Genomic DNA, 288,358 nt, shown 5'->3' with positions numbered 1-288,358 from the left:
ATTGGGATCTCTGTTCTTTTACATATATTGCCCAGTAGGGCAACTCTTATATTCTTATGTTGTCAGAAGAAAGAGGTATAGGAAATTTTAAATAAATGATAAACAATAAAGCTCAGAGTTTTTGTTTCCTTTTCAAAAACCAGATAGATTTGAACTTATTATGTTACATCCTTAGCTGTGGTTTAAGATGCTAACAATTTATTCTGCACAGCAATGGGATGACAGCATCTTTTTCTGTCTCTTTACTCCTTCCTGCTTCCTTTCCTACTGGAAAAAAAAAAAGAGGTGATGCCTTGCAGTGGAGAATTTCCTTGAAACTTTTCATGTTACATTATGCAGGTCTTGCTTATTTTTACCCTCCGCATTTGAAGAGGAAAAAATGCCTGTTAGTGATTAATACTGAATAGCATGAAAAGAGACCCCATTTGACAAAGGTTTCCAATGCAGACTCTCGCTCACAACCCTCTGAGCTGCTGTCGTACACCATACAGGACTGAACATTTTTAGCTTTTAGTTTCCTGGACTCAGAGCAGAAGATGATATGCTGTCCTCCAGAAGATCATGACTCCAGTGTGTATAACTGAAACACCTTGAAGTTATATAGAAACTGAGTGAAGAAGTGCCAGGCATTCAAAAAGATTGAAAGCAGTATGTTTAAGATAGGCTGCTACTGAATTTAGACAATTATTTGTTTATTGTAAGCCTGTAAATGCACAATATGTAATTTAAACCTGTGATGACTGTTTGGCGAGAAGTGTTTAGCTTACTGTTTTGTATAGTTTTTGATGTGTCATAAAAAACTGGGTTTGTTCTCTAGTATGCATACCACAACTCCATATTTCATTGGCCCCAGACCTTCGCAACATTACAAACTGCTGGGATTTCTCCAAAATACCAACACTTTCCTGCCTGTGCTGACACAGCAGTGGAGATCGCAGGCACAGGCAAACTGACCTGAGTTTGTTTGTTTGTTTTTTTCCCCAATCAGTCTTCAAAGGCTTCCAATGAAGACTGCCACTGAGAGTTTTGCTAGTACAGGTTGTGAATTGCTGAATCAGAAAATAAGCATTTGAGCACATTTTCTTTTCTGTCCTATTTCTCTTCCTTGTTGGAAGAACACCATGTGCTCTGCTGTTGTGAAATGCAGGCTGTGCAGGCACGATTTCCACTTTTTTTTTTTTTTGCTTGATGCTATGTGAATTAAAACCAAAATCAACCCGTTATACCACAACCAACAGAATTCAAAGTACCAAACAGAAAGTTTTTGGTGTACCAAGTTGACGTTGAGTGATTTGTCTCAAACATTTTGAGCATGTTTTGTTTGAGACAAAACTTTTATCATATACAAATAGTGAATGTGTGAGAAAAATCAAAGGGAGAATTTTCCAAAAGTTAGACTAGCTAGATTTTGAGTTTTCTACAAGTTTATAACAGTTTTCTTATCACTTAACAAGCTGCTTAGCCATGTAAAAATGGATTTTTCTACTTCCATAGCTATTTTAAATCGATGTAACATATCCACAAGATAGTATAAGTTGCTTAATAAAATTATGCTAATAATATATAATTTATATCTCTTTTTCTCCAGGCATGAAAAATATTACAAATTATTAAAAATGGCTAATTAGATTTAGAATAATATACAGATTGCACTGTTATGCTCTAGATGTCCTTTCTCAAACATTAGACGGAGTTGCATTGTTTACAAAAATTTATTCATACAAACTTTACATTCTTTATATAACAGTTGTCAACCTCCTAGTTATAGATATCATGTGTGTACTTGTTTAAATTGTTTTAAATAATCATTTGCACATAAATAAGTTCTTCAAGATTGACATCTACTCAGATTATTACTTGCACCTTCAAACTCCTCCTTTTAGTAAGGCTGTTGGTGTTTGAAAATCATACAAAGGGTTACGTATTTGATCACTTTAAAATGTTTGCAACTAGCCACTGAAACTCTAAGCTAGAGATCACAAAAATAAGAAGAAGGAGAAAGAATAATAATAATAAATGTAAATAGAACCCTATGTCATTACCACATCTGACACAAATACAGAAAACTCTGCCCATTATCAAGGAACAAAGATTTAAGACTAAAATGCAAGCTGATGTGTTGCAGCATTGTAGGGCCACTAAATAGCCATCTGTGATTCGTGGCGGTTTAAAAGGCGAGGGAAGGCACGAAAGCTGCAAACTGCTTCCTGCGTCACATTGCCTGAGGAGAATGCAAAATTAAAGTAAGATTGATTTCATACACAGGACTCAGGCACAGATCGAATGCCTATGCGTTACCACTGCTTGCAGGAGGGTCAACGGGCAGTGGCCATCTCACGTGGGACTGCAAACTCAATTGCTGGATCCTTTGATTTATTACTTCATGCAGATCAGATTGGTACAAGAAAATGAAAGATCTCTTAAACTATCTTTACACGCTGTCCTTTTTTTTTTTTTTTTACAGAATTGATGACTGAAATTAAGTCCTTTAAAGGCTCCACTAGAATACGCTAAGTGAGCTGATGAATCACAAACACAAACATGTCCTCTTTAGATCTTTTGAAGGAAGAGGGGTGGAACATTCTAATGATCTATTAAAGGATGCTTTTTACCATAAATTAAGATATTATTCATACATAAAATGATGATGTTAAAAATCATTTATCACTTAATGGGAGCTAAACATTACGAGGTCAGTACACATGCTTTTATGACAAAGTTTGTTTTATGAAATAAAGTTTACTACGCAATAAGCTATAATGTAGAAAAATACATTTTACCTCCAAACTCAATAAACAAAGAACAAAGCTCTAGTTGTTAGTGCATAATTATTTAGTGGTAGCTAAAACAGGGATTCCTAGACTTTACAGTAAGATCTTGCATTTTAACAGAGCAAAAGGATAAGTGAGAAAGGTGTTTCACAATTTAAAAAAAATATATCAGTGCTTAAATAGTGCAGGGTAGGGTGGAAGGTGAAAATAGTCTACAAGAAAACAGCAATAGAGAGGAGTCCCTCCAAATGAAACATTCAAAAGAGAAATTGGTGGTAGATTTCACATGATGAAAAGCATGGACAGCACTGGAGAGTAACACATTGTACTTTGCATCAAGTTCAATATGAGCTGCCCAAGGTTGGTTAGGTAGTGGGCATTCATGGGACTGCATTTGTCTCATGTAATCCAAACTCTAGGGCAGCCCCAAAATCATGCATTTAATTGGGACACTTCCTATCTGACTTAGGATGCTTCTTGTCCAGCATCTGCACTTAAAAATCCTCCACAAATGCTACCATCTCAGGGCGTAATTTGTTTTTCAGCTAATTCCAGTCAGTAAGAAGAAGGGCAGTAAGGTGGACCTCATTTGGTAATTGGGGACGAGGGGACTAAGCTAACAGAGATACACAGGTTGGGTGGAGCTGTTGGTTCACCCTTGGGGAAGTTGTTTTCTATTGTTCAGTGTTTGAGGAGACACAAATACATATAAAAGTGGAATCAGAGAAAGCAGAAAAATTGAAATCTCTAGCAAGGGGGACAGTGCCCCTTGAGATAGGCTTGTGTTAAAGGAGCCTGTACTGAGACTCACCGGGGGAAGAATCTGCTTCAGCAATTCTCCCAAATCATTAGCATCAAAATCCCCTTGTAGCAGGGCATCAATGTCTATGTCCAGTAGTAAATGGTCAATATTAATGTCTTCAACCCTGTCGTGGATAAAAATACTATCCTTTTAATTTCAGGTACAAAAATAGGAGTAATATTCAAAACAATGATTGTCTTTTTTTCTATTTATTTTATATAAAAACATAAACAGCTCAGGCGAATTGGTTTTGTGCACACTTTATATGAATTGTTCTCTTATTTATATATATATATATAGTTGTATTTATATTTATATATATATATTTATATATATATATAACTTAATGATTGGTCCACAAAGTAGATCTGTGCATTCTCTAGTGCTTTTGTACAAAAGAAAAACAATATTATTATCAAAATATTCATTTAATGGCTTTACTTCATACATAAATACATGTTTAGAGATAACACAGGAGCGATGATTATTCAGTCAGTTTGGAAAATGACTCTTTTTTTGTGTGTACACAGGGGTGGCTAGTTACTCATCGCTACAAATACGCTACCCGGCGTCCTTTATTTTTAACCCTTTGTTTATACCTTTTCCCCAGGACGGCTGCCAAATATTTCTTGACAGCCATTTGTTTTCGGTAGCGACTGTAGCTGTCCGTGAAAATGCCATCAGAGTGTCTTTTGGAGAGCGGGTCCGAGTCCTCCTCCAAGCTGCCGATGACCCCTCTGCAAAGGAAAGAAGCGGGTCAGAATTGGGCTTTCGCTCCGGCACAGCGCACCCTGCAAGTCCCAATTGCGGCACGGCGCGGCCTAAGAACCTCAACAGCGCCCCCACAGGCCGTGGACTGCACAACACGCCTTTCCCCACCCGGAGAGAGAGAGAGAGAGAGAGAGAGAGAGACGTCCGGATTCTGAAAGGCAGCCCTCGAGGCTCTAATTGCCTTCTAAAGGAGCTCTTGTCAAAAGCTTTTTTTTTTTTTTTCCCTTTGAGCCCCTGCAAACTGTGGCTTTAGTGAAATGGAACTGCAGTTTTTAGAACACGAATTTCACCAAATAGACGTTCTTTTTTTTTTTTTTGGAACATTGCGCTTTCTATATATGTTACATGCACACTGCTATTAGTGAACACGTCAAACTTCCCTGCCCTTATTGTGAGGACATTTTTGTGACTGTATATCTAGATTATTATGTTCATGTAAGCAATTCATCAAGGGAACCCAATTTATTAAGAGAGAAACTGGAGCAAGCATTTAATAAAGCCGGCCCTTCCGCTTGAAAAAGCTTCAAGAACAGGCCCCGTCCTGCGTCTCCTATCAGGATTGTCACACAGCATGACCTTTTTGTTATTATTATTATTTTACACATGCTGCGTTTTCAGACGCGCACTAAATAACATTGACGCTTTTTCTCTCTCTTTTTTTATGTAAACATAATTAGACCTGTTTTTATTGTTGTTTAGGAAAATATATCAATCCTATCACCGTGTAGATCACATAAATTAACGGGTTCCTTTCTTTAAAAACGTCTACACATGCTGTGAAGTTGAAACCTGATAATATAATAATAAATCGACAGTCTGAAGACAATATATTCATGCTATGAATTATTCATTCTGAAAATGTAATCCCTTTTCCCATGGGTTTTATTAAAAATTTATCTCCTCCAGAAATCTTTACTACTCAGTGTTTGCATTGCGCTAGGATGTGTGACATTCTAGGACCGAAGATTTGGAGGGGGGGAGAGGTGGGGAGGGATATCTTAATTTTGAGAAAAAGATAAGTGGGAAAGATTAAATTTAAAATAGATAAGCCTCAGTTCTAAGCGTGGGGTTTCTGGTGGGCTAAAACGTGTATCTGTGTACTGCATATTTCATCTTTAAAAACGTGTCTGATTTAATCAATCAAAGTTAACAAATTCGAGGTTGTTTTTTTCCTAATTTCCATCCCAAATGGAACAAATGAATGCAAGAACGATCAAAGAAACGGCCTACAAAACAGTGGGTCCTTTTTTAGCAGATCACCTGTGGGCACAGGAGTGGAGGAGGGGACCTCGTGCCTATATTTATCAATCCATGTGGCAAAATAAACCAGCGCTTGACAACCCTACAGTAAGCATTTTATTTTTTTTTTCATGCAGAAACATATTATTTCGTTTGTGTGTGAAGACTGAAATCTTACCCTACGCGCTTGGCCATCAGGGAATGCAGGTACTTTCTGGCAGATAATTGATCCAGGACTTTCCTATAGGCTTTGTTTAACAGCCCATCCGCATGTCTAACATTAGCACAAAAAAAAATAAACAAAAAGGGAGTTAGAAGAACAAAAATAATTAAATATCCTGCATGAGAAAGAATGTATCAATCTGAAACTCTAAGCTCTCTCTCTCTCTCTCTCTCTCTCTCTCTCATTGCACCTCTAAGAGGTGATTTAATACTCTTCTACCCGGCGGCTGAAGAGCTGAGGCTCGAGGTTGGAGATATATTTTTTTCCAATTTTCCAGACTCGTTAATGACAGCTCCCTGGCACGTTTCCCCCCTGCCCCGTTGGGACGCTGCTGACTTTATTCCCTTCATTAGGAAGAGGACTTGGGTTCTTTCCATCCACCCCAACCCCTCCCCAAACAACTCATTTAAATGGACTTGTCCGGTCTCCTGACTTGCCCTTAAGTAGACGGGCAGTTTTTTCTGGCTACTTTCCCTTCATTATTTTCATGCGGTAAACTCCTTTAAAGATTGCAAAAAGCCATAGAATTCATACATGTGGCGCATATCCTCGAGGGTGGGACATTGGTATTCAGCAGATCCTCTTAACTGTAGTTCAAATTCATTAAGGGGGAAAAAAAAACAGAATCACCTCTTTTCTGGTGGATAATAGGTGTTATACATATTGTCTAAAAGCGATGTAGCGCTTCCTATGCCAGCAGGGTCGTTTTCGAAGGCGAAATGTGGAAGAGTATTTCCGTCTTGATCGTATACTTCATCTTCAAGCCTGACAACAACAAATAAACGGGGCGGGGGGGGGGAGAGAATAGAAAATAAGGGGTTATAAATGTGTAATGTTTGCTGGTGTGGCTGCTGTCCATTTCCTTGCAGGGGGCTCATTTCTTTTTAATGTCTACTTCTTTGCTTCTCTCCCACCCCCGGTTTTTTTTTTCTGAAGGTTGAGATGCAAGCATTGATGGGAAGAGCCCCCCCCCCCCCCCCCCCCCCCCGAGATTCCATCAATCTGTAGGTGGGCGTGAGAGAAATAACAAGAGGAGCCCATCTGCAGGCTGGCCTGGGACCGGGCCAGAATTAACAGCAAAGCCTGACAGGGAGGGGGGGAGGGGGGGAGCCAGCCTTCCAGCATGTGTGAAAGAGGCTCACAGGGTTTCACGAGAAGCTCGGTATTGTAGCAAGTGCAAATCAGCACACAAGCACACACACAAAAGCTTTTTTCACTGAAACCACTATCGCTCTTAAAAAAAAAAAAAAAAACAATTGGATTCTGAGCAGGTTACACTAAGAGAAAACCCGAGGCAGAACCTTAGGAAGATTCCAAACCTATCAAAAATAACACTAAGCAGACTACAGAAATACAACATGCTGTATAAATTATAGCAATTTCCATTATACATAACTAGGTGCACTACTTCTTTAAAGAAAGCGGGGCTGGTGTTTTTTCGTTTCGGTTTCCAGCTCTAGCCCCTTCCTTTGGGGTTGGGTTGAGCTCCTATCTGCTTTGAGATTTAGGTCACCCGTAAGCTATTTTTGTCGGTGAGCTCTGGCAGCGCTATTAATAATAAATGTTTCTTAAGTGTTTCATTCTTTCTATTTCTGGTCGACTCAGGTTCTCCAAGGTCCAGTCGCTGGAGATCAGAGTACTCGGTGCCTGGTCTGCTACTAAGGTCCCCCCCCCCCCCACCAGATCCTCTTCAGGTGTTACCCTAATTCTGAATTTGCTCAGGCTGAGGAATAGAAAGGCGAATGTTTTAAACCATCGATCATAATAAGATTTTTTTTTTCGTTTTTCGTTTGTGTTTTCTTTCGTACCTTCTTATTAATATATGATTTCTGCATGTCAGTATAACATAGATCTCATTTACACTGGTCAAACGATCCCCCCCCCCCCTCACAGAAGTGATATATTGTCGTGAACCCAACAATAGAAACACATGAAAATGTCTCAAAAACTGCTTAGATCTGTGAGAAATTAAAGCCACCTAATAACGCAAAAGCTTGTTTATATTTGGTAGAGTTTTGGGGTTTGTTTTTTAAAATATTTTAGAAAAGGGGAGATGAATTTAGCTCCACCTTGGGAACCTCAGATCTAGAAATGGTCCGGTGGCATCTCTTCCGTGACGAGGACTTCTCCTTTGTTTTATAGGTTCGGATTTGGTGCGGTACCCACCCCCTTCTCCTCCTCCACGCTGTTCAATAAATGACGCCATGTCTAACATCAAAATTTCGGAAGGAATGAGAGCCAAGAACCTAACAATCTCATCCACAAGAAGTCAAATGCCTATTTCCAACCAGTCTTCCATTGACAAATAGTTGAGTTTTTAACCAAACCCTACAGTTAAAATAAAACAATAAAAACTTGATGCTCCCGGTGTTCTGTTATTCCATATGGTTCAATCATTTCTGTTTCATACAGTAAAGATAAGGCAACAGTGATCCAGTCTACTGGCATGAATAACGTACGTAGACAGTAATCATTAAATAGAAAAAAGTATTTGTTTCTATATGGTGCACTGGATTGCATCCAGACTAATAGCTCGTAGAAATCAAGTTGGTGGCTATCTATGAATCCCTAGCATTATATTCCTTATTAATGGAATAAATCTCGTTTTAAAATTACGAAATTTTACTTTGAGAAACCGTGGAGACGATTTCAGCGAATATCCAGACATTATAACGTCCTTACCAGCAACATAAATAAAGCCTTGCTCGCACTGGGGGAGGGGGGAATCCGAGAAAAAAATATATATTTCCTAGGCAAAGTACCTGATGGAAGCAAAACCAATCAGTCCATAAAGAAAAAAATTGCTCTTGGTGTATGCTCTACGCATTTCAAATACAGTATCTTTTCGTCTCCTGCACTGTAGCTGCATATATCCCTCAGGCTGTTCACGGTATCATTAAAACAGGTGACTTCTCACAAGTTTTGTTTTCCTTTCCATTGTTTTCTTCCTGCTTGTGGGTCTTTCTGCTTTACCTACCCCTTTTGTGTTTCTAATCATTGAATGTTATAATTTATGTTATGGATTCCTTGAAGGTATTTAGTATGGTCTTTTGTATGTCCACACCAGACACACACACAGTCATCGTGCACCTGTGCCCATGATGTATGTGTGGCTATGTGGGATTGTTGTTACCTTACTATAAAGAGTACAGCAAGCAAACAAACAAACACAAATGCTGAAATGGAAAGAGAGGCAGCAGAACCTATAGATTTAAAAGCTAGCTAAAAATTCACAATAAAGTATTAGAGGCTTATAAAGTATGTGGGGGAGGGGAGGGGAGGGGGAAGGGATCGGGGAAGCCTTTGTAGACCTACCTAAAGGCTGGGTATTTGAGGGCAGCAGGTGAACAGGAAACACTGGAAGGCATTATCATCCCATACACCACCAGGAAGGCGAGGAGCACTCTGCTGCACATTGCCATTCTGCGGGCGAGAAAGGGGAGACACATACAAAAAAAAAAAAAAACCAGTCAGACAGGCACTTAACTTTACCTCTCCTGCAGCTCCGATCAGTACAGCTAACCTAAAAGAAACTGTTAACTTTCAAAAGCAAATCTGACCTCCACAGTGTAGCGAAAAAATAAAACAAGGGCTCGAGCGATTGTGTCCCCTCCCTTTACTAGGACGACCCTCAAAACAATTTGCTAATCTCTTAACTGCTGCCCAACTGCGCGCCTTCCGACCGACTGCGCGCCTTCTCGCTCTCTTATTTTCTTACCATGAAACTTTAAACCCCGGCACAGAGTGGCAGTTTCAAGGCAGGGCAAACTCAGTTCCAAGTTCCTGCTGGATTCTTACAAGCCGTGTGGCATCGCCTTTCCAGAGGGGCAAGCTGAGGGAGGAGAAGCTCCGGTTCTTGCAGGTGGGGAGGAGGAGGGGGGCGCCGGGGAGGAGGCTCCACTCAAAAAGTTAGCAGGAAACCACAGGCGCAGCAACCAGTGCACTGTGACTGGCGGAGAGGTATAGCAAGAAAAAGGGAGAGAGTAAGAAAAAGAAACGAGAAAGAGTGAAAGAAAAAAAAAAAAAAGCCCAGGAAAGAGCGACCCAAGGCGGGAGAGTCCCCGTGCAGCCCGTGATGTGGCTGGCGCTGCTGTGCAGACAGTGAGATCAGATCTTCTCCTCCAGCACACGTCTTCTGAGCCGTCTCGCTCACAGCTTTTTCTTCTTCTGCTTCTTCTGTTACTTTTGAGTCGACCAGCCCTTTGCGCTTGTATATATATATGTATATATGCAATTAGAAAAAAAAATTGCAAACACTTCTTTATTAAGGGCAGTCTTTATAAAAAATGTGTCTGCATATTACCTTTAACTGCGATCTATTGTTTGTTGTACTGTTCTGCTCGGATTTTTATTCATGAATCAAACTGCTTCCCCCCTTTTTTTTTTCAGAGTGGAAGTCACGTAATGGTCGGGTATCAGAAAAGACGTCATCACCTCAATTCCTCTAGGAGCACAATAACAATTCGCATCATTCCTCACGGATGATCCGATCAGAGTCATCAGTTTTCTTATAAACACACTGACTGCACATACTTTTTCTTTTTTTTTTCTTTTGCGACAATGGTTTCATTATTTCGCTGTTTGACAAACGCAACTCTTGGTGGTTGTTGCTTCTGATACTGAGGAGATGAAACAGGGAATATTTGGTTTCAGGAAAACCAAAGTTCATGCTAACAACATGTAGACTTTCAGGGGTATGGCACGCAGAACATATTTTTAAAAATTATTAAGACTAGGTCTGTCTCTAAATGAGCACGTGTTCGGGCAAAACGAACAATACAAATGGAAAATAGCTTTAAATACAGCAGCTTTGAAATCCCCAAGAGTTTTCAGTAATTTTCTAATTAGGGTTGCTGCAACTGACAGATTCTAGCTGGTGGTTGGATAGAGCAAGAAAGTGAGCGCACGCCCCCGTGTCTTTCAACGAGGAGCTGTCCAAAATCCGTGGTCCTGAACACGGCATAGGACCCCCCCCCCCCCCCCCCCCCCCCCCGAGGAAGTGCCTATTTCTAAAGCATCTCCAAACTCATTATCTATTTAAGGAACCGTCTAGAAACACAGCCATCGAACGGGTTAATTGTGGATTTATCAGAATCGCTGGAAGGCAAATTATCTAGTTCCAAATCAGATTCAACGCTCTGTTTATCTTTTTTTTATTAATCAGAGATATAGGTATCTCCTTCTTTACCATTGATTGCTTTCTACCTGTGTGCCAAGAAAAGTATTTACAGTGAATTAATTAACATTTATTAAACCCAAGTCACTCCGAGAAAAAAGCCAGGATTTGCATAATTGATGCAGTTTTACCCTCGATTTTCACAACCTGCACCGTGTGCTGAGCTATGCATGCAAAATTCCAAATACAGGTATTTGATCCAGTGGCCTCCAAATTCCAGGCATTTTGGAAAAAGCAAACGATATTTATTAGACGTTTATTTCATAGACTACTCTTTAGGGAATCCTTCTATTGAGAACTCTCAATCGGCTAGTATTATTTGATTCAACATGACTTGGAAGCATGAAAGTAACGGGGGTGGGGGGGAGATCACAGGGTTCCTTCCAAGAGTTTGTATACTTCTGCATTTTTGGAATGCTTCAATAAAAGAGAATAGAGCTATTTTCCACAATTAGCAGAGAGGCAAAGCAACGCTAATTGGCAAGAACGTGCATTTAATCATTTCGATAAGAAACCCGATTTTGATTGTACCTGATTCCTACGCGCAGTTAAAAATAAGTTAATAAAACAGAGAGTTGCTTTCTGTATGATTAAATACTGAAATACTATATGCAGCTATAGAGTGTCGCATTGGTCATGTCATGTTTCATTTAGCAATTGCAAAAAAACCAGCATTTATAATGAAGCCAATGTATTGCAAAACATTCCATTCATGATGCGGTCTATTGAAATTACAGTGGTATAGTGCTTAAAACTCTCTTTCCAGTGTGGAAAGAACCGCTAAGAATCATAGTAACATACCAAGTCTGACTTGTTCAGATGCATACGTTAGCTCTTTGCGTTCCTGACCACGAAAGCGTGTAGCCCCTAAGTGGAAGGTTTTTGAAGGCTGCGCTTCCAAGTGCTCAGCGCAAGTAGAGGCTGCCACCTTGTGGTTGTTTTGTTGCCCGTCTGCTTAGTTACCGGGCAAAATTCCTTCCCCTTCTGAGGTCTGTCTGCCTTTATACTTGAGAGCATTTATAGCCTGCTATTACCAGAAATAAAATTCGTAAGTTAATTATTAATTAGAACATCTTTATTGTAATAGGAGCAGGATTCTTTTTTTTTTAAGGAACCATCTATTATTTCCCATTCCCGACGTTCTTTATACGTTATCACCCAGGACTGCAGATTTCTCTTTTTTTTTTTTTTTTTTGTGCTGATGATTAACAGTGAGCGGAAAATCAACTTTCTGCTAATTATATTTCTCTAAAAGACAAGCTGAGAACTGCATGCCCAAGAAACTTTAATACAGTTGTGAATTCTTATTTGCTGGTCGAATTATTTTCAATGCACATCATCACGTGGGGAATTTGTCCAGTTGGAGGTTCTCTCAAAGTTCAGAGGAACAGTGAATGTTTTTATCCTGTACTTACTCTTTTCTTTCTACCACCCTTCCCCCCTCCCCTTATTCTGTGCTAGGGGCAAAGGTCCTCAATGGAAATAAAGATTGCTTGCCTTAGGTGCTAATGTATCTCTTCTCCAAGACAACCACTTAAGAACAGGTTATACCATTCTCAAATGCTAAAGACATACAGAGGACATTATTACTAGAAATCCTAGTATACAAATCCAAGCAAAATAACTTTTGTACCCATTACATGCAAAATTCCTAAGTATAAATATAAGGGGTCAGAGGGGCTGGAATTCTTAAGATTAGGACTGGGCTGTAATGTACTGCAGTGTTGCTCTGCACCTCAGCGCTAAAATTTCCATGCCAGCAATTTACAGACCAGGTGTCTATTACCTATATGCAACAGAGCTGTTGCTATTTGAACACAATGGATTTCAAGATGATCATTGGCTGCAGTTATACTGGGTAGAGATTCTGCTAAAGTAGGGATTTCCACTATCGGTTTCTAAAAAAGATATAAAGTCTACACAACTGTCCAGTTAGATAGTGTTGTAGGGCAAATTTCAAACTTTGACAAAAAAATAAATCCTATTTGTTTTGTAAATCTTTCAAACAAAACTTACCCCTGCTCACAAGCAGCCAGTGAAGGCATTGAGGTATTGAGCTGTGAAGTAGTATTTAAATAAAAGCTTTTGATATTGTATTTGCTCTTACATTCATTGGAAGATCTGGTTTTCTAGAATTCATGGGGCATAAAAGGCCACAAGTTTAGTAAAACTGTTAAGTAATTTTTCCTGGGTTATTTTTTAATTTTTTAATGCATTTTTATCAAATGATACATCACGTATCCAAAACCTTGAACAGCAAAAGGAAATCATTAAAAAGAAAAGTATACATTATACTCAGGTCCATAATTACAGAGATGGACAAAATACACCAAGAAAATAAAGGGAGACATCAGAAGGAAAAAAAAACTAAGGAAAAGGAAATGAGGTCATTGCCTAATCTAATCAAACCCAATGTATACATAGCATAATATTATCATATTAAGTCAAAGATAATGAAGGTACATTGTGATCATTTAAAAAAAAAAGAGCATAGTTGCAATGGATCAAAAAAGACATACTGCTTATTCTGAAATGTAAGTATACATTACAAGGAAACTTGAAGCAAAAAAGAAGCTCCCAGAGCTATCACCTCTTGGCAATAAATCTCTTCTTACAACTTGAGAGGTCTTACAAAGACCTGGACACATCCAAATTTTTGTACTTAGAAATAAAGTATGTCTGTGTTAAAAAAAAATGTCTTGTGACATGATCCCTGTTCAAGGGGAAGACAAAAGACATGAGAAGTCACTCTATTCAATTTCTCTCCATCTTAATCTTCCAAAACTCCAGAACATCCTGACTATCCTCAGAGACCTCACCAGGAAGCAGAGATCTCTCCTTTCTACCATCTCTGCCACTGGTGGGTAGATAGAATACTCTACTCATAGGAGGAAACAAATATATATAAACAAACAAAAAAAGCCCATTTCGCTAAAAATGAAACGGGCCCTAGCAAAGCTATTGTCTAATCACCATAATGTTTTTAATTCTCTGCCTTTCCAAATCAGCGTTTCTTTTTCTATTGTTTCCTCTTTCTCATCAGTCATATTCGCCACCCTGGACCTTTTCCTTGCAGTGGATTGTTCCCTTCCAAGGGCCTTTTGGTCTTCGCTCATAGCTGCACACCTGTTTGTTTGCGCTTCGGCTCTTCATGTGCATCTCCTTCCTGTCTTCCCTCTCCTCCACCCATGTCCTGCATTTCTCCTGCCCTCCCCTCCATCCATCCATGTCTGGCAACTCTTCTCTCTTCCCTGCTTTCTCCTCCATCCATAACCAGCAATTCTCCTCTGTCCCTTGCCCCTCCCCTCCATGTCCAGGGATTTCTCCTTTCTCCCCTACCCTCCCATCCATGTCCAGCGATTCTCTTCAGCCCTCCCCTCCCATCAATTTCGAGCGATTTCTCGTCTCCCCTCCCCTCCCATCCATGTCCAGCGATTATCCCCTGCCCTCCCCTCGCATCCATGTCCAGCAATTCTCCTCTACCCTCCCATCCCATCCATGTCCAGTGACTCACCCCAGCCCCCACCTGCCCCCCTTTTAAGCACCTGAGTTCCAGTTCAACCCCAGCCCTCACCTGCCCATCTCTTCTCCCACAACAGCCCTCCTTTCCTTCCTGCCACCCTGCCTTTAAAAACTTTTATTTTACCTGAAGTTGCAGCAGCGGCATTGAAAGTGGCAGGCTCGGCTTGCCTCCAGCCTTCCCTTCCCTTCCATCTCAGTGTCCCGCCCTCTTCTGACGTAATTTCCTCTTTCCGCGAGGGCAGGACACAGAGAGAAGAGAAGGCTGGAAGCGAGCCAATTACATAGTAGCTCATTTGCATACGGTTACGAACCCAACCAGCTGGCCATCCAGGGATGCAGATTGACAAATTATTATATAGGAGCTATATATAAATAAATATCCTCGAGATACTTCTTAAATAGATCACTGGGTTGTTCCAGAGGGGGGTTTTTTCTAGGAACGTTTAGTACTCTCAGGTTTAAAGCACTTGATCAGTTCTCAAGGTCTTGATCTTCCTTATGAGTATTAATTTATCTTGCACCAAACCAGACTGTACTGCTGTCACTTTCTCATAATTCTTCTCCAGTGCCAGACTTTGTCTTACAATTCTTTATCCACTTTTCCTGACATTGCAGGCCCATGTAAGTAGCAGAACAAACTTTTACCAAAGCAGAAACAATACATACATCATTACGGTCCACAATGATTCCAATATTATCCACAGCGGCTTATCTACAGGGGAGGTGCATGCAAACATTAGCTAGATCTTCAATAGCTGTTGCTATATTGCCAGTCATAGACCCCCTCCTGTAGTGATACAAAGGTTCCCCTTGTCAATGGGACAACATTTCAACTCCAATGAAGTCAAATTCCTCCTGGATACATCTGGAACCGTCTGCCCAATGTCTGGGACAGAAGTCACAGGGTTGCAGCTGTTTACCTCCTACCTGTATTTCTCAGAGAAACCATTTGGAGAAACCGAAGACACCGGTTCTACAACTGCATGGCAGACAGCATAACATCAAGTTCAAGGTGGATGGGGCTCCCTACCCCTTGCACACCAACAAACTCTCCTCCAGATGGAACATAAATGCCAGTAAAATGCTCTGCAATTGTTGCCTGCCGAGGGGTAATCGCTGAAAGGCTAGGAGGTAAGCTCTTCACGTTCCCCTTTCTCTTAGGCATAATGAAAAGTAGAAATGTTGCTTCTGAAGGAAAAAAGGTAAATTTGAGAATCGACACACTGCAGAGCTCTTGCACACCCTTCTGATATGGTGGCCATCTTGCCTGTGTTATGTGATTTTCCTGTTTAACCCATGAATCAAGACAAAGCATAATCTATCCACATATGTTGGATCCCCTGGATCCAACATAAAACCCAAAGTACTGCGAATCTGCACATAATTGAACCACTGTGGACTCTCATACCTTTCCCGCTTCCCCTCTACACCCTATTCTTTCTAGCCTTGCCGCCTACTCTAATCTATTGTATTTGGTTTCTGCTGGATTGACAATAGCTTTTTCAGCATATTGTAAGCCACATTGAACCCGCAAACCTGTGGGAAAATGTGGGGTATAAATGTAATAATAAATAAATAATAAAATATGTAGCTTTAAAGGATAATTAACTGCTTCACAAATTGGGCAATTCTACAAACTGGTGCCTAGAGGTAAGTGCCACTTACACAAGTCAAAAGTGCCATGAACTGATAGGCACTTATGTGCACTAAGCACTATTCTGTTAGTTAGCACCTAAGTGCCACAGCGCTTAACCACTAGGGGGCACTCATATGGACAGAGCAGGGGTGGGCCATGGGCATGTCTCCCATTTCAATGTATAGTTTATAGAATACTGTATATTACGCACATCACTTGGCACACAGGCATACCAGTTTACGCTTGCCGTTGACAGGGTGTAAGAGGGCACACCTAAACATGGTCAGTGTCAGTGTCACCATTATACAAATATTCTATAATGGAATCTTGGTGTAAAGATGACGTTATAGAATTGGGACTAAACCTTTCAGAAAATTGCCCTGTTTATAGTCTTCTCTCCCATGGGAACATGCTTTATAGTCAAGTTCTAAGTACACAACGAGGTTTCTTGCATGTTTTATCCATGGGAAAAATTCTTAGTATAGTTATAGTTTATTTTATTTGTTATATCACTAGGCTTAAATACAGAAGATTTCAACTGTTTACAATATGAACAATAAAAATCAAATAAGAAAAGAAATCCATTAAAAATAGGAGAGAACCACTGCTGTTCAGCTTTTCTGTTTTCAACCTTAATAATGGTTAAAATACTGAGTTTTCCTGTTTATATTTAATTCCATTTATGAATCACATAATCTCATATGTGGCATAGCTAGGACTGAATGGACCCTAGGTGGAAAAATTGAGATAGGCCCCCTATAACACCACTGCTCCCTAGGTAGTGGGGACCAGGGAGGGAAGAAAGGGGGATGCACATTTACCAAAGCTGACATATTACAAATAATATATTCAGAAAAAGATTAATTTTCTTCTACCTATGTTATCTGAGCATTGCTTTGGTCCTAGTGTCTCTCTTCTGGTTTTCTCTGTTTTTTCTTCAGAGTCTCCTGTCCTTTGACACTTCTTTTCTTTCTATATCCAGCATTTATCTTTCATGTATGTCCCCACGTGTTCTATCCAGAGTCTCCCCTCTGTGTCCCTTTCCCTACCCCCGTTCAGTATCTTTTCTCTGTGTCCCATCCATCATAGCCCTCTGTGTCCCTATCCCAGTCTTGATCCCCTGTAATTCATGTGTTAATCTCTTCATAAAGATGGTTAATAAAACCCAATAAATAAATAAAATAATATGGAAGAGGATGTGCAATGGGTGTGGAATGACCAGGGGCTCCTGCTTACACTTAACAGAGAGATTGTTATCATATGTTAACTGTTAAAGTTGCAGATATCATGGAGCAGTTAATGCAGGGGTGTCCAATCTCAGTCCTCGAGGGCCGCCATCCAGTTGGGTTTTGAGAATTTCTACAATGAATATGTATTAGATCAATTTGCATGCACTGCCTCCATTGTGCATGCAAATTTGGGCATGTGCCCAGTTTACACTTGCAATTTAATTAATTAACAAGCTAATTAGCTCCACTAATTGTCTTTTTAACAAGAAATTATTGGCACTAATTAAATTTAATTGAACTTTACACGTGTAAATTTAGGCACAGGATCTGCACCTAAATTTATGTGTGATCTGAAAAACGGGGACACGAAAATGGGAGGGTCATGACTGAAATGGGGCATTCCTAAAATGAATGCGCATTGTTATAGAATAATGGGGATATGTACCTAATATAGGTGCATACATTTGTACCACTTTTCAGTTGGTGCAAATGGCCACGCCTAAAGTTAGACGTGATTCCCGGGCATAAACACTATTCTATAAACCGCACCTAACTTTAAGTGTGTTTTATAGAATAGCATTTTTTTTCAGTGCCGATTTTTTGGGGTGCCAAATATGGAATATAGCCTTATATGTATTTGCATAAAATTACCAACATGCACTGAAACAAAATTCCATATTTGTGGATTACTCCTTGTTAAACTTGACTGACTTTAGCCAGAGAAAGCCATGATATAGAAGAACACAAGAGAAAAGCAACAACACCGTTCATATCTGTGGGTGGGGGGGCAGTGTGTTTGTGCATATATACAATACACTAGCTGATACCCATTCGAATTTCACCAGAAAATATTACATAGGACTGAACAAGTGAAAATTGTGTTACTAACAACAACAATGAAAGATCAGCCAATCTCTACTGCATAGGAAGCGCCCCACTGTGTGCTGTGGTGGACAGTTTGTGATGTGTGTCAACATACACATCCATATCCCACCAATCCCTGTAAACATTGGACTGTGGTTGATCTGCTTCAGGTTAGAGGCTGTCTGCAGATCAGTTAGCATGCATGCTGCAATGCCTGTGTATGCCCAACTGATTTCTTCTGCTGGTCTCTATTGGAAAGGGAGCATTGTCATGGTAGGGTACAAATACATACTCCTCCATTCAGCAATATACAGACTACATGCCCCCCCCCTCCCCAAGTACTACTAAACACAGCAAGTTACACTTGTAACTCCATATGACAAAACTTGCTTTCTTAATTTTTCGACTCTTTTATTACGAATAAGTAAACAAAAACCTTGCTGTAGATGGTTGAAATCATGAGTGCTGCACTGATTCTGAGTCAATGCAAGCATGATGAGTCCTTCTGTAGATACTTCAGTTGCATATAGATGACTGAATGCATGGATGATTGTGTAAGTGGTAAAAAGCCAATGAGTACAGGGACAGAGAGGGAAGGAAAGGCCAATGATAAATGGCTTGCTTTCTGAGTCCAAAATGAAGATCTCTGTGTTAGAGGAAGGGGCACAACAGATTGTCCACGAGGACAAGAGGTCCATACAGATGATTAATGGGTTAAAAGATTAAGCTAGGGAATAAAAGCAGGGAGATTTCAATAGAACTAGAAGGAATGAGTTATATGCAACATTCAGGGGCATAGTTATCAATGTGAACTTCCATTACAATGTGTTATTTTACAACTAACTCAGACTGTTGTAACACTGATCTCATTTTATGCAACGAGACCAAATTGATAATAACTAATAAACCACTTTGAGGGGGTCTTTTATTCATGGTTAGCTAGAGTTATCTGCAGCAGGTCCCATTTTATTCCTTTGGACCCTGATGCAGATAACTCAAGCTAATCTTTAGTAAAAGACCCCCCCCCCCCCCCCCCCCAAAAAAAAAAAAATGATCCTTGCAGGTAGCTGCTTTGTAACACAGCTCACAGGAATATCATATAAGCATGAACACATATGTAGATAGACATATGTATGTGAGAGATCTGTAGCAGTACTTATTTTTTTTTTAGAAATTAGCTGTAGCATGCTGTGTTACTGAACCTTTGTTGCTAACCAGAATTTTAAAAAGTATTGCATATTGCTTCATTACGTAATAATGTAAAACACATACTGCAAACCTTAATGCAAAAAAAAATAGTTACATTTTAGCCTGAAAGACATTTAGGGCTAGATTCTATATATGGTGCCTGAAAATTCTGCATTGAAAAAAATATGCCTAGGCATATTCTCCAAAGCATAGAATAGGCTTAAATCTCTATGTGGTATATAAAATACGCCAGGTGCCTCTCCACACGACCAAATTAGTCTCAGCCATTTACGCCATGTTTTACTTGCTGTAAATCCTGATGCCTAAATTAGGCACAGAGCAGGTGAATTCTATAAGAAAGTGCATAGCTTTTAGGAATGCCCATGCCCTGCCTGTGACCATGCCCCCTTTCCAACTATATGACACCACATTACAGAATACACTTAGCGAGTTGTGCGCGTAAATCTTAATTGATGTCAATTAGTGCTGATAATTTCTTGTTAACATCAGGGGCGTAGCCAGACTTCGGTGGAAGGGGGGTCCATAGCCCGAGGTGAGGGGGCACATTTTAGCCCCCCCCCCCCCCGCTGCCGTCAACCCCCCCCCCCCGCTGCCGCCTCTGCCGCCAACAACAACAACTTGACCCCCCCCCTGCCGATGACCCTCTCGACCCCCCCTTCCGCCGCCAACCCTCCCCGCCGCTGCCGCTGTTGCCTACCTTTGCTGGTGGGGGACCCCAACCCCCGCCAGCCGACGTCCTCTTCTTCCGGCGCAAGGCTTCGTTCTGTTTCTGCATGCAGGATGTCAGACTCACAGAAACAGAACAAAGCCTTGCGCTGGAAGAAGAGGACCTCGGCTGGTGATGGTTGGGGGGTTGGGGTCCCCCGCCAGCAAAGGTAGGCGACGGGGGAGGGTTGGCGGCAGGAGGGGGTCGAGAGGGTCGTTGGCAGGGGGGTCCAGGGCCAAATCTATGGGGCCCAGGCCCCCATGGCCCCACGTAGCTACGCCACTGGTTAACATCCAACTGACAGCACTGATTAGCTAGTTAACCAATTCAGTTACGCACACTGTTACAGAATACACTTCGATTTCCGCACGGAAATTAAGGCACCATACAGAATCCAGGGGTCATGCGGCATCTTGCTGTTGTCAGTCATCTCCAAACTTAGGGCTCCTTTTACTAAGTGGCGGTAAGCGGTTAACGCAGGAACCCTTGCCACCACCTCAATGGGTGACGGTAAGGGCTCCCCCCCAAAACGGCCGTGTGGCAACTGCTTTACTTGCGGCACAGCCATTTCCTGCAGAAAGATGAGACTTCCCTTTTACCAGCTGCGGTAAAAGGGGGGCCTCGACGCACATGTAAAACACACGCCAAAGCCAGCGCCAGCCCCCCCCTTTTGCCACAGCTTGGTAAAAGGGGCTCTTAGGGTACTGACAATGAGTGAAAAATAATGAATAACCAAAGGAAACTTTATAGCAGTGAATAATATGAAATTCTTAACAGCTATTGACATTTTTTCTTTGCTTCTGACATTGATTAAATTGATGACCTTAAACTAAAAAAAAAAAAATCATTAAATGCATGTTATATTACTCATCTCTGTAGAGAAAGAATACTAAAGGAGCTGTATATGAAATGATGTCCTTCAAGGTAAAGTTTCTCACTTTGACTTAACAATGGTGTTCCACTCGGCATCCTACTCACAATGATATTTCATGAGTAGACTGATATTTTTCCATAGAGTAAATGCATAATACATATGGCCCCAGAAAGCAACCTATCCACCTTATAATTGAAAGAGAAAAACGCCTAGATTTTGACCCAAATCGGGAGATAGACGTTTATCTCACAAAAACGAATACATCGGTATAATGGAAAGCCGATTTTGGACGTTTTCAACTGCACTCCATCGCGGAAGCGTACAAAGTTGAGGGGGGCGTGTCGGAGGAGTGGCGAAGGTGGAACTGGGGCGTGGTTATCGGCCGAGGAGAGATGGGCGCCTTTCGCCGATAATGGAAAAAAAGTAGCGTTGTAGCTAGAATTTAGGGCACTTTCCTGGACCCTGTTTTTTCACGAATAAGGCCCCAAAAAGTGCCCTAAATGACCAATTACCCCAGAGGGAATTGGGGATGACCTCCCCTGACTCCCCCAGTGGTCACTAACCCCCTCCCACCACAAAAAATGATGTTTCACAACTTTTTATTTCACCATCAAGTGTCATACCCACCTCCCTGGCAGCAGTATGCCAGGTCCCTGGAGCAGTTGTTAGGGGGTGCAGTGGACTTCAGGCAGGTGGACCCAGGCCCATCCCCCCTCTACCTGTTACAATTGTGCTGCTTAATGCTTAGTCGTCCACCCCCCCAAACCCACTGTACCCACATTAGGTGCCCCCCTTCACCCCTTAGGGCTATAGTAATGGTGTAGACTTGTGGGCAGTGGGTTTGAGGGGATTGGGGGGCTCAACACACAAGGGAAGGGTGCTATGCACCTGGGAGCTCTTTTACCTTTTTTTTGTTTTTGTAAAAGTGCCCCCTAGGTGCCCGGTTGGTGTCCTGGCATGTGAGGGGGACCAGTGCACTACGAATCCTGGCCCCTCCCACAAACAAATGCCTTGGATTTATTAGTTTTGAGCTGGCACTTTCATTTTCCAGTATCATTGAAAAACAAAAACGCCCAGCTCACAATTGTCGAATAAAACATGGACGTCTATTTTTTACGAAATACGGTTCGGTCTGCCCCTTCACGGACCCGTTCTTGGAGATAAACGCCCATGGAGATAGACGTTTCATTCAATAATGCCCCTCCACGCTCTCAGCACTGTGGAGTGTGCATGTTATATGTACATCAACGCAGGTATGCGTCCTTGCCGAAGTGAATGCCCGCAGCTTTAGCAGCTGTATGGATGAAGAAAGCTCCATAAAGCCAGCAGCGGGAATGGCAGTTAAGATTAAGTGTGTGTGGGGGGGGGGGGGTTGCTAAGATGCGCTGGCGTTTTTAGCACACGTTAAAATTAGGCACGCGCTAAATGCTAAAGACGCCCATAGGAATACATTGGCATCTTTAGTATTTAGCACGCACCTATTTTTAGTGGCACGCTAAAAGGGAAGGGAAATGGGACTTGATATACCGCCTTTCTGAGGTTTTTACAACTACATTTAAAGCGGTTTACATATATTCAGGTACTTATTTTGTACCAGGGGCAATGGAGGGTTGAGTGACTTGCCCAGAATCACAAGGAGCTGCAGTGGGAATTGAAATCAGTTCTGCACTAACCACTAGGCTACTCCTCCACTGGCAACATTCCATGTAGAAGCCTGCCCTTGCAGATCAGCAACGCGGCCGCGCAGGCTTCTGTTTCTGTGAGTCTGACGTCCTGAACGTACGTGCAGGATGTCAGACTCACAGAAACAGAAGCCTGCGCGGCCGCGTTGCTGATCTGCAAGGGCAGGCTTCTACATGGAATGTTGCTAGTGGAATAGCAACATTAACATTCCGTGTAGAATCTCAAATAGTAGCAACAGAATCTCCAATAGTAGCAACATTCCATGTAGAATCTGAAATAGGGAAAGGGAAATGGGACTTGATATACCGCCTTTCTGAGGTTTTTGCAACTACATTCAAAGCAGTTTACATATATTCAGGTATTTATTTTGTACCAGGGGCAATGGAGGGTTAGGTGACTTGTCCATAATCACAAGGAGCTGCAGTGGAAATTGAACTCAGTTCCCCAGGATCAAATTCCACTGCACTAACCACTAGGCTACTCCTCCACTCCACACCAGTGTGCCTAAGTGAAAGACCCCCTGTGTAACAACAGGGGTAGCGAACCAAGCAGCCCTGGAAACAACAGGTGCTTTACCCCACAGAGGCAGTGGTGTAGCAGCTAGCAGTCTGTAAACTGATCTTGTCGGGTGATAGTGCTGGAAGCTGGAAGTAATGAGGGATCCTTCAGCAACTTCACTGGGTGTCAGCTACTGTTATATATTTTTCATGACTGATTCTTTGAATATTTTGACTTTTCAATGGCCAACAGGAAATAGTAATCTCTCATATTATTCGCTGGGAGGGTAATATGTACAATATAGGCATTGTGTCAGTTTTCACAGGTTTTAGCATCAGGATTTCAGCAGTGGCGCTCCTACCCTCGATGACACCCGGGGCGGATCGCCGATTCGCCCCCCCCGGGTGCAGTGACCCCCCCCCCTGCAAAATGACACCCCCCCCCGGGTGCATGCCACTGGGGGGGGGTGCCGCGGCGCGCGCCTGTCGGCTCGGAGTTCGCTACGCTAACTTCACTAGTTCGCTGCAGCTCCCTCTACCCCGGAACAGGAAGTAACCTGTTCCAGGGCAGAGGGAGGGAGCTGCAGCGAACCAGCGAAGTTAGCTCCCTCTGCCCTGAAACAGGAAGTAACCTGTTCCGGGGCAGAGGGAGGGAGCTGCAGCGAACCAGCGAAGTTAGCGTAGCGAACTCAGAGCCCACAGGCGCGCACCGCGGCACCCCCCAGCGGCGTGCACCCGGGGCGGACCGCAACCGCCCCCCCCCCCATTGGTATGCCACTGGATTGCAGGTTTGTAAAATGCAGAGCAGACCGGTAGCTTTTAGAGTAGTGGGCTGACAACCAGGAGACCCAGGTTCAGATCTCACTTCAGCTCTTTGTGATTTTATTTTTTAATTGTGAGTCCTCTAGGGACAGAAAAATGCCTACTGCACCTGAATGTAAACCACTTCAACAGCCTTCAGGCTTGCTGGTTTCTTATATACTAAGAACATGGGAATGCAGGAGAACAGAAACTCTGACTTAGGCGGAGGCCCTATGATTGTGAGAGATCAGAAGACAGATTCTAAGAATGGCTAGGCATTGGGATCATAACTGGAGACCCAAGGCTTAGGTGATATTGAGAGTGAGAACTCAGGGGTTGGGTAGGATGGAAGAGCTGGTACTTGCGGATTAGCTATGGGATAGCGGAGACCAAGAAACAGAGCTGGGACAGGCAAGTCAATGGGGACTAGGTGATTGGGTGAGGGCTGTGAAGCTGAGTGCAGATAAATGGGGAGGGGGGACAGTTTGAAGGAACTGTAGGATTTGAAAATGGGTTGGGAGGTAGCTGAAAGGGATAGAGAGCTATGGAGAGGGTGAGAAACAAACAGGCAGGCATATGAAGGACATGAAAGAGGGTGGAAGTTTAAAGAGAGAATGGGAGTCTGGATAGGAAGTAAGTCATAGGAAAGGAACTAGAGGTGGTGAAGAGATGAGTGACACAGGGAAGAAACTGGGGCTGATGAGGGAATGAGTGACAGAAGAAGATAGATGAAGTTAAGGAAGAGATGAGGGACTAGAATGTGGGTTAAGATGGAGAAACACGAGGCAGGGGAAGGAATGAAACAGAGGTGGGGAATGGGAGGACTAGGGAGGTAAAAATAGGAAATGAAAAGCTGGTAAATAGGTGAAAAATGAAAGAGGGAGACTGAAGACTGGATGGGGGGGAAGTGGAATAAAATCTAGCTATAGGGAGTTTAAAAGGCAGATGAGAGAAATGAAGAAAAAAGATTTTAAAGAAAGAATCAGCATCAGAGATAGATGTAATGGAGGAAGGGAAGAAGGCAGGGAGAGTGAAGAAACTGAAGTGGCAACAGTCAGTGCAATGATATAAGGCTCCCTAGGCAAACCTTCAGCCTCGAATCCTATCATCCCACCCCCTTATTAACCTTTAGGCTCTTCCTCCCCCAACATTCATTATCGTTCTAATACCACCCCTCCCAGAAGAATTTAATAAAACTGCCCTTCCTCCTACTGCTTAAAGTATTTCTATAGTTTCTTTGCGATTTTGTGTTTGTCAAGACCTATTATTTTGCTTCACTTGAGCTGCTCTCTTGTGCTCCACAGAAACTGCCACCCTAGGCAACAGACTATTCTTGCCTAAGGGTTGTGCCGGCCCTGAAAGGAAATGAGATCCTGGAAGACTACTTAGATGAAAACTAATAGAAGGAAGTAGTATAGACAGGTCATTACCAACCCAACTGGAAAAATAAAATGATGGTATGAGCCCTGATATCTGTGTAGTTCGTACTGCAAGACTGGCCCCAAGATGGGGGCATTCAAATAAATGTTTGGTCAGGGTGCCACAAATCCTTGAGCCACCCCTGCATGCCAATGACCTGAAAACACTGTTTGTGCATTTAGGGGTAAATTCAAGAAAAGTCGGCTACAGTTAGGTGCCAAACATATTGGTGGTAAGGGGTGGGATTCTATATATGGTGCCTGGAATATCCGCGTGGAAATCATTTTTGCCTAAGCATATTCTATAAGATTTAGATGCAGTATATAGAATATGCTTAGTTGCTATCCCAGCACCTAAAACTACGTGCATCCGTTTACACCAACAAAAATGTGCCATAAATCCCTGCGTGTAGATTTACGCGGACTGGGCCATATTCTATAACAGCACGTGTAATTTTGGGAATGCCTACAAAATGCCCATTTCTCCACCTATAACCATGCCCCTTAGAATTTAGGCACAATGAGTTACAGCATACGCTTAGCAGGTTATGCACGTAAATTCTATTTATGGTCAATTAGTGCACATTATTGCTTGTTAAGTACTGTTATCAATGCTGATTGGCTTGTTAAGCCAATTAAGTTACACGTGTTATTGCAGAACATGCTTGGATTTTGACGCAGATCTCTAGGTACGCATATAGAATCCGGGGGTAAGTGACAATTCTATAATTTATTTATTTATTTATTTAGATTTTGCTCACACCTTTTTCAGTAGTAGCTCAAGGTGAGTTACATTCAGGTACTCTGGATATTTCTCTGTCCCAGGAGGGCTCACAATCTAAATTTGTACCTGAGGCAATGGAGGGTTAAGTGACTTGTCCAAGATCACAAGACTCACAACAGAGTGGAGGAGTGGCCTAGTGGTTAGAACACAGTCTTGCAATCCAGCGGTGGACAGTTCAAATCCCACTGCTGCTCCTTGTGATCCTGGGCAAGTCACTTAACCCTCCATTGCTTCAGGTACAAACTTAGATTGTGAACCCTCCTGGGACAAAGAAATATCCAGTGTGCCTGCATGTAACTCACCTTGAGCCACTACTGAAAACAGTGTGAGCAAAATATAAATAATAAATAAGTTATGTTTAACTTCAATACCTTTATTGTGAGAAATTATTGATATGTCTGCTTTTTCACACCTAACTTTCAGCATGAGCACTTATGCCAGCTCAAAGGCTGGTGTAAATGCTAGTGCCTAAGTGCTGGCAGTTAGGCGTGTAAATGACGATATTCTATAACATCTTGCCCAATTGCTTGGCACACCCCGACCTGCCTATGCTCTTCCCAGGTCCAAGCCTCCTTTAGAGTTGTACACCAGCAGGTAGGTATAAAATGTATAGAATAGGGAGCTAGATTTAATAAACGGTGCTCAAAAATCAGCGCCAAAAATATTGGCGCTCAACGCTATTCTATAATGGGCACTCAAAGATGAGCACCCATTTTAGAATTAGTATTGCCAATTTTGGTAACCAAATACAGGTGCCAGGACTTAGACCTGATGAAACCAGGTGTAATTCTTGGTGCCCAATTTAGGTGCACATCCCTGATACTCTATAAAAAGTTTTAGGAACGCCCTTGATTCGCCCATGCGCCTCCTATGGCTAGTCCCCTTTTGTATTCTATGCTATAGTATTTGGGCATAGCAAGATGTGTGCCCAATTCCAAATTGAGTGCCAATTAGTACCCAATTATCAGCCCTAATTGAGTTGTGAATTAGTTGGGCACACAACTTAAATGGGTTCCATATATAGAATCCAGGGGTAGGGGTGTAAGCCAGTTACATACATAACTACAGCTTTTTGCCTATTACTGCTTGCTAAGGCCAATTAAGGGTACTTATAGCCAATTGAGCCAATTTAGCACTAATTAACAAATTAAGGGGTCCTTTTACCAAGCTGCTGGAAAAAGGGCTCTGGGCTAGCAGCAGGGGCCATTTTTCCCGCAAAAGGTAAAAAACCCCCAGACAAACATGAACCTATCAAATCTGGAAAGTCAAGTCCGCCATGCCTGATGACTTACTGAAGTCAGTAAGACCTATGCAGTATGAGAACTCTTGCCGCATGGCCATGGGATGGGGAGCCCTTACCGTCACCCATTGGATTGGCGATAAGGGCTCCTGCGCTAACCTGGCGATAACCAGTCAGTGTGCGGCAATGTCTGATTACTGCCAGGTTACCGCCACACAAGCCATTTCCATGGGTTTTCGTTTCCCCTGGAAATGGCACATGCTTGGGGCGAGACTACCGCCAGCAACTGTGTTGGGTCAACAGTACTCCCAGAAGAGCGAACAGTAAGCCCGCGTTGGGCTTACCGCCTCTCTGTAAAAGGGTCCCTAAGTTGCATGCATAACTGGTCCTATTCTATAACTGCACGCCTAACTTTGAGCACCACTTATAGAATTTGAGGGGTTAATGTCATGGCTGCAGCTTGGCATGCTGGATTTCTACTTGATACAAATTGCAAATGTAAAAGAGACCCATAATAACAGATAGAAGCTACAAAGGAAAGCAATGAGAGGAAAACTATGAAATAGCAGACTGATAAGGAAGCTGGTTTTAATGAGTCGCTGCTTGTTGGTTTCAAAGTGAACTCAAGCTGAATTACAGAATTGATAAATAAAAGAGGCTTTTTGGCAGAGTACTTTCATCTACAGGAACATTCACTTTACAATATCATAAGGACCCTTCTCTGGTACTCTGTCTTTTAGTTCATGATCACTTCTCTATGCTTCTTGATACTAGTGAGAAAGAAAGCATGTTTGCAACACCCTCTTGTGACCTATAACGTGAATTCACATATATTCTTAATGGGAAAACTGTAGAAATCAAAACTGGAAAGTCAGGTCCCCCATTGCCTGATGACTTACTGAAGTCAGTAAGACCTATCATTGCAGGTATTCTGCAAGCGTGGCTTGGGAAGGGTGGGGTTCTTGAAGAAACTAAGAATTTCAATGCTCTTCTAACCAAGAGGGTGAAATACAAAGCAGAAAGACAAAAAAGATTACCCTGAATAAGTAGAACTAGAGTAGTAATCACACTCTGTGCAGAGGCTGGGATGAATCTTCAGCAATTTGCGAACAGGAATAGCTGGAAAGGATGGTTGCACCAACTGGTCTTTTTCTGCCGTTATTTATATTTTTGCTATATAATCCAGAAGAAAGAGAACAAAACCAACAGAAAGTATCTGAACTCATGTGTAGCAGTGAGAGAGAGAAAATCTTTTCTAACTGTAAACATGATGATCAGATTAGATTTCTGGAGCTCTGCTTTTGATAGCATCTAATACAGGTATGTCAAACTCATGACTAAGGATGGGCCATTACTGCAGCCGCACTAAAATATTCATGCTCCCTATTCTCCCCTTTACAATTATTTAGGAGCCAAATGTAATTAACCAGGTGTTATTTTTAGAATGAGCATTAGATACTGCAACACGAGCCACACAGAACTTCCCCACGGCCCGCAGGTTTGACACGCCCGATCTAATCTTTTCAACATAGCACAGTTTTTCAAAGACAAGTCATTATAGTTTAGACCAACCTAACTCTACTGTTAGATTTCATTAGGGGTTTAAATCAGAGCGTTTTGATGGGCAAGGAAAATAGAGTTAGGACAATATGAGGGAAGAAAGAAAGAGTGGTGGGAAGTGGAAAAAGAAAAATGTATAAAGTATTCAGAAGCAACATACGCTTCTTAATCCTAATAACAGAAACACATCGACAGCTAAAATAGATTTGATAGGTTCAAATGGCAACATCCACTGTCTCTCCATAATGAGAAGTCTGACCTAAATTAGACAAAATAAAAATAGAAAGACATCTCTACTAATGCAAGGTTAATAAGCACAGGGAAATTTTGCTAATGACATTATCACATGCACACAAGGAAAGACACTCTTGCTAACTTTATAACCTGTATAATTGCCAAAATACCCTAGGGAGATATCCTTTTCACTGAATACATTCAGAATGGCATCAGTGGTAGCATATTTTTACTCCACACGTACTCCATTTGTTTATTTTTTTGAATAAACAAACTCCTTTTTGGTTTAGCTTGAATAAAAAGGATATTCAGGGTACACATGGGCTGATACCACCACAAACACTCCATTAATGCCCCCCCCCTTCACTCCCAAAAGTGGTTACAAGGGGATGTAAGCACTTTGAGCAGGGACTGTCTTTCTTCTATGTTTGTGCAGCGCTGCGTACACCTTGTAGCGCTATAGAAATGCTAAATAGTAGTAGTAGTAGTAGTAGTAATGTTCACCCAATCCTTTACACAGCTTTTATTCCTCTGTTGCAGCCCCTTCCCTTACAACCCAAGTATGCCTACTCTTACCTAAGGTACAATTAAGACCCAGATGCACTAAACCTAATGAGCTAGCAACATGGTTTTTATACCAGTTCTAGCTGGTTTGGTGAGCAAGGAGTAAAATGAGGCATGAAAAAAGGGTTCTCCGAGCTCTTTTCCTATCATGGTAGCAGCTAACGAAAACAGAATACAAAGCTATTATCATGAGCTAATTACTATACAAATGTGCATGCAAAGCGATGCACAGTCATTTTCCTACCCGATGCACGGAAGCAACCCCTACCTTTACAGTTGAAAATTAATGGGAGGTCTGGAGCTGTCGGTCCTGACAGTTCTTGCTAGTACTTCACAGTCGCAGGGTCCTCTTGTACAGAAGACATGAGAGCAAAGCACTTTTTTGTCAGCAAAGGCTTTCCAAGAGAAAAGCAAGGAGAGGAGGGAGAGAGGGAGAGGAACAAGAGAGTAGAAAAGTATTTGCCGTACAGCCAACTGCCCTTTCTGTAGGTTATGCGCGAGCAGTCCCGAGCACAAAAAAAAAGCTACACCGTCTGCTAGCCCTCTCCAGCCGGACACTGATGCTGCTGAGCTTGCCTTGCGACAGAGATGGGGAGGTTTCAGGATCTAAAGCCTCCCCCCCCCAGGCAGGAGACTGTAGGCTCGGCAGGAGAGTGCAGGCTCCCAGCATCAGAAGATGAGAAGGAGCAGCGGCAGCCCCCCCCCCCCCCCCCCAGCAGGAGAGTGCAGGCTTCTAGCAATAGCAGACCTTGGTAGTTTTTTTTAATTCTATGCCGGCTTTCATACACGCAGCTTGTCTGCATGTATGAGAGCCGTCTGTATCATGCGCAGAGTAGCCATGCTTAGCAATCGACTGTTCTGTGCATGCTCAGCTCACCAACTGGCTTCCCCAATATCGCATGCAAATGAGCTGTGTCGCAAAAGCAATGAGCAACTCATTTGCATGCGATTCTCTTTGGGAATCCCTCTGTATTTCCAAACTGGTAATATTTACCAATTTGGAAATACAGATGGATTCTTAATGGGGACCTTTGTGCATCTGGGCCTGAGTCTTAGCCATTGCCCCTTTTTCCAAGCAACACCCATGATTCTCCAAGGGAAGAAACAAGCCAAATCTGTTTTCTTTCCTCCCATGAAACATCAAGGAATCCATGCTGTGCTGCCTTCCATAAATTAGTCTGCTATATTGCCTGGGATGTGAAATCAGTGTCGGAACAGGTATGCTGTATGGTTCCACCTTGCCAAACCTTTCTTTTTCAATTTGCGATGAATATTTGTTTTTCCTGCCAAACATCTTCAAAGTAGATGCCTTTCAGACAGTTGTTATTTGATCTCTGCACTCTTCACCCTCCAGAGACCAGATCTTGAGCCAAAGTGGTTTTCAAAGAAATTCATCATTTTAGAGTTTCAAAGTTTCAGTTTTCAGTTTTATTGTCCAGACATTACAATATTTTCATATGAAAAAAAACCTGAAAATTAAACTCCATTCTAGAACCTTGCCTGGACCCTGAAATCATGGATTTTCATCAAGATGCCTTCCACCAATAGGACATCATTTTTGTGAGCAGAACTTATCATGGATAACTATAAGAGCATGAAGCCTGAAAAGAAAGTAAAGCATATTGATTTAGCTCTTAATTGTTATATGCCTCGAGTACCAAAATAGTACATTAGGATCATAGTTTTAAATCAATATAATCTCTGAATACAAATTTAGGAAAATTGTTTATTAATATCTCAAAGCCTCTGCCCTAGAATGCTGAAGTCAGCTTTGATCTCACATGCAAGAACTAGGCATTTACTTCAGACTCTAAGCAATGAATTATAACCAAACAAGAGCAGGGAGCAATCTGTGGGTTTTTTCTATGTTAATGCAGAACAGGTTTTAGCAATTTTGACTAGAAATAGATTTGTCTATCTGAGTCAGCGCCTTTAGGGCAACTCATTAATTAGAAAGTCAACACAATTGTCCTCTATGGACAAAAATTACCAAAAAACTAAAACTGCATTATTTCAAGAAAACTGAATATTGCTTTTATGTACATGTGTGTGTGTACACACACACACACACATGTATAAATATGCACACACAAAAAAACCCAGATGTATGTCATATAGGGGGGATGGGATTTGATGTGTTGCTTTTCTGTGGTTACAATCAAAGTATCTTATATTTATATACATATACTTATTTTGTACCTGGGACAATGGCTTGGCCAGAGTCCCAAGGTGCTGCAATGGGAATTGAACCCAGTTCCCTTGCTTTATAGGCTGCTAAACTAACCATTAGGCTACTCCTCCATGCCTAGCTAAACTGCAAAACAGCAACACATATAAACACAATATACAAAATAATACATTAATGGGAGAAAATATATTTTTCACTCAAATATATAGTTAAGCTCTGGCATTGCTGGGAACCTATCATGTATTTGTAACCTAGACTGGCCACTGTTGAGAACAGGATACTGGACATGATGGACCTTTGGTCTGACCCAGTATGGCAGTTATGTTCTTATAATTTCTTTTGTTGGTTCTTTGAAAGTTAATGCAGCCTACAAAGGCACTAGTTTTTCTCCAGGATCCCACATGACTACTAGAATTCTTTTTTTTTTTATAATAATTTTTATTGACAAGAGGAATGTACACCAACAATAACATCCAAAAAGGAATCATGTACCAACAGTAACACTCCATATGAGATTTACATATACAGAGAAGTACCATATATATGTTAGACTTTTATCTCGTTCAGTTTTTCAGCTGTTATAGAAACCCCAACATCACAGCCAGGGAAAAGCTGTATTAGCTGATAATATTCTTCTCATGATCTGAAAGCTTTACCCTTTGAATAACCAGGAAGGTTTTTGGCAATGTTTCAGGCTTTAAAATAAAATGCAACAAAACCGAAGCCTTAAATATTGCTCTAGTGTTTGAAACTGTGGAGCAGTTAAAACTTAATTTTAATTTTAAATGGGCACCAGTTGATTAAATATTTCTGAGATAATCCAACAGACTTAAATAAAAACCCTCTTTCAAGACAGTAATGTTTGCTTCCTTCCACAATGTTTCTCCTCATTTGCAGCCTGATAATGACATGTTTCGCCTTGTGACTTCAGGACCAATTTATCCTGTAGCTTCAACAGGATGAGGAAGGGAAAATGCATAGGCGCCCGGTATAAGAGGCTTGGGGAGGCTAAGCCTCCCCAGCCGAGGACCGTCAGATTTTGATTGACAGGTTGGCCAACCATGACGACGCCGACACGACACGCCGCATCAGCCCCTACTAGTTCCGCCCCCGGGGCTCGCCGCTCGGCCCAGCCGCAAGGTCATCAGCAGCTGCAGCAAGACTTTTTCCCCCGACGGCGCTATTTGCGACCACGACGCCGACACGGACACGCCGTCACCATCCCAAATTCAGCCCACCCAGCCCCAGGCCCCAGGCAGTTCAGTTGGCCACTCAGACCACCCAAGAACAGTAAGCAGGACAAAGAAACACTCAGGGGGTCCTTTTACTAAGCTGTGGTAAAAGGTGGCCTGTGCTAGCATCAGCGTGTGTTTTTGATGCGTGCTGAGGCCCCCTTTTACCGCAGCGGGTAAAAGGCTGTCTCTTTAAAAAAAAAAAAAGAAATGGCCATGCCGTAAGTGAACCACTTACCGCGTGGCCATTTCAGGGAGGGGGCACTTACCGTCACCCATTGAGGTGGTGGTAAGGGCTACTGCGCTAACCCAGCAGCGCTTGGCACTGTTCGATTACTGTATTATTTTTGTAGCACTGGAAATGGCGCACACTGGGGGTGGGAACTACTGCCAGGCTCCTGCAGTAGCCCGGTGGTAGTTCCAGATTGGCGTATGGCAACCAGCTATGGATTACCACATAAAGATGCGACTGACTTTTATGCAGTCCTACTTATGCAGTTAACTGGCCCCAAGTAGACGGTTTTCATTTCGGTGCTAACCGATTATGTTCAGCAACACTAACCAGTTAAGTGCCACTGAAAATTAGTGGTTTGTCCTGAACAGGTGATTCAACCGGACAGGAGCCATTTCTGGACAGTTAAATCTCTGAATTTGAGCCCATAATTTTTAAGTTGCTATATTTAGATGAATTTTCAGGTCAAAACTTTAAAAATAGGGCACACATTTAGAAGCTGAGTTTATTGGTCTAAATTTAGTGGGGGGGGGGGGGGGTTTGTTTGCTTGTTCATTTTGTTTTTTAATATTGTCACTGTATGTTTTCTGGATTATATGATCTCAATATTTGTAAGAAACATATTTTAAATGCTAAGTAACCATTATGGCTTCCAATGGTAGCTATAGAGCTTTATGAGTGAAATTTGTATGCACTATTTTATGTTTTACAGGTATGCTTGTATGTCCTTACTTATCCGAATAGTGCACACGGTATCTTCTCTTATTTGTCTATGCTTCAAATATTGACTGTATTGTAAGATGATTGTTGTACATTTATTATTGTCTACTGAATCTCAATTGGTAACTACATTGAACTCAACTATAACTTGGGATAATGTGGGATCTAAGTGTCTTAAATAAATAATTAATAGTGCTAAGAGTAGTTGGTATGATTAAATCCTCTTTGCTAATGTGATTGTTTAGTTTGCCAAGAGCACTTGTATCTTTTTATTTCCCTACACTCCTGGGCATTTACAGTGCTGTGAATGTATATTGTATGAGTAGCTAAGAGGTATACATGTGAAAAAATCTGAATGCATATAGACAATATGTGAGGTGACTGTACGAACATATGAGGAAAGAAATGTGAAGAGGTGAAAGAAAGAAAAACATGGTTCTAACATGATTGTTAATAGAGCCTGGGTTAATGTAGGTATTAGTGTAAGCCAAGGTGATATTTTTAAGACAAGAACCTCCTTTTCTAATGATCAGAGCTGGCCTAACCAGGCAAGACCTATGGAGACGCCTAGGGCAGCAACTTCTGGGGGGCCACCAAAGAGCAGCTGAAGTCAGAGAACAAAAGTTTATGTTAACGACAGAAACAAACAAGACATACTTTTGCCAGCAGGGAGGGAGAGTGATCTTGAATGATAGGGGATGGGAGGACCTAAAAGTTAATTGGAGGTGCTCAAAGCTAATGGTTTACCTAGAACTTGGTTGAACTTGGTGAACTCTGTGTTTATCAGCTCTTGGTGAATCATGTACTTGACTAGCTCTGATCTGTCTAATGCCTCAGTCTGTATGGCAAGAGTATTTGCAGGCAACTGCGGTAAGACCCACGCCATATTCTTACACTTCTGGTCTATGTCCTCTTGAAGGTCTGTTTCTGCTTGACTGCTTTGCTGTCCTTGAGCAACAGCACAGGATCAGCACTTTCAATCTATGAAAGGTGTCTGTGGTTAACGTCCTTGCTGACAGCAACGTCCCAGGTCCTTCTTGCATCCAATCCCAGTAGAGTACCAGAATGTGCAGCTGAAGTGAAGTATCTTCTTTGGTGTGTATACCTAGAGTGTGAGCTAGTTATAGTACATTGGTATGTGTGTGAGTGTGTGAATCACTGTAGTGGCAGTTGGCATCCATGATATAATGTGCATTTGGCTGACTTACCTCAGGCCTGGTCGCTTTTCTGTGTACTTATGCATGAAAGGTATGCATAACTTCATGCACACAATGATAGAATTGCCTTTCTCATCCTGGTCCATGTCTTGTAGCAGGCCAGTGTGCACATGCAGTCTCACCCAGAAGACTCATCAGACGCTTACTGGTGAAGAAGGATTTTTTTCTTCAGCATCTGACAGCTCTTCTGGGTCAGATTATGTGTACAAACTGGCATGCTCCAAGTCTGGGCCAGGATGTGAAAGGTATTTCTATCATTGTGCACATGCAGTTGTGTATGGCTTACATGCATAACTGCATAAAAAAGCGATACGCATTTAAGTACAATACATATTATTCTATAAAGGAGCATGTAACTGCTATAGCATGTAACTAATGGGGATCATACACATGGGCAGAGCATGGGCGGGGCTTGGGTGTATCTTCCACCTATATGAGTAACTTAAAAAAAATACAGTATGTTAGATGTGTTGCATTCTGCACGTAGGCACATCCATTTATATCTGCCATTGACTTTGTGTAAGTGGGCATGCCAAACTTCAGGCATGCCAATGTGGGTCTACACCAGTAATCTATAGTGGAATCTGGATGCCCAGATGCCATTATAGGATTGGGGTACCTAATGGGGGGCACCCAGTTATAGAATTGTCGTTATAGATTTTGGTGCCCTAATCTTGATCTTCCAAGGTAATGTAACTCTCTCAGTCATCCTTCCTTGAAGCTGAAGCCATCCTGTCCTGAAGCTGCTTCAAGGGCCTTGGCTTAAGCTTCAGCAGTGGCTGCTTCACTGTCTTGCTGTCGCATTTCCACAGCAACATCCAATTCAACCTTTTTGCTTGCTTCCTCCCTTCCATTGTTTTTTTGAACATCAAGGCAGTCTCTTGTTTACCAAAAGTGGCCTGTGACGTTGCTGCTTTTGCCTCAGCATGGGCTCTAGCAGTAGCAGCACTTGTTGTAGACTGACTTGAGTGTACTGACTTTCATGACCTTGAAGGTCTCGATGTATACCTAGAACAGCTGGAATGTCAACATATTGTCTCTCAAAGGTTCCATCTTATCTTCTGCTGCTCTTATAGTATATGTTGCCATATTCTTGCACTTCTGGTCTATGCCATCTTGAAGGTCCCCTTCTGCTAGGCTTTCCTCAGTGCTGATTTTAATTAGAAAATTATAATACCTTTCTGACTTCTGCTGGTAACATTCATAACTAGACTGTAGTTGTATTATGTGGTGGCCACCATCTGTTCCCGCTCTGAAAATATAAAATATTTATCTTTGTACCTTGCATCAGACCCTGTTCAGGTTAGAAAGGTGTTCCTCCTGGTCTGTCAGATAATTTTACTATGCCTTTGGGGTCAGCTTACAGATTCTGTGGAATTCACATTCATGCTTAGGCTTATCAGGCTCCTCAAATACTGTATTTAGATTACCTTTTGACTCAGTTCAGCATCCATGCTTGTTTTAATCAAACACCTCTCAATTAAATCAGTTTTCTATAACTCTTTCAGTGAATTTGTAGGCACATGACTCAGTGACTTTAATGATTGACCTTATTTCCTACTCTGCAGGAAGGCTTCAGTATTTCAGGTTTCACTAGAAAGAGACACTGCAGGGGGAGGGGGCAGGTGCTCTTTGTGATGAATAGCTTCATTTTCAATGGAAAGGCAGCAGTTAAAACTGAGATCGCTCTGAAAAACCCTATTCAAGGCTCCTTTTCCCTAATATTTCATATGCTTGCTTTAAATCCTTAGAAAAGTTCTTGTTAGATTTTCTTAATCAGCATCCTTAGAAGAAGTTTACTGAAGTTGTAGAATATTTTTTCTTTTTCAGTGCCTTTTTACAGTTTAATATCCTTTCACTTTACTTGCTTATAAAGCCTTGCAGATTGCATTTCTCGTTTTTTCCATTTTGGCTTGCTAATCCTTATAATATGTGCATCGCTCTTTTTACTTTTCTGTCCCCATGTTGTGTTTCTCCAGTTGAATATTAGATAGATAGCTAAGCCAATCCAATATTCATCGAAAAGACTCAAACTCTTAGTTTCTGACAGTTTAATACAATACACATAAGTAAAAACAAAAGACTTACTGCATGAAATTCATTGAAACAGAATGTGGCAAAGCTTGTCTGAATTATTTGTCCAGTTCAGTAACCACTAACAGGATGGACTACTAGTTTGATTGAATGATATCTCTGTGGGAAGTGGACGGAAATAGATGCTGCAGTTGATAAATGTTGAATTGTTTAAAAGGGTGATAGATTTGCAAGGTTGAAAAAGGAGGGGGGGGGGGGGGAAAGCTTCTGAGATCTTGCCTTGCTGTGCTGGAGCCAAGATGGAGATTTTCTCCCTAGGGAAGGTCTGCCCAAGGTTCTATAGGGGCTGTGCAATTGATCAATAGGATCAGAAGTTACACCTGCTGAGGTATAAGCAAAGCAAGTTTCCAGGTACAAACTCAAGATTGTGAGCCCTCCAGGGACAGAAGAATACCTACTGTACCTGAATGTACACAGTTTGATAGCTTTTGGGCTTGCAGGCATAGGTAAGAAATTATTTTTTTTTTAATAAAGAGGCCTGGAGAGAAGATGTCACAAGCAATATTAAGCTTATGAGCATAAAAGGTTACAAAACCAAGAAGGAAGTATCTGACATTAGCTTCAGACTGGCAATGCAGTACAAACTGAAGGTAAGCATGCATACATATAGATCTGGGAGCAGGTCTTCTCTGTCTTGTGATGGATGCTTTGTTCTGGTCCTTTTGTCCCAGGATCTTCAAGTCAAGTTCTTGACAGAAGATTTGCTCTTTTTTGTATACCTATTGCCTACTGTGAGCAGATCTTGATGTGTGTCTTATTCAATAAGTTTCCTTCAGTTTTTCAAAATAAAATCGTGATAAATATACCTGGCTAATCCTATCTTGATAAGAACTCACTAACAGGGGCATTTTCAAAAGAAACATCTAAATCAGAATTCGGATATTTTAAAAAGAACTCCAAATTCCGAACAGGAAAGAAGGTCATTTTTGAAAAAGATGGACGTCTATCTTTAGCGTTTGAAAATACTATGGACATCCTGTGATTTGGTCATTTTGTTATTTGGACTTCTTTGTTTTTCAGCCATTTTCGAAAAAAAAAAAAAAAAAACATTGTAAAATGTCCAAAATCAAGCCATTGGGACATAGGAGGAGCCAGCATTTTTAGTAGATTGGTCCCCCTGAAATCCCAGGACAGCAATAGGGCTGAACTGGTTTTACAGCCAAATGGGAGGGGGGGGGGGTTTCTCTCAGATTTATCTGAAAAGATTCAGCAAGTAGGGAAAATTTTCTTAAGCACTTCCCAGAGTTCAGTAATGTGAAATTAAATAGCAAATTTCTATTCCACACATTTTCTCTCTGCACTTTTTCCTTAGTTTAATGGAATTAGCAAAGTAATATACTCACACTTAATCTAGGTGCCTTCTCAATAAAATCAACACTTAGATGGTAAGTGTATTTTTCTTTCACTCTGCATTCCTCACAATATGTGTTGAACGCATTCTTTAAACAACAAAATCTGTCTTCCACACACAAATCAGTCTCTCACTATTTATGATCCAACACAGCACAGCTTCCAAAATCTACCTAATACCCTTTTCCTCATCAACACCCACAGTAACATCCCTCTTCACTGCCACAAACCATTTCCCTTGCACCACAAGATTTTCAGAACTCCCTATCACAAGCCCTTCCCACCTTAGCAAATAGCCAATCAAAGAGCCCCCTGCTGACTTGTGCTTCCTGCATGAGCCCCTGCTTGCTTTGCACATAGCCACATACAAGCTGTTCAAATTAATGCACTGCAACACAACTTTAAAATTTCCAGCACCAGCTTCATATACCAGTTCATGCAAACACACAAACACGGTAGGCGGCACCTTGGCACTCTCCTTTCATCACACCACACATTCTATATACCCACATTTGACAAATTATCCAAGAAGAAAAGTGGAATTTATTATGGCTGCAGCATTCTATTATTTACATATGTGAAGACATTTACAGTATCGTGCAAATATATGCATGCACACAATTAACAATATCTAGCAATAAATTATATATTTAGAAAGAGAGAAAGCATTTTGGGGGGCAGGGTGCCTAACCTGAGTCACACAGCTCCACCATACCGCCTTACTCATGAGGCACCTCTGCCTGAGGCATATACCTTTGACATGTTGAGGTGCTACCATCACATCCTTGATGAGGGGTTGCCATAAAAGCACATGCTTTTTTAAGCTTTGACTATATTTCTTGATGCCTTCAGCCTCCCCATCCCGTAAAAGTCTGAGGTAGGCACTGTCGACTTTCAGTTGCGCTGGCACTGGTCCCCCTCCGTAGAAGAGAGCGACTGCCCTTGGTGTTGTCACCCATGCCACTGCTAGCATGTGACCCAACTACTCACATTTGACCACTGTTGCAGCCTGAATTGGTATGAAACATACTGTTGTGTGCTCATTTAGGATAGGGCCTGCCAAATGCTGCAACAAGACCCCTACCTTTCTAAAAATTGGGGCAGGTGGGTGGGTGAACCATTGGAGCAACAGGGCAAAATGGCGATTGCAGTCTTGCAAACACCCCTCTCACTGTCACCAGTGGCACCCCCTTTATCCCGCCCTTGGACCTCCCCCCTGATTGTCTACCTCCCTTCCTCCCCCTCTGTGTTGCTACTTCCCATTTCATATCCCTATGCCTAACCCATCTCTTTCTACTTGCTTGCACTCCCCCACCCCCTGCCCCTGCTTTCCCGCCATGCCTGGGCTGCCACCCATTTGTGCCGTTGATCCCCCTAAGTGTCAGGTCATCTTCTCTCTGCCCTTAGACCCCCAACATTTACTCACCCTAAACAGTTCCAACAGTTAATTGTTCTCTTGCCTCACTGCTGGCTCAGACTGTGCCTGCATTTTTTGTTTCTACTGATCTAGAAAGCATCTTCACTTATATCCAGACAGTTTTGGTTCTGCTTCTGCTCTCTCCTTCCCTGAACCTGGTCAGTGCATGCTTCAGCCCTGCATGAGCAGAATATGCAGAAGACGGGAAGGGGGTAATTGGGGGGAAGGTTTGAGGGATAAGTTTGGTATTAGCATCCATTTGTGTGGCAGGGGTTCCGGGGAATTTGGGGGGGGGGGGGGATGAAATTGAAAATATCAGTTATACTTTTGTGATCAGAATATGCTGGCTGAATAGGATAATGGTGCCTTGTATACAAAAGTGTAGAATGTAAGCATGTATTGCACTGATGCCAATAAAGATAATTAAAAAAAAAAAAGAATATGCACCTTACAGTCAGATGGGCACCATCCCAAGGCATTCAAAATTCTTCCCCTGGAGCCTGAAACACTGTGTTGTGTCAGCCAGGCTTACTCTTGTCCACCGGGCCCAGAGGGTTTGCTGTCTCTGTGTATGCACACATACTGGTGTGTGCACTTCAGTGAAGTGTTTTTCTAGGGCCCATGTCTGCCAAATTTGCCCAATTACTGTTCCTGGCCCCAGCCCCAATATAGTAAGCCAGCCACCTCAAACCCTGAACCCAGCAGCAGCAGCACGGGCCATAGAGCTAGAATCCCCTTTTCCCCCTGGATCACAGCTGCAGCAGTAAACTAGGCATCGGGGCTCCGCTTTACTCGCTTAAGCTCTGCACGGAGCCCTGGTTCTGCCCATCACTAGCCCGCCTACCCTTCGTTGTGCCAGACCAGTCATGTGCTCCACAGATCCCAAGCTACTGGCAGCATCCAGGAACAAAAAAGGTGATCACGGGGAGTGCACCCACAGCCACATTCCAATCCCCAAATTCCGCCAAAAACCAGACGACACCTGTTTTGAAAACTTCTCCAATGACACATTTCCAAGATCATGATCTTCACTGACACTACGCTACAGCTGTTCCTGATGTCCTGTTAAAATTTCCCTGATAAAGGTAAGCGGTCCTTTCTTTGCATCACACGTAAACAGCTGCGCATCACTCGGAATGCAAATTTAAAATACTAATTAGCTCATTTGCATGCGATTCCCGTGGGCTGCCAATTGCAGATGGAAAAGGACCCGTAGAGCCCCATTGTGCATCGTCCGCTGAATACCATGCTCACTAAATCGGCTGGAGCCTGTCAAAACTGTACAGTGCTGGCCCAGTACTTTTTATGCATCTGCCCCCCAGTTACTCTAGCATTCTATAAAGAAAATAAGACACTTAACTTTCCTTTCCGTATATGGAATATGCACCTATCAAGCACTCTCTGGATGACACTGTTATAGAATTATGTTTATTTATGTTTATAAAAAAGATTTATATACTGCCTAGCTAACAAGGCAGTTAACAAATAAATATAAATATGATATTATATAATAGAAAAAATTCCAAATAATCAAATAGGAGAGACCTAAACACTCCAATACAAGACAGTCATACTCTCCTACAACAGCTCTGACAAATTCAAAAGTCTTCCCAAAGAATGCTCATTTTTACAAGAACGTTTATCGCTTATTGATTTGATATACCACCTCTTTTGGACATGATTCAAGGTGGTTTACATACAAGATCCTTACTTCTGAATCATTAACAATATTAAAAGCTTGATGTGATAATGCATGAACTGAGTTGTGCAGGAGGCCCTCAGAAACATACAGCCAGACCAAGGGGAAGTGAAGCAAAACTCTTGTATGAAACCATATCTGCAGCCTTTCTGCATGCACATCTCAGCAGGGCACCATATATGGAATCTGGGGGATAGCACATACAATATTATAAGTTATCCATATAGCTCTGGCATCTAGGCTGTACGGCAGGCGTAATGGTTCACAACAAACCACATATGTACATGTAAACCTGGATGTGTTAGTATTCTATAAAGGAAATTCAGTCTTACTTTCCCTTATAGAACAGGTTCCTAATAGGTGAAGGCTGTGCCCTGGTTGGGAAATGCATGACGAGTTTGGGGGTGACTTTAGATTGTAATTTCTTTTTTAAAGGAGCATATTAGTCAGATGGAGCGGTCTGCATTTTTTAGTTTGCGGAAGGCGTTGAAATCAAAGCATATGTTGAGTACCTACGATTTCTGGGTAGTTGTGCAGCTGCTGATTTTATCAAAATTGGATTACTGCTGCACTCTATACCTGGGGTTGCCTAAGATACAGTGTAGGGGCATTTCAGGTTATTCAAAATGGAGGAGTGGCCTAGTGGTTAGGGTGGTGGACTTTAGTCCTGAGGAACTGAGTTTGATTCCCACTTCAGGCACAGGCAGCTCCTTGTGACTCTGGGCAAGTCACTTAACCCTCCATTGCCCCATGTAAGCCACATTGAGCCTGCCATGAGTGGGAAAGTGTGGGGTACAAATGTAACAAAAAAAATGCTACTGCATGGTTAATCATGGGGGGCTTCAAAATTTGAACATGTGATGCTGTGTTGAAGAGTCTTCATCGGCTGCCAATGCAGTATCATATTCAGTATAAAGTGTTGGCCTTGATTTATTAAAATCACACTCCAAAAACTATGGGACCATATAAACATTGCCTTAATGCATTTTTACAAGACATCAGCACCATCACTCCGGTCTCAAATCTCTCACAGCCCTAAGCTTTATGTGCCAACATCATCATTGGTTTTCCACTATCTTTTCTCTATATGAGATCTTATTCATACTTGAAAGATCACTGAATTTTAAAAGTCTAATGATTTTATAATAGAAATTGGCCAGGGAACACTTTTCCAACATGTTTTGCCCAACAGCTTCTCCAAGGAATTTCCCCTTATGTCACCATCTTTAGCCCCAGCTCTTTTGGAGGAGTCAAGATGGCGTCGGGTCTAGACGCTCACTCCTGAGCTCCACACTGATCCCCAAGATGGGGAAAATGAGGAAAGGTGCAGTTAAGTTTATTCCTCCAGTGACTGTTTGCTTACCTTGGAAGCATGTGTGGTCAGGACCAATGTGTCTTTATAAAATACTAGCACAAATCCTGCAGATTTTGTGGGTAAAGCCAACCCACATATATTTATATCTGCTCAAGAGCAGGTGTAATTGTTTGTGCAAAACATCTGTTTTCTTATCTAGATGCCCTCTACAAATTATATCAGAAAGTCTCCATTTATTTTGTCTTAGTATCAAGAAACTAAGATTCTGTTCTGAACTGGGACTCTCATTCCTTGCTCTCACAAATCAAACACAGCTTTATTTTTATCAGTGCAGTTTCTGAGCTGGGATCAAGGGTAGCTGCAATGTTATTATCTTCTAATGCCAAATAGGATGTCATACGTCAGAGTAACAGAGAAAGCAGCCAATGGAACAGACGGTAAATGTTTTATTTTGAGACATAACAGCTGACCTAAATTCTCTGATGGGAAATTTGGTGCATCAATCAGTTTAGCAAGTTGGTGGCTTTGATTTAACTTCAAATTATCAAAAGGATGCTGGTTAAGTTTGAAATGCCAGCGTGAAGCACTGCAGCAAATTCATTTACTCTTCCTTTGAAACTACATTCCAGGTCCAATAAGAAGGTGAGATTTCTATTCAGGGGGAAATTTCCAAACTTTGTGGCTATGGACCCTGCACTTAATTTTCAAAAGGAAACAATGTGCATACTTTACCTTTCAACCCTACTAAAATTACCATGGGTAAAAAGTAGCTGCAAACTTTTCAACCTGCTGTTACTGAGAGTAAAATTTCTACGGAACCATCCCCCTCATTCTGGGATCCTTTTACAAAGCTGCAGTAAAAAGTGGCCTGTGGTAGTCTGGATGTGTGAATTTGGCATGCGTTAGGCCATTTTTTTATCATGGCTGGGGAAAAAGGGCTCTTTTTTAGTTGGGCAGTAAATGGCCGTGCACTAAAATTAAAAGTAATGCGTGGCTATTTACTGCCTGAGCCCTTACCACCACCCATTGACCTGGCGGTAAGGTCTCATAATCAGTTAGCATGTTAATGTGGCCGCGCTGCCAATTACTGCTGGGAACGCCCCCCCCCCCCCCCCCCCCCCCCCCCACAATAGAAATTAGAAAAATATTTTCTACCACGGGAAATAGCGCACGCTAACTTCAAAATTACAGCCGGATGCCTGCGCTATCCTGGTGGTAGTGTCGATTTGGCACACGCCACACGTTAGCCCTACCGCACCTTAGTAAAAGGGCCCCTTAGGCACTTTTCTACAACTTGGTACCTAACCAGCCAATATTCAGCCAGCAGCAGTCATTATTTTCTTTAACACTTACTGTCATCGGCTAGATTAGCTCCCAATATTCAATGCCAGCCGTGTTCAGGCACCGGAACTGAATATCAAGGGTTAAATTTGGTGGGAATGTCCGCTGGAGCCTATACAGGCCCCAGATAAATATTGGCCACTATATTTTAATTTTATTTAAATTTATTTAATTCTTTATTTAATAAGATTCAGAAACAAGAAATTTCAAACATTACAGTAAGAAAAATATAACAATAAGAAAATTCATATAGATTCCAGGCCACATTATTGGGAGTACTGGCAAACAACAGCAGAATACAAGAAATTAAGTACCAGTAAACCTAGTACTAAACTATTGCTGACTTACAAGTTACAACTTAGTAACTACCTGCATTGGTCCTTACAGCCGATTCTTTTTCTCTATCAAAAGGTTTTTCTAAATGACCACGATCCTGAAATACATCAATATTACCCTGAAATGTTGCCAAACACTTACAGGGAAACTTAAAAAATAATAAGAATCCCCTAATGCAAGGAGACAAGGCTTCAGGTCAAGAAAATCTTTCATCTAACTTGTGTGCTCTAGCCAAATCAGGAAACATTTGTACTTTTTGGCCACAAAACAAAGCATCTTTCTTCTTAAAGTAAGCATGCAACACCATAATCTCATCTAATTAAGGGGCCCTTTTACTAGGCCACATAGAGGGGCATAATCGAACGGCGCCGGCCATCTTCGGGGCCGGCTCTGCAAAGGGGCGTGCCAACCGTATTATCGAAAAAGATGGCCAGCCATCTTTTCTTTCGATAATATGGCTGGGGCCGGCTACATCTCAACATTTAGGTCAAATGTTGAGATTGACAGGTTTATAGATGGCCGGCTTCAAAAAAAGTGGAAAAAAAATTAAAGTGCTCATCAGGGATGGCTTTTTCAGTAGCACCAGTGAGATTTGAAGCAACTACCTCTGGAGTACAAGACTGGTGCTCTAACCACTTGGCCACAGCTCCACTTACTTGGATGTCCCTCCCTTTTGATTATGCCTGCTGTGATTGGCTGAGAGACCCCTGTCTGTGTTTGGCTGAGAGAGACCTGAAGGGACATAATCAAAAGGGAGAAACATCCAAGTAAGTGGAGCTGTGGCCAAGTGTTTAGAGCACCAGGGTGGCCAGTTCAAATCCCACTGGTACTACTGAAAAAGCCAAGCAAAAATAGTTTTGATTTAGGATGTCCCGAGCAGTTCAATTTTTGGGGGGATGGGAGGGGGTTAGTGACCACTGGGGGAGTAAGGGGAGGTCATCCCCAATTCCCTCCAGTGGTCATCTGGTCAGTTGGGGCCCCTTTTTAAAGCTTGGTCGTGAAAAAAAGGGACCAAGTAAAACCGGCGAAATGCTCGTCAAGTCTGGCTTTCTGTTTTCTATTATCGGGCAAAGCTGGCCATCTCATGAGTACGCCCCTGTCCCGCCTTCACTACCCTACTGACACGCCCCCTTGAAATTTCGCCGACTCCACGACAGTAAGCAGTTGAAGCCAGCAAAAAAATCGGCTTTTGATTTTACCAATTTGGCCAGTTTCTGGAGATCGCCGGCCATCTTACGATTTGTGTCGGGAGATCGCCGGCGATCTTTTTCAAAAATGAGCTGGATAGGCACCTATGCGTGCCCAACATGGGCCAAATTGGAGTTACTACCCAGTTACCGCATGGCCCTTGTGGTAATTTCAATTTTGGCACGCATCCACTACATGCATCCGAAAAGATTTTTTTAATTTCTGATGCACGCGTCAAGTGGAATTTGATGCAAGTAGACCATTACCGCCTGGTTACCATGTGAGACCTTACCACTAGGTCAATGGCTTGCGGTAAGGTCTCAGACCCAAAATGGACACACGGCAATTTTCATTTTGCCGCACGTCCATTTTTGGCAAAAATAAAAAAAGGAATTTTTTTGTAGGTGCACTAAAAAATAATTATGCGTGTGTCCAAAACATGCATCTACACTACCGCAAGCCATTTTTCAGTGCACCTTAGTAAAAGGTCCCCTAAGACAAAAAAAGTCACCAAGGGAGTTGCTAAGTGTGCAATCTCACCCTGAGAAGTTTCTAAAAAGTTTGTTATATAAAATTCAACTTGAGAGCATAGGCGCCCCGTATAAGAGGCTTGGGGAGGCTAAGCCTCCCCAGCCCAAACCTGACCATCTTGTGTTTCTTCTGCTGCCCGCCGTCTCCATCGTCATTTTTACTGCACTGAAGAGTTCCACCTCGGCACCGGCAATTCAGAGTCAGCCTTCTGCCAGCATCGGGGCTTTCTCTTCAGGCATGTCTCACTCCCTCCCAGCTCTGCAGAAAAGAGGAAGTTACGTTAGAGTCCTGGACGCCCCTGAGGAGAAGCCCCGACATTGGCAGAAGGCTGACTCTGAGTCTCTGAATTGCCGGTGCCAAGGCAGAACTCTTCAGTGCAGTAAAAATGTAAAAATGACGACCGGGGAGACAGCAGGCAGCAGAAGAAACAGGGAGAAAGATGCAAGACTCCCAAAACGAGTGGAAGTGAGCCTTTGTAGCCCAGTAAGTAAACAAGGAAGCCAATTTGGTTAATGTGTTTCCCCAGCATGACATCCTCACTGCCTTCAGCCCAAACAAAACAAACAAACTTTTGAGCTGCTGCATCCAGGTTGTTCTTGATTGTTGATCGTAACAAGGCTAAAGCTGGGGCACATGGAATCACATTTTAATGTCATCTCATTTGTAGGAATTTGCATTTTAGATACACAACTGGATTATTCTGTTTTTAGGCATGTTTCAGGGACAAGTGGTTTTATAGGTCAAAATAAAAATAAATATTTTTTTAATGCAGATCTCTTTTGCAGATATCTTTTGTTTAAACATAACTAAATGGGCTATAAGCCCCTAATGGTGTATTAGGTTCTGCCCAGTGTAATATTTTTGGTACAGTAAAGTTCTGAGTGTGTTTTTGCACAAAGATGTGCATAGTGTTTTGCAGTTGAGCGATTATGGTTAGTATATGCTTTGAGCAATCACTTTATTCTTTGACATATGATATGTATCTAATATCTAAATTTAATAAAAGTACTGTGACTTTTATTTTTATTTATGTTTTTTCTGTGTGTTATCAGACAATTATGGATTTCAGCTCCACCCCTGGCCCCACCCCTAACTCCACCCCCTTTAGCCTCCCCAAACAGTTGGGCCACCGACCGCCTATGCTTGAGAGTCTAAAACATCCAAAGCTTCTCCCTCTGGTTTCTGAATAGTTTTCCTTTGAAGTATATAATATAAATTTGATAGCTGTAAAGAATCAGCTACAGAAAGAACCAAAACCTTCTTTAAGTATTTTTGAAGTAAAATTTCAGGAGACAGCAAATGAGTAACAGGAAAATTAAGAATCCTAAGATTCCTAACCTTATACAGTGGGGGAAATAAGTATTTGATCCCTTGCTGATTTTGTAAGTTTGCCCACTGACAAAGACATGAGCAGCCCATAATTGAAGGGTAGGTTATTGGTAACAGTGAGAGATAGCACATCACAAATTAAATCCGGAAAATCACATTGTGGAAAGTATATGAATTTATTTGCATTCTGCAGAGGGAAATAAGTATTTGATCCCTCTGGCAAACAAGACCTAATACTTGGTGGCAAAACCTTTGTTGGCAAGCACAGCGGTCAGACGTCTTCTGTAGTTGATGATGAGGTTTGCACACATGTCAGGAGGAATTTTGGTCCACTCCTCTTTACAGATCATCTCTAAATCATTAAGAGTTCTGGGCTGTCGCTTGGCAACTCGCAGCTTCAGCTCCCTCCATAAGTTTTCAATGGGATTAAGGTCTGGTGACTGGCTAGGCCACTCCATGACCCTAATGTGCTTCTTCCTGAGCCACTCCTTTGTTGCCTTGGCTGTATGTTTTGGGTCATTGTCGTGCTGGAAGACCCAGCCACGACCCATTTTTAAGGCCCTGGCGGAGGGAAGGAGGTTGTCACTCAGAATTGTATGGTACATGGCCCCATCCATTCTCCCATTGATGCGGTGAAGTAGTCCTGTGCCCTTAGCAGAGAAACACCCCCAAAACATAACATTTCCACCTCCATGCTTGACAGTGGGGACGGTGTTCTTTGGGTCATAGGCAGCATTTCTCTTCCTCCAAACACGGCGAGTTGAGTTCATGCCAAAGAGCTCAATTTTTGTCTCATCTGACCACAGCACCTTCTCCCAATCACTCTCGGCATCATCCAGGTGTTCACTGGCAAACTTCAGACGGGCCGTCACATGTGCCTTCCGGAGCAGGGGGACCTTGCGGGCACTGCAGGATTGCAATCCGTTATGTCGTAATGTGTTACCAATGGTTTTCGTGGTGACAGTGGTCCCAGCTGCCTTGAGATCATTGACAAGTTCCCCCCTTGTAGTTGTAGGCTGATTTCTAACCTTCCTCATGATCAAGGATACCCCACGAGGTGAGATTTTGCGTGGAGCCCCAGATCTTTGTCGATTGACAGTCATTTTGTACTTCTTCCATTTTCTTACTATGGCACCAACAGTTGTCTCCTTCTCGCCCAGCGTCTTACTGATGGTTTTGTAGCCCATTCCAGCCTTGTGCAGGTGTATGATCTTGTCCCTGACATCCTTAGACAGCTCCTTGCTCTTGGCCATTTTGTAGAGGTTAGAGTCTGACTGATTCACTGAGTCTGTGGACAGGTGTCTTTCATACAGGTGACCATTGCCGACAGCTGTCTGTCATGCAGGTAACGAGTTGATTTGGAGCATCTACCTGGTCTGTAGGGGCCAGATCTCTTACTGGTTGGTGGGGGATCAAATACTTATTTCCCTCTGCAGAATGCAAATAAATTCATATACTTTCCACAATGTGATTTTCCGGATTTAATTTGTGATGTGCTATCTCTCACTGTTACCAATAACCTACCCTTCAATTATGGGCTGCTCATGTCTTTGTCAGTGGGCAAACTTACAAAATCAGCAAGGGATCAAATACTTATTTCCCCCACTGTACATATTCTCCAAAAATTCACATTTATTATGGAGCAAAAAACTGTCCTTGAAACCAGCAGTAGACATTGCCTGAAGTGTTGCCACCTTAGGTTCCATATTCTGTAGGCGTCGGGTACAGTCCTGAATTCTAGAATGTAACTGATGACATTTTTTAATTGCCTGTCCTGGAGAAAACACAAAGCTGAGTAAAAGAGTTCTGCAGCACAGTCTGTACCCTTGATAAAGACTTCCATACATCAGCTAAGGTAATATCAGCTGGAGCCTGTTCTAACAACCCAGAAGTTAAAACTGAGCGTGGAACAAGAATCACAGTAGAAACACTATCAGCCTTATTTTTTAAAGTGATGGGCGCCCATATTTCGACCCAAATCAGGAGATGGGCGCCCATCTCGCAAAGGCGCCCAAATCGGTTTAATCGAAAGCCAATTTTGGGCGTCATCAACTGCAATCTGTCGCAGAAACAGGCAAAGTTGGCAGGGGAGTGTCGGAGGCGTGGTGAAGGTGGGACTGGGGCGTGTTTATCAGCTGAGGAGAGATGGGCGCCCTCGGTCGATAATCAAAAAAAAGAAAGGCGTTTTTACCGTGAATTTGGGTCACTTTTTTGGACCCTTTTTTTTCATGAACAAGTCCCAAAAAGTGCCCTAAATGACCAGATGACCACCGGCGGGAATCGGGGATCACCACCCCTGACTCCCCCAGTGGTCACTAACCCCCTCCCACCAAAAAAAAACAACTTTAAAAACTTTTTTTTCCAGCCTGTATGCCAGCCTCAAATGCCATACCCAGCTCCATCACAGCAGTATGCAGGTCTCTGGAGCAGTTGTTAATGGGTGCAGTGGACTTCACCCAGGTGGACCCAGGCCCATCCCCCCTACCTGTTACACTTGTGGTGGTAAATGGGAGCGCTCCAAACCGCCCCCAAAACCCACTGTACCCACATCTAGGTGCCCCCCTTCAGCCATAAGTGCTATGGTAATGGTGTAGAGTTGTGGGGAGTGGGTTTTGGGGGGGATTTGGGGGGCTCAGCACCCAAGGGAAGGGAGCTATGGACTTGGGAGGTATTTAACATTTTTTTACTTGTTACAAGTGCCCCCTAGGGTGCCCGGTTGGTGTCCTAGCATGTGAGGGGGACCAGTGCACTACGAATCCTGGCCCCTCCCACAACCAAATGCCTTGGAGTTGTTCATTTTTGAGCTGGGCGCCTTCGGTTTCCATTATCGCTAAAAAACGAAACCGCCCAGCTCAAATCCGCACAAAACCGATGCATTTGCCTGGCACAAACCGTATTATCGAAAAAAAAGATGGACGCCCATTTTTTTTTTAAATACGGTCTGTCCCACTCCTTCACGTACCCGTCCTCGGACATAGACGCCCATGGAGATGGGCGTTCGCATTCGATTATGCCCCTCCACATCTTCTGTGGATTAGGAATTGGTTATTGGACAGAAAACAGAATGTAGGGTTAAATGGCCATTTTTTTCATGAAGGATGGTGAATAGTGGAGTGCTGCAGAGATCTGTACTGGGAACAGTGTTATTAACATATGTATAAATGATCTAGAAAATGGAATGATGAGTGAAGTGATTAAATTTGCAGATGACACAAAACTATTGATAATTGTCAAAATACATGCGGATTGTGCAAAATTGTAGGATGACACTAGGAAACTGGAAGACCGGGCATCCAAATGGCAGATGAAATTTAATATGGAAAAATGCAAAGTGACGCACATTGGGAAGAATAATCTGAATAATAATTACCTGATGCTAGGGTCCACATTAGGAGTCAGCACTCAAGAAAAAAATGTAGGTGTCGATGTAGACAATATGCTGAAATCTTCTGCCCAGTGTGCGGTAGTGACCAAAAAAGCAAACAAGATGCTAGGAATTATTAGGAAAGGGATGCAAAATAAGACCAACAATATTATAATTCCTCTGTATCGTTCCATGGTGTGACCTCACCTTGAGTATTGCGTTCAATTCTAGTTGCCATATTTCAAAAAAGATATAGCGGAATTAGAAAAGGTTCAAAGAAGAGCGACCAAAATGATAAAGGGGATGGAACTCCTTTCCTATGAGGTTAGGGCTCTTCAGCTTGGAAATTAGATGGATGAGGGGAGATATGATTGAGGTCTATAAAATGCTGAGTGGTGTAGAACGGGTAGAAGTGAATCGATTTTTCACTTTTTCAAGAACTACAAAGAACAGGGGACACTCAATGAAATTACATGGAAATTCTTTCAAAACAAGAGGAAATATTTTTTTCACTCAAAGCTCTGGAACTTGCTGCCGGAGGATTTGGTAACAGCAGTTTGCGAACTGGGTTTAAAAAGTTTGGACAAATTCCTGGAAGAAAAGTTCATAGTCTGTCAAGATAAACATGGGGAAAGCCACTGTTTGGCCCGGGATTTGGTAGCATGGAATGTTGCTACTAATTGGGTTCTGCTACCTACTTGTTACCTGGATTGGCCACTGTTGAAAGCAGGATACTGGGCTAGATGGACCATTAGTCTGACCCAGTATGGCTATTCTTATGTAAGTCTGCCTGGCACTGACTTTGCTTCCCAGTTAGTAGTGTTGGCATCTAAGTTTATTTGGTTCCATTTATTCCATAAAGTACTCCGTTGTGTTTATCCCACATATTTTTGAATTCCATTACCATTTTCATCTCCACTACCTCCCATAGGAGGGCATTCCAGGTATCTACCACTCTCTCTATGAAAAAGTACTTCCTGACTTTATTCCTGAGTCGGCCCCCTTGCAACCTGAATTCATGTCTTCCAGTTCTGCCTCCTTCCCATCTCTGGAAAAGGTTCATTTGTACCTTCAAATATTTGAATGTCTGTATCATATCACCCCTGTCTCTCCTTTCCTTCAGGGTGTACATGTTCAGGTCATCAAGTCTCTTCTCATACATTTTGTTGTTAAAAACCCCATACGATTTTTGTCGCTTTTCTCTGAACCACTTCAAATCTTTTTACATCCAAGCAAGATATGGTCTCCAAAACTGAACACAATATTCCAAGTGGGGCCTCACAGACTTGTACTACCCTCTTAAGTGCCGCTGAAAATCCAGGCCTGGATAGCTCAGTGGGGGTTTAACTGGTTTTCAACTTCCTGGTGACTCCTGACCAGATTGGACTATAGACTACTGTTGAATATTGCCCTCTACAACCCTAACATAGTGTTGTCATATAATCTACATCTTCAAAGATGAAAACCCCACTTGGTTTAACTACTTATGAGGTTATATACCGGGAACTTACTGCAGCCGGATTTCATTTGTGACCAGTTCTCATTTTTTTACTACTGCTTTTATAACTGATGTAGCAGTGACAACTGCTTGTGCTCTGTATTAAACACTAGCTCTGAGTTCTTTTCTAACCAGGTCAAAAATGGGAGAATTACACATCTTGTGTTGGAGGCAACAGCACACTCTTTATCTGATGAACACACAGCACTCCACACAGCCTTTTGTGTTCCCAAGGACTTCTGACTTCAGAGGTAGGCAGTCAAGCATTGCACAGGAGAAAGGGGGTGGGGGGGAAACAGTTCATATCTAGGCATCTGCATCTACATGCCTCTTGTTCACATAAATGCATAGAATGTATAAGTATACATTTACCCACAAAATTGCCTAATATTCTATAATGGCATACAGTATATGGTGTTTGGTCCTTCACATTCTAAGATAAGTTTGGTGTAAAAGCATAGGCGCCCTGTATAAGAGGCTTTGGGAGGCTAAGCCTCCCCAGCTCAATCATGGACTTCCATTTGTGATACAGCCCACCCCCCACCCCCGCCCCGTGCGTTTTGACCTTTTATTTCCATGGCAGCGACGTCAATGAAGAAAAAGACTACAGGCTCGCCGTCAGCTTCTCCCTTCTCTCTGCACACAGTGTCCCGCCTTCTGCGGTGATGCATTTTCTGTTTTCGCGAGGGCAGGACACTGTGTGCAGAGAGAAGGGAGAAGCTGGCGGCGAGCCTGTAGTGTCTTTTTCTTCATTGATGTCGCTGCCACGGAGCGTATGGAGGTAAGCTCCGCCCCCTTTAGCCTCCCCAAACAGTTGGGTTACCGACCGTCTATGTGTAAAAGGCTGTCTTTTTTTTAAGTAAATGGCCTTGTGGTAAGTGAACCAGTTACCATGCCGCCATTTCAGGGGGGAGAACTTACTACCACCCATTAAGGTAGCAGTAAGGGCTCTTCGCTAACCCAGTGGTAACCTGGCAGTGAACAGCACTGCCTGATTACCACCGGGTAAGCACCAGCACTACAAAAATAGAAAATATTTTTGTAGTGCCTGAAATAGCACACACTTGGGGTGAGAACTACTGCCAGGCCCCTGCAGTTCCTGTTTGGCACGTAGTGGGCTTTACTGCCATTTTGTGAAAGGGCCCCTCAGTGAACTAGCCACTACTACAGCTGAACAGAAATGAGTGAAAGAAGTATTTCACTGTAAGTGGTATTCTGCTGCTCTATTATCAACTGTTCCATCCAAAGAGAGCAATATGAACAGCGAATGTGTACAGAAGGAGACCGAACAAAAGAGAAAGAGAACATCAGAAGTAAATATAGCACAAAGAGAAATACAGAGAGAGAGAGAGAAAGAGTAGCAAAGGAAAGATGCAAAAAAATGTAGTAAAACTACAGAACAAAGAGAAACAGGACTGCAGCAGGTTATATGAATATTGAATGTGAGTCTAACACATAATGGATTCTCAGAGGTGAGGGATCCGGGGGCATACACAAATGTTTACCTTTTTTATCCGTCGCTAGTATAACCTAATTCCCACTCTAAGGACGTTTCATCTGAGCCCAGACTGTGTCAAGGGAACAGAAAATACTGTGAAAAAGATGAAACGGCTGTGAGCATAGAGTGTTTTCTCATATGGAAATGCCTTTTTACAGAAACCCCGTTACAGATGCTAGCCTGGTATACACTTTGAACCATCTGCCAGTAGCACATGTTATGTTTTTAGGACTGATTTTCATAGAGTTATTTCACACTTATGTAAACAGCTATTAGACTTTATGTAGTTATTTGATATGGGCAGCATATCATTTGAAATGTGTAATGTGGATGTTTCAAATTATGGGGTAAATTCTATAAATGGTGCCTAAAAAATCGGCAACAAAAAGATGCTTAACTGGTATACTATACGCTGTGCCTAAAATTCAGCATGGTTTGTAGAAGTGGAGAGTTATGCGTATATTTAGGCATGGTCATTTGTGCCAACAAAAATGTGGTAAAAATGCCCATGCCTAAATTTATGCGTGGCACTCCATTATTCTGTACTTACAAGTGTAACTCAAAGCCACGCCCCTATTCTGCCCCAAAATGCCCATGACCCTTCCGTTTCTATGTGTGTAAATTTTAGGCATGGATTCCACACCCAACTTTGGGGGCTCTTTTAGTAAGGTGCACCGAAAAATGGCCTGCGCTGGTATAAGCGCGTATATTGGAAGTGCACAGGTCCATTTTTCAGTGCGCCTGCAAAAAAGTCTTTTTTTCTGGTTGAAAATGAATGCAGCAAAATTAAAATGAGCGCATATCCTATTTGGGCCTGAGACCTTACTGCCGCCCATTGACTTAGCAGTAAGGTCTCACTCGTTAACTGAGCAGTAATCATCAGTGCAGGTACACCGCCGATTATCACCTACCTGGTTAGTGTCACAAGGTGGAAAATAGAAAATATTTTCTGCCACACGTTATGGATGCACGTCAAAAATAGAATTACCACTTTATGTGCTTTGGTCCCAATTAAATCTAATTAGTGCCAATAATTGCATGTTAAAAGCCAATAATTGGCACTAATTGGTTTATTATTCAATTAAATTGCACATGCAAATTGGGAACACACCTAAATTTTCAAGTGCAATTTTTGCCAACTTTTACAGAATCATGGGATATATATATATATATATATATATATATATATATATATATATATTACATGTGTAGTGACTAAATGTTGCCACTTACACGTATGGGGAGCGATTCTATATATGGCACCTAAAAAATGCCGATTATAGAATATGCTTAGTTGATATTTCAGTGCCTAAATCTAAGAGCATCCATTTATACCCCAATGAAAACATGGCATAAATCCTAGTGCAAAGATTTAGGCACACAGGGCCATGTTCTATAACTAGGAGTGAAATTTTTGGAATGGCCATAAAATGTCCATTTCACCACCCATAACCATGCCCCTTTTTGCCAGCACACATTAAAATTTAGGCGCACTGCATTACAGAACACACTTAGGGATTTGTGCACATAAATTCTAACTAATGCCAATTTGTGATTATTGCTTGTTAAGTGCTGTTAACAATGCTGAGTAGCTTGTTGACCCATTGAAGTTACATGTGTTGTTATAGAATCAATGGGATAGCTTATATGCATGGCTGACACATTCCTGGAATGTCCCAAACCCCACCCCTCAGAATTATAGGTATAGCAAAATCAAATATTAAAAAAAATAAAATAAGCATTCATGTGTTCAAGACTAGTCTGGAAAGCTAGGAGGGCAAGCATAGACAAGAGTGTCAATCTCACTATGTACAGGCTCTTTTGTCCAATTACATTTTGGAGAAAGTGATAACAAAACAGAAACCCATAAGGAACAGAATTCAGAGGGAGAGGAAGGATGAGAGGTTGGTATCCACCTTTCACATGTCCTCAGATATACCAATAATTAATTTATCAGACATCCAGCTTTCTATTATTGAAACTAAGGTACTACAAAAGGCTTCTTATTTATCAGATGCATTTTGATATGATTTTTTGAAAATATTAATGATGCCCCACTAGGGAGACTATTCCTGTTTATTTTATAGCTGGTATATTATTTTGAATAATTTGCTCAGTACTAAATTATATGCCATTTTTATGTTATTTGACTAAAGTAGGAGACAGTGATCTGCATGATATAAATACTTAAGTAAAAGTAATACATGATGCTTTCAGAATGCAAACAAAAACCTAACTTTTGGAGAGCAAAAGGTATAAACCAAAAATATAACACTATTTTTTTTTTTGCTCAAGACATTAATGAAAGAGAACCAATCCATACAATTAAGTCAATTAAACAAGTGAAACCTCAACTGCCTAGAGGGGCCTGGATAGATAGCCCTCCTCTACTGGCTACTATCATTGGTTTCTAATGGAGCCCTGAAAAAAGAAGCAACAGAAAACAACTCCCAGTGGGAGAAAAACTCTTGTTGCCAAAAAAACAGGTATTCTAATAATATATGAAAAATATAATCATCAGTTCTCTTCTCTATCAAAGACTATCCTAAGCTGAAAAATCAAAAAATACGTAACTATACTGAGCACAGTAATCAAAACACTTAACTGTTAGCTGTTACAGAAATTTCAGAGTAACTTTCAAACTTGTTCCATCTGCTCACTTCAGCCATATATTCCCCAGATAGAAACTGTAGCACAGGGTAGTCAATCCTCGACAAGGGTCCCTCTTGTTTCGCACTCTTCATCAGGAGGAATCAAACATATAAAATCTTCCAGCTTGGAAGCAAGATGGTGACGGCTGATGTATAATATGCTCTCCAAAAGGAACCGCCCATCAGTTGACATCAATCAAATCCCAGCGTAACCAAATTTAAAGAAAAACTACCTCAATAAAAGCCTTCCACTCTATAGGTCCATTCAGACCCTTCGGTACCATTGTTTTTCATTTTAAAATCCACTTTTGCTCCCTCTAATGTACACTGCTTGAAATATCTCCTCTTCATTCATTCTCCCTAATTTGATCAATAGCCAAACACTGTAATTGCTCAAAAGTATGCTGGAACGCCTGACAATGTTTAACTTAAGGCATATCCATTTTACCAGTTGTACTACAGTATTTATGTTCAATCAGTCTCGTTTTAAGTTTCCGTTTAGTCTGACCCATATATTTCCAGCCACAAGGACAAACATTCAGATAGACCACTGCATTAGAAATGCAGGAAACAGAACGTCTTATTTTTGTAGCACGGGAAATGATGGCGCACTAGGGGTGGGAAATACCGCCGAGCTGCTGCAGTAGCCTGGCGGTACTTCCTGTATAGTGAGCCGTAAGCCTGCGTTGGGCTTACCGCCGCTTAGTAATAGGAGCCCATTGTGTTGCTGATTCCCTCTGGTCTGCTTAACCTAAATTTAGGCACTTTTTATAGAATTCCCTTTAAGGGTGGATTCGGTAAATGGTGCTGAAAATTCAGCGCCCCCAAAAAGTCCGGCACTGAACAGTATTCTATAATGGGCGTTCCGAGATCAGCGCCCTTTATAGAGTAGTGTGTAGTGCTGGAATCCGTGCTCAACTTTGAGCACAAGAGGAGTTACACCAAGTGAAACCAGGTGTAAATTACGACACTCAAGTTTGGGCTCGGATGCGCATTATTCTATAAAACCGCACATATTTTAAGGAAACACACCTGACCTGCCCATGCTTCTTCCTATTTGCAGATCCACGTGGAAACACTTATGCTGTATTCTAGAAATTAGACCATTAGTGTGTTTTCATGTGCATCTGCTGTTTCTGTCCTCTTTTGGGGCCTTGCATCTGCTAGAATGCATTGCCATGCCAAAAACTCAGCCCGGAAGTAACGCCTAACATTCGGCATCATATATAGAATTCCCCTATAAGTGCTTTGAATATTGACTTCTGTGAGTTAGATGCATATAGAGTGAAATGGATTTTCAAATATCAGGAGTGGCCTAGTGGTTAGAGCACTGGTCTTGCAATCCAGAGGTGGCCAGTTTAAATCCCGCTGCTGCTCCTTGTGATCTTGGGCAAGTCACTTAACCCTCCATTGCCTCAGGTACAAACTTAGATTGTGAGCCCTCCTGGGTCAGAGAAATATTCAGTGTACCTGAATGTAACTGACCTTGAGCTACTACTGAAAAAGGTGTGAGCAAAATCTAAATAAATAAATAAATACAATCTTTGGAGGTTCTTTTACTAAGCTGTGGTAAAAGGATGCCTGCATCAGCACGTGTTTTTGACATGCGCTGAGGCCCCCTTTTACTGCAGTGGGTAAAAGGCTGTCTTTTTCGGTCAAAAAGAAATGTCTGTGTTGCCATTTCAGAGGGGGGGAGCACTTACCTCCACCCATTGAGGTGGGGTAAGGGATCCCTTGCTAACCTGGTGATTACCGTAAGCACCAGCACTACAAAAATAGATCATATATTTTTGTAGCACCGGAAATGGCATGCACAGAGAGTAGGAACTACTGCTGGGCTACCGCAGGAGCCTGGTGGTTATTCCAGAATAGCAAGCAGTAAACCCATGTTGGGCTTACCGACACTTAGTAAAAGGGCCCCTTAGTGCTCAAAATCCCTTTCGCCCCTCATCATATAAATGCATGAAATAAAAGGCATCTAGAAATTAATTCTTTAACATGTCCATGCCAATTATGTGCATAAATATTTAGATTAATGGCATTCACACTCATATGTGCACATATCCACATATAAATGCCCCAAATCTGCCTATATACTATTCTGTAAATATGTGCATAACTTACATAGCGTGTTTGCAAAGAGGGTAAGTGTTTATACAAATATATATGACCATATATACCCAGCTATACAACTATATAAGTGTGTATGTGTGTGTATGTGTGTGTGTGTGTGTGTGAGATTTTGTCATCTAACTTTATTGTTTAACTGCATACTTTAAGCAAATTTGGGTAATTTATACTGAAATAAATGTCAAGCAACACTTTGAATAATTGACCGCCAGCATTTGCTACTTAATTGCATTTTCTACCATGTAAAAGTGACACTCATGTGATGTCATTCTTTAAACTAACTGAAAATGGTGTTTGCTGACAGAGATAGTTTATTGCAAAAACGTGACAACAATACTAAGCATTATAGTGCACAATAATGTATTGCTGAATTTCTGACAAAGAATTGGACATTGAAGAGCTTAAATAAGCTTCTGAAAAAGGTCAATGAAACTAGTACAACAGAGCATCAGAAAGGTAAAGACTGTATGGGAAGAACCTGATCAATCAAATTATACTATAATTCCTGCTGCCACAATGTCTGTATGAGAAACATTGTACTCAAGGACTTAATCTTGTGAAAAGCCAAAACTCAGTGCTAAACACTCCCACAGAGTAATCAAACTCCAACATGAGGGCTACAGCTAACTTAATCACTGGTTTGAACTTTACAGAATATTAATAAAAAGTGGAGAAAAAAAACATCCAGCTGAAAAAACTCCACTTTCTAAGTCTCTTGAGCCACTATGTTCCTATAGCTGCAGATATCAACAATTATCACAAACTAGCATGTATCTGAGTTGTTTCAACGTCCATCACGACTGCAGCAAAACTGGAATCCATCACAAAAATGAAATTTCCACAGGATAGCACCTGACAAGGGTCACTTGTTTCACTTGTCGCTGCATCAGGGGTTATACTCAGTGGGACTTTACAATACAACATGGCTGGCATCTGAAGTCTGCTATTATAAGAACCAGGACTCAAGCTACTAAAAAGACATATAGTACAAATATTTTATTGTGTCCACGTTTGCAAGTATATGTTTTTAATATTTTTTTGAGTACCCTCAGATATATAACCCACTGTAAGTGCAGACAATAAAGCCGCCAATCAGTGGTATAGCACTTCTTTCATTGGGTTACTCATATAACTTTTTTGGGAAGGGTATTTTTATATATGCAATTCATACCCCATCACCCAAGTGCTATAGGTATGCTTAAACCTTTCATGCAGACAATAAAAACGTGAAACACAGTGTACTTAGCTTCAAAAATGTCTCGCTGGAAATAAAGCCAAGCTGAAAATTTTTTTCTTCCAAAGGACGCCTTCCTCTGAAACCGCCCGACTCCATGGGTTTCAAACAATTTCCTCATTTTTTTAAGGATTTACATGAAGAATGAGATCATGGCCTTAACCCTAGTCCCTGAGGAAATTGTTTGAAACCCACGGCGCCGCCGACACCCTGCCGCCATTTTGACCCCCCTGCCACCACCACCACCTTTGACCCCCCCCCCCCCCGGCACCAACCCTTTCGACCCTCTCTTCCCGCCACCGCCAACCCTCCTCCGCCACCTCTGTCAGGTACCTTTGCTGGCAGTCCCCAACCCCCGCCAGCCGAAGTCCTCTTCTCAGGCGCAGCCACATTGCTGATCTGCAAGGGCAAGGTTCTGTTTCTGTGAGTCTGACATCCTATGTGCAGACGTCAGACTCACAGAAACAGAAGCCTGCCCTTGCAGATCAGCAACAAGGCTGCGCCGGAGAAGAGGACTTCGGCTGGCAGGGGTTGGGAACCCCAGCCAGCAAAAGTACCCGATGGCGGTGGGGGTGGCGGGAGAGGGTTGGTGGCAGGAGGGGGGGGTCGAAGGGGTTGGCGGCGGGGGGGCAGGGCCAAATCTACAGGGGCCCATGCCCCCGTGGCCCCATGTAGCTACGCCCCTGCATCCGACTTACACAGGACATCATTCAAATTAGAATTCCTACAAAAAGATATCAAACACTTCTCTGATGCAAAACATGAATGTACTTTCAAAATCAGCAAAACATTTAATAATATTAGAGAGAGCCTCTGGTGCTCTTGTATATCTTAATATGCTTGCTATCACATCCTTGTCATCTGATTTTGAATACATGTGGAGTAACAAATCTCTGTTATTAAATAGTGTTTGCTTCCGCACTGTCTTCACAACCTTCATAGGATACCCCTACTAATTAATGAAGATTGCAAACCTTTTTTTTTAATTCACTACTAGTTGCACAGAGCTGGCAGTAACATAAAAACTGGGATGGGGTAAGCTATCTTTCAAATGATGAGGATGCATACGTTCATAATTCAAAAATGTGTTTGTTTCCTTCCAAAATACAGTAATCTACTATAATAAAACTCACCCTCAACGTTCTGAAGACAACGTTCTGAAGTCACTCAGTCACTCCCTGAAGGGTTCATGGATTCATGGTGGTGAAGCCACAACACTGGCCATGTCTCTCTGCCCCGCCCTCGCATGACGGACCAATCAGAAAAAACACCCTCAACATTCTGAAACACAAAGGACCATCACAACACCGTTCCCAGGCAACACTAGGCAACGTAAGACGGACCAATCAGAGGAAACTAAGTGACGATAAGGGAGGAGCATTCCCCAACAGAATGGCTCATTATCTGTGCAGCACGGAGAGCACAGAACCACTGCTGGAACGAGAGAAGAATTTTCCTGCCGTGGGTATGTGCAAAAATAGACCGGGGGGGGAGGGGAGAAATTTTTAAATGCCTAATGCCAGTACTGAAGAGTGCCAGAGGGCCCATAGCAAAGCCTATATTTGGGATCGCTTGACATGGAGTCAGAGGAGCCGGAAAACAACGTGCCCGTCACCATCTGGGACGTGGGCGAACAGGACAAGCTGCGGCCCAGCTGGAAGAATTACCCGCGACCCAGCAAACAGCAAACAGCGACCAAGGAAGGGGGAGGAGTAGGGAAACACGTGGAGCGTGTTTCCCTACTTCTTCCCTGCCTAGGAATCGCTGGAGACTGGCTGCCAAACTAACGAAACAACCGCACACCGACGCACCACCTCCATCATTCAAAAGGCATCCACTCTTTCTTCAACAGAAATGCAAACTAATAATACAAAACAAAGAATACCCGTTTTCTCACGCAGCTACAGGTAACTCCCCACCCCCTTCCTCTTCCCCTTTTGCCAAAGCGGCCGTGCCCAACCATCCCCAGTCTCAGGCAAGCCGTCTCCCACCTTGGGGATTCCCCGAGCACCCGGAAAAAGACGGTGCAGCTTCCCGCAGCGCATGTTCCAGCATACCCCTGCAGCCGGCCTGAAAAGGACCGAACATACCGGATCACCACCCGATGGCCCAAGACCGTGCTCCTCTCCCTTCTGCCAACTTAAAACAACCATCCCCGTCCTCAGGCAAGCCGTCTTCCACCTCCAGGATGCCCAGAACCCCAGCCCAACGGAAAAAGACGGCGCTGCTTCCCACAGCACATTTCTCTTCCAGTGTTCCCCTACAGCAGCCCTGAAACGGCCAAAAAATACCGACAGACCAAGAACGTGCTCCTCTACCTTCCGCCCATCTAAAACAACACTGCTGCCTCAGCACAACACAAAAAAAAAAAAACGGAAAAAACAATCCACCACTCAGCAAAGGCTGACCCCCCTACAACCACATTTACATTTCACCAACAGAAAGACCCCCCTCCACAAACCTCCTTGACAGACAAAACCACACACACACAATACAACAGACACACACCCTCAAAGCCACACACCAATCCATCCCACTTTGCCAGCATAGCACAGCACATCCCCCAACCCCCCAAGCAAAAAAACAAAAACAAAAAAAAAAAAACCACATAACCAACCTGCACACACACCCCACCCTCACACACTCACACACAAAATAACTCTGTGACACACACACACACACAAAAAAAAAAACCACATGCTAGCGCCCGTTTCATTGGTTTCGGAAACGGGCCTTTTTTACTAGTTTTATAATAAAGATATAAAGAAACTTTATAAATCTACTTGCACTAAAATATCCAAAAAGGGAATCTGAGATTGATTACACTCATGAGTAAATTTGATAGTGGTATGGCAGGAATTAAGATATGCTACAAAACTTAACAACTATTTTTCCAAATGTCCAAATCGTGAAGACGTTACCTATAAAACACTGCCAAAATACTAGATACCAAAATAAACCAAGAAATGTGATATAGAGGGGCATTTTCAATATGACATCTAAGTCCGACTTTGGACGTTTAGCAAAAAAAAATTTCCAAGTGCAAAACACACAAAATCAGTGGCATTCCTAGCGTGGATGGCACCTGGGGCGGATTGCCGATGCGCCCCCCCCCCCCCCCCGGGTGCAGTGCCCCCCCCTGCAAAATGACACCTTACCCCCTCCCCGGCGAAATGACACCCCCCCGGGTACACGCCACTGGGGGGGTGCTGCGGTGCGCGCCTGTGGGCTCCGACTTTGCTCGTTCGCTCATTCGCTGCGGCTCCCTCTGCCCTGGAACAGGAAGTAACCTGTTCCAGGGCAGAGGGAGCTGCAGCGAATGAGCAAAGTTCGTGAAGTCAGAGCCCACAGGCGCATGCCGCGGCACCCCCCCAGCGGCGTGCGCCCAGGGCGGACCGCCCCCACTGCCCCCCCCTTGGTACGCCACTGCACAAAATCAAGCCATTGTGATGTAGGAGGAGCCAGCATTTTTAGTAGACTTGTCCCCCTGACACCCCAGAAAAGAAATAGGGCACCCTAGAGGGCACTGCAGTGGACTTCATACAATGCTCCCAGGTACACATCTCACCATTGCTTCTTTACCTTGTCTGCTGAGCCCCCCAAAACCCACTCAAAACCCACTACCCCCAACTGTACACCACTACCATAGCCCTTACAGGTGGATGGGGCACCTATATGTGGGTACAGTGGGTTTCTGGTGAGTTGTGGAGGGCTTACAGTTTCCTGCAGAAGTGTAACAGGTAGGGGGAGGTAGGAGCCTGGATCCACCTGTCTGCAGTGTACTGCACCCAACACTAGACTTCTCCAGGGACCTGCATGCTGTTCTAAAGGACCTGAGTATAACATCTGAGGCTGGCAAGTAATGTTTTTCATCACATTTTTTGAGGGTGGGAGGGGGTTAGTGACCACTGGGGGAATAAGGGGAGGTCATCCCTGATTCCCTCCAGTGGTCATCTTTTAGTGCCTTATTTGTTATAAAAAGAGATCTACCTCAAAACATCTTAGCCCTGGACGATTTTGTTTTGTTCCATTATGGCTGAAAGACGTCTGTCTTAGGAATGCCCATGTGCCATCTTGAATACGCCCCTGACACACCCCCTTGAAATTTGGATACACTTCTGATGGGCTTCATAAAAAACATTTAAAAATAGGTTTCAAAAATACTGATTAGGATGTTTTTGTGAGAAAAACGCCCAAATGCTGCTTTATGCCACTTTTTAGACATTTTTCTGTTTTGAAAATGAGCTCAATGGTAAGCAAACTGAATATTCCTAAAAAGAAATTACACTCTGGGACTCATTTTGAAACAAAAAAATGGCACACAGCAGCTTATGGGTGTTTTTCTTGCAAAAACATCTAAATCACTACTTTCAAAACAAAACACAGGGAAGTAATAATGAATTATAAATATAAGTTATAACTCCTCAACCCACAGTTACTTCTAAAGCTATTTCTGAGAGATGCTTATTGACCTTCAGTTCCTGTAGCCCCTTATGCTTTAAAAAAAATCAATAACTTGCAAATATTGAAACATAGTACTAGTCTCCAGATCGTACTCTTTCCGTAATTCCTCAAAATACGAGATCCTCCCTTCCTCAAGAAACTACTTGAAGGTATGCAATCCCTGCTGAGACCATCTTGTACAGATGGTATCTGTACACCCTGGAGAAAATTCATCCAACCCCATTAAGAGAGTGGCAGGCCCAAATTCTAAAGTTACTGCAAATAGTGGTCAAAGCTAGTTTCCCACAGGTATTAGCCAAATTCCTTTTTAATCCATGTTATTTTTGTAAGAGGCCTCTCTTCAAGATCTTTAAGGCACAAGATGCCATTGCACACCCGCTGTGCCTTCAATTTCCAGGCTAGATGCTTATCTGCCTTGTTATCCAACTCAAAATATTGCAACCTAGTCCTTTGGAGGGCAAAGTTCCATCCCAAGCGTTCCAAATTATGAAGCTTCAGGCCTCATACGTTTTTTTTTTTTACTTTATTTATTAATTTTAAAACAACATAGTATTTATGAAAACATACAGCAACATATAATATGGAATAGAATTTAAGAAATTTTAAAAAGTCAGTGGGCTGATATGAGAACAGTATATGCAACATACTTTAGAGAATTAATTCCTTTTCACAAGATACGTGGAGGGGCATAATCGAACGTCGCTGGCCAACTAGATCGCCGGCGATCTATGTTGGCGGCGGCGCTACAGCTGGCCGGAACCGTATTATCGAAAAAGATGGCCGGCCATCTTTTTTTTCGATAATACGGTTTAGCCCAGCCAAATGCCGTGGAGTTCGCCGGGTTTGAGATAGCCGGGTTTGTTTTTCAGCAATAATGGAAAGTTATGTCGGCCATCTCAAACCCTGGCCAAATTCAAGGCATTTGGCCGTGGGAGGAGCCAGCATTTTTAGTGCACTGGCCCCCCTCATATGCCAGGACACCAACCAGCCACCCTAGGGGTCACTGCGGTGGACTTCAGAAAAGCTCCCACATGCATAGCTCCCTTACTTTGGGAGCTGAGCCCCCCAAACCACCACCCCCAAACCCACTACCTACAAATGTACTGCACCCACTAAAATTGCTCCAGGGACCTGCATACAACCTCTAGGACTTATTGTTGCTGTATAACTTTGGCACACCAGTTCACACCTGAAGACTAATCTCTCTGAAAAAGTCCTTTCTTGAAATAACCACGTTTACTCACAGTTAACTGCAGATCAGAGGTTGTGCCCCACTGGCAAAGAGTCCCCTGGTACTAAGATTAGCAGTAGGTCAGAGCTGGCACAATGGTGTACAGTGCCCTCTTTCAGCACCATTCAAGGTAAGAACTACGTTCTCTAACGTGGGTAACACAGGAAAGGGAACTAAAACTGGCTTACAAAAATGGCCACTACCGCATTGACTACAACAGGAAACAAAACAGGGCACACTCTGACCCAGTTAGCAGGGGGGAAAAGCACCATGGGAGTAGAGCCCAGTACCCTACACCCACCATAATGCATTGCTAAAGTGACTCTGCAGGGCACCTAACAGAAAAGGTATCACACTCACCCGAGAGCCACATCACAACCAGGGAAAGGCTGTCGGAGGATACAACACATTCTGCTGTCATGGAGGTGGGTATGGCATTTGAGGCTGGCATACAGGCTGGCAAAAAAGGTTTTTAGTTTTATTTTTTTAGTTTGGAAGGGGATTGGTGACCACTGGGGGAGTATGGGGAGGTCATCCCCCATTCCCTCCAGTGGTCATCTGGTCAGTTGGGGCACCTTTTTGAGGCTTGGTCGTAAAAATAAAAGGACCAAGTAAAGCCGGCGAAATACTGCTTAACGCCGCTTTTTTTTTCCATTATTGGCGAAAGCCAGCCATCTGGTAGCCACGCCCATGCCCGCCCATATCCCGCCTTCGCTAATCTACCGACACGCCCCCTTGAACTTTCGCGGGCGAAGCGACGGGAAAGCGGCAATGCTGTCAAAAATGCCGCTTTCGATTATACCGATTTCGCCGCTTTTAAGAAATTGCCGGCCATCTCCCGATTTGTGTTGGAAGATGGCCGGCGATCACTTTCAATTATAAGCTGGATAGTCGTCTAGCAGCAACCATGCTTTGTGGAAAGATGAGAAGTGATCCAATCTCATGGCAGCCACTTCCTCATATCGCCTATAGGAACACAGCAGATTCCACCATTCATGAAAGGAAACAAGCTGATTATTTTGCCAAAGCAATGCCTCATACGTTTTTGATAAATGTACGCTGAACAACTACTAATCATTCCAATTTTTGATTATTGTATTTTACAAGGTGCATTAGGGTCAGGTAACGTGTATTGTTATTGCCTTGTTTTCAACACATTTCTGAATGTTTACTGAAAAATTGACACTAAGTCATTGTCAAGATCCCAGGCTTTAAACAAACAGTCACAAACTCTAGAACAACGTGAGCCCTTGACCTACTGTCGTCGAGCGGCAGCAGGAGGCAAAACCCCCCAAGCAGGACTGGACAGGATTCAGGATGCACTTGGCTTGGCTGGAATCAGATTCAGGAACGGACTTAGCTTGGCTGGAACCAAATGCTGGAACGGACTTGGCTTGACTGGAACAGGATGTTCAAACAAGCTTGGCAGGAACAGGATTCAGGATACTCAAGCAGGATTCAGGATTTTCAAACAAGCTTGGCAGGAAAGAAGCTGAAAACAAACAGGGCAGAGACAAGCAGGAAGAGGACTGGAGCTGAAGACAAACAGGGCAGACACAAGCAGGATACAAAACTGAGCCACACAGACAAACAACAGAGCTAAGGCTGAAGCTAAGGTAGAGGGGACTAGAACAAGCAAGGCAGACTAGGCAGGACACAAAGCTGACCCACACAGACAAACAACAGAACTATGGCTGAAGGCTGAACCTAGCACACAAACAGACCAAGAAGAACAGAAGCAGAAGTGAACACAGGCACCCTAAACAAGGAAACAAGACAGAATTGCCCACAGGCACACAGGCTATGAACAAACAACAAGAAATCAAGGCAGAAGTGCCCACAGGCACACAGACTAGAACAAGGCAGAAGTGCTTCACTGCACATGGACTAACCTGGAGACCTTTGGCATTGGCATGCAAAGGCACTGAATGAAAGTGCCCTACTTCCTTATAAACAGGACAGAAGCAGGAAATATACAGAACCCAAAGTGAGGCTTGAAACACAGAGGAAGTGGAAACCCTACAGAACAGAGGCAGGAAATACAAAGAACCCAGAGTGAGGCTTGAAACACAGAGGAAGTGGAAACCCTACAGGACAAAGGCAGGAAATACACAGAACCCAAAGTGAGGCTTGAAACACACAGGAAAGAAACCCTACAGACAGTAGCCAGCACATCAGCTGACCATCGGGACATAAGGTGAGTCAGAGAGGGATCAGGACCACAGTCGTGACAGTCAGCTATGAAGTAAAACATACAAGTTCCATTTTTTTCATTCACAATGTGTATATATATATATATATATATATATATATATATATATATATATATATATATATATATATCTAAAAATAGTAGACGAAATTTATATAATATACTCTGCTACTATAGGAAGATGTAAAAAGCTATAAGGCATCTTATCATTTTTATGCTGATGATGTTATGTTCTGTTTTTGATTTCAGCTTGTATTCATGCCATTTCTATTACACTGGGTTTTCAAGCAATGATGTCATAGCTAGCTTCTACTTGTTTGATTTACTAGATGCCATATCATCAGTGGCGTTCCTGGGGGGGGCGGTGGGTGCGGTCAGCCCCGGGTGCATGCCACTGGAGGGGGGGGGTGCCACGCGCCTGTCTGTTACGTTTGTTCTGTGCTCCCCCTGCCCCGGAACAGGTTACTTCCTGTTCTGGGGCAGAGGGAGCATGGAAACGAACGAAGCGGACAGGCGCGCGGCACCCCCCCCCCCCTCCAGTGGCATGCACCCAGGGGGGGTTCCTTCGCCGGGGGGTGTCCTTTCGCCAGGGGGGGCGCTGCACCCGGGGGCGGGGCGCATCGGCGATCCATCCCGGGTGTCAGCACCCCTAGGAACGCCACTGCATATCAGAATATAAAATCATTTGATTGTAGTGAATTTAAAAGACCCAGGTAAGCCAATTTTCTATCATTAAGAGCTCTCAAGTCACGCGTCTGCACCATATGAACTCCCTAGTACCCATTGGAACAACAGTAGCTTGGGCTCTGGCTTATACAATGGATTCTGACAGTCCTGACAATTTAAGTTAGTGTGTGTGTGTGTGTGTGTGTGTGTGTGTGTGTGTGTGTGTGTGTGTGTGTGTGTGTGTGTGTGTGTGTGTGTGTGTGTGTGTGTGTGTGTGTGTGTGTGTGTGTGTGTGTGTGTGTGAGTGTGATTGTGGCCTCCAACATTGCAGGCACTCTATTCTCCATACTTTGTCTACCCCTTCAAGGACAATCTATGCCCTCCTAAATTTGGAAATAGAGGTGCACCCAATGGTCCTCTTGGCTCAATTTTACTGGAATCTTATTCAAATTTAGATGAAGTTGGGTCATTCACAATTCACTATTTCTCATCTACATAGATGGTTAGTAGACTTTCTGAATCAATGCACAGGGCAGCAGTATCAGTAGCAAACACCTCTCTTCTTGAAGAGGTTGGTGGCATTTCCCTGCCTTCCATTTGCCTGGAGGACATAGGCATCACTAATGGGTGGCATGGGGTGGTAAGTGTCACCTCTTTGCCATCCCAACCAGAATCAGTTTACTCTAGCATCTCATCCCTGCTTTCCTCCTCCTCCGTCATCTATCGGGTCCAGTTTCTCTCCCCTCCACTGTGAGTTTACAAACTTTGTGTGGTTCCCAGCAGCAATTAGATCAGGCTTTCCTCTGGCCAGCCCTGGGGTCCTTTCCTCTACTTCCTTTTGCTGCAAGGGCATGATGCAGCAGAGGGAACACTTTGGGGTGGCAAGAGGGAAGCCTAACCTAATCGCTACTGGGAACCACAAGAAGTTTGTAAACTTGCGGAAAAGGATTGAGACTAGAAACCAAAGATTGGGGAGGGGGGAAGGTGGTAGAGAAAGATATTGGACCCACAGGAGGGAACGGGGGGAAGAGAGACAGTACCACAGAGGGTAACAGAGAGGGAGAGATGCTGCACATGAAGGGAGGAAAGGGAAGAGGGGAGAAATGCTGCCCATGAAGGGAAGAGAAGGAAAGGAAAGGGGAGAGAAATGCTGCCCATGAAGGAAAGGAAAGAGGGAAGAAATGCTGTACATGAAGGGAAGAGAAGGAGGAAAGGAAAGAAGGGAGAAATGCTGCCCATTAAGGGAAGGGAGGATGAGGGGTGCTGCACATGAAGGGAAGGGAAGGGAAGAGAGATGGAAATCCTGCACGTGGATGGAAGGGAAGGGACATGGAAAACTAGAAAGCCTTGAGGCAGAAAAATGAAAGAAAGCTGAACATGAAAGATCTGTGCTAAGTGAACGCTAAACACTCGGGATGGATCGCCGATGCGCCCCGCCCCCGGGTGCAGCGCCCCCCCTGGCGAAAGGACACCCCCCGGCGAAGGAACCCCCCCTGGGTGCATGCCACTGGAGGGGGGGGGGGGTGCCGCGCGCCTGTCTGCTTCGTGATCTCTGGTAAGTGAACGCTACTTTGCTTGTGCTTTGGGAACTTAAAGATTGGGGTTTAAAGGAGGAATTGTAGGTTAGTGTTAGGCAAACTTAAAAAGCAAATTTCAACAGCTAACAGAAAACAGCTAATCTGCATAGTCTTTTCCACTTAGTTTTAAAAGCCTTGTACCACAGCATTAACAGATAGAATCTAACAGCCACTGCAGGATCTAATTTAGTACTCCACCCCTAGGACAACTCCTCATTTATAGTCAGTTATTGTAATTAGGGTAACAAGCAAGGAGTGCTCTTATAGAGTTTTAAATACATTTCATTACCATCTAAGAAGGAAACACTAAATAAATCACACAATATTCTATATAAACTAAAAGACATTTTTATATTAGGCTAATATCCTTAATACTGTAGCAAGTTTTAAAATATTGGAAAACTCAAAAACACTAAGATGGAGTCAGCAGTCCAGCAGCGAGAGGGGTGCTATCCAGTCTTTTGCATTGAGTGTCACATGTATGATTATCTCCCAGTTGGTGAGATGTCATATGTTTGCGCCCGATGCAAAGAGCTCCTAGCTCTTAGAGAACATGTCCGTTCTCTTGAGGCTAGAGTAGCAGACTTGGTGGAGCTGAGGGAGACAGAGAGGTACATAGAGGAGACCTACAGGGATGTTGTAGAGAGGTCCCACCTCCAGTCTAGTAGCCCTTGTGCTACCTTGGAGGAGGGAGGTCTCCTAGAAGGAGAGCATCACCCTGGTGAAGTAGGAAGTACTCCTGTAGCCAGGACCTGCCCACCAGGGGATGTACTATCCTCTCGCACCGAGGATATGTCTCCAGGTGCTGCCCGGGAGGGAAAGGTTAGGACAGCTGTTGTAGTTGGTGATTCGATCATTAGGCATATAGATAGCTGGGTGGCTGGTGGACGTGAGGATCGCCTGGTGACTTGCCTGCCTGGTGCGAAGGTGGCGGACCTCACGCGTCACCTAGATAGGATTTTAGATAGTGCTGGGGAGGAGTCTGCTGTCTTGATACATGTGGGTACCAATGACATAGGAAAATGCGGGAGAGAGGTTCTGGAAGCCAAATTTAGGCTCTTAGGTAGAAAGCTCAAATCCAGATCCTCTAGGGTAGCATTTTCTGAAATGCTACCTGTTCCACGTGCAGGGCCCAAGAGACAGGCAGAGCTCCAGAGTCTCAATGCGTGGATGAGACGATGGTGCAGGGAGGAGGGTTTTAGATTTGTTAGGAACTGGGCAACATTCTGGGGAAGGGGGAGCCTATTCCGAAAGGATGGGCTCCACCTTAACCAGGGTGGGACCAGGCTGCTGGCGTCGGCATTTAAAAAGGAGATAGAGCAGCTTTTAAACTAGAAATGGGGGGAAGGCCGACAGTCGCTCAAAAGCGCATGGTTCGGGAAAAGGTATCTTGCAAAGATACCTCACAAACAGGGAAGATAGGGTTTCTGGACAGTGAGGTTGCACAACAGACCGTGGTAGGCCAGGTGCCCTTAAATACAACTAAAGATCAGACAAAAGATGTCAAATCAATAGTGTCAGGTACTAAGCATCATGCAAATAAGAACAACAAACATACTCTGAAATGTCTATATGCAAATGCTAGGAGTCTAAGAAATAAGATGGGAGAGTTGGAATATATTGCACTAAATGAAAAATTGGATATAATAGGCATTACTGAGACCTGGTGGAAGGAGGATAACCAGTGGGACACTGTCATACCGGGGTACAAAGTATATCGTAATGATAGGGTGGACCGGACTGGTGGAGGGGTAGCATTGTATATTAACGAGAGCCTTGACTCAGATAGATTACAAATTCAGCAGGACACAAATCACACCTTTGAATCACTGTGGGTTGAAATTCCATGTATAAAAGGGAAAAAAATGGTGATAGGAGTTTACTACCGTCCGCCTCGCCAGGATGAGCAGGTAGACACAGAAATGATAAAAGAAATCAGAGACGCGAACAAAATGGGCAATGTGATAATAATGGGTGACTTCAATTATCCAAATATAGACTGGGTAAATGTAACATTGGGACACGCTACAGAGATACAATTCCTTGATGAAATCAAGGACAGCTTTATGGAGCAACTGGTGCAGGAGCCGACGAGAGAGGGAAAAATTCTAGACTTGGTCCTTAGTGGAGCGCATGATCTGGTAAGGGACGTTATGGTACTGGGGCCGCTTGATAACAGTGACCATAATATGATCAGTTTTGACATCAACCTTGAAGTAACTGTACACAGAAAGTCAAGTACGTTAGTGTTTAACTTTAAAAAAGGAGACTATGATAAAATGAGAAGAACGGTAAAAAAAAAACTTAGGGGGGCAACTGAGAGAGTAAAAACTGTACAACAGGCGTGGACGCTGTTCAAAAATACCATCCTGGAGGCCCAGGCCATACATATTCCGCGAATTAGAAAAGAAAGACGAAAGTCCAAAAGACACCCGGCCTGGTTGAAAAGTGAGGTGAAGGAAGCTATTAGGGCTAAAAGAAACGCCTTCAGAAAATGGAAGAAGGAACCGTCTGAAAATAACAAGAAACAGCATAAGGAGTGTCAAAGCAAATGCAAGGCGCAGATTAAGAAGGCCAAGAGGGAGTATGAAAAAAAGATAGCATTAGAGGCAAAAAAACATAGTAAAAATTTTTTTCGGTATATTAAAAGCAGGAAGCCGGCAAAAGAATCGGTTGGGCCGCTGGATGACCGAGGGGTAAAAGGGGCGATCAAGGAAGACAAAGATGTAGCGGAGAGACTGAATGAATTCTTTGCTTCGGTCTTCACCGAGGAAGATTTGGGTGGGATACAGGTGTCGGAAATGGTATTTCAAGCGGACGAGTCGGAGAAACTTACTGACTTCACGGTAAACCTGGAGGACGTAATGGGGCAGTTCGGCAAACTGAAGAGTAGCAAATCTCCTGGACCGGATGGTATTCATCCTAGAGTACTGATAGAACTGAAAAACGAGCTTGCGGAGCTACTGCTAGTGATATGCAACTTATCCTTAAAATCGAGCGTGGTACCGGAAGATTGGAGGGTGGCCAATGTAACGCCCATTTTTAAAAAAGGCTCCAGGGGAGATCCGGGAAATTATAGACCGGTGAGTCTGACGTCGGTGCCTGGGAAAATGGTAGAGGCTATTATTAAAAACAAAATTACAGAGCACATCCGAGGACATGGATTACTGAGACCAAGTCAGCATGGCTTTTGTGTGGGGAAATCTTGCCTGACCAATTTACTTCAATTCTTTGAAGGAGTGAACAAACATGTGGACAAAGGGGAGTCGGTTGATATTGTGTATCTGGATTTTCAAAAGGCGTTTGACAAGGTACCTCATGAAAGGCTACAGAGGAAATTGGAGGGTCATGGGATAGGAGGAAATGTCCTATTGTGGATTAAAAGCTGGTTGAAGGATAGGAAACAGAGAGTGGGGTTAAATGGGCAGTATTCACAATGGAGAAGGGTAGTTAGTGGGGTTCCTCAAGGGTCCGTGCTAGGACCGCTGCTTTTTAATATATTTATAAATGATTTAGAGATGGGAGTAACTAGCGAGGTAATTAAATTTGCTGATGACACAAAGTTATTCAAAGTCGTTAAATCACGACAGGATTGTGAAAAATTACAAGAGGACCTTACAAGACTGGGAGACTGGGCGGCTAAATGGCAGATGATGTTTAATATGAGCAAGTGCAAGGTGATGCATGTGGGAAAAAAGAACCCGAATTATAGCTACGTCATGCAAGGTTCCACGTTAGGAGTTACGGACCAAGAAAGGGATCTGGGTGTCGTCGTCGATAACACACTGAAACCTTCTGCTCAGTGTGCTGCTGCGGCTAAGAAAGCGAATAGAATGTTGGGTATTATTAGGAAAGGTATGGAAAACAGGTGTGAGGATGTTATAATGCCGTTGTATCGCTCCATGGTGCGACCGCACCTTGAGTATTGTGTTCAATTCTGGTCGCCGCATCTCAAGAAGGATATAGTAGAATTGGAAAAGGTGCAGCGAAGGGCGACTAAAATGATAGCGGGGATGGGACGACTTCCCTATGAAGAAAGACTAAGGAGGCTAGGGCTATACAGCTTGGAGAAGAGACGGCTGAGGGGAGACATGATAGAGGTATATAAAATAATGAGTGGAGTGGAACAGGTGGATGTGAAGCTTCTGTTCACGCTTTCCAAAAATACTAGGACTAGGGGGCATGCGATGAAACTACAGTGTAGTAAATTTAAAACAAATCGGAGAAAATTTGTCTTCACCCAACGTGTAATTAAACTCTGGAATTCGTTGCCGGAGAAAGTGGTGAAGGCGGTTAGCTTAGCAGAGTTTAAAAAGGGGTTGGACGGTTTCCTAAAGGACAAGTCCATAAACCGCTACTAAACGGACTTGGAAAAATCCAAAATTCCAGGAATAACATGTATAGAATGTTTGTACGTTTGGGAAGCTTGCCAGGTGCCCTTGGCCTGGATTGGCCGCTGTCGTGGACAGGATGCTGGGCTCGATGGACCCTTGGTCTTTTCCCAGTATGGCATTACTTATGTACTTATGTGCTAAACATAGATGTAAGGCAAGAAGTGAAGAAGAAAGGAAGTGAGAAAAAAAATAGCAAACAGACAGGAGGCCCTATAAACAGAGTTAAGAGCACAGACAGAGGGAAGCAGAACAAGAGACTGGAAACAAGATGATGAAAATAATAAAATCACCAGATAACAAAGATAGGAAAATGATTTTATTTTCAGTTTAGTGATTGAAACATATATCTGTCAGCTTTATTTTACATTGTACATGCATTTTTTTCTATTTCTGTGGTGTTGCAGGACATGCAGAGTCTGGTATTTCTGGTTTCAGTTTTTAATCGCCATTTCAATTTTTACAACATTTTTTGTGGTTCCCTATTTTGTATCACGTGAGAGTCATTTTCTGCATCTGTGTCTAAGGTGAAGGATTCTGCTAGCATGTAGTGTCTATAGGAATCAGTAACAGTCCAGCTTGTTCCAGTTTCACAGTAGCAGATGTATTGGTGCTCTAGGTCCCAGTATAATATATTATAGTATTGTCTTTTTATAGGTGGGCTAGGGCTATTATGATTTGGTAAGTTTTGTACATGGGTTTTGACTATCCTTTTGCAGGGTTATGTATTATTTTGCAAAATGTCTAACCTGTTTAAAATTTTAAATGCTCAAGCCTCTAGGTCTTCACATCCGGTAGAATCACCATAAAAATAATTTTTAAAAAAACCTGTCTGCTTTAAACAAAGTGTCTGGCAGTGGAAGGAGTGTTTGCATTTCCTGAGGTGATAATCATAATTTGAATATTTTTTGTGTGATAAGGTGTGGGGGGGGGGGGGATAGCTTCATGTATTGTGAGGAGTTTAGTGATGTTTCCCTGCTTTCTGGTTACCTGGAGGAGTTCTATGTGCTGGACAGGGCCACCAAGAGATTGAACCAGGTTCGGGACAGGGCCGCCACTGCCGGGCCCAGGGCAGGGCCACCACCCCTCCAACGATCGTCACCGCTGCCGCCACTCCCTCCCACAATCGTTGTCTGCTGCTGCCCCCCCCCCCCCCCCGGATCACTGCCGCAATTCAAAATTTCAAATACCTTGGCTGGCGGGGATCCCGAGGCCCCGCAAGCAGAAGATGTCTTCCTCCAGTGCTGACTCTTCACTCTGCCAACTGCGTGCCCCTGCGGCTGCTTTTTATCTCAGGGCATGCTCGGTTTCAAACCTGTGCATGCGTACCTGAGAGGAAAAGCAGCCACTCAACAAGCAATGGGCAGAAGAGCAGCGCTGGAATGAGACCTGCATTGTCTGCTCCTCCGGGTCCTCCCCAGCCTCCAAGGGGGGCCTGGTGCCAGAGTTTTCTCTCTCCTGCTCCTGTCGGGATGCGATCACTCAGATCACGTCAGGAGCAGGAGAGAGAGAGAGAGACCCCAGCGCCAGGCCCCCCCTTGGAGACCCAGGCCCGAGGAATTTTGCCACACACACCCCCCCCCCCCCCCCCCAGCAGTCCTGGTGCTGGAAGATTGAGAGTGCTGGAGCTGGGGCATACAGTGGTGACATAATTTCTTTGGTGACTAGCATTATAAAATGAAGGGAAGAGGCAGTGTGTTACTACAGGTTCATAGTCAAAGGGGCACTGCCAAAGGAATACATCCATGGTGAGCCCCTTTGCAGCCCCATGGAGGCCTGGAGACTCTGCTTGGGAGCTTTTTGTTATTTTGCACAAGTGGAGGATTTAAACTAATGATCCCCTTCCCCCATACAACACAGAATACTGGGCTTGATGAACCTTCAGTCTGTCCCAGTACAGCAATGCTTATGTTCTTATCTAGTACCTACCAAGTCACCTATGGTAGGTCCTATGGACAATTCTTTGGCTTCTAGTGATTCTAAGTCAGCTGAGAGGTCCAGAGATACATCAATAAGTTCTGATGTTGGCATTCTAGGGTTACACTCTCTTATTGTTTATTCCCTAGATGTCCTTCCTACAGGCACTTTTACCAATTTGGTTATTGTGGTGGGTGGGGATGTAGAGGATGCTGAGCAGTTAGATTCTATTGAAGAGGCACAAAAAGATGACTTAGATGTGACCATGATTCCTTCAGTGGATTTGTATGTTTTAAAGTCTTCTAAGTCATTGAAGGAGGTAGTTGTTTCCCCTCCTGAAGGAAATGTTGGAGCTGGGATATCTGTTGGTATCAAAGCCAGTTAATGTTTCAGCTTATATAAAGTTTCCTACCATTTCTTCTCCTCCTAGAGAAGTATCAAATGTGGAATTATGAACTATGATGTCAAAGTTACAACTGATGGTTTCTTCTTGACGTTCGCAACTGTGTAATTTTTCTGGGGAAGTTGGCGGGAAACACATTAGAACTAATGCACATAATATATCTTTGCATGATTAAGAAAATTGAAGCTTTAGAAGGAGTTAATCAGGCTTTAATGAAAGACAGTCTTTTTTTTTAATCTGATTGATTTGATTGAAAATCATTATCGTTATAAGAACTTGCATTTCATTAATTTTTCTTATAATAGAATGATATCCACTTGATAAATATTGAAGTATTATTTTCCTGAGACATTTCATATTCTTAAAGAGGATTTGCCAGTTCTTTTTCTAAGGTATATTATTTACAAAACTTTGGTTAAGCAAGTACAGGAAGGTGTTGAAGGATTTGATGATCTTAGTCCTAATAGAGATCTGAATTTAACAGTTTTGTTAACAACATCAGTGAAAGAAACAAATAATAGGTATACTTTGGTAGCCATCTTCCTATGCTTAATGGATACAGATAAAATGTTTGTTTTTTATTTTAAGCATTAGTATATGTTATTTCATGGCTACAAAGTTAATGTTTTTCCAGATTTAACATCAGCTACTTTGGAAATAATGAGAGAATTCCTGTCTGTGAGACCTTGGATCTTAGCTCTAAAGGTGGGCTTATTTTTGAATTCCCCAGGAAATGCATAAAGATCAAATTAAATCCTATAATTTTTTTCCAGTCTTATCAGTTGAGGCAATTCCTGGAAAGTAGAGAAAGGAATCAACTTGAGTCATCTGATCAACAGGGATAAATTAGAAAGGAAATTATTATGTTTTTTCATGTTAATGTGATGTTTTCCTAATATTTTTTTATGCTGTTGCAACTTTGGAGATAGAGATTGGCATTTTTGATATGACATCTAAATCCAATTTTGGACGTTTTGCTGAAAACATCCACAAATCAAGTGGTGGACATGGCCATTTTTGAACTTGAAAAATGTCTCCCTTTTGGTTTCAAACATGGCCATTTCCTAGACATTTTCAGAAATTTTGGACCTAATTCTATTTATGATGCCTAAAAAATCAGCGCTGATCAAAAACACACAGGCATAGTCTATAAGCCGCTCCTAAAGTTAGCCACGGTTTACAGAATATGCCTAAGCCCATCCACATGACTAGAATTTAGGTGCAGCAAATTACGCCAATGAAAACTTGCTGTAAATGCCTATGCCTAATTTTAGGCATGGAGCATGCTATTCTATAATACTGTGCGTAAATTTTAGGAATGCCCATGACCCGCCCATGCTCCTCCTATTGCCACACCCCTTTTGGGATTCACGTGGTACAGTTTATGTGGACTTTATATAATATGCTTGGCGAGTAGTGCGCTTAAATTCTAATTATAGCCAATTAGTGCTGATAATTGCATGTTAACATCCAATTATTGGCACTGACTAGCTTATTATTCAATTAAGTTACGTTCGCAAATTGGCTACATGTGTTGATTTGCGCATGTAAATCTAGGTGCCATATATAGAATCCAGGGGTTTGTACTCAGTGTGTTTTTCTTTTGTGACCATTTTCAAAAAAAAATTATCCAAGGGAAAACACACAAAAACAAGCCATTGGGATGTCTGGGGGGGGGGGCAGCATTATTAGTAGACTGACACCATAGACATCCCAGCAAAGCAGTAAGACACCCTAGGGAGCATTTCAGTGGACTTCACATAAAAGGTCCCCGTTACACATCTCACCATTACCCCCTTATATTGTATGATGAGCCTTCTAAAACCCACCAAAAATCTAGTGTACCCAACTGTACACCACTACAATAGCCCTTATGTCTGCAGGTGTCAACTATATGTGGGTACAATAGGCTTTTGGTGGGTTTTGGATGGTTCACACTTTCCACCCCAAGTGTAACAGTTAGAGTGAGATATGGGCCTGGGTCCCCTTCTCTACAGTATACTACACTGACCATTTAGGCTACTCCAGGGACCTGCTTGCTGCATTCTTAATAATTGAATTGCCAATCACAATGGCTGCTGTAACTCTTACCCTTCTGGGTACAAGCCTTGGAGACCCATCTTCAGTGCAAGAAGATGTTGTACCACCTACAGAGAAGGTCCTAGCTACAGGTTCATGTCCTGTCACTCCAAGGTGATGCTGTTCTTTCAGGTGACTTTGGTTCTCCAAAGCAGCACAGGGGATGCCCAACTACAGTTGGGACCTTACTATTATACCCTGGTGAATCTCTTCTATAGATATCTCTGTCTGCCTCAGGTCCTCCAGACCTGCTACTTTAGCCTCCAGAGACTAGACTCTTTCTCTGAGAGTGAGGAGCTCTTTGCGTTGAATGCGTATCGTGTTGGATGTTAAAACACGGATCCAACTTAAAGAAAGTAAGAGGTTCCTAAGGGGACAAGTAATATGGTTATGTATGCAAGACTGTGTGGTATAATTGATCCACTTTTTTGTGGGCACCAGTTGGCGACCGCGGACCCTGAAGCAGGAGGACGAAACATTGGCCAAAGTCGGGCCGTGGCTAGCTGTCAGAATTTCAGCGTACAACTGGGCGGCTGGAAAGCTAAGTCTCTTTTAAGATTAAGACATTGAGCAGTAATAGAGAGACAGTATAATAAAGATAGGAGGTTTTTTTAGCCTATGATGAGTATGTGGGTCTCCCAAATAGTCACGTAGATTGACAAAGGAGTGTCCCATCATCAGCTTGAGGCTTTTCCTTCGATTACATAGTAAACCACACGGACAGTGATAGCAATCCGATATTTGATTAGTTGTTTGAACATATAGATATTGGACAGAAGCAGACAGAGAGGGACTCGGTTGGGGCAGGATCAGAGATGGATGTGCAGAGAGCTCACAGGTAGCTATGGGAATAGGTTGCAGGTAAGAGGTTTGTGAGGGCAGGCAGGGCATAGGGGTGAGAGCTCCGGAGGGCTAGTGACATATATGAAGATGGACAGATTTGTGTGGACGGAGAAAGCAATCAGGCTCACAGACATGCTGCGGTGACACTTATTCATCCTTTGAGGTGTTGTAAGTCCCGATGTTTTTCATATTGACATGCTACCTGGATATTGCTGCACCACCCATGATACTCCTCCTGACCACCTCCAACCTGCTTTTGGCCATTTTCTGCATTTTCACTGCATCCATGTTTAGCTCTAACTTGTTCTGAGATTGTACTTTAGATGTTTAGGGGGTTTAGACATCAAAGGATATGCATATTTATAACATGAATAGCACTTCTAAAATTACCTCCATGGTCAATAGTACACCATTAAACATTTCTGAAAAGGGAAAAGGTTCTGACTGGAAGGATTATAATGCTTAAAATGTATTCACAGAGGGGAAAGATAAGCTTAGGAGATATTTTCTGTTCACATACATACATTTCAATTTCAAAATAAAGTTCAGCAAACCCTGTAACTTGGAATGAATAAGATGTGTGAAAAAAATTGTTATAAAAATAAATGAATAAAGGCTAGCAGACAAGTTGTAGGTGGTAAATTTTAATTGGACTAACTTAATACATTTATAGTCAACTTGTGAGAATTACACCCCCTTTAACCAGATCAGTTGAAAATAAGTGTAGCACCAAATGCAATAAAACATTTTTCCTTTTTTGGGGCCTGATTTACAATATTGTTTTTCCCTCAGGCAAAGAAAGAGAGAAAAGCCTTAGGGGTCAAAAGCTGCGGTCAAAAGTGGCCTTAGCAAGCCTTTACGCAGGTTTTTCCCACACGCTTTTGTACCACAGCCAGAAAATGGCTGATTTTCTATTTTCCCTATTAATGGCCATGTGCTAAAGTTAAACTTTACCTGGTCTTGTACAAGATCTTGTACCTGGTTAAAGTCACCTCCTTTCACAATATATGTAGAACCAAAGGAGACAATCTCAGAGGTAATATCATGGAAAAATTCAGGTGAATCTGCATTGGGAGCATATAAATTTACTAATAAGAGATTTGAGTTTTGCAATGTCAGATACAGTATCATCCATCTGCCTTCTTTATCAGAGAGTTGTTTTTCAATGGAGAAATGTAAGGTGTTTTACGAATTAAAATGGCAACCCCTTTGTGTTTGTGATAGGCAGGAGAAAAACCAGCAACACAGTAATATTTATCTTGTAGTCTTGCATTATCAGAGTTATTAAGATGGGTTTCCTGAACAAGAATTATATCAGCATTTAGGTGCTAGAAGTATAACGACAATTTCTTACGTTTTACAGGGTTGTTTAAGCCCTGTGCTTTAATAGAGTAAATTTTCATTGTCATTGTGAATTAGGAGATTCAGTAGGAGGGCTGATACATAAATTAAGATAAGTACTCACAGTGATCAGATTTAACATAGACAGAGACATAGCAGTGCATAGTATATTAACTTTAGAAGCCAACATTAGGTATAAGGTAAAAAAGCACAACGGCGCCAACTGTTCAGCAAGCGAACCTGCTGAAGAGAAATGAAACATGGGAAGTGGAGGTCAAGGCACATGGCAGCCGAGTCTCCCAATTATAGAAATACCGTGGGTTTGCCATAAACAGAGAAGAGCAAAATATGCGTTCAAATATGATAAAGGGAGATTAGCATACATTCATAGGATTATACTTAGTAGCCTGAAGTAATGAAGAACTGTAATTGAAATATCCATAGTGAGGCAGTAAGAACATTATAAGTCATTTTTTAAGGAGTCCAGAAACATATTCAGTTGATCCTGTTCATCAAAATTGCGAGTTGTATTATACACCGTCACTCGCATTCGGGCTGGGTAAAAAAGTCTGAAGTTTGTGCCGAAACATTTCAGGCGATCTCTGAATACGAGAAAGGCCTTCCTTTTTTACACTGTAGATTAGAGAGTTGCACAGGGACAGAAATCCAACCCGTCCCTGTCCATCCCCACTGGAATCCATCCCGTCCCCATTCATCCCCATAGGGAATCTAACCCATCCCCATCCGTCCCTGTGGGGAATCTAACCCATCCCCAGGAATCTAACTCTCCCCGCAAGGATTTAACCTGTCCTCACCCAGTCCCACAAGAATTTAATGGTACATAAAACAAAATTCCTGTCGGCTCTCTCAGTCTCTCTCTGGGTTTGATCCGCAGCACTACAGGCAAGGAAGGAACGGAAGTTGGAACACTCTGGTGCGCACATTTAAGACTTCTCTGATTCACTGGTACTGTGTGCTAAGAGATTGCCACATGCACGCACCAGTAGGTCAGGTGACATCTGATGCTCATGCCTATGTCAAAGTGCATCAGCCCGAGAGTAGAGAGGATTAATAGTAACATAGTAAATGACAGCACATAAAAACAGATCAGTCCATCCAGTCTGCCCAATAATCACAATCATTATCAATTCATGATTAAATCAACAATAGATGTGATATTATATACTTGATTATGGTCTTTCTGTGGTGTTTCTGGGACATAAACCATAGACGTCCGCCTGGCCCTATCCTTATGTTCCAACTGCTGGAGTTGCCCTTGAAGCCCACTCCAGCTTATTCATCTTCTCATTTGTGGGACACAGACTGTAAAAGTCTGTCCAGCACTGTCCTCATGTTCCAGCCACTAAAGTTGCTGTCTAAACCCTTTCCAGCCCATCCTAAACCAGATTGCCATATATGAGACACAGACCGTACAGGTCTCCCGGTATCGGCCCTAGTTCTTCACACCAGAGTCACCATCTAAGTGTCACTTGACACATCCACACACATGCAGCCATTTTCTAATTAGAGATCCTCTGTGTTCATCCCATTCCTTTTTGAATTTCATCACCATTTGTATCTCAACCACCTCCTTAATGGAGACTTTCCGCATCTGTGCTGTTAAAGCAAGGTGGAGGAGGTGGAGACAGCACTCAAAAAACTTGGTTCTCGGTAGGTGAGAGGCTGGTGCAAGTGCAGCATACACTTCCACAAGAACCCCACAGGAACTGCTTCCGTTCCCACGGGAACCCCACAGGAACTGCTTCCGTCCCCACAGGAACCCCACAGGAACTGCTTCCGTCCCCACGGGATCCCCACAGGAACTGCTTCCGTTCCTGTGGGAATCCCACGAACCCCGTTCCCATACAGGTCTCTACTGTAGATTTGTTGAGATCTGGATAAATGGAAAGTTTCATTTCTTCGAAGACGAGAGGAGCTTTTAACTTGGCTCTCTGTAGGATGGTTAAAGCTACTGGGTAATGTAGACATTTAATGATCATAGGTCTTGGAAACTTTTGGCCACCAAGTTTTTTTAGGGCAGGCTTTATAGCCATTGAAACTCATCACGCAAGATCTCGAAAAAATACTTAATTTTAGAGAACAATTCTGGATATTCACTTTAAATACCATAGAACCGTATGGATTAAATCGTGAAATCAAGTGGCTGACATTAATCTGACGTTCTGTTTACTAACTTCTGCTGATTCATCCTCATGTGCGGATTGGTGCTCTGTATATCATGTGATGAGTTTAAATGGCTATAAAGCCCACTCTAAAAAAACTTGGCGGCCATCTTTGAAGCCATCATACTATAAAAAAAACCTGGTCAGTGAAGGTCAGTTATAACTATAAGCATGATAGCTCTGTCAGAAATGCTGGACTTACACTGAAATATTTTTTGGAGGAGACAATCTTGAGACAGCTAAAAGCGAAACATGGATCTATGTCGGTGACAACTAGTCTCCACTGTCTATTTCTTGATCCGAGTATGGAGAAACTAAGCTAAAGTCAAATTAAGCTAAAGTCAAAAGCTAAGTATTTCTTTGATTTGAGAAATATGTTAAGTGACAAATGCAAAATAGAAAGAAAGTAATGATTTGAACTTTTTACATAAAAGAAAAAATGTTGAGAATAAAATATGGACTGTTATTAAATGTCATAAACTAGGATTAATGAGGATTAAGTTAACCCCCCCCCCCCCCTACTATATGCTGGGCTCATTAAACTATTTAGCCAAAGAGGAAGTGGGTAAGTGTATCTGACAGATCCTGTCATAACTTCAATATTCTACTGACTGCTTTATTATCAGGCTGAAAAATGTTTTGAGAAGCTGAGCATAATTGTGATTGACACACCTAAAGTTAGGCACGATTCCTGGGTATAAGTGCTATTCTATAATCCACACCTAACTTTAAGCGTGGCTTACAGAATAGCACTTTCTTCAGCACTGATTTTTTTTGTGCCATATATAGAATCTAGTCCTATAGGTGGTGTTTCCTAAATACATACAGAAACTATGGCTTAGAGAACAGCAAAGAACACCAATAGAAAAAGGAGACTTGGAAATGGAAAGTGTTGGTGTTCAAAATTTACAACTCCCTAATGATAACAAGTGTTATATTTGCAAGGCAACAAGATTATTCATGTAGACAGCATCTTGCTGACAAATGAAGACAGGGAACAAATACCTGATATATTTTAGAACAAAGATTTATGTATTGGCTTGGGAATATTTAGGCTTTCTGACAAGTATAAGAGTTCTCAAAGCAACAGCTTATGAATTTAAAACCACAAATATTTCTATTTCTTACCAGGGATAGGGTAGCAGTAAGGAATTTCACATCCATATTAGAAAAGATTATAGCTGTAAGCCTAGGATATAAAGAAGTAGTTTTTTTTTTATTATCAAAGGATTCAGGCATTATTAATAAGGGAATTAAAGATATGCAGTAGACAGAGAAGATTAATTTATATAACACCAGTGATGAGTATTAGAGAGAGAGCACAGTGATTTTACTTCAGCTCAGCCCTGCCATCATTCTACTTAATAACAAGAGATGTATCATTGGAGCATTTGAAAGGTTATAAAAAAGAGTGTGGCACAGCCACAATAAAAGGGTCATTGCAGATTTGGGGGCTGATCATTCTATTTCTGTCAGAGGAAATGGACAGCAAGAGTTTAAAAAAGGTTTGGCAATGTTGTAGGTGGGCAACAGGCAGGTAGTATAGGAAGCATAAAAGCGTATGCAGATGCATTTAGGATGTAAGCATGACAGTAGATGTGTAATTTATTATTATTTATTTTTCACATTTATAGACCGCTTAAATCAAAACAGTTTACAATAAAAACATACAAAATAAAATACAAAGAACAACAAAATGCACGCCATCACTGTATCATATCCAGAACCTGCAGGAAAACTATGCTATTATAACAGCTAGCTTTACATAAATACCTCCACAAACAATGAAGTCTTCAATAGCCGCTTAAACTGCAAAATTTCAACTCTGAAACCAGATGGTAGGGGGGGAAAGTACAGAGAAGGCTGGGAGACAGGACCAGAGTTGAAGGAGGGGGAATGGGTTATAGCTCACTTGAAGGTGAAAGCTGTTGTTGGTAAACTGAATGAATATTGTCCCACTCTGGGCACAGCTGGCAGGGGCAGAGTATCCTTGTGATGGAGTCATCAATGGGTCTCCATATATTGCCACCTGTGCTTTCCAGGAAGTCTGGTCCAGTCAGACATAATACCTATGAATCCACTTTAAGTTCATCCTTCTGTTCTGGAACCAGGTCTTCACCTGTTTGGCTGTGAACCCCAGGGCCATGGACACCTGTTGGATCTGAAGGGGAGTCAGGTAGTGCTGCCTCTGGAAATGCTGATGTAGGGACCAGAGCTTCTCTTGAGTGAACACTGTGCAGGCCTTGGGCCTTCTGCCTGCCTTCCTTTCTCCCTCCCCAGGGCTCAGGGAGGAGGGCTCTGCTTTCACCTTGGCTGGGGCAGGGAGGATCTCAGATACAGGAAAGCAGAGGCCTGCCATGCTGGGTCCTGGTTTCCTGGGCCATCTGGTTTGGGGGTGAGCCCAGCTACAGCCTGCTGGGGGTTAGGGAGCACCAGCACAGGTTTAGTTGAACCCCAATAATATTCCTCATGGTAGCCTAAGTTAGTGCCCCCCTAATAGAGCTGAGGTCCAGGTATAGACGGAGGAGCAAGCATACCACCAAAAGTACAAGAAAACACAATGAAATAATAATTAAAAAAAAAAAAAACACAGGAGCAGCAGGAGTAGGACACCCTGGCAAGATGTAACAAAGCATCAGAATGAGATTGCAAACTCTCATTCCACAAACAGTGCATTCTTCTCTTAGATTTTCTCAACAGATCAGCATATCTGAGACATATAGATGGGAAAGGCTATTTTTGAAGCTTGTTCAGTGGATTAAACAGTGCTTTATCTGAAAAAATGGGCCATTTGAAAATTGCCCTTCTCATATGCATGTGCATATTTTATCCACATTTACTACCTAATTCTATATATAGCGCTCAAAATTGTGCACAGAACTGAAAAGGGAGTATGGCCATGGGAAGGGTATGGGTGGGTCAGGGGCATTTCTAGTACTTTCACACAGGGATATAGTATTCAAGGGATCCATGCCTAATTTAGTTATAGGGATTTACAGCAGGGTTCAGTTGGTGTAAATGTTTGCACCCAAAGTAGGGTGTGGATCCCGGCCCTAAGCACTATTCTATAAATGCCGCATAATTTTGAGCACTGTTTATAGAATAATGCTTAGCGCTCATTTTTTGGCTCCCATTTATAGAATTTAGTCCTTAGTGACAGCAATAATGTGCTTTCTTTAGTATCTGTATCATCTGTGCCAGAGCCGGTGGTGGGAGGAGAGACTGGTGGTTGGGAGGCGGGGATAGTGCTGGGCAGACTTATACGGTCTGTGCCCTGAAGAGCACAGGTACAAATCAAAGTAGGGTATACACAAAAAGTAGCACATATGAGTTTATCTTGTTGGGCAGACTGGATGGACCTTGCAGGTCTTTTTCTGCCGTCATCTACTATGTTATATGTATGTTACCCACAGGAAAAGGAAGTGCAAGTATCTGCAGGTAGTGTTTCCTTAAGTTTCAAAGAGAAAGTATGCACATACTATCATTTTGAAATATGATAAAAAGTTCACAGGTAAATTCATAGATTATGCAGTTGCAAAGGCAGAATTAAAATTACTGTCTTTAAGATTTAGTTGTATAAATGATGATATCAAGAACATGGGCTTAAGGAACTTGAAAATTAACATTTTCTCATTCAGTTCTTAGGTCTACACTGTTTTTCAGTAAAAGGATTTGTGAGTTATCCAACTGCAGGAGAAGGAAACATTTGGAAACTTCAACATAAAGGGTTTTTCCTTCACATTGATTATTTTAAAGGCAGACATGGTTGCTGAAGTATTAATGCCAGTGGAGTGAGAGCAGTTAGGGCTGCATCCACAGTTATCACGAGAAAATACTCCACTAATGATGATAAGGTCAAAGAACTACTTCTTTCTGAAGTAGAGTAGTGATATTTTGTAGGTTCCTCTGTTTCTTGAATATTGTTTCTATTCAATGCTGATGAAGAATTGAAAGCAGAAATTGCCTCTGCTAGTGAGTGAATAGAATTTTTGAGATTTGCTTTAATGGAAAATTTCATGACTTAAAACGTGAGAAGAGAGATTGTAGGGTACATTGATAATTTTGTTTTCAATTTTCTTAAAAGGAAAGGAAAGTAGGCTATTTTTGTGTTTAACTTCCCTAAGAAAAATAGCATTGTGTTATTTTTGTGTTTAATTATCTTAAAATAAAATAAACTAGATTATTTCAGAGTCTTTTTTACCACCTTTCCGCCTTAACTCCCACCCACCTCAAACACATTCCTTTTATTCATAGTCTGTTATTCCAATCAAGAGGTCAGTTAAACAAAAGCCAGTTAAATATTTAGATAAAAGAAGGGAGCCAGGGGGTCTGTGGGACATCTGTTCAGCCAGGTCTGCTCAGCACAGCCAGGGGACTGAGGGACATCTGCTCAGCTTAGTTGAGCAGATGTCCATCAGTCCCACTCTGCTGTGCTCCAACCGTGCTCATTATCATGGATTAGTTGGAATAACTCACTCTAGGTTGTTCAAAATATCCATGTGGGTCTCGGGACATCTAGGATACAAATATGTAGCAATCAAGGTCCTGCTTTTCCCTGCACTGCAAGGTATGCTGGTGAAGACCCCATGGATTCAGAAGGAATACGCAGCATACACCAGCCCAAAAATGGCGACACATTGCAAAAATCTGCTACAATGCATTGAAGATCAGGAAAAAAGAGGGAAAGGAAATAACAGAATTATTGGTCTCCCTGAAACCATGAAAAAGAAGGTACTTTGGGACTTTGTCAAACACTGGATCCCAAAGCAGCTGGGCCTCCCACTCCCAGATTCCACCATGACAGTGGAATGGGTCCACCGCATGGGACTCTTGGCCGAGACTTGTGATGGCGCATTATGCAGAGAAGGAAAAGCTTGTGCAGTTCTTTCAAGCCCAGCATCAAGTGGAGTATCAGGGATCTAAGGTTCTACTATTTCAGGATTACTCAGCTAGAGTCTTGAATAAGTGCTGGTAGATGGGTCAGCATTGCAGGCAGGTCTTTACTAAAGGGGTGAAGTTCACCCTTCTCTACTCCACGAAGGTGCATGTGACCTATGACAATAAAGCCTTGTTCTTTTCTGGCCCTACCAACCTGAAAAAGTTCATGGAGAAACTGCCATGATTGACCAAGGACAGATTTCTGCACTACTGCCTCTAATGGACTTGCTGAGCATGGCTACTGGCTACTTGCCCATTTTTGTTGCAGACCTCCTGGTGGTTGGCACTCATTTCTGGCCCACTTTGAAGCTCTCCTGGCCTACTCGGATTGTGTGAACATTGGCACTTCCTATAGAACGGGTTGTTGATTGGCACTGTGAAGTGGCCAGATACAACGGCCTGCTATGGATTGAAGAGCTTGGCAATGGGGCCTGGGTAGCCAACGCTTGGACCACTGCTTGTGATGAGAGATGAATTGATGTGCTCCAATGGAGGTGGTTTTTGGAGCCGCCACATCTCACGACTTGGGGTTCATTGTGTGCCCCGGGTCCCCGACAGGCATATTGCCTGCCTGTGGGCCAGGCTGGGTACCTTTTTCCTGAATGCTCTCTCATCAAAAATATGACTATATAACAGTGCAGAGTCTTTCCTTTGTGGCCTATCGCCTGTAGGGGCACTATCAGAGCCTGAGTACTGGTTCTGGACCTTTCACATTATCAGTTCATTACATTTTTTTTTCTGTTCTGTTCAGCTTGGGGAAATGTATTTCCTGTGATGTTAGTGGTAAGTCACAGGGCTGTCATTAGGGGTGGGCAAACAGGGCAATCGCCCTGGGCCCCCATGTTACAGTGGGCCTCAAACCTGTGTGAAGTTGAAAGAGGGAGGGCCTGCAAGCAAGCTTTCGGGTCCCCTCCCTAGTGTTTGTCCTAGGCCCCATCATGTCTAGCACCGTCCCTGGATAAGTGGGGGGGGGGGGGGGGGAGGGGAAGGGTTAGTTGTTGGCTTGGGGTGTTGAATGTATGTTGCAACTTTGGTATGATATGTGGTTGTGGGGGGTTTGCTAGTGGATGGGGCCTTGGGGGGGTTGCTGAAGAGGGAAGATGGGGGTTTGCTCTTTTCTTAAGGGTGATTCTGTTGAGGGATTGGGAAATGGGGTGTAAGCTGCTTCCTCTGTTTTTCTCCTAGCCACTGGGCAGGGTGTTTTAAACATTTGGTGATTCTCTCTCAGGTCAGATTCGAATGTCAGCATGGGAGTCTAGCTGGGGGGGCCCAAATGCATTTCATAACAAATGACTCTACACTTCTTACTCTTGTCACCTATGAAATGACTGACCTAAACGTGATGTCTATCAATATAGAAAGGGTACATTCACCAATAAAGAGGACCAGGATCCTTCATGCCAGTGGCATAGCCTGGGCCCACCCACTTTGGGCTTAGGCCCACCCAAAATTCTAGTACCCTTATTATGGCTTGTGAGGATCCCCAATGAACAAGGAGTAGAGGATGTAACAGACACTCCAACACAGGAACTGGTGCTTAACAGATGCTTTATTCAAAACTTGTACAGTAAGACCCGACACAGTCCGTGTTTCGGCAAGATGAAACACCTACCTCAGGGGTCACAGTGATATTCTAAAAACATATAAAAGAAATAAAATCTTACAATAATATCAAAATACAATCAAAACGTATGTACTTAACATAATCACCACATGTAGAATATATATATTCATAGAAATTAAAACACAAAATTGCAATGTGAAAGGATCTATATCAGACCCACGTATATAATCAAGAAATCATATTTGAATAAAAAGCAATTCAAACCTCAAATCTAAACATAAGAATAATGACAGTCAATGATTGGAATACACATTGGACCAATGGAGAAAAGTAAAAAGTACACTAGAACCAAATTAAAAAAACAAAAAAAAATAATGGGACATTTAAACGTAAAAAATAGAATATGAGAATGGTATAATGTATAATTAAAAGAATATCATAACCAGAAAGATACTAAATAAGTTTAAAAAATAACTTAAAAAAATAAAAAAATAAAGTCACATCCAGGATAGTTGGGTTAAGGCAGTTTCAGTCTGAAATACAAGTCCCAGAAGGCATTACAGGCAAGGAGCCAGGGGGTGAGATGAGGAACCCATAGCTATAATTCGAGTTCCTCTTTCCCACATGCATCACTTTGCACTTGCTCACATTAAACATCATCTGCCATTTGGATGCCCAGTCTCCCAGTCTCATAAGGTTGACTTGCAATTTTTCACAGTCCTCTTGCAATTTAACAACTTTGAATAACTTTGTGTCATTGGCAAATTTAATTACCTCACTAGTTATTCCCATATCTAGATCATTTATAAATATGTTAAAAAGCAGCAGTTCCAACACAGACCCCTGCGGAATCCCACTATCTACCCTTCTCCATTGAGAATAGCTGCAATGGGAGAAGACATGGGTGCAAGCTGGCAGGACGTGTAGATGGGCTGCCACTAGGGGGAAAGAGAGTTAGGAAACCCTGTGTGCAGGAGCTCATCATTAGTCTAATGCTTAACTCAGCTGATATGGGTGTGGGGGAAGCTAATGGAAGGAGAATGATTGGTTGTGAGAGCAGAAGCCAGGGATTGATTAGGTAGGTGGGAAGGAGTCCCAGGAGAGAGAAGCAGAAGGAGAGAAGCAGTTACAGGCTGAAAACCCTTGGGTAAGAGAGGTCCCCAAAGTACTGAAGCAGGCTGAAATCCCTTAGTTGTGAGGAAATCCCAAAAGTATTTGCAGGCTGAAAATCCTTGGGTAAGGGAGGTCCCTAAAGTATTGAATTTACCAGTGAAGCTGATGCAGGGTGAAATCCCTTGGGTATGAGAAGTCCCTAAAGCATTGAACTCTCCTGAAGGTAAAGAGAGTAGAAGGTAGCAACTGCTGCTTTGGGATTTAACTGTGATGATGAATTGAAAGAACTGCTTCTGTTTGGAATTGAACTACTGTTTATTGTGCACTGGATAAAGAGCCCAGACTGGAGCTGACTGTGAGCCTGTATTGAATCCTGGTATGTGCTGATAGCCTACTGCTTAAAGGGGACTATTTGCCACACACTTTCAGGTGACTTATATGTGCTTACGATTGAAGGTGAATGCTGCTGTTGGAGCTGTGTATCGGGTCTACTAGAAACCTGCATGGAATAAAGTCTTTAAGATTAAAGTTGCGGGTGGACATTTATTTCTTGACTGTACCAGGAGCCTGTGGCTGGAGGAGATTGTTCTATCCTTGGCTGCACTTAGAGGTACCTGTTTACAAGAGGAAAATTTAAAAAACTAAGTGTAGAGGAAAATAAAAACTGTGGTGTCGGGCAAACCATACCAACGAATATGGAAAACAAACAGAGTCAAGTATTGAAATGGAAATAATAGACTCCACCATATAAAATATTGTATATGTGAAAGCAGCTAGCGAGACTCACCGAACACATGTCAATAGATAGAATTATCAAAAAGAACTCCATTCTAAAAATAAAATGAAATATAAAAACCATGATATACTCAAATCATAGATTACTATACATAAAACAAATAATGTTTTTATATAGAAAGAGCTGACTCGGTGGTGTATAAATGGATGTAAAACACAGAAAGAAAAAATGACCCAAGATGACTGGTTAAAAGTAGAGCACAATCAAATGGAAAATGCCAAATTGCTCTGAAAAATATAGAACTCTGAAAGATATTTAAAAAGGCACTGTCAGCCATGGGGAAATAAAAAATGAATCAGAACATAAAGCCGATATAAGAAAGGGCAAGGGGATGACATGCACAAAGTCGCGAAAATAAATAGCCAAATCTATGATGAAAACAACTGTAAAATCCAAATACCAAATTGAAACTGTAAAATCTGCATCCGGCAATATCATCATAAAATAATTCACATATACAATATTGTTGATTGGCTTCTCTACGTGGAGACTTTTTCCTTTCTTCCAAAGTATACATATTGAGATCTTTAAGTCTGCTCCCAGGTACTTTATGTCAAAGACAACTGACCATTTTAATAGCCATCCTCTGGACTGACTCCATCCTGTGTATACCTTTTTGAAAGTACACAATTGTGCACAATATTCTAAATAATATTCTAAATGTGGTCTCACTACAGTCTTATACAGGGGCACATCACCTCTTTTTTTCCTACTAGCTGTTCCTCTCCCAATGCACAGAAGAATCCTTCCAGCTTTCGCCCTCACCTTTTCTACTTGTTTTACCACCTTAACATCATACAATCACACCCAAGTCCCACTCCTCTTTCATGCACAAAAGTTCTTCACCTCCTAAACTGTACCATTCCTTCAGGTTTATCCAGCCCAAATTCATGACCCTGCATTTTCTAACATTAAATCTTACATGCCAAATTCCAGACCACTCTTCGAGCTTTTCTAGGTCCTTCCTCATGTTATCCACACCACCATGGCTGTCTACCCTATTGCAGATTTTGGTATAATCTGCAAAGAAGGCAAACCTTACCAGACAGCCCTTCAGCAACATTGTCTACAAAAATGTTTAAAAAAAAACAGCCTAAGAACCGAACCTTGCAGCACACCACTGGCGACATCCTTTTCCTCAGAGCAAGCTCCGTTTACTACTACCCTCTGTTGCCTTCCATTCAACCAATCCCTAACCCAGTCAGTCACTTTAGGACCCATACCGAGGGCACTCAATTTATTTATTAGTCGTCTATGCAGAACCGTGTCAAAAGCTTTACTAAAATCTAAATACACCCAATGGTGTGCTGGAGCAGGCTCTCACAGGCTCGCAAGAGCCGGTTGTTAAGTTTTTAAGAATTTTGGGAGCCGGTTGTTAAAGTAGGGCCCTCCATGGCTACTTTAACAACTGGTTCCCAAAATGTGGGCTTGGGCCCCCTGCTGAATTCTCTTTTACTTTGCTGGTGGGGATGTTGAGCCCTGCCAGCCAAGTAAATAGACTACTGCTGTTCCCTGCTCCTTGTTTCCAGCTCTGAGCAGCAGGCTGGGACTTCTCCAGCATGTGTGAGAAGTGTCAGCATGCTGCTCAGAGCAAAACGTTGGGAGTGGTGGCAGTCCATTTATTAGCTGCCAGCAAAGGTATGCCTAGTGTGCCCGCACAAAGAGAGGGAGGAGAGAGAGGCAAGTGTTGCTCCCCCCCCCCCCCCCCCCCCCGGCCACCCTTGGCCCTTCCAACTGCAGAGCCTGTTGTTAAAAATTTACCAACACACCACTGAATACACCACATCTAGCGCTCTCTCTTGATCCAATTCTCTGGTCACACAGTCAAAGAAATTAATCAGATTTGTCTGACAAGACCTGCCTCTAGTGAAATCATGTTGCTTTGGGTCCTGTAATCCATTGGATTCCAAAAACTATTATCTGTTTTAAATGTGTCTCCATTAATTTATTTACCACAGAAGTCAGACTTAATAGCCTCTAGTTCCCAATATCTGCCTTACTTCTGCTTTTGTGGAGAATAACCACATCCACTCTTCTCCAGTCCCCATGATCACTCATAGCAGTCATAACAGCTAGTGCATGGTACCAACTCATGGACTACGTCACAGCTCACTACTTCTCTGATCCACCCATGCCATGCCTATAACCTGCCCCTACCCGCATTATGCAGCTACTGTGGGTTTCTTATCATGGTAGCTGGTTATAATTGACTTGGGCTGCACATACTGCAACGGGTCATGTTTATCCACTCCTACCATAGCTGAGATAATATTTAACCATCTTTATGACCTCACGTGCAACTTTCTTCAAATCAATCACCTTACTTTCTAATTCTTCCTACTTTTTTACTCATCTATATGTTACAACTTTGCCTTACCCTTCACTACCAATTATAATGTTCTAGTACATAATTGTGTTGTCATTGCAAGTAGTATACCATGCCATACTTTGTATTGTTGTTCGAATATTTTTACTGCTCTAATTGCCTATTGCTCATGTTTGATCTGTTCTTACTGTACACCGCCTTGAGTGAATTCCTTCAAAAAGGTGGTAAATAAATCCTAATAAATAAATAATGTATGGTAGCCATAAGCATGTGTCCACACTAACCTCTACCATATGGTTGAAACCCAAGCTAGATGCTTAATTCAGCTTAGTAAAAAAGCACCTTAGGGCTACTATTGCAGAATCTCAATTTGATCAGCCAAGTAAGGCTTTTTGTAATGGATATCGGTGCTAGGTGCCTATATCTCAAGCTTTGCCCTAAGCCTGCCTCCCTAGCCTAAATTTCTCACCTAAACTTATGAAACTATTCATAAAAGCTGAAGCACTAGCCCAACTCACTTTTCAATGAGCTTGATATAGACAACTAATTACTAAAAATATGCACCTGAACACCATAGTAACCGATAGAATTACCTTAACTTTCATGAGAGTCCCTGCTTTGATTGTACCTACAAAAGATTATATCAAGAGGAAATTGGACTTCCAATTGCTTGAATTTCACAGTTTAATTGCATGTTATCACCCCTACCACTGCAATTTCCCCACCTCTAGCTGTCTGTTCATCTGTCCAATTTAGATTGTAAGCTCTGTTGAGCAGGGACTGTCTTTTCATGTTAATTTGTACAGCGCTGCGTAAGTCTAGTAGCGCTATAGAAATGTTTAATAGTAGTAGTAGTAGTAGTAGTAGTAGTAGTAATGTTGAATGAAGAAATATTTTCTCCAATTCGTTTTACATTTACTACTTTGTAGGTTCACTGCATGCCTCCTAGTCCTAGTGTTTTTGGAAAGAGTAAACGGGTGATTCACTTCTACCCGTTCCACTCCACTTAGTATTTTGTATACCTCTATCGTGTCTCCCATCAGCTGTCTTTTCTCCAGGCTGAAGAGCCCTGGGTGCTTCGGCCTTTCCTCATGGGGAAGTCATCCCATTCTCTTTGTCATTTTCGTTGCCCTTCTCTGCACCTTTTCTAGTTCCACTGTGTCTTTTTTGAGATGTGGTGACCAGAATTGCACACAGTTTTCAAGGTGCGGTCACACTATGGAGAAATACAAAGGCATTATAACATCCTCATTTTTATTTTCCATTCCTTTCCTAATACTACCTAACATTCTATTTGCTTTCTTTGCTGCCGCAACACACTGAGCAGATGGTTTCAAAGTATCAACAATGACTCCTAGATCCTTTTCCTGGTCAGTGACTCCTAACGCGGAACCTTGGATCACGTAGCTATAATTCGGGTTTCTCTTTCCCACATGCATCACTTTGCACTTGCTCACATTAAACATCATCTGCCATTTGGATGCCCAGTCTCCCAGTCTTGTAAGGTTGCCTTGCAATTTTTCACAGTCCTCTTGCAATTTAACAACTTTGAATAACTTTGTGTCATTGGCAAATTTAATTACCTCACTAGTTATTCCCATATCTAGATCATTTATAAATATGTTAAAAAGCAGCAGTTCCAACACAGACCCCTGCGGAATCCCACTATCTACCCTTCTCCATTGAGAATACTGACCATTTAACCCTACTCTCTGTTTTCTATCTTCAAGCAATTTTTAATCCACAATAGAACACTACCTCCCCACCTTAGTAATTCCCTTACCTCTTATTTGTCCTGTTTGTCTGTCCTAATTACAGTGGGGGAAATAAGTATTTGATCCCTTGCTGATTTTGTAAGTTTGCCCACTGACAAAGACATGAGCAGCCCATAATTGAAGGGTAGGTTATTGGTAACAGTGAGAGATAGCACATCACAAATTAAATCCGGAAAATCACATTGTGGAAAGTATATGAATTTATTTGCATTCTGCAGAGGGAAATAAGTATTTAATCCCTCTGGCAAACAAGACCTAATACTTGGTGGCAAAACCCTTGTTGGCAAGCACAGCGGTCAGACGTCTTCTGTAGTTGATGATGAGGTTTGCACACATGTCAGGAGGAATTTTGGTCCACTCCTCTTTGCAGATCATCTCTAAATCATTAAGAGTTCTGGGCTGTCGCTTGGCAACTCGCAGCTTCAGCTCCCTCCATAAGTTTTCAATGGGATTAAGGTCTGGTGACTGGCTAGGCCACTCCATGACCCTAATGTGCTTCTTCCTGAGCCACTCCTTTGTTGCCTTGGCTATATGTTTTGGGTCATTGTCGTGCTGGAAGACCCAGCCACGACCCATTTTTAAGGCCCTGGCGGAGGGAAGGAGGTTGTCACTCAGAATTGTACGGTACATGGCCCCATCCATTCTCCCATTGATGCGGTGAAGTAGTCCTGTGCCCTGAGCAGAGAAACACCCCCAAAACATAACATTTCCACCTCCATGCTTGACAGTGGGGACGGTGTTCTTTGGGTCATAGGCAGCATTTCTCTTCCTCCAAACACGGCGAGTTGAGTTCATGCCAAAGAGCTCAATTTTTGTCTCATCTGACCACAGCACCTTCTCCCAATCACTCTCGGCATCATCCAGGTGTTCACTGGCAAACTTCAGATGGGCCGTCACATGTGCCTTCCGGAGCAGGGGGACCTTGCGGGCACTGCAGGATTGCAATCCGTTATGTCGTAATGTGTTACCAATGGTTTTCGTGGTGACAGTGGTCCCAGCTGCCTTGAGATCATTGACAAGTTCCCCCCTTGTAGTTGTAGGCTGATTTCTAACCTTCCTCATGATCAAGGATACCCCACGAGGTGAGATTTTGCGTGGAGCCCCAGATCTTTGTCGATTGACAGTCATTTTGTACTTCTTCCATTTTCTTACTATGGCACCAACAGTTGTCTCCTTCTCGCCCAGCGTCTTACTGATGGTTTTGTAGCCCATTCCAGCCTTGTGCAGGTGTATGATCTTGTCCCTGACATCCTTAGACAGCTCCTTGCTCTTGGCCATTTTGTAGAGGTTAGAGTCTGACTGATTCACTGAGTCTGTGGACAGGTGTCTTTCATACAGGTGACCATTGCCGACAGCTGTCTGTCATGCAGGTAACGAGTTGATTTGGAGCATCTACCTGGTCTGTAGGGGCCAGATCTCTTACTGGTTGGTGGGGGATCAAATACTTATTTCCCTCTGCAGAATGCAAATAAATTCATATACTTTCCACAATGTGATTTTCCGGATTTAATTTGTGATGTGCTATCTCTCACTGTTACCAATAACCTACCCTTCAATTATGGGCTGCTCATGTCTTTGTCAGTGGGCAAACTTACAAAATCAGCAAGGGATCAAATACTTATTTCCCCCACTGTATATTGTAAGCTCTGTCGAGCAGGGACTGTCTCTTCATGTTCAAGTGTACAGCGCTACGTACATCTAGTAGCGCTATAGAAATGATAAGTAGTAGTAGTAGTAGATCAGAATTGTGATGTCCAGGTTGGGACATGCATATTTCCAATGGTATTTTTAAAAATGATCTGAAGACATGAGTGCCTTTTCTAAAATTCCTGCATTTGCCATGGAAGCAGACATTTTACAAAGATCCATGTGGCAAAAATCAATGAAGGCAACATGGAGGGGTATTTTTGAAAGGATGGCAAAGGCAGAATTGGGACGTCCTTTAACTAACATCCAACAAAAGCGTCCATCTCACAGTCATTTTCAAACAGGAAATACATCGGATGTCCTTTTTAAAAAATAAGTGAGAATGTCCAAACTGAACAGCCATTTTACAAATTGAGACGTCCAAATTATGAACCCCAAAAAATCAGGGACTGGGATGTCTGTCTGGCAGCATTTTTAAAAAAATGGCCATAAAGACATCCTTGCAGAGCAGAAGGGCAGCCTAGTGATCAGTGCAGTGGACAGTAAACCAGGGCACCCAGGTTCATATCCCCCTATAACCAGTGGCGTACCAAGGGGGGGGGGGCGGTGGGGGCGGTCCGCCCCAGGTGCCAGTGGGTGGGGGGTGCTCCGCTCCCGCCGCCTCCCGTGGCCGTTCCCGCGGCGCCGCACATTTAAAAAACCGGCGAAGCAGCGTCGCAGGCAGCGCCTCGTGCCCTGCTTGTAAAAAAAAAAAAATCTAATCTCCTTCCCCTCCTTCTCCTCCTCGTCTTGACGTCTTGATTGGAAGGCCCGAGTCGACGTCAAGACAAGGAGAAGGGAAGGAGATTTTATTTTTTTTTACAAGCAGGGCACGAGGCGCTGCTGCGACGCTGCTTCGCCGGTTTTAACGGGACTGAGGTGGGGAAGGAGAGGGGCGAAAAGGACTCGGGTGGGGGTGTTCAGAGGGGAGATGGGGACTGGGGTGGGGGTCTCAGACAGGGGAGGGGAGAAGGGGACTGGGGTGGGGATCTCAGAGAGGAGAAGGGAAGGGGAGGGGAGAAGGGGACTGGGGTGGGGGTCTCAGAGAGGGGAGGGGAGAAGGGGACTGGGGTGGGGATCTCAGAGGGGAGAAGGGAAGGGGAGGGGAGAAGGGGACTGGGGTGGGGGTCTCAGAGGGGAAAAGGGGAGGGGAGAAGGGGACTGGGGTGGGGATCTCAGAGGGGAGAAGGGGACTGGGGGGGGGATCTCAGAGGGGAGAGGAAGGGGGGAGAGGGAGGGAGAAGGGGACTGGGATGGGGGTGTTCAGAGGAGAGAAGGGGACTGGGGTGGGGGTCTCAGACAGGGGAGAGGAGAAGGGGACTGTGGTGGGGGTCTCAGACAGGAGAAGGGGAGGGGAGAAGGGGACTAGGGTGGGGGTGTTCAGAGGGGAGAAGGGGGCTGGAACTGGGGGCTGAAAAAAGGGGCAGAGAGAGAGAGAGGGGACAATACTAGATGGAAGGGGGAGTGAGAGGGAGGGCAGACCCTGGATGGATGGGAGAGGGAGGGCAAATGGTGGATTGAAGGGGCAGAGAGAAAGGGCAGGCAGTGGATGGAAGGGACGGCAGAGAGGGCAGACACTGGATGGCAGAGAGAGAGAGAGTGAAGACAGATGCTGGATGGAAGGAAGACGGTGAAAAGAAGATGAGGAAAGCAGAAACCAGAGACAACAAACTGTAAATAAAATATATATTTGTATTTTTTTTTTGTTTTAGGATAAAGTATTGTAGATGTGTTAAATGTTTATAATAGAACATGTAAATAAGGTAATCTTTTTATTGGACTAATTTTAATACATTTTGACTAACTTTCGGAGAACAAAACCCCCTTCCTCAGGTCAGGATAGGATACTGTAACAGCACTATACTGTACTGACCCGAGGACGGAGGTTTTGGCCTCTGAAAGCTAAATGTATTAGTCCAATAATGTGGTATTATTTTACTTTCTATATTTGTTTTATTTCTATTTGTTAATTTGTAAAGTGGTGATTGGTACTTGTTAGGGGTTTTTTTCAAATTTACATCTGCTGTCTTTATATTTTGCACAGTACTAGGGGACAGTTTCTGTTTCTGTGGTGTTGCATTGTATGCAGAGTCTGGCATTGGGGGTTCAGTTTAATTTTTGTCTAAATAGAAAGTTTATGATTACTTATTCTATATTGGATTAGGGTGTATCTGTGTTTGTGAAAAAGACATGGCTTTCAGTTGGCATTGACTGTGCAGGAACTACGATCTGTACTATTCTGTCTGGTTTAGTTTTACAATAGGTGAATTGATGTTCTAGTGCTCACTGTAGTGTTTAAGATGCTTTCCTTTTCCTTGTGTGACTCGTAGAAATGACTGCTTATGGTATGGTAGAATTGCTCTATAGGTCCTGAGTGTTTTGTATTCTCGGCATGCCTAGTACTGGATTTGGGGGGGGGGGGGGGGTTAAAAAATGACCGGCCCCGGGTGTCAGCTACCCTAGGTACGCCACTGCCTATAACATTTTCGTTTTAAATGCTGAGCCCTCCAGGAACAGGAAAATACCTACTGTATCTAACTGTATACCACCTCAGTAGCCTTTATGTTTACAGGTGTCATAAATATTTAGGTACAGTAGGTATTTTTCTGATTCTGGAGGGCTTACAGTAAAAAAAAGAAAAAAAAAAGAGTTAAAGTGAGATTTGAACCTGAGTCCCCTGGTTGATAGTCTACTGAACTGACCACTAGGCTACTTCTCAGACTTGCTGTCTGCATGGTTCAGAATATCTATAATTTAATTTAATTTGGCATTTACAACCCACTTTACTGACAAGTTCTAAGCAGTTTACATTTAACACTATGTTATCAAAAGATTAGCCAACATTAATTAGTAATAACTTGCAGTGGAACTGTTCAGTATACAGTAAACAGCATTAATGTTTAATATTTAATATAATGCCTGTTGCTATCATAGACCCTGGTATCCCCTTTCAGTTTCACTTTGGGGGAGAAGGAGGGGACAGCAAGCATTATGGGATTCATGAGGGGTCATGCTTCAATCCCTCTAGTGGTCAGCTACTCAATCAGAGAGTCATTTTTGTACCCTGGAAGTGACTGAAAAAGGTCTCAATAACAACATCCTTCTTTTTAGACTTGGTGCTTTCAAAAAGTGTTTTTTTCCAAATATGCGCCTTGCTGTCGTGTTTTGGGTGGTCTGAAGTTTCTTTATGATTTGTTCTTTACATCCCGCATAGATTCCGTTATACATCCCAACATAGATATACTAGATCATACACGTGCATACCCTTTATGAAGTAGGGAATACATGTGTAAATTGTTGATCTGCCAAGGCTACTGCCAAATCATGTCCCCAAACATGCTCCTTTGCCATTTCTATATATTATAGACATCCACATGTAACCTGAGCCCTTTCTAAAAATCCTTGTGAAAATTGCAAATAAGATTTCAAAATAACCCCCATAGGCTACCTCTACATTAGACAATAATAGAGTTGAATTGTTATTTATTGAGTGGTGCATTTTGCCTCTCTATGTATATCTTTTATCCAGTCTTTTGATTCCCATAATTGATAATAAAAAGGCATGGATATTTAGAATGACAACAGAAACATATTTATTGCTTACTGTCTTATTTGTTACTTATTTATTGATGTTAGTGTTCACATCTTCTAACACAGAGTGTCTCATACTATCATGGTTCATTGAACACACAGTCCATGAATTGAAGGCAAGAAAATTCCAGTAGTTGTCACTAGATGTCAGCTAAGTCCTAATGCAAACAAAATCAAAAGTACCTGGAAAGCTGAAGGAATCTATTTATCATAACTGAGTATTCTTCCTCTCATTTAGAAGTAGAAAGATTATCAGATGTACAGTGGAGGAATGTTGCTATACAGCAATGTAGAAACAAAGCAGCTAGTATTGAGTTTTGTTTTGTTTTTAATAAAATTTGGATATTAACTTAAAATGGTTGTCCTTTGTCATTACACCATATAAATGCTGCCTCATTCTCAACTGTAAGCTTTAAAACACTAATGGTACCAATATTTTATATATAAAACTTCAGTGCAAGAAAGAATTAACAAATAAAGATCAGCTTTCAAGCAACAGGGGTAAATTCTATAAGTGGCACCTAAAAATCAGCACCGAAATTTTAAGGGCTAAGGGCTAGATTCTATATATGTTGCCTGAAAAATCACGCAGAATAAATTTTTGCCTATGTGTATTCTACAAGTGGTCCCTAGATTTAGGCGTGGTATATAGAATATGCTTAGTTGATATCCCAGTGCCTAGAACTACGTGCATCCAATTACACCAAGGAAAATCATTTACGGAGACGCTCCGTCATACATGCTTGACCTCGTAGACCTCCCACCCAGAAATGCCAAAAGATCTGCCCGCACTTTTCTTAACCTACACTTCCCCAGCTGCAAAGGACTAAAATACAAACTAACACATGCGTCCAGCTTTTCCTACATGAGCACGCAATTATGGAACGCTATACCAAATCACGTAAAAACAATTAACGAAATCACTGACTTTCGCAAATCGCTGAAAACCTCTCTCTTCACCAAAGCCTATCACAAAAATCCATAACTAATTACAACATAACACCACTCATCCCTTACTATGATTATCTTTTATAATTGGTTGATTAGACTAACTTATGATCCTTGTTATCCTTGATATCTCTGTAACATCAACTGTATCTTTTGTACCCTGATATGGTGATGCCATAACAGGTCTTTGTAAGCCACATTGAGCCTGCAAATAGGTGGGAAAATGTGGGATACAAATGCAATAAATAATAATAAAATGTGGAGTAAATCCTGGCACGTAGATTTAGGCACAGAGGGCCATATTCTATAGCAGTGCATGTCAATTTTGGAATGCCCATTTCCCCACCCATAACCATGCCCCTTTTTGGCTCTGTGCATTAGAATTTAGGTGCTGTGTGTTACAGAATACGCTTAGCGAGTTGTGCACATAAGTTCTAATTATTGACAATTAGTGCTCATTATTGCTTGTTAAGTGCTGTTAAAAATGCTGATTGGCTTGTTAAGCCAATCAAGTTATGCACGTTGTTATAGAATACGCTTGGATTTCAGTACAGAACCCTAACCGTGATATATAGATTCGAGCAGTAAGTGCTAATCTATAAAGGGTACACATCCTTTATAGAACAGCACTTGGGGCATAATCCACATCTAAGTTTAGGCACCAGCAACTACACTTGCTAAAAGCTGGTATAAATGCCAGCATCTAAATTAGGCACGGTTTGGCCAAATTCTGTATTTACATGTATAAAATTTTGGAATGCCCCAAGCCACGCCTCCAAAATGTATGCACGGATCATTATAGAATACGATCTGCACATAAATTCTAATTAAGGTCAATTAACACCGATAATTAGTTGTTAACAGCCAGTCATTGGCACTGATTGGCTTGTTAAGCAATTAAGTTGCACACTGAAATCGACTACGTGCGCTGATTTCTGTGCACAGCTTTAGTTGCCATTTCTAGAATCCAGAGGATAATGCCTAAGTATTGTTTGTAATACATTTCTACTCTTTGACATGATCAGAGCTGGTGGGGGAGGCGGGGCTGGTGATTGGAAGGCGGGGCTAGTGCTGGGCAAGACTTCTATGGTCTGTGCCCTGAAAAAGGCAGATACAAATCAAGGCAAGGTATACACAAAAAGTAGCACATATGAGTTTATCTTGTTGGGCAGACTGGATGGACCGTGCAGGTCTTTTTCTGCCGTCATCTACTATGTTACTATCATATTTTTTTTCCAATGATAAATAAGTTTCACTGCTGTGTTCTGTATTATTTGCAACCTGTTAAGTTGATAGATAGGTAGCCTGATTAAAAGAGAATTGCAATAATCTAACTTAGAAATTACTAAAGCATGGATCAAGATTCAAATTGAAGAAGGTTCTTAAAGGGAAACAAAGAACATATCCACCTTAGGTGAAAAAAGAAAAGGAAACAACATTCCAGGGCTCTGTCCTTTCCTGGTTCTCTTCCTACCTCTCCCTCCGCACCTTCAGTGTTCACTCTGGTGGATCCTCTTCTACTTCTATCCCTCTGCCTGTCGGCGTACCTCAGGGTTCTGTTCTTGGTCCCCTCCTCTTTTCTATCTACACTTCTTCCCTTGGTTCATTAATCTCATTCCATGGCTTTTCCTACCATCTCTATGCTTATGACTCCCAAATCTACCTTTCTACCCCTGATATCTCACCTTGCATCCAAACCAAAGTTTCAGCGTGCTTGTCTGACATTGCTGTCTGGATGTCTCAATGCCACCTGAAATTAAACATGACCAAAACCGAGCTTCTCATTTTTCCCCCCAAACCCACCTCCCCACTCCCCCCGTTTTCTATTTGTGTTGATGGCTCTCTCATTCTCCCTGTCTCCTCAGCTCGAAACCATGGGGTCATCTTTGACTCTTCTCTCTCCTTCTCTGCTCATATCCAGCAGATCGCCAAAACCTGTCATTTCTTTCTTTACAACATCCGTAAAATCCGCCCCTTTCTTTCCGAGCACGCTACCAAAACCCTCATCCACACCCTTGTCACCTCTCGTTTAGACTACTGCAATCTGCTTTTTGCTGGCCTCCCACTTAGTCACCTCTCCCCCCTCCAATCGGTTCAAAACTCTGCTGCCCGTCTCGTCTTCCGCCAGGGTCACTTTACTCATACTACCCCTCTCCTCAAGTCGCTTCACTGGCTCCCTATCCGTTTTTGCATCCTGTTCAAACTTCTTCTACTAACCTATAAATGTACTCACTCTGCTGCTCCCCAGCATCTCTCCACACTCATCCTTCCCTACACCCCTTCCCGTGCACTCCGCTCCATGGATAAATCCTTCTTATCTGTTCCCTTCTCCACTACTGCCAATTCCAGACTTCGCGCCTTCTGTCTCGCTGCACCCTATGCCTGGAATAAACTTCCTGAGCCCCTACGTCTTGCCCCATCCTTGGCCACCTTTAAATCTAGACTGAAAGCCCACCTCTTTAACATTGCTTTTGACTCGTAAGCACTTGTAACCACTCGCCTCCACCTACCCTCCTCTCCTCCTTCCTGTACACATTAATTGATTTGATTTGCTTACTTTATTTTTTGTCTATTAGATTGTAAGCTCTTTGAGCAGGGACTGTCTTTCTTCTATGTTTGTGCAGCGCTGCGTATGCCTTGTAGCGCTATAGAAATGCTAAATAGTAGTAGTAGTAGTAGTAGTAGTAAAATGTGGGTGTGAAAAGAAAGCATGTTGTCCATAGTAACATCTAAGTAGTTATATGAACAGTGAGGGAGATCCCATTGATTTTAAAGATTGGTATATCACCAATAGGAGGTCCTGTAGCCACTGATTTTGAAGTGGTCAACTAGTCAATGACCACAGTTAAGTTTCGAGAAATCAAAGAATATGTTGAGGCTGAAATAGAGTCAAGAGGGAAAGTAGTTGAATATCATTAGCGTATATAAAAAAAATAATAAACTCAAGAGATTGTAAAAGGAGAGTTAGAGGCGCTAGGAACTTGTTAAAAAGAAGTGGACCCAAAATAGATCCCTGCAGGACTCCAAATGATAATGACCTTGGAGTAGAGGTAGAATCTGATAAGTTTCATGGGAATGGTTAGAGAGGTAGAACTCAAACCACTGAAGATACTGGCCAGAGATGTTTCTGGACATTACAAGATTATGTATCTGGATGGCAGATTCAAGACCACTGTGCACTGTAAACCAATTGATGTGAATAAATTATTGCATTATAGAAGTTTGGCTCTGGAGCGTAACTTAGCCTACAGCTGCTCTGAACAATGGATCAGATCAATTGTGATTGATTGTGCCTGGATTAGCCAGGCACAATTGATGACTTCTAGATTTTTGGACAGAGGGTATCCATTGAAATATGTTAGAGAAGGTTTGAAAAGGGTAGGGCAACAGGATAGAAGTTCACTTTTGATTATTCGCCCTAGGGAACAGACTGTGAAAATAGGTTGTACTTTGTATTATGACCACCTGTCCCAAGATATAATACACATACTTAGGAAATATTGGCCCACTGTACAGTCCATTCTACACTTTACCAATAAAGACCTAATAATAACTTTTAAAAGATATAAAAACTTGAAGGATATTTTAGCTTCATCAACACTTCCTGTATCTCAGAAAAAAGATACTGTTTAGGAATATTTCCCATGCTTGAACTGTTCAGTGTGCCATGTCTATTTAAAACATCAAAATGAAAGAACCAATCCCCAAAGAAAAGGAGACCAAGAGATGACAAAAGGATGAAATTCTTTTTTGTAAATGGGTATATATGATTTTATAAATTTACAAATATGAAAGAGGGGAATTCAGTATAAGCTGTACCCGCAGCTGAGGCACTGTCAGTGATACAAGCTGTTATATTATGGCCATCATGAAGGGTCAATACATCATCAGAATCCCTTAACACAAGTGCAAAATTGTGCAAATTGGTAAAAATGCAAAATTGTGCAAATAAATACAATAGTAAACAAATTTGTTTTTGTACCACCCCATCTCTTATAAATACTCAAAGTCTCTTGTAAAATTAGTCCAAGTTCACATAAGCATTCATTTTATAATTGAAGACATAATGGGGCTCATATTAAAAACAGAAAAACATCCAAAAAGTGGTATAAATCTGCATTTGGATGTTTTTCTCACAAAAACGTCCAAATTGGTATTTTCGAAACCAATTTTTAGATTTTTTTCTATGAAGTCCATCAGTAGTGCATTCCAATCACAAGAGGGTGTGTCAGGGGCATGTTAAGGACAGGATCTGGGTGTTCCTAACACTTTTTTCTGCCATAATGGAACAAAATAAAAACATCCAGGGCTGTAAGTTGGACATTTTGGTCTAGACCTGCTGTATTAATAAGCCACAAAAATGTGCCCTAAATGACCAGATGGCCACTGGAGGGAATCAAGGATGACCTCCCCTTACTTCTCCAGTGGTCACTAATCCCCTCCCACCCCCCCCCCCCCCAAACAAAATGTTATTAAAAGCATTACTTACCAGCCTCTATGCCAGCCTCAGATGTTATACTCAGGTCCATTAGAGAAGCATGTAGGTCTCTAGAGTACTTTAGTGGTGGGTGCAGGGCACTGCAGACAGGTGGACACAGACCCATACCTCCCCCTACCTGTTACACTTGTGGAAACTGTGAGCCCTCCAAAACTCACCAGAAACCCACTGTACACACATATAGGTGCCCTCTTCACTCATAAGGGCTATTGTAATGGTGTACATTTGGAGTTAGTGTGTTGGGGGGGGGCACTCAGCAGACAAGATAAGGGAGCAACAGTGATTTGTACCTGGGAGCATTTGAAGTCCACTGCAGTGCCCCCTAGGGTGTCCCATTGCTCTCCTGGGAAATCTGTGTGGCTAGTCTACTAAGAATGCTGGCTCCTTCTACATCCCAATGACTTGATCTTGTGCGTTTTTCACTTGGATGTTTGTTTTTAAAAAATGGACCAAAAAGATAAATGTACAGAGCACAAAAACACCCAGCAAATAGCCATTTTTGAAAAAAAAAAAATAGAAGTTTTTCTGTTTTGAAAATGGCTATATTCCCCACTTGAATCTTGGATGTTTTTAGGAAATGTCCTTCAATATCGCCCCTCAATATCGCTTAATTGGGAGCACCAAAACTTTTTTATATACAGCAAAACATAAGCATTTATTTCAGTTTCCTGCTGACGATGACCATCTGACAGAGTACTCCATTTTGAAGATTCCTTCCTCAGGGACGAAAGGTGCTAAATCCTCCTTAATTCAGAGCAACATTTCACTTCAAGTTCACAGTAGAAAAACCTGTGAGTTTTTCTACTTCAAACTTGAAGTGCTTTCATGTGAGAGTGCAGGAAGGCTTTCTTCCAAACTGAGAACACACCTGACTATAGAATAAAGATATGGAAGGAATTTCAAGAGAAAATGTTTCAAAAGGGAAAGGGGGCTTGATATACCACCTTTTTGTGTTTTTTTGCAATTACATTCAAAGCAATTTACATAGTGTATGCAGGTACTTATTCATACCTGGGGCAATGGAGGGTTCTCACCCAGAGTCACAATGAGCTGCAGTGGGCATCAAATCCAGTTCCCCAGCATTAAAGTCTGCTGCACTAACCACTAGGATACTCCTCCACTCCAAAAGAAAACTGGAAGAGGATCAGTAAAACAAGATGAGGGTCTGAGAGAAGAAACTGTTTTAACCAACTGATCCTGGGATGGATGATTAAAAGAAGTTAAAGAATCTGATGGAATCGCTGTAAAAGATGATAACGAGTTAGATTTAATTCCAGGGAAGGTGAGGGACAAGCAACAGAAGGAAAGCTATGATCATATATCTTATCCTAAAAGCCTTGTGCAAAATCATCATCAGATAGATGAGAAGAAGGTTTTGTAGCTCATAAATTTGTACGCTGGTAAATTTGTAAGCTGATTTAAGATGCAATATAAATGAGAGACATTTTGTTCTCGATGGAAGAGTTCTGTAAAGTATTTACACTTGGCTTTGGACAATCGCAGTTTATAATTTTCATAGTTTACCTTAAAGTTATGTAAGTTGACTGCAGATGGGTATTTATGTCAATGGCATTCACTGCTGTGAAGTTGGCAACACAACAGATGGAAGCCCAAGTGATACCAGGGTTGGGACTGGCATCAGCGGGATGAAGGTGCGCAGCAGGTTACACAGTAGCCTTCTCCAGAGCCTCATGGAGCTTTTCATTCCATGCCGTTACCTTGTCTTCCAAATGAAGAGACAAAAACATTCTCTCAGTTCAGTGCCACGCCAGCTAATATCACAGGCAAAAGACAGAATGTAAACTTTTCCAGGCTTAACCAAATCCAACCAGTAAGGGTTTTTTTTCTCTTTGAACACACCTGATATTTTATGGACTGTATAATACAAGGAACACCTTTCACAGACACTTTCCTTATTAAGTTTAATTCACAGTCAGTTATATAATAATTCAACTGACTTCTATCGCTTTTATTTATTTATTTATTTATTTATCTATCACATTTGTATCCCACATTTTCCCACTGATTGCAGGCTCAAAGTGGCTTACAATAATATTGTAGTAAAGTTACAATGCAAGAAGTACAATTTTGCAAATTTAGAGCAAGATAGGAATAACAATTGAACAGCAATAGGTATTGAGAGTAAGATAGAATAAACAATTAATCAGTAATAAATAAAGAAGATAATAAATGTGTAATTAGTGTCCATTGGCTCATATAATAGTAAGGGATAATTCTGATTATGTTGAAACTGGGGAATAAGCCTTCTTAAACAGTACTGATTTCAATGATTTCCTAAAGTTTTGGTAGTTCTTGGTAGATTTTACTGATTTGGGTAAGGCATTCTACAGTTGAGTACCAATGGAAGTGAAGTTTGAGGCAAAAATTGATTTATACTTTAGGCCATTACAGTCTGGGTAGTGTAAGTTCAAATATGATCGTGAGGTACTGGATCTGCTTCTGGGTTTTGCAGTCAGATGTTATCAAGGGAAAGCTGCTATAGAGATTTGTAAATGTATTTCTTTTCTCAGTTATCACACCAGCACACAGATCTTGTCACATTCTCTTAGGAAGAGCACAACAATACTGTCCCTCTTTACGCCAAAAAGAAGAAAGGAGTAGCGTGATCAATGAGACTCTTCCAAAAACCCAGGAGACGTAATGATGGTGTAAGAGTCTTTAATCAATGTTAAAATGGAACTCGACGTGGCACCGTGTGTTGGCAAAGTGCCTGCATCATGAGTCTGTAAAGTGGTGGAGTGCAATGAAAATACGCTAAAGGAGGATAACACAGGATTGAGTCTTTAGACTGGCGATACTGGTACATCATTAAAGATCATGATGGCAGCAGAAGTACAACTCTGAGAAATGATATCGGTCTAAAGATGCTGAGAACATGTTCTCTTATGTCTTTCCGCATATGACAGGAGTTCCATCCCCTTCTTTGAACCTTTTTTTAATTCTGCTATATCTTTTTTAAGATACAGCGACCAGAACTGCACACAATATTCAAGGTGTGGTCACACCATGGAGCGATATAGAGGCATTATAATATTCTTTGTCTTATTTATTTAATCCCTTTCCTAATAATTACTAGCATTCTGTTTGATTTTTTGGCCGCTGCTGCACACTGGGCAGAAGATTTCAGGGGCTGATGATCAAATTCCCCATGTTGTTCCAAACAGCACTGAAAAATTAGCAACAGAACAGCACAGGGAATTAAAGCCCTGATGATCAACACTAATAGCATGCAAATTTATGCACGCTATTAGTTTTGATCATGGGGGACTTCTGCAGGAGGATTGTGCCTGGGCATGCATCCAAGGCACAATCTTCCCACAGAAGAGTTATCTGACATGTCCAAGCTGTCACAAAAAAAGCCCAGACCTGTCACACAAACCAAAAGACCCTCTTACCCACCCCCAGATATAGGGCTGGAGGACCTGTGGACTTCCAGACCCCCCAGACCTCCTTTCCCCCCAACTCAGGGTTGGAGGCCCGGTCAACCTCCAAACCTCCCCCCTCCCCCCAATAAAGATCAAATGCCTAGTGGTCCAGTGTAAACCTAGTAGCCCCCCCCTCCACCCACCTTGGTGGCCTAGTACCCCCCCCCCCAGGCCCACGACCCCCTCCATACCTGTAAGCTGGAGGAGGGAGTAGCATTCCCTCCTCCTGCGAGTGCTGCTTTCAAAATGGTGACGCCCTGTCCGATGCATCCTGGGCACTGGACCACCAGGGATTTGATCTTTATTGTGTGTGTGTGGGGGGGGGGGGGGGGGGTCTGGAGGTCCACTAGACATCCATCCCCCTGTGTCATGGGGGAGGGAAGAGGGCTACTAGGGTCACACTGGACCACCAGGGACTTTATCTTTTTTGCAGGCTGGGGGTGTCTGGGGCCCACTGGACCTCCAGTCCCTTTTGTACATGCTGGACCAGGGCCTTCCCATTCCTCCCTGATGCCCAGGCAAACCCTAACACCAGCTCCAAGCTGGCGTTAGGGTTTGCCTTGGGAACGGTGTCTTTGTTTGGCACCCTGCCTGCTGAGCATTGGGGAGGAATAGATAATGCCCTCTTTAGCATGGATTTGCATGCTCATTGTATTGAGAGCCAGTGAGCTTGTTCATACACGTGCTCACTGGCTGTGATCATTGAGTGGGAGCAAACATGGGTGCTAGTACGGCGCTATTGGTCTCTAGCACCCACATTTGCTTTTGATCAACTGCCTCAGTGTATTGTCTACAATGACACCTATGTGTGTAAATGTTGGCACTTCCTTTATAGAATTGCCCTGTTCAATTATGCATTTCACAGAACTGCTCTGGAGTGTGAAAGCTAAATGAGGGGTATGGAAGAATGAAAGCTCATTTAGGGCACTAGTCCTTGATAGGCTGGAGCTCTGGTGGATACAGATAATGAGTTTGTGGATCCTCTTGGGCAAGGATCATATGCTGGGTACAGTTGCTTACAGAGAAGAAGCAGAGGGTAGGGTACAGTTGACATGACAGAGGGGCAAGGAGAAAGGTAGGTGGGAGGATTTTTCTTCCAAAATAATTGGCAACTCTTCCCATGTTGAATCAGCTTTCCAAGCACTGATTTAAAAAAAAACAAAAAAAACAAAACAAAACAGGTGGAACTGTAAGACTTTGCAGCAATTGGAATTAATCAGAACTAATAAGCCATATTCCTGGAAAGAGCAACACTCTCTATTTGAAGCTTCATTGCCAAGGAGGACTATGCTCCCTGGCAAAGTATTCCAGTTTCTTGCAAACTGCAGTAGTTATGAATCTAATCAGAAAATTATTTGAAACACATCTTTAGGAAGAAGCATTTGTATACAGAATACCACAAGATGGTGCAGTTGTAAAATAATCTGGCATGAATTCAGGAGAGAAAAACAGAGAGGTGATGTGAATCACTGAGCTGTTACCAGCTGTGGTATGTTGGAGATAGTTAATATGATTAGTATAATGAAAATGCAAATATTTGTTTTAGATAGCTAGATAGATGCAACATATTGAATTTAAGCCTAGGTCTTGTTGCATAGGTGAAATTTATCAGGCCACTATTCAGCTAGCATAGTCAACATACCAAGTTCAGCACTAGTGCAGGAACTTAATACATATATGGCACCTAAAAAATTGCCTAAGTGTATTCTATAAGTGGCGCCTAGATTTAGGCAACGTATATAGAATACACTTAGTTGATATCCCAGCGCCTATAACTATGCATGTCCATTTACACCAATGAAAACTGGGATAAATCCCGGTGCCTAGATTTAGGCGCAGTGGGTCATATTCTATAACTACGGACTAAAATTTTGGAATGCCCATGAAACACCCATTTCCCCAAGCATACCTACGCACCTTTCTCCAGTGGCGTACCTACGTGGGGCCACGGGGGCCTGGGCCCCCGTAGATTTGGCCCTGGACCCCCCCTGTCGATGACCCTCTTGACTCCCCCTCCCGCCACCAACCCTCCCCCGCTGTCACCTACCTTTGCTGGCGGGGCGCTCCAACCCCCACCAGCCGAGGTCCTCTTCTTCCGGCGCAAGGCTTTGTTCTGTTTCTGTGAGTCTGATGTCCTGCACGTTGTACAGAAACAGAACAAAGCCTTGTGCCGGAAAAAGAGGACCTTGGCTGGCGGGGGTTCAGGTCCCCCGCCAGCAAAGGTAGGCGGTGGCAGGGGAGGGTTGGCGGTGGGTGGGGGGTCGAGAGGGTCATCGGCAGGGAGGGTCAAAGTTGTTGATGGTGGCGGCGGCAGCGGGGGGGGGGGGGGGTCGGCAATGGCGGGGGGTTGACGGCACCGGGGGGCTAAAATGTGCCCCCTCAGCTCGGGCTGTGGACCCCCCCTCCCGCCGAAGTCTGGCTACGCCCCTGCTGCGCACATTAAAAATGTAGGTGCTCTGCATTACAGAATACGCTTAGTGATTTGAGTGTGTAAATTATAATTATTGTCAATTATTGGTCATTATCACTTGTTAAGTGCTGTTAACAATGATAATTGGCTTGTTAAGCCAATTAAGTTTGTGCACAGTTATAGAATCTGCTTGGATTTCACTGCAGAACGCAAGGGACGCTATATAGAATCTGGGGGATAAGGATGAATTCTATAAATCATGTCTAAAAAAATTGGCATGGAAAAAACCACTTAAGAACTATTCTATTAACTGTGCCTAAAGTTAGGTGCAGTTTATAGAATAGTGCATAACTGCAAGGGTTATATGCAGTGGTGTGCTGGAGCAGGCTCTCACAGGCTCTCAAGAGCCGGTTGTTGTTTTTAAGAATTTTGGGAGCCGGTTGTTAAAGTAGGGCCCTCCATGGCTACTTTAACAACTGGCTCCCAAAATGTGGGCTTGGGCCCCCTGCTGAATTCTCTTTTACTTTGCTGGTTGTGATGCTGAGCCCTGCCAGCCAAGTAAATAGACTGCTGCTGCTCCCCACTCCTTGTTTCCAGCTCTGAGCAGCAGGCTGGGACTTCTCCAGCATGTTTGAGAAGTTTCAACATGCTGCTCAGAGCAAGATGTTGGGAGTGGTGGCAGTCCATTTATTGACTGCCAGAAAAGGTATGCCTAGCGTACCCGCACGAAGGGAGGGAGGAGAGAGAGGCAAGTGTTGCCGGTCACCCATGGTCCTTCCAACTGCAGAGCTGGCTACGTCCCGAGAAAGAGCCTGTTGTTAAAAATTTACCAGCACACCCCTGGTTATATGTAAATTTAGCTGTGTCCATTCACACCAGCGAAAACATCATGCAAACTTCCCACCTAAATTTATGCACAGAATGCCCTTATTCAAAAATTAATTTAATTTAATTTGGCATTTATAGCCCACTTTACCAACAAGTTGTAAGCGGTTACATTCCATTTCAAGTGGTCTGATTTCAGAGAAGTGCCCTGCTCGACCACCACGGATTTCGATGAAATTTCTGTGAACATTCATACATGTCCCCAATGAACATTGGTAAAGTTTTACGTCCGCCGATGCAATATTTGCTGAGATATAGTAATCTGTTTGACCCCGTACTGCAGCCTTCTATGGTATGACTCTGAGATTTCGGCAACTTTGAGACAATGTATCTCCGGCAATATTTTGTTGAGAGAAACAAACCTTGGCCATCTTGTACAACTTTTTGCGCTCTATTAAACAAAATAATAAAAAAATCTTCATGAGCGATTTCCATGAAGACAATTTGGAGCAAACTTGGTCCAAAAAATTTGCGGCTCGAAAAAATTGCAAAGTTTGTTTTTTTATATCTCTGGAATTAAAGGTGTGATAAACGTAAACCTTTGCACACAATAACTTATCAACACAAGGTTTTCAAATATAAAATTTAATTCTCCTAATGTTTTCCATTAGTTCACAAATTGAGTGTAAAGTTGATGATTTTTGCAAAAACGCCAAAATAGGGTATTTTTTAGCCCACTTTTACAAAAAAAGACTTTCTGGAAACTCTTTTTAATCATTTTCATTAGAAAGAGCATGTTTCAAACCCCTTAAAAAAGTAGGGTTGGTTTTTCTTCGCTGGCATATAAGGCCCTAGAAATAGGGACAAAGTTGAGGACGTTGCTATCGCAACGTCATATACTTCAACATGCATTTTTCTATATTGTGCCGTTTGCTTTCCATTTCTGCTGAAGTTTAAAGTGCTATATGAATCTGTTAGTCTACTAGTGGTGCTTCTACACTAATGACATTGGTTAAATATTCTGTAAGTGTTATTGATGCCGCGCATTAGCATGTTTCGGCTATAGGATTTTGTACTGTGCAGGTGTTGTTGTATGTTTCTGTCATAACATATGAATCTTTATAACTTCAGATTCGCATTAATTTAATACACTTACTTCATATTATTAATTATTGCGATTTTGCTTAATATGCGAAAAATGAATGTCAAAGAGTCAACTGACAATCCCACTTTGCCCATTTGCGTTGTTGGAAAAACATTGTCGTCAACTTGCCACCATGGTTCATTTTATTCTAAAGAAATTGGGCTGCATTATGTGCACAGCTTGTCCACCAATGAAAAAATGCTCATTACTTGGCGAGCGGAGGTTGAGTTCACAGACGATGACCAAATCTGCCTGCATCACAAAGGGTCTTTTAGAAGCAGGGAGATTCTGGATTCTCTACAGAGGGTGTTACAGGAAATGTTATAGTTCCAAAATGACATTTAGGAATAGAATATGTATTAACAGAGGGAATTACTCAGAGCATGTGGTCGCAAAGAATTACAAAATGAAACGTTCTTATATTCCAATTGTAATTCCAGTTCTAATTTGATTCTCTATTCTTATACATATTTATTCTATTCCAATTAAAGGTAAATTGTTAAAAATAATAATCATGTAAGAATAGAGAGGAATTTTATATACTAAATTCAAATTAATTACATTAACTTGCACTGTACGTTTTAGAACATGTGCTCAAAGCATGGCACTAAGTTTAAAAAGCGACCATGTGCTATCAGTGTAACTTTAAAAGGTAACGTGTGCTTAGAGCATTTGGAGCTTGCACATGTGAGAACATGTGCTTTTCCCAATATAAAGGCCAGATAGTTAACTTTAAAAGAAAATGTTTATTTCTAGTACAGTCAAGGTAATAAGTTTACAATAGAGAGGCAGTTTAGAGAGGATCTTTTACCAATGGAAGTATGCTACAAAATAACAGGTTTGATTGTAAATTAAGCTGGATAACTCACATTAATGGAGGCTGCTATGGAGAGTGATGCAGGAGATCCTTGCTGGAACAGGAAGTTTTTCTTTGTAGATTTGCTGTCTGATGGCGCTTGAACCCGCTTCTTTCAGGTGGATGTGATGTCCAGCTTGAGAAGTCAAAATTCCAAGAGATTCTAGCTTGCTTTTAGATTTAATCACTTCAGGGCAGTGGCGACTAGGACAGGAGTATCAGGAACAGCCAGGAAGAACTCACTTTCTAAAGAAAGAGCTCCTGCTTTTAAAGTGTCTGAACTGGGCATTTATCTACCAGGCTATTTTTAGACTCGCATCAGGTGGTTGCCCTTGGTCCAATTAGAAAGCTCCTGGGTAGCTGAATTCTGGGCAACTGGCTTTGAGATGCAGCATGGCAACAGGTCACATGCTGAATGACATCACAAGAATTCCTGCCTGGACATCTGCTAGTCCATTGTCTGAGAGTGATTGAGCTTAGATGGGCTTAGTCTTTGTCTGAAAATAGGTGGAGGCAGTGGCGTTCCTAGGGGGGCGGCGCCCCGCCCCCCTGGGTGCAGCACCCCCCCCCCCCCCGATGCAGTGCAGACCCTCCCCCCGGGTGCACGCCGCTGGGGGGGGGGGGTGCCGCAGCGCGCGCCTGCTCAGAGTTCCCTGACTTCGCGCGTTCGCTGCAGCTCCCTCTGACCCAGAACAGGAAGTAACCTGTTCCAGGGCAGAGCAGAGGGAGCTGCAGCGAACGCGCGAAGTCAGCGAACTCAGAGCAGGTGCGCGCCACGGCACCCCCCAGCGGCGTGCACCCGGGGCGGACCGCCCCCACCTTGGTACACCACTGGGTGGAGGTGTAGTCTTTTGTTACTGAAGTCTCTGAGATAGCTGTACCCTCCACCATTGTCTGAGGGTGATTGAGCTTCTTTTGTTTGATAGATGGGCTTCTGAGTCTAAGTAATAGGTGGAGTTTCACTGTCTTTTGTTACTGTAGGCTCTGTGATTGATTCTTTGGATAGGTGTTGATGGGCTTAGGTAACCACCCAGCTAGTAGTTTTCCAGAGGAAAAGGGGGGGGGGGGGGAGTAGAGTCTTTGAAGCTGTATATTTTATATGATTTAGATCTGATCCAGCAAAATTAATAACTCTCACAATTAAACATATCATGCTACAAGGGAATAATTCCAGCAGTTGGTAATAAAGCCTACGTGGGATGGGGTCATACTAGACTCAGTGCTTACTATTGTTATAGTAACATAGTAACATAGTAGATGACGGCAGATAAAGACCTGCATGGTCCATCCAGTCTGCCCATGACAAACTCATATGTGTATACCTTACCTTGAATTTGTACCTGTCCTTTTCAGGGCACAGACCATATAAGTCTGCCCAGCAGTATTTCCCGCCTCCCAGCCACCAGTCCCGCCTCCCATCACCGGCTCTGGTACAGACCGTATAAGTCTGCCCACCCCTATCCTCGCCTCCCAACCACCACCCCCTCTTCCCCTCAACTGCTCCGCCACCCAATTTCAGCTAAGCTTCTGAGGATCTATTCCCTCTGCACAGGATTCCTCTATGCATATCCCACGCATGTTTGAACTCCGTTACCGTTTTCATCTCCACCACCTCCCGCGGTAGGGCATTCCAAGCGTCCACCACCCTCTCCGTGAAAAAATACTTCCTGACATCTTTCCTGAGTCTGCCCCCCTTCAATCTCATTTCATGTCCTCTCGTTCTACCGCCTTCCCATCTCCGGAAAAGGTGCGTTTGCGGATTAATACCTTTCAAATATTTGAACGTCTGTATCATATCACCCCTGTTCCTCCTTTCCTCCAGGGTGTACATGTTCAGGTCAGCAAGCCTTTCTTTATACGTCTTGGAACGTAAATCCCATACCATCCTCGTAGCACTGCTTCCATTTTTTTAACATCCTTCGCAAGATACGGCCTCCAAAACTGAACACAATACTCCAGGTGGGGCCTCACCAACGTCTTATACAGGGGCATTAAAACCTCCTTTCTTCTGCTGGTCACTCCTCTCTCTATACAGCCTAGCAATCTTCTAGCTACTGCCACCGCCTTGTCGCACTGTTTCGTCGCCTTCAGGTCCTCAGATACTATCACCCCAAGATCCCTCTCCCCTTCCGTGCCTATCAGACTCTCCCCGCCTAACACATACGTCTCCCTTGGATTTCTCCTCCCCAAGTGCATCACTTTACATTTCTTCGCATTGAATTTTAATTGCCAAACCTTAGACCATTCTTCTAGCTTCTTCAGATCTTTTTTCATGTTTTCCACACCCTCCGGGGTGTCCACTCTGTTGGAAATCTTGGTGTCATCCGCAAAAAGGCAAACCTTACCTTGTAACCCCTCGGCAATGTCACTCACAAATATACTGGACAGAATGGGCCCCAGCACCGATCCCTGAGGCACTCCAGTACTCACCTTTCCTTCCTCCGAGTGAACTCCATTTACCACCACCCTCTGGCGTCTGTCCGTCAACCAGTTCCTAATCCAGTTCACCACTTCGGGTCCTATCTTCAGGCCGTCTAGTTTATTTAAGAGCCTCCTGTGGGGAGATGATCATTTGGCATCCAGTGATCACCAGATGGTGTGGTTTAATTTAAGATAGGTGTGGAGAGGGTTCATTCAAAAGTGAAGGTTCTAGACTTCAAAAAAAAACTAACTATGCAGATGGAAGATTACCTTAAGGAACTGCTGTCTGGATGGGAACATCTGGAAGAAGTTAGAAAGCAGTGGGCAAAACTGAAAGGAGCTATTTTAAGGGCAAAACACCCTTTCAGAAGGAAAGTTAATAAAAATAAGAGGAAAAACAGCAGCTTTGGTTCTCAAAAATAGTAGCTGAAAAGGTAAGAAAAATTAGGCTAGCCTTTATAAACTACAAGACATCACAAAGAGGAAGACGGGTAATATCTGGAAAAAGCTAAGAGAAGCTGGTAGAGTACTCAGGAAAGCAAAGATGCAAGTGGAAGAAAAAATAGCCAAGAAATAGATGGTGATGTTGAATATTGACTTCTATGCCAGTGATCTGCCATTTATAAATATCTTGTATATATGTTTGTTATCATGTTTATATCTTTTTTTTATAGTATATATGTTTTATGTTTACATATAATGCTTTGGTTCTAAAGGTTATATATCTATAAATGAAGGACTACAATAATGAAAATGTCTAAAGTGTGTTTAACTGATTACATAAACTTTTCTGACACCAAATGGAATTCAACTGTTAAACTTTAATTTAAACAAATTCTAAATAAAATTTTAAAAGCACCATCTTCAAATTTGACAGTACGTTCAATTTAAAGCATTTTAATTCACAAAAGTAGTGTATGTCATTAGCTTTCGTCAAAGCTACTTTGCATAATTTTGACAGGTGACTGTACCCACTTCTGGTCCCAACAGTCAATCAGAATAGAGGACACACCCAAGCCTTGCCCATACCCCACCCATACCCTGCCCCATGATGTTGCTGCCGGACATGACGTTGCAGCCCCGCCTAAGCCCATTTTTTGCATAACTCCACCCCTAACCTCAATGTATTTGCATAACCACCCCCTTTTTGCATAACCCCACCCGAAAGCCCTGCCCTTTTTGGTGATATCACAGGAAGTGGTTATAGCCACGCCCCTTTTCCAAGATAGGGCTATCACTGGTCGCCCTGACATTTCCTGTTTCAACTAATGGCCACTATCATGGATTTATTTGTAGCATTTGTATCCCACATTTTCCCACCAATTTGCAGGCTCAATGTGGCTTACAGTTGCCATTTCCGGGTAACAGAATTACAAATGGCATTGCGTTACAGTGCATACATACATGGTAACATACATGGAACATAATATATATGGAACAGATCATAGTATATATATATATATATATATATATATATACCATGTGCATACATACATGGTAAAGAAGAATACATTATGGTATTGCATGAAGGTTCCTGAGTAATAAATTGGATTGTAACAAAGTTTTATTTATTTAGATTTTATTTGATGGGATCACAGAACAGGAAGTTATGTCAAAAAACCCCAACACCACCCCTTACAGCCTTGGCAGATTTCATGTGCACATGAGTAGCTTCACTTTTTCTCACAGGAAAGAAAATAGGCATTTTTTTTTAGCCCCAGACTCACCATTTTTATTTTTCCCTAAAAAAAGAAAAAAGATACCTTTTAAGCTGGATTGTGTTAGGTCTGTCTGCTTTTAAGAATGAAAGACTGATTGCTGAATGACAGCCGTTTTAGGTTTTAAAATAAAAAAAGATAGAATGTCCTACTCCTTTTCCTCTTTGTTTTAAAGGGTACATATAGACAGCAGTTTTAACAGTAAAAAAAAAAAAACCTCCCTTTTTTCTGGAGAGAGCTGTATGAGATCATGCACTGGTTTTTCTCAGCTTTTCAGCAAGCAAGCAAGCAGGCTGTGCAGGAAAACAGTTTTGTGTGAGAGATTGGCTGTTGGAACCACAAGTGAGCATGGCCACCTGTCAAAAATATGCAAATTAACTTTGTCAAAAGCTTGTGAGATACAAAGTAGAATAGGATACATTAGCTGTACAGTTAGTTAACATACAGTAATTTATAAATGTTAATGTGTGAAGAAACAGTATGATTTAAGCCTGTAAATGTATTGGATATTTTCCTGTCTTACATATGTTTGAAGTGTATTTCTCCTGTTTGGCCAGCAGATGGTGGAAAGCGTGAACAGACGCTTCACATCTACCCGTTCAACTCCACTCATTATCAAACATATAAATGGCAAGAGGCGTACTCACTCGCAAATGCGCAGTAGAGACCTTCTCTGTCCCGCCCCGCGTCAATACGTGATGATGGGGGCGTGACAGAGAGGGAACCTGTGAACCTGCGCACTTGCGAGTGAGGGAACCGCCGTCACCACCGCTCCCCCCCCAGGGTTGCCGCTACTGCTCCCCCCACCCACCCGGAGTTGCCGCCGCCACCCACCCTCCTGTCACGTCTGTGGCTGTGACCACCCTCATTCTTACCCTGTTTCTGGGAGTCAGTGGCTGTGCTGGCTTCTGCTTGTCTCTGTGTCTGTCTCTGTCTTAGTTGCTCTCTGGCTGTGTGCTGATTGCCTTACTGGACCTCACCTGTGTGGGCTATGCCTCTTCCAAGATGGCTGCCGATTCCTCTATGCCAGTATCCAAGATGGCTCCCGCTATTCCTTCCTGTGGGCTGACTTCTGTGTGTGTCAAGCCTCTGTTTGGAGGCAAGGAGATTGCTGCAGCTGTGCCTCTGGTGTTGAAGGGCTTTATTAATCACTTGGAGACTGCAGCCCTTGCCTTTGCATCGTCTAAGGGCCCTGGTATGTAGAGTGCTCTGTGCACTGCTACATTGTCCAGCTCAGTGTGAGTTCCTAGTGTTTGACTAGTTAGCTTGGGCACAGCTTTGCTTGTCAGCCTGTGTACAGCTTTTCTAGTTCTCCTGTGTTTGCTCAGTGTGAGTTCCTAGTGTATGACTAGCTAGCTTGGGCACAGCTTTGCTTGTTAGCCTGTGTACACCTTTACTAGTTCTCCTGTGTTTGCTCTGTGTGAGTTCCTAGTGTATGACTTGTTAGCTTGGGCACAGCTTTGCTTGTTAGCCTGTGTACAGCTTTACTAGATCTCCTGTGTTTGCTTAGTGTATGTTTCTAGTGTATGACTGGTTAGCTTGGGCATAGCTTTCTTGTTAGCTTGTGTACAGTTTCCTAGTCTTCTTGTGTTTAGCCTTCTGGTTTTCTCGTGTGTGTTTTCTTTTGCTTCTGGAGCTCCAGCCCTTGTTCTGTCTGTTGCCAGTACTCCTTGTTACTGGAGCTCCAGCCATAGTCTTGCTCCTTGACCTGACCATTGCTTTGAACCTGCCTACTGCCGGAACCCGGACATTCCCTGCCTGTCTGCCTTGCTTTCGCCTAGGTGCCTGGGGGCACTTCTGTATCCTGATTCCTGCTGTTCCTGCTTGCAAGTTCCAGTTCCGGTTTTTCCTGTAAGCCCTGCCGGCTGCCCGAACCTGAGGGCTCAAACCTCGGGGAAAGGTGGCTAAGCGTAGGTGAAGCCTAGGTCCAGTGTGTTCCTGTCCAGCGGGCTTCACTCCTGTATGTTCCAGTCCAGTGGGTCCACTCCAGTGTGTTCCAGTCCAGCGGGCTCCACTCCAGTGCACACCCGTCCGGCGCGTTCCAGTCCTGTGTATTCCTGTGTAGAACTCTAGTCCGGGGTTCCGGTCCAGTCTTGTCTCGCCTCTACCTTGAAGGTGATCTTGCCTGCCACTGCCGCTCCACGGTAGTGGCCCAAGGACTCACGAACCCAGTGCTCCCGGGGAAGAAGCCTGACAGTATGCCAAGGTCCTCGGGAACGCGACACCTCCACCCGGTCCGGGTACCTGGCTTCACTATTCAAACCGCCGGAACGCAGCACACAGCTCATCTGAGCTGCCGTTGTCCTTCCTTACCTGCCTGTGTCCTGCCCTCGCCGACGTTACGTCACACGAGGGCGGAACACACGCAGAGAAGGAAGGCCGATGGCAGCTCAGATGAGCTGTGTGCTGCGTTCCGGCGGTTTGAATAGTGAAGCCAGGTACCCGGCCCGGGTGGAGGCGTGGCGGAGGGGACTCCGGGGGGGGGGGGCGATGGCGGCGACCTATCCAGGGGGGGGGCCTTTCAAACCCCCCCCTTCCTTTACTAGCCCGTTTTTACGGGCTCAACGGCTAATTTTACATATATTGCCATACTGGGAAAGACCAAAGGTCCATCGAGCCCAGCATCCTGTTTCCAACAGTGGACAATCCAGGTCACAAATACCAGGCAAGATCCCAAAAATGTACAAAACATTTTATACTGCTTTTCCCAGAAATAGTGGATTTTCCCCAAGTCCATTTAATAACGGTCTATGGACTTTTCCTTTAGGAAGCCGTCCAAACCTTTTTTTAAACTCCGCTAAGCTAACTGCCTTTAACACATTCTCTGGCAATGAATTCCAGAGTTTAATTACACGTTGAGTGAAGAAACATTTTCTCCGATTCGTTTTAAATTTACTACATTGTAGCTTCATCGCATGCCCCCTAGTCCTAGTATTTGTGGAAAGCGTGAACAGACACTTCACATCTACCCGTTCAACTCCACTCATTATTTTATAGACCTGTATCATATCTCCCCTCAGCTGCCTTTTCTCCAAGCTGAAGAGCCCTAGCCACTTTAGCCTTTCCTCATAGGGAGGTCGTTCCATTCCCTTTATCATTTTCGTCGCCCTTCTCTGCACCTTTTCTAATTCCACTATCCAGCTTATTTTCGAAAGAGAGACGCCCCCATATTTCGACCCAAATCGGGAGATGGGCGTCTTTCTCCCGTGTGCGACCAAATCGGTATAATCGAAAGTCGATTTTGGTCGTCTTCAATTGCACTCCATCGAAGGAACGAACAAAGTTGACGGGGTGTGTCGGAGGCGTGGCGAAGGCGGGACTGGGGGCGTGGTTATCGGCCGAGGAGAGATGGGCGTCTTTAGCTGATAATCGAAACAAGAAGGGCGTTTTGGACAAGAATTTGGTCCGCTTTATTTGGACCCTTTTTTTTCAGGTCCAAGTCTCAAAAAAGTGCCTCAACTGACCAGATGACCACCGGAGGGAATCGGGGATCACCTCCCCTGACTCCCCCAGTGGTCACTAACCCCCTCCCACCAAAAAACCCCCACTTTTTAAAAACTTTTTTTTCCAGCCTCTATGCCAGCCTCAAATGCTGTACCCACCTCCATGACAGCAGAATGTGTTCTATCCTGTGACAGCCTTTCCCTGGTTCTGATGTGGGTCTCGGGTGAGTGTGACACCTTTTCTGTTATGTGCACTGCAGAGTCACATCAGCAATGCATTGTGGTGGGTGCAGGGTATTGGGCTCCATGATTCCAGTAGCTTGTGTTAAATGCTCACGATGTTGGTAGTTGGTAGGCTTTTCCCCCTGCTTACTGGGTCAGAGTGTGCCCTGTTTTGTTTGCGGTAGTCCATGAGGTAGTGGCCATTTTTGTAACACAGTTTTAGATCCCTTTCATGTGTTAGCCACGTTACAGAACTTAGATCTTCCCTTGAATGTTGCTGAAAGAGGGCATTGTACAGCATTCTGCCAGCTCTGACCTACTGCTAATCTCAGTACCAGGAAGACTCTTTGCCAGTGGGGCACAACCTCTGATCTGCAGTTAACTGTGAGAAAATGTGCTTATTCAAATAAAGGAGTTTTCACAGAGATTAGTCTTCAGGTGTCAACTGGTGTGCCAAGGTTATACAGCAGCAACAAGTCCTAGAGGCCTACGTGTATGCAGGTCCCTGGAGCACTTTTAGTGGGTACCGCAGTGCACTTCAGGCAGGTGGACCCAGGCCCATCCCCCCTACCTTTAACACTTGTGCTGGTAAATGGGAGGCCTCCAAAACCCACTGTACCCACATGTAGGTGCCCCATTCACCCCTAAGAGCTATGGTAGTGTTGTACATTTGTGGGTAGTGGGTTTTGGGGGAGGGGGTTGAGGGCTCAGCACCCGTGGTAAGGGAGCTATGCATGTGGGAGCATTTTCTGAAATCCACCGCACTGACCTCTAGGGTGTCCAGTTGGTGTCCTGGCATGTCAAGGGGGCGAGTGTACTACGAATCCTGGCCCCTTCCAATACCAAATGGCTTGGATTAGGACGTTTCTGAGCTGGGCATTTTTATTTTCCATTATCGCTAAAAAAAACAAACAAACGCCCAGCTCACAAACGACTAAATCCATGGCATTTTGGTCCATACAAACCGTATTTTCGAAACGAAAGATGGACGCCCATTTTTTTCGAAAATACGGTCTGTCCCGCCCCTTCACGTACCCGTTCTCGGACATAGACGCCCATGGAGATAGGCGTTCACATTCGATTATGCCCCTCTATATCTTTTATGAGATGCGGCGACCAGCATTGAACACAATATTCGAAGTGCGGTCGCACTATGGAGCGATACAAAGGCATTATAACATCCTCATTTTTGTTTTCCATTCCTTTCCTAATAATACCTAACATTCTATTTGCTTTCTTAGCCGCAGCAGCACACTGAGCAGAAGGTTTCAACGTATCATCAACGACGACACCTAGATCCCTTTTTTGGTCAGTGACTGCTAATGTGGAACCTTGCATGACGCAGCTATAATTCGGGTTCCTCTTTCCCACATGCATCACTTTGTACTTGCTCAAATTAAACGTCATCTGGCATTTAGATGCCCAGTCTCCCAGTCTCATAAGGTCATCTTGTAATTTTTCACAATCCTCCCGCGATTTAACGACTTTAATAACTTTGTGTCATCAGCAAATTTAATTACCTCACTAGTTACTCCCATCTCTAGGTCATATATAAATATGTTAAAAAGCAGAGGTCCCAGCACAGAGCCCTGGGGAACCCCACTAACTTCCCTTCTCCATTGAGCATACTGACCATTTAACCCTACTCTCTGTTTTCTATCTTTTAACCAGTTTTTAATCCACAGTAGAACACTACCTCCTATCCCATGACTCTCCAATTTCTTTTGGAGTCTTTTATGAGGTACTTTGTCAAACTCCTTCGGAAAATCCAGACACACAATATCAACCGTCTCCCCTTTATCCACATGTTTGTTCACCCCTTCAAAGAAATGTAGTAGATTGGTGAGGCAAGATTTCCCTTCACTAAATCCATGTTGACAATTTTGTCTCATTAATCCATGTTTTTGGATATACTCTGTAATTTTGTTCTTAATAATAGTCTCTACCATTTTGCCCGGCACCGACGTCAGACTCCCCGGTCTATAATTTCCCAGATCTCCTCTGGAACCTTTTAAAAAAATCGCCGTTATATTGGCCACCCTCCAATCTTCTGGTACCACGCTCGATTTTAAGGATAAATTACATATTTCTAACAATAGCTCCGCAAGCTCATTTTTCAGTTCTATCAGTACGCTGGGATGAATACCATCCAATCCAGGAGATTTGCTACTCTTCAGTTTGTAGAACTGCCCATTACATCCTCCAAGTTTACAGAGAATTCATTACGTTTCAGCTTCGAATACCATTTCCGGCACCGGTATCCCACCCAAATCTTCCTCGGTGAAGACCAAAGCAAAGAATTCATTTAATCTCTCCGCTACGGCTTTGTCTTCCCTGATCGCCCCTTTTACTCCTCAGTCATCTAGCAGTCCAAATGATTCTTTTGCCGACTTCCTACTTTTGATATACCTAAAAAAAATGTTTACTATGTGTTTTTGCCTCCAACGCAATCTTTTTTCGAAGTCCCTCTTAGCTTTCCTTATCAGCGCTTTGCATGTGACTTCGACATTCCTTATGCCGTTTCTTATTATTTTCAGTTGGTTCCTTCTTCCGTTTTCTGAAGGATTTTCTTTTAGCTCTAATAGCTTCCTTCACCTCACTATTTAACCACGCCGGCTGTCGTTTGGTCTTCCATCCTCCTTTTTTAATATGCGGAATATATTTGACCTGGGATTCCAGGATGGTGTTTTTGAACAGCATCCATGCCTGATGTAAATTTTTGACCCTCGCAGTCGCTCCTCTAAGTTTTCTTTTCACCGTTCTTCTCATTTTATCATAGTCTCCTTTTTTAAAGATAGACCTCTATCATATCTCCCCTCAGCCGCCTTTTCTCCAAGCTGAAGAGCCCTAGCCGCTTTAGCCTTTCCTCATAAGGAAGTTGTCCCATCCCCTTTATCATTTTTGTCACCCTTCTCTGCAGCTTTTCTAATTCCACTATATCTTTTTTGATATGCGGTGACCAGAATTGAACACAATATTCGAGGTGCGGTCACACCATGGAGCGATACAAAGGCATTATAACATTCTCATTTTTGTTTTCCATTCCTTTCCTAATAATACCTAACATTCTATTTGCTTTCTTAGCCTCAGCCGCACACTTAGCAGAAGATTTCAACGTATCATCAATGACGACACCTAAATTCATTTCTTGGTCTGCGACTCCTATCATGGAACGTAGCTATAATTTGGGTTCCTCTTTCCCACATGCTTCACTTTGCAGTTGCTCACACTAAACATCATCTGCCATTTAGACGCCCAGTCTCGTAAGGTCCTCTTGTAATTTTTCACAATCCTCCTGCGATTTAACGAATTTGAATAAGTTTGTGTCATCAGCAAATTTAATTACCTCACTAGTTACTCCCATCTCTAGGTCATTTATAAATATGTTAAAAAGCAGAGGTCCCAGCACAGAGCCCTGGGGAACCCCACTAACTTCCCTTCTCCATTGAGAATACTGACCATTTAACCCTACTCTCTGTTTTCTATCTTTTAACCAGTTTTTAATCCACAATAGAACACTACCTCCTATCCCATGACTCTCCAATTTCCTCTGGTGTCTTTCATGAGGTACTTTGTCAAACGTCTTCTGAAAATCCAAATACACAATATCAACCGGCTCCACTTTATCCACGTTTGTTCACCCCTTCAAAGAAATGTAGTAGATTGGTGAGGCAAGATTTCCCTTCACTAAATCCATGTTGACTTTGAGGCATATTTTCAAAGCACTTAGCCTTCCAAAGTTCCATAGGTTTCTATGGAACTTTGGAAGGCTAAGTGCTTTGAAAATATGCCTCATGGTCTCATTAATCCATGCTTTTGAATATGCTCTGTAATTTTGTTCTTAATAATAGTCTCTACCTTGGCAAGATGGCGTCTAAGGAGGAAGTGTGTGTTTGAGCTCTGAACTCCCAGCGTCTTACCTGAATGAGCAGCACTTCTCCCCAAGAGGATTCATGGGGAAAAGGAAGGGGAAAACAGGAGCATATTTCTACTCTGTGCCTGGAAGCCCGGCACTTCAGCAGCAGACACTGGAAACGTTTGGCGTTCAAACATTAAAAACCCCGATGCCCACATCGATGGGATTCGAAGCTGGTCTATCGGATCACAGCATAGAGGCGATCTCACTCAGCCCGCCTCCAAGCATAGCTCCACCAAGACCCGGAAGCACTCAGGCACCAACGGAGGGGCTGCTACAGCATTCGTCCGATGAGTCGTCTGCACAAGCAACAGGAGGAGGCCCCGTGGGTATGTCAACCCCAGTGAAATTAACTCTTTGTAGCATAGAGGCAGACATCCCTGTGCTCTTGTCTGACCTGGAGGTGTTTTCCATGGAGACTGGTGTTCAATTAAAGCCTGCTGTGATAACGCTGGAAATGCTGTGGGATGCCATTCAAGGACTGAACACTAACCTTATCACGGTAACAAATTAAATAAAGCAAAAAATAACTGATTTGAAACAAACTCAAGATATGTTGAGTGTGAAAACACAAAAAAATGAAGAAAAAACTGAATCACTGGGAGAAGAGATTAAAAGTTGCAAAGCTTAACAGGAACTATGGTAAAAGATAGAAATACTCTAGCTAGAAAGCTGGAGTATCTAGATAATCAAGGGAAGAGAAATAATTTAAGAATTCTTAATTTTCCTAAGTCACCTTTGATTCCTGCAATTGATATGCATAAAAAATATTTTGGAAAAATTCTGGGAATTCCAGTGGAGGGTTTTCCACCCATTACTGGGGCTCGATATATATCCGGAATTAGAGCTCAACCCTTGAAAGATCAATTTCAACCATAAGTACATAAGTAATGCCACACTAGGAAAAGACCAAGGGTCCATCGAGCCCAGCATCCTGTCCACGACAGCGGCCAATCCAGGCCAAGAGCACCTGGCAAGCTTCCCAAACGTACAAACATTCTATACATGTTATTCCTGGAATTGTAGATTTTTCCCAAGTCCATTTAGTAGCGGTTTATGGACTTGTCCTTTAGGAAACAGTCTAACTCCCTTTTAAACTCTGCCAAGCTAACCGCCTTCACCACGTTCTCCGGCAACGAATTCCAGAGTTTAATTACGCGTTGGGTGAAGAACAATTTTCTCCGATTTGTTTTAAATTTACTACACTGTAGTTTCATCGCATGCCCCCTAGTCCTAGTATTTTTGGAAAGCGTGAACAGACGCTTCACATCCACCTGTTCCACTCCACTCATTATTTTATATACCTCTATCAAGTCTCCCCTCAGCCGTCTCTTCTCCAAGCTGAAAAGCCCTAGCCTCCTTAGTCTTTCTTCATAGGGAAGTTGTCCCATCCCTGCTATCATTTTAGTCGCCCTTCGCTGTAGATCTTGTAAGATTTGCTTCTGGAACATAATAGTACTTTTTTGCTGTTTGTTTTATTGCCGACTTATTTATTTCTTCTCAATTTTTTGTTCCAGTCATCCTCCTAGTGTGGGCTTGATAGACGCTACCGAGATATTTTTTCTTTACAATATGTAATTTCATTTATAATAATTTGTAACTTTAGCCTTTTCTGTATAAATGTATACTGTAATATGTAAATTACATTAAAAAAATTGTCCATCTCTGACTGTGTTGGCATCTGTGGGAGGTATTCATGCATGTACATCATTGGACCATTGTCTGAGAAAGGCCAACAACTGGTTTTTGTAGAACTCCAGGGATATCTGTCCTAGTCCATCACTTCCATCTGCTACAGTGCGTCCTAGAAAAGAAAGGAAAGTGAATATTAAATTCAGAAAGCAAAACTATAATAGAAATATATCAATATAGTACTTATAGAGGGGCATAATCGAACGGCGCTGGCCATCTATTTGGCCGGCGCCACAAAGAGCAGTCCTAAACCATATTATCGAAAAAGATGGCCGGCCATCTTTCGTTTCGATAATACGGTTGGGGCCGGCCAAATGTCAGAGATGGCCGGGTTTGAGATGGCCGGCATCGTTTTTCTCCGATAATGGAAACCGAGGCCGGCGATCTCAAACCCGGCCAAATCCAAGGCATTTGATCATGGGAGGGGCCAGCATTTGTAGTGCACTGGTCCCCCTCACATGCCAGGACACCAACCGGGCACCCTAGGGGGCACTCCAGTGGACTTCAAAAATTGCTCCCCGATGCATACCTCCCTTACCTTGAGTGCTGAGCCCCCCAAATCCCCTCCAAAACCCACTCCCCACAATTGTACACCATTACCATAGCCCTTAGGGGTGAAAGAGGGCACCTACATGTGGGTACAGTGGGTTTTGGAGGGCTTAACAATTACCACCACAGGTGTAACAGGTGGGGGGGATCGGGATGGGCCTGGGTCCACCTGCCTGAAGTACACTGCACCCACTAAATACTGCTCCAGGGACCTGCATACTGCTGTCAGGGAACTGGGTATGACATTTGAGGCTGGCATAGAGGCTGGCAAAAAAAAATATATTTTTTTTTTCGGTGGGAGGGGGTTGGTGACCACTGGGGGAGTAAGGGGAGGTCATGACCGATTCCCTTCGGTGGTCATTTGGTCAGTGGGGGCACCTTTTTGAAGCTTGGTCATGAAAAAAAAGGGACCAAGTGAAGCCGGCGAAATGCTCGTGAAGGACGGCTTTCTTTTTCCATTATCGGGTGAAGCCGGCCATCTCAATGCACGCCCCCATCCTGCCCCCGCTACCATACTGGGACGCCCCCTTGAAGTTTGGCCGGCTCCGTGATGGAAAGCAGTTGGCACCGGCCAAAATCACCTTTCGATTATACCGATTTGGCCGGCTTTAGGAGATTGCCGGCCATCTCCCGATTTGTGTCGGAAGATGGCTGGCGATCTCCTTCGAAAATAAGCTGGATAAACTGAAAATTTTCCTAAAAGGGTTCGTTGCGGTGCACAAAAAAAAAAAAAGAAAGAAAGAAAAGATATCGATTTATTGTTCATTATATAGCCACAATATAAAACCTTCAACAACTAAACAACATCCTTGGATTGCTCAAATAAAAAAGTTTTAATCTTTTTCTGAAATACTAAGGGGGCCTTTTACAAAGCCACTTTTTTGCTCACTGTAAACGCTGAGACGCTGGATGTCTCAGCATTTACCGCGAGCTAAATAAACCTCTCAATAACTCATTGATGGATTTCTAGCTAACTTCACAAATGACTACTAAATACCCAATTCAGCTTGCTTCTAAATGTTTGGCTTATGAATTTAAGCCAGCCATTACTGCTTGTCTATATAAAAGTTGAAAAGCGCTTCTGCTACGTTTTTATTATTTTTGACAAATGTTGAAAACATGTTGCATGAAAAAGACTCCTCATCTAAGTAAAGTGTTTCCATGACGCTTTCCAATTTTATAAGAACATAAGTGTTGCCATACTAGGACATACCGCAGGTCCATCAAGCCCAGCATACTGCGACATACCGCAGGTCCATCAAGCCCAGCATACTGCTTCTAACAGTGGCCAATCCAGGTTACAAGTACCTGGCAAGATCCCAAAACAGTACATTTTACACTGCTTTCCTAGAAATAAGCGGTGGACTTTCCCCAAGTCCATCTTAATAATGGCTTATGGATTTTTCTTTTAGGAAGCTATCCAAACCTTTTTTAAACCCCACTAAGTTAACAGCTTTTACTACATTCTCTGCCAATGAATTCCAGAGTTTAATTAAATGTCGAGTGAAGAAATATATTTGTTTGATTTGTTTTAAATTTACTACTTTGTAGCTTCATTGTATGCCCCCTAGTCCTAGTAATTTTGGAAAGAGTAAACAAGTGATTCATCGTTCCACTCCACTCATTATTTTATAGACCTCTATCTTATCTCCCGTCAGCTGTCTTTTCTCCAAGCTGAAGAGCCCTAGCCACTTTAGCCTTTCCTCCAAGGGAAGTCGTCCCATCCCCTTTATCATTTTCGACACCCTTCTCTGTACTTTTTCTAATTCCACTATATCTTTTTTGAGATGCAGTGACCAAAATTGCATACAGTATTCGAGATGCAGTCGTACCATGGAGCGATACAAAGGCATTATAACGTCCTCATTTTTGTTTTCCATTCCTTCCATAATAATACCTAACATTCTAGTTACTAGGTCTATTAGTTTACATTCTGTTTTGGATTTAGTTAATGAGCATGTTTGTAGATGAAGTGTTATAATGGGTTCCATTACCTGATTGCACAGATGGTAAACTCTACTTTATCTTGAAATCTCCCATAGTTTCTCTTAGTGCTGTCTAGTTCATCAGAAGACTCTCACATAAGTAAACTCAAAGTCAAAATCCATGTCTTGTGTTCCCACTGTTCCAATGGAATAGGTCCCTTCCTTCTTGTAGTGTAATTTCCCAATGCTCTGCAGGACGAAGATGATGGGTGAAGCAAAGTTAGCACTGTTTCCTCAATCTTTTTTTTTTTGTTACATTTGTACCCCGCGCTTTCCCACTCATGGCAGGCTCAATGCGGCTTACATGGGGCAATGGAGGGTTAAGCGACTTGCCCAGAGTCACAAGGAGCTGCCTGTGCCTGAGGTGGGAATCAAACTCAGTTCCTCAGTTCCCCAGGACCAAAGTCCACCACCCTAACCACTAGGCCACGCCTCCACTCCACTTTTGACCTTCCATTGACACTTCCAGCATTTCTGAAAAACAATTCATCTTGATATCATATACTGTAGGAACCAACTCGAACTCAGGGAACCTTCCCTATGGACAAACCTGTTCCAAAGATTAGAAAGAGTAAGAAACTCAAAAGACATTAAAATTAAAAGAAAAGCTGAATTCAATTGCTTTTCATAAGCAAGGATGGAAAATTGGCACCTATCTACCACGATGCCTATGTAACATTCTTGGGAAATTCTTACATTGACCTAATACGAGATATTTTATTGCCTGCAAAGATCTGAACAGCAGCAAATTTAAGAACACAACAATAAGGAGAATCAGTCAAGAGAGATTTTTGTAGCTTTTCTTTGCACCGCTTCTAGTCTTTTTACATCTTTAGCAAGATACGGCCTCCAAAACTGAACATAATACTCCAAATAGGCCTCACCAACGCCTTGTAGAGGGGCATCAACACCTCCTTTCTTCTGCTGATTATACCCCTCTCTATGCAGCCTAGCATCCTTCTGGCCATGGCCGTCGCCTTGTTTCTTCACCTTTAGATCCTCAGACACCAACACCCCAAGGTCTCTCTCCTGAGTCGAGCTTACTAATCTCTCCCCTCCTATCCGGTATCTCTCTTTTGGGTTTCTGCACAAGTGCATCACTCTACACTTCTTGGCATTAAATTTTAACTAGTATACACTTCTGGGGTATAAATAATCTTCCAGGTTTTCTACTTCCACTGAATATAAACCAACAAAACCATAAACGTAATATATATATATGTGTTGCATGCAGTGCAATATTAAATAAAAAAACTTTCCAAAAACTCTTTTTTTCAATTTTTCTTTTGCATTCAAGTAGTGCTCAGTGACTGGACAACCACCTCTAGACTGACTGACAGTCATTAAATGTGTTGTTCCCGCTAGTACATCATTGCACTCCGCCACCTGCCTTTCCAAGATATTATATAATGTCTCTTTGAGATGGAATCAATATTTCTTATATACAGATCAAAAACTCGTTGGATAAACCACTTTTTATCTTAGCGCTTGACAAGTTGGTTCAGCTGTAACTAGTGGAGGTCCCAGTCACTTTAAAAACGTGCAGTGAAATAAATACAATGGAGCTTTTAAACCAGTTTAATCAACTCTTTTTTTCCATGCTTTCTGGGGATGTCCAAAGGTAAAACTATTCTGGAAGGCCATTTTGTTATTTTGAAGGACTTTTGGGCTGCTCTCTGCCATTCATGCCAGCAGGATTGCTGTTGGACAAATATGAAGCTTTTCATATTTCTAATCGTTATCGTGTTCTTTTCCTTCGTAAGGCAGGAGCCCTGGGTAAGCGAACTATATTAGGGGTATGGATAGGTGCAGCGGCACCCTCTTTTTGGGCCTGGAGAAACCGTTTGCATGCATTGATGTTACTGGAACAGAGACGAGCCAAGTGTTCTCCTAAACAGAAAAAGTTGTTTTTTGTCAATATGGGATATATATATTCAGTCTCTCCCACACAGGGCTAGAAGTTTGATTTTAAATACTATTTAAGAGAGAGGCGAGACAAAAGTGAGGGAGGGAGAAAACCCTTGTTTAGCGGTCTACTTCTTTTCCTCCCTGAGGGGCACTTTTACTAAGCTGCGTAGATACCTACATGCGTCCAATGCACATCAATTTTGCTACCACGTGGCCCTTGCGGTAATTTCATTTTTGACGCGCGACCGCTATGCGCACCAGAAAATATTTTTATATTCTGGTGTGCGGGTAGTAATCAGCATTTTACGCTCACAGACCATTACTGATATGTCAATGGCTGGCGGTAAGGTCTCACATCAAAAATGGACGAGTGGCAAGTTTCAATTTGCAACACGTCCATTTTTGGCAAAAAATTTTTAAAAAGGCATTTTTTATAGATGCACTGAAAAATGATTCTGTGCACACCCAAAACACGCGTCTACACTATCGCACCTTTGTAAAAGAGCCCCTTAGATTACATGGAGGCTTTTAGTGGAAGCTTTTTCTTTTTCCGCATTCTTTTTGGAGAGGAGTTTCCATACCGCACACGCCTGGATGAAGTTTTTTTTTTTCTGAAGTCCTTAAAGTGCTGCTGGAAGGGATAAGAGTACACCCTTTCGGTTTGTGCATCAATAACACATACTTAATTCCTATTATGTTTTTTTTCTTCGCTTATTATTTCATTATCTTGCCTTCTTGAAGAGTTAGGGGAGGGTTCGGCATGAGGTAGGGAGATTCGGATTGTTTAAAGTTTGATGGCATATTATTGTTATTCATATGTGCTCTTTTTTTATTTGACTTGCTATGATCCTTGTTGATGGTTGTATTACTCTATTTGTCATCAATAAAAATTGTTATATGCTAAACATGAATTAGGTTGAAACCTGGGAGCATTTAAATTTTTTTTTCCTGTGCCTAGATCAAAAGAGAAAGATGCATTGTGGGAACTTGCTCCTTTTGTGTTGTGGAGTGCAGTGGTATATTATAAAAATGCACTTAATATTGTTTATTACTACTATTTAAAAGAAAAATACTAAATAATGAGGGTATCTTCGTGCAGAAGTCCTGAGTCAGCCTAAATGTGCCACTTTTTCCAGTTCTATGACATTATTTATTTCTTCTTCAAGTCAGTTTTGAACAGCATCTTCTCAGTTATTGCCTAAATGCGAACACAATTATGTTAATTAATAAGTTTTGGATGTTAGGATTTCTATTATTCTGTCTCACTGTATTTCCAGTTTTGGCACAGTATAAGTCATCACAAGGCCAAAATATAAGAAAACCAATGGACTCCTTTACAGGCTTTTGGCCCATTTAGTTATGTTTAAATAAATGAGAGATCTGCATGAAAGAAATTTTTACTATATTGCCTTATGAAAGACACTTTTCCCTAAAACATGCTCAAAACAGAATAATTCTTTTGTACAAAAGAGATGAGGTGGAGATGTGATGAAAGGAGAGTTTAATTTTACTTCCAATTTTTATATTACCAGGCTTCCCAAGGCAGATTACAACAGTTAAGATGAACCCATCAGTAAACAGGATATCCTTACTGAAATTTGGCCATGTATTATATATTGTATAGAGCAGTGCAGAAAAATTATCACAAAATACAGCTTTATTAGTGCTGTTTCCACCAACTACAATAATGTTTTAAGCTGTTTTAGTGATATTCAGATTTGATTTCATGATATTTATATCTACATATGGGTCGCTTTCAAATAAATTAAAAAGCTGTTAAAAAAATCTTTTGTCCTCCACCTTTTAAGGCACTGCCTATCCAACTGCAACAGCTTTTGACGTTTTACAGATGGATCACACATAAGCAGTCCATTATTTCGACTAATATTTTACTATTGCTTTCAATAGCGTTTGCTATTGTTTTGGGTGTACTTGTTACTCTGCCTACTGCCAGCAAGCTACGTCTACAGGCTTCAACCCGTAGATCAAGAAGGTGTAATAGTCAGAAGATCAAGTTGAAATTCATTAGGTTAATCTCTGTTTCCACTCCCTAGCGCAGCCATCATCCAGTACACTCAAAACAAAACAAAGATGAGCTGCTGCATCCATGTTGTTGTTCTTTATTGTTGGCAGCAATTTTATTTAATCTCACTTATATTTTCAAAAACACCGGCTTGTACAGCAGAAAGATGTACAAAGAGGAAGTATAATAATGGAATAACATTTCATAGGTAGAGTAATAATTTGTTATAAATTGTAATCAGTATGTCATTTGGTGGGCCTGGTTATAGGGACACCCTGTATTCGTGAAGAGATTTTTTTTTCTCCTAGTAAAGGGCCACTAAAACAGACATCATGTTATGAGAATCAGGTGCTCCACATTCACAGTTTCTACATATTTATTTATTTACTTGACATTTAGGGCCCTGCTTACTAAGGCACGTTAGCGTTTTTAACATGCCTACAATTAGCATGTGCACTAATCATGTAGGCACCTATAGGGATATTGTAGGTGTGTACATAGTTAATGCGCGTTAAATATGCTAACGCACCAATAACACAGCTTAGTAAACAGGGCCCTTATATCCCACATTTAACATGAAATAGGTTGAAACCTGGGAGCATTTAAAATATTTTTTTTCCCTGTGCCTAGATCAAAAGAGAAAGGTGGTTTGTGGAAACTTGCTCTTTTTCTTTTGTGGAAAGAAGTGATTTATTATAAAAAGGTACTTAATATTGTTTATTACTATTATTTACTACTGGTTGATACACAGCAGAAGTTAACCAAGTCAACTTCTTGCTTTGTAATATAATTTTTAATACCATTGTCTCAGTTATTACCCAAACATGAAAAAAAATTATAAGATTATACGATCTTGTCTGACTCTGATGGTATTTAGGACAACCCAGTGGTTCCCAAACCTGGTCGCGGAGTTACCCGAGGCAGTCAGGTTTGTCAGGATATTGACAATGAAAATTCATGACAGAGATCTGCATACAGTGGAGGCAGTGCTACTACTACTTTTAGCATTTCTATAGCGCTACAAGGCATACGCAGCACTGCACAAACATAGAAGAAAAAAAGTCCCTGCTCAAAGAGCTTACAATCTAATAGACAAAAAATAAAGTAAGCAAATCAAGTCAATTAATGTGTACAGGAAGGAGGAGAGCAGGGTAGGTGGAGGCGAGTGGTTACGAGTCAAAAGCAATGTAGTGCATGCAAATATCTCTCATGGATATTCATTGTGGATATCCTGGACACCTGACTGCCTGGGGTGCCCTCAGGACCAGGTTTGGGAACCACTGGGCTAACAGATTCATACAACAGTAGCCACTGTCCACAATTTGGTAACTGTCACATGTTTTTTGCTTAGGTTTTCTTCACAGCACTTTCTTCGACAGCATTGGATTTCTGCTGTTCAACGTAAAGATCTTGTCCCTTCAAGTACTGCAGTTTTGTGCTCAAAGCACTTTAGGAAAGAGGACTTTGACAGAAGCAGCTTTTTAGTTTGTTTGCATGAAGGTGCTGTGCCGAGCATATTTGACGCTTTTCCATCTTATCCTCAAAAGACCCGAAAACCTCCAAAGTTACGATCATCTACTACACCATTCAAACCAAATCCTGATAATGAAATACACTTGCCACTTCCTGAACCTGCTACTTCAAAGACAGTACTATTAAATAATCCAAAGTCCTGATTATAAGCCATATTTTAAGCACCCTATGTATATATTTTTTTGATCCCTGTCATAGGCTCAAGCTTGTTAGGAAAACACTAGGAGAGAAGTCATTGGTTGATGTGGAGGGGGGAATTAGTACAATGGGAATACATTGAAAAGCTTTAAAAACTGCAAGAACATGAGAGGTTACACTTAGGTAACAAATTGAGAGCTCAGCATGTGTTGTGGTCAAAAAAATAAAATGAATGTCAGATTAGCAGCACAACTTCTCAGTGAATCAGTGCTGCTTCTCTTCAGTTTTGCAATAATGAGAAGTTATCGGATTTTGTCGGCTGTGAAGTGACAGTTAAATGTATTCGTATGCTTTCTGAAGTGCTCACATCTTGAAATATGAACTGTCAGGGTTCCGAGGCTCCATTGCAATCAGCACACATAGCAGATAATAAGTCCATTTTACAAACTTAATATTGTTTATTACTACTATTCAAAAGAAATATAAATAATGAGGGCAGAGCTACCTTCATGCAGAAGTCCAGAGTCAGTCTAAATGTGTCAACATTGTCCAGTTCAGCACAATATTAGTCACCCAGTTCATACAAAGTTAATTATGTTCAGTGGAAAATAAATCTGTTGCCTCAGGCTGCTTGCTATGTGAACATTCCATCATTGTTTCATTATTGCTACCACATATTACATATTATGGGGATTTGCTTTCAACTTTGTTTTAATTTGTTTATCCAAACCTTACATGCACATGGTTTTGCTTTTTAAACCCAAAGGTGAATCCTACGGGTGGTTGAACAATTAGGTATAAACTGTGTTGTTTCTGATTTGTTTTGGAGTGCTGTGGGTCCTGCTGATCTGTACACCTGCTGTCTGGAATTTTGGAAGATGGAAATAAGGAAATAAAAATGAAATTTTGGATAAACTCTATAGAAGTTGTTTACTTTTACAATGTGATGGATGCCTGTTCTAGTGTGTGCATGTGATAATTTTTGAATAGCTGCCTATACTTATGGCTATGATTTCTGAACATGTGGCATCATTAAAGGATAAACTTTTAAAATGCCCAGTGGGTATATGCTAATCTCAACTTTGTTAAATGTTTCAGACATGTCCGTCTATTTGCTCCCATTATATAACTGAATTCTATTATTCTGTCTCACTGTATTTTCAAATGTAAGCCACATTGAACCTGGCTTTACTTGGGATAATGTGATTTAAATGTAAAAAAATAAATTCTTTATCCTCCATCTTAAGACACTACCTACCTGCAGGATAGTGATGGCACAAGGAAAGCAATGCCTATGTTTACTAAGTGGCACTATGGGCGCATTAGCATTTTTAACACACGTAAATGGTTTACATGCGTTAAATACTAACGTGCCCATAGAAATGTATAGGCGCGTTAGCATTTAATGTGCCTTAAATTTATAGGCGCGTTAAAAACGCTAATGCACCTTAGTAAACATAACAAGTTTGGTCCACTGAAGACTAACTCAAAATAACCTGTTCCTTAGCTGGACCCTAAGGGTAGTACCAATACTGAAAATGCGACCATACCATGCCTCTGTGTTTATGTTCCACTAATAAGTTAAATAATTAACTGGCTTTCTTGAAAAGATTATATAAACTTTGGATGAATGACTAGGGACACAAACACACATTTATTCACTATCACAATTCCTTATATACAGCCACAAAACAACCTTTTAGGGTGGATAGTGTTCACAACTAGCTCCTTTTATTATCGACCAAATAGAGAAGAATTTTCAGTTTTGGCACAGTACAAGTCATCACAAGAACAAAATATAAGAAAACCATTTAGTTATGTTTACATAAAAGAGACCTGCATGGATCAAAATACTTATTTTTATTTTGACTTATAAATTCACTTGCCCCTGAAGCATGTTCAAAAACAGAATAATCCATTTGTGTATCTAAAAAGTAAACTTCTACAAAACAGATGAAGATGTGATTCCATGTGCCCCAATAAAAGAATTTAATTTTACTTCCATAACACCAGGCTTCCCAAGGCAGATTACAACTGTTAAGATAAACTGAAATTTGGCCATCTGTATTGTATAAAGTGTATTTATTTATTTATATTTCAGTGTAGAAAAATGAGCACAAAATACAGAGTTTAAAATTGCTCTACATGATATTTATATCTACATATGGGAAGCTGTCCAATAAGTAAAAAATAATAATAATAAAATCTTTTGTCCTCCAACTTTTAAGGCACTGCCTATCCAACTGAAACAGCTTTAGACTTCATACAGATAGACCAACGATAAAGAACGACAACGGGGATACAGCAGCTCACAGGTTTGCTTGCTTTGTTTTGCGTGTACTGGATGACGGCTGCACTGGTGAGTGGAAACACAGATTAATCTAATTGGCTTCCTTGCTTACAGTGGACTAGATAGGCTCACTTCCATTCCTGTCTATCAAACCTCATTGTTTAGGGTAGCGATCTGGCAGCATGTGGAGATCGGAAGATAACCAAGCTAGACCAGATACAAATTGCAAAGAGTAAGAGCACCAAAAAATCTTTTATTAAGGGTCTTAATAAAAGATTTTTTTGGTGCTCTTACTCTTTGCAATTTGTATCTGGTCTAGCTTGGTTATCTTCCGTTCTTTTTGTTGTTTCTTGTGGTTTTTACGGGAGACTTGGACCTTCCTTTCGTTAGCACGTGGAGATCGCCACACGCATGCGCCAGAAGATCAGCTGACCTCTGATGCTGCTGTTGGCAATGCATGTGGAAGTCTGTGTGCCCTTGGTCATAAATCTCCTTTGGTATAAGATTCACTGCATCAGCCCGGGCCGAAAGCAAGTACAGCTGCGCTGCATATTTCAAATGGAAAAAGCTTTTTGATTACAATCACATCCGCACGCTGTACTGGTGAGATTCAAGCGCTGGTACACTATGAGCCACATACTCAACTATTCAACAAGATAGTACTCCTTAGACCACACCCAAAATATCTTGCTAAGGTGGTGTCTCCGTTCATTCAGATCAATCCATACTTACAGTATTGTGTCCACCTGCCCGTACTGATACTAACCAGCGTCGATTGCATACTTCAGATTATGTGCGCGCGCACTTACCATTTATTTAACTCGCACAACGTGCCCAGGCCGCCCATCTCAAGTTACTTCTTTCTCTAGGGAAGCGGTATCTGACTCAGCCTGGCCCAGAACGTACTTTGTCGCAATGGATATCTTTTTCTACTATGAAAATGCAGATTCCTCATGACACGGCTCACCCGTCGCGGGACTACGGCTACCACAAAAACGCATCTTCACAGAGCTTCCCCCCATATACACTTGTAAAGCGGCTACGTGGTGGGTATCCTTGCATAGTTCTACGGAGCACGCACCGCTGCATCGACACTACCACATCTACAGACTCCACTCCGGTTGGACTCTTAGACATGCTGCTGGCTGCTGGCTGCTGCCGCCGCTGCGCTCTCCTCTGACGCAACTTCCTGTTTCCGGCAAGGCGGGATGCAGAGGGACTGGGAGAGAAGTTGTATGTATCGCAGGGGACGGGGCACCACCGGAGCAGGAAAGCTGTGGGATTGCTAGTGGGCGACTTCAGGTATGAGCTCGATGGGGGTGGGGGGTGGTGGAGAGAGAGAGAGAGGTGCCGTATCGCGGACAAGGAGGCGAGTGGGAGAGATGGCAGGTCATGGGGAAGGGAGACTGGTCTCCCGATCCCCGAATGTGTGCGAGGAGGGGTGATCGGCGTGTGAGTACAGACGAATGCATTTGTCACACGCCTAACGCGTGTGTGTGACTTGGTGGCTTTGCTTAGTCGCAGGAGGCAGAGTTCATTGTATGAACAGAACACAGCGATTGTCTTTGAGGTTTATGACCTTTGTTTTTGTTTGCTTGTCGCATATAACTGTATACCCATTTGATTGCGATTTATTCTTCTTAGCTGTTTTCCATACCTGTGCTTTAAAACTCTTTTTATAGTAGGCTAAAGGTGCTTAAGGCCTTTACGGTGTCTGTTGAGGGTGGTGGGAATGGGGAGGAGAGTCTGCTATTGTTTGTAAACAGTTGAGAGAGGATAATTCTGTAGTTTGGAAAAGTATGGCAGCCTCTTAAAACAGGAAAGGAATCCAAAACAGTGTGAATTAGAGGTGGACCAAATGACGAGCCAGCTCTGAGATGTTTGAAATCCTTGTCCTGGTGCAATATCTCCTGAGTTGGCTCGTCATTTTGTTGACCTTTACTTCACTCTGGTTTAGCCCCTTAAAACACCAGTTTTCCAGCTATTAGAACTGGAATTGGGCCATTAATGTTTTAAGCGTTTTAAACTGCATTTTAATGCGTAAGTTTAATAATTCTACTTATTCATATTTGTTAAAGATGTTCATTTAAATGAGTAGGTTTTAATTACATGTATTTATTTCAAACATTACTTATGTGTTATTTGTATTCTGTTTATACCATGTGGATAATGTGGGATGTAAGTTTGAATTAAATTATATTCTGGTGTTTTACTAGATAAATAAGATGTGCTGTACTGAGGCAGACCAAAAGTCAGTCAGTTCCAGCATCCTGTCGCTGACACTAGCCAATCCAGGTCACTGTAATGTTCCTGGTAGGTCCCAAAGGGTGGAAGTAGGGGAGAGGCCCTGGACCCACAAAGGGAGGGAGTGAGAGATGCTGCACCATGGGAGGGGAATGAAAGGGAAAGATGTCCCCAGGCAGGGGTGGGGGGAGGAGCAGGGAAAGGAAAGTAGGGCTGTGGAATCAGTAGACCAGACCCCCTCCACTGACTCCTCTGTCAGTACGTTTTTACTAACTCTGGCTCCATAGCCCTGAAGGGGAGAAGCTGGACAGGGATATGGACACAGACATAGAGGGGCATTGATGCACCATGGATAGAAGGGGAGGAGGGGAAATAATGCAGGTAGCTAGAAGGGAAGCGGGAGGGAGGAGATGCTGCACATGGATGGAAGGAAAGGGAAGAGATGGAAAAACTAGACGAATTTTAGAAGAAAACTGAATATGATAGATCAGTGCCAAAGAGGGATATAGAATAGGAAGTGAAGAAGAAATGAGGACAGAAAATATATAACATGGACAGGAGGCCCTGGTAACCCAATGAAGAGCACAGACAGGGGGAAGCAGAACCAGAGACCGGGAAAAAGGGAAGGGGATGGGTTTTGATATATAGCCTTTCTATGCTTACAATCAAAGTGGTTTTCCATATTCTGTGGAGGTACTTATTTTGTACTTGGAACAATGAACTACTACTTAACATTTCTAAATCGCTACTAGGGTTACGCAGCACTGTACAGTTTAACAGAGAAGGACAGTCCCTGCTCAAGGAGCTTACAATCTAAAGCACAAATGAAGGTTTAAGTAACTTGCCCAGAGTCACAAGGAGCTGCAGTGGGAATTGAACTCTGTTCCCCTGGTTCTAGGCTAAAATTACCAGACAACAAAGATAAGAGAATTTATTTTATCTTTAGTTTAGTGATTGAAACATGCCAGTTTGAGAATTTACATCAACTGTCTTATATTTTGTATTGTACTGGAAGAATTGCAGTTTTTTATTTCTCTAGTGTTGCACCGCGTGCAGTCTGGCATCTTAGGGTTTCAGTTTAAATATTGTCTGCATTAGTGTTTTAGTTTGTGATTACATAGCTCCCAGAGTACCTGTGACTGCATGTGGAAATAGATATCTGTATACATGGGTCACTGTTGTGGCCCCGTGTAGGAAGATATGTCAGCTCTCCTTCAGCCGTTTTGGACCCACAGCGACCCTGACTTAAAAAAGGGGATGGGAAATGGGACTTGATATACCACCTTTCTGTGGTTTTTGCAACTACATTCAAAGCGGTTTACATAGTGCATACAGGTACTTATTTGTACCTGGGGGCAATGGAGGGTTAAGTGACTTGCCCAGAGTCACAAGGAGCTGCAGTGGGAATTGAGCGTGGTTCCCCAGGATCAAAGTCTGCTGCACTAACCACTAGGCTACTCCTCCACTCCAAATAAGAGTGAAGTCCCCTGTCCTAAGGAGTCTCATAAGGAACTTTTTTCAGAAGACATTTGATGTCATCTGGTTCATTTTTATTCACATGTGCATTCACACCTTGGAAGAATTCTGATCAGTAACTAAAGCACAGCCTTCCGTGTCTTGTATTGGACTTTGTTCAGGAGGAACAAACACAGTGGTGTAAGACGTTCAAACTTGCTAGAGGAAAGAAGGGGAAAAGGAGGGTATGATAGAAACCTACAAATGTTTGATGGGCTTATAGAAAAGGGCATTTTGATGTGGAGGTACAGAAAATGAAGAAATACCATTTTTATGAGAGGAAGTGAATACCCGTACTGAAACAGAATTCAAACATGCTTAGGATACATATAGAGGGCTGCAAAAAGGACAAAATTGAGCAAGTGTATCAAGTAGGGCATTGCACCTGGATCTTTGGGAACTTGTATGAACACTTAACCAGAATGGTAGAGGTCCAAAGAGAGAAAAAAATACTGACCTGGATAGAGAGTGATATCCTGAAAGAGGTCACATTTTTTCAGCTGACAACTGGAATGTTTCCTTACTTAGGGCCTCTATTACAAAACCGCACTAGCAATTCCTCCGCAGCAATGCCGACGAAGCGCATTGAAAGTAAATGGACTTTGTTGGCATTATAAAAGAGGCCCTTAGATCAGTGTAGATGGGAACATTTGTTATATTCTGCCATTTACTGATGAAGAACTATTCAAGGCCAGAGTGTACTATAGAGAGAATGGTTCCTGTTGAGCTATTGAGTGTTTTGTGACTTGGTTTCACTGTTATTTTTGAGTAGAGAGGTGTGGTAGCCGTGTTAGTCCACTTTTAAAGGTAATCAATAGAAATAAAACATGGAAAAGAAAATAAGATGATACCTTTTTTATTGGACATAACAATACATTTCTTGATTAGCTTTCGAAGGTTGCCCTTCTTCGTCAGATCGGAAAATGATCTGAAGAAGAAGGGCAACCTTCGAAAGCTAATCAAGAAATGTATTAAGTTATGTCCAATAAAAAAGGTGTCCTCTTATTTTCTTTTCCATGTTTTATTTTGTTTCAGTTGATTACTGTTATTTTTGAATTTTAAGTGAGTCTTTTGACATGTTATATTTTGAAAATTGATCTTGGTAATAAATAGAAATAAAGCAAAACTTTTTCTTTGTTTTGTTTTATTTCTGTTACCTTTAAAAGTTGACTAACACAGCTACGCCACCACTTTATCCAAAACTGATCTTGAAAGCATGCTTAGCTTTTCAGTGTTTTTGGTTCAACAGTACTGTTTTAAAATAAACTAATGTTAATGTTGCATTTCTTTTTATAAGTAAAAAAAAAAAAACTGTAAAAGCATAAGTGGTCTCCACTATGGTGGATGAGTGTGTTTAAAAATGGCATGCTTTTTACAGATGATAAAATGGTAATTTTGAGTTGGAATTCTGCTTCCTTTTTTGTGTGTTGTTCACAAAATCTATGACAAAGTAGATAATTTTGTGACCTTGCTTTTTATTTATAAAGTAGGTGTTTTCATATATTTTTAATACTAGATTCCTTCAAAAAAATAGTTCAACAGAGGCATAGATGTCAGTGGTGTACCTTGTACTTCTGTGGGATATTTTCATTTTACACTGACAACAAAAGAAAATAATAATTGAATGTAAAATCACATGGCCTTAAAATACAGAATTATAATGTATATAGACAGGTGCACTGATATGATATTTTAAAACTTGTGATCAAAATTGTAACTAACGGACCCAAAAGTTTGTCCTCATTCTGATTTCATGCAGATTAGTTGGTTGTATATTGGGTATTTTGTGCTTTTGCTTCTAATATGTAAAAGTTTCACTAGTGAGTGGTTACAATAGTTTCAAAAACCATGAGAGAGGGGAAGAAAAACCCTGACCGCTAAAACCTCAGGCAAAGATTTTCTGTGGTTTTCTTATTATCATACTTGGCAAGACTTAACGGATTTCACTTCCTTGTTTTTGTGTGCAGTCTTTTTTTATTTATTTTTTTTAACCAGCTTTCATATTCTCATTCATAAGCCCGGAGCTTGAGGTGATGAGGGCACAGATCATTTTGCTGCCGTTGGAGCTTTACAGAGGCACAAGATTTGTTGAATTGTTGGTCTAAAGAAAACTGCTGGCTTCCTTCACTTTTTGTTGGGAGCTTTCAAGCTGGCACTGTTTCTGGCAGGCTTTATTATGTTCTATCTTAAACAAGTGTTGCATTTCAAGGCCGGTTTTCCTTTTGCATATAAACATTCAGAGAGTCCACACACTCAAGCAATGCTGTCTTTCTGAACCAAAAAGCAGCAACAGACTGGGGGGAAAAATGACACAGGCTGGTTGAAGCTTTTATACAGTGATGTAAAAGTTTCCCCCCTTCCCGATTTCCACTAGTATTGCATGTATGCCATGTTGAATGGTTTCTTATTTTTAAACAAAATGTTAATAGTAGGCGGAGGGAACCTGAGTAAACACACAACACTGTTTTGGATTAGTACTTCATAGATTTGAGGAACAAAGTTATCCAACACCCATATTACCCATGTGAAAAAGTAACTTCGCCCTTAGTTACTCAATCAACCAATTGACCAAGTTTAATTCCTAATTAGATTCAGCTGATTGAACACAGCCAGGCTTTATTTCAGCCAGCCCTGTTGAATCTAAACCTCATCATATATTTGAACCTTACCACGTGTCACGTCTGTGGCCGTGACCACCCTCAGACTTACCTTGTTCCTGGGGGTCAGCTTCCTAGCTGGCTCCTGTTTCTTCTGTCTGTCTGTCCTTTCTGAGCTAGCTGTGGCTCTCTGTGCTGGCTGCTTCCAGCATGACTCTAATTGCTTCACTACACTACACCTGGGTGTGGGAAGCCTCTCTGTGTTTCACTGTGCTTTCTGCCTGCTCTGTGGTTTGTGCCTGAACAGCCTCCGTAGTTACTTAGAGATTGCTGCAGCTGTGTCTCTGGTGTTGAAGGGCTTTATTAATCACTTAGAGACTGCAGCCTTTGCATCGTATAAGGTCCCTGGTATGCTAGAGTGCTCTGTGCACTGCTACATTGTCCAGTTCTGTGTGATTGCCTAGTGTTTGACTAGTTAGCTTGGGCACAGCCTTGCTTGGTAGCCTGTGTACAGCTTTACTAGTTCTTCTGTGTGAGTTCCTAGTGTTTGCCTAGTTAGCTTGGGCACTGCTCTGCTTGTTAGCTTGTGTACAGCTTCTAGGTCTCCTGAGTTTAGCCTCTGGTTTTCCCTGGTTTCTGGAGCTTCAGCCCTAGTCTTGTCCTTTGCCAGTTCTCCTTGTTACTGGAGCTCCAGCCCTAGTCTTGCTATTGGTTCTGACCCTTGCCTGTTCCAATCTACTGCTCTGCTAGCCGCCTGCCCAGAGACTCCTGCTTTGAACCTGACCACGCCTGTCTCTGCCTATTGCCTATACTCAGTTATTCTCTCCCAGCCACCTGTCTCTGCCTATTGCCTGTACTCAGATCTTCTCTGCCAGCCACCTGTCTCGGACTTTTGCCAGATCCCAGACATTCCCTGCCTGCCTGTCTCACGTTAGCCTAGGTACCTGGGAGCACTGCTGGATCCTGACTCCGGTTGTTCCTGTTGCTGGTTCCAGTTCTGGTTTTCTTGTAAGCCCTACCGGTTGCTCGAACCTGAGGGCTCATCCCTCGGGGAAAGGCAGCTAAGCGTAGGTGAAGCCTACTCCAGTGTCTTCCGGTCCGGTGCGTTCCAGTCCCGAGTGTTCCAGTCCAGGACTCCAGTCCGGGGTTCCAGTCCAGCCTTGTCTCTTCTCTGCTCCGAAGGTGATCTTGCCTGCCACTGCCGCTCCTCGGCCGTGGTCCAAGGACTCACGTACCCAGGGTTCCCAGGGAAGAAGCCTGACAGAATGCCAAGGTCCTCGAGAACACGACACCACGAGAGTGAAGTAGCCGCCACAAAGGTTCTCCAAGAATGCTGTGCCACAATCAAAGGAAATTTCTGGAAGAGATGAGGAAAAAAAGTTGCTGAAATAGCCTGGAAAGGGTTACAATGCTGTTTCTAAATGCATTTATTTTTAAAAATTATACTCTGCCTAAAAACTAAGTGGCTTACAATAAAAACATACATAAAGCTTTGAGACTCTACCCAATCTCAGTGAGAGCCATTATCTCCAAATGGAGAAGACTCAGAATAGTGGTGAATCTTCACAGGAGTGGCCAGTTTGCCAAGTTTACTTCAAGACCATTGCAACAACTCATCCGGGAAGTCACGAAACTTCTTAGAAGAACATCCAAAAAACTGCAGGCCACTCAAGCCTCAGCTAAGATTAAGTGTTCATGACTCCGCAATAAGAAAGAGACTGGGCAAAACTGGGATCCATGCGAGAGTAGCAGAGTAGAAACTGCTGCTCTATCCAGGAGTAACATCGGTGCTTGTCTCACATTTGCAAAAGCACACCTGGATGATCCCTAAGCCTTTTGAGATAATGTTGTATACACAGATGGGCCAAAAAGTGGAAGTCATTGGACAATACAGGTCCCATTTTGTGTAGTGTAAAACAAATGCAGCACATTCCACATTAAGAATGTCATACCAACAGTCGGACATTGTGGTGTGGGGTTGCTTTGGAGTGGAGGTTTAGCCTAGTGGTTAGTGCAGTGGACTTTGAGCCTGGGGAACTGAGTTCAATTCCCACTGCAGCTCCTTGTGACTCTGGGCAAGTCACTTAACCCTCCATTGCCCCTGGTACAAAATAAGTACCTGAATATGTAAACCGCTTTGAATGTAGTTGGAAAAACCTCAGAAAGGCAGTATATGAAGTCCAATTTCCCTTTCCTGTCTTAGGGCCTGGAAACATGCTGTTATTGAAGCAGCAATGAATTTTGTACTGTAACAGAAAAATGTTAAGGAGAATGGTCATCTGGCCGTGAGGTAAAGCTGAAATGTAATTGTGTTGTGCAACAAGACAATGACCCAAAACACAAAAGCAAGTCATCTGAGGAGAAACAATATTCAAGTTTCGTACTGGCTTAATCAAAGCCCTGGCTTGAACTCAATAGAAATACTGTGGAAGGATCTGAAACAAAGCAGTTCATGCACAAAAACCTATGAATGTGTCTGAATTAAAACAATTTTGCAAACAAGATTGGGCTAAAGATTCCTCAACTGTGATGTGAAAGAATAATATCAAATTATAGGAAGCATTTGGTTGCCATTATTGCTGATAAAGGTGGGACACAAGCTATTGAGTTTAGGGGGCAGTAACTTTTTCATGAGGGTGTCGGATAACTTCATTTATTTAAGGAAAAATTTAAAAACTGTGTTCTGTGTTTACAGTATTTTACTACTACTACTAGAAATCATTTCTATAGCTCTACCAGTCGCACGCAGTGCTTCACAATTGAACATGAAGAAAAGACAGTCCCTGCTCAAAAGAGCTTACAATCTCTAAATCAGGACAGACAGGACAAATAAGGGATAAGGGTAGGACAGACAGGACACATAGGGAAAAGGGACTATTGAAGAGAGGAAGACAAGATAAGGTTACGAGCAGGTGACACGTTAGGAATTAAAACAGCATCAAATAGGTAGGCCTTTAGCCCGGATTTGAAGGCAGCCAGGGATGGAGCTTGACGTAATGTTTATAGATATGAAACCATTCAGTGTGGCATATAGAAGATAATAGGGGAAATCGGGAGGGGGGGGTGGAAGTTTTTCACATCATAGTAGTTCCTATAACAGTGATTCCCAACCAGTGTGCCTTCAGAGTTAGCCAGGTGTGCCATGGGGGGAAAATTATTGCCTGATGCTCAAGTCTAGAGCAACACAATGCAGTAACGAGACACACCTGCAGTGGCTCCAAAATATGCAGGAGCTCCTTTATGTCTGAGCACATGCTTCCCCTCTTTTCTAGATACAGTATGAGCCCTAGAGTATGGGATTCAGCAGGCAGCATATAATTCATGGATAGCTGTGATCTGCTTTTGTGCCCTTTCATTCCTTCCAGCCTCCTTTGGGGCTTTCAGTGCTTGCTTATCCTTTCTTTTGGCCCTGTGAGACTCTTCCCACATTCAGACTACCTGGTCCATGGGGGCTGATGCACTGCCTGAGTTTTTTTTAAAGTATTGGGCTTGAAAAGGTTGAGAAATGATGGTCTAGGTTATGGTAAAATGCCCTTCTCTCAGGTGTGCCGACCCAGTCGCTGTATCATCTTTAGTTATTTAATGTGATGCAGGGCCCATAAATGTTTATGAATTTCCTCAAATATTGAATATCACTGGTTAGGGCAGCGGGCTTTGATACCGGCAACCTGGGTTCAATTTCCACTGCAGCTCCTTGTGACTCTGGGCAAGTCACTTAACCCTCCATTGGCCCAGGTACCAAATAAATACCTGTATATAAATATATAAACCGCTTTGATTGTAACCACAGGAAGACAGTATATCAGATCCCATCCCCTTTCCCTTATGTCTGGCAGGATTACATTTTTAATTTTAAAATCCTCATAATGGTTCTTAAGGTTTTGTTTTCCAGTTAACCCATACTTGCTTTGCAGTGCTTCTTTAACTTTTTTGTGGTCTGAGGTCCTTTCAACAATACCTCATGTTGATCCTGCCTCCGTACAAAATTCAATTATTATTTATTAGGAGTTAATTGACCACCTTTTTGAAGAAATTCGCCCAATATGGTATACAGCAAGAATAAGCCGGACATAGACTATTAAAACAGTAAAAAAAAAAAAGTCAAATAATACACATGTCAAAGTCTGCTGCTTACAACGTCAGCATAATATACTTAAGTCAATTTAATAAACCACATAGGGTGTAAGCGGAGGTGGAACTTGTAGACACATAAGAGAGTAATATGAGTTAGAAGATAGGTGTGATTTATTTTATTAGGATATATTTACCGCCTTTTTTAAAGGAATTTACTCAAGGCGGTGTACAGTATGAATAGATCAAACATGAGCAATAGGCAATTATAGCAGTAAAAATTTTCAAATAACAATACAAAGTACGGCATAGTATACTACTTACAATGTCAACACAATATGTAATAGAACATTTTAATTGATAGTGAAGGGTATAAGCAAAGATAGAACATATAGATAGGTAAGAAAGTAAGGTGACTAAGGAAAAATTGCACGTGAATTCAAGACATGTGTGTGAGAATGATCGCAGCTAGAGTAGGAATGGATAAGCAAGTTCTGCTACAGTATGTGCAGCCGGTGTTAGTCCTTGTGTGTATAGCCAGTTTGTTGCTTCTTCCATTTAAAGATTAGAATTTACCTTTATCAGCTACCAGGCCTCACCATTATGGAACGCTATTCCTTGGCAACTATGCCACTCTTATAAAACCGGATTTCCCCTATTATTGCATATATGTCATACTGAATGGTTTCTAATCTTTAAATAAAATGTTAGACGAAAGTTCTGGTTCTTCTGACAGGCTTACAGCTACAGGCCAACTCCCACTTCTCCGGCAGAGAAGGAGTGTTCCCCTCACCCTTCATCATTCATTCTTCTGGTGGGAAGGGCTTCCTGCCTGATTCAGTGCTGGAAGCCCTTGGTTGCTCTGAAGCTCAGGGGACTGACGTTTCTGAGGCTGACCCCATCTTGTAGACTCTGGCATGGCCCCTGAATCATCTTCTACTTCACAAAGTTCTTCATAGAATGCAGAAGTTGTTTGACAGGTCCAGGATGTAAAAAAAAAAAAAAATCCCAGACCTGTGAAACATTCCAAGAGGCTGGAGGTCCTGTGGCCCACCAACCCCCCTCCCCCCCACATCCCTCTGATAGAATAGAGGGCTGGACTTCCAACTGTCCCCTAATGGTCTAGTGTCCTCCCCATACCTTCAGTGACAGAGGAGGGAGTAGCACTTTCTCCTCCTTCCAGCAGTTCCTCCAAAATGGTGGCACCCTGCCCAGCACATCCTGGTGTGCACTGGGCAGGGCAGGGTGCCGCCATTTTGGAGGCTGTGCTTGATGGAGGGAGTAGCGCTACTCCCTCCTCCTTCATTGAAGGTTTTGTGGGGGTCGCTAGACCACTAAGGGAGCCCTCTTTTGTTGGGCGGGGTTGGTTTGGGCTGTTCTGGTGGGGGGGAATGGGGGGCCTCCTAGCTTGCAGTTGCATGCTGGACAGGGCTCACCATTCCTCCTCAATGTTCTGTAAACCCTAATGCCATCTTGTTTACAGCGGTAGCAGCGCCCTAGTTTGGCCCGCTGAGCATTGGGTAGGAATACAGATATTCCTGTTAGCATGCATTTTTGCATGCTATTAGCGTTCAGAGTCGCTGAACGTGTTGTTACATGCGCTTTCCGGATCTGATCCTGGGGCGCAGGCAAACGTGGGTGCCAGTCCAGCGCTAATGGCCTCTAGCGCCCGTGTGTGCTTTTGATCATCTGGGCATTAAAGACAGTAAATTAGCAGGTATGAGTAGATTTCACTTTTTCCTACAATTAAGATCAGAATTGGCTTAAACCTTCCTTGCAGGGCCATTCCAAGGACTGTGTGGGTGGTGCGACTGCACAGAGTGCAAGAGAGACGGGGGTCACAAAAATCATTCACCATGCACTGTCTCCCCTGTGGTGGCCGTGGCACAGTGGGTTGTGGTGCTAGGGGCTAGCTTGAAATGCTCCTACTTCCTTGAAAGAATTGTATTGCACAATATAAAAAAAAAACTGAGGAAAGGACACGGGGAAGCCCTCGTAACAGGTCTGTGCTTCTCACTCTTCACTCTCCTGTTTACTGAGTGACAGTGCTTTTAAGGAAATATGGTGGCTATGTGCTGATGAAGACTGTAGATCACTTATTGGTCTTGGCGCATCGCCAAGCCTTTACTGCTAATGTTTGATATCCGGGTCAAGGTCCTTTACTTTTGTTTATGGTTTATTTTTAATATGCTGCCTGTCATTGCATAATGGCAAAGTGGTGTACAAATAAGAACTACAAATCATAATTAAAAAGCACACAGAAAAAAGAACTAAGAGAGAAAGTAGGAGAGCAAAATTAGACACAGAGACAAAACAGAAATAGGGCACTGGTGGGCCGTGATAACGTGTGATGATTCTAATGAGAATGGTTAAATCTCTAGTAAACGTTATGTACTATAAGCTAGAGAAACAATCAAGTCTTAATTCCAGCTTTGAATTTAGGAAAGGAGACTAATAGTTGTAAATCTCTGGAAAGCAAGTTCCAGAGAAAAGGAGCCAGACAAAACCTAGCAGAAGAGTGGGTTGATTCTAAATGAGTAGAGGTAAAAAAAAAAATGTAATGGTCTGTGTTTATACAGTGGCCCTGTTCCATAAATCAGTGTATATAAATAATCGTTATAGCAACTCGGTCTTTGTGCATTATCAGTAACAAGAATGAAATTCAATTCTATTTGACTTTTGTAACAAACACATTTGACTTAGACTGTAAAATTAGTCTTTCTTTTTTTTTTTTTGCATTTATTTTCCTTCACATGTGTGCCGAGAGTCCTGTATAAATCCCAACACTGTTGATCTGATCTGGAATGCATACTGCCAATTGCACTGTGTGTGTGTGTGTGAATGCCTTTCACAATACCTTACCTAGCACCTTACATCCAAACCATACACCTTCAACCGATTATTGAACGTATTTAAGATAATGTAATGACTGCATCATAACAACACTCTGTAAGCCACATTGAGCCTGCAAAAAGGTGGGATAATGTGGGGTACAAATGCAATCCTATATAATAATTCTCACCTCCAACGTTCTATGCTTGGGACCGTGGCTCCCTGGCTGCAAGTGGTCTGCGAGGCAGACACGCACGGACGTCACTGACGTCAACACAGCTGATTCCAAGGCAAGGGGAGGAGTAGGGAAACACGCGTGTTTCCCTACTCCTCCTACTGCCTCGGAATCAGCTGTCACCCCCCCCCCCCCGCGCGCTATGGCCCCCTCGAAACCCACCCCCTCCTGCGAACCTGTCGATTTCCCCCCCCCCCCCCGGAACGCCGAACATTGCCGCCGCCGTTGTTGTGCTACCTTCCCTTCCTGTAGGTTGTTCAATCATCTTCTTAGAAAGTTTAACTCCGTGCGTTCCGGGAGGGGGTGGGTTCGAGGGGGCCGTAGCACGGGGGGAGCGGGGGAAATGCCTGCCTAAGGCCCGTTTCCTTGCCTACAGAAACGGGCCTTTTTTACTAGTAAATAATAATATTCTAGGTAGTATACTTGGATTTATGAAAAGCAGTTTGATAAGTAGCGATTTTTAGAAAGATGCTACTTAAGGATATTTATGGCAGTATGCAATGATTTAAAGGAGACATGTTCTGGTGTAGGTGTATTTCTTATTTTAACACTGCAGTACATGTATACCCTTTTTTTTTTTTAACCTGTCAGTATTTACACCTGCATTCAGTCATACATATCATCTCTTTTGGACATGGGGGCTTAGAATGCTTGAGTGAGGAATTTTGCTCACCTCTGATGATCAAAACCACCTTCATTGGGGCAAAGTTATCTTTCTCGTTTAGAGATTTTCTTTTTCTCTCTATGCTCTTATTTTAACTTGCAGATAGCTGCGCATTTTTTTCCTGCCATTTTAACCCTCCTGCTCTATAGTTTTGGGAACTTGTCCCCTATTTTCTCTCTCCCCTTTTAGGCTTATTGTGGAGGTGAGTTTGGTTTTGAATTTGAAGGTGCAGGACATTTCCAGAGAGAAATTTCGTCGTTTCTGTGGAGGTTTGTGGATCTTCCCCCCCCCCCCCCCCACCTCCCACCTATCCTGAAGGATTGTATCCTAGGGATGTACAGGGAAATAGGGTCCTTTGTTCACCTTTAAGGTGGGCGGTAGGATTAGAGTTGAAGCTTATTGAGGTGGGGAAGGGAGGAGGAAGTTGAGAGAGCTTGAGCCATCATTTTTTATCTGGTTAGTTTCTCTAGAGCAGTGATTCCCTAACCTGTCCTGGGGGAACCCAACCAGTCAGGTTTTCAGGATATCCACAATGAATATGCATGAGATTGGTTTGCATATTCATGCATATTCATTGTGGATATCCTGAAAACCTGACTGGTTGGGTTCCCCCAGGACAGGTTAGGGAATCACTGCTCTAGAGAAACTAACCAGATAAAAAATGATGGCTCAAGCTCTCTCAACTTCCTCCTCCCTTCCCCACCTCAATAAGCTTCAACTCTAATCCTACCGCCCACCTTAAAGGTGAACAAAGGACCCTATTTCCCTGTACATCCCTAGGATACAATCCTTCAGGATAGGTGGGAGGTGGGGGGGGGGGGGAAGATCCACAAACCTCCACAGAAACGACGAAATTTCTCTCTGGAAATGTCCTGCACCTTCAAATTCAAAACCAATCTCATGCATATTCATTATGGATATCCTGAAAACCTGACTGGCTGGGGTTTCCCCAGGGCAGGTTTGGGAATCCCTGATCTAGAGAATGGAACATTCGAACCGCTATTGGCACATTTTAAATGCTTAATGTTTAAAGCAATTCAAAATGCTGATTATATCACCTGGCCTCCTTTTCTACAACATTTATATGGCTGCCCATTGTTAAGCCTAGCTGATTTTAGTTGTGCTTCTGTTGTTAAAGGTTTTAATTCCGCGGCCAAATGGGTTTTGCATTTAAAGAGAAGCTATGGTATGTTTGTGCAAGAAACTCGATTCCAAAAGAAAAGGGAGTTCTCCTTACTAGACAGATATGTCAATCAGATGGGTAAACATGGGGAGTGGTCATGCGAATATCCAAAAATCAATGTCCCATGGAGATGAAACATCTCAAGAGATTGGGGGGGTGGGGGGTAAGATCTGTGCATTAATGGGGAGATGTTTGAGTTGGTAGTTACTTTTGGCTTCAGTGTGCATCTACAACTCAGAAGAGGTGGCTTTTAAATCAACTTCTTTTCCACCCCTCTTTCTGTGTTGCTGAGGGAGTGGTAGGGTGGGAGAGGAGGACTTTTAATATGGTCATTGTCCCAGCCTTTGATAGGACATGAGCAGTTTCAGGTGATTACCAGTGTTTTTTAGTCAACACATGACAGTATAGCTTATAGGATTGTTGACATTTTTTGCACCTAGGGGAGAAACAGACCTCGTTTTTTCAGCAGTGCATTTTCCTTATTCAAAGATTGATTATACTTTTATGGATAGATTATCTCATCTCAGGCAGTACCCCCCCCCCCCCCCCCCCATTCTTGGTGACCTGGTCATACCATGCTCCTATATTGGTTCAGTGTAGATTGGGTGTGATCTCTGTCCATATAGGGTATGAAGATTAGTTAACATGCTCCTCAAGGACCAGGACCTGCAAAAACAGTTTGAGAGCAGTAAAGAGGAAGTTTTTGTTTTGAATGACAATGGCGTTCTGGTTGCTTGGCCAACTCCAGTATCTTGTATTCTTTCTTCTGATAGCCTGTTAGAAGCTCTCCCTCCTTGATGTATGGAAAGTGGTTATCTAGAACCAAGATATGGCTAAAAATCTTCATGCCTCAAATTTCTTACAGTGGACAAGTTATCTGAAGTGGCTACTAGGCTTGCTGCTTTGGAAAATTAGGTGGGGGCTGTTGATTTATGCTCTAGAGTTAGGGACAGCCTGGTTATTCACAGGCAGAATTATTAGAAAAAGTTATTCATTTATCTTCAGGAATTGTGTTAGGAAGGTACTTTTAAGGAGATATTATTATTTGATGATTTTGATAAAATTGTGGTTCTTAATTATGTTATGCTGTCTCAAGATGGTGAAGCAGCAGGGAGCTAAGGGGTGACAGATTAACCTTTCAATCTTGCTTCTTTACTAAAAGCATTGCAAGATGTCATTTCCTCTCGAGCCACACTATTAGTCTCTACTTGACTTTGAGATTGATAAAGTAAGAATTCCTAAGACACATATCAAGAACAAATATATCCCCTTTTGTGGCTATAAAACGTAGGGTTTTTTCTGCATGTTCCTAGGGTGACTCAGTTAAGAAGAAAGTTTTCTTCAGTTGAAAGATAGGACTCCTGCATTGAGTGGCACTCCCCCCCCCCCCCCCCCCCCCACGCACACACATTTCCCTTGCAGATATCATGTCGCATTATCAGGGAATTAAGTATATGTCTTTTGACTCTGATCAACTTGAGAGGTTTGTTTTGGATAAAGAAATTACTGTTCTTAAATTTAGATTGGAGGGGGTAGAGTTTGGGTTTATATATTCCTGGTTTCCTTTATTATGCTTTTTCTAATTTTTCAGTACTCTTTTTAATGTGGGCTGTGTTTATTTCTTTCACTTTGTTTTGTATGTAGTTTCAAAATGTTTAATTAAAAAAAAAGTTTGTAACTTGTTTCCACCAACTGCTTTTTTTTTTTTTTACCACCACAGTTCATTCATCATTTCATTTAGTATATATATTTATCTTCGTGACCTCAGTTGTGCATATTGCCAATCTTTCATAATGGCAATGGAACCTGCACACCCTTCTTCATCAGTTCACAGTATTCGTGAATTACTTTTACCCTTATATTTATTACTTTTTATTTTTTAAGGTTTTATCTCTCTTTTATCATCAATTACTCATCTAGATGTATCTGACCCAGGGGTTGATGTTAATGCCCGACATGCACGTTTCGCCCTTTTCTAGGGCTGTTTCAAGGGCTGACCCCATCTTTGCAGGGGAACAACCCGGTAATTTTGAAGCAGAGCTGGCGCTTAAACGGCAAAGGGATAAGATGAGTATTTGATGATAAAATAGAGATAAAACCTTAAAAATAATAAATATAAGGGTAAAAATCACGAATACTGTGAACTGATGAAGAAGGGTGTGCAGGTTCCATTGCCATTATGAAAGATTGGCAATGTGCACAACTGAGATCACGAAGATAAATATATATACTAAATGAAATGATGAATGAACTGTGGTGGTAAAAAAAAGCTGTTGGTGGGAACAAGTTACAAACTTATGATATATTTGGAGGTCCCACAGGGAATATAGAAGTAAACTAGCCAGTGTGATTGGTAATTAAAAAAAAAAAAAAAAAAGGCCACACACAAACTGGTGGAAAATACTTTTTATCTTTTGCACACCTCAATTCATTTACTCTGTTTTCTGTTACTGGAGACTACTTGGGGCTGAAGCATCATCCTGACTGAGAGCAATTTTAGTAGCTGTATTAGTCTTTGAGAAGGCTGGACTCTTAGGAGCCCATTATTACTTTTTAGAGGACATCCATACATAGGTTAAGACCACCCAGGTCCTTTTCAAAACATCACTGGTACTATCAGTGCATCAGTCTACAAAATTTAGTTTGCAGTGGTTTAATGAGGTCCTTTTTCCTAATTTGAAATTTCTAAGCTGTGGCTTTGGCTGTTCTTCGATGAACATGTGTACATGGCTCTCATCTGGAACAGAATGGGACTTCAGACAGCATTTTTAACACATGTATGCACATGCAAACAAGCTTCTGCTTGTCAGGGTATTACATCAGCAGTTCTACGAAAAAACGTTTTGTGCACCTTCGAGGTTTTGCCGTAATGGAGAGAGACTTGACCGCACCATGGAAAAGTAGCAATATTGTCTCTCTTTTCTAACTGCATAGACTAACTGAATCCAGATGAAGTATGTGAGCTTTGTGAACAGTGTGTTAAAAAAAACCACTTCACACAGTAGGCTACAACATGGCTGAACAGTATTCATTTGAAAGTGCCACATGGCATAATCATGTAATACTAGTAAAGGTCTCATTAATTTGAGAGGAAACAGTAATGTCTACAGTAATTAAAGGTCAAGTGCACAGTGAGGTTGGTGTGGCCTTGTTGTCCCAGGCTCTCCTGAGGTGTGTGCTCACTACAGAATATTAAAAGCGGAGAGCAGATTCTGGCTTTGCCTTTCATTTATGTTTCTGATTAGGAACATTTTCCTGGCATCTGCTATTGGTTTGACATTCAGAAATTTGGTGTTACATGTGAATCTATCAGTGTTATATTACTGTGACATTTCAAGCAAACGCCTGGAATTTTTTTTTTCTGTGTAAATGTTGTAGCAGTCAGAAGGTAATTTTTTATAAAATCCTTTGTGCACATATGTGGCCTGTAGTAAAATATGAACTGATGTAATTGTAGACACCATAACATGATGGGTGGGTACTTTGCTGGTAGGCATCTATAGGGACACAGTTTACATGTACATGCATAGGTGATAAAATATGCTAATCTATGCATGCATATGAATAATCTTGATGCAGACATTTACACCAGGTCTTAGGCATGATTTCTGCGTGCTATGCTGGTATTATATAAAGATGCACAGGCTCCTTTTTAAAAGTGTTTAAATAGACACCTGCCTACCCTCTGAAACCAGGCACTCTGTTGAAAAATAACCCTGTGCGTGTCTTTTTTTTTTTTTTTTGGTAGGACCTGAAAAAAAAATACGCATTTGGATTCTCAAAAAAGATAGAGTGGAAGTAGAAAAGGTGCAGAGAAGGGTGACAAAAATGATAAAGGAGATGGGATGACTTCCCTGTGAGGAAACGCTAAAGCGGCTAGGGTTCTTCAGCTTGGAGAAAAGACGGCTAAGGGGAGATATGATAGAGGTCTATAAAATAATGAGTGGAGTGGAAAGGGTAGAAGTGAATCATCTGTTTACTCTTTCCAAAAATACTAGGACTAGGGGGCATTCGATGAAGCCACAAAGTAGTAAATTTAAAACGAATCAGACAAACGTTTTCTTTACTCAACGTGTAATTAAACTCTGGAATTAGTTGCCAGAGAATGTGGTAAAAGCGATTAGCTTAGTGGGGTTTAAAAAAGGATTGGACGGCTTCCTAAAGGAAATGTCCATTGACCGTTATTAAAATGGGCTTGGGGAAACCCCACTGTTTATATCTGGGATAAGCAGCATAAAATGATTTGTACTTTTTGGGATCTTGCCAAGTATTTGTGACCTGGATTGGCCACTGTTGGAAACAAGATGCTGGGCTTAATGGACCTTTGGTCTGTCCCAGTATGGCAATACTTATGTTTAGGGTGGGAAATGGTTGTACACTTGATAGAAAGCAAAATTAATATTTTTAAAAGTAAAGGTGATATCAGAATTAACTGATCACCAGGTGCAAGATCATGAATAAATTTACTGGGGCAACTTCCCTGGTTATTTCTGGAAGGAGCTATGTCCCCCCCCCCCCTTCCTTGAGCATAAGAATAGCCATACTGGGTCAGAGCAATGGTCCATCTAGCCCAGTATCCTGCTTCCAACAGTGGCTAAGTCAGGTCACAAGTACCTGAATCCCAAATAGTATAGTAGCAAGAATTCATGTTACTGATACCAGGGACAAGCAGTGGCTTCCCCATGTCTGTCTCAATTCAGAATATGGACTTTCTTCCAGGACTGTATCCAAACCTTTTTAAAACCCAGATACACTAACCGCTGATACCACATCCTCTGGCAACGAGTTCCAGAGCTTAAGTACAGTGGTGGAAATAAGTATTTGATCCCTTGCTGATTTTGTAAGTTTGCCCACTGACAAAGACATGAGCAGCCCATAATTGAAGGGTAGGTTATTGGTAACAGTGAGAGATAGCACATCACAAATTAAATCCGGAAAATCACATTGTGGAAAGTATATGAATTTATTTGCATTCTGCAGAGGGAAATAAGTATTTGATCCCCCACCAACCAGTAAGAGATCTGGCCCCTACAGACCAGGTAGATGCTCCAAATCAACTCGTTACCTGCATGACAGACAGCTGTCGGCAATGGTCACCTGTATGAAAGACACCTGTCCACAGACTCAGTGAATCAGTCAGACTCTAACCTCTACAAAATGGCCAAGAGCAAGGAGCTGTCTAAGGATGTCAGGGACAAGATCATACACCTGCACAAGGCTGGAATGGGCTACAAAACCATCAGTAAGACGCTGGGCGAGAAGGAGACAACTGTTGGTGCCATAGTAAGAAAATGGAAGAAGTACAAAATGACTGTCAATCGACAAAGATCTGGGGCTCCACGCAAAATCTCACCTCGTGGGGTATCCTTGATCATGAGGAAGGTTAGAAATCAGCCTACAACTACAAGGGGGGAACTTGTCAATGATCTCAAGGCAGCTGGGACCACTGTCACCACGAAAACCATTGGTAACACATTACGACATAACGGATTGCAATCCTGCAGTGCCCGCAAGGTCCCCCTGCTCCGGAAGGCACATGTGACGGCCCGTCTGAAGTTTGCCAGTGAACACCTGGATGATGCCGAGAGTGATTGGGAGAAGGTGCTGTGGTCAGATGAGACAAAAATTGAGCTCTTTGGCATGAACTCAACTCGCCGTGTTTGGAGGAAGAGAAATGCTGCCTATGACCCAAAGAACACCGTCCCCACTGTCAAGCATGGAGGTGGAAATGTTATGTTTTGGGGGTGTTTCTCTGCTAAGGGCACAGGACTACTTCACCGCATCAATGGGAGAATGGATGGGGCCATGTACCGTACAATTCTGAGTGACAACCTCCTTCCCTCCGCCAGGGCCTTAAAAATGGGTCGTGGCTGGGTCTTCCAGCACGACAATGACCCAAAACATACAGCCAAGGCAACAAAGGAGTGGCTCAGGAAGAAGCACATTAGGGTCATGGAGTGGCCTAGCCAGTCACCAGACCTTAATCCCATTGAAAACTTATGGAGGGAGCTGAAGCTGCGAGTTGCCAAGCGACAGCCCAGAACTCTTAATGATTTAGAGATGATCTGCAAAGAGGAGTGGACCAAAATTCCTCCTGACATGTGTGCAAACCTCATCATCAACTACAGAAGACGTCTGACCGCTGTGCTTGCCAACAAGGGTTTTGCCACCAAGTATTAGGTCTTGTTTGCCAGAAGGATTAAATACTTATTTCCCTCTGCAGAATGCAAATAAATTCATATACTTTCCACAATGTGATTTTCCGGATTTAATTTGTGATGTGCTATCTCTCACTGTTACCAATAACCTACCCTTCAATTATGGGCTGCTCATGTCTTTGTCAGTGGGCAAACTTACAAAATCAGCAAGGGATCAAATACTTATTTCCACCACTGTATATGTTGAGTGAAAAAAATATTTCCTCCTGTTCATTATAAATGTAGTATCATGTAACTTCCTCGAGTGCCACCTATTCTTTGTACTTTTTGAAAGAGTAAGGAAATTGATTTACATTTACCCATTTTACACCACTCAGTGTTTTGTAGACCTTTATCGTATCCCTACTCAGCCGTCTCCTTCATTATATAGCTTTCCACTATTCTAGAACCTGTGCTATAGTTGTATCCATCAACCAGCAGTTGGCGATACAGAACTGAAACATATCCCTCTTGGCATCCAGTCCAGCTCCTTATCTCCAGCAGGTGGGTGGGCACACTTTTCAGCCTCTGGTTCTGAGTGACTTGCTCCTAGTCCAGTTGATCAACTGATCTCCAGTTGAGCTTGTGGCTTGAGTCTGCTGAGTCATATCTGGAGGTCTTCAGATGCCTGTCTGTGGTGCCCTTAGAATTGACTTCCTCTTTCCCTTCTCCTCTCCGCTGTTTCCTGTGGAGCTCTCATTTTCCAGCACAACAACCTTTTTTTTTTTTTTTTTTTTAAAGGAAAGAGTTTTGCTAGAGAGCATAGGGCAGAATATCAGTCCTGAGCCTTTGTCATCTGTGGTAAGACTATAAGCTTGAGGGCAACATTCGACAGTTGTAAGTCCTACTAAAGTTTGATGCAGAACTGCTTGGAGTGCTGCAAGTTCTACTTGGTTCAGGTGAGGGATTCCGACTCTTTGGGAAACATTGTGCTGTGCTGGTGACAGGGTGAAAGGCTACTCCTGTAGAGGCAGTTAAGTGGTGGTCCCATTGTGGGGCCCAGTGTCGGGATATAGCAGTGTGTGCATGCTGGGAATTCTGCAGGAAGCAGAGGAAATGGTCAGCACATCTTTGAATTCGGCACAACATCCGAATGCCGGTGCACAGTTTGATGCAGGAGAGAGTGGGAACGGGTGCCATTTTGTCAGGGCTGACTGGCAGTGAGAAGCAGCCTCTGTCTGATCATGCGCAGAGCACAGCTGCCATTTTACAACCTCTGGGCCCAATACTCTATTTTGTTTCATTCAGCTGCATCGGGATCTTTGTTTTCTCCAGGGTTAATAGTTCTCTTACACCAGGCCTATTTACTGAAGCAGGGACAGTCAAGAGTTGCTGCAAGGTGCTTCAGTTTCTCGCCTCGCTGCCCCTCTGGCTCCTAAGAAATCTTGTTTAGACCTCCAGGAGTGGGCAGATTAGGCTTTCTGTTTCTCCTTTCCTACCTGATGTGGCCTCGATCTGCTGCACAGTATCTTTTATGACAGAGCTCTCTATCTCCACCTGCTGGTAGAGGGACATAACCCACTCACCTCTGGATTGATCTGTTGGGACTAAAGGAAAGAAAATTATCAGGTAAGAACTAATTTTTTCCTTAGCCTTCCCCAAACCTTTAACTAACTTTGAGTTCCTCTTCAAAAAGCAGTCGATCCTGAAAAAGAAGTTTAATTAAATGAGTCTTGGAGGCAGAATCAGTTGACCAATTGTGCAACTGTAATTATTGACAAGCCACTACCATTAACGCTGCTGACCTGGAGTAAATATGAATCAAATCATAGAGGATATTGGCCAAGAATGCTGCTCCCAGCTCCACAAGAGCCACCTCCAATGAAACCAAGAGCGTCTAAATCCAGCATACCATTTCCTATACTTTGTAACCTCCATAGTCAGCTGCCTGGACCCCAAGAACTGCACAACTAAAGACCTGTTTATGGAGTGTCTCTAAAAGCAGAACCTCCTTCAGCTGGAATTGTGGTTTTTCTGGTCACTGCCTTCACCGAGGCATCCACTTTTCAGTTCAGATCTGCCTGGGAAACGGAATACTAATTATTCATCAACTTGGAACCCCCAAGGACCAAATGTGGGACAGTCAGTGACAACTCTGTGTGAACTGGAAAGACCTTAGTAGTTTTTCTCAAACTCTCCGGGATAGGATCACCATTGCCAACACAACCTCTTGTTATGGAAACGGCAAGATACTTAACGGTACTAAATTCCTGTGGAGTGCAAAGAAATATGATAATGAGAAAAGGAAAAAGCATCTGCGCCCACACCTCCACCCAATATATAAATTTATAGGGTAAGAAGGAAAGATCGTGGGTCAGTTTTCTTTATCGGCATAAAAAAACCCTTATCTCAGTTATCTTTTTGCTAAAACTTTGCAGGAATAATGTCAGTGGATCCAAAAATATGAATTAGAAGTGAAAAGCTTTATGTAACTTAAGCTTCTAAAACACTTGTGGAGATAAACGTGGTGAGTCACACCAACTGTGGCCAGAGTTTCACTATCAAAAGCTGCCTCAAGGTATGCATGACACCAGTGGTTAAAGCAGGATGCATCTTCAATGCCTTAGGACCTGCCAGAAACCTTTTATTTGCTAGGTTTTACCTTCTGTTCAAAATGGGAAGGCTTCATGACCTTTTAAGGCTTCTTTTATCTTACCAAGCAGCATCCTGTTGCAACCTTTTGCCTTTCTCTCTTAGACAAACAGGGGTCTTTTATCAATTTAGATAGTTTTAGAAAGTATCTTTTAAGCTTCAATTGATTGCTTTTATTTGGTTTGTTACGGTTTTCTGATGTTTGCTGTGTTGTATATTCTCTGAAGAATTCTTCAGATTTTGTTTGTTACCCAAACTGAACTTGTTGGTAGTTGCGGGATATAAAATTATAATAATGTAATGGAAGAGAGGCTCACCCAAAAGTTTCTCCAAAGCTGCTGCATTGCATGTGGGGCAGTAGGAGCCGGCAATGATACTTAACCACTGGCTTCCACAAACTTCACAGCATCTGCCCGCTGACAGTCCTCAGTTACAGCAGTGGTTCCCAAACCTGGTCCTGGAGGCACCCCAGCCAGTCGGGCTTTCAGTATATCCACAATGAATATTCATGAGAGAGATTTACATGCAGTGGAGGCAGTGTATGCAAATCTCTCTCATGAATATTCATTGTGGGTATACTGAAACCTGACTGGCTGGGGTGCCTCCAGGACCAGGTTTGGGAACCACCGAGTTACAGTATTTGTGGGGGGGGGGGGGGGGGGGGGGGAGATGCTTCTTAAAAATAGGTGCTGCCTTGTTCAGCTCTCCCCTTATACTGCAAGAGGGCTACAGAATTCTCCAGTTCTTCTTTCGGCAGGTACAGATGCTGGTGTAATTTCTGCCTGACAATCCTTTTTTTTTTTTTTGGTTAAGTAGCTTTATTTCCTTAGCAAGGGAGTAAATTTAAAGAGCCCCAAATAATTTTATTTTTACTTTTAGGAAAGGGGAGGCATAGGTCGCTGTAGGAATCTATGGCATATGTTTTCTCTGAAGGAGAAGACTCTTGGGCCAAGGCTTAGGGCTATAGATGGGGGTAGCAAACCCGTCAGGAGAAGGGACGTAATCGGATTCATAGCAGCCTACACTGGCTAGCCTGAACGACTGGACACAGATCATAGCATGCATCCAGGGGAGTCAGACTCATTACCACGAAAATCCTGCTGCACTAATCCTACCTGCATCATCTCCTGCAAGCAGCAAATTAACTGACAGGGTCCCGGCTGATCCCACCTGTTATCCAAAAGAGTCTCTCACACTGACTTCATGTAAAACATACATTTATTGTCCAGATTCAAACTGGAACACAGTCTTCAGTTTTCCTTCCAAAATTACAACAAACACACTTCCTTCAATATAGACTTTTAAAGCACCTTCTGTCGCCAAATTTTAAGGCAAAATTTAAAGCTACAATCTGCCTCTCTTCCCAATTCCAACAGGACCTGTTTTGCCAAAAATGTCGGCTTCATCAGAGTCTATGGGAACCACACAGACACACTCAAATTGAGTCCTCTATATACGACTGAGACAGGCTGAAGATTCAAAAATGGCGCTGTGTTCCAATGCAAATTTGGAGAATAAATGCATGTTTTATATGAAGATAGTGTGAGACTTTTTTTTTAATTATTTCTGATTTTTTTGGGAGGTCTTTCACGTTTTCCTGCATTTTGCTTGTAGTCATTGTTATACCAGGCATCGATAGTACACTGGTCTTTTCCTCCAATTAATTCTAATCAGATTAAGTTCAGCATTTCTAATGAATTAGACTGTCAGAGAACAGTTTATATCACATAAGACACACTGTCAGCCAATATAAACAGTAGTTGATAGACTAGAATTGAATGCAATATTCAAGGTTGAGGAGGCACCATGGAGCGATACAGAGGCATTATAATATTGTTGGTCTTATTTTACATACCTTTCCTAATAATTCCTAGCATCCTGTTTGCTTTTTTGGTTGCCGCCACACACTGAGCAGAAGATTTCAGCATATTGTCTATAATGACACCTAGATCTTTTTCTTGGGTCTTGACTCCTAGAGTGGAACCTAGCATCATATAACTATGATTTGGATTATTCTTCCCAATGTGCATCACTTTGCATTTGTCCACATTAAATTTCATCTGTCATATGGATGCCCAGTCTTCCAATTTCCTAAGATCTTCCTGCAATCTTTCACAATCCGCATGTGTTTTTGACAACTTTGAATAGTTTTGTGTCTTCTGCAAATTTAATCACCTCACTTGCTCTAATTTCCAGATCATTAATAAGTATGTTAAATAGCACTGTCCTAGTACAGATCCCTACGGCACTCCACTATTCACCCTCTTCCACTGAGAAAAATAGCAATTTAGCCCTACCCTCTGTTTTTTTTTTTTTGTCCAATAACCAATTCCTAATCCACAGAAGGCCATTGCCTCCTGCCTCATGACTTTTAATTTTCTCAGGAGTCTCTCATCAGGAAGTTTGTCAAAAGCTTTGATATGTGAGCCTGTGAAGAATGATATATTAAATAAAAGACAACGTATATGCTGGAACAGCATGGCTGAAGTTCTGACAGGACAGGTCAACTTTTTTTTTTCTGTTGACTTTAAAGTTAGATGAAGCCTGGTGCCTTTGGGGTTCTTCTTGGGCAGCCAGTCAGTGGTGAGCTTCCCCCCCATCCCTCCCTTTTCTCTTACTTGGGATCCCCTTTGGCGGGACCCCTGAAGGCCAAGCAGAAACTCTTAGGCCTTAAGGCTTCCTGTTTTTGTGTGTTCTTTTTAAACAATCGATTCTGGTCGCCATATCTCAAAAGATATCGCGGAATTAGAAAAGGTTCAAAGAAGAGCAACCAAAATGATAAAGGGAATGGAGCTCCTCCCATATGAGGAAAAGCTAAAGAGGTTAGGACTCTTCAACTTGGAAAAGACATGGCTGAGAGGGGGCATGATTAATGTCTACAAAATCCTGATTGGTGTAGAACGGGTAAAAGTGAATCCATTTTTCATCTCTTTCAAAAAGTACAAAGACAGGGGACACTCCATGAAATTACATGGAAATACCTTTAAAACAAATAGGAGGAAAGTTTCTTTCAAAGACTAGTTGAATTGTGGAATAGAGAGCTGCATATGAATGTGGTTAGTGGGAATCTTGTAGGGATTCCCTCCAGGTCTGTGGGGATCCCATGAGGATGGACGTAGGTCCCACAAGGTTTCTGCGGAAGTGTAGTGCCTGGGTAGCCTACCTGTCCTTGCCTTGTGTTTCTGAGCTAGCTTAGCAATTATAATAGCACTAAAAAAAAAGTTAATAGATATGGTTGATAGCATTGACATTCCTATAAGCACTGAGAGGAGATGTTATCAACATGGGCTGCTGTTAAGTTGGGTTATTTTAGTACAGAGGATGAGCTGGGATGGGTGAAATTTCTGTCCCCATGTAACTCCTCTGTGGAAAGTAATTGCTGGAGAATATGATAACAGCGGTTAGCATATCTGGGTTTAAAAAAAAATTGAACAAGTTCTGGAGGAAAAGTTCATAGTCTGTTATTGAGATGGACATGAAGGGAAGCCACTGCTTGCCCTGGGATTGGTAGTGTGGGATGTTGCTACTAATTGGGATTCTGCCAGGTACTTGTGACCTGGATTGGCCACTGCTAGAAGCAGGATACTGGGCTAGATGGACCATTGGTCTGACCCAGTATAGCTATTCTTATGTTTTGCTGTAATAAATTTCAGTAGAAAATGAAAAGAACTTCAATCTTTCATAGAAAATGTATCAATCAAGGAAAGTAGGAAAAAATCTATATAAATAATTCTCACTTGCAACATTCTGAAGCTCACTCTGTGGGAGGGAAACACTGAAGGCTAGGCTGTCAGCAACACTCACTCTCACTCATGCACCACTCACTGTCACTCATAGACCCGCCCTCGGCCACGCCCCTTCCGGACATAATTCGCAACCCCAACATTCTAAATGAAGCCTCCAACCGGAAGTTGAGGCGTCGAGACCACTTTTTGCCCGTTACTGTGTGCCCCGCCCTCGCGTCATAATGTGATGACGACGAGGGCGGAGCACTCCAGCAAACCAGGAAACGCGATCGACGAGGCCGGAGCACTGACACGAGGCCCGAGCCATCCAGGAAAGCAGGCAACACAATCCAAGGAGCTGGTCCGCCTTCGCGTCACAACGTCATGACAGTGAGGGCGGAGCACTCCAGGAAATGCGATCGACGGATTGCTTCTCAACTGCCAGGCACCCAGCTGTTACGGTCCCCCCCCCTCGCCGCATACAAACGGAACGGGAAACTGCTGGGAGTGCTGCCACAGCACAGCCACTGCACGAAATACTGTGTAAAGCAATTTCAAAGTGGCTACACCAGGAAGCATCAACAGCTGCAGAGTCACCAGGTTCAAAACTTGCGCTTTTACCATGCTGGGATTTACAGGCTGACTACATTTCACTTTTGCTTTCCCAACTGCCCTGCAAATCATATTTGCTCTTCACACCACAGCAGGGGCTGCTGACACCACAGAGGGAGAGGAAGGTATCTCTGTCACACACACACACACACATACACACACTCTCGCATTCACTGTCTCTCTCTCTCTCTGTCACACAGTGTATCTGTGTGAAACACAGTCTCTCTCACACACTCGCGCCCAGACTCACTCACTCTCTGTCACACACACTCACACATTCACTCTCTCTCTCACACAGTCACTATCACACACACTGTTTCAAACATACACACTCCGAGGAAAACCTTGCCCGTTTCATTTCTCTCAGAAACGGGCCCTATTTACTAGTAACTATATAATGTTAAAAAGACATTAATATCTAATTATATCAGCATAGAAATATATAGGTACAGGTTCTTGGCTTTATCTGTCAGAGTCCCTCACCCGGTTGCCCAAAAGCCTCCTTAAGAAGTGGGCTTTTAATGAGTCTTTGAATCTTGTAATGGATTCTTCTTCTGCACAGAAATCCTCGGGTAATTGATTCCAAAGCCATGGGGCCAGAAAGAAAAATGCAAACTGTCTGCTAGTATCTAACCGTTCTAAAGCTGGCAAAGGAAGTACAAGCTGGTATTCTTGACAAAAGCGTAATATATGTGATGGTTGAATATGGAATAATCAGTGATGACAAGTAATTAGGAGTATGATGGTGTAATGCTCTGAAACTCATTAATAGAATCTTAAATTGAAAATGATGGAGTATCTGTGACCAGTGTAAGCAAGCTGAGAGGGCTTGCCTGATCAAATCAACACTCAGCAGAGAAAATGAGCTGCTGTATTCTGAAGTGTCTGTAATTGTTTCAGTTTGTAAAGTGGAATACCAGCATAAACTATATTACAATAATCAAGTTTGGAAAATAAGAATGTGACATACGCATAGAAACAAGAGCAAAATAGTTTCGCACTGCTTGTAGTTGTCGCAAGGTTTAAAAAAAGAACAGCTTTAAGAACATTTGACATATGAGGAACAAAGGATAGTGTAGAATCAATGATTATCCCCAGATATTTAAAGGAATCTACGGAAGTCATAACAGAATCAAATAAGTAGGGTGTTACTAAAGGATTTTTTGGATCACCAGTAAGCCAACATATGGTGTTAAAACAATTAAGCTTAAGATAATTAGAATAGAGCCAGTCAGCAATTATTTTTAAACAATGCTGAAGTGAGGAGAGGTCAGGGGACAGCAAATCTGTATAATGAACTAACAGGATACCACTGTCCTGAATAAGGGTTCCCAGAGGGCTGAAGAAGAAGTTAAACAAAATGGTCAAAAGAATTGAGCCCTGAGAGACTCTACTTGAGGTAATGAGTGTGAGGGGATAAGGTTGTTAAACTTACTTTACCCGGTAAACATGATTACTCAAGAATAAACTAAACCATTTAATAATAGTGCCTGAGATTCCTGTTTCAGGTATAGAGATATCTAGAGAAAGTAATCAGATTTGCTCTGTCTACACTCTCTTGAAGGACTAGTTTGGCAAGAACAAAAAGGAACAGACTATTCCATCTGGCTTTAGTCTTGCTTTCCCACTGCCTAGTGTCCTCTCTAGTTGTCCCATGCTTTCCTGAATTCTGTCACCTTTTTCTTTTACCATTTCTGCTACAAAGCACTTTTTAAAAACTATTTTTCTATTAATTAAAAAGTTATATATCGCCTTCTCAGTGCAGATGAATTGCCCAAAGTGGTTCCACACATTCCACCCTTCTGGACAAGAAAGAATTTTCTCATTACTCCACAGTCTTATTGCTGCCAGTTTTATTGTTTCCAATATTTGGAAATGCTTTCAGTTTAAAAGGAAAAAAACAACAGTCTTCATATGAAGATTTCTTGTAGAATATCAGTTTTGTACTAGAGAAGAAAAGGAGGCATCACAAAATGTTCACTCATTTCCTGGTTTAAAATTAATTAAACTTAAGAGGAAATGTGTTAATAATTTAGAGAACCATCAAACAATAATAATTGGGGTATTAAACCACTTTTCACTTCCCAAAATGAAATGTATTCTGCAGAATAAATGGAGACCTCATATTTTTAAAAAAAGATTGTTTAATAAAATAAAAAATTAAAATTGATTAGTGCTCAGTGAAAGCATGTTAATCCCACATCAGGAAAAACAGCATATTACCATCATTGCACCCAAGGAAGAATGTTCAGGTACCTTCTTGTACTGTAACACTATAAATAACAATCTTTTTTTTTTTTTTTTTTTAGTCAGTTGAACGCTGAAATCTAACTGTGGAGGTTTGGAGAACCCTTCTGGCACAGCTGAAGAGTACATTTTAATTTCTTGCCTCCTGAAGATGCATAGCAGCAAAACGTGAACTCACGTCGAGAGTAAGAGAGTGGTATTTTTGTGACCAAGTATATTCAACAAGCTTGATAGCTGAGAGAAATGGCAGTGATTTATTCATGTATTTGTAAGAAATAATGAGGACTATGTGAATTACAATATGGACTGTACATATGCACCATAAAAAGGGAGATTTTGGAAGAAGTGTGATCACCTTTGCACCTGGAGGTGAACAGTCTTATAGTGGTACAGAACAAGAAGGTACCTGAACATTCTTCCTTAGGTGCAATGATGGTAGTATGCTGTTTTTCCCTATATGGGATTAACATGCTTTCGCTGAGCACTAATCACTTTTAAATATATTTTCTTTTTCATTTTTTATATTTAAACAAAAATTTGTTTTTTTGTTTTATGAATGAGGTCTCCATTTATTTTGTATAACAATTTAGAGAAACATTTCTAATGATACACCATATACTGTATTTTTGCATATATAACCTGTGGGTTATATATGATTTTACATTTAGAACAGGATAGGTACGGGGTATACAAAGTTGCGGGTAATACAAGTACTTACATTTCTAGACAATAAAATGTGAGATGCAAATTCAATAATAAACTGTATATCTTCTTATTTAACCAATAGCAAAAAGACAGCATTTACAAATCAATTTCACCAACCATTTTCACAAGTTGAAATGTAAATTCACTGATTAATTTTTCGGGCATCATCTTCCTCTTTATCACCAGAAGTAAAGCCTTCAAAGTCAGTTTCTGCAAAATGTTCTGCAGCGAATAAGAACATAGGCTTCAGCCTTGTCATCTCCCATTTCATTCTTCATCACTGGAGTCTGAATATGGTGAATTGTCATTCTCAAGTAAGCCTGCCTTTTTAAAGCAGTGGATAATGGTAGTTTGCTTCACAGCATTCCAAGCACTTTCTGCCCAACAGCAGACTTCAGCATGTGTTGTGCACCATCGTCTACCGTAAGGAGTGAATGAATGAGTTCTTCTTGCATTCACTTATCCCACTCTTTTATACGGTCTGTGCCAGAGCCGGTGGTGGGAGGCGGGGCGGGTGGTTGGGGGGCGGGGATAGTGCTGGGCAGACTTATACGGTCTGTGCCCTGAAAAAGACAGGTACAAATCAAGGTAAGGTATACACAAAAAATGGCACATGTGAGTTTATCTTGTTGGCAGACTGGATGGACCATGCAGGTCTTTTTCTGCCGTCATCTACTATGTTATTATGTATGTAAACGCGTGATTGATAGTGATGTCCAGTGGTTGTAGTTTGCAAGTAAGTCCACTGGGGATGATAGCAATATGGGCCCCAGTGTTCTTCTTAACAAATTCAAGTTTTGGGGCTGCCATTGAGTCGAATATAAGTAAAGACTTCTGAGCAAAAATGCACCAGATTGAGCACGGAAGCACTTGTCAACCCATCCATAATGACTTCATTAATCCAGCCTTTTTTGTTGATTGTCACGAACACAGCTTGAGGAAATTGTTCGCGAGGCACAGTTTAAGCATTTGAAAAGGGCCAATAGTTTCAATTTCCTCCCATTGACATCACAGGCTAACACAACAGTGAAACTGGTCTGTTCATGGCCTGTTGTTGTAATTGAGACCATTTTGCTTCCTCATGCAGCCACTGTTCTAGTTTCTGGTGTGTCGAATGCCATAGAGATTTTATCCATGTTAAGAATGCTTTAAGCCTCTCGCCACTGATGAAATCACAGAAGTTAACCATTTTTTCTTCCCAATCTTCCGGTAGTCTCTGACCTACCGTGGTTCTGGCCCTAACTGACAGATCATTTCTATGCATAAATTTGTGAGTGCAATTGATCCCTCCAGTAAAATCTGGTATTTTTATCTTGATGGCAAGCACTTTGGCCTTTTGTTGCTGATAGTTGAAATAACCATGCAACTTTGTCTTTGCAATAGTATCCATTGTTTCAAATTTGCCTCAAGTTGACACCACTTGGCAGACCTTCCGCGATGAGCATGCTTCCTTGGGTTGAGTTTCTTCAAGGTTTTTTTCTTGGCGGCGCCATACATGGACAGACTTCTCATCCACAGAGAATAAGCGTCTAGCTTCTCTGTTTCCATATTGTTTTGCATACTCTGTCACTGATAACTTAAATCAGATGTATATAAGTACATAAGTAATGCCACACTGGGAATAGACCAAAGGTCCATCGAGCCCAGCATCTTGTCCCCAACAGCGGCCAATCCAGGCCAAGGGCACCTGGCAAGCTTCCCAAACGTACAAACATTCTATACATGTTATTCCTGGAATTGTGGATTTTTCCCCTAAGTCCATTAGCGTATGCCTTGTAGCGCTATAGAAATGATAAATAGTAGTAGTAGTAGTAGTAGTGGTTTATGGACTTGTCCTTTAGGAAACCCTCTAACCCCTTTTTAAACTCTGCCAAGCTAACCGCCTTCACCACGTTCACCACCTTCCTTTTTGGCATTATCAGGGTAGGCGTTATGTAGACTTGAATTGTTGCCTTATAAAGCCAATCCTGCGTCGACTGATGTCGCACAGCCTTGCTTTCTGCAAGGCATTCATATCTATATTTTTGTATATATAACCCACAGGCTATATAAGGGTGCGGGGTATGCAGAAACTTACATACAAACAGGCCAATTTAATGCAGGCTATACATGGGTGCGGGTTATATGCGTGAAAATATGATACAGCATCAAAGCAGGCCAAGTTACTGACTAAATGCCGTGCTACACTTATGGCGGTATGTTCTAGGCTCTCAAACTCAGAAAAGACTGCAGTTAACATACTTAGAAATATACATAAAAATACTTTAGCTTGTCATCACATAGATATTAAGTAAGGATAAAATATTCAAGGAATGCCTTGTTTAAATGTCTTTTCTTAGTCTGCTTAAACAGAATGAATTCTATTAAGGTGTAATAATAGAATACAGAAGATCCTCTGCATTTGCACAGGGCAAATCTATGCAGGTTACCAGGGCAATGCTGCTCCTCCTCCTCTACTATGGCGTAATCATTAAATGCTGATGCACATTTTTGTTTTACTTCTAGTATTTGAGAGGGAAGAGTGTGCTTAATCATTTTGACATGCTTCTCTTGAAGATTTACTAGGTTAAAATGTAGATTCTATTTGCAAAGCACCAATAATAAATACAAAGGGACCTTTTTTTATCTACTGTTGGTGCTTTGGAAATAAAATCTACATTTTTAACCTGGGACATCTCTCGGTTTTGTATGGAAGCCCTAGCTCATCCCTACTCTCTGATTACCTTGTTCCAGGTTTCATAGGGTTTTTTTTCCTGCTCTTCTTTGAGTTCTCTCTCTTTTTTTTACAGACCCCTCTGTCCTGGTCTCCCTTAGAGTACAGCATTGCCAGTGACAATAGCACAGCTATGGAGCATTTGCAGCCCCACATTTCAAGGAGTGAGGTGATGAGATGAGCAGAAGTTACTAGTAGCTGTGCAATTACTGCTGTACAGTTTCTCAACCTGGTCCTTGGGAACTCCAACCCAGTCTGATTTTAAATATATCCACAATGAATATGCATGAAATAAATTTGCATGCACTTCCACCCTTGTATGCAAATATATCTCATGCATATTCATTGTCTTTTCTTCTTAAATCATTGTACTTCAGCTATAAATCATTCACAAATATACCTTTATTAGCTATAGTAGAACATCTTGCGAAAGACATACATTTAAAATAAGTCCACCAGATCCCTGAGTAGAGTACAAATTTGCCCAATACAATGCATTATCTGTTGAAATCAACCTTAACCTCTCTGAATCTTCAGCTATAGTGTCCGTATCTTCAGTTGATTATCCAGTTGAACTTCAAATCTTTAAGGGCACCAACTCTGTCGGACAGTATCCTTTAAATTCTGTGTTGAAATGTCCACAATTGCTTCTTCTTCACAACGTGCTGCTGTTATTGTGCTATTGTTGTTCTGCTGCTTGAGAAGCCGTGCTCCGAAGTACAATGATTTAAGAAGAAAACACTGTAGAGATTAAATCATTGTTAATAGGTCGAGATCCTATATTTAGAAGTAATGCATATTCATTGCAGATATTGGAAACCATACTGGCTTGGGGTTCCCCGAGGATTGAGTCGAGAGAGCCTGGCTTAGACACTGTGCTGCCACTGAATGCTCCAAGCCTGTGTCTGTCCTTTAACACCACTTACTCCTCCTTCCAGCCCCTTGCAATAGTTCCCTGCAATTATACTCCCCCTTCTTCTGGGGTCACCTCAGGCCTCTACAGCACTTGGATCAAGAGTTCTGCTCTCTTGACTAGCTCCAGTATCTTGTCATTGCCCTGACGGAAAGTACTTCCTTAGCCCTTGGCTAAGAGAATAGAATATTATGGATTTTATTTTTGTATGTTTTTTTTAAATTTTTTATAATTACATATTTTATGTTGTATTTTTGTATATTGATGAGTGTTTGTAGGTCACCTCAACTTATTGGTGAGGCGTCATCAAATACAGTAAAGTCAAGTCTATTTGAAGATGTCACTAACCCATTTGGGGCCTAGAGACAAATGTCACCTCTTACTCCTCTCCCCCCAATCTTATATGTGGCCATGGGAGGCAGACAGGCTTATTTTCGAAACAGAAGGGCGCCCATCTTTCGACACAAATCGCAAGATGGGCGTCCTTCTCACAGGGTCACCCAAATCGGTATAAAGGAAAGCCGATTTTGGGTGTCCCCAACTGCTTTCCGTCATGGGGACGACCAAAGTTCCTGGGGGCGTATCGGAGGTGTGGTGAAGGCGGGACTTGGGCTTGCCTAACACATGGACGTCCTTGACCCATAATGGAAAAAAAAGGGTGTCCCTGACGAACACTTGGACGACTTTACCTGGTCCTTTTTTTCTTACGACCAAGCCACAAAAAGGTGCCCGAATTGACCAGATGACCTCCCCTTACTCTCCCAGTGGTCACTAACCCCCTCCCACCCTCAAAATTTTTTAAAATATTTTTTGCCAGCCTCAAATATCATATCCAGCTCCATGACAGCAGTATGCAGGTCCCTGGAGCAGTTTTAGTGGGTGCAGTGCACTTCAGGCAGGCGGACCCAGGCCCATCCCCCACCCCACCTGTTATACTTGTGGTGGTAAATGGGAGCCCTTCAAAACCCACCACAAACCCACTGTACCTACATCTAGGTGCCCCCTTCACCCATAAGGGCTATGTTAGTGGTGTACAGTTGTGGGGAGTGGGTTTTGGGGGGCTCAGCACACAAGGTAAGGGAGCTATGCACCTGGGAGCTTTTTCTGAAGTCCACTGCAGTGCCCCCTAGGGTGCCTGGTTGGTGTCCTGGCATGTCAGGGGGACCAGTGCACTATGAATGCTGGCTCCTCCCACGACCAAAGGGCTTGCATTTAGCCGTTTCTGAGATGGACGTCCTTAGTTTCCATTATTGCCGAACATCAGAAACGACCAAGTCTAAGGACGGCCATCTCTAAGGACGACCTAAATTTCAAGATTTGGGCATCCCCGACCGTATTATCTAAATGAAAGATGGATGCCCATCTTGTTTCGATAATACGGGTTTCCCCGCCCCCACGTCCTGCAAGGACGTCCTCAGGAAAACTTGCCCCCCCCCCCCCCCCCCCCACCCTTTCGATTATGCCCCTCAGAGTGTTTTATCAAAAATGGCCAATATACCTATCGGCAAAAGTTGGTGGCCGCACTGAGAACAGCCAGGTGTTTTAATACTGCAATATGTTGTGTGCTTTAATTCAGGATTTCTTGTAGCAAAGTAGATTGAATTATTTCCTGTATAGATATAACTACAAACTGTTTTAATGTTGGGGTTTTACAGTATCTTCCTTTAAACATGTAAATTCAACCCTAGCACAATTCTTCATTTATAGTCAATTATTCTAATTAGGATAAGAAGAGGAGAGTTTTTTTTATTAGAGTTTTAATTACATTTGATTAGTTTCTGAGAAGCAAACACTAAATAAATTACACATTATGTCATATAATCTTAAGGGTCTTTATATTCATATAATATCCTTAGTGCCTTAAGAAGTTTTAATTAAACAACTCTATAATACTAAGATGCAGACAACAGTCCAGCAGCGTGAGCGGTTCTATCCAGTCTTTTGCTTTGACTGTCACGTGTATGATTATCTCCCATTTGGTGAGACTTTATTTGCGCGCACTCAATGCAAGGAGCTCCTATCTCTCAGAGAACGAGTCCATTTTCTTGAGGCTAGAGTAGCAGACTTGTAGGAGCTGAGGGAGACAGAGAGGTACATAGAGGAGGCCTACAGGGATGTCGTACGTAAGTATTGCCATACTGGGAAAGACCAAAGGTCCATCAGGCCCAGCATCCTGTTTCCAACAGTGGCCAATCCAGGTCACAAATACCTGGCAAGATCCCCAAAAAGTACAAAACATTCTATACTGCTTATCCCAAAAATAGTGGATTTTTCCCAAGTCCATTTAATAATGGTCTATGGACTTTTTCTTTAGGAAGCAGTCTAAACCTTTTTTAAAGTCTGCAAAGCTAACCGCCTTTACCACATTCTCTGGCAGCGAATTCCAGAATTTAATTACATGTTGAGTGAAGAAACATTTTCTCTGATTTGTTTTAAATTTACTACATTGTAGCTTCATCGCATGCCCCCCTAGTCTTGGTATTTTTGGAAAGCGTAAACAGACGCTTCACATCTACCCGTTCCACTCCACTCATTTTTTTTATAGACCTCTATCATATCTCCCCTGAGCCGCCTTTTCTCCAAGCTGGAGAACCCTAGCCGCTTTAGCCTTTCCTCATAGGGAAGTTGTCCCATCCCCTTTATCATTTTCGTCACCCTTTTCTAATTCCACTATATCTTTTTTGAGATACGGCGAGCAGAATTGAACACAATATTCGAGGTGTGGTCGCACTATGGTGCGATACAAAGGCATTATAACATCCTCATTTTTGTTTCCCATTCCTTTCCTAATAATACCTAACATTCTATTTGCTTTCTTAGCCGCAGCCGCACACTGAGCAGAAGGTTTCAACGTATCATCGATGACGACACCTAGATCCCTTTCTTGGTCTGTGACTCCTATCGTGGAACCTTGCATGACGTAGCTATAATTCGGGTTCCTCTTTCCCACATGCATCACTTTGCACTTGCTCACATTAAAAGTCATCTGCCATTTAGATGCCTAGTCTCCCAATCTCGTAAGGTCCGCTTGTAATTTTTCACAATCCTCCCGCGATTTAACGACTTTAAATAACTTTGTGTCATCAGCAAATTTAATTACCTCACTAGTTACTCCCATCTCTAGGTCATTTATAAATATGTTAAAAAGCAGCGGTCCCAGCACAGACCCCTGGGGAACCCCACTAACTACCCTTCTTCATTGAGAATACTGACCATTTAACCCTACTCTCTGTTTTCCATCTTTTAACCAGTTTTTAATCCACAGTAGAACACTACCTCCTATCCCATGACCAAAGTATTATAATGTCTATACTTTTGTTTTTCATTCCTTTCCTGATAATACCTAACATTCTATTTGCTTTCTTAACTGCCGCCGCCACACACTGAGCAGATGTTTTCATTATATCAACGATGATGCCTAGTTTCTTTTCCTGATCGGTGACTCCTAACGTGGAACCTTGCATTATGTAGCTATAATTCAGGTTCCTCTTTCCCACATGCATCACTTTGCACTTGCTCATATTAAACGTCGTCTGCTATTTGGATGCACAGTCTCCCAGTCTCATAATGCCCTCCTGTAATTTTTCACAATCCTCTTGATATTTAACAACTTTGAATAACTTTGTGTCATCAGCAAATGTAATTTCCTCACTAGTTACTCCCATCTCTAGATCATTTATAAATATGTTAAAAAGCAGCGGTCCCCATCACTGACCATTTAATCCTGCTTTCTATCTTTTAACCAGTTTTTAATCCACAATAGAACTCTATATCCTATCCCATGACTCTCCAGTTTGCTCTGGAGTCTTTCATGACGTACTTTCTCGAATGCCTTTTGAAAATCCGGATAACAATATCGACTGGCTCAACTTTATCCACATGTTTGTTCACCCCTTCAAAGAAATGTAATAGATTGGTGAGGCAAGATTTCCCTTCACTAAATCCATGTTGGCTTTGTCTTATTAATCCTTGCTTTTGAATATGCGCTGTAATTTTGTTCTTTATAATATTCTTTACCATTTTGCCCGGCACCGACGTCAGACTCCCCGGTCTATAATTTCCCAGATTACCTCTGGAAACTTAAAAACAAAATCGTTGTTACATTAGCCATCCTCCAGTCTTCTAGTACCATGCTTGATTTTAAAGATAAATTACATATTACTAACAATATCTGCAAGTTCATGTTTCAATTCTATCGTTACTCTGGGATGAATATCATCCGGTCCAGGCAATTTGCTACTCTTCAGTTTGTCAAACTTGAGCCATTACATCTTCTAGGTTTATAGAGATTTCATTCAGTTTCTTTGACTCGTTGGCTTTGAATTTATATAAGACAAAAGCTAATCCTGGGTTTAAGAAATTATTCGGTTCCCAATTAGTGCACTACAAAATGTTACGGAAACCAAATGAAACTAAAAATAAATAAATTAACTACTATAAAAAATCAACTTCAAACCAAACGTTTATGAAATTTTTTTTTTAAATGTGCTCAGTTTTTTTGGTGTTAAGTTGATATTTTTATAGTAGTTAATTTATTTGTTTGAATTTATATAATCAGATGTGCAATACATTCATATTTGTATCCTTGAAAGCATACCAGTTTTGTGGCCCATGAGGACCTGCAATATCCACTACCAGGTCAGTGCAGTGGGCAGAGAACAAGGCTTGAAAAAAGTCCTGTAATGTCGCTGTTGGGTTCTCTCTTTTTTTTTTTTTTTTTTTTTTAATGCTACTATAATCATGCTGAGGTACTGGTAACTTTTCAAACTGCTTTGTCTGGTATTCTTGTCAGGATGCAGCTAGGCCCTCAATTTATAGCTTTATTATACACAATTTGGGAGAGGAGTTTACTGCTTAGATAACACTACCTTAGACATCTTGATGAATGAGTAGAACAGCAAGTAAGGCATTTATTTTTCTAAGAGGAAAAAAAAAAATCATATTTACATAGTAGATGACGGCGGAAAAAGACCTGCACGGTCCATCCAGTCTGCCCAACAAGATAACTCATATTTGCTGCTTTTTGTGTTTACCCTACTTTGATTTGTACCTGTGCTCTTCAGGGCACAGACCGTATAAGTCTGCCCCGCACTATCCCCACCTCCTTACCACCAGCCCCACCTCCCAACCACCGGCTCTGGCACAGGCACAGACCGTACAAGTCTGTCCAGCACTATCCCCACCTCCCAACCACCAGTCCCGCTTCCCACCACCGGCTCTGGTACAGACCGTATAAGTCTGCCCAGCCCTATCCCCGCCTCCCAACCACCAGCCCTGCCTCCCGATCTTGACTAAGCTCCTGAGGATCCATTCCTTCGGCACAGGATTCCTTTATGCTTATCCCACGCATGTTTGAATTCCGTTACCGTTTTCATTTCCACCACCTCCTGCGGGAGGGCATTCCAAGCATCCACTACTCTCTCCGTGAAAAAATACTTCCTGACATTTTTCTTGAGTCTGCCCCCCTTCAATCTCATTTCATGTCCTCTCGTTCTACCACCTTCCCATCTCCGGAAAAGGTTCGTTTGCGGATTAATACCTTTCAAATATTTGAACGTCTGTATCATATCACCCCTGTTTCTCCTTTCCTCCAGAGTATACATGTTTAGTTCAGCAAGTCTCTCCTCATACGTCTTGTAACGCAAATCCCATACCATTCTCGTAGCTTTTCTTTGCACCGCTTCAATTCTTTTTACATCCTTAAGATACGGCCTCCAAAACTGAACACAATACTCCAGGTGGGGCCTCACCAACGACTTATACAGGGACATCAACACCCCCTTTTTTCTGCTGGTCACACCTCTCTTTATACAGCCTAACAACCTTCTAGCTACGGCCACCGCCTTGTCACACTGTTTCGTCGCCTTCAAATCCTCAGATACTATCACCCCAAGATCCCTCTCTCCGTCCGTACCTATCTTACGTCTCCCGTGGATTTCTACTTCCTAAGTGCATCACTTTGCATTTCTTCGCATTGAATTTTAATTGCCAAACCTTAGACCATTCTTCTAGCTTCCGTAGGTCCTTTTTCATGTTTTCCACTCCCTCCGGGGAGTCCACTCTGTTACAGATCTTAGTATCATCCGCAAATAGGCAAACTTTACCTTCTAACCCTTCGGCAATGTCACTCACAAATATATTGAACAGAATCTTCCCCAGCACCGATCCTTGAGGCACTCCACTACTTACCTTTCGCTCCTCCGAGCGAATTCCATTCACCACCACCCTCTGGCGTCTGTCCATCAACCAGTTCCTAATCCAGTTCACCACTTCGGGTCCTATCTTCAGCCCATCCAGTGGGGAACCGTGTCAAAAGCTTTGCTGAAATCTAAGTAGATTACGTCCATAGCTCGTCCCTGATTCAATTCTCCTGTCACCCAATCAAAGAACTCAATGAGGTTCGTTTGGCACGATTTCCCTTTGGTAAATCCATGTTGTTTCGGATCTTGCAACTTATTGGCTTCCAGGAAATTCACTATCCTTTCCTTCAGCATCGCTTCTATTACTTTTCCAATAACCGAAGTGAGGCTTACCGGCCTGTAGTTTCCAGCTTCTTCCCTATCACCACTTTTGTGAAGAGGGACCACCTCTGCCGATCTCCAATCCCTCGGAACCTCTCCCGTCTCCAAGGATTTATTAAACAAATCTTTAAGAGGACCCGCCAGAACCTCTCTGAGCTCCCTCAATATCCTAGGGTGGATCCCATCCGGTCCCATGGCTTTGTCCACCTTTAGCTTTTCAAGTTGTTTATACACACTCTCTTCCGTGAACGGTGCTCTATCCACTTCAATCTCATTTGTACTTTTTGCAGTCCATCGTGGTCCTTCTCCAGGATTTTCTTCTGTGAAAACAGAACAGAAGTATCTATTTAGCAAATTTGCTTTTTCTTCATCATTATCCACATAGCGGTTCGCAGTATCTTTTAGTCTCACAATTCCCTTTTTAGTCATTCTCCTTTCACTAATATACCTGAAGAAAATTTTGCCACCCCTCCTTACATTTCTAGCCATTTGTTCTTCCGTTTGCGCTTTCGCCAGACGTATCTCTCTCTTGGCTTCTTTCAGTTTCATCCAGTATTCCTCCGTTCGTGTCCCTTTTCATGAGTTTTTTTGTATTTCTGGAATACCAACTCTTTAGCCTTTATTTTCTCAGCCACTTGCTTGGAGAACCATATCGGTTTCCTTTTTCTCTTGCTTTTATTTACTTTCCTTACATAAAGGTTCGTGGCCCTATTTTCTGGACCACTGTCCTTCCACTTCTTGTATTTCCTCCCATCCCATCAGCTCCTTCCTCAGGTATTCCCCCATTTTACTAAAGTCAGCATGTTTGAAATCCAGGACTTTGAGTTTTGAGTGGCCACCCTCCTCTTCAGCCGTCATATCAAACCAAACCGTTTGATGGTCACTGCTGCCCAGGTGGGCACCCACTCGGACATTTGACACATTATCCCCATTTGTGAGTACCAGATCTAGCGTCGCTCCCTCCCTTGTGGGTTCTGACACCATTTGTCTGAGCAAAGCACTTTGAAAAGCATCCACGATCTCTCTACTTCTTTCCGATTTCGCAGACAGAACCGTTCAATCTACATCCGGCAGATTGAAATCGCCCAACAACAGCACCTCGTTTTTCTTCCCCAACTTTTGAATATCAGCGATCAGATCTTTATCTAGGTCCTCCAATTGTGTCGGAGGTCTGTAGACAACACCCACATGGACAGAGGTTTTATCCTCTCTTTTTAAGGTAATCCATATCGCTTCTTCCTTTCCCCAGTTCCCTGTCATTTCAGTCGCTGTGATATCATTTCTCACATACAGAGCTACTCCTCCACCTTTACGCCCCTCTCTATCCTTCCTAAAAAGATTATAGCCTGGTACAGTGGGGGAAATAAGTATTTGATCCCTTGCTGATTTTGTAAGTTTGCCCACTGACAAAGACATGAGCAGCCCATAATTGAAGGGTAGGTTATTGGTAACAGTGAGAGATAGCACATCACAAATTAAATCCGGAAAATCACATTGTGGAAAGTATATGAATTTATTTGCATTCTGCAGAGGGAAATAAGTATTTGATCCCCCACCAACCAGTAAGAGATCTGGCCCCTACAGACCAGGTAGATGCTCCAAATCAACTCGTTACCTGCATGACAGACAGCTGTCGGCAATGGTCACCAGTATGAAAGACACCTGTCCACAGACTCAGTGAATCAGTCAGACTCTAACCTCTACAAAATGGCCAAGAGCAAGGAGCTGTCTAAGGATGTCAGGGACAAGATCATACACCTGCACAAGGCTGGAATGGGCTACAAAACCATCAGTAAGACACTGGGCGAGAAGGAGACAACTGTTGGTGCCATAGTAAGAAAATGGAAGAAGTACAAAATGACTGTCAATCGACAAAGATCTGGGGCTCCACGCAAAATCTCACCTCGTGGGGTATCCTTGATCATGAGGAAGGTTAGAAATCAGCCTACAACTACAAGGGGGGAACTTGTCAATGATCTCAAGGCAGCTGGGACCACTGTCACCACGAAAACCATTGGTAACACATTACGACATAACGGATTGCAATCCTGCAGTGCCCGCAAGGTCCCCCTGCTCCGGAAGGCACATGTGACGGCCCGTCTGAAGTTTGCCAGTGAACACCTGGATGATGCCGAGAGTGATTGGGAGAAGGTGCTGTGGTCAGATGAGACAAAAATTGAGCTCTTTGGCATGAACTCAACTCGCCGTGTTTGGAGGAAGAGAAATGCTGCCTATGACCCAAAGAACACCGTCCCCACTGTCAAGCATGGAGGTGGAAATGTTATGTTTTGGGGGTGTTTCTCTGCTAAGGGCACAGGACTACTTCACCGCATCAATGGGAGAATGGATGGGGCCATGTACCGTACAATTCTGAGTGACAACCTCCTTCCCTCCGCCAGGGCCTTAAAAATGGGTCGTGGCTGGGTCTTCCAGCACGACAATGACCCAAAACATACAGCCAAGGCAACAAAGGAGTGGCTCAGGAAGAAGCACATTAGGGTCATGGAGTGGCCTAGCCAGTCACCAGACCTTAATCCCATTGAAAACTTATGGAGGGAGCTGAAGATGCGAGTTGCCAAGCGACAGCCCAGAACTCTTAATGATTTAGAGATGATCTGCAAAGAGGAGTGGACCAAAATTCCTCCTGACATGTGTGCAAACCTCATCATCAACTACAGAAGACGTCTGACCGCTGTGCTTGCCAACAAGGGTTTTGCCACCAAGTATTAGGTCTTGTTTGCCAGAGGGATTAAATACTTATTTCCCTCTGCAGAATGCAAATAAATTCATATACTTTCCACAATGTGATTTTCCGGATTTAATTTGTGATGTGCTATCTCTCACTGTTACCAATAACCTACCCTTCAATTATGGGCTGCTCACGTCTTTGTCAGTGGGCAAACTTACAAAATCAGCAAGGGATCAAATACTTATTTCCCCCACTGTATGTTTGCATCCCATTCATGGGAACCATTGAGCCATGTCTCTGTGATTGCAACTATGTCCAAGTCTGCCTCCAAGATTAGGGCATGAAGGTCATGAACTTTATTGCTTAGACTGTGAGCATTTGTGGTCATCACTTTCCATCTACAATTCCAAGTATGTGTTTTGGTTTTAGTGATTTGGGGGTGTCTTTTCTCTTTGGGTACCTTCATATCTTTTTGTTCCACCTTTTTTGCTTTTTCTTTCTCTAACGCCTCAGTTTTATTTTCAGGAGCATCACAGTGCTGTAGTGGAGCAAAATAATTCTGTAGGGGCAAAACTTGTGAGGGTGGATGCTTCTGTGTCACATAACGAAGCCTGCCTGAGCCTACTGTGAACCATCTATTCTTAGGTGGTATTATCCTTTGAGGCAGTGGTGAGAATTTGGTATGATTCTGTGCCGTATGATTTTGTGCAGTCCTAGAAGTTGCTGTAAGTGCATTCAATTCCTGCTTTACTTTGCTGAGCTCCTGTTTTAAACTAGCAAGCTGAAGACAGATAGGACAAGCTTTAAGTCTCCAGAAGCTTGGTCTTGAAACTAAAGCACCACAATTATTACAGAGAATAAAAGTCATCTTGATTTGTTGAAATGGGTATGAACAGGTGTACTATGATGTGGTTGTAATTAGGGTGGGGTTAATTTATTTGCATCTATTGTTACAAAAGATAGCAAAAATGCCAGTAAATGATCTCTCTCTATACACTCAGTTAATAGAAACTGATAAAGTTCCTCTGTATATGTGTTTTCAGAGGTTAGTCTCATTAGCATATTAATGTTTGAGCCACAGCGCTGTCTTCTGCTCTTCTGATAAGGAACCATATATGCCTGACCTTTACTGTGGAAGACTGTGAATCGTACTCTAACTTATGTAAATTACTCCTGCATACTATATGGAATGTTTACATCATTGCTAACTTCTGTGTCTCGGTTGCTTAACTTTCTTGATCTGTATCAAAACTTTCTATACTGCTTATTTTGATTTAAAAAAAAATCTGTCCACAATTAAGTACATTCATAATCAAATTATATAAAAAGAAATACTTAAATATAATCTATTTACAAAATCTAATTCCTTTCGTACAGCATATCATATCTAAGCGCGCATAAACAAATTAGGAAAAGTAATGAACAATCAAATAATATTCTGGGAAAACCAGACGTTTAGCTTTTTTTTTTTTTTACGGGCACTCTCTTTTGACAGAGCGTTTTACAAGTCAGAGCCATAACTGAAAATTTCCTGGATCTCAGCTGTTGGCCATTTATATCTTTTCAACGTGGGTACTTCTAGTAATTGATCATGACTTGATCTCACAGTCCTATTTGGCGCACATCTTTTTAGCCTATTATGCAAGTATTCCGGACTTGTGTTTTTCAATACTTTAAATGTCAACACAAGATCTTAAATTTGACTCTTGATGCAACTGGTAACCAATGAGGCTTCCTCAATTGGGGGGGGGGGGGGGTCACACTCTCGTTTCTTGGCCTACCCAATAGCATTTTATCTGCTTCATTTTGGACTGATTGTATTCATTGGAGCAATGTCTTTGTAAGCCCTAACATAGCATTACAATAGCCAAGAATAGATAATACAAAGGAAGCAACCACATTTTTTTATAGCCTGAAAAGATAAATATGATTTTAGGCCCCTCAACCAACAAAGCTTGCTACAAGTTCACTTATCACTTATGTGTCACCAAATCAAAACCTGGGGATAACCAAACTCAAAGATCCTTTTCAGTCCCCACAGATGATTCAGTGGTTATACCACCTAATTTAATATGCAAATAACATCAATCCCTACATTCATCAATTAATAATCTCTGCAAGACACACAAGTATACTGCATACACTTAAACATTAAGCGCCTGATATTCAGCTGATGGTGATATACCGGGAAATTCAGTGCTGGGCCATGTCTGGGCTCCGGCATTGAATTTTCAGGTATACAGAACCGCCAAAAACATAGCCACTTAAGTGCGATATTTGACATCTATGAAGAACCAGCAGATCTGAGAACCATTTTATGCAGTCCTATTTATTTGGTTATCTTAGATGGTTAAGGGCTGAATATTGGCTCTTAACTGGCTAAGTACTGACTGTACCCCTGGCACACCCCCAAAATAGCCGGTTATGGCTTGGGCTCTAACCAGGCATTTTCAGTGTCACTGTCTGTTAAAGTGCCACTGAAAATGTTCGGTTTGTCCTAGACAGGTGATTTTAAACATTCAGGAGCCTCTCCTGGCCGTTTAAATTGTTTTGAATATCGGACACTAAGGAGGTAATTTTATAAGGGGTGCCTACTTAGGAACTTGTTTTATCTTTATAAAATAGACTTAACATGTGTGCCTTAAAAGGCACTTCATAATATTAACTTAAGTGGCAGGTGCAGACATTTATACCAACCCTAGAGCTGGTGTAAATCTCCGGACCAGTATTTTTCACGTGCACACATAAATGATAGTAGTTTACAATCTATGCTTGAACTTGCACATTCCACCCAAATTCTTACCCTGTGCATGCTTACTTGCAAAGTACATGTTCTTTCAAAATACTAGTTTTACGTCGATTGGTATTTTTTGTGAGATCTGTGTATAAATGTATTAACTACCACCAAAGTGGGTACACATCTTCTACTTAAATATGTGCATTCTTATATAATTACCCTCTAAGAACTGCAGAATGAATCATTACAACAACTGTATGTCTACTGGAGGTGCTGGAAAGCCATTTACAAAAATAAACCACACTAAGTGGAAACCCATCTTCCATCATAGAGAAGAAAAAAATCATAGACTTGATGAAGGCACCAAGTAATGTCTTAAAGATTTTAGAACTGCCCTAGAATGGCCCATTACTCACTTGGCAGACCAGGCTAAGGCTTACAAGGCACTTGATTAGCATATCTATTTTCTTTTTAAACAATAGCATTTTGAGTTGTTGCCAAATTTCAGGTCACGTGAAAAACAATGGAAAGCATATTCTATAAGAGGAGAAAGAGAATAAAAAATGAAAGTACTTCCTTATCATACTAGTCTAGACAAGTGGGTTGTCCCTTTCCAACCAGCAGATGGAGGTAGAGATACTGAATTCTTCCAATGATATCACCGGTATAAAGGCTGGTGCACTCTGGAACTCTCCAGTATTTCTCTGCCTTCATCAGATGGTAAGTTTGTCTGCACTGTAGCAGTAGGTACTCGGCCTGGCTCCCCCAGATTGCAGCCATAGGCTGCACTGCTATGGTTGAACTTAAGGGCTATGCTGTTGGCCCATGGACTTTAGCTTGATGAGGCATTATTTGGGTTACTGGGGGTCCCTTCCCATACTAGCTTTACTCCCCCACCCTCCAAACAGTTTTATTCACCTCCCAAACATAGGAATAAAGACAAAAGCATCTGTGAAGCACTCTAGGAGCGGGGGAGGGGGGAGGGTCTGCAAGGACCAGTAGGTCCCTAGTTCATATTCCAGGTTGGACCCACAGGGGAAAGTGACAGCTGTGCTTGCTGCTTGTGAGGCATTCCTGCCTGCCAGCTAGCACTTCTCAGGATGGGAACAGTAGCTCAGAATAGCTGCCATTTTCTTTGCCCAGCATGCACCGGGCTATTTATGATGTGTGGGGTTCCCAATTGGTTCTGTCTATCTGGTCTTCCCACTACTACAGGTCCCATGGTTGTGACGGGTATAGTGGCCATTTTGCCACTGTTCCTTTCCTTTCAGGAGGACCTATCTTCTTCCCCAACAGAGTTGGAGACTGCCACAGGGGACTACCACCACCCTTGTGTGGTATATGAGAGTTTGTAGCTGGGGATCTGACTGTCCCTACAGGATCACGGGGAGCCTTGGTGCTGGTCCTATACCTTCAGGGCCCTCATAGGCCACCTCGGGACTTAGGAGAATGAGTGCTTGGATCTGATTCATCAGAGGAAGAAAGCTTGAAGCCAGGAAAACTCCCACCAGAAGGACTTCCCCAGTGATATGGCTGTTTCATTGGGAGGAGCTTGCATGCCTCGTTGATGTTTGATGAGGAATTATCTCAAGGAATTGTTTTCTAGATGGGAATATCTGGAAGAAGTTGGAAAGCATTTATTGTAAGGGCAACAGACCTTTTTGGAAGAAAGTAAATAAAAGTATGAGAAACAGGAAGCTGCTTCGGTTCTCAAAAGTAGTAGCCAAAAAGGTAAGGAAAAAGGTTAGCTTTTATAAACTGCAAGAGATTGCAGAAAGAGGAAGACAGGCAACAATATTTGGAAAATAAGTAGGTAGAGTAGTCAGGAAAGAGAAGATTCAAATGGAAGAAAAAATAAATAGACAATGAGGGGAGAAGACTTTTCTTTCTAGATATAGAGATATAAGATTCATTAGGAGGAAGTGAAAAAGTGGCATTGTGAGCCTCAAAGGTGAAGAGGAAGAATATGTAGAAGCTGATAAAGATAGGGCAGAATTGCTTCACAAATATGTCTGTTCTGTGTTCACAGATGAAGGGCTGGGAGAAGGACCACAGAAGACAAACACAAATAGGAATGGAGGGGTGGTAGTCCCTGAACAATTTTCAGAGGACTTTGTTCGTGAGAAGCTGGCTAAACTAAAAGTGGACAAAGGGATGGGGCCAGATAGCAATACATCTGAGGGTATTGAAGGAACTTAGGGAAGTTCTAGCGGCTCCTCCTCAGTTCTAGTCAAGAGTGGTCCTGGAGGACTGGAGAAGAGCAGATGTAATCCATTTCCACAAAAGCAGAAGTAAGGGAGAGGTTAGGAACCATAGACTGATAAGTCTGATTTCTGTGTAAGTAAATTAATGGAACCGCTTTTAAAATAGAGAATAGTAAAGTTTTGAAATCCAGACAAATCTGATTAATTTCTTTAACTGGACTGAGAGTTAGATTGAAGGAGAGCATTAGATGTGATGCATTTAGATTTTAGCAAGGCCTTTGACACTGTTCTTCCGCATAGATGACAAATAAACTGAGTGCCCTTGGTATGGGCCTTAAAGTGACTGACTGGGTTTGGAGCTGGTTGAGTGGAAGGTGATGGAGGGTAAATGGAGCTCATTTTGAGGCTGAAGAGCTGTCTGGTAAGGTTTGTCTCTTCGTGGATGATACCAAAATCTGCAATAGGGTAGACACCCTTGATGGTGTGGATAACATGAGGAAGGACTTTAGTGAAGATAGAGCAATGGTCTGGAATTTGCTAGCTAAAATTTAATGCTAAAAAAAAAATGCAGGGTCATGCTTTTGGGCTGCAAAAACCCAATGGAACGGTATGGTTTAGGGAGTGAAGAACTTTTGTGCAAGAAAGAGGAGTGGGCCTTAGGTGTGATCATATGTGATTTTTAAGGTGTCAAAATAGGTAGAAAAGGTAATGATGAAAGCTAGAAGGATGCTTGGGTGCATAGGGGGAGGAATGACCAGTAGGAAAAGGGAGGTGATGATGCCCCAGTATAAGATTCTGGTGAGACCTCATTTAAAATATTGTGTACAGTTCTGGAGACTACACCTTCATAAAGATATAAACAGGATAGGGTCAGTCCAGAGGGTGGCTACTAAAATGATCAGTGGTCTTCATTATAAAGTGTACGGGGACAGACTTAACAATCTCAATATGTATACTTCGGAAGAAAGGCGGGAGGAGAGATTTGATAGACATTTAAATACCTATGTGGCATAAATACACAGGAGGCGAATCTCTTTCAATTGAAAGAAAGCTATGGAACGAGGGGGCATAGGATGAAGGTGAAAGGGGATAGACTCAGAAGTAACTTGAGGAAATACTTCTTCCCAGGGGAGTAGGAACTGAACTTGTTAGCATTTCAGCTCCTGGTTTTCCAAGCTTTGTTCTGATGACTTCATGGCTGAACTCTAAGAATGCAAAGTTCTTCAGCTGTAGGAGGAAGACCTGTTCAGCAAGCATCGACTCGCTGGTCCAATCTTGGCCCACCCTGGAACTTCTGTATAGCCTTGCTCCATGGCCTCCAGCAGGGTTCTACGAAAGATAGCACAGCATCCATTTTAAGTTAGTTACACCAGACTGGTCTCACTGTCCTTAGTATGTGTACTTGATCCATCTTCTGACAGAGCCTCTGAAGCTACTCTCAGGGGGGAAAGGGGCTCCTGTGTCTAGTGGAAATAGAGGATCCAGTTCCCTTTTGGCTTATGTTTTGCCCTTGAAAGGAAACACTTAATGAGGTGGGAGTTTTCCACTTCTATCGTTTCCACTCTCATCAAGGCCCAGAAGAGATCCACATCCTCAACCTATGTTCTGGTTTGGTGTGTTTTCAAGTGCTAGTGTGAGGAGCATTCCTTTTCCCTGTGGTGGGCTCGGCTTTCGGATATCCTTGAGTTCCTGCAGAAAGGGTTGAAGGGAGGGGCTGGACCTTAGTTCCTTGATTCAAGTGGTAACCGTTGCCTGCTACAGGAGTACAGTCTTTGTTTCTTTGGCAGCGCAGTCAGAGGTGGTTAAATTAAAGCAACAATGAATGTGATATAAAATACTAGATCATTGTCTCTCTTTATCATTGTCCACCCAGCCCTATCCTTAGGTTCCAACCACTGAAGTTGTCGTCGAAACCTACTCCAACCTATCTAAATCAGTCTTGTCATTTGCATCCAAATTACTGGAGTTTCTCGTGAAAAGCCATCTCCAGCCCATCCTAAACCAGATTGCCATATATGGGACCCAGACCATAGAAGCTTGCCCAGCACCGGCCTTAGTTCTTCACAGCTGGAGTCAACATCTAAGCATCACTTGACATGCAAACACACATTCAACCATTTATGTTTTGTTTTTTATACCATTCATTTTCTAATTAGAGACCCTCTGTGCTCATCCCACACCTTTTTGAATTCACTCACCGTTTTTTTGTCCACCACCTCCCTTAAGAGGGCATTCCAGGCATCAGCCACCCTCTCCATGAAAAAGAATTTCCTGACATTACTCCAAAGTCTACCATCCCTCAATCTCAATTCATATCATCTAGTTTTACTATTTTCCCTTTTCTGGAAAATATTTTTTTTATATTAATACCTTTCAAGTATTTAAACGTCTGTATCATATCTCCCCTGTCAATATTCAGGTCTTTCAGTCGCTTCTCACATGTCTTTTGTCGCAAGCCCCATACGATTTTTGTCACCTTCTTCTGAACTGCTTCAAGTCTTTTTACATCCTTAGCATGATATGGCCTCCCAAACTACACAGTACTCCAAGTGTGGACAGTTTTGGAAGCCGTATCTTGCTAAAGATGTTAAGACTTGAAACGGTCCAGAGGATGGCGACAAAAAGGAATGCAATAAGCTGCTGCAAGAGAGCACCTGTCATTATGTGGAGATTCGTTACCTAGAAATTTCCATTACCTGGAGAACGGAGCTCTAACAAGCCCTTCTCTTGCTTGTTCCTCCTACTGCTGCTCTTCAGTGCAGATCAACTATTTGAACCAGAGGGATTGCACAGGAGGGAGAGATGCCAGCAGCAGAATGAGTAGAGTTAGGCCAACTTAGCCACAGAAGGAGGGGCAGGACTTCGTTATCCAGAAAGGTCTTGGGCCCAACCATTCTTCAGAAAAAGTACTCTATTAGCAGTGTTGCTCAAACCTCTCCTGGAGGTTTACGTAGCCAGTTGGGTTTTCAGGATTACCAAAATTAATATGCATGAAAGGTTTGCATAAAATGGTCTTTCATTGTATACCACTCTCTCCTGTATATGATGTTGGAAGAAGGGAGGTATTGACTTCAAAAGGTAGTCAAAAATGTATTAGTCCAATAAAAATAGGGTTGGTTGGTTGGGTTTTTTTGTTTGTTTGTTTTTTTTAAATTTGTAAGTATTACCTTGTTTAAAAGGGTAAAGGATCATCGACTTAATATACAGCCTTTCTGTGGTACACCCAGAGCAGTTTGACATTTATTATATGCAGGCACTTTGTCCTTAGTGGGTTCACAATCTGTTTCTCTACCTGTACAGTGGAAGGTTAAGTGACTTGCCCAGGGTATAAAGTAGAGACATGCACGGGAACGGGGTTCCTGGGAATCCCATGGGATTCCCGCGGGGATTCAAACAGTTGGATGAAAACAGTTTCTGCGGGGATCCTATGGGGATGAAAACAATTCTTGTGGGGGTTCCTGTGGAAATGTATGCTGCACTTGTGCCAGCCTTTCACCTATCGAGTACCAAGTTCTTTGAGTGCTGTCTCCTCCTCTTCCTCCTCCTCCATGCTTTAACAGCACAGATATAGAAAGTCTCCATTAAGGAGGTGGTAGAGACACAAATGGTGATGGAATTCAAAAAAGACACAGAGGATCTCTAATTGAAAATGGAAGTTATGAAAACCTAATTTTAAATGGCTGCATATATGTGGATGTGTGGAGTGATGCTTAGATGGCAACTCCGGCTGTGATGAACTAGGACTGATACAAGACAGACTTGTACAGTCTGTGTCTCATATATGGCAGTCTGGTTTAGGATGGGCTGGAAAGGTCTTAGACAGAAACTTTAGTGGCTGGAACATGAGGACAGTGTTGGACAGACTTTTATGGTCTGTGTCCCACAAATGAGAAGCTGAATAGCCTGGAGTGGGCTTCAGTGGCAACTACAGCAGTTGGAACATAAGGATAGGGCCGGGCAGACTTCTTTGGTCTATGTCTCAGAAATGCCAAAGACCATAATCAAGTATATGATATCATGTTCATTGTTGATTTAATCATGAATTGATAATGAGTATGACTTTCGGGAAGACTGGATGGACTGTTCAGGATTTTATCTGCTGTCACTTACTATGTTACTAGTAATTCTGTCAGCTCCCAAACTGATGCGCAGACCTCAACTCTGACACAGGCATGAGTATGAGATGTCACCTGACCTACTGGCGCATGTATGGTGCGACCTCTTAGCACACAGTGCCAGTGAATCAGAGACCAGTCTTACATGTGCGCACCAGAGTGTTCCAGGGTCCAACTTCTGTTTCTTCCTTGCCTGCGGTGCTGTGGCTCGAACCCAGAGAGAGACAGAGAGCTGACCGAAATTTTTAATGTACCATTACATTCTTGTGGGACTGAGTGGGGACAGGTTAAATTCTTGTGGCGAAGGGTAAAATTTCTGTCCCCGTGTAACTCTCTAGTATAAAGGAACTGCAGTGAGAATCTAGCCCATTGTTAGATATCTTGAAACTGAAGTCTGAGGGCTACTGGATTTCAGAATTCAATGACTTGTTTTCATAACATTTTCTCTAAAAGAGGTACTGGTAGAGAAAAACTTCTATAATTTATTAACTCATCTGTTACCAGTGACACTAAGACTTCAGAAAATGATGAATAAAATATCCAACTCCAATTACTGGCATAAAGTTGTATCACTAAGTAATTTAAGAGTTATGAATCCAGCTCTCTGTCAATGAGCTTTTCTGCTAAGAATGTCAGGACACTTGGAAAACATTTTTCCATTAAAGAAATTGACCTACACCTAGAAGTTTATGCAAGTATAAGAAAACACACATCTTCAACTGTACTGAGCATTTTTCCACATCACAAAATTTTTTTTAAAAAACACGTCACAGCTCTGTATGACTGGCAGTCACAATTTAGTAGTGACTGACTGGCACAGATGCAGTAACTACTGATTAGGATTAATGGTAGTACAGATATTGAATGCTTTTGCACAAACCTGATTTTCAAAAGCTTGCAAAAGAAATGCACATGTGTTAACAGTAGAGTTTTGTTTTGACAGATGTTAACAGCTAAACTGATATTGGTAAGGTTTCCTATGTCAGGTACTAGCACCCATAATAGTGGGGGAATAAGGGGGAGGAATCCCCTTATATAAAGGATCGCATTCATCACCAGATTTACCTGCCTGTTTAGGTTACTAATACTGTCACCAATACCAGCTACTCGGGTTTTCAGGATATCCAGTCTAGCAGGTCACATGATGCAAAAGTGAGAAGCATATCAGGAAGTTATACAGCAAAACTGGAGAGCAAATTCCCTTCTGAAAATATTCTGTGCTGTTTGATTCTGGTCATAGCTCTTCTTCCATCCAGAAATGAAAGGAATGTTGTATATGTTAATGTTCAATAATTCTTCATGCACCTGCTCTGGCATTTGGATACTCAGCTGTGCTTTTCCATCTTAGCTATAACAATTACTGAAAGAAAAAATTCCTAACAGCAACTGAAAATGCAAATGAACTAGGAATATCTAAGAACACATACACCACAGCTGCTTTTTGGTTTAATTCAGTAATGCAAGCTGCACACAAATGTAGCAGTCAGTATCATTATAATCCACATTAAAAATTTGCTCGGGCAGTTTAGTAACCATCACAATGACAGACACTCTCTCTTTTCTTGAGAAACATGGTTTTGGAAGAAATTTGTAACCTTAATCAAAATTAAACAGCTCCACCCTCTCCCTTTACTACATCTGAGACCCAGGGGACCGAACAGATTAAGCTCTGCTAGCTCTCAACTGTGCCAGACATATATTACTTAACCTTTTTTTATATCTAAAGTCTCTTGTGTTAATGTTTTTAATGAATATTCGGCGATGGAACTGTTTAGGACACAAAATCTGTGGTTATTAAACCTGTCCTGGGGGACCACCAGCTACTCGGGTTTTCAGGATATCCACAATGAATATGTATGACATGAGTAGGGTTACCATATGTCCAGTTTTACCCGGACATGTCCTCTTTTTGAGGACATGGCCGGGAAATCGGGCAGGTTTTGCCAGCCTGCCCGTTGTCCAGATTTCCAGACAAACGGGCAGGCTGGCTGGCGGGCGGACCTAGTGGTGTCCTATCCTCCACTCCCCTTACCTTACTATACTGCCCTGGTGGTCTAGTGACCTCTTTGGGGCAGGAAAGAGCCCCCTCTTTCCTGCCCCCAGCTCCTGGCCTGCATGCTGTTCCTTGCTGACTCCGGTCCTGGCGCCGATTCAAAATGGCCACCGAGAGTTGAAGTCTCGTGAGGCCGCTTCAATTCTTGGTGGCCATTTTGAATCGGCGCCAGGACCGGATTCAGCCAGGAACAGCATGCAGGCACTGGGGGCAGGAAAGAGGGGGCTGTTTCCTGCCCCGAACAGGTCACTAGACCACCAGGGCGGGAAGGGGAGGGGAGGATAGGACACCCTTAAGGGTGTGTGATGGGGGGGGGGGGATACGGTGTGGCTGGGCGGGGCATGTCCTCTTTTTGGTGGGAGCATATATGGTAACCCTAGACATGAGAGAGTGAGATTTGTATATAATGGATGTAGTAGACATGCATGTCTATCTCACATGATTCATTGTAGAGATTCTGAAAATCTGACTGGCTCATGGTCCCCCAGGACAGGTTTGAGAACCACAGATTTTTTTGTCCTTCACAGTACCAAACAATTCCACCGCCGAATATTCATTAGAAAGTTTTTCTATTTTTGTCTTTACATTAAAGAAGCAATGTGTTTTACTATCTTCTACCAAAGGTAGAACCATATGGTTCCTTACTTTATTCTTTTTACTAGGCCATATGTTTTTATGGTGCTACTTTTTCACAGCACTGTTTATTAGCCCTTTATTTTCAGCTGTGGTGCCAAGGTTTTGATTGGTTGAATTTAGCAGATAAGACCACATTTTCACACTCATGAGTTTGTCTAGACTCTCTTGCGTATCAGTATGTCAAAGTTTTTAAAAGGTATTTTCCCTAGCAAAATAAATACAAAAGACAGCCATGAGATCTGCCTGCTCTGTCTCAAGCACACTCATAACAAAAAAAAAAAACTATTAAAACAATGCGAGAATGGGGCTAAAAACTAGCAGCATGCATGTCTAGCAAGACAAAAAAACAGGTGACATCACAAATTCCAACTTGGTCCTGCTCTAGGGAATATGAACTGGTCTACATACACAATGGCTTTTCTAATTTGTTTGTAGCCAGGGAGCATTAAGGCTCAATGGCATCTCAAAGGTTCTTTGGAAGAATGCCAAAAAATGGAGTTAACGCTGTGGGAAATTAGTCAGTGCTGAACTTGTTCCAGAGCATTAGCACTGAACCTTCAATGCAAAGGTAGATAAGCATTTCAGTCCAAGCATTCCACGCTGAGCTTGACACCAAAATGCTATTCCAGTGGTTCCCAAACCTGGTCCTGGAGGCACCTCAGCCAGTCAGGTTTTCAGGATATCCACAATGAATATTCATGAGAGAGATCTGCATACAGTGGATGCAGTTCATGCAAATATATTTCATGAATATTCATTGTGGATATCCTGAAAACCTGACTGGCTGAGGTGCCTCCAGGACCAGGTTTAGGAACCACTGCTCTATGCCGATGTCTTGGTGCAGCATCCTATCCTAGACCTCTGGAATCTCAACAGTTCCTTTCTGAAACTAAATATAAACTGCTAGTTATCCTTACCTGTCTTCAGTAGGCCTCAAAAATAAGCCCACACCCATTCACCAAAGCTTCTTTAAATATATTGTTTCATAGTAGCAAATACCTGCCATCTGCACAACCTGCTACTGTTTGACCTGGCTGCAGCTCTGAGGTTGTGTTTTTTTTTTTTTTTTAATAATAATATCAAGTCTTTGGTAATTATAGCAGCTTGCAGGTGAGCCCATTGCCTTGCGGTGCAGTTTTGAGATGGCGGAGGGGTGTGCCAGGGTACTAGTCAGGCTATTTGCTCTTTTGTATTCTACATATTTACAAAGGTGGAAAGAAGAGCAAATAACAGCCAAACAGTGGAGTAGTCACAGGTGGGCCCAGGCCCACCCACTTTGTACTCAAGCCCACCCAGTAGCAGCACACCTATGATATGGCTGGCGGGATCCCCAAGCTCCGCCAGCTGAAAACTCCCAATAACTCTCTCTCGAGTACTTTTTAAATAGCAGATCTTTGCCAGCAGAGAGCAGTGACTGCTACACACTGTTCACACTGGCTCCACAAGCCTTTGATGTTCTCCTTCCTTTGTGGAAATGGAAAGGCTTTGAGGCCGGTGCATGGTGGAGAAGTGGGTTTGAGAGACTGTATGGCAGGTGGGAGAGGGAGAGTGAATTGCCTGTGGGGTGGGGGTGGTAGTGGGATTCTTATGCCCACCCACCTTGGGCCCAGGTCCACCCAAAATTGGGTGTCTGACTTGCTACGCCCCTGCAGCCAGCATGGTTAAAAAGTGAAGTGAAAGGCTATTAGAGCCAAAAAAGCATTCTTCAAAGAATACAAAAAGGACTTGAATGAAGAAAATAAGAATCAACATAAGCACTGTCAAGTTAGATGCAAAGCACTGATAAAGAAGGCTAAATAGAATATGAAGAGAAAAACTTGATGGCAGAGGCAAAAACTCAGAATAACTTTTTCAGGTATATCAGAAGCAAAAAGCCTGTGAGGAAATCCGTGGGACCATGAAGAAGTAAAAGGGGCAAAGCCACAGCGGAGAGACTGAATGAATTCTTTGCTTCAGTCTTTACCAAAGAAGATACGAGATCTACCTGTACCAAAAGTGGTTTTCAAGAGTGACAATGTGGAGGAACTGAAAGAAATCACGGTGAACGTAGAAGACATATTGAGCCAAATCGACAAATTAAAGAGAGTAAATCGCCTGGACCAGATGGCATGCACCCTAGGGTACTTCAAGAACTCAAACATGAAGCTGATGATCTGCTGTTAGTGATCTGTAACCTGTCAGTATAATTCTGTAGTACCTGAAGGGTGGCCAAAGTAAATTTGATTTTTAAAAAGGGTTCTGGGGTGGTCCGGAAAATTACAGAGCAGTAAGCCTGACTTCAGTGCTGGGAAAAATAGTGGAAACTGTTATAAAGAATAAAGTTATGGAACACATAGACAAACATGATTTCATGGGACAGAATCAACATGGATTCAGCCAAGGGAGGTCTTGTCTCACCAAGTTGCTTCATTTCTTTGAATGCATGAATAAATGTGTTGATAAACTAGGGAATGGGACTTGATATACTGCCTTTCTGTGTTTTTTTGCAACTATATTCAAAGCAGTTTACATATTATATACAGGTACTTTATTTGTACCTGGGGCAATGGAGGGTTAAGTGACTTGCCCAGAGTCACAAGGAGCTGCAATGGGAATTGAACCCAGTTCCCTAGGATCAAAATCTGCTGCAGTAACCACTAGACTACTCCTACATCAACCGGCTCACCTTTATCTAGATCTTCAGAAAGCTTTTGACAAAGTTTCTCATGAGAAAATTTTGATATCAGAGTCATGGGAGGCGATGTTCTGTTATGGATTTGGTTGGTTAATGGACAGAAAACAGAGGGTAAGGATAAATGGCCATTTTTTTCATTGGAGAAGGGTGAACAGTGGAGTGCCGCAGGTATCTGTACTGGGATCAATGCTATTTAACATATTTATAAATGATCTGGAAATCGGAACAAAGTGAGATGATTACATTTGCAAAAGACACAAAACTATTCAAGGTTGTTGAACATGTGGACTTAGAAAAATTGCTGGAAGACCTTTGGAAATTGGAAGACAGAGTATCCAAATTGCAGGTAAAATTTAATGTGGACTAATGCAAAGTGATGCACATTGGGAAGAATAATCCAAATCATAGTTACCTGATGCTAGGGTCCACCTTAGGAGTTAGCACTCTAAAGATCTAGGCCTCATTGTAGACAGTACACTGAAATCTTCTGCCCAGTATGCAGCGGCGGCCAAAAAAAGCAAACAGGATGCTGGGAATTACTGGGAAAGTGATGGTAAATAAGACCATGAAAACTATAATGCCACTGTATTGCTCCATGTTGCAACCTCACCTTGAGTATTCTGTTCAATTCTGGTTGCCGTGTCTCAAAAAGAGATATCAGAATTAGAAAAAGTTCAAAGAAGAGCAACCAAAATGATAAAGGGATTGGAAAGGCTAAAGAGGTTAGGGTTCTTCAGCTTGGGAAAGAAACAACTGAAGGAAGATATGATTTGAGGTCTACAAAGTCCTGAGTGGTGTAGAACAGGTAAAATTGAATCCATCTTCTACTCTGTCAAAAAGTATAAAGACTAGAGGACACGCAATGAAGTTACATGGAAACACTTTTAAAACAAATAGGAGAAATATTTTTTCACTCCGTAAATAGTTAAGCTCTGGAATTCATTGCCAGAGGATGTGGTAACAGCAGTTAGCATATCTGGGTTTAATAAAAAAGGTTTGCACAAGTTCCTGGAGGAAAAATCCATAGTCTGCTATTGAGATAGACATGGAGAAGCTACTGCTTGCCCTGGGATTGGTGGCATGGAATGTTGCTACTTGGGTTTCTGCCAAGTACTTGTGACCTGGATTGGCCAGGATACTGGGCTAGATGGACTATTGGTCTGACCCAATATGGCTATTCTTATGTTCTTATTTTTGAACACAGAAGATACAGGTTGTTCCATATCTTGACAACTGGCTAATAGCTGCACATACCAAACTAGACATTCTGTGTTGCCACTTAAGTTGTTATTCACCTTCTACAGACTTGGACCTTCTAGTAAATTATCAGAAACCCCACCTTATTCTGACCAGGGAATTATCTTTCATAGAAGCTCATCTGAAAACATAAGAAATAAAAGCCACCTTATGGTGTAGCAGAAAGAGGGTGCTGCTAGGTTCCATCAAGATGATCACCATTGCCACAATATCATGGCAAAGATTTACAAGAAAATCCTTGGTCGTATGGCATTGATAGTGTATGTAGTTCTATCCACTTGTCTTTTACATGAGAAGAACTCGGTGTAAGTTGAAATAGCAATTGAATCAAGCCATACATCCTTTATTTTTGAAAATCCATTGCTCATTCTGTGAATGGACTGTTCAGTCCAGTCTTTTGGAAAGGCTTCTATTTGATCAGTCTTATCAAGGTGTCGTATGATGTACCCAGCCTGGGTGGGAGAGCACTTCTCAACTGAAGACTTCCTTAAGGTTATGGTCCGTAAAGGAAAAAGCAACTTCACATAAATCAACTTAAAATAAATCATCTTAAACTAATACTGTTGAAATACATTTGCATTACCTCTCCAAGGGAAGGCTGTGTTCTGATATCCAAGTGGCAATGTACTAAATCTGAACACAGGGGAGGAACAGGTTCCTTGTTCTTTGGTCAGGAGAAGTTCGTAATCTAGGATAGTGGTGACCAAGGATGACTTTTTGAAAGCAATTAATATATCAGGAGACCAGAATCAATTGATTGAACAGAATATGAATCACTGGTATGCAGTCAGTTAGGTCTTAAATTGTTTTTTTTTTATTCACTACATTATAACCTATGTATTTGCATACAGTCAATTTGCCTGGATTAATAAGTTCTAAATGTGCATAAAAAGGTTTTTATTAAACCAAATATATGAAACAAGAAAACCCATCAAAACTGAAAATTTCAAAGCTAAAATGAAACTTTCTGCCTCTGTACAGCCTCGTGAATGATTCCTGAACAATGCCATCTTAAACCATCCTCTTCAAAGAATGGAGAGCTTCCTGGTAGCTGTATTTGCATCCAGCCTATACATCAAACTAATTCCTGGAAGAATACTGTGCAATAAAAAAATCACAGTTTTGGCACAATATTTTACTTTAAAATTCGGCAAGCTTTATTTGTAATTTTTTTTTAATTACCACCTCATAAGACTTGTTAACCACCATCCCCCCTTCTTTACACACGTTTCAGTGCTCTACCCTCTCAACTCTCTTGCACCAGTGCCAGTACACTCACACTCTCTCTCTCAGCAAAATTCCCAATCATGTGTCTCTAAGGTTCCTGCACCAATGCACTTACTCCTTACCCCTCAAACATATACCCTAGCACATACTCCCACCTTGCCTTTAGTCTTCTCTCCCTTTCCCTGAGTCACAGATCTAGTTTGCTCTAGTGCTCCCTTATCCCTGTGCTACATTTCCTCCAGCTAGCTGCAATGACCACTACCCTCAGTACCTTCAGCTTTCGTGAGCAACCGCTATATCCATGATACACAACCCCCAGCTTTCTCCATCCATTCCTGTTCCCTTCCCACTGTACTTGCTGAAGCAACCTCCCACCTCCACTGTAGGTCCGCAGCTTGTTTCTGCTGCCCCCCCTCCCCATGTGCGCTATTTATGCTTTTTGCCCTGGTCGCTGTGGTAACGGGACATGGCAAATAACTGTACATTAGGGCCTAGGCTAGTAGAGGAGGAGAACGTGGTCCTACGTGCAGTTGTTCACCAACATCTCCTTTCCACTCCAGTCTCAGTGGGGGAGAAAGTAGGAATACAGAAGAGCTAACATTGGTACCTGTACAGAATTCTACACAATTCTGCATTGTGTAGTTGTGCAGAGTTCCCTAGGAATAAAAGTTTTCTGCTCTGAGATTCCAGCAAAAACAAAACAAAAAAAATCCCCATACAGAATATCCTATGATGCATTACCCTAAGCCTTGATGAATCTTTGCTTGAAATTAGGGGTCATCCTATTAATTTAGGAGTAGGTTGTTGAGACCTTTCTCATAGTCCCTCCCCCCCCTCCCCCCCCCCCCCCCCCCCCAAGTATCTTGCAGGTTCTTTACTTTAGGGCCTGACTTACAAAGGCTGTTTTCTTACTCTTTGTCTATAGAAACTCAGAATACAACAACTAAATGATTTTAATAGTTCTCATTGGCCAGGACAGGTAATGGTTTTCACTCCTGAAGGAGCTGAAATTCAGGGAATATTCTACAACCTTATTGCTCAAACAAACCCAGAAACACTACTTCATCCAGTCTACTGAGTTTGGCTTTGGCAGCATGGATAATGAGCACAGCATAATGTCTCCCAAATTGCCTTCTCATATCAACAGATTTGGCATCAGCAAGAAAACTTTGAACTATAAGAACTTATTTTAAATGGAGATTATTTCTTTTGTGTACTTTACAGCTACCAAAACACCTTTACTTTAGGAGCCAGCTCTCTGATGCTGTGTATGTGCTTGAGCACCCCCCAATGTTGAGCAGACTTCATGAGTGTGTCCATGGAGCAGTAATTTCTGTTGGGTTTAGCACCCCCAATCATTTTGAAAAGTTGACTCCTATGCCTTTACCTATTCAGTGATGAAATTATTTCACTAACTTTTTCACCTTTCCCAGCAAGTTCTGCACACTTTCTCAGTTAATGTGCCCCTTAGTTCTATTTCAGGTTTACTGTGAAACAATCAATGAGGCTTCGGTTGCAAAACACTCTTTCATTGCAAGTTTTGAGAGGCCTTTTATGTACTAAAACACATTTTCCAAAGCCACAGGCTCCATGGGACTTTGTCTTGTTTTTAACACAGTTGGGAAAGCCATCATTTAAGCAGCAGCATCATCTTTGAAGTGTTTTCCTAGGGAAGTTCTCTCTTTTGATAGAAAACAACTCAGGAGAACTCTGTGAGCTTCAGGGTCTTGTGTCTCACCCAACTTAATATGCATTTCTTTTCCAAAAAGTTGCGCTTAGAACACGTCCTGAATTTTTTAAAATTCTGTGTGTGGTATCATTCTTTTCATTTGTCAACAAATTTAACTATTCTTTCTCATCCTCATCCAGAAGAAAAGGCTACTCCTTACCAAGGTTGCGAATGAGCCTTCACGTTTCATCTAAAATACAGAGATAGTAAATCTGTACAATTCTTTATTTCACACGATCCAAATTGGTTGAGGTTAGCTGTAACTAAAAGAACTGTATGTAACTGGTTAATGCACTGCATCCAGTATTGCTACTAGCAACCTGGAGTGACTGTAAGACAAAGTAAAAGTGCATCAGATTAAGGCAGTGTCTGCAGCTATAACCCATGTAGGGCAAATCTTGTATCCAGACCAATGGCATAGCTTCATGGGGCCACGGGGGCTAGGGCCCCTCTAATTTCCTCTGGGCCCTTGTTTTGCTGGTGGGGTCCCCAACCACTGCCAGTTAAAGCGTTGTCCATTTCTGGTCTCCAACTCTGCCATGTTTCCTGCTCTGCTCTGTCTTCCCTTCACGTCTTGCGTGCTCCTTTTAGTGAAATGTTTCCAGGAGCATGCCAGATGTGAGGGGAAGACAGAGCAGGGCAGGCAATGCGGCAGCGCTGGAGACTGGTGCTGGACAATGCTTCAGCTGGCGGGGGACTCCCGCCTGCCAAGGTATTTCCTGCGGCAGTGGGTGGAGAGCGGCGAGGCGACAGACCAAAATGTGCCCCCCCACCTCGGGCTCTGGCCCCCTCCCACCATGAGGTCTGGCTACGCCCATGATCAGACCTCTGCAGAGCTGTTTATGTTCTACTTAGCATTGTTCTTAAAGCACAATCCAGGCCACAGACAGTGCAGTACAACAATCAGCATTAAAAGAAAAAAGAAATCTTTTTGCTTAGATGACATCAGCTATTTGAAATCTAGAGATTTTGGGTGCTTCAAAACTGCCGATTTTAACATGGTTCTCCCTTTAGTAATCCCTCTTTTTTTTTTTTTCTTTTTTTTTTTTTGCAACATGTTTTTTTTGTATCTCCAGTGGTGAACACATATTAAACTAACCCTGAGCTAAGGAGAATCCACTTGTGTAACTAATTCATTCTACTTGTCAAGAAAGAAAGCAAAATTGCTTCTCTGTAAGGGGTGTACTCTGTTCACAGCAGGATAAATCACTGCTTTGGTGCCCTGTGCCAAGCCCCAGCACAGCATTCTAACACATGCTAACATTTTTACCCCTGATTCAGTAAACTAATGGCGTGCAAATTATTGCTGTGTTTTAAACTATGCTATAAGGAGAAGCAAACAGTGCTGCAGTAACATACAGTTCTTTGCTGTATTGTGAATAATATTTCTCTTCTGTGAGAGCGTGACAGGAAGGGATATATTAAAAAAAAAACAACATACCCACACTCCCCAACTTATCCGCACCCTGTAAAATCCCTTGGTAACTAAATGGGCCTTGGCCTCTGACCACCCTTCTCCCTTGACCCCACAAAACACCACACTGGGTTAGCCTGGTAAATAAGGAAATAGTACACAAGTATTGCCATACTGGGACAGGCTGGAGGTCCATCAAGCCCAACATCCTGTTTCCAACAGTGGCCAATCCAGGTTGCAAGTACCTGGCAAGATTTCAAAACGGTATAATACGTTTTATGCTTCTTATCCTACAAATAAGCATTGTCTCTCTTTTTGGAAGATTCTCCCTTATTTGGCAGGCTGACTGTAACCACCAATCATGGAGTCTGCCAAATAAGTCAGTGATTTCCTTATATGCCATGCCGTGTGATCTGATGTGCTGTATAGGGTTAGGCATACCAGTTTCCAAGAAGGTGGCGTAGAGGCAGAGCAAGTGGGCATCGTTTCTGCCACTCAACTCAGAAGAGGAGGTCAAAGTTCTGGCGAAGGTATCATGGAGTCCACTTGAGCCCCCAGGGTACTTTTTTGTGGTGTTAGAGGCAGAGGTGGAAGGCACAAGGGAACCATTTGGGCCCCAAGGAGACCTTCAGGGTGGGAAAGTTGGGATCCAGGGGATACTTGGGCCACCAGGGATCTTGGGTCATCTGAACTGATATATTGCACTTCACCTCACCTCAGATGATCCCTTTATTCCCGAGCCACATCTTTTACTCCACTTGGGATAGTGTAAAGATTCAACATTTAAGGGAAGAGTGAAAAACTGCTTTCATTTCAGTTTTTGTTACATCTGAAGCAGTTTACTATTTAGCCATTTGCATGTGACCTGCATGCCCACAATGCTGTCTTTTTAGTGCAATGTTTGTACCTCAAATTTTCTTAACCCTAGAAGTTTTTCTGCGTTGTGAGTGAAATTAATATGGGAAACTCTTGAGTAAACTGGTACGCTAAAACATAGCAGTTTATTGCATCTGCCTCAGAGAGTTGATAATAAGATATGGACTGAATGTGAAGTTGCCACCACAGGGTGATGATGCACAGGAAATCTGATGCACATTAAAAACATTTTCTAGCATTTTGAGCTCTGATAGAGCTACCCCATCCCAGCACAGTCAGTTGATGTCATCCACATATGGCTGACTTACCCAGCTGTCTGTGGAGTGCAGTTTTTACAAGTATTCAATTTTGCTATTCTTAAATCTGAGGAATGTTGTGTAAAAAGAAGCTTGTTTTGAGACTTTCAGCTCTTTTTTTGGAGTATGCTTTTTATCAGGGTTTCAAACTATTTTCTGCAATCATTCAGCTTGCTTATTAAATACTAAGATATTTGTCAAGTCTATGAATCATAAACTTTGTTCAGATACAGTGCACTCCGTTTAAGTGCAAGTCGGATAAGCGCATGCTCTGTTTAACTGCATGCCGTAGTTCGGTCCCGTTTTTGGCACCATCAATTTCTATGGGAACAAACTTCGGTTTAGCACACCTTTGATAAGTGTAAGATTCGCTTATATGCATGGTTTAAGACCGCTTCTCTGCAGGAAAGACTCCGCATAAGCGCATGCATGGAATATTGAAGCCGATTGGCACATGACAAAGAGGCGATAAATTTGAAATCTCATTGGTTACCTGCCACAGGCGATAACCAATGAGAGTTAATTTGTTAGAATAAGTGAAAGAAAGTTGTTAGAGTGTACTCATCGTCGTTGCGCAACTGTAAGACTTTAACACTGGCTGAACAAATAGAAGTTTTTAAAAAATTAGAAAACAAAGTCAAGCATCTATTGCTAAAGAATATGGGGTCAATCCCAGTCAAATTTCACGTACCTTAAAGCAGAAAGATCAGCTTCTGGAAGACTGGCAAAACTATACAAATCCACAACGGAAACGGGCGATTTCAAAAAACATCGGACTCTTGTGCTACGTCGTCTGATGAACGTTATGGATGACCAGACTGGCAAGGATAAACGTGCTGTTGAACTGGCTCGTAATCTATCACTGTTGGATTCCCTACATTTGCAGAAAGAAGCCTGGAATCATGTTACACAGGCAACCATTGTGAACTGCTACAAGCGGGCAAGGTTTGTTAAGGATGTAGAGAGGGACGAAACAGATGCAGCTGTTGCAAACACGTCAGATGAACAGGCTATTGACATCCCAGCTGGTGTTACTAAAGAGGAGTTTCATCACTACGTAGCTGTTGATTACGATCTACAGACAGCTGCCGACAGCACTGATTTCGAGATATGCGCCTACATGCAGGCAACGGCTGATGATGAAACAGATGATGAAATGAGCAGCGAGGCAAATGCTGACAAAATTCAACAACCTCCTCCTGTCACTTTTGCAAGAGTGCTGGAGAGTCTGAACACCGTGCGGGCCTATCTGGAGGCCACTGGATGTCAGTGGTATGACAGTTTTGGAACTCACAGACACAGTAGTGTGCAGAGGACTATGACTGATTACTTCAAGTAAGCCTAACGTCAGTTAACGGAGACTGTATACTGATGTATAATAAACAGTACATGTGTTTCAGATTTCAAGCTTCTTTGGGTCACAGCGGTTAAGTGCATGCTCCGGTTAACTGCATGTATTTCTTTGGTCCCAGACCCTTACACTTAAGCGGATTGCACTGTATATTGATCTCTTTGCTTCAAGGTGTGACACGTTTGTTATGATGCAGATGGCTGTATTCCTTCAGGAGCTGAGGTTTTAGGATTGAACCTTCAATATCGCTTAAAAGTAAGGAGTAAATGGATCAGAATGCATGCACAAAATGTAGGCTGCTCCTCCATTTTTTAAGTGATTTAAGCAGTACGCAACAAAAGGGATTCAGATTATATACAGTGGGGGAAATAAGTATTTGATCCCTTGCTGATTTTGTAAGTTTGCCCACTGACAAAGACATGAGCAGCCCATAATTGAAGGGTAGGTTATTGGTAACAGTGAGAGATAGCACATCACAAATTAAATCCGGAAAATCACATTGTGGAAAGTATATGAATTTATTTGCATTCTGCAGAGGGAAATAAGTATTTGATCCCCCACCAACCAGTAAGAGATCTGGCCCCTACAGACCAGGTAGATGCTCCAAATCAACTCGTTACCTGCATGACAGACAGCTGTCGGCAATGGTCACCTGTATGAAAGACACCTGTCCACAGACTCAGTGAATCAGTCAGACTCTAACCTCTACAAAATGGCCAAGAGCAAGGAGCTGTCTAAGGATGTCAGGGACAAGATCATACACCTGCACAAGGCTGGAATGGGCTACAAAACCATCAGTAAGACGCTCGGGCGAGAAGGAGACAACTGTTGGTGCCATAGTAAGAAAATGGAAGAAGTACAAAATGACTGTCAATCGACAAAGATCTGGGGCTCCACGCAAAATCTCACCTCGTGGGGTATCCTTGATCATGAGGAAGGTTAGAAATCAGCCTACAACTACAAGGGGGGAACTTGTCAATGATCTCAAGGCAGCTGGGACCACTGTCACCACGAAAACCATTGGTAACACATTACGACATAACGGATTGCAATCCTGCAGTGCCCGCAAGGTCCCCCTGCTCCGGAAGGCACATGTGACGGCCCGTCTGAAGTTTGCCAGTGAACACCTGGATGATGCCGAGAGTGATTGGGAGAAGGTGCTGTGGTCAGATGAGACAAAAATTGAGCTCTTTGGCATGAACTCAACTCGCCGTGTTTGGAGGAAGAGAAATGCTGCCTATGACCCAAAGAACACCGTCCCCACTGTCAAGCATGGAGGTGGAAATGTTATGTTTTGGGGGTGTTTCTCTGCTAAGGGCACAGGACTACTTCACCGCATCAATGGGAGAATGGATGGGGCCATGTACCGTACAATTCTGAGTGACAACCTCCTTCCCTCCGCCAGGGCCTTAAAAATGGGTCGTGGCTGGTCTTCCAGCACGACAATGACCCAAAACATACAGCCAAGGCAACAAAGGAGTGGCTCAGGAAGAAGCACATTAGGGTCATGGAGTGGCCTAGCCAGTCACCAGACCTTAATCCCATTGAAAACTTATGGAGGGAGCTGAAGCTGCGAGTTGCCAAGCGACAGCCCAGAACTCTTAATGATTTAGAGATGATCTGCAAAGAGGAGTGGACCAAAATTCCTCCTGACATGTGTGCAAACCTCATCATCAACTACAGAAGACGTCTGACCGCTGTGCTTGCCAACAAGGGTTTTGCCACCAAGTATTAGGTCTTGTTTGCCAGAGGGATTAAATACTTATTTCCCTCTGCAGAATGCAAATAAATTCATATACTTTCCACAATGTGATTTTCCGGATTTAATTTGTGATGTGCTATCTCTCACTGTTACCAATAACCTACCCTTCAATTATGGGCTGCTCATGTCTTTGTCAGTGGGCAAACTTACAAAATCAGCAAGGGATCAAATACTTATTTCCCCCACTGTAGATACACCGACTGATATTCTGTGCTATTTAACCAGCCAGGAATGGCTCCTGGCTGGTTAAATATGCACTTAACCAGCCAAGCGCCAGTATTCAGCACGAGATAGACTGTTATCTCTACTGACTATTAACGCATAGTGGCTAACTGGCTACATCATGCAATATAACTGGCTATCTGCAAATAATTGGTTCTTCGGCTGAGTTTAGCAGCCAAATTGGACTGCCTAAATAGCAGTCCTATCTTTCGCCACTGTTAACTTAACTGGCCAGTGCTGAATATTAACTTGGCCGGTTAAGTTTAAGCTGGCCAAAAAAATTCCTGGGTATTCAATGCCAGTCACCTTAAATGACTGGGCATTGAATATCGGCCAGATAGTTTTTACTTTCCTATTAAAATACAGGGTGTTCTTGTGAGGTTCCACCAGCAGCATGCGGATGGCTTAGTCTCTAAGAAAACCTTGCAAGGGTGAATCTTTGGTCTACTAGAGGGCATCGGTATATCCAACTTGGCTGACTGGTTGCTGCTGTTCACTCCTTGGTGCTTGGATTTTTTTTTTCCAGAGGCCAGAGTTATAAGAACCTAAGAATAGTCATAGTGGGTCAGACCAACAGTCCATCTAGCCTAATATCCTGTTTCCAACAGTGGCCAAGCCAGGTCACAAAGTACCTGGCAGAAACCCAAATAGTAGCAACATTCCATGTCACCGATCCCAGGTCAAGCAGTGGCTCCCCCATGTCTGTCTTAATAGCGGACAATGGACTTTTTCTCAAGGAACTTATCCATACGTTTTTTAAACCCAGATACACCAACTGCAGTTACCACATCCTCCAACAAGAAGTTCCAGAGCGTAACTATTTTGTGAAAAAATATTTCCTCCTGTTTGTTATAAAATATTTTCAAATAACTTCATTGAGTGTTCTCTAGTCTTTATACTTTTTGAAAGAGTAAAAAATCTGTACAGGTGCTGCAAGAGGGGAATGAATTGATTTGCACTTTTCTGACCACTGACAGGTGAGTTATGACCCATGAACTGCATAGCTAAAGGCTCAAAACTTGAAATGCCTGAGAGCTGCATCTTTCTGTACTTTATGCTGAAAGCTGTGAATTCGAGGTCATGCTGATCTACAGCAAGGAGCGCTCTTCCCCTCCCTGATAGATGAGCAGCAGTATACGTATTGTGGAAATTATAATGTATTCAGAAGATGGCGTCCCATTTGATTATTTTCAGAAACTGTGAGATCATGTTACCCGTTGTTCTGTGCCTTGCATTGCTTGCTGATTGAGTTTCATGTTTGTTTTAAATTGTGTTTGGTATTTAGAGCACTTCATGATATGGGACCTCAGTATCTGAAGGCTCTTTTGCAGCTTTATCAACCTTGTTGTAATTTACAGTCCAGTAATTCTAATAATTTGATGATGCCATCTGCTAGAGAATTCTACTTACTATGAACATGGATTTCTTGTTTTTCTGTTGCTGTGCCAGGGTTTTAGAATAAGTTTCCTGAGGAGCTTAAGATGTTTTGGGACTGCACTGTTTTGGAAGACCTGGTTATTTGCTTATGGCCAAATTCTACATATTGCACCTGAAAAATCAACTTTGATTAAAGACACACAGCATGATTCTATAAAGAGTGTACACAACTTAATTGAACAAGCTAATCAACGCTGCTAATAGGAGTTAATTAGCACTAATTGGCAATAATTAGGATCTAAGTACATATCCATTTCTATAAAGGATTGCGTGTAAATCCTATTGCACATAACTGTTTGGGGGCGTGGTTAGTGACGTTCCTGGGGGCATGCCCAGATTTTATGTGCGCTGATAACTAAGTGCGCCTAACTGTACTCTATTAAATTACCCAAGGCATGAAACAAGGGGTATGAAGGAGAATTGCTTTGGACTCTGGTGACTTCTGTGATTTTAGTTATTGAACTCAAAGCATAGGTTGAAGTTCACTGATTATAGTAGAACTTTAAGTGTAAATCCTAACAAAGCTACTGTGTGGTTGATGAGTTGGAAATATCTAACCTGATGTTCAGTCATAGGAGTGTGTGAGGTACTTCAGCTGTAAGCTGCATATTCTGTCCCATGGGATTGATTCCTCAGTTTCAAAGTTCATTTTGTCATGCCTGGTCAAGCTAATATATACAAACATTGGAAAGCACCTAATAGGGAGACTAGAGTGAAATTAGAGATCTTTTGAATGGTACTGAATAATATACATGGAAAATGGTCTGTTAAGCTCCAGAGTTGCGTAAAGGTTGTTTTCACTAACCAAATGAAAACAGCAGCATACATTAAAATTGGATGTTTTAAAAATAAAGCTTCTAATTAATGTCTTATCCTTGAGCTTGCCATTCTTTGTCTTCCAACATTGTAATGCATGATAACATTATATTAGTTCCAAAGTGCTTGTTACTGCTATCTAATTATTTCTACTTGCATTGTTTGGGGGCTTAATTTTCTTTTCACTGACTGACTACCAACAGAACTTGTAACTTTGGGCTCTCTTACAATGCACAGTCTTTGTGATCACATGTCAATTTATTTGTTTCACTTGGCAGTGTTTGGTGTTGTGGTTCTTCCTCTCCAGCTATTCACAAAAAGTATTAGTGATTTTTGTTGCCTTTTGTGCAAATGATCTTTAATTATGAGAAGCCTGAGATAAGTATTGAGCTGTGAGCTACTGTGGGCAGCCAGCCTAGGCAAATAGTGACTATTTACAGATGTATATATTTTTTCACATGTATAGTCCTCCTAGTGCAGTGGTTCTCAACCTTTCTTCTGTTTTAACACACCTGACCAAAAACATTCATGTATGTGACACACCAGACATTATAATTCACATCTGAACAAAGCATCCCTAAATATTTCATTGTTTAACTGTAAGTATGGTATGAATTTGCCCATTCCATATCAAAAAAACTATATGCAACGCATCGGTCTCAGATTTCTCACTTGTTATACAACAAAATAAAAAATATATTAAAATTCTGGTGTCATCTCAGTAACAACAACAAAATCCATCAGAAACCTGTAAATATGCTACTCAAAAACTATATAGCAAACAGTCAACAGCCCTGTAACATTTTCAGTTGGAGCTGGTAGCAGAAATTATTATGGGGGGGGGGGGGGGGGTCATGGGGAAGCAGAAATAGGGACCAATTATGGGGATTTCAAGAACCTTGCTCTCAAGTTTGCTGGTCTTCCCAGCTTGTAGGCATTGATGGTTGTAAAGGAAACCCAGGCTTGCTGTTCACCAAATTTTGTGACACACCTCTCACCTGTTGTGGACACACTGATTGAGAACCACTGTGCTAGTGTAATAAATGGACAATGATGTAATCTTTATGTATCCATTTGTAGAATTTTTGAATCTAAAATACTAATCTGTACTAGTAGTGGTGGCTTTCTGTTGGGCTACTGATCTGGAAATGTTTTAAACTGTGGCAAATGTGATTTTCATGATTTTGCTGTGGTTCAAAACTATGGAGACAGAGAAAAGGTACTGCATACTTAAGGTATGGTGAGAATTATCAAGACTTGTGGACTTGGAACATCCTGGTTGTTGGTCTCATGTATCATGAAAGCAGTCAGGAAGTTCTGGACTCTGGGTCTTTAAACATTAAGATGCAGGAATAAGGCACCTGTCAAAACTCAGCCTACTAGCTGCGGAAAATAAACAAAAGGCTCACACTACTCAGGAAGGTGGGAGGAGGGGAAACAATGTTGGTGCAAGCACAGCCTTTCTCCAAATGCCTTTGCTTCTCAATATAGTAAAAATGAAAATCACCTTTTATGTATTATCATATAATAGTTGTTAAACTGTTATCATGTGACTTTTTTTTCAATATTTTCTTCCCACTCCTCTTTTTATGTTTGCAGGACTAATCATGGGGTGCATTAAAAGTAAAGAAGACAAGGGACCGTCCATAAAATATAGGACTGATAATCCTCAAGAACCTGTTAGCACCCATGTTAGCCATTATGGATCAGATCCCACTCAAGTAACACAGTCACCTATAATAAAGGGACCATCCACTAATTTCAACAGTCATTCCATGACACCATTTGGAGGCTCATCAGGGGTAACACCTTTTGGAGGCGCATCCTTTGTAACTGGTCAGAGTCCTTATCCTGGTGGTCTAACGGGTAAGCATTTGTGCGTTTTCTGTTTTGCCGATAATCTGATTCTAACTTTTACTTTTGAATGAGGAAGTGGAAAGCCCCAGAGTTCAACCAGTATGAAAAGACATGGGTCAGGGATGTTCAGGCTGACACAATCAAGAAAATTGTGCTCAGTTGGATAACAGGAAGAGTAAACCCCACATTGAATGGGAAATGGAGGAGGAAGTGAAGTTCATTGTGCATCAGATTTGGTGATGTTGCTGTAAACTGATTTTTTACTTTTAAGATCCATTCTGGATAAAAAAAAAAACCCACCTCATTAAACACATAACACGCCTCAGTGAGCCACTCTGATTAGTTTGTTTGTGATTTCTATATAGTAAATGATCATGTTCATGAGGCCACAGGTTAAGTGTATGGATACGTTGAACAGTCCAGTCAAAGCTAGAACTTCTTGATTAAAAAAATAATAATAATAAATGTATGGAAGGAGTTGTCCATATGTGTTATATCTTGTTTGCAAAAAGGTGCTATGAAATGCTTTCCTGGTGAGTTTGAGCATCCGCCTTTCCCCCGTGTACCCAATTCATGATTCATTCATAGAGGCTCGTCCTGGAATGAAGGATGTAGAGCAGGAATGGTGTGGCGAGCGTATGTTTCCGCCAACAGATAGAGCTGATCACACTGAACTGTTTCCATTGTATTCAAAGATATCTCATGTATGTGTTCTCGGTATCTTGAGAAACCAGCCTATTTGTAAAAAGTGTTTTAAAACCCTTTAGTGTCCAATGTTCCTGTAATAAGCCATATGGGAACAGATTGATGGGAACATTGCACACTAAAGGGTTAATATTTCTGTGTGCGAATACCAATGTTAAATATGTTTCTCTGACCAGTAGGATTGAATTGTGCAAACTAGGTGACGACATCCAAAGGTGCTTGGTCTGAACATTTTGCTCATAACTCAGCGGTTCTTTACTTCCATCATTTTTGTTTTTATGCCCTGTCGAACAGACACTTAAATGGCGTTCTTGTAATGTTTCAGTAAGTCTATTGCTGTTCCTGGTGTTGTTGTCATCTTTTCATCAGGTTTTATTCTCTTATTTATGGGACAAAAGAGAGAAGAATTTTGTCCGCTTTTGATGCCATGGAGCAATGGTACAGGCAAAACCAGTCTTCAGGAAATATAGGCAGTAATGACACCCAAAGATTTTGTGTCATTTGCTTGGTGCTAGCTCACCATCAAGAGGACTTAGGTGGATGAATGTCCTGGAAAAATAATCACTACCTGCCCTGTGAACAATGAGGCAGAAGAAGAGTATCCTGAAAATAAGAAGAAAATTTTCAGCCCAGAAGTTTTCTTCTGAATCTGTGCTGTCCAGCAGATCCTGTTCTCTGAGGTGTCTCCCCCCCCCCCCCCCCCCCAATAAATTTGCTTCAAAAGTTCCACCTTGGAAAAAAGAGACACACTGTGACTCTTTTTGGAGAAAAGCACCAAAGTGCAGACATTTCGGCATCATCTCATGGTCTGAACAGAAGTAACTGCTTAACGTTCCCGCTTGCTATGAGTGAGGGTGTTGTGTAACTCAGGGGAGGGGGAGGGGATGGCAACTGTAAAAATGGCCCTTTTCTATTTTTTGTATTAATGGCCATGTTCTAATGTAGGTATTAGCATGTGGTCATTAATTAAAATTAGCATTTGTGCATTTAAGGCACCCATTGTGTAGGCGTTATTGCTTCGCTAACTGATGAGTGCAGGAATGCTATTATTTGCCCCCAGACACACCCCTCAAAAACAAAAATATTTTTTAGCATGCGCATATTTAGCAGCATAGTAAAAAGGGCCCCTTAGCGAAACATGGCATTGCTAACCGGGATAGAACAAGCCTGAAATATTTCTAACTGAGGCTGGCAGCAGCAGTGGTCGTTTGGGCTACAGTTGGTGTGAGAGGACAAATAGTGAGCATTATGCGGATTTCAAGTACCCAAGTCCCCTCCTCTGCATTGTGTCAAGACCTTCAGGCACACATAGCTAAGGAAAATGGCTTTTTGTCTGTCAATTTTTTTGTAACAACTAATCAGTTCTTGTCACAAAGCACTGATTTTGAGTACTACTGTTTGAGTCTTAACACATCCAGAATTTCTGATTCTTCAGTAGATAATATGGATAGATAGATAGGTGTATGCATTAACTACTAAATTTCCAAAGGCATTCTCTTGATCCCCTCCCCATTCTTTCTTTCAAATGCACACATGCCTCTAGTCTCTGCTTAATTCTCTTCTCTGTTTGAGGCACCAGTCCTAGGTTTTACTTTGAACTTGGAACATAAGAATAGCCATACTGCATCAGAGCAGTGGTCCCTCTAGCCCAGTATCCTGCTTCCAACAGTGGCCAATTCATGTTATAAATACTTGACAGAATCCCAAGTAATAGTAATATTCGTGCTACTGATCACAGGGACAAGCAGTGGCTTTCCCATGTGTCTATCTCAATAGCAGGCTATGGACTTTTTCTCCAGGAACTTGTCCAAACTTTTTTTTTTAAACCCAGACACAATAACCGCTGATACCACATCCTCTGGCAATGAGTTCCAGAGCTTAAGTATTCATTGAATAAAAAAGTATTTTCTGAGGGCTGATCCAAGATGGCCGCTAGCATGTAACTGGTGAGAAGAGCTCACAGTTTTTCCTTCTCAATATGCCAAAAAGACGAGGAAAGGCAGCAGCCCGAGCTTCACTGCTGCCTCCCGCTTTACCTTTAGGTCCAATGAACCGATATGTGAGCACCCCGGGACAGATTCAGCAGATTACGGGCGAGTCCCTAGAAGGCGCCGGCGTGGTGCAGGAAGTTTCGGCGTCTTCGGGCCTAGATACCAACTTAAGCCCTAATCATCGAACTCCACCTCCGCAGCCGCAGTTAAATAGCTCTCCCCTTGAGAGACCGAAAGGACTTCTACCGAGGAGTGGAGTTCCTGAGGTTGAATCTCAATCCGAGGGGTAATGCTACGGACAAGTAAAATTGCCTGAGGCGAGCAGTTCTGCCGTGATGGCGACGGAATTACAGGATAAGGAGCAGCAAAGAACCTTAGAAAACCTGGCTGATACTCCTCCGATGATATTGAAGAAACCAGCAGAGGTAACATTGGATTCTTTATGGGACTTGATCTCTCAGTTCATATCAACAATTACCTTAAAAACTAATTGTATTTCTGAAAAAGTTACTGTAATTGAGCAAAGAATCCTGAAAACTGAATTGGCTATAAAAACATCAAATGAAAAGTTAGAAAAGTTTGAAAAAACTGTAACAAATTTGGGAGATGTACAAACAGTAATGATAAAGGATATTATCAGTTTAAAAAAGAAAATGGAAATATATGATAACTTTTTACCAGAAATAACAACTTAAGATTTATAAACTTTTCCTAAAGGGAGAATGACAAAACCAATTGGTACGTTAAAGCGATATTTACATGAAGTTTTTGAAATCCCGGAAGAAAGTTTACCACTATTTACAAGTTTACTATATACCTTCGAAGGATGCGCTTCAGACTGAGAGAAAAGAACCATTGGATTTAACAGCATTCTTGGAGACCTCAGAGACAGAACAAATACAACCGGCTACATTAGTAGCCACTGTTGTTCTTATTCTGGATAAGCAGTGGCTTTTTCGGTTATTTTTCAAGAACCGGGAAAAACTTTTTCTAGGCTTGAAAATAAATTTGTTTCCATACATCTCAAAAGAGACTCAAAAAAGACGTAAAGATTTCTTGTTGTTAAAACCTGCTGTTCTTCAATTGGGAGGAGTATTTCATTTAAGATTTCCTTGCAAAATGCATTGTTAGAATTAATTTATCTAAGTATATTTTTGTTGAGCCTTCACATTTGACATCTTTTATATCCTCGAAATGAACAGTTGGAGTTTAAATATAAAGTATCTGTTCATATTACATGCATGTAACCTATATTTTTTTTCTTCTTTGAAATTCCTGTTGTTGGTAAACTTGGATCAGCCTACTTGTGGACTTGAGTGTGAATTTGTTTATAATTTTTTTTTCCTTTTTTGATTTCGATATTGTTAAACACTTTTCTGAATCAAGATTGTGATCTTGTATTGAAATGTTAAAATTGCAAAAAAAAAAAAAAAAAGTATTTCCTCCTGATCGTTTTAAAAGTAGTACCATGTAACTTCCTTGAGTGTCCCTAGTCTTAGTACTTTTTGAAAGAGTAAAAATCGTGTTTACCCATTCTACACCATTCAGTAGATTGTAAGCTCTTCTGAGCAAGGACCGTCCTTAGTTATTAATTTGTACAGCGCTGCGTAACCCTAGTAGCGCTCTAGAAAAGTTTAGTAGTATTTTGAAGACCTCTGTCACATCCCTCCTCAGCCGCCTCTCTTCCAAGCTGAAGAGTCCTAAGCGCTCTTAATTATTTTGGTTGCCCTTCTTTGAACCTCTTCTAACTCTGCTATCACGAACACAGTCCTCTGAGAACAGGTCTTGGTCTACCATACCTCATCCCCATTTGCATTTGTTTTCTGCAATCCTACCCCCGGCCTTTCGTCCGTGAACAAATAGTTGTTAAGCAGTCAGCTTTATCTTTATTAGCTTCCACATATTCCTCCCCCTCATCTTTGAGTCTCACAATGCTATTATGGCCCATCCTCCTCTCACTTACATATCTGAAAAATATCTTATTATCCAATTTTACTGTATTAGCTATCTTTTCTTCCATTTGCATCTTCGCTTTCCTGATTGCTTTTCCAGCTTCTCCTAGCTTATCCAGATATTCTCGCCTGTTCTCTTTTTTCTGAGTCGTCTTACAGCGTATGAAGGCTAACCTCCTTTCCCTTCTGTTTTTGGCTGCTACGTTCGAGAACCAGAGCTGCCTTCTTTTCCTGTTTCCTTTATGTACTTTATTAACATAAAGGTTAGTTGCCTTTAAAATAGCTCCTTTCAGTCTTGTCCACTGCTGTTCTATTTCCTTCAGCTGTTCCCATCCTACTAACTCATGTCTGTTCTCTCCACCATGACCCCCCTTTCCCTCAACTGCCCTTTTCCCTGTCCCACACAGCTAGTCTCCATCTCTTTAGCTCCTCTTCAGTCTGCAGCTTGTGTCCCCCTGCCTGCTCTTCTTCCTTTCTCCCAGATCATTTCTCCTGCTAGCAACCTTCCCCCACACAGTCTGTGGTCTCCCTGAGTTCCTCTCACCCACACAACCTGTCTCTACTCCTCAGTCCCACAGCTGCATTGTCCCAATCACCTAGCCTCTCTTCCCTTTACAGCTACTTTCTGCCAACATTTGTTTTCCAGCCAGTAAACCCTTTAAATTCCTTCACCCTCTCCTAGCCCCGTTTATTCCTCTTCCAGTACTTCTTTGTTTTTGGGTTTTTTTTTTTTTTAACCTTTACTGCTGTAGTTATTACTTTGGCAACATAGGTGAAAAGGCCATGCCAATAAAGTTATATGAATCTGCCTGTTCCTTTTGTCAGTGTGTGTCTGTCTCTTACATTTCCCTTCCCCATTGGCATCTGCTAGGCTACAGCAATTCCTTTCTTCCCCTGCAGTCTATTGGACAGACGCAGCCAGCCAACAAGCTGCAGGGGGAGGCATGACCAGTAACTAAGATAAAGAAGCATTTCTTTCCTGTGTTTTTCTGTAGCTTTGTTGCATGGAGCTTGTTGGCCCAGATTTACAGACTTACAGGGGAAAATATTGGGGGTGCTCAGGCACCCATAGAGCTGGCGACTATGCTACAATGGGGTTGACATCCCAGAATACCGGGATAGCAGTATTGAAATAACACCGCTATCATGGACATACCATTTTCTAATAAAGTGTTCTCTAAGTGACCAGCTGAAACAAATGGCATCTGCCAGAGTTTGGAAGAAGATCAGAGACTAGAAAAAGCTGATGACTGAGAATTTCCTAGAGGCCTTGGACTATCCACATGTGGATGAAAATACAATACAGTGTTGGAACAGGTTTATATTTGGAATACACACTTAGATAAGACCTTAGAGAAAATGTCACCACTAAAAAAAAGATCTTATGCCCCACTCTCACTCACCTTGTTTTTTTCTGGAACTTTGAACCCTTAAGTGCGAAGAATGGAAGCTGGAAAGGAGAGAGCTTATTTCTCGCCTGTATGAGGACAGGCTAAACAGTAGGAAACACATGACAAAATACCGCCAAGTCTTAGCAGCCAAAAAGCAGTATTTCGGTGCGTTGAGCAAGCTGCCAATTCAACCAAGCATCTGTTCAGCATAGTAAACAGCCTACTGCAACCCCCACGACAGAACCAGCCTGCCCAGTCAAAACTGAATTGCAGTGATTTTGTTGCATACTTGCCAACAAAATTAGTCTCTGCCAGGATTTAGAGGAAGTCCCACCCAGTCTCCAATCAGCTAACCAGGAATGCACAAACTTCCCCCCTTCTGATACAGACATATGGGACTCAACCCAATAAAAGAGGAGGGCCTTGACAGAATCCTAAGAGACCTTGACCAACTGCCTGCACCCTTGACTCCTCCCCATTAAAGATAATGCTATAAGCAAAAAAGGCTTCATAGAAGAGGCATAAAAAATCATGAATTCCTCTCTTTCTAATGGCAACTACCAACAGCATTAAAACGGGCAGTGGTGTGTCCTTTGCTAAAGAATATTATAATGCCTCTGTATTGCTCCATGGTGCAACCTCACCTTGAGTATTGCATTCAATTCTGGTCCTGTATCTCAAAAAAGGTATAACGGAATTAGAAAAGGTTCAAAGAAGAGCGACCAAAATGATTAAGAGGATGGAACTCCTCCCATATGAGGAAAGGCTAAAGAGTTTAGGGCTCTGATGGCTGAAGGGAGATATGATTGAGGTCTACAAAATCCTGAGTGGTGTAGAATGAGTAGAAGTGAACCAGTTTTTTGTTTTTTTTTTTACTCTTTCAAAAAGTACAAAGACTAGGGGACACTCAATGAAGGTACATGGAAATATTTTCACAACAAAAAATGAGGCAATATTTATTGACGCAATAGTTAAGCTCTGGAAGTCATTGCCAGAGGATGTGGTAATAGCAGTTAGCGTATCTGGGTTTAGGAAAGGTTTGGACAAGTCCCTTGAGGAAACGTCCATAGTCTGCTATTGAGATAGATATGGGGAAGACAGTGCTTGCCCTGGGATTAGTAGCTACAATTTGGGTTTCTGCCAGGTACTTGTGACATGGATTGGCCACTGTTGGAAATGGGATACTGGGCTAGATGGAACATTGATCTGACCCAGTATGGCTATTCTGATGTTCTTATGTAAAGAACAACAACCTTGACCAGACAAACTTGAAAGTTACTGGCCAGTATCTAACATCCCATTTCTAGGAATTTATAGAACGTACAGTCTGTGTTTAACTCCATGATTGGCTAGAGGAGAGAAACTGGCTAGATCCATGTCACTCTGAATTCAGACCCGGTTATGGAACAGTCCTTTTATCCCTACTAGATGATCTTCACAAAAGCCAAGACAGGGGATTTGCCTAGGTGTTAATACTGCTAGATTTCTCAGCTGCTTTTGACACTGTAGATCACAATATCATGCTAGCATGAGTGGCAGAAACAGATATGAATAGAACAGTACAGGAAACCTGATATAATGTGATGATTGGTATCCATAAAATATCATCTTGTTAAATGTGGGGTTGCATTATAGCGGGCTTAATAGAAAATGATCCCAATTGAACCAAAAATCTATCTGTTGCAAAATATTTATTTGCTAAAAACCAAGACAGCATTCACTCAACTGTGTGTATTATGGCTAAAGTACTGTATATACAACGTTGATGAAACATACAATACTGTACTAGTACAGGAACTTATCTAGCATGGTCTGTTTTCTTAATGCAAACTGTTGTCTTCTTGCATAATAAAGAGTTTTTTTTGTAGCTGTAAAAGATTTATGCTGTCCACATCCTGAGTTTCTAGCCATCTCAAACTTGCCTTGTAGGCAGAGCTCACCCAAAGTTGTTTTCACACCGGCACTGAGAATAGCCTTTGGCTGCGTAAACAGAGCATAGCTGAAGTTGTTTTTACCCCAGCATAGCTAGACATTGGAGTGTTTTTCAGACAGGCATAAGAGGGTGGCCCACCCCGGTGTAGCTAGGTGTTGCCGACAGAAGAGCTGTATGAAAAGGGGGAAAAAAAAAAAGGAGCCAAGACATCACATTTTATGTGGATTCATGTTATTGCAGGGCACGTTATATTAGGGTTCCACTGTATTTACTTGGTTCATATCCTCTCTATGAGATAGGCAACAGTCCCTGTTCAGCAGCACCTCATTGCTACCATGGATGGTATCACAAGAATCGGTACTGTCACCCATTCTGTTCAATATCTACCTCAAGCCACTAGCTGAGCTGATTTGGTTGATGGACACTTGGTTCTCCATCTGTGCGGATGACGTGCAGCTACTCATACCCTTTGAACCTGTCTTATCCACAGCCCAGAATAAACTGATTGTCTAACATCAATTCAAGAATGGGCTAAAAACAACAAACTTTGCCTGAACCCAAGTAAAACTGAGCTTCAATACAAGTGACATCAGAATATCTTTGGGGAAATATGAACTCCTCCTTCAAATCACAAGTCAGGAACCTTGGAATACAGCTATATTCAGTACTTACTATGATCCCCCACCTTCAAGAGCTGCTGCTATCATTTACAACAACTACGCTGCCTGTCTCCTTACATTGAGTCTTGAAAAGGTTTTACATTTGTAAAATTTTCCCCATAGATATGAATTTTATGGATGTAAACTGACTGTGCATGCATAGCTGTGAGGACACAGACACACTCATATGAATAGGGCATTCCTACAGTACTTCATAGTAAAGAATGTATAACAGATCATAACGCAAAGTCCAAAGATTTCAAAGCTAGAATCCCTGGATCAGAGAGGCATTTTTTAATTGCTCTTATATGAAAAAATATTTGAAGATTGCATTTGATAACTGATACATCTGAGTCTTTTCTTCCTCTTAGGTGGTGTGACTATTTTTGTGGCCTTATATGATTATGAAGCTAGAACCACAGAAGATCTTTCATTCAAGAAGGGTGAAAGGTTCCAGATAATAAACAACACGTAAGTTCTTTCCCCCCCACCTCTGAACCCTCACGCATGCACATTTGTTTGTTGATATGATATAGAAAACAATGTAATAGCTTCAGGACAGGCTTATTAGTGCAGAAGCGTTTTGTCTCATGATGTTAGGGAAAGGGGTGATGATTGACTTGTAGGAAGCATTTGTCAGACATACAGTATGTCTTATCGTTGCCTTTCTGTGACTGAAGGACCTAACTGACCTCTGTTAACACTAAAGCTCTGTTGAAAAATAAACTAGTAGATAGAATGCATTCAGAGACATGACTTGGGGAATGTTTTCCAACATATATATGTAAAAGATACAGATATGGGCAGTGGTGGGTTTTGTGAACTGGAGGGTATAAAGGGATTTAAAACTTAGCTCATGCCTTTCTCACTAGATCAAGGCGAGTTGCATTCAGGTGCATTATATGTGTGTGGGTTTGTGTTAGTAGTAGGTGCTTGTGAGGGATTGTGTTGGGTATGGAGGGTGAGCATGGAAGTTTCTGTCTGGGGAGTGTAGTTTTTGTGTAAGTGTGTATGTATATATACATATATAAATAAATAGGATGTGATGGGAATGTACTAAATATGGGAACAGTTGTGCATATTAATGTATTGAGTTGTGTGGGAGGGTTGTGGGATGAATAGGTTTTGGTGGGTGGTCTAGTCTTACGGTAGGGGTTGTGGCCGGGACAGGTGTGCCTAAGGTAGACTGTATGTTTGGGATGTGCATAGGGGTGTAGGAATAGGTATGAGGGGATGAAGTTTGGAGTATCAGGGAATGACTATGAAGTATATTTAAGAACATAAGAATAGCCATACTGGGTCAGACCAGTGGTCCATCTAGCCCAGTATCCTGTTTTCCAATAGTGGCCAATCCAGGTTACGAGTACCTGGCAGAAACCCAAATAGTCCATAAAATATATAGGAGTGCACTAAAATGTGGCAAATACTTTAGAAATTTGATTTTACTGTATAGGCTATACCCTATCGCTGTATTTTTCTTTTATAGCGAAGAGGCATCATACAATGGTGGTTCAAACTATTGGATCTCCTATAGCCCACAGCGAGTTCAGATCCAAAGCACTTTGAATTGTATTAATCATCTGCCTCTAAAACTTCAATATTTTCTTTAAACATTTAATTGTAAGAGTTCTTTTTATAGAAGTTATTTCAGCCAGCGACCCCCAACACTTAACTGAGTCAACAGGATCACAGCGCTGTGGAAAGGTATTGCCCCCAACGCCCACAGACAACAAAATGACATTTTGGTTTCTCAAACCTGCTTCTGGGGTGGTTTTACAAAAGATCACTGCATGCTGAAAAATATATTTTTTAAAAACAACAAAAGACCAAGATATTGCCACTAAAATCATTTACACTATTCTAAATTATTAAAAAAGAACTCCAAACGGAGTTTCCAGTACTCAAGATTGCATAGCGCATTAATAATGCAACACTATGTTAGTAGCTCTAAGGCTTACAGCGCAGAGCGACACACTTTATAGCATTTTAAAAAAATGTGATGTCATCAAAATGAACATTAAGTAGCCATGTGTCTTTTTCAAACACTCATATAAGTATATTACTACCACACTTAAAGAAATTTTTTGAAAAAATTGAAAACAAAGTGCCAGAGAAGGGAAAAAAAGGAGGAATAAAATAAAAGGTCTAAACATCACAAGATTTATTAAGGCCTTTTGGCTCTCGAGTAGCCGAAAAATGGTTCCAGTGACGTTCCTTATAAGCGAGCATTCAAATCCCCACCCCGAGGACTCTGTGTTATTTGTTCCAACACTGCAAATGTCAGTTGTTCAAAAGAATGACCCAAAGTAAGACAATGTTCTACCAAGGGAGCAGCCACATCCTGGCATTTTAAATGGCTCTTATGTTCCAGAAGACTTGCCCTTATAGCAAGTGGAGTCTTCCTCACGTAAACCATATTGCATGGACACTAAATGGCATAAGTATTTTTTTTTTTCAGATCAAAGGTATTGCTGTGGGTGCCACAATTGCTCCAGATGTGGCAAACCTATATGTGGGCGGTTCTGAGAAAAAATGTTTGTTGAGTACTCCCGTTTTGTTCTCAGATTTTGTTTTGGTAACGTTTAATTGGCAGTGTTTTTTTTTTTAGTGCTCTGTCATCTATCAAAACCAAGTCTTTCTGTGTAAAATAAATGTGAACCATTGTGTTTATGTACAGGTTGCTGATCCACTATTTTTTAAAAATGGAACTGGCTGTTCTGGGTTTTGTTGGGTGAAGGATTGTCTGTACAGTACTTCTGATATGATCTGTGATAGCTATCTGAAGATTTAAAAAAAAAAAATTATTTTGCAGAGAAGGAGACTGGTGGGAAGCAAGATCAATTGCTACAGGAAAAACAGGGTACATCCCAAGCAATTATGTAGCTCCTGCTGATTCCATCCAGGCAGAAGAGTAAGTCATGGCTCCTGTGTTTTCTTTGCTTATTCTGAGGTGTGCAAATAATGAACTTTCTTACAATGGCTTAGATCAGTATAGTTAAAAGGCCAGTTAGATCCTTGGATTTCCTAATGTTTGCCTGCACGGAACTATTTTTCTTCCAGCATGTGTCTCCAGATAGTTGAACAGTTTATAGACTTGATAATTATACTGTGTACCACAATTCTGTTCAATCCTAGTTTGGAGCAGATACCTGCAGGCTGTAGGAGTTAGGTGCATGATGAACCTTCAGCCTCTGCCATCTGTTAACTGTGATTAAAGAATGAAAATATTTCACAGTGGGACAGATAACCAGGTGCTCTCAGACACATCCAGCTTGCTTCTTGAAGAAATGATTGTTTCTTCAAAGACTCCATGTAACTGGTTAAGGACCTAGAGTTGGCTTATGCATGATTGTAGCTTTCCATGAGCACAAGCTTGTCAAGATTAGCTCGTGGCTGCTTTAGACCGTGTTTCTAGGGTGGAGATCATATGTTAGGTTTAAACTCCAGGAGCTTTGAACAGGATGCAAGAGGCTTGGAAGTCTAGAATCCTCAAGAGAGAGGGTGCAGTAGCAATCAGAGCTGTTCTCAAATGTAAATATCTGCTTTGCAACCGATTCCTCCTGTAATTGTGGACAAGTTTACTTTTGAGTTTGCCTCTGCTTGCTCAGTTAATTTTATGGAAATTGTAGTTATATTCTTTCTCTTTCTTGGTTTGCCATTTCCAAAGCTGTTGTGGGTTTTCTTCATATTTATATCCTAAATGCTCTAGTATTTATAAATGTGTACAGCTGGCTATCAGAAAATTATAGAATATTACATTTTCTAAGAACATCAATAAATATTAATAAAATATTTTGTTAATTTATGCATCAAACTAAGGGGCAGTTTACTAAGTTGAGTTAAGCAGCAAGTCCTGGTTTTACCTCACGGTAGATATTTATTTATTTTAGATCATTTATACCCCGCTTTTTGCCACTTAATGCAGCCCCAGAGCGGCTTACAGTGAACTAACGAAAACAAATACAATGACAGTTAAAGGCAGAAGGGAAGGAAGGGAGGATAAATACAATATTTAGACAAATAAGCAGCAGGCTGGGGAAAGAAATCAAAAAGAAGAGAAAGTAAAGGGTAATAAGGGTAATAAGTCCAGAATCAGATCTTGACTCGCCGAGACACATTAAACCAGATCTTGCGACCAGGAGGTAACAGGGACACTTCAACAAGCAGCACTTTCCAGGCAAGAAGCAGCCACAGAAGAGAAGACCAGCAGCCAGAATCGCCAAAGACGACCACCCCAGGCCAGCAGCAAAGTCAACCTGATCCTACTGTGATCCATCTCTTCTTAGATGTTTTTTTGGTTTTATTCTTTGAGGTAGTGGTGATAAATTGGTATGATTTCTCTGCAGTGATAGAAAGTGCTTTAATTGCATCCAATTCCTGCTTTATTTTGCTGAGCTCTTGTTTTATACTAGCAAGCTGAAGACATAGGACAAGCTTTAAGCCTCCAGATGGTGTGCCTTGGAACTAAAGCACCACAATTATTACACCAAATAAGTCATCTTGATTGGTTGGAATAGGTATGAACAAGTGTACTATGATAACGTTAACAGTCTGTAAGATTTGCTTGTGGAGTAATGTTAATGACTTTTGGGTTGTCTATATATGAGTAGAAAACCCTGGAGAGGGTGGGATGTGGGGAGGGTAGGTGGGACTCTTAAGTCCCAGTGAGTCAGCCAAGTCCTCTATCAAAATGATTCTGGGGTAATTAATGACACAGTTTGCTAAAATAATCAAATTCAGTTTGATACAACAGTCAGGTTCAGCTAGAAACTATTCCCAATAATTATTGCAGTCTCTGCAATGTAAATGCAAATTAAGCCAGTTATAATACTAAAACTGCATTTTTACCTAGACTAGCAATAGAAAATAAACCTGGCAGAACTTGTCCACAGTATATAGCCAAAGTTAGAATGCTACAGCTAGAGTTAGCAGGGTAAAGGACAAGAAACAGTTTGAAAAGCCTATGCTCAATATTATCAGAGCTAGTCAGAAAGGGAAAGTTGTTGTTTTTTTTTGTTTGTTTGGTTTTTTTTGTCTTTTGGGGGTCTCGGTTAGAAGATAGAGAAGTACAACACAAAGGACAAATTAATTAAGCAATGAAGTCCAGAGAATAGATACATCAGGTAGCTAAACCTGTAGCCAGAAAGTTGAGAAATTAAAAATGAAAATATCAGAACACTTAGCAGTATTATGGTTCAGGTCCAGCACATGGAATGCTTCAAAGTAGTCTGTGTTTCTCTATGCAGAGCCCTTCCCCCTCCTGTTGTGCACTTATTACCTTTCAGTGAGTCAGCCAAGTTCTCTATCAAAAGGTTCTCGAGCAAGTAATGGCACGGTTTGCTAAAATAATCAAATTCAATTTGATACAACAGTCTGCTAGAAACTAACTTTTCTCCTGTAAATCTAAATATTTCCAATAATTCTAGCAGCCTCTGCAGTGTAAATGCAAATTAAGCCATTTTTAAGGGTAAAGCTTTTTTTTTTTTTTTTAACCTAGGACCAGTGGCATACCTAGTGTATTTGACATCCAGGCCCGATCATTTTTTAATACCCTCCTCCTCTATATGAAAAATGTTTTAATAATAATCCATGACTCGCACAACAAGGGTGTACCCAGGAAAACAATACAGAAGAACACCTAGGAATAGGTAGCATCTTAAACATTGCAGTGAGCACTAGAACATCAGTACACCAATTGTAAAACTACACATTAGTAAAAATGATCCTGCCAACACAAAACCATGTCTTTTTCACATAGAACACAGATACATCCTCACCAAGTATAGAATAAGTAACCACAAACTAAAAACAGAAATATGTAGACAAAAATTAAACTGAACCCCCAATAAGTCAGATTCTGCATATAATTCAACAACACAGAAACAGTGATGCATGTCCCCCTAGTACTGTGCAATATAAAGATAGCACATGTAAATGTGAAAAAAAAACCTGACAAATACCAGTCACCACTTTACAAATTAACAAACAGAAATAAAACAAAAAAATGGAAAATAAGATGATACCATTTTGTTGGACTAATACATTTTTCAATTAGCTTTCAGAGGCCAAAACCTCCTTCCTCAGGTCAGTACAGTACACTGCTGTTATGGTATCCTGTCCTGACCTGAGGATGGGGTTTTGGTCTCTGAAAGTTAGTCAAAAATGTATTAAAATTAGTCTAATGGAAAGATCACCTTATTTTCATTTTCTATTTATCACCACAACTACAACGCTACTTTATCCTAAAGCAAAAAGTAAAATAATAATAATAATAAATCTTTTTTTCTACCTTTGTTGTCTTTGGTTTCTGCTTTCCTCTGCTTCTCTTCACTCTCTCCCTTCCATCCAGAATATCCTCCCTCCCTCCTTCTCTCTCTCTCCCTTCCATCCAGCATTTGCCCACTTTCTCTGCCCCTTCCACCCAGCGTCTGCCCTCTTTCTCTCTCCCTTCCATCCAGCGCCTGCCCTCTTTCTCTCTCCCTTCCATCCAGCGTCTGCCCTCTCTTCTATCTTGTGTCTGACCTCTCCCCCTTTTCACATGGTGTCTGCCTGCTTTCTCTGCCCCTTCCATCCAGCCTGTAACTCCTTTCTCCTTTTTACATGATGCACTCCAGCATCTCCCCCTCTCTCCATCTTTATCTCTCCTTTCCCCATCCGTCGTCTGCTTTCCAGTATCTCCTGTATATTTTACTTTTCTCCTTCCCCTATGGTCTGGTATCACTTTCCCTCCTCTTTCCACACTTCTTTCCCCTTCCCGAGGTCTGGCATCGCTCTCTGCCTCTCCACCTCCTCTTCTCCTTCGGTCCGGCATTGCTTATCCTCCTCTCTCCACCCTCCTTTTCCCTTCCCCTGAGGTCTGGCATTGCTATCCCTCTTGTCTCCACCCCTTCTTCCCCTTTGGACTGACATCGCCAGGTGATCTTCCTCGTCTCTCCACTCCCTCTTATCCTTTCCCTGCGGTCAGGTTGACATTGCTCTTCCACCTCGGCTCTCTCCACCCCTACTCCTCTCTGCAGGCCTCCAAGCTTTCCAGGCCCACTGGCAGTGGCAGCATCAGGGATGTAAAATCTGCCTTTAGCCTGCCTCGGAAGATTTCTCTGTACAGCTTCCCGTGTAGGCGGGACGTTGTACAGAGAAGGCTTCCGGGGCTGAACAAAAGCAGCGCTTGTATCGTTGATGCACGCTCCCGGAGGTCTGGAAGTTTAGAGGCGTGCAGAGCGGGGTGGGGGTGGAGCAAGGAGGGAGAGTGATACATCGCAGTAGTTGGAGGGAGGGGAATATGGAACAGAACCTTTATTGCAGCAGCACTGGCACTGCACATCCCGGCAGCACAAGCACCGCATGAATGCCCATGGCAGCTGCAGCACCCCGCTTACGACCTGCGCCCGGGGCGGGCTGCCCTCACCGCCCCGCCCTCGGTACGCCACTGCCTAGGACTAAGTAAAACTTCTGTTTCCATTAAGGCTGGGACATTTTGGTGTCCTGCCAAATAAGCTAACTGCTAATGCAGTATACTCTACTTATCCCGGTAAATTGTTACTCTTTACTTTCTTTCAGATGGTACTTTGGTAAGATGGGTAGAAAGGATGCAGAGAGACTGCTGCTAAATCCAGGAAACCAGCGAGGTACTTTCTTAGCAAGAGAAAGTGAAACCACTAAAGGTATTTTTTTTATAACATTTTTCTTTCACTTTTAAGTAAATTTTCCTTTACCTAGCTACAAGAATAACAGTGTACAAATAAGTAACAGATCTAGGGAATCAAAGATGATGTGGCAAGTCTGTAAATAAACTACATGAAAATTTCAGTCTTTAATGAGTATGGGAGATACTCAATTTATATATTGATAATATAGAGGAGGAGCAGTCTGGTGGTTAAAGCAGTAGGCTGAGCACCAGGTAAATTATAGTTCAAATTCCACTGACACACCTTATCTTGGACAAGTCAATTAACCCTCCTTTTCCTCAGGTACAAACCTAGATTGTAAGCCCTCTGGTGACAACAACCTGTTGTACCTGAGTGGAACTCACCTTGAAGCAGGGTTTGGAATAGGGTGTGTGAGTAAACGAAACTAAAATCCTAAATTTTTGCCTCAGATGTGATATATGATGGGTTTTCCCAGACTAGTAATAACAAAATGAGCATCAATACATTTTTCCGCTCATTACTGAAGACCCACCTCTTTAATAAAGCCTATCACAAAGATCAACCAATGTGAATATGTACAAATCGCCGATCTATATTTAGAATTGTCTCTTAATATCTGCTTGGACACTATTATTCTGTCTTATCATCATGCTGACCAAAACCCTGCAATACTAAATGTTTATTAATTAACATTCTTCCACTATTCATGATGTATTGTAAGCCACTTTGAGCCTGCAAAGAGGTGGGATAAGGTGGGATACAAATGCAACAAATAAATAAATAAATGTTATAAAAACAGAAACACTTTTGAAAATGGAGAGCCCTGCATTTGCGAGGATGGCAAGTTGTAGATTAATTGCTTCCAGACACATGACCTCACTATTTTATTTGAGAAGAAGTTCTGGATTGCTATTGGGGGCCATTGGTGAGGTTAATATTGCAAGCTTCTCTCTTTGTATTCCAATAGGGAGTGTAGTGATGTGTATGTAAGAGAAACACATTTATCTCTTGCAAATAGCAAAGTAGCTGTAAAAGTTACAACTTTGTATTTTGTTGCTTTATTTTGGGATTCGTAACCAAATTCTTTATTCGTTCTTTTTCGTTTCAAATTTTTATTATTAATGTATTTTTTTACAACTGCAAATTTAATCTGTTAACTCTGCAATTAATGCATTATTGTGATTAAAATATTTAGTCACGTTGCAACGTCTACTGTCTCCTCCAAACATTTCTTCTGCTCTCTTCCATGCCCAACCTCCATTGTTATCACAATCCGGCATCTTAACCCCCACCTGTGATTCAACATACCCCCCCCCCCCCCCCCGTGTCAGTCTCCCTTAAAGGCCGTCATCTGTTGATCACCAGCAGTGGCAGCATTGCACATAGGCTGCCTGTGGCCTGCTCTGAAGTTTTCCCTCTGGCCCATCCCACCCATGCAGAAACAGGAAATTATATCGGAGGAGGTGGAACGGGCCAGAAGAAAGGTTTCAGAGCAGGTCACAGACAGACTATATGCAACACTGCTGGGGACCAACACAAGATCAACTTTAAGGTAGACTAGCAGGAGGGGATTGAGTGGGGGGGGGGGGGGGGGCAGATGCCAAACACCAAGTGGTAGAGAAAGGAATGAGTTGCAGATCTGTGAGCACAACTGAAGAGGCCACCGGTGGAAGTTATGGTCGAGGTGGTGAGCTCCAGCAGCCACGAGAGAGCTTGGTGCTGCTCACCACCAAGTTTGTCTTGCTTCCCATGAGGGTGGAGGGGAGGGAACGACAGTGGGAAGAAGGGGAGGGAGAAAGGGAAGGCGGAGCGAGAGATGTGATGGAATCCAGGAAATAAAGAGAGATAATAGATTTGAGGGAGAGAAGAAAAAGGGATAGATGTTGGGAGGGAGGGAGATTCAGTCCTTTGAGGAAGGGAAGAGGGATGGGATTTGATGTACCGCCTTCTCCGAGGACAAGCAAGCATAATATTCTCACGTATGGGTGACATGATCCGCAGAACCTGGCACGGGCACTGCCAAATGCACCCTCACTTAAAATCTTCGAATCAGTACACTGATCACGCATGTGTGAGTGCCTTCCTGCATGAACAAGGGGCCAGCCTCATTTTCCACAGAGCAGAGAGGTTGTGTTTTCAATCTCTTATTACGAAAACTTTTGCATTTTGGTACCTTCCCCTTTTCAGGATATTTTTTCTTCATATTTTATCTTTTTCAGTAATAATTTATACAGTTTATTCATTTTTCTACATTTTTTTTTTCGATTTTTCAAATTTCAGCCTGAAGGGCCTCTGAGCCCTTTTCATACCCAGGAAGCATCAACCTTTTTAGGGTACGCGACTACTAGAGCTCACCAGGCTGTATAGCCGACCGTTTTTCCTTCCATGTCTTCAAGGGTGCCGAGTGGCTTTAAGACGTGTACTCGATGCAATAGGACTGTTTCAGGCAAAGACCACGATAACTGGATAGAGCACCAAGACATTCACTGTAACTTCTGCAGCGCATGCAAGCGAGGTCCCTTAAAGCCTGCAGACTCCAGTGTGAAAAACCTTTTGGTTCTGCATCGGCATCCACATCGAACAAGGCAGGAGACTTGGTACTCGATGCAGAACCTGCATCAGCATAGATATCGGGTGCACCCATTCAACATTGAGAGGGAGCTACCTCGGACTTAATGCCATGAACGCATCAGGACTCTCCGTCCTCATCATTGGTGCTGCGTGCATCAAGGGATCTGCAGTGCAAAAAGCCTAAGAAACATTGCTATTGTTCTCCCTCCAGACAATCAGCCCATGCCTCCCCTGCATCAAAGTCCTCAATGCACAGGAAGCATCCGTGCCACAATGACTGCTCGCCTTCTCTCCAACTCATTTCGCATCGAGAGCCTTTGAGATCTCCTACGCCTGCACAGGCTTTCTCTCAAGCTGCGTCCACACCGCTTTCTCAGCCAGTACAGATGCCTACCCTTCATGAGGAAATCCGGTCTATGCTCATGGAAGAGCTTTCAGGGCTACTGCATTCACAGTCTTCACGGGGTGCTTGCGCCAGCCTCAGTCCGGCCCATGGATACATCGGAGAGACTGTCTATGGAGAGGTCCTGCATACCGGCTCAATGTCAACCAACTGAGCAGCTCGCACCCGACTGATGCATGTGTCATCGGCAGAAGAGCTTTCCCCAACTTCAGAAGCTCACGTGCCTTGACACACCTCTACACAAAGCTGCCATTCTAGTTGACACTCTCTTCCATGTACTTCTCATGAGCAGCACTTTGAAGAGTCAGACTCATACCTCTCCTGGGAGACAGATCAAGACTCACAGACCCTCTCAGATGAAGAGTCCTGTGGCATTCCAACTGATCCTTCTCCACCTCAGAGATGTAAGTCTCCCACCAGAAACTATATCCTTTCCAGGCTTTGTCCATGAGATGGCTCAAGCTATACCTTTTAATCTAGAAACAGAAGAAGAACCTCATTCAGAACTTTTTGAAGGTCTAGATTATGACACTGCACCTAGAAAGGGTTTTACATTTCCCCTCCATTCTGTTATGGGAAGTATTTTACTAAAAAAAAACTGAGAGATCCCTCTGACAGTTCAGATTGCCCCCAAAGAAAAGAGACATAATATATAGTATACAGAAATGTGCAGAGTTTGAGAAAGCATAACTCACATCGTTCTTTAGTGGTAGAGTTTGCTTTAAAATGCACTTGAAATGCCAGATCTCATGCTTTTGCTCCTCCAAACAGAGAAGCAAGAACATTAGACTCTTTTGGCAGAACAAACTTTTCAAGCATCAGTGCTAACCAATTGCATCTTGCTGCCTTGGAGGAAGGAGGTCTTCTAAAAGGAGAGCATCACCCTGGTGCAGCTAAAAGTAATCCTGCAGCCAGGATCAGCAAACCAGAGGATGGAATATCCCCTCACACCGAGGATGTGTCTCCAGGAGATACTGCCCAGGAGGGAAGGGTTAGGATGGTTGTTGTAGTTGGTGATTTGATTATTAGGCATGTATATAGCTGAGTGGCTGGTGGACGTAAAGATCGCCTGGTGACTTGCCTGCCTGGTGCGAAGGTAGCGGACCTCACGCGTCACCTAGATAGGGTTTTAGATAGTGCTGGGGAGGAGCCGGCTGTCTTGGTACATGTGAGTACCAATGACATAGGAAAATGTGGGAGAGAGGTTCTGGAAGCTAAATGCAGGCTCTTAGGTAGAAAGCTCAAATCCAGAACCTCTAGGGTAGCATTTTCCGAAGTGCTTCCTGTTCCATGTGCAGGGCCCAAGAGACAGGCAGAGCTCCGGAGTCTCAATGCATGGATGAGGCAATGGTGCAGGGAAGAGGGTTTTAGATTTGTAAGGAACTGGGCAACATTCTGGGGAAGGGGGAGACTATTCCGAAAGGATGGGCTCCACCTTAACCAGGGTGGGACCAGGCTGCTGGCATCAAAGGAGATAGAGCAGCTTTTAAACTAGAACCTGGGGGAAGACCGACAGTTGTTCAAAAACGCATGGTTCGGAACAAGATATCTTTCAAAGATATCACCAAAACAGGGAAGATAGGTTATCCTGATAGCAAGGTTGCAAAAGAGACCATAGTAGATCAGGTGACCTTAAATAGAAATCAGACAAAAGATTGCAAATGAACACTTGTCAACTAATGAGCAAGATGTAAATAGGAACAATAAACATAGTTTGAAATGTCTGTACGCGAATGCCAGAAGCCTAAGAAATATGATGGGAGAATTAGAATATATTGCACTAAATGAAAAATTAGATACAATAGGCATCTCTGAGACCAGGTGGAAGGAGGATAACCAGTAGGACACTGTCACACCAGGGTACAAATTATGTCGTAGTGATAGGGTGGATCGAATTGGTGGAGAGGGGTAGCTTTGTATGTTAAGGAGGGTCTTGAATCAAATAGCTTGAAAATTCTGCAGGAAACACAACACTTCTTGGAATCCCTATGGATTGAAATTCCATGTGTAAAGGGGAAAAGGATAGTGATAGGAGTGTGCTATCGTCCACCTGACCAAGTTGAACAGACGGAGGTAGAAATGTTATCAGAAATTAGGGAGGCTAACAAACTGGGGAACACAATAATAATGGGTGATTTCAATGCCGTCATATTGACTGGGTAAATGTAATGGCATGCTAGGGAGGTAAAATTAATTGACGAAATCAAGGACTGCTTTATGGGACAGTTGGTACAGGATCCAACAAGAGAAGGAAATATTCTAGACCTCGTTCTTAGTGGAACTCATGGTCTGGTGCAGGAGGTAATGGTGCTGGGGCCGCTTGGTAACAGTGATCATAATATGATCAGATTTGATACTGGCTTTGGAGTAAGTACACACAGGAAATGCAATATGTTAGCATTTAACTTTCAAAAAAGAGACTATGATAAAATGAGGAGTGGCCTAGTGGTTAGGGTGGTGGACTTTGGTCCTGGGGAACTGAATTCGATTCCCGGCACAGGCAGCTCCTTGTGACTCTGGGCAAGTCACTTAACCGTCTATTGCCTGCCGCGTTGAGCCTGCCATGAGTGGGAAAGTGCGGGGTACAAATAAAAAAAAGAAAGAAAGAATGAGAAGAAAGGTGAAATAAAAAAAACTTAGAGGAACAGCTGCGAAGGTCAAAAATTTACAACAGGCGTGGATGCTGTTCAAAAATACCATCCTGGAAGCCCAGGCTAAATATAGTCCACATATTAAAATAGGAGGAAGGAAGACAAAACAGCCGGTGTGGTTAAAAAGTGAGGTGAAGGAAGCTATTAGAGCTAAAAGAAAATCCTTCAGAAAATGGAAGAAGGAACCAAAAGAAAATAATAAGAAACAGCATAAGGAATGTCAAGTCAAATGCAAAGCACTGATAAGGAAGGCAAAGAGACTTTGAAAAAAAGATTGCATTGGGGGCAAAAACACATAGTAACATTGTTTTTAGGTATATTAAAAGCAAGAAGCCAGCAAAATAATTGGTTGACCACTAGATGACCAAGGGGTAAAAAGGGCAATCAGGGAAGACAAAGCCATAGCAGAGAGATTGAATGAATTCTTTGCTTCGTTCTTCACCAAGGAAGATTTGGAAGCGATACCGGTGCTACAAATGGTATTCAAAGCTGACGAGTCGGAGAAACTGAATGAAATCTCTATAAACCTGAAGGATGAAATGGCGCAATTTGACAACTTGAAGAGTAGCAGTTCTCCTGGACCGGATGGTATTCATCCCCGAGTACTGATAGAATTGAAAAATGAACTTGCGGAACAATTGTTTTTAGTATCTTTAAAATCAAGCATGGTTCCGGAAGATTGGAGGGTGGCCAATGTAACGCTGATTTATTTTTTAAAGGTTTCAGAGGTGATCCAGGAAATTATAGACTGCTGAGTCTGACGTTGGTGCCAGGCAAAATGATAGAGACTATTATAAAGAACAAAATTACCGAGCATATTCAAAAGCATGGATTAATAAGACAAAGCCAACATGGATTTAGTGAAGGGAAATTTTGCCTCACCAATCTGTTTCATTTCTTTGAAGGGGCAAACAAATATGTTGTGTATCTGGATTTTCAAAAGGCGTTTGACATAGTAACTCATGAAAGACTCCAGAGGAAATTGGAGAGTCATGGGATAGGAGGTAGTGTCCTATTGTGGATTAAAAACTGGTTAAAGGATAGAAAACAGAGAGTAGAGTTAAATGGTCAGTATTCTCAATGGGGAAGGGTAGATAGTGGAGTTCCCCAGGGATCTGTGCTGGGACTGCTGCTTTTTAACATATTTTTAAATGATCTAGAGATGGGAGTAACTAGTGAGGTAATTAAATTTGCTGATAACATAAAGTTATACAAAGTTTTTAAATTACGAGAGGATTGTGAAAAATTACAAGAGGACTATGAAACTGGGAGACTGGGCATCTAAACGGCAGATGACGTTTAATGTGAGCAAGGGCAAAGTGATGCATGTGGGAAAGAGGAACCCGAATTATATTATGTAATGGAAGGTTTCACATTAGGAGTCACCGACTGGGAAAGGGATCTAGGCGTCATCGTTGATGATACATTGAAATCCTCTGCTCAGTGTGTGGTGGTGGTTAAGAAAGCAAATAGAATGTTAGGCATTATTAGGAAAGGAATGGAAAACAAAAATGAGGACGTTATAATGCCTTTGTATCCAACCGCACCTCAAATATTGTGTGCAGTTCTGGTCACTGCATCTCAAAAAAGATATAGTGGAATTAGAAAAGGTACAGAGAAGGGCAACGAAAATAATAAAGGGGATGGAACGACTTCCCTATGAGGAAAGGCTAAAGTTTCTATGGCTCTTCAGCTTGGAGAAAAGACGACTGAGGGGAGACATGATAGAGGTCTAAAAAATAATGTGTGGAGTGGAATGGGTAGACATGAATCGCTTGTTTACTCTTTCCAAAAATACCAGGACTAGGAAGCACGCAAAGAAGCTGCAAAGTAGTAAATTTAAAAGGAATGGGACTTCACTGAACATGTAATTAAACTCTGGAATTCATTCCCAGAGAATGTAGTAAAAGCCGTTAGCTTGGTGGGGTTTAAAAAAGGTTTGGATAGCTTCCTAAAGGAAAAGTCCACAGACCATTATTAACATTGACTTGGGGAAAATCCATTGCTGATTTCTAGAATAAGCAGCATAAAATGTATTGCACTGTTTTGAGATCTTGCCAGGTACTTGTAACCTGGATGGGTCACTGTTGGAAACAGGATGCTGGGCTTGATGGACCTTCTCTTTGGTCTGTCCCAGTATTGCAATACTTATCAACTTTATTCCACCATTTATTTAAAATCTCTATTACAGAGTACTCTATCCTTTGCAGAATTCTTTCTCTCTGACAAACAAGAGTATTCCATGAAATTCACAGAAAACATTCTAGACTGTCGTAAATATCTTGTGAGGCAGGCCCTTGATGCCTTTGTTGTCCCTTCATGTTGTCTTTTCATGTAAAATCAAGCAGTAGCAATGCACCGATTATCCTGGCTTATTCTCTGACCTTGAATTTATTTATTTATTACAGCATTTGTATCCCACATTTTCCAATTGACGTTGTTTCAATGTTCTTACAAATAAGGTAGTTACATTTGAAGAGTGATCTGTGTTACTGGCAGGGAAGATGGTGGGAGTATATATTAGTGGCGATAGTCGTATTGACTAGTATTTATCTAATAGACATTTCTAGTTTGTTATCTAGCAGATGTCCCTTGTTATGGAAAAAACTTGTTTGGTGACAAGGTGGCCGACCTAATTAAAAAAAGCATACAGATACAATAAAGAGACTGTCTAGGCCTCAAACTACTACTGCTGCTTCTTCTACTAGATTTCCATAAGGATATAGGTGTTCTACCTACTATATATCTATGTGTCATTACACCCCTATTTCTTTTCCACCAAAACGCTCACGTCCAAGACAGCAATGGGAACAAAAATCCCAGAAGCTCTCTCAATCTATAGAAAATCTAATTTTTGACTCCTTCATAGAGAGCATTGCCGTCATACAGTTGTCCATGCCAATTGATCTACCTGTCAGAAGGAGACTCATTTTCTTCCAACAGAGATGGCCTCTCATAAACTCAGACAGATGGGTCCTACGTACCATTCGATATACTCAGACAGATGGGTCCTACATACCATTCGACATGGCTACGCTCTGCATTGGCAAATAAAGACACCCTCCCCCCCCCCCCCCCCCCCCCCCCCCGACATCCATCAACAAAGTCTTGTTTCAGTTCCCTCCAAATGAGATTACTTCAAGAGGAGTTCTCAGCCTTTCTTTAGCAGAATGCAGTAGAACCAGTTCCTCTGCCGGACAAGGGTCTACTCAATATATTTTCTTATTCCAAAAAAAACAGAAGTACGTCCAGTTTTTGACCTTCAAGACCTGAACACGTTTCTCATCAAGTTTTGCATGATGTCCCTGGGGGTCACTACTTCCCATGGTACAACTCAACGACCTTTGCTGTTTAGACCTCAAGGAGACATATACCCACATATCTATTCTCCCTGCACACAGACAATTCCTCTTCTTCCTCTATGGAGCTCTACATTATCGATTAGACTTGCTTCGGCTTCACAAAGTGTCTAGTAGTTGTAGCTGCAGTACTTCGCAATTGGGGCATCCACGTCTACCCCTACCTGGATGATTGGTTAATCAAAGCAGCTTGTCAGGACTCTGCCAGCATTTCCATACAGTCTGCGATATGAGTCCTAGAACTCCTTGGATTTGTCATCAACTACCCCAAATTACATCTTCAGCCGGTTCAGACCTTACAGTTCATAGGGGCTCTCCTCTACACAACTCAGGGTTGAGCATTCCTGCCTCAACTGAGGGCTAAATAAATTATTACATCTCGCTTCGCAGGTATCCCAATTGACTCATATCTGCTCGTCAGATGCTCTGCCTTCTCAGTTGCATTTGACACCATCCGCTCGTTTCACTTCCGAATTCCTCAGTGGACACTCTCCTCTCAATGCTCTCAAGCCACAAGATTACTATCCACTAGAATTCAAATAACTCCACAGCTACACCACACTCCTCAGTGGTGGATGGTGTCCCACAATCTCGCCCAAGGCCTTCCATTCTAACCCTCTCCATGTCACAAGGTTCTCACCACAGATGCTTCCATGACGGGTTTGGGGAACTCACCTCGACGGTTTCCATATGCAGAGTTCTTGGTCCCCACGAGAGCAATATCCTGGAATTGCGAGCTGTTTGGAATGCTCTCAAAACCTTCCAGAATTTTATTCTAATCGGGTCATACTGGTTCACATAGACAGTCAAGTAGCGATGTATTACCTGGAACAAACAGGGAGGAACCGGAACTTACCTCCGCTGTTGTCAAGCAATCTGAACCTGGACTTGGGCAGCCTCTCAATAAATCTTTATAAGATCTGTTTATCTAACCGGCAAGCAAAATTCTATAGCAGGTAAACTGAGCAAAGACCTTCAACTTCACGAATGGTCTCTCAGCACCTTGATAGTCATCAAATATTCCAGCAGTGGGGGACCTCAGTGATAGACCTGTCCACTTTTCCTCAGAACAACAAGCTTCCCTGCTTCTGTTCCAGACTCTGCTACCAGTGGTATAGCCCCAGATGTCTGCCTTCTCCACTGGGGGATGGATCTTCCAAACGCTTTTCCCCTACTACTTCTCATAGGAAAAACTCTGAGACCAAGGAACCATGATTCTAATTGCTTCCTACTGGCCTCATCAAATCTGGTTTCCTCTTCCCCTAGAGTTGTCCTCTAGGGAACCATCCGGGTTGGATCCTTTTCCAACACTACTAACAGAACAAAGGGATCCCTCCATCCAGACCCTTGCTCTCTGACCCTGATGGCTTGGTACCCAATGACATAGATCTGCATTCATTGAACCTTCCTCATGCAGTCTTTAGAATACTTCTTGCCTCTAGAAAACCTTTCATACAAAAACATGACCATTTAAAGTGGAAAAGGTTCTCCCTCTGCTGTTCAACTAGATCACTTGATCCTACTGCATGCTGTCTTCGTGCTCTAATTGAATACCTCCTCCATCTTTCAGGATCTGGACTCAAAACTAACTCAGTCAGAGTACATTTGAGCGATATCAGTACTTTTCATACTAAATCTGTGGCATGGGATCTCAATGCCATCTTCACTGCTCTTATGAAACCTCTGTTTGAACCACTTCATTCTTGCTCTCTGAAGTTCTTTGCATATAAAGTAGTGTTCTTAATATATTTTACTTCTGCCAAAAGAGTCGGTGAACTTCAAGCCCTTGTGGCAAATCCACCTTACACCAGGTTCTACCATGATAGAATTATGCTCCAAACTCACCCCAAATTCCTCCCAAGGTGATTTCGGAGTTCCTTCTCAACCAGTCAGTTGCACCACCTTTTTTCTTTCCTAAACTACACACTCATCCTGGAGAAGCAGTACTACATACCTCAAACAGCAAGTGTGCTGTAGCATACTATCTAGAACAAACAAAACCTCATCTGGAATTCTCCCAGCTTTTTGTGTCCTTTAATCTTAACAAGTTTGGAATTCCCATCTGCAAGCATACAGTCTGTATTTGGTTGGCTGACCTCTATGGTTGGGTCATCGCTCATAATGTGAGAGCCATGGCGGCCTCAGTAGCCCATTTTCACTCTGCCTTTATTCAAGAGATTTGCAATGTGGCTACGTAATCTGTCTGCACCTTCACTGCTCACTACTATCGGACACAGTATTCCAGGTGGGATAGCTGGTTTGGACAAGCAGTCCTGCAGAATCTTTTTACTGTTTAAAATCCAACTCCATCCTCTGGCCCATTATTTCCACTAGGCTCACACCTACTTAGATACAAAATTCATCTTTATTGTGAGCCTGGTAGCTAGTGAGTCCCATATGAGAGAATATTATACCTGCTTGTGCTCAGAGAAAGCTAAATTACTTGCTATTAGCAGGTGTTCTCTGAGAACAGCAGGCATATATTCTCGTATCCGTCCTGCCTCCCCTTGGAGTTGTTGTCTTAGTTTTAACACTGTACTGCTGGGCCCGCGCTCATGCATCAGTCAGGAAGGCACCCGCACATGTGCAGTGGGGCCCCATGAATCATGTCACCCATATGTGAGAATATATGCCTGCTGTCCTCTGAGAACACCTGCTACAGGTAAGTAACTTAGCTTTTCAGTGGTTATATATTATATACAGGTACTTATTTTGTACCTGGGGCAATGGAGGGTTAAGTGACTTGCCCAGAGTCACAAAGAGCTACAGTGGGAAATAAATAACCTTGTGTGATTAATCACAATTAAACTTTTTAATTGAAATGTAACCTTAGTATATATTTTTTTTAATTCCCAGTGTAAACTTGGAATGGAAAGCAACTGGAATATTCTGCTAGTTGACATACAGGAAACAGGCTTTGTGATAATCATGATCTTAGCATATTATCTTTTGTCAACATTACAGATCTGCTCTTAAAGAGTAAGGATAGTGCATAATGCATTCTGAGAAACCACTTGTAATTTGTTTTGTTTTTTGTCTAGGTGCATTTTCCCTGTCCATTCGGGACTGGGATGAGGTACGGGGAGATAATGTGAAACACTACAAAATCAGAAAGCTTGACAATGGCGGTTACTACATTACAACCCGGGCACAGTTCGAGTCTTTACAGAAACTGGTCAAACATTACATGGGTAGGTTGGTGTTTTGGTGATGAGTGCTGACATAATGGGTGCTTTGCCATGTTTTTTCTCTCTCTCCCCCCCCCCCCCCCCCCATGCAGCGCCTGATTAAGCTGTGAAATCTGTTGCTGGAGGATGTGGTCAAAAGAGGACTTGGCAAACTCATGGAGGAGGAAAAGCCTATAAATCATTAGCCATGTAGACTGGGAAAGCCATTGTTCATCCCTGGAAATTAACTGGGGGAAATAAGGTGCACTTTTCTGGGACCTGCTGGGGACTTGCAACTTAGACTGGCTCTGTCACAGGCAGGCTGCTGGGATCTGTGCACCTCACAATGGCTGCTCTTGTGTTCTGAATTGCTAATATGTGATTGTGAGTAGATTCCCTTGGTGCAGCTGCATGGTTATTAATTTTTGCATACAATGTTTTTTTGGTTTTTTTAAATGGTGGACAGTAAGTTCTTCGCACTTCTGTGAAGGAGCTGTCCTCAAGCTGTGCTGATAGCTTCAATGTAATACATGTTAAGTAAAAATTTAACGTTTGTACTTTTTTATATTTAGGGGGGGGAATTCATCAAGGGGCATTATGGCCTTAATGGACGTTAAGGGAATTAGAGCGCACTAATTGCTAAAAGCCCATAGGTATAGAATGGGCTTTGGCATTTAGCGCATGCTGATTCCCTTAACTTGCATTTAAGGCCATACCTCCCGTTGATAAATTCCCCCCTTAGTGGTAATATTCAAGAAATTTCGTAAAACTGTTCTCCTTTTACTTTTGAGAGTAATGGTGAGGAAGCAATTCCTCGGTCACTGGGGAACTTAAGACTTGACTCGTACCTTTTGCATGACCACATATTGATGTGATGCACTTAAACCATGAGTTCCATAAAATTGGCTAGCTATGGGATTTTCTGTACACTAAGTCTTTCTGTGCAGCTGGAGCATATCAGCATAAAACATTTTAAAATCTGACCCTGGAGAGCGAATTTATTTCCAGGCCCGCACAGAAAAACGGCTTTAGTTGTCTGGGGGTTTATGTTTAATGCATCTTTTCCTCGAAATTGTAAAGGATCAACCTGTACATTCAATCTGTGTGGATGTACTTTATTTAAATTGCCAGAGCTGAAAACAGTAGTAAATGTTAATTTTCTGATTCTTCCCAGTTTGAAGCTCAAGTACCTGTTTCCCCAATTTCAGAATGTGCATCAGATATAACTTTAAAAATCTCCCCAGGTACTACCTGCTCTTTATTTTCAAAAACATGGGGAGAAAAGCAACAAAGAGCTGCCATTAGCTTTTCTTGTATATTGACATGGAGTGGAAGAGTAGCCTAGTGGTTAGAGCGCCAGTCTTGACATCTAGAGGTGGCCAGTTCAAATCCCACTGCTGCTCCTTGTGATCTTGGGCAAGTCACTTAACCCTCCATTGCCTCAGGTACAAAATTAGATTGTGAGCCCTGGGACAGCGAAATACCTAGTGTATCTGAATGTAACTCACCTTGAGCTACTACTGAAAAAGGTGTGAACAAAATCCAAAATACAAGAAATCATAAAATTGTTTTTGTTGTAAATAAATATCTGCAAGGTGATTTAAATTATTTAAAGAATGCTTTTTTCTTGTTGGCACACACTTCCATTACTCCTGCACTCCATATGGCGTGGAGGAGTAACCTAATGGTTAGTGCAGTGGGCTGAGAACCTGGGGAACTGCAGCACGTTGTGTCCCTGGGCAAGTCACCTAACTCTCCTTTGCCCCAGGTACAAGAGACACCTTAGATTGTGAGCCCACTGGTGACAGAGAAAGTATCTGCTTGTAATGTGTACACTGCTGCGTACATCTAGTAGTACTATATGTTTGTTTACAACAATACTTCTATATCTTCTTTCAAAAAAAGGTTAAAATGGTTTACAATGCAGTTAGAAAACAGAAAGGAACCACAAAATTAATAGTACAGAAGAACAAAAAAAAATGTTGAATTGATTAGTAGTAGTAGTGTACTTTAAAACAGTTTTTATTGAACATTCCAATAAAGATACAAATGGCCATCCAACAATCAATGCATTCAATGTTTACATTATTTTCTGTCTTCCCATTCCTCCCCCTTTAACTTAGCACCAGCCTCTTATACATAAATTAAATAGATCGCAAAGAAATATATAAAGAGAATCTACCCAAGACGAGAGATTTTTTTCTTTCATAATCTCTCATAATATAAACCAGTTACTTAATACTCCTTCCCCTTATATAACCCCCCCTTTACCCTAATACACCCTCCCCCATAGAGTTGGGCTCTCAGTAAACCTTTAGAGGGTCTAGACTGTTAAGCACCATATTTCATGCCTTGGAGGACACTCTGAATATATCTTTCCCATATTAACCAAAATTGTTTCTTCTTGCAAGGACTCAGCCTTGCATTTCTAGCTTCCAGTATCATCAGGGCATGTAGAGCATTCCCCCAGTGCCAGAAAGGAGGGCCCTCATTTGGTGTCCATTACTGTAGAAGACATTTTCTCCCTAATACCTTGGCCTTAATCAACAATGACTGCACGCCTTTCCCTAGTGACCCAAAAGCTTCCCCTTTCAAATAAAAAGTCCAAAGGGTCAAGTAAAACTGGTTTCGGCAAAAGATTTTTGAAATATCTCTGAATGCCCTTCCAGAATTTGTACCTTGTGACAAGGATTCTTCCCCAATGCCACATTTAAGACAGAGCTGGATGTGTCCCATCATCGCTGTATGTGCCTGAAGCTGATAGAAAAAAGCTCTCTGAATAGTATTCTCTCAATGATGCACTGCATATCAGTGTAGGAGTGTGGTATAAGGAAACTTCAGTATCCCTAGGGGTAACTCTTATACTCTGATCCACCGACTACAATCCGGCTAATGTCTCAAACTCCTGAAGTGGAATGAGTGTAATATTTAAAGCCCTATGTATGTAAACCACTGAAATGGCATCTGGTGAATCAGTGGCAAAAAAAATCATACCTCTTCTTCATCGCCTCTAACGAGAACCTGTCCACTTTAGTGTCTGTTCATAATGGCAGAGTTGGCAGTAAGCAAATCTGTCAGTTTGCAGAAGCTGATATATCTGTTGCAAAGCTTCAAATGATAGTATATACCCAGTGTTCGCAAACATCTGACTTAAGATAACAGAAACCACTCTCTGCCCATCTATGGAAGACCGCACTCTCCAGGCCATGGGGTAAAGTCTAAATTATACAAAATGGGAAGCAAATCACTTCCCAGGGTTTTCATCTTCCATAAGATTATCAATGCCCTCCAGGCCAGTTGCATTGAGCATAGCAGGATGTTACTTTTAAAGGAGAGTGGCAGATCACTGGACTTTGCCTGAATCACATAGTTAAGATGTAGAGGAGAGAATAACTCCTTTTCCGTATGTAATGGGGTATAATCATCGCATTCCATTATACAATCTTTTATATGTTTCAAAAGACATGCATGATTATAGGTATGAATGTTTGGTATTCTTAAGCCTACCCTAGGCCAAATTCCATAGAGCCTACAGAACATTGATTTAGGTCCCCCCCCACCCCCACCCCCACTTCAACAGGTAAGTTTAGTGATAATTTTTTTTGTAGTCCTAGGATATCTTTCCTTAAGATCCAGATAGAGAGAACTTGTAAACCATATAAATAAATAACATCATTTTATATAGATTTATTTACCCAACCAATGTCAATGGGAGGAATCTCTACACTTCTAATTTTTGTTTAGTAGTTTGCAATAACTGAGGTATAGCTAATGAATAAAGTTTTCTCGGGTCACTTAGAGGGGCATAATCGAAAGGAATGCCCAAGTTTTGCTGAGGACATCGGGGAAACCCGTATTATCGAAACAAAATGGATGTCCATCTTTCGTTTCGATAATACGGTCAGGGACGCCCAAATCTTGAAATTTAGGTCGTCCTTAGAGATGGTCGTCCCTAGGCTTGGTCGTTTCTGATTTTTGGCGATAATGGAAACCAAGGACGCCCATCTCAGAAACGACCAAATGCAAGCCCTTTGGTCATGGGAGGAGCCAGCATTTGTAGTGCATTGGTCCCCCTGACTTGCCAGGACACCAACTGGGCACCCTGGGGGCACTGCAGTGGACTTCAGAAAAAGCTTCCAGGTACATAGCTCCCTTACCTTGTGTGCTGAGTCCCCCAACCCCCCCCCCCCCCAAAAAAAAAAAAAAACCACTCCCCACAACTGTACACCACTACCATAGCCCCTATGGGTGAAGGGGGGCACCTAGATGTGGATACAGTGGGTTTCTGGTGGGTTTTGGAGGGCTCACATTTACCACCACAAGTGTAACAGGTGGGGGGGGGGGGGCGGTGGGCCTGGGTCCGCCTGCCTGAAGTGCACTGCATCCACTAAAACTGCTCCAGGGACCTGCATACTGCTATCATGGAGCTGACAGGCCTCCACAATTTTTTATTAAATGCAGGAGCCAGCAGTTGAAACCTATCTCACTTCTCTTTCCCCAGCCCTCCAATACTGTCTGCAGTGATTTTTTTTTTTTTTTTTTGGGGGGGGGGGGGGGGGGAGAGCAAAAAGGGGAGGAGGAGCAGGATTCCCCTTCTAGATCAACAGTGGCTCTTTTAGAAATGGATTTACTAGGGTTCTTTTCTATTCTGTGTCTGTGAGCAAAGTAACTTTGGTAAATCAGTCCCAGAAACCAGCAGTCTCCCTTCCCAAAGTATTCTGTCAGCTGTGTGACAGCACCGCCTTGACAGGTGATGGAAAGAGGCAAGTAATAACATAAGAATAGCCATACTGGGTCAGACCAATTGTCCATCCAGCCCAGTGTCCTGCTTCCAGGTCACAAGTACCTGGCAGAAACTCAATTAGCAGTAATATTCCATGCTACCAATCCTGGGGCAAGCCTCTGTTTCATATATCACCGTGACCTGAGTCCCCGCAAGTCAGTCCGTCTCTCTCTCTCTCTTTCCCCCCCCCCCCCCCCCCAGTCTTGATGTGTGTGTCTCTCTCTCTCATATACCCCCTCCCAGTCTTTCTCTCTCTCTTATACCCCTTCCCCAGCCTTTATCCAGTTTCTCTTTTGTCCCCTCACTCCCATTATGCACACTGCCACATCTACAGGCAAAATGCCCCTCTGTGTCCCCCCTCACCACAGACATATAGCCAGCCTGTCACTCTATTTGCCCTACCCCAATGCACATGACCAACCTGTCCATACCTCTCTCTGTTTCCCAAATGCACGCTGCCACCTCTTTCTGCCCCAAACACACCTATAGCCAGAATATTTCTCTGTGCCACCCCCAACACACACACAGCCAATCTGTCCCTGCTTCTTCTCCCAGTGAATACAACCAGCCTGTTCATCTCTGTCCCCTGTCACCCAGTTGTCACTGCCACCTCTTTCTGACCTCCTCTCCCCCCGCCCACACACACATATACAACAGCAATGCCATAAATATTACTGTGGGCTTTAAAACATCAATACATCTATTGGGAAAACTGAACAGGTCAAATTACTACAGATCGCTACAGGAACACCTAGCCTTGGTCAAACACACACAGAACATAAATACACAATGTGACCCCCAAACTAGAAATACAAATATGTAGACAGAAATTAAACAGAAATCCCAAGAAGTCAGACCTTGCATCTAGAATGCTACAAGAGAAATAGAAAGATGTGTATTTTCCCTTTACTGTCAAATAATAAAGATACCAGATGTCAGGGATAGTGTTGGAAGCAGGGTGCAACCAGGGCAATTGTCCATGACTCCTTAGCCAGAGGAGACCCTCAAGCCTGCCTGAATCCAAAGAAGGCATAGCCTGGTACAGAGCTTTGGGGTTCCCCCCCAAATTTCTGCCATGGACCTCAGCCATATCTGATACCAGCTTTGGCAGTTGTACATCCCAAAAACTAACATTTTCTAATCACTAAATAAGAAATAAAATTGTTCTACCTTTATCTTGTCATTTGATTTTTTTTTAATTGGTCCCATCTCTGGTTTCTACTGGCCTCTGTCTTTCCAGGATCTTCTATCCATATGACATTTCTTCTCTCTATATATCCATTATCCATCTTCCCTCTATCCCTCTCCCATATTCAGCATCTCACTTCCTCTGCCCAACATCTCCATTCTTTATCCCTACTCCCCTTGTTCGCATCACCCCTCTGTCCGTGTCCCCCATATCCAACATTACCCTTTTCCCTGACCCTATTCCTCCCCCTATGTCCAGCATTTCTCTTGTGTGTCCCTAACAACCCCTACCAAGTTCAGCATTAGTCTCCGTTAGTCCAAGAACTCTGACCCCCCCTCCCCCGTGAGTCCAACAACCCTCCCCCGTGAATCCAACAACTCTCCTGACCCTCCCTCCTGTGAGTCCAACAACTCTCTGCCAGAGACTTGGAGCAGTTGGGCTGCAGCGCTCCCTAGCCCTGCTCGCCCAGTCGCCGCTCTGGACCGTACCTCTCCTGAGTGAGTCCGCACCTCTGACCCCCCCCCGGGCTGCGTGGCGTGATGGTCGCAACGTGTGCAGACTGTCTGCAGTAGATCAGTCCTGCTTGGTCCTCCTGAGTGACAGACAGTCCTGCTCTGCCACTGATGATGTGGCCCACCCCCGCGACAACTTCCTTCTTCAAGGGCGGGCCGTGCGGGACGGGCAGAGAGAGTTCCAGTTCCAGCTTGAGCTTCCAGCCGCAGCCAGAGACAGAGTGACAGACAGAGTCGAGTTGTGGTATATATTTTAAAACAATTTTAATACCTTGGTGGTCTATATGTTTTTATATTGTACATTATATTTTACACATCACTTTATTTTATTGTATATCTTTTCATTTCATTTTTATTTTATTGCATATATATTATTTTTGCTTATCAATAGAGTGGGGCTAGGGTGGGGCCCCACCAAATTGGTCTGCACAGGGCCCCCCACTTGCTAAGACTAACCCTGAATGGCTGCATGTGTGTGGATGTGTTGAGTGACTCTTAGATGGCGACTCCGACTGTGATGAACTAGGGTTGATATCAGGCAGACTTGTACGGTCTGTGACCCGTATATAGCAATCTGGTTTAGGATGGGCTGGAAAGGGCTTTTGACAGCTACTTCAGTGGCTGGAACATGAGGACAATGCTGGACAAACTTTTACAGACTTTGTCCCACAAATAACCATACATATAGGCTAGAGTGGGCTTCGGCAACTCCAGCAGTTGGAACATAAGGACAGGGCCGCCTAGGGGCCTTCTAATGTATATGTCCCAGGAACTCCAAAGAAAGGATGTAATAAAGTATATAATATCACATTCATTGTTGATTTAATCATGAATTGATAATGAGTGTGACTATTGGGCAAACTGGATGGACTCTTCAGCTCTTTATCTGCTGTTACTATGTATTAGGAGCTTTGGGCTTCTTTTACTAAGGTGCACTAATGGATTTAGTGCTTGCTAAAAAGCCCATAGGATTAAATTTGGGCAACATAGCATTTAGCTTGAGCTAATCAGCGCTGCGTACGCCTTGTAGCGCTATAGAAATGCTAAATAGTAGTAGTAGTAGTAATCATTAGCGCACCTTAATAAAAGAAGCCCTTTGTGTCTTGTTAAATATTTGGAAATAAGTGATATGAAATTTTCAATGTCAGCTTCCCTGAAGATTTCATGTCCCAATAAGCAATGGACTAACATGGCTACCACATCTATCTACTGAAGATTTTTGGAATTACACTGGATTCTTTTTTAACAGTGGATGATCTTATCAACCTTTTGATACAAAAAATATTTTTGTAAAATTAGACAACTTTGACCTGAAGGTATTTTTTATTTCAACAGTTTAAAACAATATTTTATTTATTTATTTAGATTTTGCTCACACCTTTTTCAGTAGTAGCTCAAGGTGAGTTACATTCAGGTACACTGGGTATTTCTCTGTCCCAGGAGGGCTCACAATCTAAGTTTGTACCTGAGGCAATGGAGAGTTAAGTGACTTGCCCAAGATCACAAGGAGCAGCAGTGGGATTTGAACTGGCCACCTCTGGATGTCAAGACCGGTGCTCTAACCACTAGGCCACTCCTCCACAAAGTACAGGCCTTTATTCTTACACAGATTACTGTAATGTTTTATATGTCAGATGTTTAGTGAGGTTGCAAAAATGGGTACAAACCTTGCAAATTACAGCTGCAAGGTTAGTAAATATGCAAAACTAGTAAATATGACAGGGTAACTCCTCTACTGATTGAATTACATTGGCTGCCAATAGAGGCCTGTGTTATGTTTAAACTAAGTATATTTGTATTTAGAATTATTTATGGTTTACATCATCCTGTACGAGATACTTGCTGACCTTTGTACATTCAGATAAATATTATGTAATCAAAATTATTTGACCCTGGACTTTTCCATCTGTGAATGGAGTCAAAGCCAAAAAAAATGTTCTCATCGACTGTTTATCAAGCTCCTAATGTCTGGAATTCATTGCAATTAGGTTAAAAAACAATTACATGAGATTTTCTTTTTCAGTAATTTGTGAAAAGGATAGATTACTAGGGGTAAAACTTGAATTTGATACATTAGTAATTTTGTAATTCCTAGTTTTTAAAATTGTAATCTGCATTGAACCAAATTGATGGATAACTGTGGAATATAAGTACTTGTATTGTATTTTAGGAGAAAGGTAACTTGAAGTACCAGTTTTTGTAAACTGTTTTGAATATTCATTTGATCAGGAAGGTTTTTGTATAAGTTTGTCTTTAATGAAGCCGCATACATTTTAATAGTTTCCCTAGATGTCCATAGCATTAAAACAGTTAAATTCCTTTAAAGCATTTTTTTCCTTCACTAAGCTCCCTGTTTTCTTCAAGAGACAACATGCATTAAGGAAAGGGTTTTATGCTCTTCTGTTAATAAATCTGTGGGTGACTTGAACCAGCAAAAGTCCCCTTGAAATTGATTACAGGTCCAGATTTTTGAATTCCAGTGTCAATTCTGAACTCTAGTATCTAGCGCTGGGAGCTGGCATAGCACTGCATGGATTTTACCATGAGAGGCAGGTTCTCACTACTGTTATACCTCATTTAAAAATAAATTATATATATATATATATATAAAATTTATTTTTAAATGAGGTATAACTAAAACAGTAGTGAGATCCTGCCTCTCATGGTAAAATCAATGCAATACTATGCCAGTTCCCAGCGCTAGATACTAGAACCCTGGGAGCCCTTCAGGCTTGCTGGCTCCACCCAAGAGGAGGAAGCGGACCCCTTTTACAATATCCTATATAATAATTCTCACCTCCAACGTTCTATGCATCTTGCTGCCTGTGTTCGTGACTTCTTCAGAGTTGGTCTGCTAGGCTCTGTAACACAGGCTGATGTCACCGCGAAAAAAGGCGCCCATTGATCGCTGTGACGATGAACGAGCAAAGGAAGAAGATGAGCACCGTCAGCAGCAGCGAGTAGGGAGAAGTAGACGCGGATCACGGCGGCGCCAGGGATGGCGATGGGAAAGAGCAGGGCGGGTGGCAGCAGCCAGGCCACGGCGATCAGGAGCCGCACCTGCCACCGGCTCATCAGGCGCCCGTAGTGCAGCGGGAAGAACACTCAGAGGGAGGGAGGGGACGACCCTGGAACTTGGAGGGAGGGAGGGTTGACCCTGGAACTCGGAGGGAGGGAGGGGATGACTCTGGGACTGGGAGGGGGGGGCCCTGGCACACACTTTCATTCTCACACACACACTCGCACCCAGTCTCACTCTCTCTCTGTCACACACACACACTCGCACATTTACTTTCTCTCTCACAGAGTCTCTCTCAAACATACACACTCCGAGGAAAACCTTGCTAGCACCCGTTTCATTTGTGTCAGAAACGGGCCTTTTTTCACTAGTGTATGTGTGTGTGTGTGTGTGTGTATATATATATATATATATATATATATATATATATATATATATATTGTAAAGGGGGTCCGCTTTCTCCTCTTGGGTGGAGCCAGCAAGCCTGCAGGGCTCCCAGGGTTCCAGGACAGAATACTGCTGACACTGGGACTCAGGGCCAAAGTATTTTATTGTCAAGGCAAATTCATACCAAAAATCATAATTAATTCTTCATAACAAAAGGTACAGCCCTCTTAATATAGTCTTCAAAAGAAAAAGGTACAGTCCTCATAAGATAATCTTCAAAAGAAAAAAAGGTACAGTCCAGGCCCCAAAATTCCTCAGCAAACGCTCAGCTCCTCAAGACCTCAGGTCTTCTATTAGGGCATTAGCTTTCTCTTCCCCCTCCTTCAGAAGGGTTTAGTAAGAGTTCAGCACAAGTCCAGTATAGTACAACAGTTCAGAACAAATCTTTATGGACAGTCTTTGCACATCAAACCAATACCCCACAAATCACCTGCCTTTTCACATCATAGAGGGAACCCTGTAAGGAGCAGGATTAGTAGTTTCTCCCACCTCTCAGCACCACACTCGGTGTGGCCTCCTCCACTGCCTTCAAGTGCTGGGCAGGGCAACCTTTGAATTCTCCCACTCCATGGTAGCTGGCTCCTCTCCCTTAGGCAGCTCTAGTGGCAGGCTACTTCCTTCCTCCACATACTCCATGGAATCTCTTTCTCCATTCGTCTCCCCTCTCTCCTGGTGACTGAGAGCCTCCAGGAAATCTGCTCTTCCCTTCTCACAGCTCGGGGGAATTATATACTGATGGCGAAGCCAGGGGAACAGCTTCATCCTTTCCTCTCCCTGTAGTGGGGAAGGGAGTAACAGGCTCACCGAGCCTCGAGCCATTGCTCCCCCTGCTGGGGCTGGGAATCCATTCCATTTTTTTAGGACTACTCTCTTCTCTCATTCTTGCAAGGACTTCTGGGACCCGTAGTTCTGGGCTCAACTGCTTCACTGGGAAGACTCTGGGGCTTGACTTGTCACAGTATATATATGTACGTGTGTGTGTATATATATATATATATATACAGTATATATATGTGTATATATATATATATATATATATATATATATATATATATATAAAATAAAGATGCTTGTATGTGTGGGGGGGGGGGGGATTTATTAACTGCTTTTATTAAGAGATTCCCTCTAGGTGGTATATAGCTATCTGTCTTTAGTAGAACTTTTCAGAATTTCAGCTTTCTTTGATGAAATGAATACAATTAATTATAATAGCCATTTAGTTTAAAAAAAATCTGTAGTATTTATTTGAACCAGACTCACATAGTCACTTGAACTGAACAAGGTATCAAGGTGGCATTTTGTTTGGGGATTAAAGGAAACTTAGATAAAGATAGCATTTTGTGTTAAATAAAAGCACTGTAATGCCTTCCTGAGGCCCAAGTCATTGCCATGATTTATTTATTTATTTAGATTTTGCTCACACCTTTTTCAGTAGTAGCTCAAGGTGAGTTACATTCAGGTATCCTGGATATTTCTCTGTCCCAGGAGGGCTCACAATCTAAGTTTGTACCTGAGGCAATATAAAAGTCTTTCCCAGGTAAACTTCAGGTAATCTGACAGCAGTGTTTAACACAAGCTGTACAGAGTATCTTTGGGGCCCAACTGTGTGGTGACATAATCAAGGGCAATATGAGCACAATGATTTATGAATGGTATATTGTTGTTGCCAATGTATTATCTCTGGCAGAAGTTGCATAATCCTGGCTTGTGTATTTTGTTTGCTTCAGTTGAAGGGAACACTACTACAGTAATTTTAATTCTTGATATAGTTTATTTGGTAAAATTATAAGGGTCTTTCTGTTTTTAAATCAATTATCCAGAGCATGCCGATGGTTTGTGCCATAGACTAACAACAGTGTGTCCTACTGTGAAGCCACAGACCCAAGGGTTGGCAAAAGATGCCTGGGAAATCCCTCGAGAGTCTCTGCGACTAGAGCTTAAACTGGGACAAGGATGCTTTGGTGAAGTATGGAAAGGTAAGCATATGTGAGCTAAGTAAGGTGTTAGATAATTTAGTTTCACATGGAAGAGAGTGTACCATTTAGTGCATGTGCCCTTTAAAAGTTTCATTTGTGTCTAACGTTTCTAGATTTACGTGCACATCTTAATATATTTTTAGTCTGATTTAGTGTGCATGCTAGTGCATTTATACAGGAGCAATGCTGGGCATGTGTTGATGGCGTTTTCAGATAGAACCAGGCAATCAAAGAATAGGTAGCCTAATTGTTCTAGACAAAATATTGGAAATATTTATAAAAGATTCTTGCTTATTTGGAGAAGAAAAGAATAATTAGCCAGAATTGTTTTGGAAATATAAGCTGTGAGTTTGAAATGAGAGATTTGACTGGTATTTATTTTTGTTAACTTTTCTAATTCACCCCTATAAAAGTTTGATTTTCAAATTGGAAAAACAGCCATACCAAAAGGCTGGATTAGCAGAAATTTGAAACTTATGAGCAATAGCACCTAATGTCAAGGCTTCAACTCTGGCCACTATCTACTTGTACATCTTTCTTAAACATTCATAACTTCATTGCCTTACAAAGACAGATGCAAAAAAGTCTTTCCTATATGAGACTGCATCTTACGTTACTCACCCTATACTGGGTATTTTAGCTGAAGATATCTAAGGTGGGTTGCTTTTGGAAATTATTGTGGAAGCAGGTTTGCAGTAGGATGTTATTTAGGGTAGTGGAGGAGTATGGGGACTACAAGATAAGCACATAAAAAATAGCTAAGAAGCTGACTTGAAGAGACTGGAAAAATGTATTTAGAAATAAAATATGTGGTTATGGAAAGAACTGGCTGAAGGAAGGTACTGACAAGTTTAATTTAAATTCTAGATTAGTATGTGCCCACACTATTCCATACCATAGGAATCTGAGCAGTATTGCATTACTGTAAAAACACTATGAAACAGTCACCAAATATACAATTTCTTATACAGTTGTTCAGTATATAATATCACCAGTTAAGTATCCTTTCTCAGTCACAGCTTACCAATTAAAGCCCTCGTAGCCCATTGATGCCCCTCCCTTAAAAAAAAATTACAATCTGTTCAGTAGTTGATCAAAAGCCAAGTATTCACCTTTTCCCTAAAATGACGTTGATTCCTTCCACTTAATCCTTGTAGGAACTCGCTTGTCAATAGTTCTAACTGCTCTGACTGCCGTGTCTGTTCTCTGGAGGATGGGGCAACAGTAATGCTATTTACATTGATACCATATAGTGCCACACCGTAAACCTGTTGTAGGCCTCGTTGACCCTCAAGGGATTTATATCTCCTGGGCGAAGTGAGCAGAAAATTGGTGGATTTGTTGAACTTGGGATGATGACCTTTTTTGGATCAGAAATAAGATTTGTGGTGTGCACCAAACAGCACTGTTCTGTCATTAGAAAGACCAAGGGCATGTTAATCAGCAATAAACTTGGAAAGCATATGTAAATCTGAGAGTTTGCAGCTTCAGCAATGTTGATATGCTTTAAAAAGCCATAGCTGCTGTGTCATGTGATATTTCAGAGGTTTGTTTGGTAAGCAGTAGTAACTCATCCTGTACTAATAAAATATTATATAGTTACGTCACTATTTTCAAAAATCATTCAATAATTTACCCTCACGTCTCTGAATTTGGAACAGCCATATTGGTGAGAATCTCACACATTGTTATATATGTAGAGAGTAGAAGCACAGAAGGCAAAACACCATCTCCAGAAACATGTCATATATTGCTTTATCAAGCTGCCAACCTATGTGTACAAATGCACACCAGAGCTAGACTGATTCTGAGCAGGATCTGAATGTTATTGTATACGAGAGCTGTGCACTCAGGGATGCTTTTGGTGTGCAAGTAAGAGGGAAGAAAACATCAAATGTTTTTAAGCGAAGACTCCAAGGTGTTTCACTTTGGGCCATCCCAAGTAGCATAAATGTTACCATAAATGAGTCTGGCAGCAGTTCTAGGAAAGCAACATCTCCAGAGAATCAAAGTACTTACAATAAAATGTGTATTTTAATTTTTATTTCCTAGGCACATGGAATGGAACCACAAAAGTCGCAATCAAAACATTGAAACCTGGAACGATGATGCCAGAAGCTTTCTTGCAAGAAGCGCAGATCATGAAGAAACTTCGACATGATAAACTCGTTCCCCTCTATGCTGTTGTTTCAGAGGAGCCAATCTACATTGTCACAGAATACATGACAAAAGGTAATTGCTAGTCAACAAAAAAGAATACAGTGCCAAGTGGTGAGGGAGAAGCTGTTTAGCTTTTCTGATTGTTGAAATGTTGGTTAAAGTACATCCACAAGAAACTTCCTTCTTTTTCTTAAGCTGACCGCACTGGGACAGAAACATAGAAAAAATGTAGGCAGATAAAGACCATATCCAGTCTGCCTATCCATGCCATCTACTCTCCCTATCACTTCCTTAGAGATCCTATGCACTTGTTCCAAGCTTTCTTGAATTCAGATACTGTTTTCATCTCCACCACTTCCACCAGGAAGCCGTTCCATGAATTCACCATCCTTTCTGTGAAGTATTGCGTCAGGTTACTTCTGAGTCTATCCCCTTTCACCTTCATTCTATTCCCTCTTGTTCCAAAGCGTCCTTTCAACTGAAAGTGACTCACCTCCTGTGCATTTATGCCGCTTAGGTATTTAAATGTCTCTATCATAATGCCCTCTCCCACCTTTCTTCCAAAGTATATATATTGAGATTTTTAAGTCTGTCTCCTTACACTTTGACGAAGACCATTGGCCATTTTAGTAGCTGCTCTCTGGATGACATCATCCTGTTTATATCTTTTTGAAGTGGTCTCCAGAATTGTACACAGAATTCTAAATGAGGTCTCACCAGAATCTTATACATGGACATCACCTCCTATTTTCTTACTGGCCATGGCTCTCCCTATGCACCCAAGCATCCTTATAGCTTTCATGGTCACCTTTTTTACCTGTTTGGCCACCATACAATCATACCCAAGACCTGCTCCTCTTTTGTGCACAAAAGTTCTTTACCCCCTAAACTACCGTTCCCTCGGGTTTTTGCAACCCAAATGCATGACCATGCATATTTTAGTATTAAATTTAGGCTGCCAGATTCCAGACCATTCCTCTAGCTTGGCTAAATCGTTCCTCGTGTTACCACCAGGGTGTCTACCCTATTGTAGATTTTGCTATCATCCACAAAGAGGCAAACCTTACCAGACAGCCGTTTGGCAATATCGCTTACAAAAATGTTAAAAAGAACCGTCTTAAGAACTGAACCTTGCAGCACACCACTGGTAACATCCTTTTCCTCAGAATGAGCTCCCATTTACCAATACCCTCTGTCACCTTCCACTTAGCCAGATCCTAACCCAGTCCCAGTTTCTTTAGGATCCATACTGGGGGCACTCAGTTTATTTATTAGTCTTCTGTGTGGAACAATGTCAAAGGCTTTGCTAAAATCTAAATATACCACATCTAGTGTTCTCCCTCGATCCAACTCTATGGTTACCCAGTCAAAGAAATTAATCAGATTTGTCTGACAAGACCTTCCTCTAGTGAAACCATGCTACCTTGGGTCCTGTAATCCACTGGTTTCCAAAAACTTTACTATTTTCTGTTTTAAAAGCATTTCCATTAATTTACCACAGATGACAGACTTACTGGCCTGTAGTTCCACACCTCTTCTTTACTTCTGCTTTTGTGGAGGGACCATATATGCTCTTTTCCAGTCCTTCAGGACCACTCCTGACTCTAGAGAAACATTGAAAAGGTCAGTCAGCGGAACGTCCCTCATAACTCTGACGTATGCCATCCAGACCCATCGCTTTGTCCACCTTTAGTTTTGTCAGCAACTCACGAACACAGTCCTCTGAATATCATTCAGGGTTACCACCCTTCCATTCCTATTTGTGTTTGTCTTCTGTGGTCCTGCTCGCGGCCCTTCAGCTGAGAACACAGAACAGAAACATTTGCTAAGCAATTTTGCCTTATCTTTGTCAGCTTCTACATATTTCTCCCCTTCACCTTTGAGTCTCACAGTGCCACTTTTGCACTTCCTCCTATCACTAACATATCTAAAAAATGTCTTGTCCCCCATTTTACCATAGTGGCTATTTTTTTTCTTCCATTTGCATCTTTGTTTCCTGACTACTCTACCAGCTTCTCTTAGCTTTTCCAGATATTGTCGCCTGTCTTCCTCTTTCTGCGATCTCTTGTTTATAAAGGCTAACCTCTTTTTCCTTACCTTTTCAGCTACTATTGAGAACCGATGCATCCTCCTTTTCCTCTTACTTTTATTTACTGTCCTTACAAAAAGGTTTGTTGCCCAAAAAATAGCTTCTTTCAGTTTTGCCCACTATGCTCTCATCCAGACAGGAATTCCTTGAGGTAATCCCCTATCTGAATAAAGTTAGCTTTTTCGAAGTCTAGAACCTTCGCTTTTGAATGAACCCTCTCCACACCTATCTTAATATTAAACCACACCATCTGGTGATCAGTGGATGCCAGATGATCACCTACTACTATAACATCAGAAACACTCTTCCCCATTAGTAAGCACTAAGTCCAGAATGTCCCTGTCCCGCATGGGTTCCATTACCAACTGCTGGAATAATTCTCTGTGGAGAGTCCAGGATCTTTCTGCTTCTAAAATACCTTGCAATAGGGATACCCTAATAATAATCTGGCATATTATAATCACCTAATAGTAGTACTTCCTCTTTCACAGTCTGTCCACTTCTTCTGACTGTGAAGGAGGCCTGTATATCACACTGCTGTAAATACATTTGCCATTCTCTCTTTCCAGGTTCACCCACAGTGCCTCTTCCTTACCCTGTGGGTCTTGCAGTTGTGTGGCTTTAATATTACCTTTAATATATACCCCTCCCTTTCTTCCTACCCTGTATAGCCTGGTATAACCATATCCCAGTCATCACTTTCTGTGAACCATGTCTCTGTGATCGCCACTAAGTCCAAATCAGCCTCTTCCATCACAGCCTAAAGATCTAAAACCTTATTTCCCATACTTCGGGCATTAGTATATACTGCTTTCAGACGTTGTCCCTTTTTCCCCCATTTGTGTAGAGGTATTTAATGCTTCACTTACCTGAGGGCTTATACTTACCTGGCGGCTTTGATCACCCTGCCCCAACAATTGTAGTAGATTAGTCTGCTGCTGAAAACACTTCTTCCCTTCTTTGATAGACAGGCACCATCTCTGCCTAACAGCCCTTGGAAAAGAATCACATAGTCTGCAGATGGACAGCTCTGTACCCCTCAGAAAAGAATCGCCAACCACCACTACCTTTTGCCTCTTAGTGGTCTCTGATCCAGCAATTTTGTGGATTTTGAGCTCCGTTTCCTCATCTCTCTGGGATGCTCTCACCTCCTCCATTTCCAGGGCTACATATTGGTTCTTCAGTTTGAGGGCAGGTGGAGTCATGGTATCGATCCTGCAGGGTTTCATGCTCTGAGCCCTTTGATCCTCTTTCAGCACAGCTTCTTCACCATTGCTGGGCGTCTTTGATGCTTCATGAAGCATTTCATGGATGTATTTCTCATTTTCGCAGATGCTTCTCAGCCTTGTCACCTCCTCTCTATTCTTTCACTTATTTCGTGAGGAATTCAAGCTGAAGACATCTTGCACGTAGAACCAGCCCATCTCCTGGGGTCACATTTTCTGTCTGCATAGAGACAGAAACTAATTGGGGCAACAGCTTTGGTGACTCAATGTTTCCCAGCCATACTGCAGTTGCAGAAGTATTTGCAACTGTAGAAAGAAACCAGAACCCCACCATAGTCCCCTAACTTTTCCTCAGCTGTCCTTTAGGCTAAAAGTAGCTGCTGTCTTCTTCTGTGTAAGATCCAACCCTCCAAAGTGTGGGAACTTCAAAAGAGATTATCCTTTTGAAATGGAAAAAGATATCCTGGATCAAGCAAGCAAAGAAGCTCCTTAAAGAGACAATTAAACTAAGTACTCTACTAAGGTAAGAAAAAAAAAAATAAAGCAAGTTTTCCCAGTAATACAAAATTAGAATTTAAATAAACCCATTTCTAAAATAAATAATCAGCATGTTGCAACCCCCCCCCCCAAAAAAAAAAATCTACTTTAGTCTACAATGTCTACCTCCTAATTGGCTGGAGATCCTATAAATCAAAGATCAACCTTGGGCTGGGTGGGAGATGTGGTAGGAGGGAAGGAATTAAACACTTCCCTCAACTGGTATCTGTGCTCTAAACTGATGTTATGCCAAGCTCTAAAATGCAAATTAAGATACTAAAATATCCTCTAAAACTCTGTTTATATAAAAGCCTAACAAAGACTTGTCTACACTATTGTCTAAACCGACTTTGCTAAATTAAGTAGAGTAATTTAACAAAAATAAAGATAATGAAATAACCCATTCAACCCCAAGTTTACCTTTTCCCCAAGTTTGAATGCAATTTCCAGCAGATAAGATGCACCAGTAAAGTTTTCCTCCCCTCAGCAGGTCCTCTCTCAGCAGCTGTTCAAGACTGAGATCTTTACATGTAAGGGGCATGGTGGAGGTAGTAAAGCCTTTAACACATCTGTAATAGCAAACCCCTCTAATCAGGAACAGGAGAAATGCATTTGAATTTTCTGAAGTGAAGGTTATGTTAACAGAAATGTAAAAGAGTGGGTGAACCTATAATCTCAGAGCAGTTGAACAGTTGACTTAACAGGATACTGTGCCCAGGTCATATCTTTTCCTGTTTTTATTTTTTTTATTTTTTATTTTTTTTTGGGGGGGGGGGGGGGTTGCAATTTTTTAAATGCTTTTTAAAGTTACTAAGTTCCCATAAATATACAAAACTGCTTGTTTGTAGAGGTTTTGTGGCCCAGCAGTTTCCTTCAGTTCATGTGTACGTGTCTCGGTCAGTCGACCTTAACTTTTCTCCAGAGATAAGCAGCGTATTTGTTTATATTTTCTGTTTTTCCTCTATAAAACTCTAATAGAAAAAGTCATAGTATTAATATGTAAACAAGAAAAGTAGATGGAAACATAGTAACCATCAAAAAATATTATAAAGCAAATAAACCCCCCAAAACATAGAAAATACAACAAAAGATTGGAAGCAAAAATAGCAGGAAACATCAGACAAAAGGGAGTTACAACTAAGAGACTTCATCTAAATCAAAGGCACCATTAGTAATTCAAATGCTCACTCATAAAGCCAGCATTTTGGAAAGAATAAGTCTGTCATTTTAATCCGATGGTAACACATTTCAAAGCTTAACTGCCACACCCTTGTACAGCTGTTTGTTTTAATAGTTTCAACCAGTTAATTACAGAGAGTGATGATATTTGCAGACACAGGCCCTGTCTTATAGTTTGTTTCTCACCAGTTTATACAAGATAATTTTAATTCCTTACCAAATAGAGTGTTATGAACCAAGAACAAGATTTTAAAGCTAACCTAAGGACAAACTGGGAGTCAGTGTAGTATTTTTAAAATAGAGGAATATTCTCATCCTTAACCCCAACAGCAGTATTCTAGACTAACTTCAGGTGACTTAGCTGTATCTTGGCAATTTCATAAATAGTAAATTGCAATAGGTAACAGCTAAGTCGCCTGCAGTTAGTCTAAAATACTGCGGCCAGGCTGCTGTTGGGGTTAAGGATGAGAAAAAAATCTGGCCTCAATCATTTGGTAACTAAGAAGTTAATAATTGAGACCAGATTTTTTTCAGACAGCACAGGTTGTAACCCACTCACAAAGCAAAGATTAAAATAAAAGTTTTTAAAACTTTTAAAAGATAAGAGTGTATGGTTAAATTACATCTAGTATTACACTTTCATCTTGCTCTTCAGCTGTATCTGATCTGTCTTGAATTTACAAGAGGTTTTAGCCAAAGTGCCTTAGTTTATTAAGGATTCAGGTGTAATTTATTCCTTACCGTTTAACCACAGGTGTGTAATCCAAACATTCTTGCAGTTTACATAACTGTGCCTGGTTCCAGTTCAATGTATTTTGAATATCATCTGCATTCAGATAATGCTTTAGCCCAGAGGCCTTGATATTCCACTCACCCAGGTTAACATAATGTCTAAAGCAGTGGGGATAAAACCCCGGCCCCTGTTATCATGTGTTCTGAAATAGCCAAACTCATCACTACCATCTGCATCCTGTTCTGTTTAACTGATTGAGTAGAGTGTCATGATCATTGAGCCTAAAAGAAGGATCAAAACACTTTGGCCCTTGTTCAAGATCTTCTTAAAGCATATACCACTGCCACCATAGTTGATTTTTTTTTTTTTGCTAATACTCAGATGAAAACCTGACACGCTCACCTATTTTTTTTTATTTTAAAAGCTGATATGGATGCTTCACAAAGTGGATACGTACAAACACAGCGAAGGTGCCAAAAATTGGACAAATGACATTGTAAAGTCCAATTCTTTATTACATCCACTGACTCAGCACAGGCCTGTGTTTCGGTCAAAGGCCTGCTTCAGGAGTCTCTATTGGATGTGTAGGACAAATGTCAGAAATATTCAGTGTATATAAATTATATAAAACAGGTGATTAAGTGAAACGATGAAACATGCTGAAATCGCTACTGCTTCAAATATGATACCTCGCCTGCTGCACAATCAGATCAATGTGAGTCTCTCCGTTTTTTGGCACCTTCACTGTGTTTGTACCATTGTGCTGTTTGGAAGGGTTGTTTCCTCTGTGTTCTTTCTCTTCACAAAGTGGGTGAAATCATCAGGAGAAAATGTAAAAAAGCTCTTGTTTCCTAGAGTGGCACATCACACATATGTGCCACTCCCCACATCAGTGTCATCACATGGGGATAAAGTACTGTTTATGCACAGGTGATATTCAAATATGTTTAACTGGGATCAGGTGCAAATTTTGCAAAATGCATAGCTATGCAAACTGGGGGTTTGTTTGTGTTTATTCAGGATTTACAATAGAAAAAAATTCTGCAAAGAGGTTTATGGATGAATAATATATATTTTATGCTGCTGTTTTCGCTATAAAATAATAGAAGACAGGATAAAAGCAGATCAACTTGCACAGAAAGATAGTGCAGAAAAGTGTGCATATATTTCCCTGTTTGAAGGTTGGTTATGAATTCATACTTGGAAATAGCCATAGCATCAGTGAGCACAATCATCTGGGTGCTGGAGTCACTAGTTTGTGACTTCTTCAAACCCTTTTGAACCGCTCACCTCAGTTTGAAATGTACGGGAATTTTGCCAGACACAGCTGAAGCAAAAAGCTAAAATCTTTCTACTACAAGAACAGTTCATCACTCGGAATCGGTTCTGGAATCCATCAGTCGGTACATCTCAACATGAGACAAGCCCCAGTATACCCTACGCTGTCAGATTCAGGCCATTCTGATCTTGTGAGATGCCATCCGAGTCACCCAATAGTTTAGAGATGCTGTCCAGCAACTGACCGAATTAACCATGGCCAGTGGCATCTCTTTCCAAGTTCCTCAAACTCAAATGGTCGTAACCACAAATGCATTCAAACTGAGCAGAGGAGCACATAGAGGGGCTTAGCACCTGGGGCATCTGGTCTGCTCAGGAAAATCTTCTATGAAATTTTATTTCCTTTATCATATAAATTTCCTCAAGCTAAGGGTGATCCAGAGTGCTCTAAAAAGGATTTGAAAAATCAGTTGTTCAACAAAATCATCCTAATCTATATAGACAGGCATGTGTTAACAGAACAAGCAGGGAGGAATAGGATCATACATCCTGTGTCAAGAGATGGTCAGGATGTGAAACTGGTCTACTTATCGCAGGTGATCCTTAGTCATGTACCTAGCATAGCAAAAACACTTTTGAGTCAACTCCTACAGCCACACAGAGGTAGGAAACAAGATATTCCTAGAGTAAGGAATAATCCTGATAAATCTCTATTTGCATCTCCTCTAAACAGGAAGATTTGCTTGATTGAGCCTGCAAATAGGTGGGAAAATATGGGATACAAATGTTATAAATAAATAAATAAATAAATTCTGTTCATGGATAGGTCATATGGCAAACTAGCTTCACATGCCTTCTCCCTACATTGGGGCTTCCTGTATGTATATCAGAGGCCAACCGAGTTTTGGTTTTGGCCAAAAATGCTGACGTTTTGTGTTGTGTCCCCTTAGCTTGCTCTCCCCACACCCCCCAACCCCTCCTGGGCCTGCCTTACAATTGGTGGTGGTCTAGTAGCTCCTGCTCTTGTCTTTGCTGTCAAAAAGGCTGCCCTGACCTCCAGGACCTGTCCAACCATGCCACTAGACCACCACCGATGTGTAAGGTGGGGCCAGCTGCACAGATTCGGGGCAGCAGCAGCAGCCAGTTTCAGATTCAGTTAAAACTGAAAAAAAAAAACATTTTCTGTTGCCCTCTAATGCATATCCTTCAATTTCTCTGGTGACAGACTATTCTAAAACTCGGAAGGAATTGAGGAACTATGAGACTTACGGTTCTGTATTGACCAAGATGGATCTGGTTGCCACTCCTAGGAGAATTGGCCAGGGAACTGATCCAGTTGATATTCCCTAATGTCAGTCATGCTGATTTAGAGAACTTTGTTATATTCCAGCATCAAAACCCTAGTCCTCAAACCTAGTTGTTGAGAGAGTGACTTAAGTTCATTGAACCTGCCATTCAATTTGTTTCAGATCTCTCTGGCTTTTAGGAGAGATGTCACTAGAAGGTCTTAGGATTTTAAATGAAAATCATTTTCTCTGTAGTGAGAGAAGTGTCCTAGACACCTTTGTCTGTCCCACATAAACTGCTTGAATACCTTCTACATCTATCAGTCAGGTTTACAGATAGCTGTTCAGGAACAAACAGGACAGCATATTTTCACGTGAGTGACATCATCCAGTGGAGCCCAGCATGAACTCGCTTCCAAGCTTCTATTATTACAAGCTTTTGAGAGTTGGACTATGCATGCACAGCCTTTCCATCTATACATGCCACACAGGACCAAGACGATTGTTCTTTCTCTGTGGAACTGAGAGGTTGCTTTTCATTTTTCTCCTTATATGGCCCTCAGTTTTTGTGGCCTTCCTTTTGGTTTGACTCTGTTTGGTTCTCCATTTTTCTGTGTAAGTGGCGCAGGACCTTTGCCCTATTTCCCTTCCTGTAGTTCTCTTATATTTTTGGCGTTTTAAGTTTTCTTTAGTTTTCCATGGCTCACTCAGCCCCTGTAGGTCTGAGCACTCCGGTCAGGCTAAATTCCTCTTTTATTTTTCACCATTGAGCTATTTGATTTTGCTTCAGCTATTTTTCCTACCATGTCACATAAACTCCCCATTGGGTTTAAGTAGCGCTCCAGATGTGGCAAGATCATGTACTGCACTGACCCACACCGGTGCTGGCCCTGATCATAAAGTGATTTTCATGCATTCAAAAAGGTCTGCACTGTAAAACTACTCAGTAGATGCTGAGACTGTTAGGCCACATAGTCTCTATGGTGCATGTCACATTTCCATTTTAAACTGGCCAAATGGGCCCTAGCTTCTCAGTGTCTCCAGCCACAAGGAACTTAGTAGATGCTGTGTCACTCATCTCTCGTTGAGTTGCTGATGTTGTGGGCAGTTTGGTCTAGTTTGAAGGAGGGACTTCTATTCCAAATTCCTGTATCGCAAAATACTTTAATAACAGATTTGTCTGGCCTGGGTTGAGGAGCTCATGTAGATGGACTCCACACTCTCAGGATAAGTGGCCTCACTAGGAGAGACACCTTCATATCAACCTCTTGGAGCTTTGTCAATCTGGAGCACTCTAAAGTCTTTCAGGGATTGGCTGATGAACAAATTATCCTCATTCAGATGGACAATCAGGTTGTAAAGTACTATGTCAACAAGCAGGGAGGCACGGGCTCATTCTCTTGCATCAGAAAGCAGTCAGGTTGTGGAGATGAGCGATTAGTTTTGGCATCCTGCTCACAGCCATTTATCTTGCAGGGACAATCATCAGTCTGGCAGACAAACTGAGCAGAGTCTTACAACTGCATGAGTGGTCTCTCAGTATGTGCATAGCCCAAGATCTTTTGAGTGTGGGGTACCCCGTCAGTGGATCTCTTTTCCACTTATCTAAACAACAGATTTCCTCAGATATGCTCCAGACTGAGATCACGCAGCCTGGCCTCGGATGCCTTCCTTAGACATTGGGGAGTTGGTCTTCTGTGTGCAAATCCTCCCATACCCTTAATTTTTTTAGGGAACTATGATCTTTGTCACATCTTATTGGCCGAGACAAATCTGATTCTGGAGTTAGCCTACAGAAGCCCATGGAGGCTAGAGTGCTTTCCAACCATCATCACACAGAACGAAAGGTCTCTTCTGCATCCCAATGGCCTGGATGTTCCGAGATTAGACATTGACTGTGTCCACCTGAATGAAGGTGTCCCTAGTGTCCTGCTTGCTTCCAGGAAGGATTCCATTAAGAGGTCATACAATTTTAAGTCAAACGGGTTTGCTATGTGGCCTAGTGGTTAGGGTGGTGGACTTTGGTCCTGGGGAACTGAGGAACTGAGTTCAATTCCCACTTCAGGCACAGGCAGCTCCTTGTGACTCTGGGCAAGTCACTTAATCCTCCATTGCCCCATGTAAGCCGCATTGAGCCTGCCATGAGTGGGAAAGCGCGGGGTACAAATGTAACAAAAATAAAAAAAATAAATGTGGTGTGAGGGCAGAGTCCTAGATCCTTCTTCCATACACAAAAGCTGCTTGAATACCTTCTGCATCTCTTTGACCCTGGTTTAAAAACCAACTCTGTAAGGGTTTACTTCAGTGCAATTGGCACTTACCATCAAGGTGTAGAGGGTAAGCCCATTTCTGTAAAGCTTTTAGTTCGCTTTATGAGAAGTTTGCTTTTGCTAAAGCCCCCTATCAAACCTCCTACATTATCATGGGACTTCAACCTCATTCTCACCCAGCTGATAAAAGCTCCTGAGCTGCTTGATACTTCCCATCTGAAATACTTGACCTTGGAAGGTCTTGTTTGAGGTGGCAGTAACTTCAACATGCAGGGTCAGCAAGCTCCAGACTCTAGTAACTGATTCGCCTTACATAAAATTTGATCATAGTAGTTCTTCACAGGCATCCTAAGTTCCTTCCTTAAGGTAGTATCAGAATTCTATCTTAACCAATCAAGTTGTTCTGCTAACATTCTTTCCCAAGCCTCATACCCATCCTGGCAAAAGTGCACTGCACATCTTAGACTGCAAGCAAACCTTGACCTTCTATCTGGAACAGACTAAAGCTCATAGATAGTCCACCCAGCTTTTTGTTTCTTTTGACCCAAGTAGGATGGGAGTAGCCATTGGGAAATGCACTTTATGCAGATGGCTAGCAGATTGCATCTTTACTTATGCCCAGGTTAGGCTGACTCTGGAGGGCCATGGCTCACAGTGTCAGAGCCATGGCTGCATTGGTAGCCCACCTGAGATCAGCGTCCACTGGTGAGATCTGCAAGACTGTGACATGGTCATCATTCTAAACATTCAAATCTCATTACCGCATTGAGTAAAATTCCAGTCAGGCAGTCCTTCAGAGTTTATTTAGGGTCTAGAATCCAACTTTACCCTCCTAGGCCCATTTTATTTCTGTTCCAGGCTGATACAAAAAAAAAAAAGTTTGTTGTAGGCCTTGGCCTGTTCCAGGCCTCATTTGTTCCCCTTTTTTATTTTGATCAGCCTGGTAGCTAGGAATTCCCCCATGTGAAAACATGCTCTTCTGCTTGTCCTCTGAGAAAGCAAAGTTACTCACCAGTAGCACGTGTTCTCTCAAAAAGCAGAATACACATTTTCACATACCCACTCTCCTTCCATAGGAGTTGCATTCTATCAGCTTTTGTACTAGACTGTCCTGGTTCTACGTGGCACGTACAGGCAGGAAAGCTCATGCACATGTGGGCCAACTCTCAAAAGCTTCTAATAGAAGCTATAGAGCGCTTCTACGCCAGCTGCATTGGATGATATCAATAAGTGTCCTGCTGTCCTCTGAGAACACCTGCTACAGTTGAGTAACCGCTCTCTGTTAGGGTTCACCTTGGTGCAGTTTGCGCATACTACCATCATGCAGAAGGTAAACCCATTTCCATTTAATTATATCCCACAGATCTGAAATACTTGTACTTGACAGCTTACATAGTAAAAATCATATGTTACAAAAATATGAACAAAGGCACACAAACCAATACTGATGAAACCTTTAGTGCAATTTGATGTGGGGCATGCTTCTAAATCGTGCCATCATGCTTCCCATTGTGTTTTGGGACATTGGGTTCTAACCCAGCTGATGAAAAATCCCTTAGTGTCATTAGACTCTAAGCTTAAGTACCAGACCTGGAAGGTCTCATTTTTAGTGGCAGTCATTATGGCCTACAGTCAATGAGCTCTAAGTCTTAATTCTCATCTGCCCTTTACAAGATTTTATGATGGCAGAGTGGTTTTGCAGCACAACCACTGAAGTGGAAAAGAACAACAGTGACCCACGAATGATCTCAGGAGCAGGAGAAAAGTGGGAACAGAATCAGGCTACTCAAAGAACAGACAACTTCAATATTGGATGTCCTCGGTCTGTTCTTTGAAGAACTAGAGTGGTTTTGCACACATATTCCAAGTTCCTGCCTAATATAGTGTCTGATTTCCACCTTAAAAAGCCAATCATCCTTAATTGTTTTACCATGATACAAGGTAAATGTGCCATGTATAGTTCACCTTGGATTGCGGATGGGCCTTGGGCTACACTTTGAGTAAGACTAAAGCCCTTGTGATAGTCTGCTCCAGAATTTTGTTTGTTTTGATCCCAAGAAACCTAAGACAGCCATAACCAAAGCATGCTGTCTAATTGTATAGCAGATTGCATCTATCATATAACCAGGCAGGCTTGATATTCAAAAGAGCTTATGAAGGCTCATAATGCTAGAACCATGGCCACACTGATGGCTTGCTTGAGGTCAGCCTACATGGAAGAGATCTGCAAGGCTGCTATATGGACATCTGGCCACACATCGACATCACATTGTTTGGAGAAGGATTCCTTACATGACAATAAGCTTGGTCACTTTGTCCTGTAAAATCTCTTAAGGTTTATCATCCCCATTAGTAAACATTTTTTATTTCCAATTTGCCTTCAGTAAAAATATATACATAAAATATATATCAAAATATAAACATAGGAAATGACTGTAGATAAAAGACCATATTGCCTATGCAGTCTTCCCATCCATACCAACTAATTTCTACAGTCATTTCCTCTCCCTTAGAGTGCTGTGACTTGAAGTTTAATTAACCAGATTCTTCTTTGAGCTAGAGGTGAGAGTCTAGAGCAAGCAAATACCCTCCTTAAAAATTTCTTATTAAAGCAACAAAAAATAATTCAATAGCTAATCAAGCATATAAACTTTATAAATAAACAGTCCCTCGTTTAAAACCCTTTAGTGTCCAATGTTCCCTTAATAAGCCATATGGGAACAGATTGATGGGAACATTGGACACTAAAGGGTTAAAACAAATCGGGCTGTTCCTCTTAAGATGCCAGAGGTTTCTGAGGCCTGTAGACTTGTTACATAGCCCTGAAAACCTGACTCCCAGGAAGTCCAGCTAGGTAGTAGGAACACATATAAATGGCAGTATTCTAGTCATTTGCATGCATAATTGACCTCTTAAAGAATACCAACTAGCATGCCTTGTGTTTTGTTGGTGTGGACATTGCCGGTTGGCTTGTGCATGAGCGGAACACTTAAATTGCTGTATTCTATAAGTTTGTGTTCTGGCTAGCATCTAAGTGCAGAATGTAAGTGCATTTTCTGCCATTTGGCAACTATTCTATAAAGAAAATTAGGCACCTACTTTCTTTTATAGAATAAGTTTGATGTTGGCACCTGCTTTCCTTCTTATGCCAAACACCCTGTTATAAAATAAGCCTCAGTGTAATTTTTAACCTGTATGCAATTGGGGATGCGACTGAAATGAGAAGAACATTTTGTACTGGATGGCAGTACATTTTTCTTATTACTGCATCCTGAAAGGCTTCTTCCTCATGTCTTCTTAGTCACTTGACAAATTTATTTATTTATTTATTTATTTATTTATTTATTTATTTATTTATTAGGATTTATTTACCACCTTTTTGAAGGAATTCACTCAAGGCAGTGTACAGTAAATTGTTCATCTTTTTCCACAGGTAGCTTACTAGACTTCCTTAAAGAAGGAGATGGGAAGTTTCTCAAACTGCCCCAGTTAGTCGATATGGCTGCACAGGTATTTGAATGTGCATGTTTGTACTAATTTACAACAGTTTCTATCAATAGCAATCTTTTTCCACCTGTGAACTATTCCTTCATTTATTTGTATCCTATATTCTAATACACATGGCATCTTGTCCCCTCTTCTATTTGTGCTGGTATTCTCTCTCTTTACTTCTTGTGACTGTGAAACACACAATATATATATTTTATATCTTGTCTTTTTAATAAATGCTTAGTTTAGGTTACTGATAGTATGTTGCCTATTAACTACTGTTTTAACTTAAACAATGCACATAACCCTCTCACTAATCTACTATTGAATTACATAGGAGGAAAAGACTTCAGATGCTTAACCTTTCATTGTTAATGCTCTGATTAACTTTATAGGGTTAATGCCTTCAATATCCCACATAGAACTATTTTGCTCGTACTGTGGATGTCAGGCTAGCTCGTCACTAGTCAAAAACCTCCAAATTTAACGCTGCTAATTTTATGTTTCTATGTTGTATTATATTCAAAAGGATTAGCAGCACTTATCTGAGCTGTTAGCCGCCATTTTGTAAATGTGCTCCAGACAGGACTCAGGCAAAATACTGCTAGAGCATCCAGCACGGCAAAGGACATCGCTCCTAAAGAAGCTTATTGCGAAACAGAAGCTTGCTGTAGAGCGTCCCCTGACAGACTGTTAAAACTTTTTAATAAATGGCAAATCCTAGAAAACTAAAATATGAGACACTTTTGAAGTTCAAATAATTTTTATTTTATTTTTATTTTTAATTGAATTAATATGAGGAAACTAATAATGCCATTTTTTTTTCTGCTTAAGATTGCTGATGGTATGGCTTACATTGAGAGAATGAATTACATCCACAGAGACCTTCGGGCAGCCAACATCCTTGTAGGTGATAACTTGGTGTGTAAAATAGCAGATTTTGGGTTGGCAAGGTTAATAGAAGACAATGAATACACTGCAAGACAAGGTAAGGAGCTTTTAACTGTTGAGGAACAAATAATTTGAGGGTCATACTCAAAAACTTAGAGGAAAACAGCGTTCACAAATCAAATTTGTAGTGGGAAATAATATATAATTTAAAAAAATAGTAATAATATATTCAGTAGTAAACTGAAAATCACAAAATGATGAAACCATATGTACAAAAAGTATAAATCAAATACAGAAAACACATAAAAGCAATGTTATATTGCATGATTCTAAGGAATATACCATAATACTGCCAAGGGATCACAACTTATACAGGGGTCCTTTTACTAAGCTGTGGCAAAAGGTGGCCTTAGTGCATCCTTATATGGGTTTTTCCTGAGCCTACGGCCATTTTTGCCATCCATAAAAGGGCCGATTTTCTTCTTCTTCTAATTTTTAATTAATTTTTTTTTATCAATGGCCATGTGCTGATGTTGCCATTAGTGCACTGCCATTAAAAAAAAATTACCACACTAGCATGTAACGCCACCCATTTTATAAGGCGGTAAGGGCTCAAGCAGTAATCGTGTGCAAACCAGTTAGCGCATGTTAATGTGGATGCGCTAACTTTAGTGCAGGAATGCCCACTCCCAACCCCCATGACATACCCCTTCCAAAAAAAACTACATTTTTTTTGTAGCACGTGCTAATATGGCAGTTGCTACAGGATGCATGAGGGGAATTGTATATGGGTGAAATGCTTGTGCATAATGGCTGAAAACATGTTGGGGTATGAGTGTGTGGGCTAGGGTGTGTGATCTTTGGGAGTAGGTGGATGGGAAGATATGTAGGAGTAGGTGTAAGGGTGGCAAGTGAGTGGAAATGTATGAAAGTTGGAGTGGGTAAGTGGCTTTGTCTGTAGGAACGTATGGGCAGGGGAAGGTATTTTGTGTGTGTGTGTAACATAGGTATAGAGGGAGGTATGGCATCAAAAGGTACTTTCAGTCTCCACCTTCTAAATGTGTTTCCCTGTTTTCCAAGAGCCAAACTGTTGGAAGGGTTGGGGCAGGGCTCGTAGAATGGCATGGCGGACAAATTTCAGTTATAATAGTTTCTCTTAGAAAGTTATTTTTTGAGCTCTGGTTTGACCCGCTTACCAACTTTTAGTGCATTTCCATCCTTTTTTCAGAGTGGTGGTGTTCCATTGCAGAGACAGGTGGGCACTGATCCTTTTTAGAGAAGTTTTTCCAGCATTCAGCATATATTGGAAAGCATAAAAAAGGATTACTGTGTTTTTACCTCAAGTCCCTCCAGTTATTGCAAATTCACCTGTAAAAAAGCAGTATATATATATATTTATGGTTTCTCTAATCCTTTGGCAATAAGTCTAAGGAAGAGCAGGTTGACAATATAACTGCAGTGCTAGATATTTACTAGAAAAAAAAATGTTCTCATTATTTGTAGGAGCCAAATTTCCAATCAAATGGACAGCTCCGGAAGCAGCGTTATATGGTCGATTTACAATCAAATCGGATGTGTGGTCTTTTGGAATCTTGCTCACAGAGCTGGTGACAAAGGGTAGAGTGCCATATCCAGGTAAACAACAATATGAAAAATATATCTCTTGTCACGTCTTTTTCTGTACTGCTGTTCTATATAAGCACAGATTCCTATGTATGACTCTGTTTACTTCCTGCATAGGTATTTTTTGGGTAGGCTTTCAACTTGCAGCAGAATGATAAATACCAGTAGATAATTACAGAGCAGGATACTGTATGGGCCACTGTGTTGATTGACTTTTGTTCCCAAGTGACAATCAGTGTTTGTACAATTATGACAAATTGATGAAAATATTATCCATGTTTTGTATTCCAGTTTTAAAAAGGTAACAAAGCTACCATGATATAGCCCCCAGATTGGGTAGTTTTTCCTTTACCTCCTCAAGCTCTGCAGTGTGGATTGTTCTGTTTTTGTGCTTTCCTTACCAAGTACATCATTTCTGAAGTGGCATGCTTAACAAGATTTTGCTTCTATATAGTATTTCTAGCTCAGCTAAAAGTGATCACTTCAAATAAAGGGCTTGGTTCACCAAAATCATTTTTGTCTGGGAGAAGGAGAATCTTGTCAAATAGTCAGTGTTTGCTGAAATATTCAGGCTGTAAAAAGAAAAAAAATGGTATGGCTTGAACGAGATTCAGTACCCTAAAATAACATTTAAAAGAAAAAATCTTTTAAAGGTGCTCCGAAATGTCAGAACTGTGAAATAGTCTCAACTCTTTTATCACTTCTTTCTCTCACAATACAAAGCCCTGTCTTTGAGTTGTTCTTTACTGTAGACGCTGTAGGGCTAAGCACAAATACAGCTGTAGATTTAAAAGAAATTTCAGAAACTGTCACAAACTTTAAAAGGCATTAGAAAATCAACTTAACCAAAATTGGTACCAATCACAGATATAGTTTCAGGTTGCTTCCCAAATTAATATTTAGTCAGAAATGAAACAAATGTTTAGTCAGAAATGCACAAAGTCGCGGCCAGATTCCGCTGCCAGTCACAGAGTGGTCGGTGCCTGCAATGCGAGATCTCAGAGGAAACCCCCTGTCACTGACCGGGTGGAGAGCAGACAACGGAACTGCAGGAGGATTGCAGGAAAACCCGCCTGGTTCCTGCAGAGTAAGCTTCTTGACCACTCACCCGCTTGCCTGAAGAATCCTTCTCTCCGTGCATAGTACTACATGTTGAGCTTGCACGGTGCTGAAACAATTCACGCAGCGAAGGAGCACCAACCTGGAGCTGAAGCACAGCCATGTGAATCGTTTCTCGCTGCACCCCATATGGTGAGCGTGACCGGTACCGAAACAGTTCATGCAGTGAAGGAACACTGACCCGGAGCTGAAGCACAGCCACATGAAACGTTTCTCATTGCACCCCATATCTGCAATTGTAGCAGCCAAACACATGGAACCAGCTCTGAATAGCTTATAGACTTGCTGTTCTCACAGAAAAGCGTAAGACATGACTTTTAGGATAGCCTATGTAAAAAGCGAAAGGGCCGATAAAGCAAGGGCTCAGTAGTCTTAATTTCTATGTTCTTGCACAAAATGGTTATGTGACTTTCAGCCAACAGCGTATAAGGTAAAGGAAATTACATGTAAATTGTTTTCTCTTACTGTAGCATGGACCCTAATATAGTATGCCTTTCACTTATGTGATTTTCAGCTAAACTTATATAGGGCAAAGGATAGTATATGTAAATTGTCTTCTATTGAAACAAGGGCCCTATTATGGCATGCTTTTCTCTTACCCACCGCGCATGAAGGGCCGTTCATACCAGGCACAGAAATAACCACAAGCCTACTTACTACACTCAGAGACATATACATTTAAACAAATAGGCCTCTATCATAAACCTACACAAACACACTAACAAGAGAAGACCCATCTAAATACACACACATACACTTATACACACACACACACCAGGGGCGTAGCCACGGGTGGGCCTGGGTGGGCCTAGGCCCAACCAGTTTGGGTTCAGGCCCACCCAGCAGTGGAGGCAGCGGAGCGGAGGGAGCAGGCTGAGCTCCGTTCCTGCATCTGCCTCCCTCTCCCAGACGCTGTCTACCGCCGCCAAGATCGCAGGTCTACCTCCCTCCGTCTCTCAGCACTCATCAGCAGCAGCGCCGGTAGCGAATCATACACGCTGCCTTCTTCTAACCCAGAAGCGTCTTCTCTGCCGCGTTCCGCCCCCATTATCAGAACTTCCTGTTTCTGCTGGGGCTGGACGCGGCAGAAAAGACGCTTCCGGGTTAGAAGAAGGCAGCGTGTATGATTCGGTACCGGCGCTGCTGCTGATGAGTGCTGAGAGATGGAGGGAGGTAGACCTGTGATCGTGGCGGCAGTAGGCAGCGTCTGGGAGAGAGAGGCAGATGCAGGAACGGAGCTCAGCCTGCTTCCACTGTAAATGTTTGGGGGGAGAAGAGGGCGGGCAGGTGGAATTGAATGGGAGGGAAGGATGGGGGCGGGAGGGAATTGCAGGGGAGAGAGGAGAATCGCTGATGGCTGGAGGGAGGGGACAGGGGAGAAAATAGAATTGCTGGGTATGGATGGATAGAGGGGGGCAGGGGCAAGAACAGAATTGCTGGGTATGGATGGATAGAAGGGGGCAGGGGCAAGAACGGAAATGCTGGGTATGAATGGATAGGGGCAGGGCAGAGATGAGAATTGTTGGGGATGGATGGAGGGGAGAGGAGAGTTGCTGGACATGGGTGGATGGAGGGGAGGAAAGAGGAGATAGGAAGGTTGCTGGACATAGGTGGATGGAGGGCAGGGGAGAGGAGGGTTGCTGGACATGGATGGATGGACGGAAGGGCAGGGGAGAGGAGGGTTACTGGCATGGATGGATGGAGGGTTGCTGGCATGGATGGATGGAGGGAAGGGCAGGGGAGAGGAGGGTTGCTGGACGTGGATGGAGGAGAGGGAAGGGAGAGAGAAGAAATGCTGGACATGGATGGAGGGGATGGAAGAGTGAGGAAGGAGAATAGATGAGATGAGGAAAATAGGCAGAAGCTGGATCCTCTGGACAGTCGTCTGCAGAGGACCCAGCTTTTACTTAAGGACGTAGGACAAGAAATGAAGAAGAAAGGCAGAAAGTAAAGAAATAAATGGAAAGGAAGCCCTGGAAACGGAGTTAAGAGGACAAATAGCAGCAGAATCGGATACTAGGCCAGCATGATCAGAAAAACAGTCACCAGACAACAAAGGTAGAAAAAAATCATTTTATTTTCATTTTAGTGTTTGGAATATGTCCACTTTGAGAATCAGGGGCTCAACATTGTTCATATTTATTTACTTATTTATGGCATTTTATCCCACAATAAATATGAATTAGATTGGAACCTGGGATCATTTAATTTTTTTTTTTCCTGGAAAGAGTAATTATTGCCTCCCCCCCAGGCTGTCTCCCCAGCTATAGCCAGCTCTGCAATTTTGAGGGGAGGTGCACAGGTGGACCGGGGGGGGGGGGGGGGTGCAGAGGTGGACCGGGGAGAGAGCCTGTTGTTAAACATTTACCAGCACACCACTGTCTAGTGCCCACCCATCCAACCTGTTGGCCCACCCAAAAACTGACACACACACACACAACTTAAAAAACCACCAGGGGCTGGTTAATGAAAATGTTCTTTAAAAACAAGGAAAATACTTTTTTGGGACTGAAAATCCAAAATTTCCTGAATGTTTCTAGAGACGCCCAGAAAAGATGTCAGCAATTTTTATTAATGAAGCCAGGTGTTCTTCAGTTATGGGCTACTTTTTTCTTACTTAGTAACATAATAGATGACGGCAGAAAAAGACCTGCACGGTCCACCCGGTCTGCCCAACAAGATAAACTCACATGTGCCATTTTTTGTGTATACCTTACCTTGATTTGTACCTGTCTTTTTCAGGGCACAGACCATATAAGTCTGGCCAGCACTATCCTCACCTCCCAACCACCAGCCCTGCCTCCCACCACCGGCTAAGCTTCTGGGGATCCCTTCCTTCTGAGCAGGATTCCTTTATGTTTGTCCCACGCATGTTTGAATTCCGTTACCGTTTTCCTCTCCACCACCTCCCGCGGGAGGGCATTCCAAGCATCCACCACTCTCTCCGTGAAAAAATACTTCCTGACATTTTTCTTGAGTCTGCCCCCTTCAATCTCATTTCATGTCCTCTAGTTCTACCGCCTTCCCCTCTCCGGAAAAGGTTCGTTTGCGGATTAATACCTTTCAAATATTTGAACGTCTGTATCATATCACCCCTGTTTCTCCTTTCCTCCAGGGTATACATGTTCAGGTCAACAAGTCTCTCCTCATACATCTTGCAACGCAAATCCCATACCATTCTCGTAGCATTTCTTTGCACCACTTCCATTTTTTTAACATCCTTCACAAGATACGGCCTCCAAAACTGAACACAATACTCCAGGTGCGGCCTCACCAACGTCTTATACAGGGGTATTAAAACTTCTTTTCTTCTGCTGGTCACACCTCTCTCTATACAGCCTAGCAGTCTTCTAGCTACGGCCACCGCCTTGTCACACTGTTTCGTCTCCTTCAGGTCCTCAGATACTATCACCCCAAGATCCCTCTCCCCGTCCATACCTATCAGACTCTCACTACCTAACACATACATCTGCCATGGATTTCTACGTTATCCTTGTAAATGTATAATCAGATACCGATCGGTTAAATATGTTTTCTATGAACCTTCCCATCTTACAGCTTTCTTGTCAACTAAACAGATCATTGGGGGGTAATATGAATCTAGTGATTGGCTCTCTTTTGACTGATAAATAGGAATTCTGTCACATGTTAAGTCATTTACCTCTATTATTTTTCTTAAATTAGAATTTCATTTAATTGAAATCTTGGATCTCAGTGTGTGGACTTAGAAATGTGTTTAGGGCCCTTAGATATAGGTTGGGACAGAATCATTCTGTTTTCTTTCTGACTAGTAAATACTTGGAATTCCATCATCTTTCCCCTGGGGGAAACAGGTCTGACCACATTGGACTCCCAAGAGGAAGGAGAGCTCTTGACGAATATTTTCCTGATGCTGAATTTGACAAAGTTGCTTTGAATGGGCAGTTTGGGGAGGCATTTTGAATACAGTATGAAGACAACTGAAATACTGATTGGAACCAATGTTCTAGTAAGATAAAACTGTAGATTGGAATCCCAAATGGGGTCACATAATCAATGGATGTAGCCACAGAAACAGGACTGATTCTCTTCCCTCTAGACTTCCACTGTGACCTATGTCCGATAGCAGTAGTCATCACGTGGCCTGTGTTTCACTGTCCTAACGGGTCCTGCCCCCTCTTTAGATGTGAACTATGTGTTTAGAATGGAAACTCATCAGGGATTATAAGCGCACACTGGAACGCAGGGACCTGTGCAGACTTCTGCCACAACTGAAAAAGGTGTGAGCCAAATTTAAAATTCATTACTACTGTTGCGATTTTCCTGCTTTGGATAATTGGGGGAAGAAGGAAATGGATGAGGGGAGGAGTGCATCTCTGCTATATATTTTTTTAATCAATTATCATTTGCTATTGTGTGATTTTTCACATGCTAAAATAGGGTCATATTGGATAAGTTGGGGAAGCACTGCACTAGTTCCATGTTTGTTTTAATCATTTCCACAATAAATAACTCCTTAATAGCTTATTATTCCTCTGTGTCTTGACTAGATTGTAAGATCTGTCAAGCAGGAACAGTCTCTTTCATGTTTTGTGTTCAGTGCTGCATATGGTTAGTAGCAATATAGAAATAAGTAGCAGTAGTCAAAACCCTGTCCTCAATTTTGCCTTGGGAGCTGGCTATGGCTTTTGGACCCTCATATTTCTTGGTTGAGCACAAGGTCCCTGGATGGTATGGTCTCTTCAACCCTCATCTCGTGACTCTCCTTCTGGATATGGAGAGTGGATCAGAGGTTGTTTTAGAAAATTGATTTTACATTGTTGTCCTTGAGTAGACACTGCATCTCTTGCCTTGTCTCCAGAGATATTCTGTCCTCTGCAAGTCTATCAAAATTCTTGCATGTTTAGTCAGAGGGTTGAGGTTCACAGCCATGTGCCTGTAGCTGTTGATATCATAAGTGAAGCTTTTGATACCATTTCAAAAGCATTGCTGGTCAGTCTGATCATGTGATTTCCACACTACGTCCCTTTGCCCACTAGTGATCTAAGTTTCTCAGGTTTCTTTGAGAAAGAGGATCTTGCATAGAATGTCATTATTGGTTCATGAAGAGCTGGTAAGAAGCTAAGTGGGAAGATATAACATTCTTAAAGTTTTTTCTCAAGGAGGTACAGTGTGTGAGCATCCCTCCTTGAAGAATGCCAAAGAGTGTAATCTTGTACTTGGGTAGCTTGCCAGGTGCCCTTGACCTGGATTGGCCGCTGTCGGGGACAGGATGGTGGGCTCGATGGACCTTTGGTCTTTTCCCAGTATGGCATTACTTATGTACTTATGTATGTATGTACACACACATACAGAACAGCGTGGGGCAGCAACAAATTTATGTGCACCATTAGTTTTGATCATCGGGCTACTTCTGCGGGAGGATTGTGCCACCGGACCTCCAGTCATCCGTGCCCAGGGGCCTGGCAGGCCTTTTCCATTGGGTTGAGGGGTCCACTGGGCCCCAGGACTGAGTGGGAGGGGGGGAGAGTCTTAACCTTAATGCCTATGCCGAGCTGGCATAGTGTTGAGGCGCAGTGCTCTGATCATATGGGTGAAATACTGCACAACTCATTTAGATATAATTTAAGTGAGCTCTGTGGTAATCCCTGGTGCGCTCACGCCAGATCCCGCCAATCCTGCGCAGGCAAATGTGGGCACTAGTCTGGCACTAACGGCCTTTAGTGCCTGCATTTGCTTTTGATCATCCAAGCTTATGTTATGTTCAGGTTCCCTTTGTCTAACACCTGTATCATCCATGTAAAAAAGTAACTGCCCCCTAAACTGAATAACTGGTTGTATCACCTTTAGCAGCAATAAATGCAACCACACACTTCCCTTTGTCTAATATTACATTTATTTAAAGATCAGAAATCATTCAGTGTGGTTATATATGTAATAATAGGAGAAATCAGAATGAAGTAAAAACGTTTTCACATCACTGTACCTATCGTATACACATAACAGCTTGATTGAAGCTCTCTAAATATTACCTGTTTTGTAGGGATGGTGAATCGTGAGGTTCTGGAACAGGTTGAACGTGGGTACAGAATGCCTTGTCCACAAGGCTGTCCAGAGTCTCTCCACGACTTAATGAAATTATGCTGGAAGAAAGATCCTGATGAAAGACCAACATTTGAATATATTCAGTCTTTCTTAGAAGACTACTTCACTGCTACAGAACCACAGTACCAGCCTGGAGACAATTTATAATTCAAAGTTTTCACTACATGCACAATTCTGCCAAAAGTAAAAAGACTTGCACAAAGATACTTGCTTGTTCAAAGAGAATTAAGAACATCTTTTCCACTCCGCATGCTTTCAATGGCAAACTGGAATTCCGGATTATAATTGCACAGAAAACACTTTTTATTCCCTACCCCACCCCACACCGAAGTACCAACAATGGGATTGTGAGACAATTTCAGGGTCCACATGAGCCTGAGCTTGAACATGATTGGTAAAGAAAAGTGTTGGCTTGGCACTTAATTACCGCAAAGTTATTTTCTTAATTCAGTTTAATTAAATACTGGTAAGACCAATAAATCAGTTACATGCAAATGGGGACAGGAGTGAACAGGTAACAAGGAGCCTTATGGGACCAAGAAATTCCATTCCTGTTCTACAAAACTTTCTACTCCCTTTTTTCATTAAAGAATTTTTGTTTTAATTTGGATCAATCAGCCATACTTTGATTATAGCAGTACATTACATTGATTAAGCTTCCTTCTGCATGGACTTGTTTAGCGTAGATGATGCTGAATTTAATATTAGTGTATGATAAAACCTGATTATATGCTAGAAGACCTCAGCAGAGGAATACAGACAGTAATGCACTGTTAATGATGTAACTGGAAAAGTAGCATGAGAGGTTTTATATTTTTTAAAGTTCTTTTCTGCATAGCTCGTTTTTAAGATGTTGCAGATAACTAGAAACTGAGTTAATGTTTTATAAAGTTCTGTTGATAAAGTATGACAATATTTGACTTGAAACCCTATAATACAATCAGAAAAGAATGTTACTTTATTTGAATAATTTTTGTAGACTGTCCATTTTAAACTCAAATCTGGCACTACTCAGTGTAGCTAATATATGTTTAATGGTGATGGGTGCCATAGCTGTAAAATGTCACTAGTTCAGGGTCTTACAATGATTGCACTTTTTCCTTCTTTTGGAACATGGCAGGCGCACAGTGAGATGTGTTGTTCTAGCAGCGGGTAAATAGAGTGAGACAATGTGAAGGCTTTAAGGACAGAGAGGGGCGGGGCTTTGCTTGGCCTACTCCGATGTAGCAGTCGCATTCTGCACAGCTTGGATTCAACAGTGCTTCATGTCAAACGCAGACACCTCCAGCAATAAGATTGCTTCTTCTGTGAAACATGACCTTCGGTGTAAAAGCAAAATAATTGCAGACCTAATTTTTTTTTTTTTAATAATTAAAACTTCTTGATTCAGCAAAGGCTATTACAGCGTACATTTTTAGAGTGATTGTTGCAACCTCTGATATAATTGCTGCCATGCAAGTGAGGACATGACTCCATTACTGAAACTATTTACACATCCGTGTTTACACTGCTTTAGTATTGAATCCCTCTACCACAGATTTCTAAAAGGTGTGCCATCATTTCATATTGTTTCCCTCATTTCCTGTCAACCTGTGAGATCAGGATTTTTTTTAAAGGGCTTTATATAAAGACTATGGGATTGTAATTTTTCTAAACATTTTAAAATGGGTAACACAAATCATGTAAGTTTATGTACTAATACAGTTAAAATAAAACAGAGTGCCGTGAAAAAATGGTGGCATTTGTTAGATTTTTATTACTGAATGCAGTAATTACTGTAAGAATGTTTGTACAGTAAAGGAATCTTTTAAATATTTTAATGAGTGCATTAATATCTAATGATAGTTTAAATTGCAAAATTCCTCTTATGAGGTTGATGGAGTTTCACTGGCGAAAAAAACAAGACTAAAGATTCCGCTTTAGTGATTGTAGTTAAATATGAATAAATACTACTAAGAATCAGAGTATGGTGCCACAGCAATTAACTGTGCATTTTACCAACTAGTGAAGGTAAGTGTATTTTCGGACCCCTCCTTCTCTGCTTCTTTTCTCTCCACACTGATCCTTAGTCATCTTGTCCTATCTCCCCTTTCTTTCCACAATCAACTGAAATGCTGGAAGAATGGCTTTTTTCCTGGCTTTTTATCTTTTGCTTGGCCTATGCTTAAATTTAAATCATTTTTCTACACCCTAAGGACTTTTATACTCTGGGCAGCTCTTCTCAGTTTTAAGAGATAGTCAACTTGCAACAGGAAGATGGGCCTCAAAGATGGCCATGAAATTTGCCTCTACTGCTATGTTTATGTTTATTAAAACTTGATATACTGCTTGACTTTGGTACAATACAGTGGTTTACATTAAAAAAAAAAAAAAAGTAAAGTATACCATTGATTAAAAAAAAAGGAACTCTATACATTTTACAGTTCCTCTAGAAAATGCTTCCTTGTTCAATTAAATACCAAATGCTTCTATAAAGAAGTTTTTTGCAGAATTTTGAATGATTTAAAGTTTGCTTGGCACGAATACCTTTCAGAAGATGATTCCATAGTAATTGTGTTAACCTCCCCCCCCCCCCCCCCCCCCAAAAAAAAAAAAAAAAAAGCTATAGTCCTGTTTACCTCCCACTTAGCTCTGGTCAAGTGAGGTGTGATCATCATATTATCCAGTAACAAACTTAAGATTCTTGAAGGTGTATATGGAATAGCCAATTTTTTTTTTTTTTGAACAAGGGAGTTATGTGATAAAATTTTTGATTGTTACCTAACAGTCTAATTATGTGGCATTCTGTAATGTTTGTAGACACTTAAGACTGTGGCTTGAAAGATTGCATTGCTGTGGTCTATTTGAGAGACAAGAAAACCATGAATTAATGTATGAAGTTTTTTTTTAATATCTTTATTGAGTCAGAGACAAGGAACAAGAACAGAGCAAAACACACTGCTGCATCACAAACACAGGTACAGAAAATTGGCAGTCAAACAACTGCCCATTCTATATAAACATCACAAAAACTAGTGCCAAAGTTCAACATAGAACAGATTCACCTCTGACTCAGTGTTTTCTTGAAAAAATCCCCCCCACCACCACTGTCCAACCAACGCTGCTGCACTGGACACCTCCTTCTAAGAACTGTCACCAAGGGCAAACACATTTCCCAACTTACACCCATTAACCGACTATAAGTGCTGTTACACTTCATCAGACTCTGACTGATGCTCTAGTGAAGGCACATCAGAGACTCTGCCCCACAAATCTCTGTATTGTCATTGCCCTACAGATGTACAAACCTAAGAAAGGTAGGCACCCAACTGGCCATATCTTTCATAACTCCCAGCCAAGCAGCCAACGTGGGAGGAGTGCTATCCACCCACGACTTCAAAATGCATTTCTTAACAAGCATAGTGGCAACTAAAATGAACTTACACTGCGCCTCTCCCAAGCCCCGCTGTCTGAGGGGGGCTGAACTACCCAGAAGCACCACCGAGTAAGACCATTCAAATGTACTTTGTAAGATACTTTCTATGCCCCGCGAAGCACCCTTCCAAAGCTCTGACAATGCGGAGCACTCCAAGAAAGAATGTAGAAACGTTCCCACATGCGCTTGGCATTTAACACATACATCATCAGCCCACAATCCCATTACTTTCCCCTTTTGCCTAGTAATGTGCACCCTATGTAAACGCGAAATTGGATATCCTGCAATGCTGCATTGAGCGTCACAGCATGGACCTCCCCAAACACCCCGCCCCCAGGGACTCCGGTGTCACAGGGTCGCCTATGTCCATGCTCCAAACTTCCGCTAACTGCTGTAGATACGAAGGCTTCTTATTGGCCCTAACCAACTGATACCATTGTGATAGCTTGTTTAAAGTAGCAGGGAGCTGTAAAAATAAAGAATCCAATTGCGTGAAAGCCATTCGCCCTCCACGCTGCCTCTCGGTGACTAAAACATAATCCCTCACTTGCAGAAATGCAAAACATTTAGAGTTCGGGACATTCCATGCATGCCTGACTTGCTCAAAGGAAGGGAAATGCTCTCCTCCCAGCTGCCTAAAGCATCCTATATACCTACACCCACTCTCTCCCCGCTTTTTGAAAACGGATGCCCCCAGTCCAGCCGGGAAATCTATATTGCCCGTCACAGTTAAGAACGGTCCCACCCCTTTTTGGGCACCACCTAAATCTCTCCACTATCTCCAGGCACACCGCAACGCCATCATATAAGGGTTCATCCTAACCTCTCCCAATCTTCGAACACTCCTAGACTCTAATACAACAAAGGGGTCATATGTATGAAGTTTTTTTTTTTTTATCAAGAAAACATTTTTATTTTCTGAATTGCTTTAAGAATTCAAGTTTCTGATTATTATAATTCCCAGAAATGACTGGTTAATACTCTCTCGTAAATCCACATTGAACTAAGAAATTATTTTGGTAGTTGCTGTATAGAAATACCCATATTGTATTGTAAAATAATGTTTTACAGAGTGTAATAGTGTTAAAATGTAAAAGTCTCCTTTGATGAAAGCCAAGGTCTGTTCATTAAAATTTCATTTAGAATCTATAATGACACCCAAATATCTAAAATTATCTACTGGTGGTATAGGTCTACCCAATAAGGTGGGAATCGAGATAGGTCGATCTAGTTGGCCACTAATCCGACAGGTTATAGTTTTGTCAATATTTAATACCAAGCAATACTTCTCTAACCAGTGAGCTATTGCAGATAAATAGGCTTTAATTGTTGACAAGTTTGGGGATGAAGGGTCTATCCTAGCTACCAATAAAATATTATCTGTGTAATAATAAAAGTTAATACCAAATTCCTGTATAATAGTCATCAGAGGAGCAATACAAAATATTAAATAAAACAGGTGAAAGGGTTGAGCCCTGTGGTACCCTAGATGTTGAATGAGAAAAGTTCTGTTTCTTTAGAAAGAAGGAAAGCCAAGGCAAGGCCACAGCTGAGATTCCAATGGAATCTAGCCTTTGGATCAGTACTTCATGTTTGACAAGGATGAATGCCAAAGCTAGGTTTGCGAAATTGCAAGTGAAACATATCCATTATCAAGAAGTTCTGTTAGTCTGTGCGCTTTGAAAATGAGCACTTAGACTTTAAAAGGTTACGTAGTAACCTATGGAAATTGCCAAGCTGCTTTTGTGGTAGCTACCCTTCTGATCAAGCTAAACTTATCTTGAGATCACCAAATATGGAAAAGTAACCCATGAAGACATCTTGACATGCGATTTTGTTCATGTGAAATGTACAATCTATAGCAAAACGACAAAAAAGGATATGAGAAACAGTCAAAATCCAAAAAGAATAATGGTGAGTTTAAGGGACATACAGGAAACTCTCATAAAATAGTAATGTTCAAAAACATGGAGGAAAAGACTAAACTAGGTCCTGCAGCGCCTGCTAGAGGGCTATCTGTTAAACTTTTATCAACTAATCTCCATATTCTTTTCCCCCTAGTTTTAAAACTTGAACTTTGTACCACAGCATTGTTTTTTTTTAAATATTTTTATTCTGCCTATCACTAACCTACAGTTCTTCCTTTAAGTTCCAAAAGCACAAAGCAAAATAATGTTCACTTACCAGAGAAATGTCCTCTTCTCTCAGAACTTCTCAGAAAGTTGGTCATAAGCACGTTATCCTGCAAATGGTATGGTGTCTATTCTATTTTCCTATGAGCATTTGTCAATCCCCTGAGGTCCTTCTCCAGAATTTTCTTCCATGGATACTGAACAGAAGTATTTGTTTAGCATTTTTGTATTTTCCTCCTCACTTTCCATACATCAGTCCTTAGCACCTTTCAGTCTAGCAGTTTCACCTCTGGCCTTCCTCCTCTCCCTAACATACCTGAAAAGTCTTGTCATTGTGTTTTGCATTTTAGCAAAAGCATGGGCACAAGAAAAAAAAAATGGCTATCCTGATTTTTTTCTTTGCCTCTTTTAACTTTATCCAATATTGTTTTCTGTATTGTATTTCTTGTGATTTAATGTATTTTGTAAACACTTACCTTTTTAGCTTCTAATTTTGCAACTATTTCTTTACATAACATAACATAGTAAGTGACGGCAAAAAAAGACCCGAATGGTCCATCTAGTCTGCCCAACAAGATAAACTTGTATGTGCTACTTTATGTGTATACCTGACCTTGATTTGTATCTGCTATTTTCAGGGCACAGACTGTAGAAGTCTGCCCAGCACTAGTCCCTCCTCCCAACCACTAGCCCTGCCTCCTAACCACCGGCGCCACCACCCAATCTCTGCTAAGCTTCTGAGGATCCATTTCTTCTGAACAGGATTCCTTTATGTTTATCCCACGCTTTTTTGAATTCCGTTACCATTTTCATCTCCACCACCTCCCTCGGGAGGGCATTCCAAGTATCCACCACTCTCTCCGTGAAAAAAATACTTCCTGAAATTTTTCTTGAGTCTGCCCCCCTTCAACCTCATTTCATGCCCTCTAGTTCTACCACCTTCCCATCTCTGGAAAAGGTTTGAAGCATATCAGTTTCGTACTAGATCCAGCATTGACCCTTCGCTGGTGGGTTCTGTTACCTTTTGCCTGAGCAAAGGCCCAGATTAAAGTCTCCCGGTACCATGACCTCTCCCTTCATTCTTCCCTTTTCATTAGCACTGATCAGAACTCTGTCCATTGAGTTAGGTGTCTATAAACTATACCAGTGTGGATGGAAATGCTATCTTCTTTTCCCAAGACAATCCACAGGGCTTCCTGGTTTCCCATGTCCCCCACCTCTCAGCTGCTTTATATTATTTTTTCACATAGCAAGCTACTTATCCCCTGTTTTCTGTTATCTCTCTTCGTCCTTAAATAGATTGTAGCCCAATATGGTGATGTCTTATTCATCAGATTCATTAAACTCTTGTCTCCAATATCCATAATGTCCACTTCCATTATTAGGGATTACCAAGCAGAAAGTTTACTACCTAGACTGAGATCATTTATACTTATAGCCATCCAAGAAATTTTGAAAAGCTTGCTTGTATTTTGCATGGATTTTATTCCAGTCACCTCTTCCCCTTTGTTGCTGATGAATGAGTTAATATGGCTTTATTTTCTCTACTATTGCGGTGTTTTTGCTGAGGGCGACATCATAAGCTTGTTTTTTTTTTCAGTTGCCAACTCCTCCCTCTAGTTTACATGCCTATCATCTTGTTTCCTGCCACACAAAAAAAAATATCTTCCATTATTACAGTGTAGCCTTTTTCATAGGTGTAGTTTGGGATTGGTTGCCCTCCCAAACGTGAATTCTAATGGTGACTGCCCCTCCCCCACTGCCCATATGACTTTCTTACCCTTTGCCCCTCCATCTTAAGTAGGCAAACTATACTGTGTCCTCTTGTTCTATCTATTGTTCCTGCTGCCTATATCTTATCTAAAAACTTGATTGCACCAGCTGTGATAGTATGTCATGAAGGTTGTTGTGCAATGCAGCCTTTTTCCTTCACTATGAACAGGAAGAAAAATGCTAGTGTTGATTATGTTTTAGAATCTCTCTCCCACAGTTTGGAAGTCTTGTACAGCAGAGGTGCTGTTTCTAGCCATGTCATTTCCAAGACAGATAAATAGCATCAGTTTTAGATTCTTTACTTCAGCATTTCCCCATCTTTTTGTGTCTGTGACCCCATGATTGCAGCCAAATAAAATTGTGTGATGCCCATGAGGTGTACAATAATGATGTACCTATAGCGAACCCACCTTGGTCTGGATCCACAGGTTCAGAAGCCCTGTCTTACTGCCTTCTCTTTTATTTTCAATTTGGTTTGTGTTCCTGTTAGTCAAGGGCCCTGGGGGGTATTTCTTTTTTTCAGTCCCTTGAACTGAATTCCCACTTCAATGTCTCTAATCCAGGATTTGTCCAGAAGTAACTGTTTCTGTTTTGAGTTCTTTTGAAATTGCCTCGGGGATTTCTGGTGCAGTGAGTCACCCTTCTCTATAGGCCACTTCTGATTCTGTTAGTGGAGCATCATCATTTACCAATGCAGAAAAAGCATTTGCAGGGTCATCCTTTGGGCAGTGGGTCTTTTTGTATTGCAGGTCCTAACCTGGCAGAGGTGAACAAAGCCACATTGAGCCTGCAAATAGGTGGGATAATGTGGGATACAAATGCAATAAAGAACAATCTTTTAATTTATCCAACTTCTGAAGAAGTCATTCTTCCAGCTACAGTTGTAAATAATGAAAGAACACAATAATAGGTACATGTAAGATGAACGTGGATGCAAAACATTCTAGCTGCACCAATAGGCAATATCTTGCATTTCATAGTCTCTTTTCATTTAATTTTTATTAGTTTTAATTCAGTGTTTCTTAATCCTGTCCCGGGCACACACCGGATCAAATTAGTTTTCAGGATTACCATAACTATGGACAAAAGAGATTTTCATACATGGTAGATGTATTGTATACAAATTTATATCATGTATATCATAGTGGGAATATTGAAAGCTTATCTGTCTCTACTATTTTAAGTTACTAATAAGGTAGAGTTGCTTCCTAAACCTGTGCTGGATACCTTGTACTTTCAGGACAGCCACAGTGAATCAGCAAACATTAGATATGCGCAGCTTTCTTTTACACATTTCGGTGTGGGTATCCTGAAAAGTGGAGGACTTGCTGTAGGGTCCCCATGACAGATTTAGGCAGTCCTATGCTAGAATCCTTCTGCCTCCTTTGCAGGCACCAGGCCGTCAAAGATCAGGGGGTTCAGCGAACCAGAAAATGTATATTAAAATATATAAATATAGGGCTTCTAGCCTAAAAAGACTTTCTGTATCCAAATAAAATATCCAACAATATGGCAGTGGTGTCACTAGACAAAAGTATTTGGGGGGGGGGGGGGGGAGACACCCAACATATTGACAGAGGCAAGTCAAAAGTGGCATTTCTGCCAATCACACCCTCCCCCTCCTTTTAAATTATCTATAAAAGAAGTCCCAAAGGGTTTATCTAGTTTTAGTCACACAGAGAAGGTAAAATTATGTATCATACCTGATAATTTTCTTTCCCTTAATCATAGCTGATCAATCCATAGACTGGTGGGTTGTGTCCATCTACCAGCAGGTGGAGATAGAGAGCAATCTTTTGCCTCCCTATATGTGGTCATGTGCTGCCGGAAATTCCCCAGTATGTCGATATCAAAGCTCCATCCGCAGGACTCAGCACTTAAGAGAATTACACCCACAAAGGGACACTCTGCCCAGCTCACCACCGCCGAAGCGGGGAAGGGGAAATATTCCAGTGCACCACCGCCGGGGCGGTGGGCGGGAAACCACACCCGCTGACGCGGGGGAACTGGCTTATCCTGCTACCGCAACCGCGGGAGGAGCTGGCTTACCCTAACACCGCCGAAGCGGGAGGGATACAAAGCTACCCTACAGCCGCACGAAGCGGGAGGGAGCACCGGCATAATTTAGTTTTCAATCCAGCCACCGCCGAAACGGGGGGAGAGGAAGCAGCAGCTCACTGTAACACAAAATCGGCTCAACTCGAAGAGACTTCAATTGGAAGAACTTGAACACGAAGTCCTCGTGAACAGGAAATGAAGACTGAACTTGAACCTGAAATATAACCAGAACACAAACAATACAGATATCTGGGAGGGGCTATGGATTGATCGGCTATGATTAAGGGAAAGAAAATGATCAGTCAGGTATGATACA

The 288,358-nt window shown here is 42.0% G+C and overlaps 2 protein-coding genes and 1 long non-coding RNA gene across 3 annotated transcripts; 1 reads left to right on the top strand and 2 right to left on the bottom strand.

Annotated features, from left to right (window-relative positions):
- Positions 1-1,757: 1,757 nt before the first annotated feature.
- ADCYAP1 (adenylate cyclase activating polypeptide 1) lies at positions 1,758-9,838 on the bottom strand. Its single transcript, XM_030190116.1, has 7 exons — positions 9,525-9,838; positions 9,122-9,229; positions 6,437-6,571; positions 5,762-5,857; positions 4,173-4,310; positions 3,583-3,697; positions 1,758-2,221 (listed from the first exon to the last, which is right to left on the bottom strand). Exons 2-7 carry the CDS (start codon positions 9,226-9,228, stop codon positions 2,213-2,215), a joined length of 600 nt encoding a protein of 199 aa, XP_030045976.1. The 5' UTR covers position 9,229; positions 9,525-9,838; the 3' UTR covers positions 1,758-2,212.
- A 118,970-nt stretch (positions 9,839-128,808) lies between these two features.
- On the bottom strand, positions 128,809-140,566 carry LOC115476568. Its single transcript, XR_003943200.1, has 3 exons — positions 140,238-140,566; positions 131,546-131,725; positions 128,809-129,114 (listed from the first exon to the last, which is right to left on the bottom strand). It is a non-coding gene; the product is annotated as an uncharacterized LOC115476568 (long non-coding RNA).
- Positions 140,567-140,618: 52 nt separating this feature from the next.
- On the top strand, positions 140,619-280,393 carry YES1 (YES proto-oncogene 1, Src family tyrosine kinase). Its single transcript, XM_030212990.1, has 12 exons — positions 140,619-140,730; positions 212,089-212,355; positions 221,349-221,448; positions 223,790-223,888; positions 228,535-228,638; positions 240,649-240,798; positions 252,545-252,700; positions 254,753-254,932; positions 268,892-268,968; positions 269,782-269,935; positions 271,342-271,473; positions 278,603-280,393. The coding sequence occupies exons 2-12, from the start codon at positions 212,097-212,099 to the stop codon at positions 278,809-278,811; spliced, it is 1,620 nt and encodes a 539-aa protein (XP_030068850.1). The 5' UTR covers positions 140,619-140,730; positions 212,089-212,096; the 3' UTR covers positions 278,812-280,393.
- Positions 280,394-288,358: the final 7,965 nt, after the last annotated feature.

This window comes from Microcaecilia unicolor, chromosome 1 (assembly GCF_901765095.1).
Source record: "Microcaecilia unicolor chromosome 1, aMicUni1.1, whole genome shotgun sequence".
NCBI lineage: Eukaryota > Metazoa > Chordata > Amphibia > Gymnophiona > Siphonopidae > Microcaecilia > Microcaecilia unicolor.
The sequence above is the reverse complement of the archived record's forward strand: the minus strand, read 5'-3'. Positions and strand labels throughout refer to the sequence as shown.

What these genes read in the sequence shown, in the direction of transcription:
- ADCYAP1 (XM_030190116.1), bottom strand. Translation starts at nt 9,228, where the DNA reads ATGGCAATGTGCAGCAGAGTGCTCCTCGCCTTCCTGGTGGTGTATGGG. An exon ending in CTCAAATACCCAGCCTTTAG is followed by an intron (nt 6,572 to 9,121) that starts GTAGGTCTACAA and finishes TGTTGTTGTCAG; the next exon opens with GCTTGAAGATGAAGTATACG. An exon ending in CTGATGGCCAAGCGCGTAGG is followed by an intron (nt 4,311 to 5,761) that starts GTAAGATTTCAG and finishes TTTCCTTTGCAG; the next exon opens with AGGGGTCATCGGCAGCTTGG.
- YES1 (XM_030212990.1), top strand. Translation starts at nt 212,097, where the DNA reads ATGGGGTGCATTAAAAGTAAAGAAGACAAGGGACCGTCCATAAAATAT. An exon ending in TTATCCTGGTGGTCTAACGG is followed by an intron (nt 212,356 to 221,348) that starts GTAAGCATTTGT and finishes TCTTCCTCTTAG; the next exon opens with GTGGTGTGACTATTTTTGTG. An exon ending in ACTGGTCAAACATTACATGG is followed by an intron (nt 240,799 to 252,544) that starts GTAGGTTGGTGT and finishes TCAATTATCCAG; the next exon opens with AGCATGCCGATGGTTTGTGC.